Genomic DNA, 288,358 nt, shown 5'->3' with positions numbered 1-288,358 from the left:
TCATTCTGTTACCCAGGCTGGAGTGCAGAGGCACAATCTCAGTTCACTGCAACCTCCGCTTCCCGGGTTCACACAATTCTCCTGCCTCAGCCTCCCAAGTAGCTGGGATTACAGGCACACACCACCACACCCGGCTAATTTTTTGTATTTTTAGTAGAGATGGGGTTTCACTATGTTGGCCAGACTGGTCTTGAACTCCTGACCTCGTGATCCGCCCACCTCGGCCTCCCAAAGTGCTGGGATTACAGGCGTGAGCCACCGCGCCCTGCCCTCTGTTTATCATTTCAAGTCCCACATTAGCTTCTCTTGGCATCTTGGCTACCAGTAACTTAGACACAGTGCTGATGCATTTATTCTCAACTTGAGCTTAACTTTGAATATTCTCTCTATTCTCTTTTCCAGTTGTCTTTATAGAGGACAGTTTTTAAAAGAGCCTTTTTGTCTGGAAGCTTAAGTGCTTCTTGCCACCTAGTTACTAGAGGGGGTTGTTCATTACAGATAAGATGCTTTGGATAAAAGGCTGCTGTGAAAATCACTCTTACACCTGTAAGTTTTTCCTTCTTCTCCCAAGAATAGAGTTCATTTAAATCAGCCTTGTCAAAGGAGTGCCAAGAGGGTCTCTAGGGATCTCATGGCCACCTGAGCTTCAGAACTCTGCAGCTGAGAACAGCTGTAAGGGGACACTAGGGACCGTCAGCAAAGCCACCTTTTTCTCCACCCTCCTCCTTCCCTCCTCTCTCTCTGCCCCTGTTGACAAATCTTTATTGCTGTGGTAGCCAATTATCATCCACCCCTCCCTTCCTTAACTCACCCTCCCCACCTGCTCCTCTTGACTGAGTGAATGACCCTGGCTCCCCTCTTCTGTTAACATGCACATCTTACCATTTTCCCCTTGTCTTTGGTTAAAAATGACCTGATGTATAGATGGTGACAAGGCCAGGTCAGAAATAGGGACCTAAAAGCATGAAAAATTGGGGAAGATAGAAAATGCTTTGTGGTATTGGGGGAAAGAACGGAACATGGAGTCCTCTACCCTGGGCCTGAGTTCAAGTTGTGACATTCACCTACCTTTGACCCAGGGCAATTTGCCTAAATCCCTAGATCTTCTTTCTTTCATCTCTGGTAATGTAGGATAATGCCTGTGAAGTTTAAAGACTGTCACATTGACCATGAGGGACAATCATAAAGCAACAGCGATTGTCATGTGTGTCCCTACAAATCCACTTTTGGGGGGCTGTTTGCCTTCGGAGATGAACTTTATGGCAGTTCCCAGAATTCCTCAGAGACAGCTACTTTTAAATAAGCCCTGTATTCACTTTTAGCAAGGGTCTCATTTCAGTAACTTACAAGTCCAGTCATGTAACAACCACAATTCTGAAATACATTTAGAATTGAATATTCTCCCCTCATCCAGGTTAGGCCTGCTTTAGGCTGGAAGCCAAGAGCTTTTTGCCATCCTCCCCACTCCTCCCACCACCCAGCATTTCCCAGGATGAAAGGGCGGGAAGGTAGGGAGGAGAGATAAGGAGCATGAGAGGGCTGATTGAATGACACCTTTGAAGTTCTTGGCCTTGGTTTCCTTTGGGCATTGTCAAAGCCCACCCTGGGTGCCTCGGACTCCTCTGGCCTCTCCTATGGCTGGCCCTTGCAGTGCCCTTCAGCATCTGCCTCCAATAGACTACCACTGTCACTTCAGGCAGGAAGCTAGTAAGCTTACTGCCCATTTTAAAATGATCACACCAACATGCCAACTCGAGGTGTCCCATCTGATCACTCACCCACACTCCCACCCCAGTCATAGACCAATCAGCACTTTTGGCCTGGGATCCATGAGTGTAGTGACTTCCAAATGCATCCTCAACTCCGCTAGACCTTTATTTTCAGGCACAAGTCACATATCAGCCCTGTGTGTCCCCCAAGCTTGAGGTGTCACAAATTAAAGCTCTTCTCTCTAGCCCTATGGCAAGAGGGAAGCTCACTGTCAACCCTCTGTAGAAACCCTGATTTGTAACATGGGCTGACTTTTCTACCTCCACCCCTTACACCAGTGAGGAGCCAGAAGCGAAGGGAAGAAAAACTGGCTTTTTTTTTTACTACCCTCCTCTGTGAGTCCTGCAAATATAGGGTTCAGAATCTGAGTTACTAGTGTGGAAGTTGTGGATGTAGATGGCGCACCTTGTGACTGCAACCAAAGCTATCAGCAAGTCCTGCATGAAACCCTCTCACATATATTTGTGAGTTCCTCAGTCATAGAAGCCGTGCATATTTGTTCCACAAATATTTACACAGACTTTGTGCTAGGTGGTGGGAATACACCATTGAACAAGAGAAAGGCAAATGACACAACTTGATTCCAGTTGTGGTAAATGCTCCAAAATAAAAGGTTGGCTGTGAGAATTAATAATAAGAGGATGTGGCACAGTGAGGGAGTGGGGTCTGGCTTCCCCCAAGAGGTGGCTAAAGCTAATATTTGTTGATGAGAGGAGAGCTCCATAAAGAACATGGTAGACAGGCCCCAAGGTAAGACGGCCTTTAGGCCCGCTGAATGTACCTGTATCCAAATCACTTCTCATTAACAAAAGCAAGGGCTTTGCTTTTTTGTTGCTGAACTTGTTCCTTCAATGGCTTGTCTTTACTAGCCATTTCTGGGGAGATGAAACCCAGACACGATTCCCTCCTGAGGTCTAGGCATGTCAGGTTAGTGCCTTATCAGTAGTGTTCTGGTATTTGAGATTCTTATCTGTGGCCTTCTCTTGTTGCTAATTAGTTCTAAGGAACGTTTTCAAAACAGAGAGATTGCATTTTAGTGGCCAGTGGACCTCAAACTGGCGCATGGGATTTCACATGGGGAAGTTTGAGCCGGGGAGGAAACATGACTGCCTTCCCCAGCGCCCTCCATCTTCCTGGAGGCCAGAGGCTGGTGCACAGTGAGTGCCCAGAGCGGAGACTGGCTGGCCCCTCCCTTGTGGAGGTTTTTGGGATTATAACCCCATCACTGTGGGGCTCTTAGAGGCAGTTTCTCTGAGAAGAGAAATAACATTTGTACTATTAAAATTGGCCATGAGCTCTCTCTGTTGTCATCAGTAGGCGAACCATGTGTGTGGTGTGACTCTAACGAGGTTATTGGTGGGCAAGCAGGAAACGAAACAAGGGGGCTGGGAGAAAGAGGCCCAAGGGTCAGAGAAACTGAAAAGGAGCCCTTTCGGGAATGAAAATGAGCAAAAGTAAGGAAGTGCGGTAAGTATTTTCTTACGAGACCACTTGACAATCAATGCTTTATGCTTTTTTTTTTTTTTTTTTTTTTGAGACGGAGTCTCGCTCTGTCGCCCAGGCTAGAGTGCAGTGGCCGGATCTCAGCTAACTGCAAGCTCCGCCTCCTGGGTTCACGCCATTCTCCGGCCTCAGCCTCCCCAGTAGCTGGGACTACAGGCGCCCGCCACCTCGCCCGGCTACTTTTTTTTTTTGTATTTCTTAGTAGAGACGGGGTTTCACCGTGTTAGCCAGGATGGTCTCGATCTCCTGACCTCGTGATCCACCCGTCTCGGCCTCCCAAAGTGCTGGGATTACAGGCTTGAGCCACCGCGCCCGGCCAATTTTTTATTTTTTTAATAGAGACGGGGTTTCACCATATTAGACAGGATGGTCTCTGTCAGGCCCCTGAGCCCAAGCCAAGCCATTGCATCCCCTGTGACTTGCACTAAACGCCCAGATGGCCTGAAGTAACTGAAGAATTACAGAAGAAGTGCAAATGCCCTGCCCCGCCTTAACCAATGACACAAAAGAAGTGAAAATGGCCGGTCCTTGCCTTAAGCGATGATATTATCTTGTGAAATTCCTTTTCCTGGCTCATCCTGGTTCAAAAAGCTCCCCCACTGAGCACCTTGTAACCCCCACTCTTGACCGCCAGAGAACAACCCCCCTTTGACAGTAATTTTCCTTTACCTACCCAAATGCTATAAAACGGCCCCACTCCCATCTCCCTTCGCTGACTCTCTTTTCGCACTCAGCCCGCCTGCACCCAGGTGAAATAAACAGCCGTGTTGCTCACACAAAGCCTGTTTGGTGGTCTCTTCACACAGACGCGCATGACAGTCTCCATCTCCTGACCACGTGGGGATGCAGGCCTCGGCCTCCCAAAGTGCTGGGATTACAGGTGTGAGCCACCGCGCCAGGCCACATCATGCCTTTTACAAATGTTTCCAGGCATTCTCAATGGGTCCTTCTTTTAAACTATTTTTAGCATGAGGTGGGCTGAACCACCAAGAAGAAACGGGCCAGGAAAGGTCCATCGGTATCAGCGCTAGACAAGAATGCAGGTCTTGGCCCTGTATGGTGACTTAAGCCTGTAATCCCAGCACTTTGGGAGGCCAAGGCGGACGGATTGCCTGAGGTAAGGAGTTCGAGACCAGCCTGGCCAACCTGGTGAAACCCTGTCTCTACTAAAAACACAAAAATCAGCCGGGCGTGATGGCGGGCGCCTGTGATCTTAGCTACTTAGGAAGCTGGGGCAGGAGAATCACTTGATCCTGGGAAGCGGAGTGTGCAGTGAGCCAAGATCACGCTCTTGCACTCCAGCCTGGGCGACAGAGCGCGACTCCGTCTCAAAATAAATAAAATAAAATAAAATAACCAAAACAAAAAATGCAAGTCTTGTCTCCCCACTGTACCCACCTCCTGTCAGCCTGCCTTAAGAGCTCATCCTCTCAGGCTTGGTGCTGAGCCCCAAAATTGGCCTGGTTACAGGGGGAACCCAGCAAGGTCTCCTCACAGCCCAATCATGTTCTGCCTCCTTGAAAGTTAGTTTTTCTCCTAAGAGTATTGATATAAACCCCTTTTTAAAGGAAGTAACATTTCCATTGCCCTGCTCTGCTCTGGGCCGGGCATTCCTCACTACCTCGGCTTCTTCAACCAGGTAAACACCTCAATCTGCTATGAAAATGCCTCCCTTTCTGCTAACATCACCCTTGAGTTGAGGCCATTCCACAGATAACTTGACAGCCCTCAGGGCCCCCACCCACTATTGTAACCACCCCTCCTCCTGTATTCTGCCTGGAGGTGGGATGCAATGGGTCATGGCCAAACTCAGTTTCCACCTATTGGTGCAAGGTATGGTAATTGCTGTTTGTATTCAGCTCAGAACAAAGGGAAATCTGTACTGTTCTACACCCTTGTTCTGATCCGTACTCTGAACTATCAGCCATACATACAACTGACACTGATGATAAGGATAGCCTAACAGCCATGCTTACCCATTGTTCGTCAGAGCACCAGTTCTCAGAGGGTGTCCTCTGACCCCCAGCAGCAACAGCAGCACCTGGGAACCTGTTAGAAATACAAATTCTCAGGCTCTGCCCCAACCCTGCTTAATCGAAAACTCCTGGGGTAGGATCCAACAATCAGTGCTTTAACAAGTGCTCTAGGTGATTCTTACTTGAGGCAGCTTGTGTTCTCCACCATCTAGTTCATTAGAATCACCTGGGGAGAGTTTTTAACCCACACCATTGCCCAGGCCCCCACCCAGACCAAGTGAACCAGAATCTGTTGGGGTGAGGCCTAGGCAGAGTGTGTTTGTAAAATTCACCAGGTGATTCAAATGAGTGGTGAAAAGTGAGGATCAGCTTCCTAGGTATTTATTTGTAAGACTGGCGTCTCCCAAATAAATGCAGGGGAATGTAGGCATTACCCAAAAAGAGTTCTGTAGCATTTGAAAAATGCTAGATTTAATAGTTAACACTTTATTTATTTAATTATTTAGAGACGAAGTCTCAGTCGCCCGGGCTGGAGTGCAGTGGCACGATCTTGGCTCACTGCAACCTCTGCCTGCCGAGTTCACACCATTCTCCTGCCTCAGCCTCCCGAGTAACTGGGACTACAGGTGCCCATCACCACGCCCGGCTAATTTTTTGTATTTTTTAGTAGAGACGGGGTTTCACCGTGTTAGCCAGGATGGTCTCAATCTCTGACCTCGTGATCTGCCTGCCTTGGCCTCCCAAAGTGCTGGGATTTCAGGCGTGAGCCACTGCGCCCAGGCAACATTTTTATTTTTATGAAGGACTTTTTACACCTTTAATATGCTGAAATGTTCTCCAAGAGGGCAAAGAGACCACAGTGTGCCCATTTTATCAGAGTCTCTTAGAATCAATTTTCCAAGGAACACAGATTTTGGAAGTGCTAAAGTTTTATGCAAAAACTATTTCTATAGCAAGTCAGGTCCCCAGAATGCCATGCACCTGTGCTCTACTTCCCTGCCTCTTTTGTTTTTTGTTGTTGGTAGTTTTTTTGTTTGTTTGAGACAGTCTCTCTCTTGCCCAGGCTGGAGTGCAGTGGCACAATATCTCGGCTCACCGCAACCTCCAACTCCTAGATTCAAGCAAGTCTCCTCCCTCAGCCTCCCAAGTAGCTGGGACTACAGGTGCCCCCCAACAAGCCCAGCTAATTTTTGTATTTTTAGTAGAGACGGGGTTTCACCATGTTGGCCAGGCTGGTCTTGAACCCCTGACCTCAAGTGGTCTGCCCACCTTGGCCTCCCAAAGTGCCGGGATTACAGGTGTGAGCCACCGCACCCAGCCTAGTTCCCTGCCTCTTAAGCCATCTCTTTATCAGAGCTAAAGCCCTGGTAAGTAATGATGATATGAGGAACATCCCTGTTTTTCAATTGTTTGTACAGTTGCTCTCAACAACTCTTTGTTATCCAGCAGCCTTTATAAAGTTATATAACGAAGTTTTCTTAGAATGTATGCTGGGGGAAAATGTATATCTCTCTGGGTGAACCAATGTCCTTAAATTAGATAATGAGAACTTTGGTGCCCATGTGTTGTGTCAGAAACTAAATACTGAGTTTTGTCCCCGATTACAATTGATTAGTTTGAGTATATTTTTACCTCCCCACAACTCTAGTCATTGGTGTCATTTCATCTCTTTTAATGGTTTCATGACTTGGTAATATTTATCACCATCTATTTTTAATCTCTTTTAGAAGATTAGAGAGATATAGCTTTGGTATAATCTTTAAAATGAAAAAATAGAGAGGTTGGTACTACTGCAAATTTCTCTTTCTAAAAACTCCTTGCACTATCTGTACACAGAAGAGTTGAGTTATAGAAGTGCAAAGAAAAACTCCAAAACTGCCATTGTTCCAACTGTTACCTCCTGTAAAATCTAAGATAAAAATCTGAAATTTGTAATGGCCATATGTTTTAAAAGATTATATAGTATTTCTGGAAATGTGACTACATATTTGGTCTCATGAGTATTCTTCATAAATACCTAGTCATCCCAGAAATTCTGCAAGAGTGGACTGAATGTCCTAAACAATACTTTCTTTTTTTGAGATCTAGAGTCTCATTGTCGCCCAGCTGGAGTGTAGTGGGGATTCTGCTCACTGTAAGCTCCTGGTTCACGCTTATCCCACCTCAGCCTCAGTAGCTGGGACTACAGGCTCAGCCACCACGCCTCAAGGTTTTGTATTTTTAGTAGAGACAGGGTTTCACCATGTTAGCTAGGATGGTCTCTGATTCTGACCTCGCGGATCCACCACTGCCTCCCAAAGTGCTGGGATTACAGGCTTGAGCCACCGCGCCCAGCCAACAATACTTTTCAAATGTACATCTATTACTGTGTAAAAAAATATCCCCCAGAATTTAGCAGCTTAAAACAACAAACATTTCTTATCTCACACAGTTTCTAGGAGCAGCTTAGTTGGATAGTTTGAGTTTGGGATCTCACACAAGGTTGCATCCGAGCTATTGACTGGGATGGCAATTGTCTCAAGGCTTGACAGGGGCTGGGGAATCTACTTCCAAGCTCACTCACATGGTTGCTGGCATTGGTCGTTTGACTGGAGCCCTCTGTTCCTCACCATGTGCAGCTTTCCACAGGCTGCCTGAGTGTCCTGACACATGGCAGCTGGCTTCTCCCAAAGTGAGAGTGGAAAGAGAGAGAACACAAGTGATCGCACTTAAGATGGAAGCCACCATCTTTTACAACCTAATTTCAGAAGTGCAGATTCTGATGTTAAATAACATTTCTCTTCACAGCTTCCCTTTAGCAATACTTCCTTTAGGACAGGACCACAGCCCTAAACTTACGAGTTTTTGTAAAAACTACCATTGGGATTCTTCTTATTTCTGAGAAGCTTTCTATTTATCAACTGTAGAGTGTTAGCTGATTTCCGGATGAAGGAGATATAGAGTCTGTGATGCCATTAGTCAAGGTTTTGCCTCTGCCAGCCTGTCCCAGGAAGAAGCATCTGATGTAAAAACATAAAGGAGAGAAAAACATGTGAGAGAAGACAGAACTAATAAGTAATCAACTCTTATGATTGTGATGGTTTGCCTCCAGAATCCCCATTCATTCATTAAAACCAATAGTTATGGCACATTTCCCATGTTGTGACACCATTCTAGGTACTGAGGATAACACAGTAAACAAAACAAAGTCCTGCCCGCAAGGGGCTAACAGTCTGTGAATGTCAGAGCCAAGCGTTCCCAGGAGAAGAATACAGAGAAACCAAATATTTTATTTAACAAACACTTAAATAGTTCTTCCTGTACGTCTGGCACTGCTGCAAGCACTTTGAAAATAATTAAGGCAGCTGCTTCTCCTCATAACCTACAAATGTTATCCCCATTGTAGGGATGGGCCACAGAGAGGTTTACTACTTTCTCAGGGCCACATAGCTATTACTAGATAGTAAGTCCCAGAGCTGGACTTTGAACCTAGGCAGTCTGGCTACAGAGTCCATGTTCTTCACCACCCTAGGCTAAAAAGTGTTGTTCTCTGATTTTTGAGTAATCACTGGTGCCAATTGTAAATTAATCCACAAATAGGAAATTTTGATCACTAAGTACTGGTGTGGAAATTGACCAGTGACCTAACATTATAAGTTTCTCTTTTCAGAAATCAGCCAGGCACGGTGGCTGGCGGGGCACAGTGGCTCAGGCCTATAATCCCAGCACTTTGGGGGGCCAAGGCAGGCAGATCACTTGAAGTCAGGAGTTTGAGAGCAGCCTGGCAAACATGGCAAAGCCCCATCTCTACTAAAAATACAAAAATTAGCTGGGTGTGGTGGTGTGTGCCCGTAATCCCAGATATTCAGGAGGCTGAGGCACTAAAATCGCTTGAATCTGGGAGGTGGAGGTTGCAGTGAGCTGAGATCACACCACTGCACTCCAGCCTGGTGACAGAGCAAGAATCTGTCGAAAAAAGAAAAGGAAAAGGAAAGGGAAAGGTAAGGGAAGAGGGAGGGAGGAGGGAGGGAGGAAGGAAGGGAGGGAGGGAGGAAGGAAGGGAGGGAGGGAGGGAGGGAGGAAGGAAGGAAGGAAGGAAGGAAGGAAGTAAGGAAGGAAGGAAGGAAGGAAGGAAGGAAGGAGAAAAGAAAAGTTAAGTTTCCTGTAACCTGTGTCCTTTCGCTGCATGGATAATCACTGTCCCCAGAAGGGCATTCCAGACATGTCCTGAGACAACCAACAGGAGAGGAGAATCCAAAGTTCTGTCAGGCATCAAGTCCAAATGATGAGGTAAAGATGGAAACCAGAAACCAAGCAGTGACATTGGAGCCCCGTCTGGTCCAGAGCATGACAGGATGAAGCAGGATGAACAGGTCAAGGCAAGAGGGTCAGGCTGGAGGCTGTGGACAGCAGGTCCTGGATGGTACCCAAGAAGCGCTGCCAGGATGGGAATAGAATCTAAAGGACACTCATGAGCAAATCAGTTTCACCAGATTATCATCCTAACTCACTGACCATGACTATTATGATGATCCAGTAACAAACAAAAATGTGTCATCTTTTTCTCAACATGTTGTAAGAAGTCATTTCTGCTCTGGTTTTTTCTTTTCTTTCTTTTTTGTTTAGAGATAAGGTCTTGCTCTGTCACCCAGGCTGAAGTGTAGTGGCGTGATAATAGCTAACTGCAGCCTCAAACTCCTAAGCTCAGGGGATCCTCCCACCTCAGCCTCCCAAGTAGCCAGGACTGCAGGCATGCCATTTTGCTTCACTTAGTTCATTCAAAAACACTTATTGGGAAGAGAATAGATATAAAATGGTATGTAAGATGCTGCTTAATATATAAAAATGAGTAAGACTTGAGACCTACTTTCAAGGAACATATGGTAAAACTAACCTGGGTAAGAAGAGAAATCTATAATAAGATGCATTAAATGAGGTCAATGAATGATCACCATTATTATGACAGTGATGATGATGGTGAAAGGAGCTATAGAGAGTGAGATGAGTGTAATCACATTCAGATGAAGGGATGGCAAAATCAAAAGGAGAAAGAAGAAATCATGGGCAACATTTATCCTAAATAATGAGGTAGGGTGGTGTAATGGCAAGACATGGGCTCACCTCTCAGATCATACAATTTCCATGTGCCTCAGTGTAACCACTCTTCTTCAAACTTTAGAGTTTTTTTTCTTTTCCTTTGGAAAATTAGCGAATACTACTAACCTGTTGTAAGGATCGAGTGGAATAATGCATGTCAAGATCCCTGCACAATGCCTGGCTCATAGTAGCTATTTTGTAAATGTTTATTTTTCTTCCAAATTAAGTCTACTTGTATAACATGCTTCATTCCTTAATTGCCATTATCTGTTGTATTAACTATCTAATATATATAAAGACTTTTAAAAAAACAAATGTTCTGGCTGGGTGCGGTGGCTCACACTTGTAATTCCAGCACTTTGGGAAGCCGAGGCAGGCAGATCACTTGAGGTCAGGAGTTCACGACCAGCCTGGGCAATGCAGTGAAACCCCATCTCTACTAAAGATACAAAAATTAGCCAGGTGTGTTGGCTCAAGCCTGTAATCCCAGCTACTCGAGAGGTTAAGACATGAGAATCGCTTGAACCGGGGAGGTGGAGTGCAGTGAGCTGAGATAGCGCCCAATGCACTCCAGCCTGAGTGATAGCATGAGATTCTGTCTCAAAAAAAAAAAAAAAAAAAAAGTTCTTACCTCTTGTTAAGTGTATCTGTTATGTAACTGATTAATTTTAGCTGTATCATTGCTCTTGTTCTATTAACCTTATGTCTAAAAAACAAATGATGTACAATGTACTTTCCTGGCCAAAAACAAAAAAAAAACAAAAAAAAAAACCACAATAAACAAACAAGAGAACCATTGTGAAAGTGGTTTTCAAACTATCAAGTGTGGGAAATGGTATTGTCATAATGTGTACCTTATCTTATATTCCCTCATTTAGAAAGAAGTCCCTGCCCTCTACCCTTCCAGTGGGAGACACCTTTAGCAGATTTGAACTGGGTTTTTACCCTGGTGTGTCTCTGGGCAAGTTTTGCAGTAACTGCAGGCTCTTTTTTTGGAATATTTAGGGTCTGCTTGAGGCTGACTTGGAACTTGGCCAGTGCTTTCCATAGAGGTGCAACATTGCACATGTAAAAAGAAAATAGATCAGAATCTCCTGTAGCTGTGCTGTCTCGTTCCTCAGCTAAAGGTCATTCTTAATCCTTCTATAGCTCCCAGAATGCTGTCTGCAGTGGTTTTTTAAGTTCTCCAGGGAGGAAATGGCGTCTATAAAGCAAAGCAGGAAACAACCTCTTCACGGGAGCAAGAGACCACAAATGTTCCAGAATTCCATTTAAAACACTGCAAAGATGAGTTCTAGGGAAATTGATGGTCGTGTTTTTCCCATCGTTAAATTTTGGAACTATATTCCCGGATAGAATTACGAATGGGACTTTAGCCATCAGCCTTCTGTGAAAGGGAATGGAGAAAGAGACAAGTCCACAAGCCAGTGTCACCACACACCCAGAGGATGGTATTAAGCATGGCTGGGGAGTTCCCAGTAAACCAAGGAACCAGCAAGCCGAGATCAATGTGAGACTAATTGCTTCTCAGAAACATAGAAAACAAAAACAACACCGAGAATGTCACACTCAGACTGCTGTGAAGCACGTGGCATTGAACACTAGGAACCTGTGGGCCTCACCTGCAGAGCTGACTCCTTCCCTTAGCAGCCCCATTTCTCAGGAGGAGCAGCAAACCCCCATCTCCAGTGGAAGGCAACCAAGTCCATTTCCCATAGCCACGGGCAGCCCCTTAATCACTCTGAGTATTTTCCACAGGCTGGGCTATATAGAACTTACCCATTCAGAGAAGGGGTTATTTCAAAACTCAAAGTAAATTTGTTCTCTGAATATGATCTCATTTCCACATTTCCTAAGCTTACCAGCAGCTTGAGTTTCCTTTTTTCTATTCATAGCAGTTCCTTCATCTACTTTTGACTCAACCCTTATCAAAGCAGGTATAGTTCCCTCAGACGTTTGTCTGGAAAAACCATGTAAGTGACTCAAGAACAAACAACTAAGGAAGCATGAGCACTCTTGTATCATCTTTTTGGTTTAGTATCCTTTATTTTCTAGAAGTGACGCTTTTGTATCTAGCTTCTTTGTATGTATTAACTAATAAGAAAAACGGAAAAATATATACAGATAGAATACATATTTTACACAAATATATATATATGTATGTATATAAAATGTGTTGGCCAACACCATTATACTTTACTGCGTAAGGCGTACACATTAAAAGAAAAAAAAAGATAGCAATGTCTCCTTTAAAAGTTATGCCAAAATTAAAACCTATGCCACTTGAAAAGGTTAAAGCACACTATTTCTAACACCTATTAAACTTCTTTGCTTTCTTAAAACATTCTGTACAGATACTGCCTAACTGTGGAAATACAGTACATCCTTTTCCACTTTTTAGCCCCTAAAATAAAACTAGCTCTCTCAAGGCAAAAAAAAAAAAAAAAAGAGGTAGGTTTTGTTTTGATTTCTTCTCATGTGGTATCTCAGCTCATGCTGGGGAAGTGGCTGCAAACGTGCTCACTGTGCCCACACTGTGGATCCCCAGGCTTGGGGCTGGAGCATGAAGTTCTGTGAAACTTGGTTTAGCCTGGGCTCATTTTGGTGCCTGAGCCCAAATATTTCTTGCCTCTTTCTGCTCCTACTCTCATGCCACTGTTCATTCTTTATTTCTTTTCTTTCTTTTTTTTTTCTTTTTTTTGAGACCCAGTTTTGCTCTGTCACCCAGGCTGAAGTGCAGTGGCGTGATGTCGGTTCACTGCAACCTCCACTTCCTGAGTTCAAGCTATCCTCCCGCCTCAGCCTCCCAAGTAGCTGGGATTACAGGTGCATGCCACCATGCCTGGCTAATTTTTTTGTATTTTTAGCGAGCTGGGGTTTCACCATGTTGGCCAGGCTGGTCTCAAACTCTTGACCTCAGGTGATCCTCCCATCTCAGCCTCCCAAGTAGCTGGGATTACAGGTGTGTGCTGCCATGCCCAGCTTTGTTTGTTTGTTTGTTTTTGGTTTTGGTTTTGTTTTTGAGGGGGCAGGTCTCACTATGTTCAAGGCTGGTCTTGAACTCCTGGCCTCAGCCTCCCAACGTGTTGGGATTGCAGGCATGATCCACCATGCCCAGCCTCATGCCACATCTTGATGTGGGCCTTCACTTATTTTTATGTAGCTGTTAGCCCACTTTTGTACTTGCCTTCTCAGCTTCCCTCAAGGGGCCTAGAAGGCATCAAGTCAAGACAACTCTAAAAGTTTATTCTGATGAATAGTCTAAAGCCATGACTATCTGTTGTAGAACTATCTGTTCACTTTAGCCAAAACACAAAGCAAATATACATTGGCTGTAGATCTCACATGAATTTTATCATTTCTTGCCATTAAGCTTATACTATAGAAGCCTGCCAGTTGGGGACAAGCTGTGAAATTTGGGTTTTATAAGTAGATAATACCATGAAGATACAGGTAATACTGTTCTTTTTAGTTCTTGTGATTGTCCTTTGGGCCAGTAGCAAAGAAGCCATCCTGGCAGAGAGGCTGACTTTGGGGTCTACAGACACCCAAAGGGCTCTTGGATAGAATCCCAAGGTTCTATAAAATTGGATGGGGAAAGACTCGCTTATTTATTTTCACTAACCTGTAACTAAAATTCAGCAATTTTTTTGATTAAGAAAGCAGGTAATCGTCTTAGTCCATTAGTGTTACTATAAAAAAAATCTGGGTCTGAGTAATTCACAAGGAAAAGAGGTTTAATTGACTCATGGTTCTACGGGCTGTACAAGAAGCATGGTGCCAACATCTGCTCCTGGTGAGGGCCTCAGGCTGCTTTCTCTGAAGGCAAAAGGCAGTGGGGAACCAACAGGTGCAGAGATCACATGGCAAGAGAAGCAGCAAGAAAGAAAAAAGGGGGAGATGAGAGGATCCTTTTTTTTTTTTTTTTTTTTTTGAGACTGAGTCTCTGTTTCCCAGGCTGGAGTTCAGTGGCACGATCTCGGCTCACTGCAATCTCCACCCTCCTAGTCAAGCAATTCTCCTGCCTCAGCCTCCCACGTAGCTGGGATTACAGGTTCCTGCCACCACGCCTGGCAAATTTTTTGTATTTTTAGTAGACGGGGTTTCACCATGTTGACTGGGCTGGTCTCGAACTCCTGACTTCAAATGATCCACCTGCTTCAGCCTCCCAAAGTGCTGGGATTACAGGCATGAGCCACTGCGCCTGGTCAGAGAGGCTCTTTTCAAAACCAGTTCTCTTGAGAACTAAGAGTGAGAACTCACTTCTGCAAGAATGGCACCAGGTCATTCATGAGGGATCCACCCCCATGACCCATATACCCCCCACCAAGCCCCAGTCCCAACACTGGGGGATCACATTTCAAAATGAGATTTAGTGGAGCCAAAGAAACCATATCCAAACCATAGCAGTAATAAACAACAATCAACACCTATGACTCAGTCACCAACAGCTGTTGCTAATGCTTTGAAACATCATTTACGTTCATCACCATTTTGAAGGTACAATACTTATTTAAACTCATCAGTAGATCTTATTTAATGTATTATTAAAGAAGCATCTAACTATATCACATATTTTTAAAAAGTGTTTGATAACTATTCTTCAGTATAATTGGTTTCTTTGGTATCCTATGCATTTAGTTTTATGCTTTTAAAAATAGCATTCTGAGAAAGAGTCAAGGGTTCTACGAGACTTCCAAAAGACGCCATGTTTTTAAATCAAAGATTGGCACTTCCTGCACTAGGTTTCTTGAACTTTCAGTTATAGATACATCAATCACAACAGAAACATGGTGGATGATAATGGCCAATGCTTAAGGAATTTAATTTAGGCATGGGCTTCTAATACGGGTTCAACCATCCTGGCCTAATACGCTTCAATGAAAGGGTGGAGAGAAAAAGAACCTATTGTCAGCAAGCTTTCAGAACTGCAAGGCAAACCATTGCATAACCACAGGCTTGATTCACTAGTTGGCCATCTTTATTCAGCTTGTTGAGATTTTGATATTCTTGTCTTCAAGGATGATTACAGGTTACTAGGCCTTCAGGTTCAAAATTGTCCTCTGCAGCTTTTGTGAACTTCCCTGACTCCCTATGTATTGCCAATTGAGTTCCCTGATTTTTTGTCCTAGAAGTTCTAACATAACTTTGATTTAGGGTTTCATTTAGAACTCTACAAGAAATAAGGTTCTTTGTCGCCAACAGAAATGGACTATAATGTCAGATCCTACTGGACTTGAGATTATTTTTCCCTCAGTTTCAGCTGATTCATATTCTCAATGGCTGACTCAGTTATGACTCAATAATGATGACATCGTTTTAAATTATAAAATTCGAAGAGAACCATGGACAGAAATAGAAGGGGAAAACATGTAAAATGAATAAGAATAAAAAGAAAACATGTCAAATGAATAACAGTGTTCCTTTGTCTTGGTATAAAACGGAAACTTTTCTAATAATAACACATCATTTACATGAGTGCTTTTATAGTCATTATTTGGTTTGATGTCCATAGCAACTCTGTGAGGTAAGCAGTTGCAGAAGCTGAATCTCAGAGAACCTAAAGGACCAGCTGGAGGCCTCAGACGAGAAAGTGAGTCCTGACCCAGGCGGGGGATTATTCTGCTCTCTGGACCTGGTCTTCTTCTCACAACACAACATCTGAGGAACCCAGAGCCCTTTGGTGAAACTAAATAAAATGACATAAACAGAAAGAAAGAACTGTGTGCTGACTGAAAACTGAATGAGATTGAGGAGCAAAATACCAAATATAGACTGGCTCACGCCTGTAATCCCAGCACTTTGGGAGGCCGACCCGGGTGGATTGCCTGAGATCAGGAGTTCAAGACCAGCCTAGCCAACATAGTGAAACCCCCTCTCTACTAAAAATACAAAAAATTAGCCAGACATGGTGGCGCGTACCTGTAATCCCAAGTACTTGGGAGGCTGAGGCAGGAGAATTGCTTGAACCCGGGAGGCAGAGGTTGCAGTGAGCTGAGATCGCACCATTGCACTCCAGCCTGGGCAACAAGAGAAAAACTCCATCTCAAAACAACAACAACAAAAACTAAATATAGGCACAATGCCCAAGTTTTCTGGGAAAGCTCTTAATGTTCATAACACTCACAGAAGAGAAAAGAGGACAGAGAAGTATCATTGGCCATTCTAAGGAAAAGAAAGAGATGATCATGTACATGGAAGGTAGGATCCAGCAAAAGAACCTGGAAATCAGAAACAACAGAGAATCTACCTTAAGTTCTATCTCAATTTTTAACAAGTTTACTGCTGATCTCCTCATAGGTTTGCTTTGTTTTGATATACATACACACACACATAAATATATAAATAAAAATATCTGCATGTATATTTGATGCATTTCTCATGCTGCCACTACATAGTATGATCTATGATGCAAATAATAATGGCTTGGGTTTGTAAATATAATTTCTTTTTTTTTTTTTTTTTTTTTTTTTGTGAGACGGAGTCTCGCTCTGTCGCCCAGGCTGGAGTGCAGTGGCGTGATCTCAGCTCACTGCAAGCTCCACCTCCCGGGTTCCCGCCATTCTCCGGCCTCAGCCTCCCGAGTAGCTGGGACTACAGGCGCTGCCACCTCGCCCGGCTATTTTTTGTATTTCTTAGTAGAGACGGGGTTTCACCGTGTTAGCCAGGATGGTCTCGATCTCCTGACCTCGTGATCCGCCCATCTCGGCCTCCCTAAGTGCTGGGATTACAGGCTTGAGCCACCGCGCCCGGCCTGTAAATATAATTTCTATATAGTTTGTTGAATCACATGCAACAAAAAATATCTAACATATTTGGTTCTATTCACAAATAAGTAAATAACTCCAGGTCTTGGTTGTTTTTTATGGCAATTAGGACAGATTTTTGTTTTGTTTTTTAATTATCTCTGTCCCATCTACAGGGAAAACTTTGTGCTCATAAAAAGAAAAGGAGGCTGGAGGGCCCTGGCTGGTCGCTAAGCATTGTACATGCAGCCAGTTGCTACACAGGTTTCCCGATCCTGATTTGAATCTCAGGGGCCAGAGCTGTGTGTTCCACAAAAGGCCCTTTGAAACTCCCTTCCCTTCCTGGTTTGACAAAGCCCTAGACGAATGACCTTTGAGGGACGGACGCATTGGTTTGGCTTGGCCTCTGATCTCTCATGAAGGACTGTGAGCCACACTTGTCTGGCTGGGATCTGCTGCCTACTTCCTCCATTTTATTTAGCTCTTTGGTTATTTTCCTAATGAGCTGTCTGTTTGTCTCCAGCCTTCTAGCCAGAAGATGAATGTTTGGAAATCATAAACTAAGTATGCAGCACTTCGGACCTAAAAGGAGCCGTTCCATACATTGTGAAATCCACCTACTCTGGAGCACTTGCCGGGGCTGTCCCTTTATTCTATCTGGCTATTGGCTGGGCAGTCATGCTACCCTCCAGTGAGAGCTGTCCCCAGCCTTGCATTTACATTCTCCCAAATGCCCACCTCCATAGCTGCCCTTCCTCATCTCCCCCACCTTGCCAGATGTGCTTAGGAAGCTAACAGGCAGACCATGCACATGTTTAGGGCAGCAGCAATTCACAGAAGAGAAGGAAAAATTAAAAATATTTTAATCAACCAGGTGGTTACCATGGGAGAAATTTTTCTATTTATGTTCTGGCTTTGAATAGCTTTTATTTTGAAGATGGGGTAGCAGAAAATGAATCTTAATATCTTTGATTCATGGAAACTTTAAAGGTCTTTATCAGGTACTGCTTTCTAGAGTTCTACAGACTGATTTTTGCTACTCCCTGCTTCCCAGTGAGTCTTGCACCCCAAGCTGATGTGACTCAGGAGTTAAATCCTGCTGGAAATCTGGAACTTGTCAAGCCTTGATCTGCCTTAACATGAACTATTCAGCTCCTATTGTTCCACCTTTGCATGACCCCAATTAAGGCAATTATAGAACTCAATACTTTCAGAGTCTTTAAAGCCAAATGATAAAGATTTATTCCTTAATTTTGGAGTAGTTTGGAATCTTCATTTTTGTGGCGTTGATGAACACTAAGTATTTACTCTCTTCGCATATGGAAAAAGAATTGTATGACCTCAATCTCTCATGTCTTCTAAAAGACTTAAGTGCATATTTTCACTAGATCCTACATAGACCCACTATATAAAATGGGCATTGATGTTTTTATTTTAAGACGTAGGAGGTGCTATGTAACCAAATTATCCTAAATTGTAAGATGGAGTTTACACACCAAGGTAGAAGCACCTGTGGACAAAATGCCCCTAGGAGTCAACTTGGATGGGTACATGTTTGCTGCACTGGTTGGACCATTTCTGCTCTAAGTCACGCCAGATGAGGTTGAGAAGATTAGGGGTTGACTTAGCAGCTGTTAGTTACTACCAAATACTGTATGAGCACTAGATTTCAAAAAACTTTGAAATATATACGTATATATATACATGTATGTGTATATGTGTAAATATATATATAGTGTATATATACATATTTGCACAAAAAGTAAACCAGGTAGACAGTGTACATCTCTTAAAGGAATTACAATAGCACTTTAAAATAAAATTTAAAAAACTACATTGCCCACAGCATTTAAAATATAGTGTAGGTATTTTTGACAGCTTTATGAAGTTTTGGAAAAAATAAAACTATATGCAGAAGACCTAACGATTTCATTTACAATGCCAATTTTAATATTGTGTTTTCAGAGTTCAGACAACCAATACATATCCTCGCCCCCAGCGCCCCACGTATCCTTTCCTTGGTAGCCTCGTGCTGGGCAAGAACAAAGGGACTGAAGTGGCAAGATCTACTCCACATTCTGTCCTACTCCTCCTTCTACCCCTTCTCCTTCTACCCCGACAGGAAGAAATCATGGGGAGGGAGATTTCTGTAAACATGAGGCTCTTGCTCAATGCTCTGGGGAACATAAACCCCAAGTCCTGGCAGAGGGGAAATCTCCTCCCACTTTCTAAAACTAGACAGTCGGGCCTAGTGTGAACTGTGGAGTTCAGCAGCACCGAGCCATCCTGAGTGGTCACAGTGTGGCCACATCAAATCGAAACACACAGGCAATTTGAGTATATTTCCCCTGCCAGTTTAGGATGGAAATGAGAGTGAGAGGAAAGGCCCCAAGAGCCCCAACCTTTTACCCCCCAGGTCACTGGTCGCCTCCTTAGGACCTCCAGGACAAACTGCTCCTCTCTGTGGTGTGGCATGTGCTTGCGGAGACAGCGCGTTTGTTTAGCCTTACACATGAATGTGGAGCATATGGAGAAGTAAACCTCACTGACCACTGCTTCCCCAAGTGACTTCTCTCCCACGCCCCTCATGGAAAGCCCTACAAAGGGAAAATCAATCTTCTCAGCTTTAAACCTGCCTTCTGTCCTCATCAGATGTTGCCAAGCACGAAGCGTTACGGGGGCTCCTATCACAAAGCAAACAGAGCTGGAGCAGCCGGAAGGAGAGCTGCTCTCTAAAAGCTTTTAAACACTGTTATATTTTTAAAACCACTTACTGAAGAGGTGAGTTATTTTCTACTCCTCCTTCCCCAGCAGCACAGACATTAAGGTTACCTAGAAACTTGTCCAGGAAGCATGTGGCAAATAACAACCATGCAATAGAAACATCCGGATTTGTCATCTAATAGGAGATGGTATCAGCAAGGTCATATTTGGGTAGAGGTGGAAAATGAAACTTCATCAGCTTGCATGCCCCAGCTATTGGGGGGCCATTCCCACGTGCTCCGGAGGAAGGAGACTTTGCTTTTATCTTCGCTGGGAGGGCCTTTGATTGGTACAAGTTGGAATTGAATAAGATCTGAGATCGATGCGTCTCATACTGAAGACTGCCTATGGGAATAAAAAGCAGAGGGAGAATAAAAAGACATGAGGTGGGGTCGCCTCTACCCTGGAAGAACATCTAATCCGTAGGATGGATGAAATGGGATGTACACAGAGAATGACCTGAGAACAAAATTGTTTTTTTAAGTTTCAGAAGCAAAATAATATTCCGTGAAGGACCAGAAGGGGGACAAGAAGACTTCTTAGTGAAGGTGGTTTTAAATCAGGTCTTGAGAGACAGTGAGAACAGCAAAGAAGATGGGAGAGAAGGGATGGGGTGGCTGGCATGGTTAGCGAGTCACATGTACTGAGGACATGGATGTGGTGCCGTTTACTTTGATATTTCATTTCCATTATTGTAGGAGAAGGAAAGGGAGATGACTCCTCTTTATTTTTATAACTTTAACTCCAGACTTTCTAAAAAAAAGTCTTCATTTCATGAAAGCAGTGTTGCTGTTTCCAAAGAGTTTATTCCTAATGCGTATTTCCAACCAACACCCTCTCTCTGTCAGATGAGGTGATAACATTTGTAATTGCAGAGAAGCAGAAAAGTGTGACTCACCTGTTTCACCACGAAGACTTTGCCGCAGACGTGGGGCTTGGGGAGATTCAGCTGGCATAGAAAAAGCAGAAGGAGCAATGGGCCACTGGGAAAAATGGTCTAGGGATCTTTGCTGCACCCAATTCCCTTTTGCTTTACCCCAGAATATACCCTTTTTCCAATTCATCATAAAGAAGGGGGACTACTGAAACTCAGGAATTCTGGAAGTTAAGCTATCTGCAAACTTGTTCTGAGGAATCAGTGCAAACCCACAGGGCCAGCTATGGGACAATTCCTGGGCTTTCCACACTGACTTCTTTCCATTCGATGGTCATCAGTTTTATCAGGGGCATCAGGGCTTCTGCGTAAGCCAGTAAAACATGGCCGAAGGTACTTGAGCAACCACAAAAAAATTTGACACTAAAAATATAGGCAGGAAATCTCCACATGCAAACAATTCTCAGGAAGAGGAGAAGGGTGCGTCATAAAAGTCCGGCTGACATTCTACACTCCTCTCAAATTACATGCAGCCAGTGCCGTCGACCTGAAAATATTGAGCAATATTCCAGCCATCCTCTTGTCACATGTACTTCATGAATGCTGGGCTCATCAGGCAGGAGCACCCAGGTGTCAAAACACTCGCCAGGGAACTGAGGAATGTGGCCACGGTCTTCTTGGCGAGACCTTGACTGTAGGAGGCACCTGACCTCAGCTCCTCTGAAAATGGAATGAGGCACTTTACAGATCTGTACCTGGTCTTCCCCTGCCACTTTGAAAAGGATAAGAGGCAGGAGTTTAAAGTATGAGTTGGCAGTTGAAAGATTTAATGGCCCTTCTGACATCCCATGGTCTCAGGAAATTCAGTTAAGCTCTCTGCGAGTTTCCATTTCCCCATCGCTGAAATGATGTGAATTCATGCTACCTGTTCAGCAGATATGAAAATGCAGGAGACCCAGGCATTGTTCTATGTGTGGGAGAGTGTATGTGTATTGGTAACAACTGTTTTCTTTTCCAGACTTACTGTTCTCACTACCCTGATGTATCCAGATCAGTTATAACCTATTACTTAGCAAAGTTTCAGTTTAAATTTGTGTCTTCTCACTCACACATAAAACACATACACACACACACTCAAAAAGGATCAGAATTTTTTTTTTTTTTTTGAGACTGAGTCCACTCTGCCACCCAGGCTAGAGTGGTGCAGTCTCGGCTCACTGCAATTTTTGCCTCCTAGGTTCAAGCAATTCTCCTGCCTCAGTCTCCTGAGTAGCCGCCTACTACTCAGGATTACAAGCACCTGCCACCATGCCCGGCTAATTTTTGTATTTTTAGTAGAGATGGGTTTTCGCCATGTTGGCCAGGCTGGTCTCGAATTCCTGACCTCAGATGATTCACCCGTCTCAGCCTCCCAAAGTGCTGGGATTACAGGCATGAGCCACCGCGCCTGGCCAGAATTCTTTGGTTTTTTTTTTTTTTTTTTTTTTTTTTCCAACTACAATATGTTTTCCTGAGTGAGGAAAAAAGAATTTACATCACAAGGCAAAAATTACTCATAATATTGCATGCATCTATGAGAACATATTACAATACAAGCACCATTTTCCCTGGGTGCCAGGGGTGGGGCAGTTTAGCTGGAAAAGCTAAATTCTGCTCCACTTGGATTGAAAATGTTCAGAAGTTTTGTTTGTTTATGTATTTGCTTTCTTGCTTACTCACCTGGGACATCTAATCCTTTAGTCTGAATAGTGTCCAGTGAATACCCTCCTGTCCCTCTCCTCAGTCCTCACCCAAATCCAGTAAAGCGAGAGATCAGTAGGGCAGTCAGTGGGCTCACACCAGTGAGGCCAGGAAAGAAAACAGAGCTCAAGAGGGTCCACAGGAAGGTTTCCTTCCTTATCTAGTCCCCAGAGGCTTTTTTTCCCAAGTAAAACTCCCCAGGAACTAAAAACAAAGGAAACACAAAAAATTCAACGTGGTGTAGACATTTTGGTAGAAGAACTTTTATTGAACAGTAAGATTTAAGATTTCACCAGGTGAGAGGGGGAATTGAAAATTAGGAGAAAAATTCCTAGGGGACCAGTTAGCCAGAACAAGGAATGGGGTGCAGGGAACTTCTTAGGGATATATCTTCCCCGCACTACGGGTAGAGAAGCAGCATCAGAAGCAGGGCACTGGAGAGAGGCATAGAAGAGAATCACCTTCTCCTGGCCCAGGCAAGCTACCTGGTGTACCTTCAAGTTCAGGCCAGCTGCTGTTCCTGCCGGCTCTTGGAGATGAAAAGGTTTCCCATGCCCCTACCTCCTCCTGAGTTAATTCTCTCCAGGTGCTTCTCTTGATGTAAACCCAGGGTGCTATTAGCAGGCTCCTTTTTGTTCTCTTGCTCAAATCCTTTCCAACCTGCGGAGCTCTGCTGTTTCTAATTTCTAACCTCCATCTTGTTTCTTTGCCCCAATATTGAATTCTGCCATAATCTTCAGATCAACTCTAGTTGTCTCCATTTTTTTTCTGAATGCTAAAACCTTCCAGCCATCTTCTCTTCCACTCCCTGCCCACTCACGAGTCACCTGCATTTCTTACCACAGTCGTCATCCTTGTTTCCATGAACGATCCTCTCCAGGGCTTCCTGCCAGAAAAGTATTTTGCAAGTTTCACTTGAATTTCTACACAATATAATTCTGAACATGTAAATAATATATAAAGCCAATCTATGTTTGGAGCTAAGAGTGACAACAATCTCTCACACTACAGATCCGTCCCAAATTGGTAATGCCCTAAAAATAATAATAAAAATAAGGTGCATAAAAAATACTCAAATCCCTTCGGTTAGTACAAAAACAACTGGTGACCTAAAAACTCAAGGAATGGCTCAGAGTAAAGGGAAATGTAATGTTGACTCTGGTTTACAGAAAGTGAATCTGAGTCATGGCAGACCCTGAAATTTCACATGAACTCATTCTGCCTGTAAATGCCCCGGCATCAATAGTGAGCAAACGTGCATTCTGGCCAGCCAGGCAGAAGCACTTTGTTTTCCATTGTGCGGTGACGCCAGATCCCCATTGCTTCTGACAAAGGCCCTCGTCAAGCCTGTGTGTCATCGCTTGCGTTTGCTACAGCTGCAGCGAGGTGCGTGCAGACCCACTTCCCGACTGCGCATCAAACGGACTCCCTCCGGCCAAGACAGGCAACCCGGGTCTGCGCGGGGTGCACTGCCACCTGCTGGACTTCACGTGGTGGAGCAGCAGCCTGGAGAGGCTGCAGAGTCCAAAAAGTCCTGTCCTTGAGGTTTGCTTTCAGACAACGGCCAGGCCTGACTGCAAGAACAAAAACACTAGCAGAAATATGCACCCGTTACGCAAACCAGTCCTTAAGGCTGCACGTGATCCTTTCCTAACTACAGAATGTGGTGTGGCATGTATGTGTGCACCAGTGTGTATGTGGGCGGGGGGGGAGGGAGGGTGCACCCATTTGTGGTGGGGGGGTATAATGTGGTGTGTGCATGTGCATGTGTCTGTACATGACCTCTCACAGGTAGGAAAAGTGGCATCATCGTCATCTTGTTGGATTGGTAAGGAATTGTTCAGTTGACAGAGATTTTTATATAATTTGTTCCATTTATTTCCTCGCTACGCCGTACAAGTAGATAAAATGTTCTCGACCAAATGAATTGCCAGTGCTCTGGCTTTCTAGTAGAATTACTCATGACCTAATCACACTGGAGGCTGACAGCTAACTAATGATCTTACCCTCTTCTCAAAACACTTTGCCATATGAGAACAAAGACTGTCACGATCCCCCAGCCAGGCAGGGCTGGCCCTGGGCTTGGAGGAGGCGACCAAGTAAGACACAGCCAGCTATGGGAAGAAGTCAACCGCTTCCATGAGGCCAATTTTGGGTGTCTCAGGAAACAGACAAGTTGAGAGTCTAGATTTTTGCCAGATCCTCTGTCCCTTTAGAGACATGCTTGCGTGTCACATGTATGAGGCAACTTTCCCTGCCTAGGAGGTTACTGACTTAAACCCAGGGACACTTCTTGAAGTGGGAGGCCTGACAGACAAAAGCAAAGGTGTTTGATGAATGGCCCTGCTGGCTGGTGATGTGGAAGTGTTTGCTGACAGTTCTGTAAACACCAGGGAGCCAACAGATTGAGTGTTCTATATTTTCCTGGCTACTAAATAATAACAACTACAGTTTCCTGAGGGCTTACTCATGCCAGGCAGAAGGCTAACTGCTTTACCTTTGTATTTTTGTTCATGAAATCCTCAAAATTGCTCTATAAGCCATGCACTATGATCAGCCCTGCTTTCCTGGTGAGGAAACTGAGGCCCATAGGGGTAAGTTCCCTGCCTAAGGTTACACAGCTCAGGAGTAAGGGGAGGACTCAGGTCTCTGTGGGCCAAAGGCCAGGCTCCTGATGCTGACCCTCCTGCTTCCCTGCCATTAGAGCCCTGCGAGGCCTAGACCTGCCCTCTATTTTCCTGCTCATTTTAGGGCCACAGTGACTCACCAGCCACATGCCCACACCACTCATTTTCACGGAGCCTTCGAGTATGAGAGCAGGGCTTGAGGAAAGAGCTTTCGTTCACTTTGTTTTGAGCCAGGGCAACAGACTGGGAAGTGGTTGGAACACACAGTTCTGGGTCAGAGGTCAGAGAACAGACAGGACTCCAAAGGCTAAAGCAAACAAGATTTCTCACAGCAGCTCTGGCTGCATTGAGACCCGTGGGCTGGGGCTGGCCAATCTGTCCCCACGTGGGATAGACTGTGTCCAGAAGGGTGGCCTGGCCTGTTCCTGGCTAGAGCAGATGAGGAAACCACTGTCCTGGATTCAGCTCCCAGTTCTGCCACATTCCAACTGAGGGCCTGTGGGATAGTTGTGAAGAGTCACATATGGCAACGTCATCTCTCAGGAACCCAAGACACCAAGGCTCCTCACTTTAACATGGCAGTAACACCAGCCGGCATGCCGAACTGCTGTGGGGTAATGAATGGAAGCTAATGTATGAGAAGGAGCTGTTACACTCCAGGACTCTAGATATCGAATTTTATGGTTATCAGTTTCACAGCAAAAAAAAAAAAAAAAAAAAACCTCTCATTCTCATATTATTCTTATTAGTTCTGGCATGCGCTTACATGAGAAATGGCGAAGGGATATTCTGCTTGCAGTCTTTTGCCATCTGGCAAAAACTTTCCAGACAGGGTGTCATCGTGTGCAGCTTCCATGATGCAGTTTGATCCCGATAGGTAACAAGAGTGACACGTTTTATCAAAATCTTCCTATGTGGCTCAAGGTCACTTCCACTGACACCAGTGCTATTAATATTTCCCCCATTAAGCCAACCCGTTCTAAGAACCAAAGAGAATACCATAGTTCCAGGTTTCGGTTTAAAGGCGCTGATGGATGAGAGTAAGAAGGGAATGAATGAGGAAGTCCAGTCCTCCTGCAGGAGCGGGGAAGCTAAGACCCAGGCCAGCACTGTCCCCTGACAGCCTTCTCAAGGGTGCGGGGCAGCCACGCGGAAACTGGCACTCACTAGGCCAAGACAGCGCAGCCTACAACCTTCAGACAAAAGCCTTTTGTCTGGGAGGTGCTGGGGGACACCACACAATGCTGTTTCTTTCTAAATTATTTTTTTCCCCTGAATGCTATCTAGATCCTGGAAATCTATTTCCATGAAATGATTTTAAAATATCCTATATGATAAGTGAACACTTGTCATAGACATGAATGTCCAACATCAAGGGCATGGTTAAACAGAGGATGGTGTATCCCATGATGTTTATGAGAGTTTATAAACATGTGGAAGAAGGGTACAATAGCATAAAGGAAGGCTTGCGTTAGGCTTACATATGAAAAATAAAGAAACAAGAAAAAAAAGCTGCAGGCAGGAGCATACGATGGTAGGGGCTGACAGCACACAAGATACATGCTGAAACTATTCTGTAGGATACTGAAATGGTGGATACTGACCTGCATTCGTCAAAACCCACAGAACTGTACAACACAGAGAATAAACCTTAAAGTAAATGATAGACTTTATTTAATAATAATACATGAATATTGGTTCACTAATTGTAACAAACATATGGCACTAATACAAGATCTTTGTTACAAGATGTTAATAATAGGGGAAACTATGTGCAGGGAAGCAGGGCAGAGGGAAATAGCTGTCCTAGCTGCTCAGTTTTACTATAAACTTTAAACTGTTCTAAAAAATGAAGTCTATAATTTTCTTGAAACTCAAAATAAATAAAGAAATAACCAGAAGGCAATACATCAAAATATGAATAGCACCGTTTTTGGATAGTGAGATTATGACTAACTGCTTTTTTGTTTTTTACTTTTCTGATTTTCTGCATTTTAATTTTATCAATCAGGTAAAACTAATGAAAAGTTTCACAATCTTGTCTGCGTGACTATTCTCTGAGGCAGGAACTGTGTTGGCTCACAGTGCTCTGTGGTCTAGTTCCCCAAACACAGCAGGAATTTAGTAAGTTTTGTTAATAGAGCACATGCACTTTTATATATGTCTTTAACTCTGTCTGCCTTGCAGCCTGCAAGCTGGTCGCCTCATGGCCCGAGAGAGGGCAGCAAATTAAAGTAATAATTGTGAGAGGAACAGATCAGAGCATCTAACGAGTGGTTGGTTGGGTCACTGTAAATTGAAAATCTCTCCTTAAGTGGCTAGAGGCCTGCGTGGGCATCTCGAGAAGCCTCTATTAAGTGGCATCAATGGGTAGAGTGGTGGGTGCTGATATAAGACCAAACCCAAGATATCATGTCATCAAACAAGAAGCATGGACAAGGCTTTGGCACATAGAAATTGCTGCAGTGGGATTGGTTTGAGAATTGGGAACAATTATACCAAAAGAATTCTTAGCTGAGTGTCTGATTCTTGGTGAACAGTCAACAAATAGTAACTGATACTTGAGAGCATTAGAGGGGTTTGTTAGATCCTAGTTTTAGGATTATTTAGGAATAAAGCTCAGAGATAAAGCAATCCTTTATATTAAAGTTGTTTTACAATTTACAATGCTTCTTGACATTGATCTCATTAACTGCCTTCATTTGTAACCTTGTATGACTGCAAGCTCCTTGAAGACAGGGCCATGTCTTGGTTTTGTATCTCCCCCTCTTAACACTATGTCTGGCACATGGTGGGTTCTTACAATGGATTAAAGGCTCTTACTGCAAATTCACTGATGCCTCCCATCCAGATGTCTATGTATTTTATTTCCCCTTTTGATTCTGGGCCTGTGACTATTTTGACCAACTGAGTATGGTGGAAGTGACATTATGACACCTCTGAGCCTAGCCTTAAGGCAAAGTTGGTCTCTTGGAGCCCTGAGCTTTCATGTAAGAAGCCCAGCTACCCTGCTGATGAGTCCCTGTGGAAAGGCCTAAGACGACATGGAGAGGGAGTGGAGCCCAGCAGAGTCCAGCCTTCCAGCCTTCCTCGTCAAGGGATCAGATAAGTCAGCAAAGCCATTTTGACCAGTCCAGATCAGATCAGCTGCTATTTAAATATCTCAAAGACTCCAACTGACTCCACAGGGAGCAGAATCAGCCAGCTGAGTCCTGTGTGAGTTTCTTATCAACAAAAGTCATGAGATACCTCGAAATGATTGTTTTAGCCACTAAGCTGGGGTCATTTTTTATGCAACAATAGATAGCTAGAACAGCTCTTACTAGATGTTTGCTATGGATGGATAAATGGATGGGTGGATGGGTGGATGGGTGGATGGATGGATGGATGACTTAGAAGGGCCATTATTTTTCCTAGAGGAATAATGCTCAGAGAAAAAGCAATTTGCCAGAGTTCCTGTAGTAAGCATTTGTCATTATTTCCTCCTCCCTTAGCATCTGAACCTCCTTCTCCTTTTGGAGAATTTTTGGTCTTATTAGGTAGAGCTACTTCACATTACAGAAATGAAAATACCATGTATGCCCTTCCACAGCCTTCCTTAAAGCTAAGGTACAGGCCCGTGGTGCAAGATCTTCCAGTGAGACACTCCTGCCTCAAACTGAATCAGAAATTGGGGCAGGCTCCATTCCAGTAGCTGGGGGGCAGCAGTTGGAGTCTCAGCAACACAGACCCTCCAGAAGCCCCGCAGCCATAGCCCCAGCAGCAGGGTCCCGTGTCCAGGCTCCCTGGTACAAGCCCCCCAGCCAGGTCCCATGTCTAGTGATATGAGCCAGGGTTGCTGTGTCCGGCAGCAGCAGTATCTTCACTGCATTGTGAATCCAGGCCGTTCTTCCTACCTCCAAGTTTGTCATCTCTCCCTCTCAGGGGTGGGGTGAGCTATGCTCTCCTATATGTTTTTAATAAGTTTCCTCTCTGCTGAAAGCTAGGAACCCTGGCTGACAGTACCAGATGCGGATTTCTCATTCTAGGATGCCATGTTCTCTATGAATCGTTTTCAAATGGTGTCCTCAAGGTCCTAGGGTTCTGCAGAGGAAAAACAATGGGGCAAGAGAGCAGAACTCAGGACCCCCATCCCCCACACTTCCAAACAAACCGCTTTTACGTTTTTTTTGGAGACAGAGTCTCGCTCTATCGCTCAGGCTGGAGTGCAATGGTACAATCTTGGCTCACTGCAACCTCTACCTCCTGGGTTGAAGTGATTCTCCTGCCTCAGCCTCCCAAGTAGCTGGTATTACAGGCATCTGCCCCCACACCTGGCTAATTTTTGTATTTTTAGTAGTGACAGGGTTTCACCATGTTGGCCAGACTGGTCTCGAACTCCTGACCTCAGGTGATCCACCCGCCTCGGCCTCCCAAAGTGCTGAGGGAGGCTGGCACTTGCCCAGTCACTTTTATATTTTTAACACTTTATATTTTTAATACTTTACATTAAATTGATATTTTTATATTAAATTATTTTTATAAATATAAATATTTTATATTATATTTTAATACTTTATATTTAATACTTTATATTTTAATACTTTATAGTTTTAATACTATGATCTTCTATAAAATTTTCTTTGGAAGAATAGTTCTGTTTCTAAAAAGCAAGGTTGAAAATGATCACTTACACATATAAAACCATAACCCATGTAATAGATTGTTTGGTGAAGAAAAGAGAATTAAGCAAGAGAAATGGTCACATAAATGTCATAGTGAGCCCTAAAAGAGATGCTTTTGGGGCTGGGCGCAGTGGCTCACACCTGTAATCCCAGCACTTTGGGAGACTGAGGCGGGTGGATCACCTGAGGTCAGGAGTTCAAGACCAGCCTGACCAACATAGCTAAACTCTGTCTCCACTAAAAATACAAAAAAATTAGCCAGGAGTGGTGGTGGGTACTTGTAATCCCAGCTACTCAGGAGACTGAGGCAGGAGAATTGCTTGAACCCAGGAGATGGAGGTTGCAGTAAGCCGAGATCGTGCCATTGCATGCCAGCCTGGGCAACAAGTGTGAAACTCCATCTCAAAAAAAAAGAGATGCTCTTGGCTGGGTGCAGTGGCTCATGCCTGTAATCTCAGCACTTGGGGAGGTCAAGGCGGGTGGATCACAAGGTCAAGAGTTTGAAAACAGCCTGGCCAATATGGTGAAACCTCTACTAAAAATACAAAAGTTAGCTAGACGTGGTGGTGGGCTAGTGGTAGTCCCAGCTACTTGAGAGGCTGAGGCAGGAGAATCGCTTGAACCCGGGAGGTGGAGGTTGCACTGAGCCGAGATCGCACCACTGCACTCCAGCCTGGGTGACAGAGCAAGACTCCATCTCAAAAAAAAAGAAAAAGAAAATAGAAAAAGAGACTTTCTTTGTTTCACAGTAGGTATCTCCAGGGGTTCCTCCTAGTTAAGGTTGGTTTTGATAGAAAAGTAAAACAGGACATTGCGGGGAGAGGCGATGACAAAGACTGTTTGCCAATATACATCTAGATATGGTTACTTAGAAGCTGTAGAAATGGAACCTCTGGCCCTTTCCTTTTGAAGTTTAATGTTATTAGAACATCTCAGTGGGTAGTAGCAGGGCCCTACACGACCAGCAGACTGGCAGTCACACCAGGGGAAAGGCCCATGAGGGATGATGAAATCTAGACGATGATGCAAGTTCAACCCCCAAGGACATGTCCTTCTCAAGGTGGGCTTGTCCCAGCATGCATCAGGCTACAAAATCTCCTGTCCCAGGCACCTTGAACTATGGGGAATCCCTCTGGGGCAATGGCTCTGTGTGTCTGTTCATGTATGTGTACACGCACACGGGTGTGCCTGTGCAAACATAGAGATGCTGACGGTAACACCAGCACCTTCACCTGTGGTGGTGTAGAATGATCCCAGCTGAGGTTGGTGAGAAGGGTCGTCTTTTCCTGCCCCCCAGCCATAAGCAAAGGCTGCTGGCAATTGGCCGGAGCCTCAGGACTGGAGCATCTCTAATCTTCAACCACCACAGGAGGGAGTAGGGTCTGCCTTTAACCCACAGCACATCTTGCAAGGCAGCGAAAGCCCCAGAGCAGCACAGATGGGGCTCCCTGGACCAGGTGGCTTTGGGGTTCCTTAGACTCAGCACTAGAGTTTGGGAGATTCCAGCAGAGGCAAGAAGGACATTCTCTTGACAGTAATATGAGAGCTCGAGCTATTTTATTTGAATATGTTTTAAAGCATGGCTTTACTTTGTACTCCAAGCTGGAGAGATAGGAAATGTGTTCTATACACTGTCCTTGGGTTGGAAGAAACCTTAGGGTGACACAGACAATGAACGATGTACACTTAAAACAGTGGTTCTTAACCAGGGAGTGATTTTAACAACGTCTGGAGACATTTTCAGTGGTCACAATGGAGGCAGGGGTCTTACTGACATACAGTGGATAGAAGTCAGGTGTGCTGCTAAACCCGATGATGCACAGCTCAGCTCCCCAAAATAAAGAATTATCTGGCTCAAAATGTTAATCTGAGGTTGGGAACCCTGACTTAGAGCAAGAGAGATCACTTCCAGCTGGTTAAAAAATAAACCAAGGGAAAAGATGAGAAATGTGTAAGACACCATGTCAGGGAAATATGTTCTCTGGATTTGAAATGTGTAAGAATCCACAGACTCTTATTGGAGGGGCTACAGGTGAGGTGGCTGCCATGGATCACATGCTATCAAGTGTATATATAATATCTCATGTTTATTTTAAATCCTTGGTCTGTCTGGCTGGACATGGTGGCTCATGCCTATAATCCCAGCACAATGGGAGGCCAAGGCGGGTGGATCACCTGAGGTCAGGAGTTCTAGACCAGCCTGACCGATATGGTGAAACCCCATCTCTACTAAAAATACAAAAATTAGCTGGACATCATCCATAGTCCCAGCTACCCAGGAGGCTGAGGCATGAGAATCGCTTGAACCCAGGAGGCAGAGGTTGCAGTGAGCCGAGATCACACCACTGCACTCCAGCCTAAATGACAGAGCAAGACTCCATTTCAAAAAAAAAAAAAAAAAAAAAAAAAATCCTTGGTGATTCTGCTCTAATATTTTTGCTTTGGGTGGTATGTATTATAGTCTTGTGCAGTTGTGGTCTTTCTTTTAATGCAATTGTCCTACTTAAGTATTGACTTCTTCTGTCCTGTGAGCTCCTGTTGAAAGGGGGTACTGGCTACTCTGGCACTCTGCATCAGGAAAGGAGTATAAGGGAGGGTAGGTGGTTCTAAAGCCCCAAGCATTAGAACCACCATTCCTACTCCCATTTGCTAACATTCTCATTTGCAACTCCAGCCAGGATTTACCTTTAGCTTTAGGAAGAAGAGCAATAGGGGTAAGTGGTTTGTCATCAGTTTCTAGAATCCATGCTTCCTTCTTGCTTCCATTGCTTCTTCAACATTGCTTTGCAGGAAGGAGCTGCTGCCACACCCGATGGACAACTAGCAGGAAGTGGAGATTCTGAATAAATGCTTAATTAATTTCACCTAGGACAATTAGAAGAGTAATAACTTACATGTGAAGCAGAGCTGGGTACCAGCTTATCATGGCCTGGACTGTTGGCTCTTTCTAAGTGATCCCACTATCATCTTCATCATGCAGCCCCTGATAGTCCTACCCTTGATCTCCAGAAGCTGATGCTACAAGCATGAGGCAGGGGCATCTGGAGTTCCTGACCTCAGTGACCGCATTCATTCCTGTGTTTAAAGTTTCTGAGGAACCTGAAGGCTGACTCAAAACTGCCTGAGATATTTCTTCATTGTTCAGTTCAAACATGAGCCACAATTGCCTAGGCAAGTAGAAAGGGAAGGTAGATGTCAGCAAAAGCCTGTCTTGCCTGCTGCACTCTAACAAAGACTGGCCAGATAGGCACGGAAAGGACCGAAGAGCTTCACGTTGTACAGAACAGCAGGTCTGGGAAGCAATACGGCCTTGCTGGGTGATCACTTACAGAGAAGTGTCCTCAATATCTCCTTCCTCAGGGAAACAAAGCCATTTCCTTGGCAACAAAAGCCCATACTTGTGTACTTTGCTAAAAATTTACAGTGCAAGGCCAAGGCTGAGTGCGTGTGTGCACATGTGTGCGCACATGCTGAGCTTTCAAAACAGGCTTTGTTGATGCCCATTTACCAGCAAACCACCTTTTAACCCTGTGTCCTTAAAAAGCTCAGAGTTATAATTTTCAAAAGTTCGTAAGTTCGGCCGCACATGGTGACTCATGCCTGTAATCCCAGCATTTTGGGAGGCCAAGGCGGGTGGGTCAAGACCAGTCTGGCCAACATGGTGAAACCCCCATTTATACAAAAATACAAAAATTAGCTGGGCGTGGTGGCAGGTGCCTGTAATCCTAGCTACTCGGGAGGTGGAGGCAGGAGAATTGCTTGAACCCGGAAGGTGGAGGTTATAGTGAGCCAAGATCGCACCATTGCACTCCAGCCTGGGTGACAGAGCAAGACTCCGTCTCAAAAAAAAAAAAAAAATAGTTCATAAGTTGGAGAGATTCAGAATAAGTAGTCTTTATTCAAACTAAAAGAAAATAGTTTTTATTTTCTTCAAAATTAAAAACTATTTATTAACTTCAAAGACTTTGACTCTAAACTTAGGCCTGAATATGCCAGCCTTTTTCCCACTGGAGAAACTCAAAATCTTCCCAACCATTCCCCTAGAAGCCAGCCAAATGAAGTATTCCTGAACACATATCATTACTTAAAACTTGGGTTAGAAACATTCTGTTATTGAGATTTATATATTATCACTTATGTATGCTTTTGTAGAGATACAATTAAAATATTTCAGAGACACATTGTTCTTCTAATACACACAAGACACTGGTGAATTACTAGATCATAAGGGCTATCACATATTATGCTTATCATGTGCTAAGCACTATTTTAAATGAGTTTTACACATACTAATTTACTTGGGCCTATCAACAAATAAAACAAAGACCAGAGCTAATAAACAAAAAAAGGATGGGTGGATGGATGGATGGATGAATGGATGGATGGGTAGGTACGCAGCAGGTAATAATAGACCAGATCGATAGATAAAAATTAAAAGTTGAGGCCAGAGCAGTGGCTCATGCCTATAATCCCAGGGGGAAACCGAGGCAGGTGGATCACTTGAGGTCAGGAGTTCAAGACCAGCCTGGCCAACATGGTGAAACCCCCCTCTCTACTAAAAATACAAAAATTAGCTGGACATCGTCTGTAGTCCCAGTTACTCAGGAGGCTGAGACAGGAGAATCACTTGAACCCGGGAGGCAGAGGTTGCAGTGAGCCAGGATGAAGCTACTGCACTCCAGCCTGAACGACAGAGCAAGACTCCGTCTCAAAATAAAATAAAAGCTGAGTCGATTGACCTGCTAGCCACAGGAATACAGGCTAGGGAGAAATTTACTGAATTAAGCAGTAGCTCACTGACAGGGAAAATTCAGAGTTGTTAAAGGGCTTGCCAGGGTAGGTTCATGTGGTTATTGATAATTAAGGGTTGAAATCCAGTACTTTGGAAAGAACAGAATGAATCTAAAGTTCTAAATAGAGTTGGTAAAAAGAAACCCCATTGCTCGCTGTTGGGGAACAAGTCTTCAGTTAAGACCAGTAAGAGCCTAGCGTCCTACAGTTATTCCAAGTTCACGGTCCTTTATTCAGCTTCTGCTGGTTTGGAGCCAACCTTGAGAAACACAGTAGTCAGTTATGATCCATCCTTGAGAAATGCTCCCATAAGGAGAAAATGTTATTTTACATTCCTCACAACAAATTTTTAAGGGCGTGCAATTATTATCATCCTCATTTTCCAGAGCTGGAGACTAAGGCACTGAAATATGTAATTTGCCGAAGGTCAAGCTAGAATTCAATCCTGGGATGTCAGAGCCCACACTCTTAACCCCTCTTCTCAGCCAGCAAGCACAGATTTGAAACCAATTGTTGATGTATATGTTGCCTATTTAAAATAATTCATTATTAAAATTATACTTATAAAGTTGCTTTCAATTTCAACTAAATTAAATGATCAAAGAGTATTGTGCATGATTAGTACTATGACTACACACCAGGTTTAACTTGAGATCTGACTTTAACCTTTGCAAACTGCTTTGTAAATGCTGGATATTTTATGAAAAAAATAGGAATATTTGCCTCTTTTTTTTTTTACATCTGTTTCATAGGAACCAAGTCTGTCTCTACAATCATACACATTATACCAAAGCCATCCTGAAGGAGTGAGTCTTTTAATAGTCCCCCTGTTAAAGACTTTCTCATTCTCATTACCCCCACTCACCCTAGTCTTACCTTCTACATCACTTGAAAACTTTTCTAATTAGAAATTAGAGGCATATTTTCTAATAGAAAATGAATTGCACTTCTTTGCCCATCTATCCCTCTCCTTGTATCTGCAAACCATTTAAAGACCATTACCTTGAGCTCTTTCAAGGGTAAATCATCTCCCAGAGTTTGAGAAGCACAAAGATGTACTGCAAAATCCGTGACTATCATCTTCTTACATTTTGGAGAGATTTAGTTTTGAGAAACAGAGGACATCTGATACATTTGATAATTAAGAACATTGACTGAGCTGTGTAATGCAGTTTCTTGTTCCAAACAAGCAGGACCCAAAGTAATGTAATATGATTTTCATGTCACCAGTATAAACCAATACAAAGGCAATTTTAAAAGAGAAGTCCCCAAATTGTCCTGATCAGTGGTGGTTCTATTGGCATAAAAGCACTGCCTCTGAAGATGACTCCTTTAGTGGTGATTTTTTTTTTTTTTTTTGGTATGTGTTTTAGTAGGTTTGTGGAAAAGCTCAGTATGACCACAGCATAAGCTGTACCTCATATGTACATCAAATTTGAACATATCGACAACTGCATGGCTTCCCTTGTTGACAGCTCTAAGGGTTTGAAGGTAATACAGGTGGCAGAATAAGATTTTATTAGAAGAAAGAGTTCCACGGCTAAGAAAATGTTCAGCACAGGACTAGTGTATCCTTGAGACTTTTCACAACACAAGGATTCTGAGATTCAATATTCCAAAAGTTCTGTGGCAACCTGAATAATTTTCAGAAGTGAGTTTCCACTGAATTTGCCACATTTTTTCTCCTAATTCCTCTTGTAAATGATAGCAATCATTTATAGGCTAGTATTAAGCATCTTATCACTGAGAACTCTAGAATAATTAGTCTTCATTACGGTGACACTGATATCTTTGGAATAATTAGTAAAAGACTAAAAATTATGTCCAGTATAGTTTTTGCTTTAAAGCATATTTTAAATGGGATTGTTTTTGGAGAAAGGGAATCCCTGAAAGCGATTTAACTTAATATTTACCCATTTACACTTCATTGGGAAGATCATTCGTTCACCACACGCACTGTTCTTCACTGCCACTAGGTGGTGCTCCAGCCATAACATCGTTTCCTGAGCCTCCGGAAGCTGTTCACTATATACTGTCCTAGGGTAGGTCCCACTGAACGTGGCTGGTCTTGTAAAAATCACATCCAGTGTGAGGTATGTTTCTAAGCGCCCTAAAGTTTACACAGAACTCCAGAGTGAGAGTGACAGTAAAAAAGTCCGCTATTCAGGAAAAGGAACTCGACCCACAGTGGAAGGAAAATAACTAAGGCAGGTGGAGTAGTAGAGACAAGCCCAGGGTTTTCCCCCGATGGTGTCTTTAGTAGTAACCTAACCATCTACTGCAGTGGCTGGCCCAGTGGTGCTGAAAGGTGAGGCTATGCAAACATCTTCCATGGCCTTCCAACTACCACAGCTTGGCCAACACGAGCACCAGGAAAAAAAGATCTGGGAGAAAGACCAATTATGGAGACCTTTGGTCTGTGCCTGCCTAGCTGTGCCTGGTACCCATGCTTCATATCCATCCAGATTTGATTTGCTCTGGGCTAGCAGCTCACCATTTGTCAGCACAGGCGACTTGCCCCAGGAGGGCAGACCCTTCCCTGGGCTGTAAACAAAATTTATCTTCCCATTTCCTGGAATTCTCTCAGTTATATTCTGTAACTTACTAGTCAGTTTTGAGTCAGTTCCCAAAAGAATCACATAGAGGTACAAGCTTCAAAGAAAGACAATCTCCATATGTGGTTCAGTGTACAAACATGGGCAGTGTGTGTGCATAGTCACAAACGCTAAGTGGCACAGAAAAAGAAGCAATCGGCATGAGCCAGGGTATTAAAAAGACTTCACAGAAGATGTGGCACTCAAAAACAGGACTGCAATGTTTGGAACTGGAAAAGATCTTAGAGAACATCTGGTCTGAAATGTTCATCTGAGTCTTTTTTTTTTTTTTTGAAATGGAGACTCTCTCTGTTGCCCAGGCTGGAGCGCAGTGGTGCAATCTCAGCTCACTGCAACCTCTACCTCCCGAGTTCGAGAGATTCTCCTGCCTCAGCCTCCCAAGTAGCTGGGACTACAGGCACCTGCCACCGCACCTGGCTAATTTTTGTATTTTTAGTAAAGACTGGGTTTCACCAAGTTGGCCAGACTAGTCTCAAACTCCTGACCTCAGGTCATCTGCCCTCCTTGGCCTCCCAACGTGCTGGAATTACAGTCATGAGCCACCAGGCCTGGCCATTCATCTGAGTCTTAAAGGCTTATAAAGATACCTCAAGAGCCATCCTTGAGGCCAACCAAGGAGGCTTCCAGGTTCCACCCACATTGCAACAGCTCCAGCTTTATCTGTTTACTTTATGGGTGTTTGGTGTAAGCTCTGTTTGAACAAAGAATTCTACTCCTTTTTTAAAAAGTTGGAACCACTGATCTAGTCCAAGCTGCTCATTTTACGGATAACATCACTGAAACACATTGAGAACTTTCCCAAGCTCACACATGGCTTGAACTGAAAAGGTAAGGAACATTTTGGATATGTTGAAGAAGGGTGATATGGTTTGGCTTTCTGTCCCCACCCAAATCTCATCTTGAATTATAATCCCTAAGTGTTGAGGGAGGAACCAGTGGGAGGTGATTGGATCATGGGGGTGGTTTCCCCCATGCTGTTCTTGTGATAGTGAGTGAGTTCTCAGGAGATCTGATGGTTTAAAAGTGTAGCACGTCCTCTTCACTTGCTGTCTCTCTCTCCTCCCGCCATGTAAGACATGCCTTGCTTCCCCCTTTGCCTTCCACCATGATTGTAAGTTTCCTGCAACCTTGCCAGCCATGCTGAACTGTGAGTCAATTAAACCTCTTTGTTTTTAATAAATTACCTGGTCTCAGATATTCTTTAGAGCAGTGTGAAAATGGACTAACACGGAGACCAGGGTGTCTGCAGGGAACAAGAAAGAACCACATCTGCATCTAACCCACAGGTTAGAAAAGCATATAGTTGTCAAACTACATGAACCTAAAGGCAGTTTATATATGCTGCTCAGGTTCTATTCAGAGATATATATCCTCTTGCCAGAGACACGGACATGCAAACCATATTTACTACTTACTAAACCCCAAACCCATACTCATCAAACTTGAAAGGTAATAGAATATTAATTTCCATTGTCCAGATGACTCTTCTCCCTCTTTTGACAAAGTTATTTACTACTGTTTCTCAGAATGGCTCCCATGCAATTAAGAAAAAGACAGTACTCCATGCTGGAGATGATAATCCAGGCTCAGCAGTGGATACATTGGTAGATTTTTAGCAAATTTTATATAAATCAATCTTATTGTAAAATATTGATGCTTCCTCACCAACTCTGTTTCCTCCTTATTTTACAAAATGTGGAATTAATTTCAGACTAGAGCTTGAGTCAAGCACCTGAGTTGGGAAGACCAAAAGTCAACACAGAGGCTAACCCTTGAAAAGTGCTGCGAAATCTGTAATTCAGATCACAAGGAGGACTCTGTTGCTTTTCCACTCTGCTGGTGAAGAGAAAACAGAAGGTATCCTCTCAGTTTCCCAACGTATTTAGGTGAAAGATGCTCACCTCAAACCCACTTAAGCACAAAGAGAATTTACAAGCCCAAGCAATGGAAAAATGCAGGACTGGCTCATGCTCACCTGGAGAAGGAGGAGCTCAAATGGTGTCTCTCCCTCTCTTGGTTCAGCTTTATCCTGTTGTCTTCATCCTTACTGAGGCTTTCTTGGAGAGAAGATAAAACCCCAATAATTACAGATATACAAACTCAAAGTTCTCTAGCAAGAGAGCAGCTCTGGCCCAGGGGCTCCACGTATTGAATTGCATCTCATTGGTTCAAATTGTGTCCCGGGGTTTGAGAATTTACCAGAGGTTACCTCCTGGTAGAACTGAGTCTTAAAAGAGGAACCTAAGCCAAGGGCTAAGAGTAGGGGAGGGGTGGCTCCCCAAGAAGAAAAGATAGGTTCTGTTTCAGGAAGAAGGGATATTGAGCAGGTCAGACCACAGCTGTGTACTCTCTTCACCTGCTCAGCCCCGTGCCTCGCTGTGCTAATGGATAAGGCACACCTGATATCTTTGGAGGGCTCTAGAGTAGCTAAATCATAGATACTATTAGCCAAGCTAGCCTGCCCATTCAGTTGTGTTCGTTGAACAAATGTTTATTTATAGTAAGCCACAAACTAAACTGAGCCCATGCAGGGAGGGTTACTGGGTAAATCAACTTCCCAGAACTACTGTGTCAGGAATTACCACAGGCTTCTTGTTGGCCAAGCCCCTGGGGCCACACTTGGAGTCTTGGCTGACTGTCAGCTATATATTTTTTTTTTTGCCTTTCTACAAGCCCCAAACCCCAGGTTCCAGCTTTTTTTTTTTTTTTTTTTTTCCTCTGGTTCCTAGGTGTTTTCTCTTCTCCTAACTTTGGCTAGGCACAGGACACATCTTTCCAGCTACTTCTGACACTCACAAAAACAAGAAACAAGATTTTTGTCTTCATCAGGACTGGAGATTTACTGGGGACCGGGAAATGTTCGAGGATTTGGAAGTCTTCCTGCTTCCTTAGGGTCATTATTCCTGATCATCGCCCTTTTCCAGTTCTCAACCTTCCTGGCATTTCTGCCTCCTCTTCTGTGGCTGAAGTGGAACTCAGAGGCCCTCTTGCTCCTGTGCACTGGCAGTGCCAGCTACTACTTACTAAGCACCTACCCTAGGCCAGGCCCTGTGGAAAACACATTATCAGTATATCATCTCAAATGCTCCTCCTTTCTCCTCTGCAGTAAGTCCTATGACCCTCACCAAAGAGGAAACTGGGGGCTGGAGAGATTAAGTTACTCCCTTGCATTCTGTGGCCAGTGAGTGGCAGCCGAGGAGCTGGGACTGGGTCTGCCTGGGACTGAAACCACGCTCTTGACCACCACACTATAGTCCCCTCTGTGGGCCTCTACTTCAGGAAGCCCTTTTCCAGCACGTTCGCCTGAAATCACAGAATGGTAAGAACAAACGAGGGTGCCTGGAACACTGCTCAGGAGCCCCCCAAGGACTCGGGAAGGCCATTGGCACGCCTCATGACCACAAGGCTGAATGATTTCAATCTCTATGTCTGTCAACGCACCACCCCCCACGGCATGCACAGATTTATAATGGGGGTTTTCCTCGTGTGTCGCCCCTGCTGGTATCAAACCAGAACCACCTCTATTTTATGTAGTGTTTCTCAACCATATTTTACTCATGTGCCTTTCTGATAAGTGCAAAATTTTTACTACCACCATCCCAAATGCTCAGATGGTCCCCAGGGATTTCTTTCCTCCCACTGGGATTTTTGCATTTCTCCATCTCAACCGCCAGTGGATTTTGCCAATGGCAAAATTTCTCCATCTCACCTACCAATTCCTGTAGTTTGAATTACAAAAGAAATCCCCTCCTTTATGTTCCACATATAAAATATTCATGTAATATTCAATATCAGAACACACCCAGACATACGTAAAATATTAACGCCCCAGATGGCGTTGGCCCCAACCAATCAGAACTGCTGCTGGTCCTTGCCGCATGGTGAACTGCTGCCTAGCGTCGGCCCTGTGTATACTTCCAGAAGTCCTGCAATGCTTCCTGGAGGCACCTCTCCCACCGCCACAACTGGGAATCCTGAGCTAGGACCTAGTGTTTCTGCGAATGTTGCCATAGAATTCAACTAGGTGAGGAAGAAATAAAAATGCAGATTGCATCATTCTCTTTCTCCTTTCTATTATGTAAACCTTCCTCCCAACCAATTGCTTCAGCCTGGTGGGGCTGACCTTGCTCTCAGTACAAGGGATGGAATAATCCAAGAGGAGTAACAACAGCCAGCTGTGTCACTGTGTGTCAGAATAATGCCCCATGTGCATTAAGTTGCTATCAAGGGGCATCACCCTTTCCTCATCTCAAACTCCAGTTATGAGGATACCCAGCTGGTGTCTATACAGCAGCCGCCCATTGTTCCTCCTGAGGGAACTTCCATTGGTTTTTCAGAGCATGAGGAAATGAGGCACCTAGTTTCATAATTCCTGAATGTTGACCCAGTCCTGGAAGAAGCCAACGCCCAACTGGAACATTACTGCTCTCGCCTGTGTCAGAAGAGGAACAGGATGACATGGCAGGAATCTTAAAGTGCCTCCGACACCGCCTGTGAATCAGTACTCACGGGTCAGGGCCTTCAGGGTGATGTTGAAAGGCAAGGACACTGCTCAGCCCAGCAAAACAGCAGGGCCTAAAAGAGACGGGGCCAGAGTTGCGGGGGAAGGAAAAAACAAATTAAGTGCATGTCAGACACCATCTGCTGATTCCCAAAACTAATAAGAAGGTCTTTGCAAGGACTGCCATTCTCTACTGAAAGATTCAGAGGAGGAAAAAAAAAACAACTGTGCAACAAATGCTGTATTTTTGTTCACAAAAGATAAGGTATATTCCATTCAATCCAATTTTATGGAGAGCCTCTGGGTCAGACTGCAGGGCATGGAAAGGTGCATTCTCTTCAGCCCTCCACTAATGCACATAAGGGAAGCTTAGTCCAGAAATTTCTGGGATTCAGAGAAGGTAAAAAACTGAAATATCCACCCTTGAGATATTTTTAGTATCACCTCAAATCTCCAATGCCTTGGCTGGGGAAACCCCAAAGTTCCCTAATATTAACAATTCCCCAAGATTCCGACTCTCTGGGTCCTCTGACCTCAAGTTCCTGAGTTCCCCTCGGCCAGGTACCTCTGAGTTCTCCAAAAGAAAACACTCACATAGAAGGGAAAGTCATGCTGGAAACTCCAATAACAGGAGACTGGTTGAATGTATGAGGGTACATTCACAAAATGGAATCGTGAGTAGCATTCTAAAAATGAGTTAGGGGTACATCTGCTCAAGGTCAATTGCAAAGTGGCCAGGGCTGGGGTGGAACAGCAGCAGAAATGATACTGTTTAAGGAAAAATACGTGAAGGGCGTCCCCAGAAGGAGACACGAGAAACTGGTAACAGCAGTTGCTTTTGGCGAGAGGAACTGAAGCTAGGGGTCAGGAATGTCAGGAAACACATTTTTATAGGAGTTTTTGTAACAATAAATCAGAGTTACTTTAAAACATTTCCAAGAAGGAATTGGGGTAAGAGAAGCCATCACATGTAAACGTTGGGGAACCAGTTTCAACCTCACCGAAGATGCCCTAGAGGAGGAAAAAGTTCCTTTTAGAACACCTGCTACCAGGATCTCCTCCCCTGGCTTTCCTGCATCACCCCTTTGGCTCTGTTGGGTTTTTTCATGCCGTACACCAGACTTTAATTCTACCCTCTTCTTCAAAGTCACTGCATGGAAACGCCCTCTCTCAATGATCTGCTTAAACCAACAAATCTATATAGGTCGTGTGAATCACTCCACTACCCTAGAGCATAAGAATTGCCACATTTCAGCCGGGCACGGTGGCTCAGCCTGTAATCCCAGCACTTTGGGAGGCTGAGGTGGGCGGATCACGAGGTCAAGAGATCGAGACCACCCTGGGCAACGTGGTGAAACCCCGTCTCTACTAAAAATACAAAAATTAGCTGGGTGTGGTGGCAGATGCCTGTAGTCCCAGCTACTCAGGAGGCTGAGGCAAGAGAATGGCGTGAACCCAGGAGGTGGAGATTGCAGTGAGCTGAGATTGCGCTGCTGCACTCCAGCCTGGTGACAGAGCGAGACTCCATCTCAAAAACAAACAAAAAAAAGAATTGCCACGTTTCTTAATTTCTCTAAAGAAAATTAAATCTGGCCCAGTCCCCAATCACCTTGCCCTCATCCCTCCCTTGGGAAGATCAAAGAAGTCTAGAGTCCTAGAGTTTCCACCATTCAGGAACATTGGGCAGGGGCCTTTAGTGCAGCATGGTAGCCATGCTCCTTGTCCAGGCCCCCAGGACAATGTCCCCATCTGCAGGCTCCTCTGGTGGCCCCCACCATCTCCAGGTCAGGCAAGATCCTTGGCCCTTTCACTTGGTCCCCAGTTCCTAAGACTCTGGGTCTCCTCCCCAGGTATCCAGGGCCTCAGTTCACTCGGTTCACCTGAGATGTATATCTCAACTTGGGTGCTGGATGGTGAATGGCACACAAGTCCCCACCACTCAAGACTGGCCACCCTCTCTCTGCCATCAGAGCCAGGCCACTCCCTTCTTCTTCTCAAAGCCTGGTTGCTGTCCCCTACCTCTCTCCAGCTTACATTTCAAAACAACATCTCCATTCTAAAAAGCAAAAGAGCTTAGCATTTGTCCATTTCACACCCAGGACAAGAGAATCCAGAACTCAGAACACCTGTGTCTGTTCATGCCATAAGGGGGAAGAGGAAGTTACCTGCACAGCAAAGCAACTCCACTCAGGATTCACCCACCACTCTGCTACACCCTCCCCTCAGTAAATCTTTGTGCTTCAAGTGGCAGAAAATACTTTCCATAAATAAATGGGGATACACCCAAAGGGAGGTGAGGGCTGTCGTTAGCCGGGGTCCCTAAGACTCAGTTTCCTGGATTGAAAGTCACAGGGGAGTAAATTTCATAGTGAAACAGCACCTCACAGAGCAGGTAAACTTCCCAAGACACGGCAGAGAAGCCTGTGCGCCAAGTGAATTTTCTGCCTCCCAGCAAAGACGGAAAAGACACCTTTGAGTGTGTTTTCCTCTGAGGAAGGAAGGTCTCTGGAAGGAGCATAAGTCCAAGAGGACTCCCGGGGTTCCAATTTAATTGTTCCGGGTTGGGGCCCAGACAGGTATTTTTAAAGCTTCCCAGGAGACTCTCCTGTACAGACAGGTTGAAAGCTGGTTATATAAAGGCCTACAGTATTGTGTTTCCTCTGTACCATGAGTTGCTTTCCCAACCCCAGTCTCCATTTTCGCATCGCCCAGCCTCACACCAACACCTGCTGTGTGTTCTCCAAGCTTCTATGTTCCTCACAGTCTCCAGGCCAACACATTTGGATGCCAAAATCCCCTGCTCATGTTTAGGGCCTCTTCCCCTCCTGGCACCCCCTTGTGGTATCCCAGATGCTGAAGTGGAGGCCTCAGGAACCCTCACTTAGGCATTAGAGGGAGCATGGCTGGCACTAGCCTAAACAGCTGAGACCCTTTTGCCTTGGTAGCCAGACGGGATGCAGAGGGCAGCCACAGAGTACCACAGCAGGCTTTGGGGACGCTGCAGAGTGGTGGCCCAGAGTTTCCGCAGCTGTGCCTTATGTCCCCATCTCCTCAGCTGGCAGGGCCTGGACTCCCTCTTCCATGCTGCCCTCCCCTCATTGTGGAGATTCTCACCTCTCTTCTGTTCCTTCACCAGCTTCACTTGCTGTGAGGTCAATGACTTCCTTCCTGCTAGTGAGACATGTGACTGGTTACTCTTGGAGCAGTGAAGGCCTGGGAAGGACATGGGGATCCGTCAGGCTGGTTTAGATTAGCCTATGTGACTCCAGGTTGCCATGTTAGTTCTATTGTAATGGACAGACCTGGACCCATGGTTGACTCCAAACTTCCCCAATCAGCATCCTCTGCGTCAGTGTTTCCAACCCTCATTGTAAAAAGTTACCTTTCCCAGATTTTTGATAGGGGATTCAGAAGACTGACTTGTTGCCACCACTCACCTCCCTCCACACGCCCCTTCCTCAGCTTGCCCTGTGCTTGAGTATTTTCAGCCATCCAGATAGAGCTAGGCAAGCAGGGGTCTTACCTTGAGCAGAAGGACCTCAGAGGCTGCGTCGTGAAGACTTTCCATCTGGGGCTGTTGTTTTGTCCTTTGAGACCAGCAGCTCTGGCAGCATCTTAGTATGAGCCAAGAGTCAGATGTTCCTTCCCCATGGGATGATGGTGCCTTTGTCAGAAAGCCCCCTCCATTTCTGATCATCTGCTGCTTCTGTCACACGCAGACTGGCTCTCACCAGTGCCAACGCCTATTCCTGCATGTCAGTTATGGCACAGGGCCTGGGGACCATCTCATGCTCCAGCCCTTAGGCATCACCAGTCACACAGAGACAGCCTGTTTTCTTCCTTCCTCCCCACTGCCATGTCACTGCTGAAGGGCAAAGACCTTTTGAGATGGACTTGCAAGCTCAGTCTCTCCACATTTCTCTGGTATTCCTCAAATCTGCAGAAGTAAGATACTTGGGCCTGCCACGACTACCAAACCCCCTGTCCCCTCTTTCCCAGTGTGGTCATGATTAGTAGACCTGGATGTGTTTCATGTTCATATGAGCTCCTGTCTGGTTCTCCAGTTTCCCATGAAGGCCTCAAAGAGTTGATTACGTACTTTTCATTTTTGGCACTTACTGTTTCTCTTTATTTTCTTACGTAAGTCATATAGGAATATATCCTGATTGTGTAAGTTTCAAATAATATAGAAACCTACAGAGGAAAGCTGAAAACCTGCACCATCCTGCTCCAGGTCACTCCTGCTCAAGGTCGCACTGCCCAGTCCCCTGTCTAGGCACCCACACTGCACAGAACATGCATCTATACATGTGTAATTTTTTTTTTTCATTTTTTAGATGTAGATATTACTTTGCAAAGTAACAAACTTAGTATGTTTTTTGCTTGGAAATATTTCATGTTAGGATATACAGCTCTATCTCATTCATATATAATCATACACACACATATATAATGCTTTCATACCCTAGATTGTTATATTCATAAAAAAGAGATTGTCCTACACACATGGTTCTGCACTTTGTTTTTTGTTTTTTGTGAGTGGTTTTGTTTTTGTTTGTTTGTTTGTTTTCTTCTTGTTTTGTTTTGTTTTGTTTTGAGATGGAGTCTCATTCTATCACCCAGACTGGAGTGCAGTGCTGTGATCTCAGTTCACTGCAACTTCCACCTCCCAGATTCAAGCGATTCTCTTGCCTCAGCCTCCCAAGTAGCTGGGATTACAGGCACATGCCACCATACCCAGCTAAGTTTTGTGTTTTTGGTAGAGATGGGGTTTCACCGTGTTGGCCAGGCTGATCTCAAACTCCTGACCTCAAATGATCCACCCACCTCGGTCCCCCAAAGTGCTGAGATTACAGGCGTGAGCCACTGCACCCAGCCCACTTTGATTTTAGACACTGAATACTCAGCACATACATTCCTTCCTTGGTTTTATCAACAATTGCATCCTCTTTCATACTTTGGATGTGCCAAAAATATATTAGCCAGAAGCCCACTGGAGAACATTTTGTCACAAGTACACTTCTCATCTATCTGTGTGAGAGTCCTGTAGTTGAACCTCATATTCTGCAGAGGAGTAATGAAATATGAAAGCCGAAAGTTACTACACAGGGAAAAAGTGTTGGATGGAAAGGAATGGCAGAAAGGATTCTTGGATGAGGAAGGGCTAAGTGGCTGTTGTTTCCTCTTGATTCCTTTCCTAAACTTTCTGGTGATGTGAGTCAATAATTATTAGCTCAGAGTTTTACCTTTCAGTTTCAGCTTTAGTTTGACCTCAAGCTCTTTTGACAAGTCATTCCAAGTGACAGTTCCATCTACACATGAGCCCAGAGATTGTTTCTGGGTGGGGCAAACTGTCCTTTCTTTTTTTTTTTTTTTTTTTTTTTTTTTGAGACGGAGTCTCGCTCTGTAGCCCAGGCTGGAGTGCAGTGGCCGGATCTCAGCTCACTGCAAGCTCCGCCTCCCGGGTTTATGCCATTCTCCTGCCTCAGCCTCCGGAGTAGCTGGGACTACAGGCGCCCGCCACCTCGCCCGGCTAGTTTTTTGTATTTTTTAGTAGAGACGGGGTTTCACCGTGTTAGCCAGGATGGTCTCGATCTCCTGACCTAGTGATCCACCCGTCTCGGCCTCCCAAAGTGCTGGGATTACAGGCTTGAGCCACCGCGCCCGGCCCAAACTGTCCTTTCTAATTGAAGATGCTCTATCCCTAAGTGATTCATTTCCTTTGAGCATCTCAGCTCATGTTTAATTTCTTTGCAACCAGGTGTGTGAATGTAACTCTTCTGTATAAGGCAAGTCTATACCCATACACCTGATATTAATAAACTATTGATTTCATGTTTGTTGCATTGCTAAATTGACAGCCTAGGCAATTTGTTGTCCTCCAGAAGTACTGCCTCCATAATTAAATAGACTTCATTTGATTGTGGGGTCATGTTAACCAAAATTATGTTTCCCAAAAGCTTGAAAGTATTTTTTAAAAAAAAACTTTTATTGTTTTGTTTCAGCATTTCTGACATTGCTACACAAATTCAGTCATGCAGCTCACCGAGTGCCTACTGAATTTCCTGTCACGCAGAGCCTAAATTTCCTGTCATTGAGCATAACCTTTTAAAAATATTATTGTTTTTTTAAACCCTGGCACTAAACCAGTTTTCATCTTCATCTTGACTTAATGCCTCCCCACTCTGCTCTCTCATCTTCTTCTCCTGGCTCCACTCACCTCCTCTGTAGCCAGGAACTCACAGTTGGTTATTTCGGCCATGTGTCCAGAGTCTGGAATCCGTTGTCCCCTTGGGCTTGCACTGTGGCCAGTTAGCTTGCCCATCCTCAGCCTCGGCACCCTCCTTGTCTGTCCCCTCCCCGCCCCCTCTGGTGCACCCTCCAAAGGTGCACCTGTCTTCTCTGAGGTCAGCCCCACTGCCTGGCCCTCTGTCCCCTCCTCCAGTGCTGTTGGTGACTTTGCTCCATCAAGCATCCTCTTTTTCTCTCTCTGTCTCTCTCTCACTCATATTTTCCCCCGTACTAGTTGCTTCCTCTACAAAACGAGAAAATAAAACAAATATAGTCAAGGTTCCCTTAAACAAAAGATGCTTTTTCTCAACACTGCTATTCCCTCAGGTTATTCTTGTATCTCATACCCTTCTGCCACCGTTCTTTAAAGTCTAGTCCAAACTGGTTTCTCCACCTCCCTACATCCCAGTACCTACTTTAAATAAATAAAAAGAGTAAACATACAAGTGAAAGTGCATATGGTAAATAGTCAATGAAGAAAGATGGAAAATAAAAAGCCCCTTCCTCATCTGACTGATGGGGAAATAATTAATTAATTAATTAATTGAGTCATCAGTCCCTTTTTAGAAAAAATAATATATATTGATTTTATATATTGTATTGTGTATATGTATAACATATTATATATATTGTACATATACCCACACCTGCAAATATATATGTAATCTTCTAAATTTCACACATATGGAATCATACGCTGGTCTGACCTTTTTAAAAAAATTTAATAACATATCCTGGCACAAGAATCCAAAAATAGGGGTTGCCCCTGGTGAGAGAATCTGAACTGATGAGGAATAAGGTAAAAGAGCAACTTGCTGGAGGCGGCGGCCAGGGAGTCACTGGGCCAGGGTCCTGGGCCGCCGCGCTGCTCTCTCTGGCTGCTCCTCACAGCTCTGCTCCAGGTTCCCGTTCAGGCAGCAGTGGGACATGGCGAACTCGGGCTGCAGGGACGTCCAGGGCCGGATGAGGACAGTTTTCTGTAGTTCGTCTACGGCAGCAACCTGCTGACGAGAGTATCCACCTCCGAAACCCCTCAGCGGCGTTCTTTTGTGTGGCCCGCTGCAGATCGAGACCATCCAGGCCAACATGGTGAAACTCCGTCTCTACTACAAATACAAAACTTAGCTGGGTGTGGTGGCGCACACCTGTAATCCCAGTTACCCAGGAGGCTGAGGCAGGAGAAGGGCTTGAATCCGGAAGGCGGAGGTTGCAGTGAGCCGAGATTGCGCCACGGCGCTCCAGCCTGGCGACAGAGCGAGACTCCGTCTCAAAAAAAAAAGGAAAATATGTTGCAATAGAAGTTAAAGTTTCAACTCAAGAAGAAAGAGAACTAACCTGTCAAAGTTATCTGATGACAAATTACGAAAGTACTCCTCTGTCTTCACAGTATAAAAAGATTATTTGCATGGGTGCAAAAAAAATGGTTTGCCACTGGAGTATCAAGAGAAGTTAAAAGCAATAGAACCAATTGACTATACAGGAAAGGTCTCGGAAGAATTGAAAACATCATCAAAAAGGGGGAAACACAAACTCTTTAGAACATAATGGAATATATCTAAGGATATTCTGTGTGCTAATGTAAAATATTTTTAACACTTGAGAACAGGGATCTGGGGGATCTCCATGTTTGATTCATTTTCAACAGTGCTCTGAAGGAATATCTCACTTGGGTGACTCTTTGTTTTCACACTATAAAAATAAACTGAGTTAGGAGTTAGACAATTTAAAAGGGGGATATGGGATCCTGAAATGTATGACAAATGGATGTGAGTTACCCTTCTGTAAACACTGAAAGCTCTTCTCTTGACTTGATCTTAAGTGTCTCCTTGCTTTGGTAAAGAATAGATTTGTAGCTCGCTTGATGATGGTGCTGGTGAATTGCTGTGCTCTGTCTGAGATTTGTAAAAATCAGATTAATGAGAGTAATCTGCAGATAATTGATAATAACATTTTGAAAACTGGAAAGATGGTATACTGTTTTTAGAGGAATAAACATGTTTGTGGTTTTTAAGAAAAGAGCAACTTCCTTTGCACTGTATACCCTTTTGTATTATTAGGATTTTATACTATGTTTACATGTTGCCTATTTAATAAGTCACTTCAAGTGATTTATATATCTTGAATATCTTTCCGTATTAGCATGTACAGACAGAACTCATGATTTTGTGGATATGGGCAGACTGTCTCTGGAAAGATACAGAAGGAATGAGGAAAAGCCTCCTGAGGAATGCGTTGCAGACTGACCCCAGCACTGCATACCTTTCGTGCTGGTTTTTGGTTGCTTGTTATCACGTACAAATATTACACAAAATAGGCTTCAAAAGAACTAGTTATATAGATGTACCATGATTTGTATAATTAGTTCCTTATTCATGGATATTTAGGCCATTCTCCAGTTTTAAAGTTATTATTATCATCGTTATTACAAACAGCGTCACAGGGAGAATCCGGTACCTGCATCTGTAATGCCACGGTGATGTTTCTTCTCTCCCTGTCGCAGACCCCTTTCCTCTGTTGTTGTCTGTACGCAGATCTCGTGATGGCGCTTTCTGACTACTCATACTTGAATCTGGCGAGTTTTCCTTTGCAGGTGGTCTGGTGGGGAAGGCCAGGGTCAGATTCCACTTTCTGGAATGCTCTCATGACCCAGGATGTGGGTAAGAGACTCCTTTAGGCAGAGGGCAGGCAGGTGGAAGGCTGTGTGCATCCCAGTGTCTCTTCTGTCTCCTGCCAACTGGATAGGCCAATTGTAGCATGCAACTTGTCTGGAAGTATCCTCATTTATCCTCACTTCCTCTGCCCCTCAGGACCAAACCGAGTGCAGAGTAGCTCCCATCACCCCACTCCTTCTGGGACAAATAATAGATTTGAGTTTTGCACCTCAGTGTGAACCTGTTACCTTAAAGAGATAAATTTGATTGCTTTTTTCTGAGCTATAAGGGTCCTGTCTCCATTCTTTCATCCTCCCTGTTCCCTCTCACTGCTTTGGCATGCCTTCTGCCTATTTTGTGTAATATTTATATGTGATAACAAGAGCACAAAAACTAGCACAAAAGATATGCAGGAAGTATATCTGGCCTGGGGTCAGTCTGCAAGTCATTCTTCAAGAGGCATATCCTCATTTCTTCTCTATCCTTCCAGAGATAGTCTGCCCATATCCACATATATGGAGCTGTGGGAAACTAACCTAAAATGTGGGAGGGGGGTTTTAACTGATCACAACTTACAAGAGTGCTCTGTCCAATCTCCCATCCCTATGAGGGAGGCAGAAAATGAAGGGGTCCCATAGCTTTCTTCTTGCTTTTAGCTGTTAAAAATTCTGGTCTAATCTAGTCTAAAATTATGATCTTATCTACTCAAACCACCCACCCCCATCATGACCTGGGGGCACCTGCAGTGGGCAGGGGGCATATCTGTCTTTTACTCCTGTCCCCTCACTTTTCCTCTTGGAGTAGAGAGGGATGAGTCATGATCAGGTTCAATGACAGCTTCTGCCTGACCTTTATCAAAGTTGGGGACTGGGAGAGGCAATGGGGAGGGAGGGTAACTGTCTCCTTACTGAACTTCCTGCGTTATGGTTCTTTCTCTGTGAATGCTCATGGCCTCACTGGCCAACACTAACCATCTGAATGTCTGGCACCCTAAAACAGGCTCTTTGAGGCTGCCAGGTAAGTTCTTCAGAGAGGCTCTCTCACACACATGGCTTCCCCAGTGTGGTGGATCCAGCTGCAGGTTGACCTCTCCCAGCCCCTCAGCCTCTGCCTCTGTGTACACCCCACAGCCTCTTATGCTTGGGTCTCCTTGCCCAGTGACAGGAAACAAGACAACTCAAGACTGTCACCTTCCATGGTGTCCACTTGCCCATCGGAGACTCACGTGTCCCTTTCAAGCCAGACTCTGCCGTTTCTCCCAAGGCTTTTTGCCCCTGCTCAACAGGAACAGGGCAGATCAATGCATCAACTATAACTAAGCAGCTGACCAACTGGTAAATGAGGCACCGGCCTCCTCTTCTTGGAAGTAAACTCCAATCTTTAATGATGTTTCTCTTGGAGCCCATTTCATGTGGCTTGCAGCAGCGCATGGTGGGGAAGGAAAAACTCCAACACTGGTTACTAGGCCAACTAGGGTGGGAAGGTGGGGAGTGTGTGCTGATAGCTGCAAGGTCAGTTGTTTCATCTTTAAGAAAGCCCTGGAAAGGAATTCTGGCCTGTTGTTGGTGGCTTTCTATACAAGGTGAATTATTTATCCTTCGTAGTCCTCAGCTTTGCCCTTCCAATTCTACTCTAACAAACAAGAAAGTCCCACTCAAGATACCATTTTTTTAACATAAATGGTAGCTAGCATACTGATGTCACTGTGCTGCATCTTAATAACATATCTTACTAACATCTTAATCAATATCTTAATGTCTTAGAGATATGTTATTTCATATCAACTGACTTAATTCTGCCTCTTAAAAAAACATTTTAAAGTATTTCATTATATTGATATATTTCTAATTAGTGCCCCTTCAAGGAGTATTTAAATTGAACACTTGTCAATGTTTTATTTTTGTATTTACAACAAAAAGATATCCAGTTCATAGATTGTTTGGGGGTTGAACGTGTATCGACAAAAAGAATTATCCAGATAAAAGTTAGACTAGGAATAAGATGATAACAGGAATGTCTCATTTTAGTTGTGGGGTGAGTTTATGACAGGCCTAGTTAAGCACTGCTGAGCCTCTGTTAGCTGTGTGGAGTAAGCCTAGCTTAGGAAGGAGCTGGTGCTCAGACAGCCCGCCAGCTGGTAGAAACATCACAAAGAGATTTCAGAGAGAAATGTGCTCAGGTGTGTTTTCAGAAAAGCCTTGCAATGTGAATCTCAGTTCACTTCTGTTTGGGACCACTCTTTTTCTTTCTCACAAGCAAGGCTGTGATTCTATCTCATATGATGTCTTGCACACAGGTGCTGCCTCTCCCTGATCCTGGATCTGAGATCCTGAATGACACTATGACATGTTCCCTCTTACTTGAAAGTTGTGTGTGCCTTGGGTGCAGGCACACAGTTTCCCTGAGGAGTGGGCTCCCGCTCCATGAGGGACACTCAGCATTCTTTTCATAGATGTGAATTCCTGCCTGTTCCATGGAGGGGCTCAAGGGGAGGCTGGACAAGTGCCCCGTGGGAAAATGCCACGGCATGGAGGCAAGCTCATGAGGGGGTTAGAGTAGATGGTCTTCGGGACCCCTTTCAGGCTTGTGTTATCCTTCCTTTAAGACCTTGGAATTTGCTCTGTAGAGCAGCAGAGAGAGCATCTGCTTTGGACCCAGCACCTGAGCTTGAATCCCACATCTGCCTCTTCCTTGCTGGGAAGCCCAGGACAAAGTCTCCTAACCTTCCTCTGTCTGTTTTCTTACCTGCAAATGGCAGGTACTGATACCTACGGCAATGGGATATTTATTTGTTAAATAAATATCATTTCGATAACCTCATTGAAAAACATTTAGGCCTGGAGTAGATAAAACCTTCTCCTCAACAGCACAAGCCCCACCTTTTATTTCAGGGTTTTCAGTTTTGTCTGTCTAAGCAAGATAAAGTTCCCATTGGTGGCTCACTGGTTCTAAGAAGTTTGTGCTAGAAGTTGGCAATGAACGCAGTTGGTTGCCTACCCCACCACCATTTTTCTCTTCTTCCTTCCTAGGGAATTCCTGTTTGTTAAGGAATCTACTTCTCCCCATCAGAGCTCTCCCTTTAGAAGTCAAACCATTTCCAGTCCAGCAATGGGCCTCATTTTCTCCAAAAGTGGTGGTCACTACATTCCTTTTGCTAGTCTCTAGGTCAGGAATTAGCCTGTGATGCAATTTAACCAATAACACAAGGTGAGGTTTCCTGTGGGAAAACTTTAGAATAACACTTTCCCATTTCCTCTGGACATGGTTGTTTGCAGAGACGGGGCAACAAGAGAGACTTTCCAAATGTATGGCAGAGCCTGTAGGGAGGCAGCCTGTAGGGAGGCGGCCTCTACTCCTGACCTTGGTTGAACTTCAAGTCCCTCAAGTTAGGAAGACTGTCATTCTTCCAGTCAGTTTGGGATCCAAAATATCAACTTTTCAAAGTTGCTGTGATGATTAGAGATCATGCATATAAAGCTCTTAGCACTGAGCCCGGCACACAGTAGGTACATAGTAAATGGTAGCTGTCAGTGTTACTGAGTTCAGTATCACACAGCCCCACATAGAGGTAGAAGGCAAGGAAACATCTGGCCAGAGAGACTGCAGTTAGAGCCAGAGCCAGTGACCCCCGCAGTCACATCTGGAGAGGGCCAGAGGGAGCTTCCTAAAGAATTAGACTCTGAAAACAAGGCACGGCCCCAAACCAGAACCTTCATTGTCTGAGGTTGAAAAGGGCGGCTGGTACTAAGGCTCTCTCACCTGAGCCTCCACAGCAGCATGCCTAGGGGGCCACGTGGGCAGCCATGCTTAGTGTAGCAGCCTTGAGGGCAGCTGGAGCAATGGCAGCCCACCACCCCCTGAACCGCCCCTTTGTACACTTCAAGCCTTGTGGAAGCCAGGACTGGTCCCAGAGTGAACACAGAGGGACCCTGAAAGTTTTGCCAGCTCCAGAGCATTCCTGTCACTCATTACAGCCTTTCTGTGATCAAACTGCATTTAGGTACTCACTGTGTGACTTGGGAGATGTGACACCATCACTAATACATCAAACATTTGACTACAAATCTATCCATGTGTAAAGTATACCTGTTCCAGCTCCTCGGTGCCTGTGTGTGAAGTCCTCCCTCTGCAATGTGGTAAAGTTCCCTTGTTCTCTGCCTGCTCTCCAGTTGTCTCTCTCTCCTCTCCCCACTCAAACCCCAATGCTCTATTCATGTTCAATGTTGAGCACTGTTTATGTTGTTCTTCTTCTTCCTACTCCCTCTGCCTGCAATGCCCTTCCCTTCCTTGTACACTCACAAGCTTCTTCTTATCCCTCAAGATTCAGCCTGGCTCTCCTTTGATATGGGCCCTTTCCCCAGCCAACCTCCAAGTAGGAATGATTACTCCCTTTGGTTAACCTAATGCCCATACACATTTCTGTTAACCAGAATACTTTCTAACAGTCCATTTTCCGTGTTTATATCGCCCACTAAACTATAAACTCCTAAGACCTGGGGCTGTATGATGGATGTTTGTGTTTGGCTGAGAGTAGTTGATTAACAAATGTCTGTTGGATGGATGGGATGGATGGATGGATAAGAACCAGTGTGGGCTGTGGTAATGCAGAGATAAAAGCCCTTTCCCTGCCCTCAAGGAACTCACTATAGATCACAGAAAAGTAATACAAAGGAACAATGACACGTGATGAGTCAGAGCACAGTGTGACACGTGAGCCCCATGGAGGGGCACCCATCCCATGGGGGAAAGAGGTGAGTGTTTTTGGGTACTTCTTAGAGGTGCTAACACACCATCCTGATCTGGATCCCTTTGGGCCAGCAGGAGTCAGCCACACAGAAACAAGAGGAAGGGCACCCTGGGCACAGGGAGCAACAGGTCCCAAGTGTGAGTGGCAGCAGTGAGGACATGGCTCAGAGTCCACACAGTTGGAGCAAAGGAGAAATTGTTGCAGAACGTTCCCCTTAGTTCAGGTAAAACTGGGCTCTTGTCACACGACCAGGAAAGATGAGGCTTGCGGACACATAGAAGGGTGAGGAAAATGGAATTTATTGGATGAAAAGAAAAAAGGAAAAATAACTCTCAGCAAAACAAGAGAGAGTCCTGATAGCAGGTTTCCCAGCTCACAGATTGAGTTCCAGGTCAGGACACAGGAACAGGAAAGGCCAGGCTCCTCCTCGCTGCAAACGGTGCAAACTTCCCAAGGTTTCACTCCATCTTCCCAGTGCACAGGTGGACATTATTCAGAAAGAATCAGTCGGGAAAAGGCAGGCCTCATCTGGGACCAGCTGTCCAGTGTTTTGTCTTTGCTTCCGGTATTTTTTGAGACAGACTTTTGCTCTTGTAGCCCAGGCCAGAGTGCAATGGCAAGATCTCGCTCACTGCAACCTCCGCCTCCTGGGTTGAAGCAATTCTCCTGCCTCAGCCTTCCAAGTAGCTGGGATTACAGGCACCCGCCACCACGCCCAGCTAATTTTTTTGTATTTTTAGTAGAGATGGGGTTTCACCATGTTGGCCAGGCTGGTCTTTAACTCCTGACCTCAGGTGATCCACCCGCCTCGGCCTCCCGAAGTGCTAGGACAGCAATCCAGTTTTTCAGCCTTCAGGTTGTTTTAGACTTGGAGGCAGGGTTTTACCAGGGACCACTGGCTGCCTCCTGTCTCTAAGATGTTGAGGGGAGGCTGGGATATGGTGAACAGGGCAGGGAGGACCCATCACATAGGGCCACATCCCCACAAGGAAATCTGGATTTTGTCCTGGGGAAACATGGACTAGTTTTTTGTTTGTTTGTTTTTTGAGATGGAGTCTTGTTCTGTCGCCCAGTGTGGTGGCACGATCTCGGCTCACTGCAACTTCTGCCTCCCGGGTTCAAGAGATCTCCTGCCTCAGCCTCCCGAAGAGCTGGGACTACAGGCGCATGCCACCATACCCAGCTAACTTTTGTACTTTTAGTAGAGATGGGGTTTCACCATATTGGCCAGACTGGTCTCAAACTCCTGACCTCGTGATCCGCCCACCTTGGCCTCCCAAAGTGTTGGGATTACAGGCATGAGCCACCACGCCCAGCCCATGGACTAGTTTTAAGATGGAACAAGATAGGGTGTGCATTTTTAAAGATTGCCCCAGCAGCAGTGTGGAGTAGGCAGCGAGGCGAGGGTGGAGGTGCTACAAGAGGGAGTGAAGAACTAATGAGGGCTGGACCAATGGGAGCAGTCAGGTGTTCAGACCAGGGAGGCACTCAGGGGGCAAACTTGGTAGGGTTTGGCCACTGTGCATAAGTAAAAGCAGAGGGTAGCACAGATGTCTGCCAGGTTTCCGCCCTGGCCAAAAAGGTACATGAAGGTGCATGCAGGCTCACTGAGCAGTTATGGAGGAAAGAGGGTGGCTTCAGGGGAGATTCAGTTTTGGTTCCCTAGAGGCTGAGAGGCTTAAGGAATCCACAGGTGGGTCTTTTCAGTAGGCAATGAGATAGCCATCCCTGAAGCTTAGGAGAGAGGTCCAGATAAAGAAAAATATGTGATGCTCATAAGTAAAAACTGACAGCTGGAGCCATGTGTGGAGCTACAACCTCTCAAGGAGTGGGTGTGTACACAGCGGGAAGATCAAGCCCCAAGACAGACCATACGTGTAGGTAAAATTTTTAACAAAGAGACTGAGACAATATCCAGATAGAAAGAGCAAAAAGATCATGCTGCAATGGGCATTGGGAAGAGGAAAACTTCCAGGGGCCTGCAGGGATGTACAAGGTCAAACCCTGCACAGTGAGTAAGTAAGGAAAAAACCTAAAGAACGTTCATTTGTGGCCACATTTTTTGCAGCCCTCATCAGCCTGTGAGTACAGATGAAGTCACATTAAGAGTAACCACACATATTTCACTAGCTTGTTGCCAACCATCTGCATAGCAGGACTGATTCTCCCCTAAAAAATGCCCTCACTTCTCACCCTCCAAGATGTATTTTCTGGGAGTGCCTGGGGGTGTCTCACACAAGCCGAAGAAGAGTCCACATGTGTTAGTCCACGCGCACACCCTCTTTCCATCTACAGCACTTGAGGCATCTGCAGCCCCCAAGGCGGCTTCCCACTGAGATGCCCTGAGGTCCATGCTGGGTTTCAGCTCCTGCTCTACAATGCAGCAGAGGCTTCTAGGCTCATCATTTTTCACTGAGTTGAAGCCACAGCATTTTCTGAGAAATGGAGAGGACACCCCCTCTTTGCCATCTCTTTGTCACCCGTGTTCCACATGATGCCTCACAAAAAAAAAAAAAAAAAAAAAAATGCCTTCTTTAGCTTGTGCCTTATGTCCTAATGCTTCAGACACCAGGCAGTCCCTGGGACTGAGTGAGAGGCAGACAATAGTCTCCCTGGACCCCAGCCTCTACCCCAGGTTTGGGGCAGGTGACTAATTGCAAAAGGTCAGGATACCTAATTAAATGGTTATTTGGCGACATAGAGGCCATGATTGGTGTCGGCCAACAATTCAGCAGAATGGTTGACAAGGTCAGATTGCAACAAAATGAGAGAATGGAGGTGAGAAAGGTACAGACAGTAAATTTCACGAAAGGGCAGAGGCAGGAAAGCAGGAAATGGAGAGTGGTGGTGGTGGTGGTGGTGGCTTTTAACTTGAACACAGTGGCAGGCTGAGGAAGAGGCAGCAGGAAGGGAGGAGCCAACCACAGACGGGAGAAGAGAAAGGCTCTGAGTGAGTAGCAGGTGCAAGTCATGCGGATAAACCTCAGGCTGAGGGAACCTAAGGCAGCAGCCCTGAGGGCCCTGAAAGAGACCCTGGCGGAGGTCTCTGGAACGAGCCTGGCCACAGGGTTCGGAGGTAAAAGACTAAAAAAAGAGAGGAGAGTCAGACTCTGTGGCGGGGCCTCCTCTGGAGGGAAGTGGGAAGTCCGGGGCCCTGACCGCGCCGGGGGGCCTCCCAGCCACATCCTTTTCTCTGGACAGAGCTGTCACTTAGCTCCCCCTCCGTGACTCAGAATCTGACTTTTATTCTGCTATTTTAATTTTATTACCGACGAAAGTCACAGTAAAAAGCTGCTTCCGGGAGTGGATTTTCTTCCCTTCCCTTGATCACAGTTTGCTTGGGATTCCTCGCACGTGGCAGTGGCGGTGTCCAGCTGTGGCCTTGGCCCCAACTCTTTGAAGATACTCCGGTTTCACCGTAAAGCTAGCTTCCTGGGGAAAGGATGATTCACGTTTAAAGGACATGGTTTTTCCATGATTTGTTTATGTAAGCTACCATACGCTAGAGGGGGCCGGAACTAGACCCAAGAGTAGAAGACTGTGCTCCGCGGGGTAAGGAGAACGGGCACCCTGGCGAAGAGCGAAAGATTTCCTACTGGTACAACCCGTGTCTTAATAACACCTGAAGTGAATGTGGTGTCTGAGTGACAACACTACTTCCCCTCACAAACAGTAAAAGCAGAGGGTCACAAACAGAGGGTCAACCAGAAAAAAAAGATTCTCATTTCATCTGTAGTTTTGTATCAGGGATTGTGTTGGAATTTGCCTCCATATTAAACTGCTGTTCAAGGGTTACCAACTCAGATGGTTATGGAGTGAAGCCGGTGTCTCAGGCATGGGCCTGTCGTTGTTACCTGTGGCAAACCAAAGCCACTACTTGCCCTATACAAAGGGGACATCAGCTGTCAGCCCCAGCAGCTTCCACTAAAAGACGCAAGCTCTGTATTGCCCGACCTGACTTTTCAGAGAGAAGTTGTAAGTCCACATTGTTTTGTGAGACCTCCAGATTTTTAAATACTGAGAATAATTTCAATAAAAAGATCACAACAAACACCCACCATACAGTCCAAGCAAAACGCTCTGAGAGCGACCTTCATAAGGAGTGCAAAGTCACAGTTTCAATTTCACTTCCTCTAAAGAGATTTCAAAGTGTTCTGTTTCTTAAGTGATTCTGTTTGCATTTTAAAATACAACTGTATCTCCGAGAGGTAAAACAATAATTTACTCTAAGAAGTCACTGCTTCCTCAGCCCCTTTGTGAGTAAGCAATGTATGCTTCCCCAGAGGTGACTAAACTCTGATCATTGCCGATGGGCAGGCACTCCCCAAATGTCCAGGGACAACAAAGATACCCAGAGTGTCTTTCATAGCTACCAACGATTAAATAGCAAGTATTGCATTCCTAGGCATTGCTAACTAGTGAAGTATACCAGATGGAAATGTCTTTGAAGCTGTCCCTTTAAAACTCGAGCAAGCTACCAGGCAAACTCCGCCTCCAGGGAGGTTCCTTATTAAATAGGAGCCAACTGGCTGGGTCGGGGCTCAATACCCCAAGCAATACCTGCAACTGAGGATTCTTCCCGGGGAGACCGCAGCCCATCGGCATGGCTCAAGAGTTTGTGAACGGCAAAATCCAGCCTGGGAAGGTGGTTGTGTTCATCAAGCCCACCTGCCCATACTGCAGGAGGGCCCAAGAGATCCTCAGTCAATTGCCCATCAAACAAGGGCTTCTGGAATTTGTCGATATCACAGCCACCAACCACACTAACGAGATTCAAGATTATTTGCAACAGCTCACGGGAGCAAGAACGGTGAGTTTCATTTTAAACGGCTAGGGAAAGGCTCCCGGATTGCCTTTTCTTGTCAGAGCTGTGTCTTTCTTTAGGACAAGGCTGCGGCTCCGTCCTTCAAGGCGTCCAGAGGGCTGTGCGGGGCGGGGGGTGTGGGGGAGGGCGCCTTAGAGAGGATCTCGGTCACTTGAATCAGCGGCGGCACTGCAGCCAAAGGTCCTCTCACAGCCCAAGAGGGAGTACAGCTGATGTCTGCTGTGCGACAGGGTAAGTGGGCCCAGCAGCTTGCCGGGGAGTCCCCGGGGAATTATCTAGAGTCTTTGTTTTAAGCACTGCCAAAATGACAGTTTTCAGCTGGCAGGGCTGGAGGTGGAAGCTGGGGTGGAGGGCCGGGTGTGATGTGTTGGTTATTTAACATGAGAGTCATGTTCTTCATTCTCTTCTCTAGGCTTTCTTTTTCTAATTGGCTCATTCTTCCTTATTTAATTCCTCTCACTGGAAAAATCTAATGTACCATTATCTGCCCCTTGTTCTAAATTAATTATGGATGTTTCCAGGCCCCACATTGTAGGGAATCATAGCCTGGAGTTCTGGCCTGGCTCTCATAATGGCTGGCTGTGTGATCCTGGGCAAGTCACCACTCCTGTAGTCCTCAAAGATCCCAGCTGCAAGACCAGATTAGGTGACTTCAAAGTCTCATTTGCTATGAATAGGCTGTGGGACCCTCTAAAAATTGCTCTTCTCCATCTGAAAGAATTCCCTGTCTTTAGTATCCTTGGCTTTGCGTCCTGGGCTTCAGGAGGGATGCCAACCACATCACCTGTATCAGTTCCGCTGCGAGGTGGGATGAGAAATGTCCCACCAGTTCAGCTAAGTTCCCTTTTGGGATGCACATTCTACAGCACAGTGTTGGGCCAAGCACATATGCTATTTTAGTTTTAGTTTGACTTACAAGGTTGTTACTGGGTTCTGAGTGTAAAGCATTGGAGGTTGTTTCTCTCCTCTCTAATAAGAAGTCAGCATTTTGGTGCAGAGAGGGCTTAGTGTGTTACCCTACTGCTGTGTGCTGAGGTCCTGGAGTGTACACAATGAGGACAGAGGCTATTGCTGCCTACTGGGACCACAGCTGCGTAGGATGCCCAGGCCCTGAGAGGTGTAAAGGGCAGTGCAAACACTACTACGGGCCCCACTGTGGCTGCCACCCTGAGGACCTTTTAGCCATTGGTTCCCAAACTTTGCTGCACATTAGGATCACCTAGAGAGCTTAGAAAACAATCCTTATGCCCAAATTATGCCCCTCAATAACTAAATCACAATGTCAGAGGTGGGAGCCAAGCATTAGTTTTTAGTTTTTTTTTTTTTTTTTTTTTTTGAGACAGAGTTTCACTCATCACCCAGGCTGGAGTGCAATGGCGCAATCTTGGCTCACTGCAACCTCTGCCTCCTGAGTTCTCCTCCCTCAGCCTCCCAAGTAGCTGGGATTACAACCGCATGCCACCATGCCCAGCTAATTTTTGTATTTTTAGTAGAGATGGGGTTTCACCATATTGGCCAGGCTGGTCTCGAACTCCTGACCTCAGGTGATCCACCCACCTCAGCCTCCCAAAGTGTAAGCGTGAGCCACCACACCTGGCCAACAATTGCTTTTTCATTTCTTTGTAGAACAACAATATTTCTTGTAGTGATCTTTTAAGGGTTTTTTTTTTTTTTTTTTTTTTTTTTTTAAGAGACAGAGTCTTGCTCTGTCACCCAGGCTGGAGTGCAGGGGTGCAATGATAGCTGACTGCAGCCTCGAACTCCTGGGCTGAAGTGACCCTCCCACCTCAGTCTCCCGTGGCTGGGACTACAGGCATGAGCCATCGTACCTAGCTAATTTTTTAAGGTTTTTGTACAGATGAGGGTCTTGTTATGTTGCCCAGGCTGGTCTTGAACTCCTGGCCTCCAGCTATCCTTCCACCTTGGCCTCCCAAACTGCTGGGATTACAGACATGATCCACCTCAACAAGCCTGTTTTTCATTTTTAGAAAAATGTTTTTCACAGATTCTTGAATTCTGAATGCATTCCTCCTAGGGGAAGAACAAATCTTTTAAAGCTGCTTGTTTGATCCCCAACAGGTAAGTGTTTGTATTCAAAGGCTCTGAAAGCTCCTGTGGGTTTTTTGCTTGTTTGTTTGTTTGTTTTTTTGAGACAGAGTCTTGCTCTGTCCCCCAGGCTGGAGTGCAGTGGCGAGATCTTGGCTCACTGCAAGCTCCGTGTCCGGGTTCACACCATTCTCCTGCCTCAGCCTCCCGAGTAGCTGGGAATACAGGCACCCGCCACCATGCCCAGCTAATTTTTTGTATGTTTAGTAGAGATGGGGTTTTCACTGTGTTAGCCAGGATAGTCTCGATCTCCTGACCTCGTGATCCATCTGCCTCAGCCTCCCAAAGTGCTGGGATTACAGGCGTGAGCCACAGCACCCAGCCTGAACCTGCGGTCTTAATTATTCTGTAAAGTATCTAGTAGGTAATCAGCAGGACATGATTATGGAAAGTTAGTGCCTTCAATCAAGCCATGTACTTGGTGAAACCTGTTTTTGTTTTGCTATAGTCACAGCTCCTAAATTAGTGCCTTCATTTATTTCTCCTGTAATGCACTTTTCTTTACATAGATCTGAGTTTCTGACCTATATCATTTCCCTTCTCTCTGAAGAACTTCTTTGGGCATTTCTTGCAAGGTGATTCCGTTGGTAACACATTTCCTCAAGTTTTGTTTATTTTAGAAAGTATTTCTCCTTCACATTTGAATGATGATTTTACTGCATGCAACAAATACTTTTAAGCACCTACTATGTACCAGGCACTTTTATGGACAGTGGGGAAAAAAACTGTCTTTTCTGCCATGAAAAAAAAAAACCTTCTGCATTTGTTGAACCTATATTTTAGTGGGGGAGACAAACAAATACAATAATAAAACAGTATGTTGAGAGGTGGTAAGTGGCACGTGCTATGAGGAAAAGTAGAAAAGGTAGGGAAGAAGCAGCAGGGTCCAGTTTTAAATGGAGCCATTGGGTCTCACTGAGAAGGAAACATTCAAGCAGATATCTATAGGAGCTGAGGGAGATGGGCATACACAATTTACAGGCAGCGTGAATGCAAAGTTCCCAGGGTAGATGTTTGCGTGGCAGGTTTGTGGAATAGTAAGGAGGCCAGTATGGTTGCAGCACTGTGAGCCAGTAGGAGAGTTAGTGGAGGTGAGGTCTGAGACCTAATGGGAGCTCGGAAGAACTGTGACTGGTACTCGGTGTGAGATGAGATGCCCTTGGTGGGTGCTGAGCAGACGAGTCACTTGATCTGACCCCATTTTGAAAGGGCCACTCTGGGCCAGGCGCGGTGGCTCACGCCTGTGATCCCAGCACTTCGGGAGGCCAAGGCGGGCGGATCACGAGGGCAGGAGATCGAGACCATCCTGGCTAACACAGTGAAACCCCGTCTCTATAAAAATACAAAAAATTAGCTGGGTGTGGTGGCGGGCGCCTGTAGTCCCAGCTACTCGGGAGGTTGAGGCAGGAGAATGGTGTGAACCCAGGAGGCGGAGCTTGCAGTGAGCTGAGATCACGCCACTGCACTCCAGCCTGGGCAACAGAGCAAGACTCTGTCTCAAAAAAAAAAAAAGAAAGAAAGGGCCACTCTGGCAGCTGTGGGGAAAAGAGACAGTAGGGCAAGAGTGAAGGTTGAAGCTGGGAGACATTGGAAGGCTATAGCAGTTATTCGGGTGACAAATGAAGGTGGCTTGTACCAGGGAGGAAGCTGAGGAAGTGTTGAGAAATCGCTTTTGAGTAGTTGCATTTGTGTAACCCTAGCTAGTGTGCAGGAGACGCTGCCTGGCTGAGGCTGGGGGAACCTACTCCAGGAGAGTAAGAACCACAGGATTACCAAACTCATTTTGGGGCGGCAGTTCTTTCCTCTCCTTGACAGTAGTGGACTCTCAAGTTCCTCTAAGGAGGAGGCTGGGACGGGACAGGAGGGGAGGCAGCACAGGCTGGTTCCTCTTCTTTGCTCAGCTTTGTCAACAGTACTTGCTTCGGTTTCACTGCCACAGCCCTCCATGCCGTCCTGTACAGCCGGCCGTTCATCTCCCATTAGGGGTACCATTCACTGATATGATTTAAGGCAGTTTTGCAGTTGTCCAGACTAGAGGATGGGTATGAGGGGAAAGGAGCCTTTCGCTTCTTTGCCAGACACTGAGCGCAAAAGTCCACGCTGGGGGCCGCCTGGTCACATTTCAGGGTCGTCTCAGGAGGCTGGGGGGCAGCTCTAGGGCTGTGGGTTTTCAAAGCCTCAGTTATCCTGTGAGAGCACAGGAAATAGCCATGGAAATGTGCAAGATTTGTTTTTAATTTTTAGACTTTATTTTTAATGCCTACCTTCACCCAGATCCCCTTTTTAATAAAAGTGCTGTAAGAACTTACCCACAATCATTAAGCCCCTTTCCTCATCTTTCTCACTTTTTGGACAATTTGCTCCAATTACTGTGCTTTCTGAGGAAAGCCCAAAGCTTTGAAAAATAGTCTCACTGCTTTCTGCCTCCACCTCTCCCTCCCCTCCAGTGCGTTCCTAGTACTCGGGGAAAGGCCCGCTGGCTCTGATGACATGGTGACCTCCATGGGGCTTGTTTCTTCACTGCCAGGCAGCCTTGGTGGAACACCCTTGGCCTGGAAATTCAGCCACGTTGAGGGTGTTTCCTCCTCCCTCGCGATTCTAAAAGCCCTCTGGAATTCTGTAATGTGTCTGCCCCTAGCAGCAGGGAGGAAGCATGGAACTAGAGAGAAGCCTATTCAGCAGGTGTCATGACTGTGGCTTGGCATGGGTGACGCACCCACGTCCGGGGTGACTTAACCATCTTATGGTGGACCAGTGATTAAAGGAGACTCAAATACCACTACACCCCCCTGGTTGAGGACAGAGCTTGCCTGTGTTGTTTTGTTTTGTTTGTTTTGCTCTGTCACACAGGTGTAAGTGCAATGGCACCATCACAGCTTACTGCAGCCTCGACCTCCCGGGCCAAAGCGATCCTCCCACTTCAGCTTCCTGAGTAGCTGGGACTATAGGCATGCACCGCCATGCCTGGCTAATTTTTGTATTTTTTGTAGAGATGGGGGTCTCACTATGTTACCTAGGCTGGTCTTGAACTCGGGCTCAAGTGACCCTCCCACCTCAGCCTCACAAAAGTAGTAGGATTACAGTCAAGAGCCACTGTGCCTGGCCCTCACCTGTGTTTTAACAACACAGAGAGATGATTGTATTTAATAAACTGTGGACCTGAAAAATCAGAGACCTAATGCAAATACTTTTCCAGCTGTATTTAGAAATGAATTCCTTCCTTCCTGATTGCTGTGACCCAGTTTACAATCCCTGATGCAGAGAAAGTAGAGTTCAATCTAGGTGGTCTGACTGCAGCCAATTAGAATTCTCCTGAAACATGTTTCTGTAGAGTGAAATTTTAAAATCCCTTTGGCAAGTTGGACAAGCTCATGCATAGCACACTCAACTTGAAAACTCTTCTGGCTTAAAAACATTCTTGGGTTTATAACGTTACCCTTTATAACAGTAAGGAAGTCCTGTCCTATAAGCATATACATGAGGAGGTTGTAAAGTGATTTTAAAAATTTGGAATCGGCCGGGCGCGGTGGCTCAAGCCTGTAATCCCAGCACTTTGGGAGGCCGAGGCGGGTGGATCACGAGGTCAGGAGATCGAGACCATCCTGGCTAACATGGTGAAACCCCGTCTCTACTAAAAATAGAAAAAACTAGCCGGGCGAGGTGGCGGCGCCTGTAGTCCCAGCTACTCGGGAGGCTGAGGCAGGAGAATGGCGTGAACCCGGGAGGCGGAGCTTGCAGTGAGCCGAGATCGCGCCACTGCACTCCAGCCTGGGTGACACAGCGCGAGACTCCGTCTCAAAAAAAAAAAAAAAAAAAAAAAAAAAAAAAAAAAAATTTGGAATCATGGGAAATATTTCGTGGTGGGATATGTTCTTTCTAGTCTAGTAATGTAGTAATGTCCTGGGTTGTGTGCTTCTTTAGGTTCCTCGAGTCTTTATCGGTAAAGATTGTATAGGCGGATGCAGTGATCTAGTCTCTATGCAACAGAGTGGGGAACTGCTGACGCGGCTAAAGCAGATTGGAGCTCTACAGTAACCACAGGTGAGTGGCAGGTGAGGTGCTAGGCCAGGAACATGGGACACTGTGGAATTCTGTCATGGTTTGTTATACTGTAGGACAGCATTCTGGCTGGGGAAAAATGATTTGGAGTGAGTTGAGGAATGGTGATATCAATTACTTAATGAATTTCACACTTTACAAAGAGATTGTGTCAATGGGAGAAATTCTTTCACTCCACCTTCATTTAACAAATATTTATTGAGCATGTGCCAGATGCATGAGAATATAATGATGCATAAAATGATAACCTGGAACTTATATTCCAGAGAGGTAGACCGATCAAAAACAAGCAAATCCTTAAATAGAATAGAATAATGTGATAGAATATGTCAGGGGGTGGGGAGAAAATTGAGCTAACATGGTAAGGAAGGGCCTTTCTCAGGAAGGGTTGAGCTGAGACCTGATTGACAAGGAGACTGCTAAGCAGAGATGAAGCAGAAGAGCTTTTCAGGCAGAGAGAATAGCAAGTACAAAGACTCTGAGGTGGCAACAGGTAAGGGATGTTCATGGAACAGAAAAAAAACAGGAATAGAGTAAATGAAGTGCAGTAAGAAGGAAGAATAGCGAGAAAGGTGAGCAGGGGCCAGAGTACCCAGGCTGTGGTAAACAATTTGGATTTATTCAAAATGCGATGTGAAACTGAGGTCATTTTGGCTTTACCTGTGTTCATTTGGCAGATCAACTCTAATTATTAATTGGCTTCCCAAAAGCCAAAACAAAGTTTTCTAAAATCAGTAACCTAAAGGAGATCTTTGGCTCTGTGGAAAACCACAGGGCGATGAACATTTTAGAAAGAAACCATGATGGTTTTGGAGTCTGAGCTCCTCCTTCCCCCAGTTCCCCAGCACAGCTAGCGCTAGCCAGCTCCCAAGCAGGCCAATTCAGAGACCTGTACACAGAGAGACGTAAGGGCTGCTTTAGTTGAGGGAGAAATGAATGGTTCTTTAACCAAAATGTTCTTGGAGGGGTATCTATTGCCTGCTAATTAATAACTCATCTCTTCGGCAATGAGTATACATAATTTGTGATAGTTACTCCACATAGCAACAGAAGGGGGAAAAAGATCTGAAAAAATACAACTGATTTCCCTGAAATGAAATAGTCAATGCTAGAAATCTTCTAATCGTAATTCTACAATATCATCACAGCAGGTGCACCCTATGTCTGTCTGAGTTCACTTCCTAGCCTTACCACTGGTACTAAAAGCACTCAAATCCAATTAATGGTGGTACCAAATGTTTCCTATTCTGGGACATGTTTAGCAATTTAGGCTTAGATTAAGAATGGGAGAAGATGGGAAATGTCATTTCTCAAACTGCTTCTATTTTGGTGTGGGCATTAGAGTCCCCCATATTCAGAAAGTCTCCTTTCTTGCATTTGGCCTTTTCCTTCAGTGTTCTATGCTGTCATTATTTTACTGGCAGCTGCATCTCAAGGCCATCTGCAACAGAGTGTGTTGAAATGGCAGGTGTAAGTGTTCTGGTAATGAGACAAAGGAAGGATTTTGCCTTACAAGGAGATCCCATTCTTTCTTTCCTGGCAGAGCAGGCCCCCCATGCTGACATCTGTCCTCAAGAGCTGGATGGAATTGCAAATGATGACAGCACTTCCTGGTGGATGAATTTGGGGGCACAAACAGCTTTTTTCCTCTTTTGGCTCCGTATTTAAAAGTGAATCAACTTGCTCTTAACCACAGGGCCAAGAAGGTTGACGGGCCATCTTTGTTTTCTTCTGGATGCGCTCTTTGGTTTTCAGAAGACTGTGACAAGTTCTGGCCCAGGATTCCCTCACTGACCCTCAACTGTTCTCTTTGGCACACGTTTCTTACTGTTCTCCACGTGTCGGCATGTCTCTACCTCTAAGCCAGTGTTTTTCAACTATGTTTATCCAGACTCCTTCTCCACAATGATGAATCCATAGTTGGTTATCTGCTACTGTCCATTAGCTGAAATCATTTTGCTGCTTGACTTTATGGAGTTTGTATTATGATATCAGTGGGTATTTTGAATGTGTTCTTTCAAACTACATGCATCTCTCCACTCAACCCCACCCCATCCCATCCCACCTTGAAAATCACTGCTCCGAACCAGTGTTCTCCACCTTGTCCTCCATAGATCTCGCAGGAAATGTTCAACAATTCTGTGAAAGGTCACAGGACCCAATTGGAGAAATCATATGAAAAGCATAGTTGGTCTTGGCGTCACATGGATCGGAGGCACAAGTGCAGAGGCTGTGGTCATGCGGAACACTCTGTTATTTAAGATGGCTGTCCAGATAATCCTGAACACTGTGTATTTGTTTGATTTAGACTACCAGCAATGATTAAAGCATGAAGTATAGAACATCTGAGAAAACTACAGCCCCCCTACACCAAGAGTGTATCTATGAAAGAGCCCCCACCCTTTGAAAACTTAAGAATCCCTTATGAAGTTTGCCTGTTCTAGAATTGTAAGATTGTTAATTTCCTTCTTCAGTCTCTAGTGACAACACTTAATTTCTTTTCTAATAAAAAAATACCTGTAGATGATTCAGTGATTTTTGTCCAATTCGTTTCCATGTTCTCAAGACATTAAGGAATGTTAGGCGAAATATACTAACTTAAAATTGTGTTTATGTTTGGCCATGCCAATATAAATAAAGACATGTGCTGCTGTCACTCATTGGGTACAAATGGTTGATATAATTTTGAAATTTCATATTGAAATAAATGCCAGCTCCAGCTTACTGAATAATGCTTAGGGTTTAATAACAGTCTTTTTTCATTTCATATTCCTTTTTGCCATTTCCCACTTAAGGCCCGTGTACTTCTCGCTTCTTTCTTTTGTGGGCCCTAACCGCTCCCTTCAACCAGGATCGCTACGGATGATTGTTCAGGTTACACACTGCACAATATGAATGCCGCCCCTCCCCTCCCCCGCCAGAGGTTACAGTGCCTGATGGGCTCTGGACCACTTCCCTGCACTTTCACACTTCTTTGTCCATGCTCGTTGTGTTTCTTTCTCCTGAGATGCCTTTTCTTCTCCTGTTTTCCTTTGAAACTCCTCCTTGTTCAAGGCCTGATTTAGACTGTTCCCCTATCTTTTCTCTCTCCTCTCATGGCCTTTTGACTGAAAATCATCGTTTCCTCTTCTGGAATTCAAAAACACTGCATATAGATACCGTACGGCTGTTATCAGGTTACGCTGTAGTTAATCATCTGTATTGGTTTCTTGCCAAATTCAGAAGTACCCGAAGGCGACTGGGTACAGTGGCTCATGCCTGTAATCCCAGCACGTTGGGAGGCCCAGGCAGGTGGATCACGAGGTTGGGAGTTCGAGACCAGCCTAGCCAATATGGTGAAACCCCATCTCTACTAAAAATACAAAAATTACCCGGGTGTGGTGGCACATGCCTGTAGTCACAGCCACTCGGGAGGCTGAAGCAGAAGAATTGCTAGAACCTGGGAGGCGGAGGTTGCAGTGAGCTGAGATCATGCCATTGCACTCCAGCCTGGGTAACAGAGCGAGACTCTGTCTCAAAAAAAAAAAAAAAAAAAAAAAAAAAAAAAGAAGTACCCAAAGGCAAGAACCTAGACTCAACTATGGAAACCCAGTTCCCAGCATAGAAGAGCTATTTTATCAAAGCAATGTATGCATATGGTTTAAAAAGCCAATAGTACTAAAAGTCTTTTCTGCTCTAACTGCCTCAAACCCAGCTCCTGATAAAGTACCTTACAGGGCCATGTGCCCCTCCCCAAGGGTATTCCCTCTCTCCATCCCTCCATAGAGGTAACCACTAGTTCATTTTTGTTGTAATCATTCTGATACTTTATAGTTTTACTCCTTATAATATCTCTAAGCAATACATTTTACTTTTGAAAAACAGTAACACCGACCTAGCTATGTAAGAAAAAGGTGATATCACAATTAGACAAACAATCCTAAGAACAGGTAAACTGAACACTGACTGATTTATAGACTGGCTTCAGTATCCCTTGCAAGTTTTCCAGAGCCTTTTCTGGGGAAGCAGAAGTGGTGCTGAGTGAGTCCCTGGAAACACAGCACACCATGATCAGGGAGGCTATTGTGTGAACCCAGCGTGGAGTGTCCCCCAGAAATGTGATAATGGCAGAGGGCTGCTCTGCATTTTCTGCTTCTAAGCTCAGTATGTCCCTGCCCCCAGCTTTCAGGAGGAGCTCAAAGCACACCCACACCTCTTCAGCTGGCCAGCTGTGTAGCAGGGAGAACAGAAATGTCATCACCACCAGGCAAGCTAAGTACAGACAAAGATCTGCTTCAGGCCCATTTCAGCTTTCTGTCCTCAAGTTGAAAACTGTACAACTACAGAGAACCCTCAACATGGAAAATTACACTGCTCCAATCTGGACTGCTGCCCTCTGTCCTGAGGCAGACAGGGTTCTCTATCTGGGATCTCCCTTCACTGTCATTCTGGGGATTCCCTTTTTCTCTCCTATGTTGGATCTCCTCTTTCCTTTGACCCACATGTATGAGTCAGAATACATGCTAGGCTGCTATAACGAAGATATAATGCCTGATAGAAGCTTCTTTATCAAAAAAGTCCAGAGGCAGGCAGGTGGCATTTGCTCCAAGGGGTCATGACTGACCCAGGGGTCGTATGTACCACTTCTGCTCACATCCCATTGGCCAGAACTTAGTGTGATAGCCCCACCAGCTGCAGGGCAGGCTAGACAGAGGGGCCCCTGCCTGGGAAGCCTCTTGCCCAACTAAAAGTCACTAAAACTATACAAAAAGAAGGAGATCTATACAAGAAGAAGGGGAGAATGGCTATGGAAAGAAAATTAGCAAACTGCGTCTTTCTCTTTTTTATTGTTTTTCCTCTGAGCCCCAATTTTCTTTCTCTGTTACATCTGAAAGCCTTCCTCAAATGTCTGGAGATGTGACTATCTGTAAATATTTAAAGAATGAGGCACTAAAAAACTGATTGGAAGACTTGTGTACATAGGTTAGGCTTGCCAACTGATAGCTTCACCATAGATGGAGTCTTTGTTCAAATCTCACCCTCTCAGCAAGGGCTCCCCCATCCCCCTATCTAACACTCTCCCTTCCACTTTCACTTAGCATTCCCTATCCCTCTTTATCAGTTTATTTTTTTCTATAGCATTTATCTTTTTTTTTTTTTTTTTTTTGAGATGTGGTCTTACTCTGTCATCCAGGCTGGAGTGCAGTGGCACGATCTTAGCTCACTGCAACCTCTGCCTCCTGGGCTCAAGCAATCCTCCGACGCTCAAGTGATTCTCCCACCTCAGCCTCCTGAGTAGATGGGATCACAGACACATGCCTCCATGGAAGCTCACCTAATTTTTTTGTATTTTTGGTAGAGACAGGGTTTCATCTTATTGCCCAGGCTGATCTCGAACTCCTGAGCTCAAGTGATCCACCTGCCTTGGCCTCCCAAAGTGCTGAGATTACAGGTGTGAGGCCCCACACCCAGTCTATCTTTTAATATTTGGTATGATTTATTTAGTTTACTGTCTCTTCCCTACTAGAATATAAGTGCCTTGAAGTCAGGGATTGGTGTCTATTTACTGCTGTATCTGCAGCATCAAGACTGTTTGGCAGATAGTAGGCTCTTTCTTGAGTGAACAGATTAAAGAATAAACGAACAGGTGTGGATCTGGCTGTCTCATTGGGAGCTCCCCCAATTATTGGTTCCTGGACACCTTTTCTTTTGAGTCATTCAGTGTCTCTAGCTTCACAGCTGGGGGTTGCGCCTCATCGTCAGGGTTCTGGCTGCCAAGCAGGGAAAAGGGACTTGGCAGCTCCCTGGCCGGTGTGTGGACACCTCATGTAACCTCCTGTTTTCTGCCCTGCTCCTTGCTGAGTAATTCTGTGTGATATGCAAGGATAGAAAGAATGATCTTTCAAAGAGTATGGAGAGACTGGCACTAGGGGCTGGCAAACAAAACAAAACAAAAACCAAAAATTACCAACCAAAAAATTCACAGCCAAAGCTCTACTCTTTCTGTTTACTGAAGAAAGTAAGTGATCCAATCTCCTGCGAATGTTGCTGATTTTAATAACCACCTTCTCTGCTTCCTCCAGCCTGGCTCTTTGGGCTGGACTCCAGACAGCCATTTCTTCCAATTCAAGGCTGTCCAAAGATGCCCCTTAAGGAGGGAGAAAGAACTGGTAAATTCTTAAACCGATGGTAAATTCTTAAACTGGTGATAAATGGATCTATGTGGCCCAGACCACACTATTTATATCCCCCGTGAGTATTGTTAGATCGTTATCTTGACATTTGGTTGCCAGAGAAAGCCATGCTCCCTAATTGACTATACCATAATATTGTAAAGAACTGGGCTCCTGAGATATTTTACTTAGAATTCCTTTCTTATATTAATAGGGGTCTTCTTTTTTTTTTTTTTTTGAGACTAGTCACTCTGTCACCCAGGCTGGAGTGCAGTGGCGTGATCTTGGCTCACTACAACCTCCGCCTCCTGGGTTCAAGTGATTATCCTGCCTCAGCCTCCTGAGTAGCTGGAATTACAGATGCACACCACCACACCTGGCTATTTTGTATTTTTAGTAAAGACAGGATTTCACCATGTAGGCCAGGCTGGTCTCAAACTCCTGACCTCAAGAGATCCACCCACTCGGCCTCCCAAAGTGCTGGGATTATGGGCGTGAGCCACCACACCCGGCCTTAATAGGGGTCTTCTTCTTAAATACACCGAATGTTTGAAGGGGCAGAATTTAATCTTGCTCATTAGGGGAAGAGAATTCTGGTCTGGTCCCTTTAAGCACAAGTGATGTTTAAAATGGGTCTATATTTATGCACAAGTTTATACTTCCTGTCCCCAGGCGACTTTTCTGGTGAGCTGTGCGGAGCTGAAAGTGGGAGAGAGAGGGGTAACTAGGAGAGTCAATGACGGCACAGAACGTGAGAGCACAGAGGCAACCCGAGGCTCTGGGGTTTTTTTTTTTGTTTTTTTTTTTTTTTTGAGACGGAGTCTCGCTCTGCCGCCCAGGCTGGAGTGCAGTGGCCGGATCTCAGCTCACTGCAAGCTCCGCCTCCCGGGTTCACGCCATTCTCCTGCCTCAGCCTCCCGAGTAGCTGGGACTACAGGCGCCCGCCACTGCGCCCGGCTAGTTTTTTGTATTTTTTAGTAGAGACGGGGTTTCACCGTGTTAGCCAGGATGGTCTCGATCTCCTGACCTTGTGATCCGCCCGTCTCGGCCTCCCAAAGTGCTGGGATTACAGGCTTGAGCCACCGCGCCCGGCAACTCTGGGGTTTTTTTACCGGCTCTTCCTGCACGCTCAACTCCTCCCTCCTAGTTGACTGGGCTCAAGCCTCTGGGGACCTGCAGCTGAGCCTTCTCAGAAGCAAGCAGAGATGCCTCCTTCCTATTCTCTTGTGTGCCTTGTAAAACTTAAGACACTTCATATGTAAAATTACAGCTGTTTATGGGGTGGAGATTTTGTGCTTCCTCCCATTATTAAGTCATCCTTGAGAACTGAGTGTGGATGATCTTTAACACAGTCTGCCCAGGGTTCTAGCCAGATGTGTTAAATGGGGACCAAAGGACCCACTCTGGGAATGGAGGACCAGCAACACCTGGGAAGACAGAATTAAAGAGCACAGCTGGAACCTGTGGCCATGGGGGCTGTCCCCTGACATCTAGAATGCAACCCTTGTGTAGAGCTGACTCTGGGTGCCTTTATCCAGCCCCTTGATAGAAGATCTCCTTTAGCCTCACCAAAGCAGTCACTGTACAATTAAAAAATGCAGGGGGTGGCAGGGACGGCTGCCCCCACAAAGGGAACAGTGTAGGCATCTCCAGACAGGTAAACCACAGGAAAACCAAGGAGCCCTAGGTCTCCTCCCCATCCAGGAAGCCTTTAGCTGGCAGCACAAGGGAGGGGCGGCCACACCTTAGGTTATTTTTGAGTCAGTTTCCCCACCTCTGTGTGAAGGTGTGGTCCAATGGCAGATAGACTGTCCTTAATCTAACCAGAGGACTCCTCCTCCTCCAAGTGAGAAAAGGAGCAAAGGATGCAAAGTGCTCCTTCAACCCTCCCTGAGCTGGAAGGAGAAGAAAAATCCCTCCTCCTTTATAGGAATTTGATAAGTGAGGGATAAGTGATCCCCACTAAGGAGCATGAGCTCTGCCTGCCTCGGCCTTCCAAAGTGTTGGAATTACAGGCATGAGCTACCATGCCTGGCCCTTTTCCAATATTTCAATAAAGGTGAACAGCTGATTTACCCAGTTAGAAGTTTTTCCTGGTTTATTTTCTGTATGGCGGAAGCAGCAAGGAATACAATATAAACTCAGTTCAAGGATAACTGCCATGTACATATAATTATCTATTCAAAATATTTAATTTACTTTTAAAAAAAAATCCCAGCATTCATAGTAGCTTTTGATCAATTCTGCTTTTTCAGTTGATGGCAAAACTCACCAGTATATATGGAGAGGCTGTGGTCTGCCCCATCTTTTACTATAGCAAAAAAAAAAAGGGGGGGGTCTACAAGCTTGGAAATGTTGAAAATTACTGCTCTGAACCAAAGAGGTGGCTGACACTGGTAGTTCGGAAATTTCCTACTTACAGAGAATCTAGCAAATTGCTGCCATGTGAGGATAGTACCAAATAATGGTCTACTCTTACCAAGGTCAGGGTATAAGGAATCTTCAGCAGTGTCTCCCAGGCATTCAAAGAGGCTGTATACAGCACTTTGGGAGGCCAAGGCAGGTGTATCGCTTGAGGTCGCTTTACGTCAGGAATTCAAGACCAGCCTGGCTAACATGGTGAAGACCCATCTCTACTAAAAATACAAAAATTAGCTGGCATGGTGGCACATGCCTGTAATCCCAGCTACTTGAGCTCAGAGTCTCCAGAGCAGCTGTCTCAGAACACTGGTTCCATGGCACATCAGCAAATGTTACATGAAAAAATGGGTTCCATGAGTTTGGAAATGCTGGGCTATACAGTGCTGGCCTGCAGGACTTGTGCCCATTTTGAGAGTCTATGCCTTTTATCTGATAAACTTTAAAAACAGATACTCTTAGCCTCATTAAACCCCACAAGCATATAAAATATTTACCTCTTTCCCTTTGCTGAGATATAGGAAAGGGCAACAGAGGATGGATGGAAAACAGCCTCCCTGAGAGGCACCTCCAGCTTAGAGGGATGATGAGAGGATGAGTCATGTGGAGTAATACAGCAGGTGAGCTCAGTCAGGGCTCCTAATCCAGTCTTACCCTTGAGACACTCCGGAAGTACTGTGGAATTAGTATCTGCAACATGTTAGATGTTTCAGCTGGGCACGGTGGCTCATGCCTGTAATCCCAGCACTTTGGGAGGCCGAGACGGGTAGATCACTTGAGGTCAGGAGTTCTAGACTATGCTGATCGACATGGTGAGACCCTGTCTCTACTAAAAATACAAAAATTAGGCCAAACGCGGTGGCTCACGCCTATAATCCCAACACTTTGGGAGGCTGATGTGGGTGGACCACCTAAGGTCAGGAGTTCGAAACCAGCCTGGCCAATATGGGGAAACCCCATCTCTACTAAAAATACAAAAATTAGCTGGGTGTGGTCGTGGGCACTTGTAATCCCAGCTACTCAGGAGGCAGAGGCAGGGGAATCACTTGAACCCAGGAGGTGTAGGTTGCAGTGAGCCGAGATCGCGGCATTGCACTCCAGCCTGGGTAACAGAGTGAGACTCCATCTCAAAAAAAAAAAAAAAAAAAAAAAAAAAAAAAAAGCCGGGCATGGTGGTGTGCACCTGTACTCCCAGCTCCTCGGGAGGCTGAGGCAGGAGAATCGCTTGAACCTGGGAGGTGGAGGTTGCAGTGAGCGAAAGCAGAGATTGTGCCACTGTACTCCAGCCTGGCTGGCAGAGTAAGACTTCATTTCAGACAAAAAAAAAAAAAAAAGAAAGAAAGAAAGAAGTAGATGTTTCATTTGTCCAGGACATTAGCGGCAGAGCAAGGGGGTAGCACTGGCAAGACTCCAAGCTTGGTAAATTTACTTAGCAGACATTCACACAGGCTTGTGAAGACAGACGGGCTGGAAGCTTGACCTTGGGACTTGCCAGAGCCTTTAATATGTTACATGCATTGTGAATTTCCAAAGTAGTAACTAAGTACCCATTATATTTCAAAGTTTTTACCTGCCCTTTTTTCAAGAAGCACCTCTCTCAGAATTCATTTTATGGGTCACAAGCACTGGAAATGCTAATATTTTGCCCTTTCACTTCTCTTCCCTTTGCTGCTCTCACTTGCTTTTCCACAGTTAACACCATTTCATGCAAGGAATGCTCTTATGGTCTGAATGTTTCTGCCCCTCCTAAATTCATATGTTGAAAGGAAGTGGGACCTTGTGGGAGGTGATTAGGTCATAATGGTGGAGCCCTCATGAATGGGCCCTCCCACCTTAGCCCTTTGGTATGCAAATACGGGTCACCATGATGTTCTGAACCCATGGTGTTATCTGGAGGTGGCCATGACATTTGGTACACCTGGTGACAAGGAAAAGATGGTGGGAATCACCATATTCAGTGAACCCAGTTTTTATGGGCCTGTATTGGCATATCAAAGCTTGCTGGCCTGGCCGTTCAAGCCACCCTTTCTGTTAGGAAAGAGATGGTTCAGGGATTCTTATTACAGGAAAAATTCCACCAAAAACCTTACTATCTGCCTACAAATTATTTCTTAATAACTTCTGTATCAACTCCATACGAACTCACAGTCCTGGGTCTTTGATTGGTCCAAAGGGTCCAGGACACAGCGCTCAGTATAAGCCCAGAGAAACCCTGAGCAGGAGAGATTATAAGGTCAACAAAATGTGAAAGGAGGGCACAGGGCTGAATGTGTGATCCTGAGAAGGTCTAGATTAGCTCCCAGCTCCCACCCACCCTCCCACAAAGAGAGATCATTTTTGGGAGGCAGTAGCCGCTAGGCTACCCTATGCCTCAGGGAAAAGTCTGGTCTTCCGGTCAAATGTTTATGAAACATAATTAGAAAAATGGGGGTTGAGTGATGGAACTGGAAAAACTATCAAGGAGAAAGGAGGAGCCTGGTCCTAGAGGTCAAAGGTCACACTGGTGGTGGAAGGGCAAGGGAAGCTCCTGTGGGCTGGGGCAGAGTGGAGGAGAAGGAACGGCCCTCAAGGAGCTGGTGCTGCTCCAGACCTGAAAACTGGAATTAATTGTCTTATGGGTTCTCAAAGCACGATCTGTGGACCAGTGACATATAAGCATCACCTGGGAACTTCTTATAAATGCAAATTCTCAGGTCCCACCCCAGATGGACAAAATCAGAACTCTGCGACTGAGGCCCAGCATTGTTTCTGGGTTTTTTAATTGTATTTTAATTTAATTTTTATTTATTTTTTGAGACAGGGTTTCGCTCTTACCCAGGCTGGAGTGCAATGGAACGATCTCAGCTCACTGCAACCTCCGCCTCCTGGGTTTAAGTGATTCTTCTGCCTCAGCCTCCCGAGTAGCTGGGATTACAGGCATGCGCCACCACACGTGGCTAATTTTGCATTTTTTTGTAGAGACGGGGTTTCTTCATGTTGGTCAGACTGGTCTTGAACTCCTGACCTCAAGTGATCTGCCAGCCTCGACTTCCCAAAGTGCTGGGATTACAGGCTTGAGCCAGCTGTGCCCAGCCTTAATTTTATTTTTTAGGAGACAAGCTATCGCTGTGTTCCTCAGGCTGTACTCCAACTCCCAGGCTCAAGCAATCCTTCACCTCAGCCTACAAAGTAACTGGGCCTACAGGCACATTCCACCACACCCAGCCCGTTTTAATTAGCCCTTCAGGGGATTCTGATGACTGCCACAGTTTGAGAACAACTTGTTTAACAAAATGCTGTGTTTCAGGTATTAAGACCTCACAAAACAATTCATTAAACCAGCTGTTTACTGGACTGACTGAGCTGCTGTAACAAATTATTCCAAACACAGTGGCTTAAAACAATATGGGGGGGCCAGGCGCGGTGGCTCAAGCCTGTAATCCCAGCACTTCGGGAGGCCGAGACGGGCGGATCACGAGGTCAGGAGATGGAGACCATCCTGGCTAACACAGTGAAACCCCGTCTCTACTAAAAAATAAAAAAAAAAACCCAAAAACAACAACTAGCCAGGCGAGGTGGCGGGCACCTGTAGTCCCAGCCACTCGGGAGGCTGAGGCAGGAGAATGGCGTAAACCCGGGAGGCGGAGCTTGCAGTGAGCTGAGATCCGGCCACTGCACTCCTATCCCGGTGACAGAGTGAGACTCCGTCTCAAAAAAAATAAAACAAAAAAAAGGACTTATTCTCTTTATAGCTTTGGAGGTCAGAAGTCCAAAATCAGAATGACTGGACTGAAGTCCAGGTCTCAGCAAGGTTGGTTCCTTCTGGGGGCACTGAGGAAAGACTCCATCCCCTTGGCATTTCCAGCTTCTAGAACCCATCTTTATTCCTTGGCTCAGGGCCCCTGAGGGCAAAGGGCAGCCACTTCAAATCTCTTGCCATCACACTGCCTTCTCTAATGCTCATTCTACTGCCACCCTCGTATAAAGGCCCTCATGATTACAATGAACCCTCTCGGAACAATCTCTGTATCTCAAGATCCTTAACTTAATCAAATCAGCAAAATCCCTTTTGCCATGAAAGGCAACCTATTCACAGGTTCTGGGGATTAGGAATATGGACATTTTGGAGGAGGCTATAGTTTCCTACAGGGAGGAAGATGAGAAATATGCACTTTCGTTTGCTTGTATTCACATAAATAAACAGTTTTCATGCACAAGACACTAATAAATCTGAGTACCTGTGAAGGATGCAGGGCACGAGGGGAAGGAATGGGAGCTAGCACTTTCTTCTCAAAGTTGACTTTTTATATTATTTTGAGCTTTGAGCCAGGCAAATATATTACCTTTTACACAACGTTAACCATCAAAAAATAAAGAGAATGAGACCCCTTTTAGTAATAGTTCTGAGTGTTGAACCATTCAGTCTGAATATGATATATCAGAGAGCAAACCACTGGGACCTTTGGAGTCCTAGAGGTTACAAGTATTGAAAGCAAAAGCATTTTAGTGGTGATGTAGGCAGTAGGGGAAGAAACAGAATCTTGCTTGGGCATGAACAAAACAGGATAGGCACTAAGTCAAAGATGAGGGACTGGGCTTGACCTTCAAGGCAAGTTAATGTTTTGGATTTTGTTCATATGTTTTTAAGTTAAAAAGTTCTTCAGATCTTCCAAGTGCCCAACAAAGGAAGAGGGGTTGAGATCCCCATTCCTTTCTCCTTAATTAAAAAATAATAATATATCCCGTCCATTAAATGAAACTGCCTTTGCAAAAATTATAGTAGTCAGGGAAGTTTAACATAACTGATTCCATCTTGCTTCTAACAGGCTAAAGTGCTTTTGCTCATTCTTGTGTGGAAATCATAACAGTCCTTTCCCTCCTTGAACTGATCTCCTTGTTCAAAAATTGAAACCATATTTGTAAATACCAACACGAGGTCACAAGGTTAGAATTATGATAGGGGCCTGAACTTTGCTAAAGAATAGGCGTGGGTGAACAATAACCATCCATTGTTTGCTTAACTTGCTTTTCTGTAAGTTGCTTACTGCCCCCGAGTTATACAACCGAAGGCTGCAAAATTTGTAATTTCCCCAACTACTCCTACGGATAATATCACTATTTTGAAACCTAGAGAACTGGTTTTTCAGGTATTTTTCAGATTTAGCATTTTTGGTAGACCAAGAGATACCACCTGGTCCTGAGACCCCCTCCTCAGAACTGACTCAGATGCATGAAGGCAGTTTAGACACACACCCCTGTAATTCCATCCCTAGCCAATCAATTATTTCAGTTCCCCAGCTCCCTACCCACCAAAGTACCCCTGAAAACCCTAGTAGCTGAATTGTTAGGGAGGTGGATTAAGAAAAGTCTCCCATTCTCCTCACCTGGCTGGCCCTGCAAGTGTTGTTTCTTTGCTACAACACTTGCTGCTCTCAATGCATTGGTTTTTTGGGAGGCAGCAGGCAGGAAGAACTTGTCAAGCTGTGACATAAATTGCATGCTATTTTCTTAAATAATTATAAATAAGAGAGCTCTTTGCTCTGAACATGTGAGAGAATGCCAGACACTTTTATGCTAATGCTGATCATTAGTTTACTGTTGAACATTAAGCTATAACAGTAGAGGACAACTGAGATTTTGAGACACAGCCTGCCTCAGGACATGGAAAATTAAGTACATGCAGTTAAAGGAACATCTGCATACAGTCAAACACTGTGTATAGCACCAAGAGCATTTCCAACTTTGTTATGCCCAACAAAAACTCTTCTGTCTCCCCATCTCATCTTACTGCCCAAACTCCAGTGAAGACTCCCAGGCAAAGACGTCTCCAAGGACTATTTTGTTCATGTTCTGCATCTCCTCAGTGGTCCATCACTTATCACTTTTCCATTCTATGTTCATCAACTCCCCATACACTTGGCCTCGCTGATCACCCTGGTCCTACATGCTGGCTGATACTGGCTACTCCTGACATTGAGCGAACAGTTTCAAGTGTTAGCATGCTTTTCATTTTCATTTGCAAGCTTCCAATTATTGTTCCAACTGAAGCAATCTGGCCTTTTCAGTCCCATGCATTACACAGGTTATGCCAGGCCCTATGCTAGATGGAGGGTTGGGAAGCAGGTCATGAAGAAAATTCAAGACACAGTCCCTGCCCCTCAAGTAATAGCCTAGTAGAGACCACCAATACACAAATACCTAGAAATGCCATAAGCACCATAACAAAGGTATGAACAAAGAGCTAAGGAAAGACACACACAAAAGCAACAAATTCTTTCTGGGAAAGTGACAGAACACAAAAGAGAAATGATATTTAAGACGGGCTTTTCAGGATACGCAGGGGTTTGCAAAGTAGACAGGGAATGGCAACCCACCTCAAGCCATAGGAAGAGTTTAAAGTCTACCAGTACACAATCTTAATGGACAGTCCAGTGTGTCAAGATGGCAGCACCTTTTCTGCCTGCGGGAGGAGTGCTCAAGGAGAAAAGACAGGGCTAAGTTATAAAAGGCCTCATGGCAAAGAGGACTGTGGAGGTAACTAAAGGCAATAGGGCTCTTCTATGAAGATGTGTGTCCAGATAAGATCTGTGTGAGGAACATAATTCCAAAGGAACTGTGGAGCCCTTCGTGAGTTTAGTAGGCTTTACTGAAAATTTGGGAACCTGCTAGGGAGGAGCCACATCATTCCATGCACCATCCATTCTCATGGTATGGCTGTCTCATCTCTTTCCCCTCCCTGCCTGGGCTCCTCAGCCCTGGGAAATTCCAGATTCTTTTCCATCTATTATGCAGAGCAGCTTCTCCACTTCCCAAGCCTTGGTCCCAGACAACACTCAAGCCTATAAGGGGCTCACTTCTATGTTTAATTATCAAAGCACTTTTCTAAACAAAGGCAGTTATTTTGCTGAGATAAATTCTGGTCTTGACTGTTAAAGACAATATAAATTTCTTTATCTCATGACACATATGAGTCATCTATAGTATCAGCCACATTCTAAATATTTTATACATAGTGAAAATTACCTGTGAAGCATAATTACGCTTGAGAAATACAAGGCAGCACTCTCCAAATCATTTCAGTATTTCAACATCCAAGGTAAAATAACCACAGGACGCTTCATCAAACTTGTTTTAAAAAAGGTTTATTTGTTACAAAATGTTAAATACTAAAGCTAAAAACATATAAATTCAGGTCAGGCTATATTAAAATACACACATACCCTTCTTTGCAAAATTATTAAAGGTTGAATTAAACAGATGCTTTAAATAAAATAAAGTACTCTTTGAGGACATTTTTGTCAGATTATAACAGTGTAGTGTAGTTTTTAAAATTGCAGTTGAAAAGTTTAGCTGTCTTGGAAGTCAAATTTATCCAATTGTTCAGACTTCTGTTACTACTCAATATGAAGCCACCATGCTGGCTTGGACGGGATTAATTTCATTCGTGTTATGGAGAGTTCTACATTACAAATCTAGTCTCCTATAATATGAACAGTGAGCAGTCAGAAATACACAAAGGGTTAAATAGGGTAAAGACTCTGGCCAAGAAAGGAAAGGAAAGTTCTACCACAGTGTCTTCTCTAATTAAAATGCCTGGGAAATAGATGGAAGCAGAAACCACCACAAAGCACATACCCATCTAGAAATAATCTTTCAGTTAAAAAACAACGCTCAAAACCAGCACTCATTTCTCTAAGATACAAGTATTTTACAATTTCTTGTTATATTGAGTTAAATGTACTGACGAGTCTATATGCAAATGGGTTTAAACACTAATTTGATTTCTCTTCTGACTAGCTCTAGAGAGCCGTGACATCTGGGTGTTGGTGTCACTTACACAGGTGGTAAAGAACTTTCATAACAAAACTACACGCTCCGCACCAACTGGGCACCAGCTTCCAAACCCAACTCCACTTCAGGTCAAACAACCTTAAGGAACTACCTATAGTCTAGTTAAACATTAAATAGTATTTTCAAAATACCTTTTTTTGCTTTGCAACTTACATTTTTCAATTTCCTAGATTAAAAGTTACTCAGTTTGAACTTTAAATGCCGTAATTTATATAGGTGAGAATATGCTCATGAAAAACAAAAGGCTATTATTGCATTTTAAAAGTCTTAAATGTGAATGAATTTCGAGAAATCTACCACAGTATCTATTTTTTACAATGCTAATCCTTGTCAAATGGGATTTGCCGGTGGTTGATTAACTCAAGTGATTAAAATACAAAAGACATAAAATCAATTTCAGTAATCTTCACTGATACACCCTTATTAAAATCTGCCCAATTAAAATGTTTCCTGGAATATATCTATAGGGAATTTTTAATGTTTCACTTTGGTTTCTTTTTCTTTTTTTTTGAGATGGAGTTTCGCTCATCATCCAGGCTGGAGTGCAGTAGTACGATCTCGGCTCACTACAACATCCACCTCCCGGATTCAAGCGATTTTCCTGCCTCAGCTTCCTGAGTAGCTGGGATTACAGGTGTGTGCCACCACACCCCGCTAATTTTGTATTTTTAGTAGAGACAGGGTTTCACTGTGTTGGCCAGGCTGGTTTTGAACTCCTGACCTCAAGTTATCCACCTGCCTCAAGACTCCCAAAATGCTGTTATTACAGGCCTCAGCCACCATGCCTGGCCTAATGTTTCACTTTGGCAGTGTTGGTATACACACAAGGGCTAACGGTATGGGGTCCCAACAATATACTATAAAACCATTTAGTCAAAATTTTGAAAAGTTGGAAAAACTGTGTGTATTCTAAAGTCACTGGAAATTAAAAGAAAAACATATTCCAGTACTGACTTACAGATTAAAATGATGCTGACAATAGACAGTAATCTGTTTTTCCATCTCTAGGTTTGTGAGTTTCTGATATAATTATTTATCTATACATGTGATATGAAAGAAAGAAACTATCATTCTGTCCTCTATCCCAGTCCATTCTCCCTCTACATAACAAGCCTTTGACTTATATCCTTTCTTTGAACTTACTGTGTAATCTTAGAGGACAACATTCATGCTACTCTTTATCAAATAATCTTGTAGTCCTTGAGAAGAATTCAAAGAATTTAAGCCACTGACGTCCTAATCTTGGTAAATAACACTAAAAAAAATTCTTGAGCCAACTTCAGTAGCCAATTCTCTAGAGAGCATCTTTCTCTGAGAGCATCTTTATATATGTGTATTAAAGTTAGGCTGGTTAGTCACTCTTACCAACCTCCTGGTCTTACAAAATGATCAAGAAAGTATTTGTTCATCTATGATAGAGCAAGAACTGTGACTGTTTTAAAGCTAAGACAACACAACACATTTCTCCCTTGCCAGCCGAGGTGGCAGTGGGGGCCCGGGGTGGTTCAGACCTCCCCAAAGGCAGGAATTTTTACTATGTTCTCTTCCCTCCGGTGAGCCTCCTTCTCTTCCCTTTATATCAGTGCCTCTTTTCTGCTCAAACAGAGAAAGCTGTTTGAGCAAGAAAACATAGGATATTTCCTGCCAGGAAATAGACATAATTTTGAGGGCTCAGCACAAAATGAAATCATGGGACCCTTCTTCAAACATCATTAAGAATTTCTGCTATAGCAGAGCCTTGAACCAAGTGCGGGGTCCTTCTAAGTGTGGGCCCTGTGCTGCTACACAAGTTACATGCTAAGAAAGCCAGCCCTGCCTAGGTTCCCTGCCTACTCAGATTGCCAAAAGGAGACAAAGTGGCTCAGTTGGGTTGTCCAGGTGAAAAGCAGAAGTTTTTTTATGATGATTCAAACACTGTCACCCATTGGGAACCAAGTGGCATTTCACTTTCCAAGGGGCAGGTAAATTACTATTCCTAAAATCTCATGTTGGACTGATTGGTTTTCCCCCAGATTTCTCATCATACAAATAGTTATGCTGGGTCTTTAAATGCCCCTTATTTTAATAGAGCAATTAATCAGACATGATAAAATTTCTGTATTAATCCTATATAATTTTTTTTTTTTTAAACTTAAGCACTTCTTAACTGAGAGGGGTCTAAATATCACTAAAGCAACAGGACATCTTTAAGGGAAAACATAGCTGCAAAACAGCTTTGCATGCTAGAGTGAAAGCCTTAGTTTTAGCCTATGGTATATTTTGTTCCCTTTTTAAGACCACAATGGTAGTTTTTTCCCAAAGAGAACTGACGAACATATTAAGCTATATGGTAATTTTTCTAACACCCACATTGGTTTCAGTCGGAAGAGTTTTACTGGAACCTGGAAGTATCCCATTCTTCATAATAATAAAAAAGAAATGCAGTATATAAAAGCTCCAGGTTACATTACTAAGCAACGACATTTCCGGGAGTGAATATACTTCCTGTATTCCGCAAGCTGCTTCAAGTACATATTCGACGGCCATCTGTGCTTTTCAACAAAACTGCGTTCCTCCACTGAAGTGTTAAGAAAAAGAATGTTAATTGAATGTTTTATTGTGGATCAATTAAGATATCAGCTATTGATTTCCTCTTTAATAGATGAGATTCAAGCTCTGTGATACACCTCCTACCATTCTCGCAAGCTTTCCCAAACAATTTGCTACCATTTTGGTTAAATTAGTATCAGGATTTAAGTTATGATGTGACTTACAATTATATACATTTTGTCCACTACTTTGAGTAGTATTTGATTATTTTCCTTTTTTTTTTCTTTTTTTTTTGAGATGGAGTCTCCCTCTGTCACCCAGGCTGGAGTGCAATGGCATAATCTCAGCTCACTGCAACCTCTGCCTCCATGTTTCAGGCAATTATCCCACCTCAGCCTCCCGAGTAGCTGGGACTACAGGTGTGTGTCACCACACCCAGCTAATTTTTTGTATTTTTAGTAGAGATGGGGTTTCACCTTGTTAGCCAGGATGGTAGATCTCCTGACCTCGTGGTCCGCCCGCCTCAGCCTCCCAAAGTGCTGGGATTACAGGCGTGAGCCACCATATGCCTGGCTTTTCTTTTTCAATAAAATGTTTGTTTTTCCTGGATATGACAGATTTTTTTTTTTCAATTTATAATACTTAGTTTTCTTTGTAGCTAACTTAGTCTTCCAAAATCCTTCAAGTCTTCTCAGTTGTGCTTCCCACCCAGCCAGTCATCAGATAAGCTGTTCTTTCCTGTTGCTGTTGCCCTGCCTGCTTTCTGGACCTGCTTCCTGCCTTGGGATTGGATCCCCCCATTCTTGAACTCCAGGTCCTTCGCTTTGTTCATTCTCTAGTTTTGGTGAAGCACAATTGTCAGAGGCATTTGAACCACAGCAACTGCATCTTGAATAAGGGCTGGGGACAATGAGGCTGAAACCTACTGGGCTGCATTCCCAGACAGTTAGGCATTCTAGGTTACAGAATGAGATAAGAGATTGACACAAGATACAGATCATAAAGACCTTGCTGGAGATCAGGCGTGATGGCTCATGTCTGTAATCCCACCACTTTGGGAGGCCAAAGTGGGCGTATTATTTGAGGTCAGGAGTTCGAGACCAGCCTGGCCAACATGGCACAACCCCCGTCTCTACCAAAAAAAAAAAAAAAAAATTAGCTGGGTGTGGTGGTGCACACCTATAATCCCAGCTACTGAGGAGGATGTGGCAGGAGAATCTCTTGATTCTCCATCTACTGTTTAACCTCATCTATTATAATTCAGATTAATAAGGTCTTGATTCAGGCTGCAGGATCATACAAACTAGCTGCTCAGCTCTAAGTTTCAACAGGAAGCAAAGGTGACGTGAAGCTCCTCCCTCAGTAAATATCAAAAACCAGAGAAAAGTTATTACAGATGAGCTCTGGCAGCCAGCAAAACAAAACAAAACAAACAACCCCATAATACAGAACACATAATATTGAGCTAAATTAAACTGTGAGAATAATGAATCCATAAATGCCAAGGGTAACATATTCCTGTGCACTGCTGTTTGTGTTCATGAGTCCAGTATATAAAAACCTAATACTTAATGACGTTTTAACTGGGTTCTGATGTATCTGTGCCTGTACTGACATGACATCTTTTCCAGTCTCACTTTTTGATTTCTAAACATGTCTAAAAATGAAAAATTCTCAGTCAACAGAAAACAAGTTGTAGAATTCCAATAATAATTTGAGAACTTTTGAAACTGAAGATGGGCTGTTCTATAAGGAAGCCGTAGAGTGACTGTGACAAGAACCTTTCCCAACTTCAAGTCACCGTGTGCAGCAGGCCAAGTGTAAAGCACTGGAGAGAAGTGACTGTGACCCTCTGGAGAGGGCATACTTCTTTAGGTGGGCCGCCAGTGCCAAGCCACATGTTGCCACTAGGAAGATGGGCCTGGGGTAGCCAGATCTTCCAATTTTTCAAAAGAAGCCATAAATATGGCATTTTAAAATACCAGCACTATATATTTTTAACTGTGGGGTCCAAATAAAACACGTTGGCAGGCTACACCTAAACCATAGACAGCCAGTGAGTAACTATTGATTTAGACAATTAAATTCTCCCTCATCCAAAAGGTGCTTTTTTCCTCTGCCCAAGAGGATGACACCTCATAGCAGGTCCCTGGACAGGAAGAGGCACTGCAGAATGAGAGTTCTCATGATTCCCTTTTAATTCCCATCAAAGGAACATAAGGCAACATCGACACAGCCTCTCCTCCTTAGCCTGCCACCTCACATCACACTGGAAGCCCTGCTTTGCACCATGCCAGATGTCATAACATACTTTATAGGCAATTGAGGAATACCACATAATGAAAATTCATAACTAAAAGGATTTATAGAGCATCTTTCTCCCAAAGTTGTAATAGTACTCCATATATACCACATATCTATACAAGATAGTGAGTAGAAAATAATCTTATTCTTCTTTTACAAATAAGAGTGACCTAAGGTAGCATAATGAAAGTGGATCCAGGACTACAGTGCAATTCATTTAACTTTTAGCTAGTTTCTTAAATAACTATAGAAGCAGCTACTTAAAGAATAACTGGATGGGGCGCGGTGGCTCACGCCTGTAATCCCAGCACTTTGGGAGGCCGAGGTGGGCGGATCACAAGGTCAGGAGATCAAGACCATCCTGGCTAACACGGTGAAACCCTGTCTCTACGAAAAATACAAAAAAAAAATTAGCTGAGCGTGGTGGTGGGCGCCTGTAGTCTCAGCTACTCGGGAGGCTGAGGCAGGAGAATGGCATGAGCCAGGGAGGCGGAGCTTGCAGTGAGCCGAGATGGCGCCAGTGCACTCCAACCTGGACAACAGAGTAAGACTCCATCTCCAAAAAAAAAAAAAGAATAACTGTAGAAGAATGTTCCTTCTGACAGCAAGCATACACAAGCCTTATCTTTTTATGAACCGACTTTGTTTTTTCCTTGCACAAAGTACCTAGCTAATTAATACTTGTTGTTTTGTTTTGATGTGATTATGCTTCTCTACTGTACTAATAGTTGACTTACGTAAGGAGGCTCCCAATAGACATATAATGTTTGCTGACTGGCTGAATACATCTCCTAAAAACTGATTGTGTGTTCCTGGGTTTCCTTTAACTGTACAACAAGTAGCTGAATACAAACAAGAGATTTTTACTTTTTTTTTCTTTTAGAGACAGGGGTCTCGTTATGTTGCTCAGGCTGGACTCAAACTCCTGGGTTCAAGTGATCCTTCAGCCTCAGCCTCCCAAGTTGGCTGAGATTACACCGAGGTAGAATTACCATCTTGACCACATGATTTTTATGTCTTTTACCAGCAAAGTCTTTTTTAGGATGTATAATTTTAGGTAGAACTCAAGATATGAAACAGATAAAGTGGAAGTACTCTGACTGAAGAAGGAAGGGAAGAGTCCAAGAGCTTACATTTTAGCGTTCTCTTTCCCTTTCCCTTACTCCCTCTCTCTCTTCTCCTCACCCACTCCCTACCTTCTGCCCCCCACCCTAGAAGTCACTTCAGTTATCTCCACGGAGATTTGTTTGTCCAGAGTGTGAAACTCCTCGAAAAGGTAATCTTTCACTTCCTTTTCTTTTTAGCTCAAATTTTCCTTGAGTCTATGCTAGAAAATAACATGAGCAAACCATTGCATCTAAACTGTCAATTCTGACAACTATTATATTTTCATTTTTTTCTTTTTATGCAGTACTCAGTAGGTCACACTTTGGTTTTAATCTTTATAATTTACCTTAGAAAGCATATTACATGTACTCTCAGTAAGTTTCACAACATTCTTTTATATATGAAAAACCATTATTGCAAATATAATGGACTCCCATATAGATATACTCAGTAAATACAGATATCCAGTACAATAAAGCTATATATCATATAGTTAACAAGAGTTAAATTTTTAAATCTGTACTGTCTAAACTTTGCTACTAACTTAGGTAGTCACAACTAAGGTATCATTTTTCACAAGCAAATGCCACCTGAGGACACATTTTGTCACCTTATCTATTTCAGGGAAAGAAAATGTGTTTAAAAATGGATGGGAGCTATAAAATAATCATTAGAAAACTTCTTGTGTAACACAGGTTAAGCCGCTTATGTAATACAGGTGACTATAAATTGTTTCCATAATTACCACACTGCATAATTTACAAGAAATTTATTACATTGACTATTCTTATTTTGCTAAAAGCACTACTTCTACAACTTATGTCTCAAATCTAAGAACAAAGAACATAAAGTTTTCTTTTCAAAATAGAAATTGGCAATCTACCTGAAAGATCCTGAAATTCAGGCTTCTGACTGAAGATGAGGTAGTTAGTAGCAATGAAATGAAGTAGCCAGGTTGAAAGGCAATCAGAGTGGTGAAACTGCAAGAAAAATGAAAAGGGAAACAACATTGCACATAATGGCCACCAGTGTGATGATCAGATCAAGAGAACGGCCTGGGAGCAATCACGGAGAGCCCATATTCATGTTTAATGTGCCTTTACCTGATGCAGCTTTCAGTCTACTGTGACAGCAGACAGGATGAGGGAGCACTATTAACAGATAATGTTAAAAGTACATTCTTGGAAGAAGCCAAACCAACAGCGAATAACAATCTATGGCTGCCGGAGTGGCCAAACATCTTTAAGCAATGCATGGCTGCATCTGTTTGAGGTTCTTGAAGATTTAATTTAAGCTTTTAATCTAAAACCACGGACGTCACTAACTGCACCTGTATCTGTGTAGCAGATGATGGTGAGCAATGTTGAAACAAGTTCACCTGAGGAGCAAGTCAAAACATATTTTGAGGAGGAAACACCATCGGTTGAAGGCATGGGTTTCAATGTGTAAATGTTTCTAAGAGAGAGCTGTGTCTAAATATTTGCTTCTAATGAGATGTACAGTAAACTGAGCAGGATTTCCAGCTCCATTCTCCTCATTCAGAGTTCCAACAGCTGCTAATGGAGGGAAAACTCCAAGCAAGCAGGCCACCGACATCATCACCTTAGTGTCCATGCACTGATACTCACTGATCCATTCAACCACCAACACAGATGACAGTAACTTGCTGGCAGGCAACTTGGGTACATGAGTATAGAACTCTTTTTTTTATTATTATTGTGGTATAATATGTATAACACAAAATTTACCATTTTAACAATTCTTAAGTGTACAGTTAAGTGTCATTAATAAGTACATACACATGGTGGGGCAACCCAACACCACTATCTGTTTCCAGACCTTTTCTATCACCCCAAAATGAAACTCTGTACCATTAAACAGTTTTCTCCCTATCCCTACCAGGTCCTAGCACCCACTGCTTTACTTTCTGTCTCTGTGAATTTCACTATTCTAGGTACCTCATATAAGGGAAATTGTAAAATATTTGTCCTTTTATGATTGGCTCATTTACGGTAATATTTTCCAAGTTTCATCCATGTTGTGGCAGATACCAAAATTTCATTCCTTCTTAAGGCTGAATGATATCCCATTGTACATATATACCACATTGTGTTTATCTCTTCACCTGTCAATGGACATTCAGGTTGCCGCTACCTTTTGGCTAAATATAGCTCTTCTAAGGAGATGCAAAAATATTAAGTAAGCAACAAGTAATGCTAAATTGAAGAGTGATTAGTAATCTCATACCTTAATGAAAAAAACTCAAGGATTTGCTTTTTTTTTTTTTTTTAAAGCTGTATAGTGTGAGAGTATTTAAACACATATATTCACAGGTCCCTGTTATTTTCATTACATAAAATCAGAATTTTTGAACTGGAAATAACTTTATAGTTTATCTAATCCCACGTAACATTTTAACAGTTTTTTCTCCCCTTATCTTTTAGCAGATGAATGTGTGCAATCTCAAGGGAACAGAGTAAGCCCCTTCAGCTTTTTAAAGCCACCACTACTATTAGATGATTAACCCAGAGCAGATAACAAAACACCAGGAAGTTAGGACATTGCCTTAAGGGCTGTGATTGAGAAGGAAAAGGGAGGTCACAGAAATAAACAGCTGGCCACAAAAGCATGCTTAAAAATGAAGAATTTTCTTTTTGAACAAGATTTAAGGTACTTTTAAGATATTACAATTGTGGACTCTTTTGCAAACAGTCCACACTCAATTTTTAAATTTGTTTTTAATCCCTAATATTAAATACAGGTGATCGCAAGACTTGATTATGAGAGAAATGAAGTCCAAAATGGTTAAGGAGATAGTAGGAGAAGACCTAGAGACTTTAAATACATTCCCTTCTATAAACAGAAGTGTTGATGAATGAATTCATCTCAGCTTGGAGGCAAGTATTCAGCTGTCACAGATCTGGAATCTGCCCCATCATGTGGCTCCATTTTAGCAATGTGGATGGAAGATAAAAGTTGTCATGCTTTTGTAACTCTTTTGCAAAGAGTCCACAATTATAATATCTTAAATTTTATTATATTATCCAAAATATCTTAAATACAGTAGGATGGATGACACAACTGAATAAGCTTTCTGCTTTCAGGAATGAAAGAATTAAGGAATGAGGAATTGGTAGCACATGTAGAGGTTTGGGAAGTAGATTTCAACACAGCAGTCCTAGCTGATGTACAGACCTGGCCCAGATTCATAATCTAGGGCCTCTGTAACAGGAATGGAATATGTCTCACTGTAAAAACTAGGTTTTAGAAGGATATGTGTTGATGTAAGAAAATGGGTTCAAACTGAAATAAGCAACAGAATTGTTAAAAAGGCATTAAAAAGCCATAAGCCAAATGCAATAGAACGTAACAGCTACAAGGAGAATGTGGAGAAAACACCCATAAACTCAAAAGAAAGTACCCAGAAACTCTCAGAAGTACAACTTGTAGCTTCAGGTAGCCAAATATTAATATATAGATTATAAATAAGAAGATGCATTAAAATTTTTAATACGAGAATAAATACAACTTCATAGGAATCACCAAAGTTTAAACAGATAGGGTTTAAACAGGAGTAGAGATAAGGAATCTGCATCTCAACTCTTGAATTTTAAGAGTCCTCCTTGATGGAAACCTGAAGGTAAATCATGGTAGAGATCTGAGAGAGGTTAGGGGAAAACGGACAGAGAAGTGAGAGAATACCCACACTGCTCATCTATCTAAGAAAGTATGAAAGATGTTTCCTGACACACAGTACAAAACTGGCAGAGTGATCAGAAATTTTGATTATTTGGAGAGCTACTGGGAGTCTAATTCTGCTAAAAGACAATTTCACTCCTAAAAGTCATAGAAATGGCAAGAGAAAAGTTAACCAAATTCTGACCAACAGGGTGAACTGGCTGGTGAAGTGAAACCTCAAACTAGGAACTTCAAAGAAAACTTGGGAAGAAACACTTCTGTTATCTGGAATTCACAACTGCCAAATTAGGAACCACCGGGAAAAGAATAAAGGAAAACTGGTAAATTCAGGCGTAATCTTAGAAAATAAAAAGTCTTCAGAAACCAAATTCAAAATGAGCTGGTATCTTAGATTGTTTTAAAGTCAAGGGGAAAAGATAAAGATAATCACAGAGTCAGAAACCACAGAATCAGGGAAAACAAGGGAAGAATTTCTGACAGTGCAATGAAAAATGATTCTGATGAGGAACCAAATGTAGAGGGGCAGAGAGGAGAGGCACCTCAAGAAATCAATGGGACCACACAGGAAGTTCTCTTATACATAAACGATTTAAGAGGATACTAAAAGATAAGGAAAAAGAAACTTGTGTCCAATTTTTTAAAAAGTATGAACAACTTGTTAGAATAGTATGAAAATGATACATCAAAAATGAACTGAGATTGTGAAACTAGTAGAAAGAATTTAAAAACTTGTAAACTAAATTTGGAGAGGAGCTATTTATTTATCATGAGATGAATGTAAATATATTACAAAGAGAGATCAGTGTTACTCAATTTTTAAATTTGTTTTTAGCCCTAATATTAAATACAAGTGATCATAAGACTTGATTATGAGAGAAATGAAGTCCAAAATAGTTAAGGAGATAGTAGGAGAAGACCTAAATGCTTTAAATAAATTCCCTTCTATAAACAGAAGTGTTGATGAATGAATTCATCTCAGCTTGGAGGCAAGCATTCAGCTGTCACAGATCTGGAATTTGCCCCATCATGTGGCTCCATTTTAGCAATGGAGATGGAGACAAAAGCTGTCATGCTTTTGTAACCCTGGATGTCAAAGTTCATAGGTATAGATATGTTGGATGCCAGATAATATTTCAAGAATTACTGACACTCTGTAGTGACTGAACAAATATATTCCTGTGAAAAAAATCTAGACGGCTCAGCTTACCACAAGTTGAGTACACAAGAGAATGCCATAACCACCACAAGTCCTGAAACTGTCTGGGGCAGTGGATGGAATGGCAGAATGGCCAACGGTAGGATGGCCCATCTGAATAAGCTTTCTGCTTCCAGGAATGAAAGAAAGTGGGAATGAGGATTTGGCAGGTTTTTGACCGTGAGCATATCTAGGGGTTTGGGAAGTAGATTTCAACACAGTAGTCCTAGTTTATTTACAGACCTGGCTCCGATTCATAATTTAGGGTCTCTGTAACTGCAGTTACTTAAAATTAACTTAATTATGTAACCCCCCAACCCCCGTTCTCTAAAATCAGTAATGACACAATTACTGAAAACAAAAGACTCTGAGCTTATAAGAGGCCCAGAAGCAGCATGTATATATACAGCAGTGATTGCTAATACAGTGAGACATGAAAACAAAAGGCATTCTGCAAGGATAAATGAGGCACACCAGTATCTCCTACATACAACTGAAACTTCAAAACATGTTCATTATATGATGAAAAAATGAAGAAGTAAATGAGTTTAACTTAACCATCGCTATCAGCATATATGGGCCCATTCTGTCATTTTCCTTTTAGGAACCTGAAGATGTGATTGTTTGGGGAAATTCAATGTAAATTCTATTTCCTACAATGCCTATGTGACACAGTATAGCCACACATTCAAATGACTTTGCTACGGGCCACTATTTAGTTAAAAAAATTCCATGTCTGGACATTTTGCCTCCTTATAAAGGGACTGCGCACAAACCCTAATGCTTCAAAATTATCTAGCCAGATAAACTGTTGTGAAGGCACTTTAGCCTCATTCGCCAAACTTCCAAACTAAGACTAGTATTAATGTATGATTAAAAAGGAGAAATTTTAAAATAGTATAATTTAAAAACTATTTTATAAGAAATTAGGCTGTCAGATACACAGAGTCAATTACCTTGGCCTTTTTGAGCAGGTCAACTATATCAAGGTTCATGGATGCCAGTTCCCTGCTTGGCATGCTCTGCAGCTGGGTAATGATGAACAGCTCACAGATGTGCTGCAGTCTGGACACTTGGTACATCTCGGCACAGATCAGGAGACACATGGCCTGGAATATGCCAGCTGATGAGAAAAGGGGCATGAGAGAAAGTGGATGATAAAACCATTTCTTTAATGACCTAAACACACACACACACACACACACACACACACGCCCAAAAAAACAATAATTAAAAAACCATGCTGGCCGTATCATCCGCCATAGAATAGAATACTTAGGAAAAGCCTCAAGGGAGCCAGCATTCTGCACGTTTACTCCATTTTATCTTTTTTTCTTTGTAGAGACAGGTCTCACTATGTTGCCCAGGTTGGTCTTGAACTCCTGAGCTCAAATGATCCTCCCACCTTGGCCTCCCAAAGTGCTGGGATTACATATGTGAGCCATCACACCCAGCCTATTATTCCATTTTAAAAAGAAGGCCGGGCTCAGTGGTTCACGCCTGTAATCCCAGCACTTTGAGAGGCCGAGGTGGGCAGATCATGAGGTCGAGATCAAGACCATTCTGGCCAACATGGTGAAACCCTGTCTCTACTAAAAATACAAAAAAATTAGCCAGGTGTGGTGGCGGGTTCCTGTAGTCCCAGCTACTAGGGAGGCTGAGGCAGGAGAATCACTAGAACCTGGGAGGCGAAGGTCGCAGTGAGCAGACATTGTGCCACTGCACTGCAGCCTGGGTGACAGAGCGATACTCCATCTCAAGAAAATAAAAATAAAAATAAAAATAAAATAAAATAATAAAAAGAATCCATTTTTAAGCCTTCATACTCAGAAGGGAACCTATTCTTCTTCTTCTTTTTTTTTAATTCTTCAGAAAAGGTGACTCTATAATTGCCCTTAAAAATTAATTCCAGGACTAGATCTTTGCCATTTTTTTTTCTTGACTTTAGTCTTCAGGGTGGTTGGTTGGTTTGTTGTTTTGCTTTTATTGTGATAAAATAAACATAACATGAAATTTACCATTTTAGCTTTTTTTTTTTTTTTTTTTTTTTGAGACGGAGTCTTGCTCTGTTGCCCAGGCTGGAGTGCAGTGGCGCGATCTTGGCTCACTGCAAGCTCCGCCTCCCGGGTTCACACCACTCTCCTGCCTCAGCCTCCCGGGTAGCCGGGACTACCGGCGCCCGCCAACACGCCCAGCTAATTTTTTTGTATTCTTAGTAAAGACAGGGTTTCACCGTGTTAGCCAGGATGGTCTCGATCTCCTGACCTTGTGATCCACCTGCCTCGGCCTCCCAAAGTGCTAGGATTACAGGCGTGAGCCACCACACCCGGCCCATTTTAACCATTTTTAAGTATATGATTCATTGGCATGAAGCATATTCACACTGCTGTGCAGTCATCGCCACCACTATCTCCAGAACATGTTTCTTCTTCCCAAACTGAAACTCTGTACCCATTAAACACTAACTCCTTGTTTTCCCCTTTCCCCAGCCCCTGGCAACCACCCAATTCAATACTTCCCTAGAAATCTGGTTTTTCATGTAATTCTCATTCTTATCCCACCTTACATTCTTACATTTCTTACATTCTTTTGTAGCTGTGGAACCAGGAACACTGTGTATGGTGAATATTTAACATAATAACATTACCTGTCTTCTGTGATCTTCCCAATGCATAGATTCCAGTATCCGGCTTAACTTTTCGATTATTCATTGTGACTCATTTTTCCCTAACACATTTTTGCCAATTTAAAAAAAATCCTATCATTATTACTGCTTTCCTCTGTATTTTTTTCTAATTAGCAAAAGGTAAAACTTAATATTAGCAGTTTCAATTACTTGAGTGAGAGGATGACTGAAAATCAGATTTTCCTATTATTTCAGATCTGGTCAATTTTAAAATTTAATATATAAATTTGCCAACAATGAAATAATAAACAATAAGTTTTATTACCAAAAAGAACCAATGCTTTCACTTTTATTAGGCAAAAATAATAAGTCAGTCTTTTTTTGAGACGGAGTCTCACTCTGTCACCCAGGTTGGAGTGTGGTGGCACCATCTTGGCTCACTGCAACCACTGCCTCGCAGGTTCAGGCGATTCTCCTGCCTCTGCCTCCCGCGTAGCTGGGATTACAAGCGCACATCGCGACACCCAGCTAATTTTTGTATTTTTAGTAGAGACGGGGTTTCACCATGTTAGTCAGGCTGTTCTTCAACTCCTGACTTCAGGTGATCTGCTCATCTCAGCCTTCCAAAGTGCTAGGATTACAAGCATGAGCCACCGCACCTGGCGATAAGTCAGTCTTTAACACTGACAGAAACAACTGCAACTGGCTCCAAAATACTCTACAGCAAGCTGCAAGACCAGAATTAATTTAATCAAAACAAATAAATTTGCTTCTTTTTGAACTAAAATCTTTCACTAGAGGGCTCATGACTTGTTTAAAACGTATTTCAATACCTAATGTAAGAAACCTTTCCATTCTAAAAATTAAAGCAGTGAATCTGAAGAGAGGTCTGGCCTGAAATGTGTGTGTGCTTTTTATTTTTATTAAGGTGCTTGACGAGATTTTCTAATCAAGGTCTCAGGCTCCAGAACTGAGCTCCACGGGGCCGAATCTAGTTGTGCTTGTGATGGGAGCCCCCTGGTGGCCAAAGGCTGAAGACTACTCACAGAGGGCTTCCCTGCCAGCATCCCAAGCAAGGCTCCAGGCCTGTAGAAAAAATTTTGCTATTTCTTCAAGCGCCTCCAGCTAGAAGAACCCTGCTGGATCTGTTCCAACCTAGAGCTGCCACAGATGTTTGGTTCCTGGTCAAAGACAGTCCTTGGTCAGTGAATTTGGAAATGAATCCTATAGTCCACTGGGCATTCTAAACATCTCAAGAAAAGTTTTCAGAGAAGTCAGTTTGAGGAGTTTCTGACTTTGGCAGAAGTCAGAAGGAGGCCTTTACAAATCCCACATCCTCTGGGCCAGAAAGAAGACCAAAAAAGTCTCAGAATATTGAAAGTCCTTAAAAGTGACCCAATCAGAAGTCACAGCCATCAAAGCAGTTGCACAATCCTCCTCTTCTTGTGGACGAGACAGTGCTTCAAGTAACAATCTGCCCCAATCTCTAGAATTACAGTAGCCATGGGTACCACAAGACACCTTCATTTCCGGGTGCCTACAGTGATCCCCATGCTGTAGGTGCTGGCTGGGACATGTGAACTTGGGCCGGCATTGGAGATCCATAAAAGGCACCCAATCACTGAACCTCCACTTGAACTGAATGAAAATTGGTTGTTGTTCCAGCACCACCTCTAACTGCTTAGTACATTCCATGATGTCAACTAATAAATCTTAAATGAAAATAGATTTCACAGAATGCAATTTAACAAAATGAGTGGCAAGGAAAGAAAGAATTATAAGATACTACCAACATTTGTATTGCTAACCTGGGCAGCAGGAGTCTGTGTACAGGTATTCTAAAAATGACAAGAAAGTCTCTTTGGAAACACCATAAACAGGAATCAGGACACTCTTTGCTTCCATGTAATTACCATTAAACATGGCTGCCATCACTTCACAACGGGCCACCAGGATGGCCCTGTGGGCTGGCACTGTCGTACCTGAAAGGTTCAAAAGGGAAACAAGAAATAAGTGAGATAAACCCGCAGGGTTATTCCAGCAATTTTCCTTCTAATTAGACTACTACATTAGGGACAGCTAGGCTGATATGCAGAATCTAAATTTGGGAGTGATAAGTACCATTAATCCAGAAACTAAATTTTAAAGGGAGCAATAAAGAAAGTTCAGATGTTGACCTTGAAACCAACAATTTGCAAGTCAGACAACTATTTGTCACTTGGTTTGTATTTCCAGAAATAGAAACACTGAAATGAAATATTTTGCTTCATATTTTTATAATGAAACATCAATCCTTTCTAATTGGCTTGAAATATTAATAATACCAGCCGTGCCCATGTGCTTCCCAAGAAAACAACCCCACTACCCTTCTGGGCCTGACTCACAGAACCATCTTGGCCACGCTTCCCCTTATCTGAAACGGGAAACTGTAAGAAGTAAACCATAAGCAGTCCACACACCACAGTAGGAACAGCAAGAGGATCTCTCGTGGAGCCAAGGACAGCATTTCAGACTTAATGAAAATCTGGAAGAGGGTGACCTTAATCCCTGCAGTCTCCCGAGCACACTACTTCCCCAGGCAACCATTCTGTCTCACATGAACAATGCCTGCTGCTGGGAGAGCCAGCGCTACATTGAATTTTGAGGGCCCTCTCAGCCCATACTGCTCACTGAACACACTGAACTGAACTGACTCTTTAGGAAAAGCTTGCTAGGCTTTCTAGCTACTGCTGCACCACACAAAGGCAGCGCTGGATAGGGCCACAGGTGGCCAGGGCTCTCCACTTCCACCACCTTAGGAAACCACGGATACACACTGCCAGTCTTCAGTTCAGCCTGGATCACTTCAACAGATTATTACTGAGCATCAGCATGTGCCAATCACTGCATTTGGAATTGAAGATACAAAGAAGAGGAAGACAAAGCTACCTCTGCTTTGGAGCAGTTTTTACTTTCGTGGAAGACACCACAGCCAGTGTGGGTGACAAAGCTGTCGCATTCCAGAAAGTAACTCTCCAACCAAACCAAACCACTCAGCCCTGCCCAAGAGTTTACCTACATATCTCTAAAATCTAGTACTTATCAGGGTTATATAGTCTTCCCTAAAGCATTTACAATTATTGGGTTCTTCATCCCTTTTAAATCCAAGCAAACCATTTCCTGACTCAGGAAAGAAGAAAAAGAGTTACATCTAAGCCCAGTGGCTTTTTCCAAAGCCAATAATCACTGAGGATCTACAAGCAACATCTGGCACTGCCAGCTTTGCGTCTACTGCTTGGCACTGCGATTTGCACAGCTACACCTACCCGAGGAGCAGGGAAGTAACTTGTGAAGCCCTCCCACCCAGTCAACACTCACCTCCCGGCAGGCACACCCCTCCTTGCCTCACTGTGACAGTGTCCCTCCACCGGGAAGGACCAGTTTCCATAATTAAAGCATGCTGGCTATATCTGTATGCAGCAGTTAATAAAGAATACAAACAGGTAATGCCATTTGACTTGTAATTGTAAGGTTTTAAAATGTTAAAGATAAATAGGGCACTATTTTTTTAATAATTAGAAGCATGACTTCAATAAACTGGATGATCTATAACTTGGGGTAAGCACAGGGATTTAAGATCTACCAAAAAATACCAAGTAGATAGTTGATGGGGGTAGAATTTGATAAGTAACCTTGAAATTTTAACAGAAATTTTCTGTTGATAATGGGGTTATAACAGAGTTGCAAAACCCAGCAACAAAACACTCAGTACAGTTAGCTCTCCGAATCCATGGGTTCCACATCCACAGACCGAACCAACAGAGAGTGGAAAATATTCAGAAAAAAACCCTGCAACTGTATTGAACATACACAAAATTTTTTTAAAATTGTCATTATTCCCTAAACAATACAGTATAACAACTATTTATATAACATTTACATTGTGTTAGATATTATAAGTAATCTAGACACGATTTTAGGTATGCAAGAGGATATGCATAGGTTACATGTAAATACTAAGCCATTTAATATCACGAACTTGAGCACAGCAGATCTGGGTGTCTGCAGGAGGTCCTTGCAACCAATCCCCCATGGACATTAAGGAACGACTGTACCTTTTCTTTTTTCTTTCTTTTTTTTTTTTTTGAGACAGAGTCTTGCTTTGTTGTCCAGGCTAGAGTACACTAGCACAATCTCTCACCACAACCTCCACCTCCCTGGTTCAAATGATTCTCATGCCTCAGCCTCCCGAGTAGCTGAGATTACAGGCCTGCGTTACTATGCCTGGCTAATTTTTTTTTTTTGTATTTTCACTAGAGACAGGGTTTTGCTGTGGTGGCCAGGCTGGTCTTGAACTCCTGGCTTCAAGTGATGCGCCCACTTCAGCCTCTCAAAGTGCTGGCATTACCTGTGTGAGCCCCTGCACCTGGCCGACAACTGTACCTTAAAGCATTTTTAAGCCTATTTCAATATTGGAATTTAGTTTGGAAAACGATTACACTTCCTGTTAAGAAAACATCAACTTCAGTTTTTCACCTTTAAACTACTGTTTTGATGTTATAGATTGTTCTGTTGTGAAACTGTAATACAATACCACCTTATTATGGTTAGATCTTTCAACACTGTATATAAAAATATGCTGAAGGAACATAATGTGGTTTATGTACTAACTAGCAATAGGATACAGGTAAAGAAATTACTTAAGGAAATGGAAGACAGCATTTTCTAGTTAAAAGATAATCATGTTCCTTTAACCTGTCAAGGCCAAACTATCTTCTCTTTGTAGTATTCATTTGATGTTACAATTTTAAGAATTTTTTTCTAAGGAAAAGAACAACAAGAGTGAAATAAAAATGAAAAGCTCAAGTTTTCTAGTCACTTTACAGAGATTATAAAAAATCTTTGTTTCCACTGTTTACTAAAATAAAATACTACATTTGTCACACTTTCTTCAAACTACTTTCCAGGTTTCAAAAGTGAAATTTTTAGAACTGTTTTTGGTTTTATTGCTAAAAAAGGATACCTATCTAGCTCAAGGGAGATTCAGAATATATACTAGCTGAGTAAATGGGGAAGGAATGTAATTTTCTAAAGAACTCTTCATGTGACACAGACTCATGTCAAAAGGACATCCGTACCTCTCTAAATATTTACCAATACTGACTTTAGAACTGCTATAGTAACTGTTTTTTTTTTTTTTCTTCACATGCCAAAACAGTAAGTTGGGAGTGGTAAAGAAAATATGTATATTTGATGATCACCTATTAGAGGGATGGTATCCCACTTTCTATCGTAGGCTAATTTCAGCCAGTTTTGGGGGAAGGCCTGGGACACTTTAAAAGAAAGACTGGCTGCGGAACGTGGGTTCAGCAGGAAAAAGTACAGCGATCCACCAGTACTAAACTAGCTGCCATTGCAGGTGAAGGGGAGTGGAGTTCGCAGGTGAAGCCTCTGCTTGTCCTTTGTATGCACTATCTCAACCCCCATGACCACGCCACAAGGTAGAAATTAGTATCCCTATTTTATAGGCAAAAAAAAAAAAAAGGCAGAAATGTAAAGTAACATAGTCAAACCTACATAGTAAGTATGCATCCAAGCAAAGATCTTAACCAGGTCTTTCTGACCCATGGCACTACCACCACCTCAAGGTCCCTCAGTATATCAGTTCTGGTGTAAATTGTTCCATAGATTCCATTCTTATTTAGTTTTCCTTAAACCTCTCATGAGATTAATATTCATGCTCAAAAGTGGAGTAAAGAAGCCAAAAACTTAATACGTGTGACTTCAGATGATTATTGTGTGAAATAATTACAAAATATAATTATAAAATAAATTACATTTTTAAAAAATTTTACTTTTTGAGACAGAGTCTCACTGTCTTCTGGCTAGAGTACAGTGGTGTGACCTTAGCTCACGGCTTCCTCTGCTTCCCGGGTTCAAGCGATTCTTGTGTCTCAGCCTTCCGGGTAACTGGGATTATAGGCATGTGCTGCCTTGCCCGGCTGATTTTTGTATTTTTAGTAGAGATGGGGTTTCACCACGTTGGCCAGGCTGGTCTTGAACTCCCGACCTCAGGTGATCTGCCCACCTTGGCCTCCAAAAGTGCTGGGATTACAGCCATGAGTCACCATGCCCAGCCAAAACATTACATTTAAATGGATACTCATCTAATTTTTAAATTATTATTCCAATTACTTCACATAAATTTGTATTGATATCAAAGTTACATTCCAGTGTGAATTATTTCACAACTATGAATCTTTTGAAGTGTGTATTTTGCATCATAAATATTTTAAGTAAAGTGTATAGCAAAAAAAAAATTGTAAATTTATGTGAAGACTGCACTGTAACTTAAAACAAAGTTTATAATTAAGATTTGAGACTGGTTACCCAATCCTTACTTTCAGGGTCTGTCTTAAGTTCGACATAAATAAATTTAAAACATAAAAATATTTTCCTTTCCAATTTTTTTTTTGGTTTGGTGTAAAACATTTGAATTACACATCACTGATAAAGTTAGAAGTACTTTCACACTTCCAATTGCTATTCCTATTTATAGCCCCCAAAATTAGACATTCATTTTTCAGAGTGACATTAAAATTTAGCTGTCTGTTAATAATTTAACTACAATTCAAAACCATAGAGCCCAAAGGCTGTCACACTGAGAGGCATTAACATGATCTAAAAAGCAAACCTTCATGCCTGGCATAGGTTGAGTATCCCTTATCTGAAATGCTTGGGACCAGAGATGTTTCAACGCTTCCATTTTATTTTAGATTTTGGAAAATTTGATAAATATATATATATATATATAGATATATGTGTGTGTATATATATATTAAGAATGTTTAATAGTACATATATATATATACACACATTCTTAATAGTTTAGCATTTCTAATCTCCTTAATAGTTTAGCATCTCTAATCCAAAAATCCAAAATCCAAAATGCTTCAATGAGCATTTTCTTTGAGCACACATCAGCACTCAAAAAATCTTGGATTTTAGGATATTTTGGATTTTAGGGTTTTAGATTAAGGGTACTCAACCTTTATAAATTTTCAGGTAATGACAAGAATGTAAAATAGGATACATGAGAGAATGCAATTTGACTTTAAATAAAGCAGCAGTTATGACTGTGCCATTCTGAAATCAATCTAATTTTTCTAGGTGCACTAACCAGGTGTTTTAAGCACTCTCATGCTCGCCTTTGAGTTAAGGTGCAAATCTCTGCTCCACTATCATGTGGCAAGTAGGGTTGTGAATACCAATACCAAAATACAACACTGTTTCAAGACTTGAGATTTACATATATAATCTCTAGTAGAGTTGCTGCCAGAGTCAATGCTATCATATATATGTAATACAAATGTCTCAATACTAAAAGATCCAATGGATCAGAGGAGATTTGGATTTTGATTTGCACAGTCTGAACTTCTTGATTCTAGAGTAGAATATTAAAAACACACAGTTGTATCAAATTTGCAAGAAAAATTAAGATGTAAGCATACTTCATGCTGACAAGGATTTGTTTGTATGAAAACAAGTGCTTTCACACACTGCCAATGGGAATGTAAATTAGTACAGAATTTACATTAGAATGTAAATTAGTATTCTGGACATATACAATTTCATAGCATTTATGATGTCTTACAGATGTTCCTATTCTTTGACAAGGAATCTATTCTAACGACATAATCCCAATTTCAGAGTGAGATATTTACATTAAATCTTCAATGCAGCTCTTATTTCTAATAGTGAAAATAAAGGAGATACCTAAATTTACACCTATAGTTAAAATAGTTAAAATTTACACCTATATTAAAAATGTTAACAAGCAATTTTTAATCCAGTGTAAAATGCTTAAGACATAAGTTCAAAAATAAAAGACACACAATTGGGTAGACAATAGTATCTATTTTCCCAGCCCTTTTTTTCTAAGCAGAGGAAAACTGACTTGAGGGAATTTTGCCAGAATCAAACTGGGATTGTTATTGAGGCATAGGATTATGGGTGATTTTTATTTTTTACTTTTTGCACCTTTATATATTATCTGACTGTCCTACAATAAGCACTTATAACATTTTTCTAATCACCATGCCCATTTCAGTTTCTAAACATGACCACTGTTCACAATATGGAATATATCTTTCCCGACCTTTTTAATTCACTTATGAACAAAACAGACATTGTCTATAAGTACGATCATTCTCTGCACACTTGGTTAAAACAATCATATAAGACTTTCATAATCAGAAAAAAATTAAAGTTTCGTCATGAAATTCAACTATCTGCTGTTCAAGGAAATGAAGGAGATTGGTGATTTGCTGAGTCATCTGCTTCTTTCCTCACTCAGAACGCCTCTGGTTTTTCTACTTCTCCCTATACATTTTGGAAGAATTCCAAAGGTACATTAGATAAATGGCCCTAGTAAGCTGAGCCTGCTGCCAGAGTGACCACAGGGAGGAGAATTCAAACACACTCCATTCCATTCAATGGGCTGGTGGTCACATATTTTAACTATGAAAGGAGCAGGAATTCACTCAACTTCTAACTCAAAATTTCTTCTTAGTTTTCTCACTGCTACCCTGCAAGTAGTGCAAGGAGAATCAAAGAAGGATGGCTATTAGTTACACAACTAAAAAGAACCTTTTAGAATCTGTATGGTTCGTCACCCTCTTCACTTCACAAACGAGACTTGAAGACAAGAAATGTCAGGTGACTTGCCCATAGACACACTGGTCAGGACGCAAAGCCAAGGCTGGAATTGGGGCCCATCCTGAGGAAACGACACTGCTGCTGCTGTCTACAGTTCCCCTCCCCACCCCAGTTCTCAGCAGCTGGTGTGCCTCGCCTACAGCTGACTTTAGAGAAGCTGCTGCCAGATCCTGCCTCCACCATTCCTGCTGTTCCCTGCTTCCAACTCCTAAGAAGACTTGGTTTCAGAGTTAGGGAAGCAATAAAGAGCACCACAGCAATCGCTGCACATCATCATCCAGCCAGCCCTCCTGACCCCAGCCCCTGCATAAACGGTGAAAGGGGAGCAGGTGCCTGCAGTAGGTAGAATCATGGAAGAAAAGCACAAGATTAGGAGGAGCAAGGGTTCACCACATCACTGCTTATCTCTTGTTTTTAATATGACATATATTTTCATGTGTTCCATATTCCTTTCGAAAATCTTTTCAGTGAGTTACGCTGACATCATGTTTGATGCCAATGCCTTCTATGCAAATTACAAGCACATTTGGTAACTATTTTATAACACAGCAAAAGAGAAAAGGTGGGGATGGGAGACAATCCCTAATTCATTAATGTATGATGGGGACAGGCATTCATATTCAATTTACTTGAAAAAGATTGCTCTCAAACTGTGCTGCAAAATGAACGTCCCTGGCAAAGAGATGGACCCTCTTTCCTTTCACAAGTTTATTACAATGCAAAGTCTTCTTCAAGCGCATTTATGCTTCGGTGGTGGATTCCCAAGTTCAGGACCATTAATCTTACTATCAATAGCCATTTATTAAAGGCGAGTCACAGTTCTAGGGACTGTAGGAGACACAGCAACATAATAACATAGATCCTTTATTAGTGGAAATTTTAAGTTTCCTCCTGTGATCAGGAATTATGGCTTCCTTCTCATAGTTAAACTTCTAAAGCACACACACAAAGACAGAGATTAGTCATTTAGAGAATAACCCAAAATTCCAGAGTCTTAGGGGATGACTGAGGGGTTTGGGAACATCCGAAACGCCAATCAAGAGGATCTAGGTTAAAAAAAAATATATAGCAAAGGACTAAAACATACTCAGAACTTAGGAAGTAAATACCTAATCGAGTATGCTGTACTTAATTTGTATCAAATATTGTGCAAATGCTAAGAGACTGGTCAGCCCTGGCCATAGAACCAGTAGCTAGAACATCCAGGAAGATTAGAGATGCTTGGTCTGATTAATACAAACACTATGTTATAGGACAGAAGACATCTACCAGAACTCACCAAGCCCTGGATCAAACACCACTAGACACTACTCTCATATGTTCACCATATAACCTTCAGATTACTAATTCTTTTTCCGGTTATGAAAAGCAGTGCCCTAGGTTGCTATAATGGTCACTGGAATGGTTTGCCCCCACCTTATCTCCATCTTGTGGAGTCTGCTCACAGTCAACCCTAAATCACGGGTGACCCCAGTGCCCCCCAGGAAGTCATCTGGAAGACAGCATTCAGCCATCTCCAGCAGCATCATTCTCCTTCTTTCAGAATGCAGAAACTGATTCAATCTCCATAAACTAGACTTTTTTAAAAAGCTAATTTTAGAAAGATGGAAATACTTTTTCATTTACTAATCATATTTCTTCTTAACAATGGATGTAGTCTTTTCTGTTGAAATGAGAAGCTTCTTAGATGATTTGTACAAAATGATCTATTCCTGTGTTTCTCTGGTATGGATAGAGCATATCAAACACTTTTAGTAAATGTCTTCATCAACAGAGAGTTTTCTCCTAGAAGCTAATAAGAGAATTCTGTAATCACCAGGAGCTTTATCCCTGACTAGGAGTGCCCTACCTATAATGAGTAATTTATGAAAGCTGTCTCTAGATAGAAAGTTTGGATCTTTATTTAGGCAACAAATAAATGAAGGTGTGATCACATGAGGGGCTTAGAGCCAGTTTTAGGTCTAAAATGACGAAAGCAAGATATAAAGTCTGTGTCCTCTTGTTAGCTTTTTTCCCAGTCGTTTTTCTGTATCTCAAGGTCACTCTCGCTGCCCTACTTTCAGGGTCCCAGGCTCACACTGCACACGGGGCTGGCCATGGCTTGTCGGAAGGGACATTGGAAAGTTTCCATTTCCCTGTCTTGGCAGATGACCAAAGTTAAAAGTAATGTGCATCTTTCTGAGGAAATATTTTTAAAAGTAAATGACTATTGTTAGCTGCTACACAATTCTACCATTAAATTAGATTATATCTTCCTTTTAGTAATTGCCCATCTAAAGTTCTACTTAGATTTTCATTGGAAAACAGTAGTGCATTCCAGCCTTGGACTCATTAACTCCAACTAATAAAAATAAAAAATTGGTATAGAAATTATTAAAAGAATACTCAACATTCTGGCAGTGACCACTGCTAAGAATGCAGGTGTTGAAGGATCTTTGGTAGCTGAGGCAATTGCGCAGCGTTCCTCAGAAGCTGGTTATGAGCTATGGTTGGGGATACTGTGAATATAGTGGAATTGAATCTTTCTTGCATAACTGAAGGTATCTAACAATTCATTCTGTTTTAACTTTAAACAAATTTGTATTACATAAAGGTTGTCACATAATTGGGTATTCCTCTACTTTGTACACAATTATTCTTACTCTCCACAGAAAAGCTGCTTCTTAACTTCTCATCTGTTGTTAGCAAGCACTAAAATCCTGATTTTAACAGCATAGTAGTAAAAATGTCTCAGTGATTTAAGCTGAAAGCAGTACATTGGTACGCGGCTCTTTCACCCAGTATCAGGAATGTAAAATGTGTTTTTATCCAAAAGTACAAAATAATTATTTGTAGGCATGGACAATGACAGCAGTAAACTGCTATTTATTGTCAGTTGAAATCAGTAACTGATGGTTACAGTGATTTAAAACACAAACCAGTAACTGATGGTTATAGTGACTTTTTAAAAACATCACTCAGCCTTTCCTTCAGTTACTGGTGAGAAATACTGCCTTGAGCTTCCTATCACAAGTTCATGAATAAAGGTTAAGCTCTATTCTAGGAATCAGAAATGCCCCCTCCCATCCCACCTACAGCACCCATTCCAGGGTCCTTCTCCTCTTTAGGAATTTCTGTGACTACAACTTCTGCTGTAATTAATGGAGAAGGCACCCAAGCAGCATCTAATAAAGCAGTTCTCGCATCCTTTGTTGGGTCAATGATTTTTTTTCCACCATATTCACAAAATCCCCAACCATAGCTCCATAACCAACTTCTGAGGAACGCTGCACAATTGCTTCAACTACCAAAGATCCTTCAACACCTGCATTCTTAGCAGTGGTCACTGCCAGAATGTTGAGTATTCTTTTAATAATTTCTATACCAATTTTTTATTTTTATTAGTTGGAGTTAATGAGTCCAAGGCTGGAATGCACTGAAGCAAGGCACAACCCCATCCCAGAATGATGTTTTCTTCAATAGCAGCTCTTATAGCATTAAGGGCATCTGTAACTCTTTCTTTTCATTCATTTTGACATCACTTGCCACACCAACCTTCAGCACAGCTACTCCATTTTAAAGTTCTGCCATTCATTCAGTTTTCCCTTTTCATATTCACTAGCTGTGATATCTAACTGCTCACTGATTTCTTGAATATAATTTTCAATTCAAGACTTGTCACCATTTCCTTTAAAGAGCACAGCGTCACCTTTGGTCACAATGACCTCTCCAACTTTTCCTGTGTTATGAGGCCAACCCTTCTTCTGCAAACACTGCACTACCAGCAGCAAGAGCCATATTTTTAAGCTGGTTCTTTCTATTGTCAACAAACCTGGAGCTTTCACTGCTATAACCTGAAGATCAACTTTCAGCCTATTCAAAAGGAAAGTTTGTAGAGCTTCTCCATCAACATCTTCAGCAAAGACAACCAAAGGCTTATAGCGAGCACTGGCAATTTCAAGAGTAGGTACAACAGACTGGGTACTAGACATTTCTGTTTCACTCAACGGAACATAGGCATTCTTGAATTCATGTTTCTGACCTTTCGATGTATTAATAAGTTATGTGAAAATTTAGCCTAATTATTCAATGTATTAATAAAGTATGCGAAAATTTCGATGTATTAATAGGTATGCAAAAATTAGATATGGTGATTCTAATGCACCATTCAGTGTTTTTCCATCCTTTACTGTAATGACAGCCTTTCTTCCAACCCCTTTCATTGCTTCAGAAATGATGTTGCTGACTTTTTTTGTCTCTATTTGCAGAAATTGTAGCAACCTGAATAATTTCTTCAAGGGTTGTCACAGGTTTAGACTGCTTTTTATTTTTTTGAGATGGAGTCTCGCTCTGTCGCCCAGGCTGGAGTTAGGCTGCTTCTTAAGTTCAGCAATTAGAGCATCAATAGCTAACATCATACCTTTTCTGATTTTCACTGGATTAGCACCTCTGCTAATCTTCTCAAAACCTTTCTTGACCATAGGGTGTGCGAGTACAGTAGCAGTGGTGGTGCCACCCCCAGCCTCTTCATTTGTGTTACTGGCAACAAGCTTAGCTCCAATATTTTTATATTTATCCTGTAAGCCAATTGACTTTGCAACAGTCACACCATCTTTTGTTACTCTGGGACTTCCCTAGCTTTGTTCAATAATCACAGTTCTTCCCTTCGGCCCCACTGTAGCAGCTATGGCTTTGACTAAAAGGTTGACACTTTGAAGCATTAAGGCTCAGGCACCTGCACCAAATTTTACATCTTTGGCATAAGCCCAAATGAGATGAGGAGCCCAGTATTCTGACACCGGTCTCATGTGCGGAAAGACTGGGTAATCCAAGTATTTCTGTGGGGCAGCAGCAGAGCTTGTGCAGTCAGGCAGGTCAGCGGCCAGTGAGGGACAGAATGCAAGACGCACATGGCGATAAGCCCACATCCCCTCCCTCTGCCTCTCCCCTGCCCGTTGGCACCTTGTGTGCTGGCAGCTCCCACCACATTCTTTAGATCTTAATCTACTAAAGTGACAAAATTATCCAAGCGAGTAATCAATAATGGGCACTCAAACAACCCATCTTCATTAAAATTAGGTAGTCTTACTTTCTTAGAGAGATAAGCAGCAGCTCTCAGTTGCTCTGGTGATAACATTCTCAAAGTGCTGTGAGGAATAAATGTAGCAATATCTACGGATGCCTGAGGTGGGCCAGGCATAACCCTCAATCCTTTTTCTCAAAAGAAACAGAAGACAACTGAATAAAATAATGGTCAATTCCTTTTTCTCAAATAAAAAGGAAGAGAGCTGGATAAAATAAGCTAGATATAATATAATTTTAAGGGGATTAGCTCCAGATGCAGCAAACACTAGGATCTTAAAGAAATACACACAAAAATATATAATAAAATATTACAGATCATCCCATCCCTTGCTAGGCCCTAAAAGTTGATGAAGCATATGGCAAAGGAAAAAAATACTAAGGGAAATAGAAATTTCTCTTCTCATTTTAATAAAATACTTCCTATTTACCCGGAAGATTTTGTTGACATTAAGGTAGCATTAATCTACATCCCTCAATAGGGAATAATAGGGAATAATCATTCCTTCACAACAAACATTCCAATCTGAAGTAGACAGCAAGGAAAGAAACAAGAAATAAAAATGAATCATAAACTTTGTAAAAGTTCATGCATACCTTGAATTTCGAAGACAACATCGGCAAGCATCGGCTTATTAAGGAAAAACTTGAGTGAAGTGTTATAAAACCACAGAGGTTTTCTGGCTTGATAGGTTTTGCAATTCCTTAGGCAATTAATCTATCAGAGAAAACAAAAGTACAGGGGGAAGGTGTTTAATATGCTTCGATAACATACAGGCTAGGCTAAGAATTTGGAAAATTATGCTAAATCTCAAAAGAAATATGATTCCATACTCTATGGCATCTCTGATCATAGGTTTCAAAGGAACTTACCTTCAAGAACGGTATGGGCTGCCTGTCAGTGAACAACACTGCTCTCTTCAGCATTCACAGCAGTAAACGAATTGCCTAAGAGAAAACTCAGCTCCATGGCTGAGAAGCTGCAAGGTCCTAAAACCCCTATGAGTCTTTGTTGCGAAACAGACAACAGTAGTCCAACCCCACACAAATGCCTACAACTAAAATATGTTTACACGTACAACCTAATTTGTTCATTAGGATAGTACTTGATTTGTAATTAAGAAAAATACATTCTTAGGCCGGGTGCAGTGGCTCAAGCCTGTAATCCCAGCACTTTGGGAGGCAGAGACGGGCGGATCACGAGGTCAGGAGATCGAGACCATCCTGGCTAACACAGTGAAACCCCGTATCTACTAAAAAAATACAAAAAAACTAGCCAGGGGAGGTGGCGGGTGCCTGTAGTCCCAGCTACTTGGGAGGCTAAGGCAGGAGAATGGCGAGAACCCGGGAGGCGGAGCTTGCAGTGAGCTGAGATCCGGCCACTGCACTTCAGCCTGGGCGACAGAGCAAGACTCCGTCTCAAAAAAAAAAAAAGAAAAATACATTCTTTGGCCAGGCGCAGTGGCTCACGCCTATAATCCCAGCACTTTGGAGGCCAAGGTGGGCACTTGACATCTGGAGTTTGAGATGAGCCTAGCCAATGTAGCGAAACCCCGTTTCTACTGAAAATACAAAAATTAGCTGGACGTAGTGGTGCGTGCCTGTAATAACAGCTACTCGGGTGGCTGAGGCAGTAGAATCACTTGAACCCGGGAGGTGGAGGCTGTAGTGAGCTGAGATTATGCCACTGCACTCCAGCCTGCGCGACAGAGTGAGACCCTGTCTCTGGGGAAAAAAAAAAAAAAAGAAAAATACATCTTTCCCTTATCACACCATATCCTTCTTCTGCTTACTAGCTTAACACTTTCTCTTAAAGCAGTGAACATTTAAAAAATAACCGAGAGTGATGAGTTGGTTCATCGCCACCTTTTTTGAGATGGAGTCTTGCTCTGTGGTCCAGGCTAGAGTGCAATGGCATGATCTTGGCTCACTGCAACCTCCACCTCCCAGGCTCAAGTGCTTCTCATGCCTCAGCCTCCCGAGAAGCTGGGACTACAAGTGTGCACCACCACGCCCAGCTAATTTTTTGCAGACACAGGGTTTTTCCATGTTTCCCAGGCTGGTCTCAAACTCCTAACCTCAGGCAATGTGCCTGCCTCGGTCTCCCAAAATGCTAGGATTACAGGTGTGAGCCACCAGGCCCAGCTGGTTCACCTCCATCTTCATGTCCAATCTTATAATCCTAATTGTTCTTCCTACTCACAGCAGAGCCCACTAGAACCTACAAAGACCTTCCTGGGTTTCTGATCTGGCATTCCTGAGACCCTCTCCCTTGATAACTCGTCTGTCCTGATGCACCTGGCTGGAGCTGGTGGCTCTGGGAGCAGCCCCTCTGTCTAACTCAGGCTTCAGTGCTTTATCCTTTCTGTGGTCTTCAGGCATTCCCTTTGTGCCAACCCTCCTGGTAGTCAAGGGCCAGCCTCCCTTTCCATACCCTCCACCCATTTCTTTTCTTTTCCTTTCTTCCTTTCTCTCTCTCTCTCTCTTTCTTTTAATTTTACTCTATTTACAGTGGGTAAACAAAACAAGCCTGAATATTTTCAGGTAATGTTACCCAAATGATGATGAAATAATAAGTCATTTTAAATACTAGGATTCATTAGGACCGCAATCTTGCTTAAAGTCTATGTAGTTCCCTAATTTGGAATGATTTAGCTGGGATTTGTATTGAAATATCATATTTTATTCATTTTAAATTCTGATGTCTCCACCCATTCCCCCTGCTGAATCTCAGAGCCCCAGCCCTGGTCAGAATGCTAATCCTCTGCTCGGCTAGCTAGGGAACTCTGAAAGCTTTATCCCTAAGAAATAAACACACAACATTAGCAGTAATAAGAATAAATGACATCTACTTCTCACTCTAAATTAATCTACTATGGTGGGAAGTTTAAAATATTTGGTAGTGGGAGGCGGGGAAATGATAATATTCTTCCTCCTAAGACAGCAGAAAACATTCCAGAATGGCATCCATAGGCAAAACAGGATCATACAAATCCTGGTCCTATACAGTCACTCTAAGATCCTATACACAACATACCATCAAGGAATTCGGGTATGGGAGTCAAGTGCCTGCCACGCGTAAAGGAGAGTAACAGTCAAAAAGCATCACCGGCTGGGTGCGGTGGCTCATGCCTGTAATCTCAGCACTTTGGGAAGCCGAGGCGGGCGGATCACGAGGTCAGGAGATCGAGACCATTCTGGCTAACACAGCGAAACCCCGTCTCTACTAAAAATACAAAAAAATTAGCCAGGCATGGTGGTGGCAGGCGCCTGTATTCCCAGCTACTCAAGAGGCTGAGGTAGGAGAATGGCGTGAACCTGGGAGGCAGAGCTTGCAGTGAGCCAAGATCACGCCACGACACTCCAGCCTGGGTGACTGAGCGAGACTCCGTCTCAAAAAAACAACAAACAAACAAAAAGCGTCACCAAAGTGGACAGCTCACAGAGTCTTCAAAAACCATCCAATTTATTCCTCATTTTATAGGAAGCCCCGACGCACTCAAAGCCACAGAGATGATTTGTGGCAGATTCACAACTGTAATCTACCATTTCCCCGAGTCCCAATTCAGGGTTACATCCCCGTGTGGTACTGAGTAAATGAGACAGCCCCTTACCCCGGGAAAGCACAAGAAGAAGGGGTGAAAGAACTCTTCTTTCCCCCTGTGCAGAGGGAATTCAGTGCAATACCATGGAATCATATCACCCAGCCTTCCCTTTCCCCAACAAGAATTCATTTTATTCTCCGTATTCAAAGGAATGTGTTCCGAATCAGACTCAAGAAAAGGTTCAGGGTTAGAAGAAAAGTCAACATTTCTGTACTTGTCAGCCATATAAAGGTTATGAATTTTCATAATGTGAATATTTTATAGACGTATATTACACATGAATGTATGAGACAGAGAACTGGAGAGAGAGGGAGAGAATCTATAAACAGATTCCCTCATCAATTGTTTTGAATTTGAAAAAAATGGGAGGGCAGAAGTTTGAGAGAACACAAATGTGTGTGATGTACATTTTTACTGGTGCATAAACAAGTTAATCAAGACAACTAGATGAACTGTTTTGAAAATGAGAATATAGGCATATGTGCACATTTTTACAAAGGATTATTTAGTTGAATTAGACTGCAAGAGCTACCATCCTGCCATATACTTGTAAAACTGGACAGCTTCTGTATACCTGCTTCAATGTGTTACTAAAAAAAAAACAACAAAAAAAACTTACTCCTTAATTCCACGTTACTTTGTTTGCAAAAAAGACTATTTCTCAACTAAAGAACAATCAAGAATCTTCACTCAAAGCTAGTACAGTTTTATATTTGTAAAACATTAACTTTAAAATGTTAACAGGTTTTAGAAAACAGAAAAGTCATCTGTATTAAAAAATTAAAGGAATAATCATTTTTTCTTATAGTTAATATATATCTTTATTCCGCTAAGCATTGCATATAACTTACCTTATTTATATACTGCAGCCAATTTGTTTATCATAAAATCAGAAAAAAGAATACACTGGCGAAACTGTGTAATGTGTTAAAGTTTTGAAATGTTTTTTAAAGCCTTTACAGACTATACAATATCAAGTTACTAGAGTTTTAATGTGCACCAGTCTATGGCAATATACAAAGTCTGTTTTTATAAACTTGAATGTAATTTATAATTTTGAACCTATAATTGATGAGATAATCCTTAACTGTCCACCTCATTGAATAGATTTCTCAGAACACTTGAAAAAGGGACATACAGAACTGCCTTCCTCTCGGAAACTATTTGAAACTTAAACTGTGAGGAGTGAGAAGGCAGCCTCTCTAATAACCTTAACCGTAGCTGGACAAATTAAACAGCCTTTTATTGTTGATATAGATGGTGTGTTCCCAGAGCTCCAGGGGAATGTTTCAGAAGGCAGAATTCGCAAACGAGCATTTTAAAGACATGACTCACACATATTTTAATTCTTACATAAAGTCTAAGATAGGGCCGAGTGTGGTGGCTCATGCCTGTAATCCCAGCACCTTGGGAGGCTATGGTGGGCAGATCGCTTGAGCCCAGGAGTTTGAGACTAGCCTGGGCAACATGGAAAAACCACATCTCTACAAAAAATATAAAAATTAGCCAGGTGTGGTGACGCATATCTGTAGTCCCAGCCCCTGGTGGGGCTGAGGTGGGAGATGTCACTTGAGCCCAGGAGGTGGAGGCTGCAGTGAGCCAAGATCATGTCACCGCACTCCCACCGGGGCAACACAGTGAGACCCTGTCACTCACACACACACACACACACACACACACACACACACACACACACACAATCTAAGATACAAATAACCCATGCTTATGTTTTCAGTATTTAAATGGCAAAATATACTTAAGGGAAACATTTACATTTATATAGTATTTGACTCTTCTAAGGACTCAATTTTATATTCATCATAGTATGTGAGTTATAATTCAGAGAGTCAAAGTTAACTAACTTACAACAAATTAATTTACCTTTCCTGGTGTTTTTAAAATGCATTTAACTTTCTCGATTACATTTGAAACATCCCCAGAATCTTTCAACTTCTTCCTGATATCTTCTTCCAATTCTTCCCACTGAAAAGCACCTGTAAACAAATTAGTACATGCTGGATTTTTCTGTTAAATGAGGAAGTAACTCAAGTAAATCTCTTATTAAATACAACATTCCCTTTTTTTAGTGCTTTCTTTTAATTTTTCTTTACTATGTATATATCCTTATAACTATACTAAAACATTTAAACAGTACTTACATTTAGAAAAAACAGTTTAACTTCCCCTAAATTATTTCTCAAAATCTGAACTCTTCCTCCCCGGACTGCTGCTACCTCTCTGCAATAGGTGGCCAGCTAGTGATAACAGCAATGGTCTGAATATGAATTACCATGACAAGTGGTCCAGCATCCAAATTATTTACTTGTCCTGAGTAAGAAGGTAGATGTGGTCTTTCCCAAGGGTGAATTAAATCTTACTAATCATGGGCAGCAGTGACTATCATCAGGTAGAGGAACATGCAGCAGCCACAGAATGCATTCAGAAGGTCTCATGTTTTGTCAGGGACAGACTGGGATGTCTGAGAGTCAACTCTACAAAACCAGCCCGAGGAAGGGAGCTACATCATCCATGTAGCTCATGTCATTGGAGCAAAATCACCCCACCATCCCTTGCCTTTCCCCAGTTCACTTCAAAACTCTCCCCAAGCTCATTTCACTTCTCCCACTCTGTCAGCCCCCTTTCCTCTATGTCTTACAAAATTCTTATTCTATGGTCAGCAAAAGCTGACCTTTTCCCCAAGGACTTCTCTCACTTGGCCTGCAGCAACCTCCCATCCAACCTCCCTGCTCCCTAACAGTCTTTTCCCCATCAAACCCATCCTATTACTCAAAGTTGGTGAGTTTTCGAAAGCACGAATCTGATCATGATATTCCAAGAGATTACCCACATCTATCCTATGATTTATAGAAGGTCCTATTTCATAAAATAGAATTCAGGAAGCCTAGTGTGGGCAGTATAGTTAGGATCCAGTTCTACCTCAGCTATTGACTACTAGTGTGACAAGTCACTTCACCTCTCTGGGTAATTCAAGATCCTTTTCAATCTGCTCTCAGTTATTTCTTCTAATGTTTTCCTTCCTGCATTCAGCACTCACCAGATGCCTTCATGGATATTGGGGTATGAGGCAGGCACATAAACACTTATTAAACCAATGAGATCAGGCAATTGCAGCCAGTCTGGAACCAAATCCAATCGGAAGGGGCAGACTGCAAGTCCAGAAGCTCTCAGGCTCTTTACAGCTGAGCCTGGCAGCACTGAGCACTATTGCGCATCCTTTCAACTTCTCCCCACCTGGCCTTCCTAATACTTACAGTGTGTCCTGGGGGAGGGAGTCAAATGATATGTAGCATTTGCCATTTCTGTGATGCTACCAACATGACATCACAGAACAAGGAAATGGGGATGATAAACACAACTGGGCTCTCACAAGCTGGTGCCAGCTCCAGCACACCACTGATTCTTTCTGCCTTTGCTAGCGCTTTTTATGCCTTCACTGATTGCTCCTCTTCCTCCTCAAATTCCCAAAGCTGTGTAGTGTAGAAGAGCTCTATGATTTCTGTTTCTCTCTTTCTGCATGAATGCTTTTTAACTCTGTGGCCACATCCTCTTTTCCCATCTCATAAATTCTTTGGATTGTATCACCAGAAAATTTAATGTGCATACAAACATTAAAGTCAGTATAACAATGTCAGAGCATAAAAACCCCTTAGAAGCCAATGGATCCCAGATCAAGAAAATTACTCTATGCCAGTGACTATCAACCACACCTGTGTATTATAAATACCTGGGATCTTTTATAAAATACCATCAGAGGAGGTCTCATCTCCAGATCAAGTAAATTAGAATTTCTGAGCCTGAAGCCCCTGGCATCAGTGTTTTAAAATCCTCCCTGGTGACCCTAATGTGCATTGTATGCTGCTGATGGCCACTGTTTTCCCTTTAGAAATTTCAGCCACAGAGTTTGAGACCAGCCTGGCTAACATGGGGAAGCCCCGTCTCTACTAAAAATACAAAAATTAGCTGGGCATGGTGGTATGTGCCTGTAATCCCAGCTACTCGGGAGGCTGAGGCAGGAGAACTGCTTGAACCCAGGAGGCAGAGATTTCAGTGAGCCGTGATCATGCCACTGCACTCCAGTGGGAGCAACAGAGTGAGACCCTGTCTCAAAAAAAAAAAAAAAAAAAAAAAAAAGAGGAAAAAGGAAAGAAATTTCAGCCATTACCGAAACCCAGTGTTAGTGGTATGCAGAAAAAAGGGAACATGTAGGTATTTTTTATTGTCTACACTCATCCAGTCTAAAGAAGAACACAAGTACTGTCTCTGTGTTCTCTTACATACTTACATATGTAAAAGTTACACTGTTATTTAAGTAAAAGCATATTAACTAAAAAATACCTATAAAATATCTCCATTCAGAAGACTATCTAAAAGCAAGCAAGCATCAAATAATCTAAGTAGATGGAATTAGTAGCAGGTAAATCCCCACAGGCCACTGAACTGTCTAAGAACACACACAGGAAGAATCAATCACTGAAAATGAAAGTAAGACTAATTCTCAAGAGCACACTGATGATTGGGCTGTTTTCATAATTAGAAACATTAATCAAGTCATCTTTGAAACTTTCAAGTCCTAATAAGCCAATAGTCCTAAGACTGGGACTTTCTTTTTATTTTTCCAGTGGTAAAAACATTTAACATCAGATTTACCCTCTTAGCAAACTTTTAAGTATATACTACAGTATCATTAACAATAGGCAAAATGTCATACAGCAGCTCTCCAGAACTTACTCATCTGGCATAACTTTACTGATTGACTGACTGCAGACAAGGGCAGGATGACATCTTGTATCACTGACTGGGATTTTCTTTAGTTAACTTCTTAAAGCACTGAATTCACTTAGACTTTTAGAGCGCATGGTATACTCACATATGCTACACTGTGTTTTTACGCAATACAGAAAAGGGCATGCCATGGAATAATTCTAAGAACTGGAGAATGCTATGCAAACGGAAGATGAAAGCTTGCTTCTACATATTTGTTTACTCTGATGGCATTTCAATAAGTGATGTGAAACTCTAAGGGCCATCTGTGGCAGGAAGAGCTCAAAGCTAAATTCTTGAGGTTCTTACAATTACTTCACTTCCTAACCATCTGAGATCATGTGACTCAAGAATGTGCAAGCATTAAGACTGTATCAAGTATTATAAGAATGTTACAATTGTATGCCATGTAAGAATTTCTCCCTGAAGACCAGGAAAGGGCTGGCTTCACTTATCACATTACTCCTTGTTCCTTAGGATTAGTAGTTAAGTACTTACATGTTACGTGGTGTTTTGTTGTTATTCAATAGAAAACTAACATATACAAAACAGACATACCTTGACTGTGTCTACTGAATCAAAAATTTCAATAGGAATATATAGGTGTAAAATGTTAACTGGACTGTTGTTAAACAGGTCCCTCCTAAATAACGACCCAAATGTTCATGGTGACACAATACACACCAAAATTCAAATTCCTAAAGGTTAAAAAAAGCATGTTATTTAAAAAGAATTAAGATATTCTTTGTAATTTGGTTCTTTAAAAAAAAAAAAAAAAGGACACAAGATAGGCTTATTACAATTTTCTAGCCCATGTTTGCTCAAGGCAAATATTCCTGAGCCCACGATGGAGTTCAACCTCTGCTTTACCAACTCATCTGACGGGAACACAAACAAACAACTCCTGTCTTCAGTGGTTCTCTAGCATAACCCAAGGGCAGACCACAGCACTTCTGTGGGAAAACCACTGCAAAACTGTGCCTTAACACTTGTATTCTACTCACAGGTTTAAAACTGTTAAAAAACAAACAAACAACAAAACAAGCCTGGCCCATTTATTGAAGTCTTTGAGAAAACTGTAGGTTTAAAATTTTTGTTTGACTTGATTACAAAATATATGCTTTCAAAACCAGTGTCACTTATTTATACACAAACGACCAGAGGATCAAACAAAACAGTAAATGTTTAGACATTTTCTGTTGATAGTGGAATCTGGGTAAATTTTTTTCTCTTAATTTTCAGCATTTTTCAAAATTGTCTTTTCTGTGCAAATACAGCTTTGATATCTCTTTTTAACATAATGTAAATGAAACCCTTCCTTGAGCCAGAGGTTGTAATCTGTAAATAATTAAAGAATAATAAATAGGTACCTGCCGAACCAGTTATTTTCACTTTTCCTTAACCAGTATCTGGGTCTCTGCAGCCCCAGGTCAACGGCCCGTGCTCCTGCTCAGAGCAGACAGCATCTCCGGCTTTGGCCATGACATACAAGGAGAGATCACAGCCGAAATGGAACAGGTGAGTGTCAGGTTAAGAAGCCAGGACTCTGAACTGGTTGAAGACCTGTAGCTCAGCAGGCTCTTCACACCATCATGCCTGCCTGCCCTCCGATCCCTATTCCAGCCTTACTTAATTTCCACCCAACCACTAGGCATCCACTTTTCCTCATGTCAGGCAGGGGACACACAGGGCACTGAGAGCCCCAGTTCCAAATAGCCCTGCCTCAGTCAGCCTTGCAGCTCACCCCATTTTTACTTTGAATCCTAAGCTGATAACTTGGTAGCCTTCTCAGGCCTCTGCACTGAATTCTAGGCCCTAGTGTCCTGGCTTTGGCTGGTTCCCAGTTCTTCCAAAAGCAGGTATTCCAGCTGCTTCTGGTAGTCCAGAGATCCAGCACCACCTGGGAGACTGACTACTGGAAACACAGAAACTCATGCCCCACTCCAGGCAACTGAATCAGAATCTCCACAGGAACAAGATCCTCAGATGATCTGCATACACTTGAAGGTTTGAAAAGCACTGGTCTAGATGATGAAGGGCCAAGGGCAGGGCTATCCATTGTCTGAATGTTGGCCTTCCTGAGGCTGATCGCCAGAGTAATGGGACCTCCTGATTGAATGCCTGTCTTGGCTGCACTGTTCCACCCTCCAACCATCACCAGAGATGAGCTTTCTAAAGCCCAGACTGATCATGCTTAAAACTCTAACACAAGTCTAAGAGCAGCAGGAACAGCTTCCACAGACCTTGCCCACCTAATCACCCACCTCATCACCCACCAGCCATCACCTTTCACTCTATGCTCCAGTCATGGGAAATGGCCTGTGATCCCTGGAAAGCAGCAGCTACCTAGGATTACATTTTTACTAATGCAAATGTCCCCCGTATATTAATCTCTTTCAAACAGTATCAGAATGAATGCACAAAAAATTTACAACAGGTAAATGACTCTGGGGAAAGGGTCTGGGGTAAAAGGATAACTTTTTTCTTTTCTTTCCCTTTTTTTCCATCTGCCTGTATTAATTTTGCAATTAAATAAAGCACTCCCCCTAGGAGAAAGCTGGCAGGATCAACCACTGGAGATACATCTAGCTATTTTACTGCTACTGTATTAAAAAGGATATAAGACTTCAGAGTGCTCATGTGTCTTTGAAAGTAGTCAATAGTAATTTTGGAAACCTGCTGAATAATTCACTTAATTTCAACAGAAAATTATCATAAAAAAGTCACGTCCCTCACAGTTCCTTAGACATATGATTAAAAATATTTTTTTTCTCTTAACATGTAAACATGTTAGTTTTTCAAAATCTTAAATTCTGAACTGTGACATTCTAAGTTTAAACGTTAAAATCTATAGTACTAAATGAAGTCTTTAAGTAGTTTGGCTTACTGATATGATGATGCCCGGCTACTGTAGCCTTCCCCGTAATTCAACTAAAACTTAGAAAGAACCTGTTGAAGGCAATGTGCTGGGTGTGTGCTGTACAGGTGCTTAATTTATGCCTTTTCCAAGCCATTATTTCACTAACCTAGCACCACATTCTACTCCAATATGTATCTTTTATCCACATAAATCTGCATGCTGCAATTGTACTTTTCAAAATCATAATTTAAGTTTTAACTTATAAAATTACATGATCACAACCCACATGAACAAAGTAATACCTTATTTTTATAATCAATTACTTAAATAAAGGCTGCCCCAAATTTCTCTACCTGTAGGAAATGATACTTGTTTTGCAAACCTTAAACTTTTTATCTGTTCCCAATTAGGCTTTATTGGAAGCCTTAAAACAAATTAATTATAAATGTTTCTCCAGACACATTGCAGGGCAGGAGTGACCTTAGCCTAACAGGTCGTCGGTACATGATTTGAAGTGGGTAAAGAAAATTAAAGACAGGAGTTCTCAGAAAACTTATATGTAGATGCTTGCATTAAAATTCATTTTACATCTGTTCTTTTCCATTCTTACACAGGACACTTAGATGTAAGACCTTCGATTCATTTGCTAAAATGACTCAGATAGAACTTCTATCTTTAAAATATAGTTGCTGCTGAGTTTTTAAAAGGGCAAAGAGAAAAATACTTGATAAGCTGAATCTTAAAAAGAAAGGGCACAGTAAAGAAAAAAGAAAGTAACGTCTATGATAGTCATGGCCAAAGTTAATCAGACCTCAACTAACACTGGATATTGATTTCCAGTTCCTAAGCTGAATGCAACTCTCTCTTTGACGGCCTACAAAATCTAAGAGTCGAACTGAAGAGTGAATAGCTAGGTTTTAAGGTATAGACATTTGATTTCACTTACTCTTGGAATATTTTATGTCTTTAAAACGAAATTGGACAATAAATTCTCATATTTCATATTTTGGATGTTAAGGAAATAAAATATTAACATATCTGTTTGGTAGATTACTGTTTTTACAAGTAGATTTAAAACCAAGGCAAATACAAAAACATATGAAAAGATGCTTGATATCACTAATCACCAGGGAAATGCAAATCAATACCAAAATTAGATACCACGTCATACCCATTAAGATGGCTACCATTAAAAAAAATAAATAGCAAGTGTTGGCAAGGATGTGGAGAAATCGGAACCCTTGTGCACAGTTTGCAGGCACGTGAAGTGGTATAGCTACTGTGGAAAACAGTATGACAGTTCTGTAAAAAATCAAAAATAGAATTACCATGTGATCCAGCAATTCCACTTCTGTGTATATATGCAAACAAAAAATAAAAGCAGAGTCTCAAAAGAGGTATTTGTACACTATGTTCACAGCAGCATTATTCACAATCGCTGCAACAGCAGAAGCAACCCACGTGTCCATGGATGAATGAATGGGTTAACAAAATGTGGTCTATAGGTACTACAGAATATGATCAACCTTCAAAGGAAGAAAATCCTGATACACACCACAACTTGGATGAACCTTTAAGACATTATGCTAAGTAAAATAAGTCAATCATAAAATGACAAATACTGTATAATTCCACTTCCATGAGGCACTTAGGAGAGTTAAAATCACAGAGACAGAAAGTAGAATGGTGGCTGTCAGTGGCTGGAAAGAGGGTGGAATGGGGAATCATTGTTTAATGCGTAGAGAGCTTCAGTTTTATAAGATGAAAAGAATTATGGACACGGATGGTGGTGATAGTTACATAACATTATGAATGTGTTCTTAAAAATGGCTAAGATAGTAAAATTTATGTTCCATATATTTTACCACAGTAAAATGAAATTGATAGGAAAAAGATGAGGCAAGTACGTTTGTAGGGAAAACAGAAAGCTTGGACCAATTCCTATATATAAAGCAAATAATATTTCATGTATAATCTTCATCCCAGATGGTAGGAAAAGATCATTGTAAAACTAACCAGTACCCTTGAGCACCACAGGCACGCTTCATTTGCAAAGTTTATGAGATTGTAAGTAACCAGAACCACTTGACAAGATACCTGAATAAATGAAGCGAAGGATGTCTGATAAACAAGAACAGAAGACGGCGTCTTTAACAATGACTCGTAATGGTGGGTTGCCTGAAGACTCCTGGCTAGCACCTGGAAATGCAGTATCTCTGTTTATAGCAAAGAGATCCTGGGTAGTTCGGATGATACTGGAATCCTGAATGTCAGTGGGACTCTTCACATTGAAAAGCAGCATGAAAACATGGCTTACAGCGCAGAGAACGATCTTGTGGGCCTCTACAACTTCCTTTAAATTGGGGTTGTAAAATACCACGTCCACACACTGGCAGCAGAACAGCAAGTTATTTAAGTCAGAGTTATAATGTGACGCTTCGGCCTTTAAGACAGGCATTTTTTCTGTTTTGAAAAAGAAAATAAAAATAATAAACTCCTTTCAGGTTTACAGACCCAATAATTTCATGTTTACTTTAAATACAATTGTATAATATTTTAAAAGATTATTAGGTTAAACCATAAGAAACAGCCAATATTTAACCATTTTTTGATGCACAAAAACAGCAATTTTGTACAGCTTAACCTAATTTACAAACATATATAAACTAATTATTCAGGGACTACAGAATTTTATAACAAGACACACAAATACTATGTTTATTTACATTTTATAGAGCAAATGAAGAACTTACTAATTACGTACAGAGCAATAAAATAACATTTCTTCTTACTTGTGTGTCCCAAAATAGAACAACCCGCCAAATACCGCACTTTAGTATTTCATAGTCATCATTCTTTACTTCTACCCGATTTTAAAAGTTCAGAGTACTGAATAAGTTCCGAAGAACCCAACCTCACATCTGAAGTCCCTTTCCTCTTGGGACCAGAAGCAGAGGTAGAGGGCTGAGCTGTTAAAATTCTGCAACTTCTCAAAGTCAAGGCTCACTGTCTTGAATGCTATTGTTGGAAAACATTTTGAACCCTTTATTTGGATTCCAAAACTAGTACTTTTCCTCCTAGTAAAATGCTTCAGCGAAAGTGCTGACTCAGCTCCCTAATTTCTAATAGAGGATATAACCTTCAGTCTACTAGTTTGATCACCAATAAAGAGAGATGAGCCCTCAATCAACTCAGAATACCTACACTCCAGGCCCTCTCCACCGACCCTAACTGTAAAACATCTGCCATCTCATTTTTATCCAAAGAGGAGCTAAGGAAAGTAATATTAGTGCAGTGTTGAAGGATAAGGAACCATCTAAATCAGTGAAATTCAAACTTCTTTAGCAATAAAAATCCTTGCTTCCAAAGCAAACCCCAGCCTATAAAACAGATAATAACAAAGTCCTTTGGAGGCCAGGCTCTCCCTGCACTATATTCCAGTCCACCCTCCTCCCTTCCACTGCCTGTGGCGCCCTCACAAAACCCTAAATGCAATGTGCCCCAGAGCCCAGGATCCGTCCTTGGAACAAATCAGCCCTAAATATGTACCCAGACTGTATTATTCTGAACCCCTGGGATATCTTTAGTGTTTTACACACAGCTGTCCTAACAGAAGAGTACAAGAAACAGCTCTGTGAACGCTGAGGCTGCATTTCCTGAAGAGACACTTTTGAAGGCCCTGTCCACTATATCACTTAGTGCCCCCACATGAAGACCCACACAAGAGATTTCTTTTTTCTCTTTTTTGTTTTTTTTTTGAGACAGAGTCTCACCGGAGTGCAGTGGTATGATCTCGACTCACTGTAACCTCTGCCTCCCCAGTTCACGCAGTTCTCCTGCCTCAGCCTTGTGAGTAGCTGGGACTACAGGTGTCACCATCATGCCCCGCTAATTTTTGTATTTTTAGTAGAAACAGGGTTTCACCATGTTGGCCAGGCTGGTCTGGAACTCCTGATCCCTGCTGATCTGCCCACTTTGGCCTCCCAAAGTGCTGGGATTATAGGCATGAGCCACCACGCCTGAGCCCAGATATTTCTTTTAGAGCTAAATGACATGTAATGTTTTGCTTTCTCTGAGGATGTAGTATGTTTTGTCTTCTTGATTAATGAGAACTAAGAACTATCTACATTATTTATCTGGTCATTTCCCACTCATTTTCTAATCCAGAAAGGATTTAATGCCCAAGGGTTTGCAACCTAATAGACCATGTCTCCCCTTTCCCTTTGCACACCAGGAAATTCAAAGCCAAATGTGTATCATTTAGATTTATATGTGGTCTATATATCTGCACTTTTTAAAAGAGATGGGGTCTCTTAAATTCCAAAGGATATTGATCCAATAAAGTGCTACGCTATTTCTATTATAAAATCATGCAGAAAATTCTGATAACAGTTGATATAACTTACTTTTAAGTTTATTTGCCCTGAACTTTGTATTAAAAATACTTTCAAACATTCAAAAAAGTTGAAAGAATGATGCAATGAACACACATATACCCTTCACATATATCCGTCACCTGGATTTTGCAATTATTAACATTTTATTTTCCCCTTATCTCTAGAAAGACAGAAAGACACACACACACGCAAACACATACACACACACAGCTACACAGCTGAAATATTTAAAAGTTGCAGTCCTCAGGATGCTTCGGCTTTAAAATACTTTCACCTTCATCTCCTGGGAATAGGAACATTCTCCTATTCATCACAATACCATTATGATACATAAGAAAATTAACAGTAATTACGTGATATAATCTAATTTCCAGTCTGTATTAAAATTAACCCATGTTGCAGGAACATCTAGATATTTTTATTACACCAGTATCCAATCAAGGTTCATGCATTGCATTTAGTAGTTATTTAGCATTAGACTTTAATCTAGAACAGCTCTCCACCCACGACACATATTACTTTTAGAATCTATAGGCTCAATTTTTAAAGCAGTATTTCTCAAAATGTGATTCAAGTACCAATCTGCTTCTGCATCATCTGGGAAGTTGATTAACGTAGATTCTAGGTCCTATCCAAGGTTGACTGAATCAAAATGTCAGGTAAGCTCTGAGCATGCTCAAGTTTGAGAACAACTGCTCTAAGACCTGTGAGAAAGGATCTGTAATGAATGTCTAATGAATCTCTACACATTGGCTAAGAAATGCACCTGGTTGTTCAAGTTGAGGTGGTCTAATTCCATGAAACGAGTTGCTCATTTTTCTTTTCTTCATTTTTTCACTTGTCTTCTGATTTAAGGCTTGAATCATAAAATACTCCAACTAAAACAGGAATCGAATTTTAATTGAAGATCCAACAAAACTATATATCCAACATGAAAATTTGTATCCGAAGTCACAACTGTCAAACGTTTTAAATGTCACTACCATTTATATGTATGCATTAGCAAACACATATAAACAATTTTTTATTAAAAAAATGAATCTAGTGGAGCAGACTGTGCCTTCTCTGAACATAAATAAACTATCTACTCAAGAAGGAGTTGTTATTAATCATTCTACCACAAAGACACACGCACTATTCACAGCAGCAAAGACATAGAATCAACCTAAATGTCCATCAACGATAGACTGGATAAAGAAAACATGGTGCATACACATGATGGAATACTACACAGACATAAAAAGAATGAAACGATGTCCTTTGCAGCAAAATGGATGGAGCCAGAGGCCATTATCCTAAACGAACTAACAGGAACAAGAAACCAAATACCACATGTTCTCACTTGTGAGTGGGAGCTAAACATTGAGTACCTATGGACACAAAGAAGTGACGAGCAGACACCAGGCCTACTTGAGAGGGTGGTGGGAGGGAGGAGGGTGAGGATCAGAAAACTACCTACCAGGTACTATGCTTATTACCTAGTTGGCGAAATAATCTGAACACCAAACCCCTGTGACACACAATTTACCTATATAACAAACATGTGCCCCTGAATCTAAAAGTTTTTTTTTCTTAAAAGAAGGAATTGTTGGTTCTTTTTTAAATTTTATATGTATATATACACACACATATATATATTTTAATTTTAGAAATGGAGTATCGCTATGTTGCGCAAGCTAGACTCAAACTCCTGGACTCAAGGGATCCTCCCGCCTCAGCCTTCCAAGTCACTGGGATTACAAGCACATGCCACCCCACGGAGCTACTCTCTTGAATACTCAAGAAAGTCAATCTCTACAATTGTGACGCTGCTAATAATTTTCTCAGTGGGCAACCACCACAGTTAATATTAGTGAAATTCAAAGCAGGAACAGATCTGCCTCTGTGTCTACAGATGTTCCTATGAGCCAGGAAACTTCACTTTCTTCTCTTGAACAAATTTCTTTAAAATCTGTCCTTTACAAATTAAAAATCTCACTCAGGTGCATTTACATAGCTTCAGGTCTGTGCCCTAGCTTGCAAGGCCTGGGGCAAAAGTCCAAAAGGAGGCCCACCCACCACATACCTAAATATTTAAATGCTGTAAACAAAGAAACCGTTATACATAAAAGATATTCTATACTTCTGCTTTGACAAATACATCATCATAAAAGCCTCGCAGGCAAGATTTATATTTAAATTCTCAGATTCTTCAGAGGTTCACACAGCAAAGGGAGAGCTGGTCCCTAATTCCTGAGCCCTAAGACCACCCATTCTCTTCTCACCTCCTGCTCTAACTCATGCTTTAAAGAGCTCTGTGCACAGAAGTGGACATCCAAGCTCTGTCCACCGCCCCCTCCCCCATTCCCCATAAAGACTCACCATTGGGTCACCGGGCAGGCCTAGGGGTGCATATACCAGCCATGTGGTCCACCATCAGGAGGACTGTCCCAGGAAAATGGCCGGCACAGGTCGAAACAGGCCTAAGACCAGTGGCCAGAGAATTCTGGGGTACTGGGTTTGGAAGCATAGTCCTAGCACTACTCCACAGACCCTTCTGTGTGGATGGAAATGTTCTGTAATATATGCATTATATAATACAGTAGCCACTAGCCACATGTAGCCCTGGAGCACCTAAAATATGGTTCACATGCTTGAAGAACTGAATTTTACTTGGTTTTATTTCAATTCACTTAAATATAAATAGCCACATGTAGCCAGTGGCTGCCATACTGGACAGCACAGGTCTAGAAAGGAATGAAGTCCACCAGCTCTAGGTGGGTACAACCCTTGGCTCCACTGACTTGTACCCTGGGGGGAGGGGTGCAACTGGAGGACGGACAGATGGAGCTCTCTAAAGCTGGAAGGCAGGCGGCTTTCTCTCCGGCCTAGGTCTAAGGATAGTACTGCAGAGCTCTTCAACCCTGACCCTTAAATGCAGATTTTCAATGCTCCTTTTATTCTAACATTATCATCTCCATCCATATGCTTGCCAATGCCATTCTATTTTACACCTGAGATCCCAGTTGTACTTTACTAGAAAGTAAAGCATCTAAAGAGAGATCATTCTGATCTTGTTTCCATATTCTCATCAGGTCTTAAGTTAAGGAAAAACGAAACTGCCATGTCTTTCTCCCAACCTTGGCCACATCAATCCTCATCATGCCTCTAACCCTAATTGCAACATTAGATATCAGGAAGAAAGAGAAAAAAGGAGCCAGAAGAAGAGAAAGAGAGGAGAGAAAATGGGAGTGGGAAGGTGGGAAGAGTGATCCTGGGAATTTCAGGTTCAGGATCCTGGAACGGGGAGCAAGGAGTCCTGTGGCTTCCACGGGAACGGCCTCCCCTCAACAAATAAACCAAATCTAATGCATGAAACTATCTGACAAATGAACCTCCACAACAAGCAAAACCAAACCATCGTTTTGCTCTCCAGCTCCTCAGGTATTTTAGGAAACGTACCATTCTTCGCCAAATTAAGATTTTTAAAAAGCCACTAGAATATAATCTGCTTGACAGGAAGATTAAATCTCTCTTATCCACCTTTCTACTCACTGCTCATCAGTATAAATGAATGCAACAAAAGTTTCTCACAGTCATCGATAATATCAATATTGTGAGTATATCTTCCTTAACATTGTAATATTAATGTTTCTTTATATTATTGGGTAAATAAAAGCCATTTATATTTGATGGAAATTAGCAGCATTTATATTTGGTCTTTATTTTACCCATTTACACAAATGACACTTCTGTAGTCATCTGTGGAACCTCAACATTTCAACGTGAATTTACATAATGACTACTGGGGCATATTGGAAAGAGTACATGGTGAAGAGCTAGGGAACTGATGAGGGATGCCAAGATGCTCTTGCGTAAAGCAGGTTTTCTTTGCTTTTAACTTCTCATCCATGTATATCAGATTTGTCTGTTGAGAGGAGTTGCTTTTTAGAGGTTTGGAAATGTAGTTTCTATGTCAGCAAATTCTTAAATGATACAACTCCACAGTATTCTCCAAGGACGTTACAGTCCTAATACTATATGGGAAGTGCTGTGTGTTAAGATCAGTATCAAAATGACTGCAGAACCCAATATGCGCCACTGCAACCAAGCAAGAAGACTTGCTCCCACATATCCGACAAGCAGCTATTTGTATAAGTAGCTCCTCTGAATCTGTTTGAGCTACAACAAAATTAGGAGTATATAAAATTTTGCCAAAGCACACATAGAGGAAGAAAAATTATTTTTTTCAACTAGTAGATGGAAATGAAAGAGAACTTTCAGGGCCTGCTGGCTCAGGCTGCCAGGCTCATTCAGCTGTATAAAGATGACTATTAAAACTGGCATCACAGGTTTGGGTAAGTAAACATGCTTTTGATACATGCAACAAAGACTACTAAAGATCACCAAATGAAAAATTCCAAAATATCAGATAATAGAAAAGGTTTCATTTGGAGAGAAAAATAAAATTATAATTTTATTCTGATAAAACCTCTGCACTCACTCTCATTTTATTTCTCCAGGTTAAGTAAGACAAACCATGCTTTTAAATCTGAAGTTCTAACTGATGTTCTAGAAAATACCTAATGAGCCAACCTGACAAGTAACTTTATACTTAATAGGAATTTCCACTTACCACTCCTCCAAAATACTTTCCTATGTAGAAGTCATCAAGGCTGTGGAGTTCAAGATAGGTCGCTCCTAGTTCTTTTGCAAGTTGGATCCCTTCGGTTGTACTAACACAGCTCCCTCTGTCTGACGTACATAGTGGGCATGTACAAGGTAATTCTTCTGAGAAAACAAATTTTAAAACCAAGAGTTTTGGAATTAAACAGGGAAAAAAATGGTACACAGACAATCTGAACATTAAACAACAAACTAAGAGTTCATACCAGAGCCACAGTTCAAAAGCCTTCAGTATATCCACTACCCACTAAATCCTGAATAAAAAGCGTCAATGACCATAGAAAGGTCCCTAAATAAACAAGCAGTCACTGCAAGAATAATAAATAGCATTTTAGAAAATAGAAGAATTTAGAGTAGGTGAATGGATATTAACAAACAACCAGTACTCGTGGGTCTGCTTCTTTTTACACAACCTTGACATCCTGAATATCAATATTTCTAGGCCAGTAGAAAAGAAGGTAAATGTAACAACTTAATTGCCATGGAGAGCATGGAAAACAGTGGATTTGCTTTTTTAATATAATAAACTTTAAATCTATTTACGAAGTTTGAGTAAACCTTATACTTCTATTGTAACAGAACCTTCAATTTGACCTGATTTTCCAGGCAACAAAATTGTCACTCTCTTTGTAAACTTCATATGAAGTACATTCCTATTAATTCAGACATTTCAATCATTAAACTCTAAAGCATTCAACTTTATCTTTTCCTTTAAGATTAAAAACTGAAGGAATAAAAAGTATTAACTCAAAAAATAAAAAGTATTAACTCAATCATTCTTTATCTTTTCCTTTAAGATTAAAAACTGAAGGAATAAAAAGTATTAACTCAAAAAATGAAATGTCCCAAGATTCACAGTTGTATCATGTATAGATCTATGGCTAGGAAGGTGGGAGAACAATCTATCTATTAAGAACATCTCTAGTAAGGCTAAAAATATATGTTTAACTCCATATTTCTCAGCCAGATTTGTTATGTGTCGTGACCACATCAGATGTGTCACCATTCAAAAAGGCTGCCAGATCAAAAGAGGGTAAATTCATTTCCAGAAATGCATGTTGTTGTAGATTGGCTTCCCGTGGGGAGGAAGACTCTAAGATGAAGAGTGGTGTGGAGAAGGTTAATTGGGGAGCGATCTTGGGAATAACCCTTCTCGGGGGTGAGGAATGCAGGACTGGGTAGAGGGAAAATCGGAATTGCAGTCCTGTTGGAACAGGGACCAAAGCTGATCCTACAGGGGGCTCTGGAGCTTAGATGGTCTTTTAGAGTTGTTCCTCATTTGGGGAAAGGAGGTTGCTGAGCTGTACCCTATCCCTAAATTGACCAGTAATCAGACAAGGACTAAACCCCTGGAGCAGGCATAACTTGGGCATGGCAGCTCCCATCGGCACAGACTAATGCATGGAAAGTGGCTCACATGTGCACCACCAGCAGCCAGCAAGCCCCAATAACTGAGGGAGTAAGTACATTGGCCCTGAAAGGACATTTGAGTAGCTCCTCATTACATATGCAGCAACTTCCCTACGAATGAACTGCATACAGATGGAGCAGATACATGTAAATATTGGGTATATGCGAATTATATTTAGTGCATATGCATAACACGTAAAAATGCACATAAACAGGCACACACACATGCACACAGACACACATGGCTTAGATAATTTTAGCTTCACTGAAAGCATTTTGGAGCTCAGAAGCCATATATTCATATTCTCATTTTGCAGAGGAAGAAACTGAGGCTCAGAGAGGTTATGTGACTTTTCCAAGTCTCTTTGTGGGTTAGAGATAAACAACATAACACTGCTACTTGCTCCGCCTAAAAAGAAAAGTGACACTAAAAGAAAAAATAAAGATATACTTTTAGTAAAGAATTACTGATTCCAAAGATACAGTGATTTAAACGTTAAACTTGAGTTCTCTAAATTATGCCGTAAGTTCTAATTTGAGATTTTACTTTTACTTTTTCTAAGATCATTTTAAGTTTGGAGCAAATAAAGTTTTCATACAGAATTTAGCCTATCTTGAAAAATAATATGTTGGTGTTTAACATTCTTTACAAAGCCTTCGTAAACAGTGCCTTTGGTTTTCTGAAAACAGAGGCCTTCTTATATCTACAAAGGTCTCCTTATGTTGATGGAATGGAGTGGGTAGGCAGATCATCTTATTAAACTTTATTTCTGGACAGAAATCAAGCAGAGACAGGAGTGTTTCAAGTGGAAAAATGAAGTGAACATAACGTAAAATAATTTTTAACAATCTTGATTTGAGGGAGAAAATATAACTAATTTCAGGTTTATGCTAGTGGGGTGGGTTTTCCACTGTGCATGGTGGTAAGCAACTTACTTACACAGGTTCCTAGAAAGCACCCTGTAACTCTTCTACGTCACTGAAGACATTTGTTTTCGTTCACTCACCAGAAAGGAAAAAAATGTCTAGTCATTCTACACCATATTATGCTGTAACTATGTTGAAACTTAGCTACCTACCCTTTATCTGGATTCTAAAATCTTACTTCTTAAAACCTTCTCCATAGGCTTTTGTTTCTAAATAGTTACTTTGTGGTTCTCTTTTGAACCATTCCTATATTCTTCAATATCAATCAGCTATACGATCTAAGATTCCAAGTAGAAGTCTGACTTGCATTGGTTATAGCAGGAGAACCAATTCTGAATTAAATTAATTTACATTAATCATTTAATCAGAAATAAGCAGAGGACTCAAACTAATTTTAAACTGTGGTGCCGCATGGTCACGTGACTGAATCAGTGCTACACTTCTAGCTAACGTTATAGTCTTTTTTTCCCTTACATGTTTAAGATGTTATCATAAAATGCTGTCTATTTTTTTTTTTTTAAAGCAAGCACAATGTAACTCTGACATTCAAATGGGTAACATCTCTTTGAAAAGCAGTGGCTTTGGGAACCTGTAAGTTAATTCTTACAACACTGCCACTGTTCGGAAGTTTTAGAAATTCTTTTCAAAAATTCTAACCTAGTAAACGACCAGGCTCTACTGGAGTTTCAAAAATAACTGAAAGTATGACTGTCTTTGGGAGCTTAAAGCTATGCATACATTCTAAGCACATTCTGAAAAAAAATATCTCTTTTCAAGATAGATTCAATATTTCGTACAAGCTGAAAATTTATTCCGAGCCAAATATGTTGAAGATATCCATAGGGTCAAAGTTGTCAAAAACATGGGTAACAAAGGAAAGATATGAGACTGGACTATATTTGCTGAATTCTTTTTAATTTTAAAAAGAATTTCAAGAAGCTGAGCATGATGGCATGTGCTTAATTCCAGCTACTTGGGAGGCTGAGGTAGGAGGATCCCTTGAGCTCAGGAGTTGGGGGCCAGCCTGGTCGACATCGTGAAATCCCATCTCCATTTTTTTATTTTTTAAATGTTTATGTATTTATTTATTTATGTTGAGACAGGGTCTCACTCTGTCCCCAGGCTGGAGTGCAGTGGTATGATCTCTGGCTCAAGTGATCCTCCCACCTCAGTCTACCTAGTAGCTGGAACTACTGGTGTGCATCACCACACCTGGCTAATTTTCATATTTTTACTAGAGATGGGGTTTCACCATGTTGCCCAGGCTGGTCTTGAACTCTTGATCGCAAGTGATCCTCCCACCTCAGCCTCCCAAAGTGCTGGGACTGCAGATATGAGTCACCATGGCCAGCCCCATCTCTATTTAAAACAAAAAACAAACAAACAAGAAGGTAAAAAGGATTCCAAGGGAATTATAAGGAGAGCACCCAGCACAGCTTCATGTATTCCAAGGGACGGATGGGGGGAAGCCAATAAAGGTCCTTGAGTTGAATAGCCAGATTTAGCTTTGTAATTACTTTATAATTACATCTTGTATGGCAAATTAATTTCATCGTTAGTGAAACTGATTTTTTCGTTTACTTAGATCATCCATAAAACCATTCACTCACTGAATAAACGTTTAGTGAGCACCTACCACACATCAAGTACCAAGGATATAAAAATGAAATGATAAAAAAACTCATAGTCAACTGAGACAAGATAGACATGACAGAAAACAGTTATAACATAACGTAATAAGCACTGAAATAAAGGTGTCCAAAGCCACCACAGAACAGAGGAAAGAAAGTTAACTGTCTGGGGGCGGATTACGGAAGGCTTCACAGAAAGTGTAATGATTTAAAAGGTAAGTGTGAATTTGCTATGCTGATATGACAGGGACTGTGTAGAGGGGTACTACAGTTAAGAATACAGCATATACAGAGGACGGGGTGTGAGAAGAAAGGAAAACACTCATTTTCAGTTTCAAGATGGAAAGCTAAGCTCACACTGTGATCTCCCCTCCCTGCCAAATCACAGAGATGGTGAAATAAAGGGGGAAGGAGGGAGAGAAGAAGGAGAGAGGGAGGGGGGAAAGGAAGAAGGGAGGAAGGAAGGAAAGAAGGAAGGGGGAGAGAGGATAGGTGCATTGTCTCATGCCTGTAATCACAGCACTTTGGGAGGCTGAGGCAGGTGGATAACTTGAGGTCAGGAGTTTGAGACCAGCCTGGGCAATATGATGAAACTCCATCTCTACTAAAAATACAGAAATTACCCAGGCATGGTGGTTCATACCTATAATTGCAGTTACTTAGGAGGCTGAGGCAGGAAAATCACTTGAACCTGAGAGGTGGAGGTTGCAGTGAGCTGAGATCGTGCCACTGCACTCCAGCTTGGGTGACAGAGTGGCACTCTGTCTCAAAAATAAAAAGGGGGGGGAGGGGAAGAAGTGAGGGAAGGAGGGAAGAGTGGAGGAAAGAAGGAAGGGAGGGAAGGAGAAAGAGAGGGAGGGAAGCAGGAAGGACTGAATAGACAGCAACACTCAAAAACTAGAGGGGAAACCTCATCAGCTCAGAAACTAGCAGTGCCTGAGAGAATGAAGGCAGGCAGCACAGGACAAAAGAGGCCTCCTGAAGCTCTGAGTACAGGTTCACACTGCAGCCACATCCAGAGCGCTCCCTGCTCAACAATGTGGGGAGCAAGAAGGAGGAGGAGGCCCAAAGGCAAACGACTGGGGATGAGTGGGAGAACCCCTGTGGAAACAGCCAGGTCTGTTGATCCTGGGTGTTTTCCTACTTACACCCCCATCCCCAGACAGCAGCTGGGCAGAGAAAGAGGAAGGCATCAATCCAACAAGGAAAGTCAACTGCAAAGGTAGGCAAATTAAGAATTACCCAATGTTTAAGAAGCATCCATACCATAAAATAAAATCTCATCAAGTAGAATGACTTATAATGCCGTCTTAAAACCAAACTTAATAGACAAATCAAAATCAAATTATTAAGTATCATTAATTACCCTGAGAGTTTTTTTAAGCAAAAGTTTGCATCCTTAAGACTGGAACAAGAAATTATGAAAACAGCCATTACAGATCTTGTATGAAAAGCTTTTGAAACAAAAAATGTAATAAGGCAGAATAGCAGAACAGACCCAGCAGAATTAATGTGTGAACCAGAAGAAAAGGCCAAGGAAATCTACCATAATGCAACACAAAGAAACAAAGCATTAAGAAATATAAAAGAAAGATAAAAGAATCAGAGAAGAGATCCAGAAGTTTCAACATCAGTCTAACAAGAGTTCCAAAAGAAGAGAATAGAGAAAATGGAGGGATGGTAATATCTGAAGTCACAAAGTTAAGACTTTCCCAGACCTAAATAAAAACATAAAGTTTTTCAAGTAGTTCAGTGTGACTGTTACATAAGACAGGGAATTGTGCCTTGCAAGATTCTAGAAACAGTCAGAGGCTACATCATGAAGGATCTTGCATTTTAGGTAATGATTTTATAAGCAAAAGTCATTGAAATGAGATACAAATGGTATCGGTGCCCATAATTTAAAGAAAAGGTATAATCCCTGGCTCTAGCCAATTAAAGGGCTTAGAAGTAAAGACACCTAAAGTCATGAGCATCTAAGAGTCCAGACCTTGGTTTCTAAACATCATTGCCCCCTAGAAGGAACCAGAATTCCCTAAAGAAATGGCTGATTCTAGGACTGGGACAGGCGAAGTCTGAGCCTGGAATATCTTGTGGCAGAAAATAAGGAAGGGGCTAAAAACTGATTAGAGGTAGCTTGAAATGATTACCTCTAGGCAAATATGGAACAATGCGAGCATCCAAAAGAATAATCAGAACAGATTATAAAATACTGAATTTAATATACAAATCCGTGAATCATGATAATTCTAAGAGAAAAATCTGGGAGCACAGAAAAAGGAAAGCTCCATTTACAGAAGAGTATCAACTAATAAGTGTAGGAGGAATGATAGAAACATCACTATTTTCCAAGCACATTTATCATAAATGAAGGAATTATGAAACTAAAGGGCCTGGGTTCATTAAAAATGTTAACCTTACAAAAGACACGGTCCCTCCCCCTCAAAAACCATTGGGAGTACTGCTCCAGATTAAAAGAGATTAGAAGGCAGATGTGGTAATGCATGCCGATAATCTTAGCTACTTGGCAGTCTGCGGCAGGTGAACTGCTTAAGCTGGAGTTCCAGACCAGCCTAGGCAACACAGCAAGATCTTGTCTCTAAAAAAAAAGAAAGAAAGAAAGAAAAAAAAGAGAATAGGCCGGGCGCGGTGGCTCAAGCCTGTAATCCCAGCACTTTGGGAGGCCGAGATGGGTGGATCACGAGGTCAGGAGATCGAGATCATCCTGGGAAACCCCGTCTCTACTAAAAGATACAAAAAACTAGCCGGGCTAGTGGCGGGTGCCTGTAGTCCCAGTCACTCGGGAGGCTGAGGCAGGAGAATGGAGTGAACCCGGGAGGCGGAGCTTGCTGTGAGCTGAGATCCGGCCACTGCACTCCAGCCTGGGCGACAGAGCGAGACTCCGTCTCAAAAAAAAAAAGAAAAGAAAAAAAAGAGAATAGAGACATATAACAACTAAATGCAATGTGTAATTTTTAACTGCATCTTGGATTGGTTAAACAACAACAACAATAAACCCCAGCTCTAACGCACATTATAAACAAACAACTGGGGAAATGTAAATATGGATTATATCTTAAATAATAGTAAAAATATAATAGTATGTTAGATTTCTTGATTGATGATGAGATAATACATGCTAAAGTAAATAGTAATAAAGAAATCTCATAATGTTTACAATTTACTCTCAAATAGTTCAGCCAAAAATAGTGTGTGTGTGTGTGTCGCGCGTGCTTGCTTATAAAATCTAGGGTTCAATGTCTCATTCTTGTCAACTTTCTTAGGTTTGAAATTTTGCAAAATAAGAGGCAAAGAAGAAAGTTCCTAAAGAATTCAAAGCATTGAGCACCATGATCTGACTTGTATTCTAGGATGACTATTCTGAGAGAATTTATTTCAGAAAGAGACAAACCAGGAATAGCACACCAGAGGCCAATTTACCATGAAACTGATGAAGCTCAAGCTTCAAGGCTCTTTTCTTATGGATCCTTTCCAAGCCCCAGGAAGAACCTAAGCAATATATCTTCACATGGTCATATTCTTTTGTAAAATTTGCAAAATAAGATATTTAGTCAAGACTACTGTCTCCACTCCAAATCACTTCATCTTGTATCAGGCAGCTCTGGAGTAACTATGGGCATTTTGGGGATGCTGCTAAGGGGAATTTAACTTTAGGCTTAGTTAGCTGTTTGTGGTTTATAGTCGCGTCCATGTATAGTTGAGTGATAACTATCCTAATACACGTATGACTTTCAGAAATGCTTCTGCCTCCCACAGTGCACACTTATTTGGTGTTACGACAAGAATCCTGAGCTGAAATAGGAATACAACACAAACTCTGGTGCCCAGGACCAGAAAGATGTGGAAAGAGAAGAAACATGCAGAAAGAAAAACTGATTATCATTCTCTTCTCTCTATAGAAAATATCACAAAGTGGTTGTATTAGTCCGTTCTCATGCTGCTAGTAAAGACATACCAGAGACTGGCTAATTTATAAAGAAAAAGAGGTTTAACGGACTCATAGTTCAATATGGCTGGGGAGGTCTCACGATCATGGTGGAAAGTGAAGGAGGGGCAAAATCACATCTTACATGGCAGCAGGCAAAAGAGCATGAGCAGAACTGCCCTTTTATAAAACCATCAGATCTCACAAGACTTATTAACTATCACAAGAACAGCACGGGAAAAACCTGCTCCCATGATTCAACTACCTCCCACCAGGTCCCTCCCATGACATATAGGGATTATGACAATTCAGTGTGAGATTTGTGTGGGGACACAGCCATAACCTATCAGTGGTTATCATATGAAGAGATGACCAAAGACTATGGTCACCCAAAAAATATAAGAAAAGTTGAAGAAGTATCAGGCTGCTAAAAAGATGTGTTGCCAGATGTGATGGCTCATGCCTGTAACCCCAGCACTTTGGGAGGCTGAAGGGGGCAGACGGCTTGAGCCTAGGAGATGGAGACTAGCCTGAGCAACATGGCAGAATTCTGTCTCTGCAAAAAAATCGGCCAGGTGTGGTGGCATGTGCCTATAGTCCCTGCTACTCAGGAGGCTGAGGTGAGGGGATCATTCGAGCTCAGGAGGTCGAGGCTGCAGTGAGCTACGATCACGCCACTGCACTCCAGCCTGGACAACAGAGCGAGACCCTATCTCAAAAATATATATATGTATTTAAAAATGTTTATAGTATTTAACAGCTTTTTTAGTCGTAATTTGCTGTGCTTTCACTTATCATTCTAAATATTTACTTTTGTACATGTATGTATCTGTTATTTTGTGGGTTTTTTTCCTTACAAAGGACCTCCCAAATTGTATAAGTGTGAGGCCCTACAAAATCTGAAACCATCCCTTAAAGAGACCAAAAAGAAGGCCACCATGACAAATAATTAAATGACCAAAATATGAAATCCAATGGAGATGAAGAGAAAGTAATGAGTTTGAAATTTATTTAAAATATAAAAGCAAAAGGGCTTAATCAACTGGATATGGGGAATTGGGCTGCGTCTAGGATGATTCTTGTTTGGGTGAATGGATAGGATTGGCATCATTCACTAAGACAGGGAATTTGGCCAGAGGAAGATGATGTCTATGGAGATATGTGTCAGGAGTGAGACTAAAGCCAGAGAGACAGACTGAACAGTCATCAGTGTTTATACAGGAGAAGCCAGGGTAACAGATTAGCAGGTTAATGGTTTGGTTGAAGAGTAAGAACAGGTGAGGTCAAAGGATGGAACCCTGAGAAGCAATTCCACGATATGTTGGTGCCGCTGTGTGTGTGGGAGATGGGAGAAAGGTAAAGGAGACAGAGTTAGAAGAACCAGGAAAGAAACAGTAGCTTTATTAAATGGAGGGAGAAGTATGTTTCAATAATTTCAATAAGAGATAACTATTATTATCTCTTATCTCTTCAGTAAGAGATAATTGTTATTAAAGTGTATTAAATTTGGCTAACGAGGATATAAATGGTGTCTTAGTTCATTTTGTGCTGCTAAAATGGAACACCACAGACTGGGTAATTTCTAAAGAAAAAAAATTTATTTCTCACAGTTCTGGAGGCTGAGATGTCCAATATCAAGGTGCCAGCATCTGGTGAGGCCTTCCTGCAGCAACGTCCCACGGTGGAAGGCAGAAGTCCAAGAGAGCTCACAAGACAGAGGGCAGAAGGGGGCCAAACTCATCCTTTTATCAGGAGCCCACTCCCGTGATAATTAACCCACTCTAGAGATAATAACATCAATCCATTTACGAGGGCAGAGTTCTCTTGCCCTAATTACCTCCTAAAGTCCCACTGCCCAACACTGTGTCCATCACATGAACTTGGGGGAACACATTCAGACCACAGCAACTGGAGACCCTGAGTGAGAACAAACTTGGTGCACTTGTGAAAGTCAGAGTCAGACTGTAGTGGACTGAAGAATGAATAGGAAATGGACTCGGGAAGTGTGGATACCTCTTTTATGAATCATGACCAGAAATAAAAAGAAAGATAAGGAACTAGAGAGGATATGGGGTCATGGGTGGGTCATGCCTGCCTTATTTGTATCTACTAATGCTAAATAGATACCCGCCCTCTGACCCAACAATCCCACTCCTGGGTAACCACCTAAGCATCCTCAAAAGAATGGATACATTATGGCATATTCATACAATGGAAAAATATACAGTAATAAAAAGAACGAACTACAGATAAACACGACATGGACAAATCTCAAAAGTATTACGCCAACTGAAATTAGCCTGAACTAAGACACCACCACATACTGTATAATTTCATTGGTCTCAAGTTCAGAAATAGGTAAAACTAATCTATGTTGTTAGAAGTCAGAATAGCAGTTACCTCTGAGGAGGAGAGGTATGAACTGGGAAGAGCATGAGGGATCCTTCTCAAGTGCTGCAAATGTGCCATGCCTTGATCTGTGTGGGTTGCGTGGCTGTATACATAGGTAAAAATGCATTTAGCTGCACTCTAAGATAACCAAATTTTATGTCCTTTACTTTGCAATATCTCAATTTCAAAGTTTTTAGAATAATGTGTAAAAGTAAAAATTTTAAAATAGCTTTACTAAGGAAATTCCACTAAGAAGATCTGTAAAATACCACCAAATCAAACTGAATCCTGAGTTGGCCCAAAGGTATCTGACAATAATATGCACAGCAGTAATGGCTGAAGCAGCCCAAACCCAGTGAATCTACCAGTCATAGAATAAGCAATCCTTTCTCTTAGGCAGCACTATCACTGTTTCCAGCTCACTCATTATTATCTACCTAAAAATCCTGCTCCCAAGTCCACATTTTCATGTGAACAATCTATTCTTCCCAATCGGGTAGACCTTCAGATCATCAAAAAGAGTTTTCTAGGGCTCAGCATCAGCCTAATACCTCTCATATGTCAAAATAACACAATTGCTGACTTCCATCACCACTGTAGAAGAGACATTTAGAAGACGGATTTGCACCCAGTGGAATCACAGCAGAAGTTCATAATCCTCTTCTTTGTTGCCTTTTTATTGTATCAAATGAGGAGGTGATAGCAGCTGGCATTGAACCAAAGTCACTCTGGTTTTCAAAAACAAACCCTATTATTCATTAATAAAGTTAGCACTATTTAAAATATACAATATTTGCATGCTCATTATAAAAGAGAATATTAAATACTTACCATTTTGTCTGGTACCAACAGCAGCAATAATTACTGGAACTGAATTTAATGCTCTTTTTATCACTGGAATATAATTATCCTTTACTTCATGGAATGAAAACTTGTCATTAACGTTGTATTTGATCACAATGATGTCAGCGCCCCCAATTAGATTTCGAGAAGTGTACCAATCACTGTCAAATATGTCCTAAACCAAAATGCAAACAGCAATCTTTAGTCTACTTATCTTCCAATCAATGCTGAAATAATTTATGACATTAATTTTTGGAATTCATAAAAAATTATTTTAAAATAAGTAACTACATAAAATTAAAAGTGTTGCAGTCTGCCAACCCTCTTTTTGAAAATGTTTACTTACTCATGTAGCCTGGACAATTATGTAATGGTTAAACAGGAGAACCTGAGAATTCTTGAGAGTCAGATGAAATAAGCAACCTCTTTCACTATTTGCACTTAAAAATAAGCCTTTTGTTTTAAAATTACACTATATTTTTATCACCTCATAAATTCAAAAGTGTAACATTATGGCATTAGATGGAAGAGCAACAGTATGAGTAACGAAGCCTCAAAGGTTTTCCTGTGACCCAGTTAGACACTGCAGGATTTTCAGTGTTTTGAACTGCAATACATTTTAAATTCTGTGAAGTTCCATATACTTTATTCGTATTTTCAAAATTCATGTATACTTTTCAACTTCATCCATCCTTTGGACAGTACTGTATATATAGTGTATGAATGTGGGGTGAGGGAGAAATTCCTTTATAAAAATAGAAATACTGTGTATTACAAGGTGTTAACATGGTAAGGAATATATTTTCAATTCATGTATTTTGCTTACATAAATTAAAAATACAGGATAAACCCTTCTAGTTCTGAAATATTTACTTTTGTGCTACAGCTAATAACATTTATATTTATTTAGAACTGGGGCCATAACTAATTTACGACAAACACTATTCCTTAAAAATATAATGTTTTGATTTTTTTTTTTCTTGGAGACAGGATCTTACACTCTGTCACCCAGGATGGAGTTCAGTGACATGATCTTGGCTCACTGCAGCCTCCGCCTCCCAGGTTCAAGCAATTCCTGTGCCTCAGCCTCCCGAGTAGCTGGGACTACAGGTGTGCACCACCATTCCAGCTAATTTTTTGTACTTTAGCAGAGATGGGGTTTCAACCATGATGCTCAGGCTGGTCTTGAACTCTGAGCTCAGGCAATCTGCCCACTTCGATCTCCCAAAGTGGTAGGATTACAGGCATGAGCCACCACGCCTGGCCTGGGTTGATATTTTAAATATAATTTTTCAAAGTTTTTGTATGAATAGTGATGTAAGGAAAATATCTTTAGGTATCTTAATTCCACTACCAAATAAGTACAAGTAGTTTTCTTCTCACATTCTAGTTAACTATTAATCATTTGTCCTTTTATGTGGCCTTTGGTACATATTTCTAGGATGTAATAAAGCTAGATTAAGAAAATAGCTAGGTGTGACGAACGGGTCCAAAATCTGTTGAGCTAAGAAAGTTCAAACTTTGAAATAATGAATCTAAAACAGGGTTAACAGTGTTTGAATCAGCCAACCAAGGTCTACGTGACAGAGCTTTTATCCTACAATGGAACATTCTGGAGGAGTATCACACAGCAATGCCCTTCTGCAGAGAAAGCTTCTTCTCATCAGTGCCTCCCCCAGTTCCCCATACCCTCCCAGCCACTCATTTCCCACAAGTACACTCAGAGTAACAAGAACTGCAGAATTTTTTGTCATGAATACCCTATCAAAACTGAGATGCGTACAGTATCTTTGAAGGAAGGTAAAAGAACTAAAAAAAAAAAAAAAGGCGAACTATGGACTATAAACAACAAAGGCAAGGCTTGAACTTGGTAGAGGGTGCAAGGGGGAAGAAGGGAAGAGGGACACAGTGCAAGAAAATGGGAAAGCTTCCCAGCAGAACTCTCAAACTGCCAAATCCCAAACCACACAGCCTATTCAGTTCCAAATGCATCTGTTATAGCATTCAAGTTCAAAGTATACAAGTATAACAGAGTGCATTAGTATAACAAGGAAGACAAACGAGATAAAAAGCTAAACAAAAGTGGGGCCAATATTAAGCAGCCATTTAACTGAGAGAATAAATCAAAAGTAGCTGCTTTTCGAATTCCAAATAGTTCAAAATTCCAGAGTTACTGGAGAAGTATCCGGGCAAGAGGAGGACCTTTAAGGGAAAACGTTATGAAAAAATGGGTCTGGGCATCTTTAACTCTGTGGGATTGAGGATGTGAAGACTATAAATACTTTTATTTGTAATCCAAAGCAGAGCTTCAAACCCTGCAAAGAAAACTGTAAATCTATTAAACTACCTCACTGCTTTTTGTGGAATATTTTTAACAAATAGCAAAAGATATAGAAACGTGAAATGAAATAATAACGTACCACACCAAAAAAACCGATGGGAAAGAGAGAAAGACACACTAAATAATGTGCTATGTCTAATGAATCTGCAGCACATTTGTTTTAAAAGTTCCAAGTATTTAAGGCAAGGATCCAGGGTAACGCTAAGGATCCATAGAAGAGAACTAGGGAAGAGAAACACAGATATCTCATTTAAACTTCAAGGCAACAACAACACATCTCTTCTCAAACTATGTCAAAGAGAAAATACTCCAAAGATTTCTAGAATTATGAAGGAAATCATATTCTCCTACCACTTGTAAATCAGTTCCAGGATTTCCTCTAGGGGGTTATGCAACACAAGGCTTGGAGCCACATTTGGAGAATTGAACTCATCTTTTAAAAAAAATCGGAATTTCTACAGTGAAACTATTTTATTTTACTTGAATGTGGGGCTGCATGTATGAAGAATGAACATCGCTGCCCCAGTGTACTGGTACTGTAGTTGTATACATCTTGAATGACCTGCGAAAATCTTACTTTTGCTTAGTATTAATACAAGTGATACATAACTATACTAAAGTTATAACAAACACTTTATTTTTATATTAGCTACCACTTATAGAGCAGCTACTAAATGTCAGCCTCTATACTTAGAACGTGATGCATGCTAGTTTCTCATTCACTTCTCAGCACAGCTCTAGGAGGCAGATTATTTTATAGATAGGGAAAATAAGGCTGAGAAGGTAAGTGATTTAACAAGGACACGCAGACCTGAAATGGCAATGTGAGAATCTGAAATCAGATCCTTTTGATATCAAAGGCTGTGCTTTATCTGCTCTGCTATATGTAATATTCTGATTCCGTAATATGTCAAATAACAGTTGATTAATGCAATCAGCTTTAGTATCTCTGATGGGCTTTACTTACCACCAAGTGAAGAAAAGCACCTTATAAAGAGCAACTCTAGAAATGGAATCTCATATCTGAAGATCATTATAACCCAGCAAATTGTACCGGGTTACAAACTTGGTGCCTTAAATAGGGCCAGAGTCTAACCAAACAAAAAGTGATTAGCAAAATAAACCATAACAATCAGCATATGGGAAAAATCCGTACTATAGAGGCTTATTTTCTCCATTTGGAAGATTTCATTTTACTAGACAAAGTGTATGGGATCACAAGCATTGCTGTTTGCAAAATTAACAATATAAACAGGAAAGTGTTAACAGCTCAAATTAAATATAGGGAAAGCAATCCTAACATCCTAATGTAGCTAATTTTATTTTCCCTACGTTTACTCTATTCACCAAACATTTGTTCAACTGCATGTTGAACCGTTATGTTTTTAGGCTGTAAGATCTTTCACGATGAAAGAGTCCAAGTAAAAGAAGTGTTTCATTTGCCTGCATAGACTCTGGTCAGTAAGCTCTCCATCATACTTCTTATGAACAGCGTCATCACTGTCATAACTAGGGGTTTAATAGCATCTCTTAATTGAAAAGGCCTGTTTTTTATTTTACCAAATTAACATAACTTTCTTCTTTAACTGAAAACTTACACAAGCAAGTGATCTTTTCTTTCTGTTACATGGAATTTTGCATAAAAAATTTTTCCAAGTACACTCTACACATTTTTTAGAAAGGCATGATAGTTTCCTATAGCCCTGATTCAGTTTTTAAAATTGCTGTTTAAATGTGAAATCTCACACAATGACAATTCATATTTTTTCAGGCACTAAACTTTCTTGTTATTAAATGTAAACTTAGCTGAAACATACGTAACTCCAATATCAGTAAAGAATCAGAGATTTTCAAATAAGACTAAAGGAAAACATTCAAACGTGATGTTATTGTATACTGAAAATACTTACATGTGTCAGAAAGTAAATTCCTTTCTCCCTTAATCAAACACTCAAGAATCGGGCTACAATTTATCCACTTCACTACAATTTTGTTCAATTATTACAAATTTTAATTTTTTAAGTTTTCCAAGCAACATTAGTAATATTATTTCTGATTTATGAGTCACTAAGACAAATGGCTAATACATAAAGAGTATTTGCATTATTAAAATTAAAAGTTTTCAGAGATCAATTAATAGTGCTATAAATGAGTCATTTAAAATTAACTCCCAGTCCCTGTCTTTTCCTCTGCTTTCCAGAGGAACTATTTCTGAACTGTCCCAGTGAAAAGTATTTTTGTCTGTGTTGAGCTTTGAGAAGGCTGTATTTTTAGAACACCAATATTACACTATCACCCATAGGGTAGGCATAAAAAAACACTGCTTTCTGCTGGTGAAACTTAGTGACCCCGTCCCTTGGAGTTGGCACATTCAACTGTCAGCTGCCTACCAAGGGACAACCCACAGTCGTGAAGTGTACCAGTAAGTGCTCCACATTCCCACTGGGGCCTTCTATCTTCCTAAGAGTCTTCTCTGACGGGGCTGTGCCCTGCCCAGTGAAACAAAGGACTGAATATTTTCTCAAAAATGTTTAAAAATTTGACCCATGTAACGCGGACACTCCACACTCACGGAAGTGGGCAGAAGGGGGAGGGGGCAAAAAAGGAAAGAAAAGCTTCTTCAGCCTTGGCGTGGAGCAGCTGCTGTTCCTTACCCAGACGGGACAGTCGTGGACCACCAGCTTGACATTCCCAAACGCACTGGCCTGATACTCGGTGAACACTGGACGCGCGACCGTGCTGGCCGCGTTCAGCAACAAGCTGCTCTCATCCCCCGAGACCAGAGGGCTTCTCCCCAGGTAAGTGCGGATGAGCCCCGACGGCCGGTTGTCCTGGTGGAACGCGTCCCCCTCGTTCCCCAGCGCCACGATGTGGATGGACCTGCACGGACAGAGAGGGGGCGAGGGGAGAAGGGAAGCACGGTCAGCGCGCGGGTCTCTCCTCGGAACAGGAAGTGCAGGGGACAGCGCGCTGCTAGGATGGGTACCAGCCCCCGTCCCTGGGGCGCACGGCACGCGCTGGAGAGAGACAATGGCAGGACGGCGGCGCGTACGTACATGATCTCAAATCCAAGGGCAGGGCGGCGACTCGGAGAAAAGCAGCGGCTTACGGCCTCACGGGGCTCCCGGGCGGCGAGTTCACCCGCAATCCGCTCATCCCCGGCCGCGTCCCTCTCGCGCGCCTCCACCGCGGCGGGGCCGACGCAGAGCGGGGCCGGGGCCGCGCCAGCCAGCGAGCGAGCCGGACACCAGGGCGGGCTAGCGGGCGGGGGGCAAGCTGCTGCTACTCAGAGACTGCCCGGGAACATCGCCGGGCGCGGGACCGCCGCGCAGCCCCGAGTGGACGCAGCTGACCGCAGTCCCCTCTCCGCCGCGCCTCCTCGGCTGGCAGCTATCGCCTCCTGCTGCTGCTCCCGCTGCTCCTCCTCCTCCTCTAGGCAGAGAAGGGGGGTCAGGGAGATCGGGGCCTCCGCCCCCTCGGCGGACCGGGCGCAGCACGTGCCGGCCCCGGGGGTCGAGCGGACACGGGGAACGCGCTCCCCGCCGAGGCCCTGGAGCTCCCGCGGCGGCGGCCGGACACAAAGGAGTGGCCCGCGCGAGGCGCCGCGGAATATAAATTAATAAATACAACGCCCCAGCCCGAGAGCTCCCGACCGCCAATCCGCCTGCAGCAAGTTTGTTCAACTCGCAAGGCCGTAACCAGAGCCAGGAAAGGGGGGTGGGGCGATGGGGCCCCCGCTCGCTCCGGACTGGAAAAAGGAGGTTAGGGAAGCTAGGGATTCCAGCACGAGTGCCGCCCCAGCAACCCGATTTTCCCCCCTCTTGGCTTTGACCGAAAGTGCTTTACCACGACTGCCGCTTTGTCATTTGTCAACATGCGCTACAGCTGTTTTCTAAAATCATACTTGTGAGAAAAAATAAAGGCAACATTCATGCCGCTGCAGAAAGGGTTCTTTGTTCGCACACCAATTAATTTGCTAATGTCGCCTTGTGGGGATTATTTACTATTTCGAGCTATATTTAGCGTATTTTAGCGAAAACTTCAGGATTTTAAATGCTGGGCTTTTTAGTGTGATCGTTTTTAAAGGAAGTTATGTATGGGGGTTTAATGTGTTGGTGAGTTAAATGCTAGTTTACTTGGAGATTTTTCTGTACACATTGTGGACACATATTTAATAATAGCTCCGCAGACCAACTGAAAACATAATCAGGTAAATGCAAAGATACTTTAGATTCTTTCATAATAATGCACTGAAGTAAAGGCTATGAATATCCCTAGCGTGCTTCAAACTACCTCAATACAAACGAACACTGGGATCCACTTACTAACACCAAAATGGGCCAGGGATTACTCTGGGGTTAGACTCCTCCATACAGTATTAAAATTCTAACCAGTACCTTACTCCGTGTTAAAAAGAGTTCTTGCTTATCCTTTTATCTATTTATTTTTCCCTTCTGTAAAATTGGACTGTTTCTTTTCTCAACTGAGCTATTTTGAGGGTATAAAAGAGGGGGTATTGAGTAGGGTAGTAAAAAACTAGGGTAACAGCTTTTTATTATGGGCCCTTATTGCTCGGTTGAAAGTAGTTTAGTAGTTTCTGGTGCTCAGAGAAGATATAATAGGAGACATTCTTTATGTGGTCACTAATTTTTTTAAATCTAATTTCCCTTTGCGTTTTCTATGATTTCTCTTTTAGTCTCTAGAACCTAAACCATCCTTAAAAATTCCAGCATTCAGGATCACTTTTTCTCTTGGGTTAATGGAAAATATATTTTCTCATCAGTCTCTTCCAGAAACCCATCAGTCAAAAACAAAGACACTAGAATGGATGAATGGATAGAGAAAATGTGGTATACACATGTAATGGACGATTAGCCTTTAAAAAAGCAGAAAATTCCTTCATAAACTACAACGTGGATGAACCTTGAGGACCTTGGGCTAAGTGGAATCAGCCAGTTGCAAATCACAAAAAGTGATTCCATTTATAGGAGGTATCTAAAGTAGTCAAACTCTTAGAAACAGAAAGTAGAATAATGGTTACCAGGGGCTGGGGAGAGGGGAAAAGGAGTCGTTGTTCAACAGGTATAGTGTTTCAGGTTTGCAGGAAGAAAAAGTTATAGATATCTGTTGCATGAGGTGCATCTATAGTTCATACTATACTGAACTATAGGACTGAACACTAGAACATTATTAACTAAACACTAGAACATGATTAACGTGGTAAATATTGTTATATTTTATGACAATATAAAAATATTAATACAAAAATGAAACAAAAAAAGACACCAAAGTTGCTGACAACTGGGAAGTGTCAGAAAGGGGGAAAGTATTCATTTTTTCCTTCGTTACTGAATATGTGAGCCAAGCCTGTGCTGGGTAGGCATGGGAGATCCCAAGATACATAAGACTTGGTCATTGACCTTAAGAAGCTAAGGCAATTTGTTACCAGAAAGGGGTCCCAATCCCGACTCCAAAAGAGAGTTCTTGGACCTCCAGTGAGGAATTCAGGGAGTCCATAAAGTGAAAGCAAGTTGATTAAGAAAATAAAGGAATAAAATAATGCCTACTCCGTAGGCAGAGCAGTGTCATAGGCTGCTCAGCTGAGTATACTTATAGTTATTTCTTGATTATATGCTAAACAAGGGGTGGATTATTCATGAGTTTTTCTGGAAAGGGTGGGCAATTCCCAGAACTGAGAGTTCCTCCGCTTTTTAGACCATATAGGGTAACTTCCTGACTTTGCCATGACATTTGTAAACTGTCATTGTGCTGGTGGAGTGTCTTTTAGCATGCTAGCGCATTATAATTAGCATATAATGAGCAGTGAGGTTGACCAGAGGTCCCTGTCACCACCATCTTGGTTTTGGTGGGTTTGGGCCGGCTTCTTTACCGCATTCTGTTTTATCAGCAAGGTCTTTGTGACCTGTATCTTCCGCTGACCTTCTATCTCATCCTGTGGCTAAGAATGCCTAACCTTCTAGGAATGCAGCCCAGTAGGTTTCAGCCTTGGTGTACCCAGCCCCTACTCAAGATGGAGTTGCTCTGGTTCAAACGCCTCTGACATATTAATTAGTTTGTGAATATTAGCACACTTAATCCTTTTGAAAACATTCTAGTTCCTTAAGTGATTAGGCAGTCAGTAAAAGAGGTAAGTACAAAGTAAAAGATAAGTTCAGTGAATGTTAGGAAGAGATCTGTGCTTTCTGTGTCAGATAGAAGTTCATAAAGGAAGTAAACATTGTCTTAGATCTTAAAAGATTAAGAGTTTGTTAGCTTTGGAGGAAGAGGAGGTTAGAAGGGAAGGAGTATTTCAAAGATCTGGACAGACATCACATGCAAAGGTATAAAAAAATGGAAGATCATGACTCGTCCTAGGAACAGCAAGAGATGAAGTTAGTGCTAGCATGAAGATTTCTATATTAAAGCAGGCAGAAAAAAGAATGGTGGAGGCTTCCCAAGAGATTTCTGGAGTCATACCTGGTGATACTCAAGCTACAAATTGAGTATCTGGTACAAAGCCTGGGTACATACTCACCAAACCTGTTTTCTTTTCCAAGACAGCTAAATGACATTTCTCAAATTTTGTGCATATAGGTAGAGCTACATGATTAGTTCTCATCAACGGAATATGATCCCTGCTGAGCAGTAGAGAAGTGTGTCTCTCCATTCTCTTTTATCTTCCTGTCTCAACCACATGAAGTCAGGTCAACCTTGAAGCCAGGTGTTTGAAGCTATTGGGACTGCAGTGTGGAACCAGTCCTTGAATGACTAGTTAGAGCAGAGCTTCCTCACAGCATGCATTGTACTGTGATTTGAGTGATAAATAGATCTTCAGTGAGTTGAGCCAGACATTTTGAGGTCAATTATTACAGCAGCAAGTGTTATTTATCTTGGCTAAAAGAATATCACAGATGGTCCATTTCCTGGTATCTTAAAGATCTTTTCATAATTTTCTTATGATCACTTTTTTAAAGTTATTTCCCGTTTATTTCAAATTTTTATTTGTTTTATGTATTTGTAGTTTCTCTCATTAGCACATTTAAAAAATTTTATTTTACCAGTGTTAACAGAACAGATATCACATGTCCTCCAACCTCAAGGTCACGGGGGAACACACAGGAAGGGCTTCCAACCCAAACAATATTTTTTTCCTATTTTAGTGGCTGAAATGCCACCATTTCATATTTACTCTATTAGATGTTCTTATCCCTAAAGAAGATGTAGCATAAGGTACAGTGAGGACATGTAAAGTAATTGGGTGGCCTATTACTAGTCCCCAAATTGTGAATATTCATATACTGGTTTTTGAAAAACATGTTGGTTCCTTAACAGCTGGAGAGGAAGTAAGCATTGGTGAGGTCCGGCCTAGAGATCTAGGCTTGGCAGAAGATTTTTTCCAACTATGTTTCAAGGAAAACTAGGTTTCCATAGAAGAATCTTCAAATCAGCTTGAGGAGGTGGCAGAAAAAGAGTAAGCAGTGAGATCTGAACTCTGACACTGCATCTTAAAGTCAATCAGGGCGGTCTTATTGCTATCTTTATAAAAAAAAGTTTCATATTCATTTTCATTAAAAAGATGGGTTTTCCAAGGTTAAAAACCAACACAATTTTTAAGACCACTTATCTAGAGCCTGAGTCTTCAAGGTGGGGTACAGAAGATGATCCCTGAAATTCCAGAATAAACTTCTAATCACACCCATTGTTTTTCTACCGAAAAAAAAAGGGAGGAGAAAAAAATTAAGCTTTACTACTAGTTAATGTCAAGATTGTTGCTGGTACCCCAGGCTGACCAGTAAGTGGGCAGACACAAGGAGTGTTGGGGGCACGGCAGCAATAGGATGCACAGTGAGGGGTAGCGGGAGGGCTGTATGTTCACTTTCAACGTACTGCCACATGTTGCAGTTTCTGTTTCTAAGGGGACTTATGAATGATATTTAAATAAACTAATGTTACAGCAGGAACCAAGGGAGACAGTGTTAAAAATGCAAGAAGAAGCAAAAACACCCAGCCAAGCTGATGTTTCTGACACTCTTTGGGAGCCACATTGCAAGGTAAAAAACCAACGACTAATCAGATTTGCCAAGAAGTTGACCGTAATAATAGATTATAAAAAACACTGTTTTAAGTATGAATTTACAGCCATTTTTGGGAACATTGATTTCACCCTAAGTGCATATTATAGTTAATAGATAATGATATTCTAAACTGATTACAATTCGCTAGCAACTTAAAAACTAAACATCAAAGTATTGAAGGCAAACTCAATAAAGTTTCTAGCATGTTTAAGTAGTGTACTATATACAAGTCAATACTTTCAAGAAAAGTCACCAAGAATAAATGCTACAAAGTCTCTTCTGAGCTTTCTTAAAAATGAAAGTCAAAAAGCAGCACACTCTTGGGGAAATAGTTTTCTTCTTGCCAAGATAAAAATATCTAAAATAATACATAGAACACAAATGGAAAAAAACAACTGCATTCCTTTGTTAGCAAATACCTTGAGAATCTTCACATGAAGTTTTGCTAAACATCCAGTCATAAGTATCTGAACAAGTTAAACAATGTGGAAAGTTTACTATAAGGTTAAACTGAAAGGACAGATGTTTTTAATATGTTCCACTTTATGGTATTTGAGAAATTCTGTTTCAGTTTAGTATTTACTACATTGTGTTCCAACAAATGAAATACATTTTGAAATAACTTTTTTTGTGATCCACTAAAGAAAAGCTGTAGTAGAGAAGACATATTTTCTCTTCTACATCTTTTGACAATACTGTAAACAATAATTGACTGTTTAAAAATAAAAACTGTGTTTTATGCAAAACTTCTTTACATGTAACCACTGACAGATTAGTTGTTTTGACTAAATATTAAAAAAAAAAAAAAAGAATAGAAAAGAAGAATTCCAAGCTAACATTACAATGAGAGCAACCACATGAAATTCATTCACAGCATATCTCCTATGCAATTTATTCTAACAAAGAAGCTGGAGCCAGAATACACAACACTGTAAGAGGTTATACAAGTAGTTAATTTTGTAGAAACAAGAATTTTATAGCAGCTTGAAAAAGTTTTTGTTGTGCAATACAACACACATAAAGAAAAGTGCAGAAAAGCTATGCGCATGATTTAATAAATAATTATAAAATAAACATTCCTAAAATCTCTCAGGTCAAAAGTGAGAGCAGTCTCAGTGCTCATGGAAAGGCGTGTGCTTGTGTGTGTGCACGCACGGCGCCCCTCTTCAGCTACAGCCCTCTTCTTCTTTCCCTCAGAGATTATAATAAGCCTGGCTTTTGTAATGATTATTCATTTTTCGTTAGACTTTTACTACCTCTATGTGCATTCCTAAACAGATATTTTGGTTTTGCTTCCTTTTGAACGCTTTCTAAGTGGGATCACACTGTATGTATTTGTGCCTTGATTCTTTTATTCATCATCATTTGTAAGATTAAATGGTGTTGCTGTAGCTGTGGTTTGTTTTTCTCCTTTTCATTGCTGAATAGCATCCAATGCAAATATATGCCACCATTTATTTATCCATCCCATTGTAGATAGACTCGTGGGCTATTTCCAGTTTCTGCCTATTATAAACAAAGCTGCTAGGATCACTTTTGCTTCAAAATATAGTATATTTGTGGGTGTGCTAGGTCACATGGCATGTGTATGTCCAGGGTTCTACACATAATTTTGTTTTTTAAGACATGGGGTTTCACTTTGTTGACCAGGCTAGACTCAATTGATTCTCCCACCTCAGCCTCCCAAGTAGCTGGGACTACAGGTGCATGCCACCATGTCCAGCTCCATAATTCTTTATACACTTAAATATACTTACCATGTACCAGGCATTACATTAAGTGCTTTGCAAATACTGACTCATTTAATTCTCACAGCCACCTTATGGAGTAGGTTCTATTATTATCCTAATTTACTGGAGAGAAAATGGGGCACAAAGAGGTTAAGAAACTTGGCCACATGAAAAAAAGAGGCAAGAAACTTGTGGATCACCTGTGGTCAAGTGATAGAAACCAGCCTGGCCAACGTGTTGAAACCCCATCTCTACTAAAATTACAAAAGTTAGTTGGGCATGGTGGCGGGAGCCTGTAGTCCCAGTTACTTGGGAGGCTAAGGCAAGTAATCCCAGCTACCCAAGTAGGGGGCAGAGGAGCTGGGATTCCAATTCAGACAATTGGCCCCAGGGTCTGTGCCCTTACCCAGTGTTTGAAACTGCCTCCTTCATTATGTAATGTTTGTGATTGAAAACAAGGCAGGTAACCTATAAAAACTCTTCCATATTATAGAATTTTGTAACTCCCTAAACGTTTTCCAAATATAATTTCAATCAGTTCTGAAACTATGTGTTAAACATGTAAAAACGTATTACGCTTCTGATTAGTTTCAGAAACAGATGAGTAACATTTTGCAAGCAGGAAATATATTCATCAAATATCAACTAAAACTTTTGCATAATGGGACTGAAAAATGAGAATCATGAAGCAGTTCTTCATTGATAAATTCCACAGATCTTTTTAAGTTCTTTTCAGAGAGCCTTTAAATAAACTGAACATAAAACCAGATAACTGTATTGCTGTGTCATAAAATGTAAACCAAGATTTTAAAATGAGACATATTCAATTGTCCTTCTCCCTGTAAAGCTTTATTCACAATAACTTTTGAGAGGAAAATTTCATAATGTATGTATCATTATCAAATAATGTATCACAATTAATACATTAAACTACGATTGACTTGATCTTCATCTCATCTATTAAAAATTTTCTGTTTGTGTTATATTGTATTCCTAGTAATATATGCATGTAATTTATAGCCCTTGGGAGTGTGCTCACATTGTTTTCTGATGGGGTGCTCGGTCAAAAAAGTTTGGAGACTCCTGGCTGGTGCTTTGGGCTGTGCTCTGAAGGACAAGCTTAGAGATACCACAGTGAAGCTGGGCCTGCCAGGATGCAGAACACAGCACTGGGGCTGGCTACTGTGGTAAGGGAGGCTGCGACACAGGAAGTAAAGGAGAGATAGGGAAAAGCAACACAGATAAACTGCAGACCCATTTGCCTAGCAATCAGCTCCGCGAAAAATGTATTTGTATTGTTTTAACTAATGAGAGATAAAGTGTGCAAATTTACACAAAATTTATAAAATTCAAGATTGGCTTTTTTTAAAAACAACAACAACAACAAGAGTTTGCATGTACTTCATGACAGTAACTTAAGCAAAGTAATTCACCAAGACCAATGACCATTTAGTCAGTCTTCAGCAAAGTTGACTTTACTTATTTTATTCCCTGGGTCATTCTTCCCAGAGAACGAGCCTACAGTCTTCTTCTAAATTGTCGATTTCTTTTAAATTGTGAGGCTGTAATCTCAGTTGTGTTTGGAAAAGTCAAAGTGAGAATCTAGAACAAGCTTGTCCAACCTGCGGCCTAAGGGCCGCATGTGGCCCAGGATGGCTTTGAATGTGGCTCAACACAAATTTTTAAACTTTCTTAAAACATTATGAGATTTTCTTTTTTTTTTTTTTTGCTATCTTTTTTTTTTTTTTTTTTAAGTTCACCAGCTATCATTAGTGTTAGTGTATTTTATGTGTGGCTCAAGACAATTCTTCTTCTTCCAGTGTGGCCCAGGGAAGCCCTGATCTAGAATGTTATGTACATGTGAAATCCAGCTATCCTAAACTCTTTCAGAAAATGTCGATGTTTGTTTCTTTGTTTGAACTTCGGTTATCTACCCACCTCTATCATTGTGCTCAGTGATGTTTTTAAAACAACTGTTTGGTTTTACAGTTAAAATATTACTTAAAAATAGCAGAACATACGTTTCTTTGAATCAGAGCTCCCTTTTTCTACTAGCATTTTTCAAAGGGTTGAACTCCAAAGAATTCTGGTAATCTGGCCTTTAATATGCCTGCTCTGTTATTTAGCTCTTGAAAAGTGATAAGACTCTTTTAGGCCAGGCACAGTGGCTCACTCCTATAATCCCAGCACTTTGGGAAGCCGAGGTGGGAGGATCAACAGGAGTTCAAGACCAGCCTGGCCAACAAGGTGAAACCCCACCTCTACTGAAAATACAAAAAATAGCCGGGCGTGGTGGCGGGAGTCTGTAGTCCCACTTACTTGGGAGGCTGAGGCAGGAGAATCGCTTGAACTCGGGAGGCAGAGGTGGCAGTGAGCTGAGATCGCACCACTGAACTGAAGCCTGGGTGACAGAGCGAGACTCCATCTCAAAAAAAAAAAAAACCTCTTTTAAATTATAAAATACCACCCCCAGGGATGTATATAAATAAATATAAGTATTGTTATCAAGCACCATTGATTGTGTATTATGTAGTTATGCATAATTTTTTTGAAGTTTTCCATTTGTAGTCATACAGAAATATAGTATGTTAGAGTTAAGTGGTATAATACTTTGCTGGCATGTCTTCTTTTCAATGAACTCTAATATGTTAAAAAATAGATTTTGTTCAGTATTGCTATAATTTGGCTCATGTTTTAACTGTACTAAAAGCCTTTCCCATCTCCTGCACTCCCTTTGCTTGCTGTGTTGTTTACATGCATCTCTGCTATGGCCATCCATTGGGTACTATCCCAGCTGGCACATTTTACAAACATGCTTTGAAATGTTCTCCTTTTTTATTCAGAAGCTGTCACAGATCATTTCCCCTGACTTCGTCTGCCCTCACACAATACATTTGGTCCTCATTTTTCTCAACTTGTTTATAACTTTTCACTTCTCACTCTATAATCCTGTCTGCAGTTAAAAATTTGATTTTACAGTTAATAGTAATTAAAATTTTCTTAGAGATTTTTCTTTGTTTGAGAAAAGTCCTGCTAATGCCATTATATATTAGGTTGGCAGCTCTACCCCTCATGAATAGTCCTTTTGGCATTCTAATAGATCACCTAGCTGAAACATTTAACAATTTTGGCTTATCTTACAGACATTTTTTCACTTTTTTTTTTTTTCCTGCTCATTTACTCTTTCCTGAGATTCCCTTGGACACATTCTTACTTATTTTGATCTTCATGTTCCTTTTTTTTTTTTTTTCAAATGCTGTCTCTCAAGCAGAATCAGATATTCCTCTTTAGAGCTCCTTAAATATTTAAAATATTAAGCTGGGACTTCAGTAATATCTCTGATTGATATTCTCTCCTCTTTTACCTTCAAATTAAAACATATGCACTCGTGTAATCATTCCCATCCTTCCAGTTATACTACTAGTTTCTTTCCCCTGGCTATATTTAGCCAGATCCAAACCCCCTGCCCCGTCAGTAACTGTCACAACTCCGACAAGGCCCGTTCTGTTTCTGCTAATGAAGGAGTGTTTTCAGTGTTCATCTTCAACATGTTCTTGTGTTACCAGCTCCCTCCAGTTCTAGGACCTGGGTAGGACAAGGGCACTCTCCAACTACATTAAAAGGCATTTAGACCTTTCTCAGTGATGTGATAAATATGGATAGCCAAGCAAAGGTCCTTCTGGACTAATCTCAGTGGCAAGCAGAGCTTTTCAAACTTCTCCACTAAGTTAGAGATACCCGAGCAGAGCCTCCACTATTCCCATCCCTAAACTCTCATTCAGGCTGCAACGTAAATAGTGCAGTGCAGGCCCTGATTTCTTCAAAGTCTTCCCAGAGTTTTTTTTGCCTTTAAGTCATAGTGTATCCTTATTGATTTAATATAAAAATAAGGATTACTTAACCACCAGGTAAAATTAAGGGATGTGCCATGTTTAGACTGACTTTTCTTTTAGATAGTTTTGTTTACCACCATAGAAATTGACAAATCATAAGAAGAACCTATTAAATTCTAAGGAGCCAGAAAATCCTTTTCTTCAGTAAAACATGGCAACAAATGACATTTTGTTGAACAAATTAGTGCACAATTCTTTTTGTAGGTGAACAGAAACAAAAGAATAATCAGTCATTGTTACTAGAATGTTTGTCATATTGGCAAAAATCTGTTTTTACTGATCATTATATCTAACTCTTCAGAATCATGGGAAAAGTCTATGAGTCTATCTATGAATAAAAAGAATGAGACACTCAGAAATGTGCAGCCCTGGTATAACATAAGCAGCAGTGAAGTATAATGTAATACAAACAAAACAAAACAGACAAAAAAAAAAAAGCAGAGTTTACTTTGCTTTGTTTTGTTTCAGCACAAGCATTTTAGTGCTCACTAGCTGTAGCCTTGAAATGGAACAGTCTGTTACTAGGCCACCACCCACAAACAGCCACAAATTGTACACTATTAGTAACTCTCCATGCTAGACTCTAGAATTAGGAGACATTTTCAGCCAGTGCATTTTATTAATTCACTATGATCTAATATAAATTCCTCAGTCCTTTTGCATTAACTATGATTACAACAATGTTTTGCTAATGATCCCCATCATGATCTCAAAGATTTTTATTGCAGGAAGTGAAACTGATCTAAATAGAGTCACTATTCTAAACAACTGAGCTAGAAATGTCATGGGGAGAGGCCAGCTGGGCTGCTCAGGCTGGCCTCAGGATGACATTGCCTGTTAAGTCACATTGTCCAAGGCTCATTCTTCAGTTTTGCAAGTCCACAAACTTTATTTTGTCAAGGTGCCCAGGGTTGATCACACTCAGGGGACTAGGTTTGTCCCAATCCAAAGCACAGAGGCCAATGTGTAAACTAGAATACTTATTTGCTCATTTGTAATGGGACTCTCGACTATTAAAGGGGTAGAAACTTATAATAGGTAGCAAATACTGTCTTCCCTTATAGGAAAGTCTACATGGGAAGCCCATCATTATCATTATCTTTTCAGTTCAACAGACATTTTTTAAGCACCTGGATCAATATGACCTGTACATTTTATCCCAAGGATGTTTTGTGTCTATAAACACTTTTATTAGAACTATACCAACACCGAGTTATCACAGAGAGATACCATTTCCAGAGCAAACTGCATTAAGTCAATTTATGCCTTGACCAATTTTCTAAAATTTTCTCTTCTGATTGGCAGGTTCAGCCATTTAGGAAAGACCGGTGACCTTTCTGCATGATGGCATTAACTACAAAGATCATCCAAGAGCCACAGTCACAAAGCCAGTCTCTGAATATGGTTCCTCAAAGAAATCTTATAACTGAACAGGTATGCAAATAATTGCATGTAATGCATATATGTGTTTTACTATTAGATTCTCGTATCAAGTAGTGATGTAAAAACTTGGAATCTCCAGAGCTAGACCAATACTGCTCACTACCCAGTATCAGGGTATTACTAAAATGAATTCTTGAAAATTTTATAGCCAGTTTAACCTAACTTGCCCTATTCCCTGATAGCCTTATTACAGGCCCAGCTGTAATTTATCTTGGCCATCTAGGTTTACCCATCTAGGTTTACCCATGCTTTGCTTCCTGTCGAGTCTTTCTAGTTCACCTTCTGGAATTCCAATCTGGGTAGAGAGGGAGAACCAGTTAATTACTCTTTCATCCTGCTGAACCACTTCTGTTCTTCTGAGATTCAAGGAAGACATTTACTATACTCCCGTCTTTCTCTCCTGTTGCTGTCATTTAGCAACCTCCCAGTCAACCACCTAACCTCATTCCCCTCAACACACACATTGTTCATTAAATGCTCAGTATCTAGCCTCTGTCTTTCTCTCGACTCCAGATATGTCCGTGGTCCTCTATGATCTCAATGGCCTCATGAACTCCTTTTCAACATCTCAGCCTCTTTTTCCATGATGACCTTCACCTCCCTTCCACTTTATACCTCCTTACCATGGCCAGACCCTAAATAATGTCACTGCCTGCAACAGCTCCACATCTAAAACAACACATTCAGTTATCCAACAACTTGGACAAGCAGCCTTCTACCCTGTTTCCATCATCCAGTTGCTCCCCGCTTTTGCTCTCCTGGGACCTGCTAACTCTTGATCCTCCTGCTTTCTTCCTCTCTGCTAGTCCTCTTCTGTCTTCATTTTCTTCCCTATCCGACTGAGATTTCATGCTGCATCTCTTGTCTCTGTTCTCATAGCTTCTTTCTATTGTTTTTTAGTCTAAAACCCAAACCCTGGATCAACCTTAGTGTGTGATTTTTCAATACCCATATCTGGGTTGTAAAATATTGCTATAGAAAATCTCAAAATAGTGCATATTGATGGCATTATAAATTCATGGCCTCCAACTTCAATTGAGCATTTGGTATTGCCTGGCTCTCCAAAGTGGTTCAAGTCTTCTCACTTTCCCCTGTCTGTAACTTTGATATCTCTTCCCTCAGTCTCATGTTTTCTGTCACAGAGAAAACGGAGGCATCAACTGGGGAACTTCCCTCAGCTTCCCACAATTAGCTAACAAATGTGCATGTAGCCACATCCGTCCTTTACTTTTTCCTCCAGTCAAAATGCAATAAGAATGCGTTATCTGATCTCAGGCTGATCCCTCTGATAGTGCTGTGTGTAGACCTTTTAACTTGGAGGGACTGCACGGCATCTATTTCCCTTTTCTTCTCCCCCGCCTTCAACTTTTATCTCTCTACTGCTCTTCGCTGTTAGAGTTTAAACATATGCAAGTCTCTAGCTATTATTCTTTCTTCCCCATATGACTAGAAGCAACATTTTTTTTAAAGAAAAAAAAAAGAGAGAAAGTATCTTTTACTTTAGGGTTATTTAACTTTTTTGCTTGTTATGACTCGTATAATGGTATATAACATATTTTCTAGTGTTTAAAGCAAACTGGTTTTAAATGCTACAAAATTGCTCACCTGGAAAATTATTTACCACTTAGAATTCAAATATTTTATAAGTTCTTAATTGCTCAGTATTGTTTTCTTCTTTAAACTTTTAAATTACAAAATATACAAAAGGTATAAAACATAAATGTATAGTTTAATGAATAACTATAAAACAAATACCCACTTAACTGTCATTTAGATCAAGGAAATAACCCCATCCTATATGTCCCTTCTAAATTGATCTCACCCTTCTAGAGATAACCACCATCCTGAATTTTATTATAATGATTCCACTCTTTATGGATTTAACCCTTTCTTTGTCCCTCCAGGCCCATTCTTCCCCTTCTCCATCTTGCTCCATCCACTGAGAAGCTAACTTGTATATCAACAGATTCCTTTGGCCTCTGGCTTCTAGTTAGGTTTAGTCAATGCAGAGATCAGAGGGAGCAGAATGAGACAGGATATTTCCTTCCCCTGGCTCCTCCCCTGCAGAGTCTCCTTTGTCACCACTGTATTAGTTGAGTTATCTGGAGTAATAGAACCAACATGATGTTTGTATATATATGTGTGTGTTGTGTGTGTTTGTATATACAAACATATACATATATGTATATAATGTGTGTACCCACACACATATGCACACATATACACACACATATCTATATATTGAGAGAGAGAGAGAGAGATGTTTATTTTAAGGAATTGGCTCATGCAATTGTGGAGACTCAAATAAATCCACAATCTACAGGGTAGGCTGGCAGGCTGGAGACCTAGGGAAAAGTTGCAGTTTGAGTTCAAAGGCAGTCTGCTGGCTGAAATCCTTCTTGGTTGAGGGAGGACAATCTTTTTTCTATTAAGGCCTTCGAGTGATTTGATAAGTCCCATCCACATTACAGAGGGTAATCTGCTTTATTCAAAGTCCAACAATTTAAATGTCAATCTCATCCAAAAAATACCTTCACAGAAGCAACCAAGTATATGGACCCCATGACCCAGCCGTATTAGTCTGTTCTCACACTGCTAATAAAGACATACCTGAGACTGCATAATTTATAAAGGAAAGAGGTTTAATGGACTCACAATCATGGCAGAAGGTGAAGGAGGAGCAAAGGCATGTCTTACATGGTGGCAGGCAAGAGAACGTGTGCAGGAGAATTGCCCTTTATAAAACCATCGGATCTCATAAGACTTATTCACTATCATGAGAACAGCATGGGAAAAACTCACCCCCATGATTCAGTTACCTCCCACTGGGTCCCTCTCATGACACGTGGGGATTATGGGAGCTGCAATTCAAGATGAAATTTTCATGGGGACATAGCCAAATCATATCATTCCACCCCTGGCACCTCCCAAATCTCATGTCCTCACATTTCAGCACCAATCATGCCTTCCCAACAGTTCCCCAAAGTCTTCACTCATTTTAGCATTAACTCAAAAGTCCACCAGTCCAAAGTCTCATCTGAGATAAGGCAAGTACCTTCCACCTAGGAGCCTGTAAAATCAAAAGCAAGTTAGTTACTTCCTAGATACAATGGGGGTACAGACATTGGGTAAATATACTATTCCAAATGGGAGAAATTGGCCAAAATGAAGGGACTACAGGCTCCATGCAAGTCCTAAATCCCGTGGGGCAGTCAAATCTTAAAACTCTAAAATCATCTCTTTTGACTCCATGTCTCACATGCAGGTCACACTGATGCAAGAGGTGGGCTCCCATGGCTCTGCCCATATGGCTTTGCAGGGTATAACCTCCCCTCCTGGCTGCTTTCATGGGCTGGTATTGAGTGTCTGCGGCTTTTCCAGGTGCACAGTGCAAGCTGTAGGTGAATCTACCATTCTGGGGTTTGGAGGACGGCAGCCCTCTTCTCACACCTCCACTAGGCAGTGCCCCAGTGGGGACTCTGTGTGGGGGCTCCCACCCCACATTTCCCTCTGCACTGCCCTAGCAGAGGTTCTCCATGAGTGCTCTGCCCCTGCAGTAAACTTTTGCCTGGACATCTAGGCATTTCCATACATCCTCTGAAATCTAGGTAGAGGTTCCCAAACCTCAATTCTTGTCTTCTGTGCACCTGCAGGCTCAGCACCACATGGAAGCTGCCAGGGGTTGGGGCTTGCACACTCTAAGCCACGGCCTGAGCTTTGGCCCCTTTTAGCCACGGCTGGAGCAGCTGGGATGCAGGGCACCAAGTCCATAGGCTGCACACAGCAGGGGGGCCCTGGGCCTGGCCCAGGAAACCATTTTTCCCTTCTAGTCCTTGCGCCTGTGATGGGAGGGGATGCTGCAAGGTCTCTGACGTGCCCTGGAGACATTTTGCCCATTGTCTTTGCTAATCACCAGATTAACATTTGACTCCTCCTTACTTATGCAATTTTCTGCAGCTGGCTTGAATTTCTCCCCAGAAAATGGGTTTTTCTTTTCTGTTGCATTGTTAGACTGCAAATTTTTCAAACTTTTATGCTCTGCTTCCTCTTGAACACTTTGCTGCTTAGAAATTTCTTTTGCCAGATACCCTAAATCATCTCTCTCAAGTTCAATGTTCCACAGATCTCTAGGGCAGAGGCAAAATGCTGTCAGTCTCAGCATAGCAAGAGTGACCTTTACTCCAGTTCCCAACAAGTTCCTCATCTCCATCTGAGACCACCTCAGCCTGAACTTTACTGTCCATATCATTATCAGCATTTTGGTCAAAGCCATTCAACAAGTTTCTTGGAAGTTCTAAACTTCCCCACATCTTCCTGTCTTCTTCTGAGCCCTCCAAACTGTTTCAACCTCTGCTTGTTACTCAGTTCCAAAGTCGCTTCCACATTTTCATGTATCTTTACAGCAGCACCCTGCTCTACTGGTACCAATTTATTGTATTAGTCTGTTCTTAGACTGCTAATAAAGACATACCTGAGACTGTGTAATGTATAAATAAAAAGATGTTTAATGGACACACAGTTTCACATGGCTGGGGAGGCCTCACAATCATGGCAGAAGGCAAGGAGGAGCAAAGGCATGTCTTACATGGCAGCAGACAAGAGAACATACACGGGGAACTGCCTTTTATAAAACCATCAGATCTCATGAGTCTCATTCACTATCATGAGAACAGCCCAGGAAAAACCTGCCCCCATGAGTCAATTACCTTCCACCAGGTCCCTCCCATGACACATGGGGATTATGGGAGCTACAATTCAAGGTGAGATTTGGGTGGGGACATAGCCAAACCATATCACCAGCCAAGCTGACACATAAAATTAACCGTCACACCAAACAAAGGCCACATTTCTATTTTTTTGAGATGGAGCCTCGCTCTGTTGCCCAGGCTGGAGTGCAGTGGTGCGATCTCAGCTCTCTGCAACCTCTGCCTCCCGGGTTCAACCAATTCTCCTGCCTCAGCCTCCCAAGTAACTCAGACTACTGGAGTACATAATCACCATGCCCAGCTAATTTTTTTTTTTTTGTATTTTTAGTAGAGATGGGGTTTTGCCATGTTGGGCAGGCTTGTCTTGAACTCTTGACCTCAGGTGATCTGCCTGCCTCAGCTGCCCAAAGTGTTGGGATTACAGGCATGAGCCACCACACCTGGCCCAATTAAAAATTTAATAGGCCTTTTTAGAAATAGAGAATTCTGCCTTTTATTTTAAAAATACACACACACACACACACACACACACACACACACACACTCCCTCCTAATTTAGGGTCCTGAGAGCTTTGCATTTTTTACAAATCTTCTCCCTAACTAAAATGGCTTAAAGTAGCTAATATCTGGACCCCTTATTCAAGTATTTTGACATTACAACTATTATTTATTTGTGGTTGTTTGCTATTTGGGATTACAGGCATGAGCCACTGCGCTCAGCCCAAAAGGCCACATTTTTTATGAGACTTACCTTTCCATGCACCTCTCTCAGGCCTAGGATTGGTTATGGCTCTGGCTGTTATGAGCCCGAGGGCGTGCAGTTTTTCCTAAACTCTGCCCACACCTTTTATTAAACAGTCCTTAATTATTCAGCTTAAGTATGCCAATACACTTTCCAAGCATGCAATCCTAAATCATATAATTACCTGCTTTTGAATTTGATATAAATGGAGTCATGGTGTATATTTTCCTGTGTTGTGCTCCCTTTGTTCCGTGTTATTTATAGAAGCTTCATCCATATTGTTGTATATAACAGTTCTTTCATCTTTGTTGCTGTATGGAATTCTAATACATGAATATACCATGGTTTATGTATCCATTCTAGTGTTGATGACTATGTGTGTTGTTTCCTGATTTAAGCTATCATAAACAGTGCATCTAGGAACATTTTGATATATGCATCTATATACACATTTTTCTCTATGGTATATATGTAGGATTGGAATTACCACATCATAAAATATACATATATTTAATTTTATGAGAGAATGCCAGACAATTTTCCAAAGTGGTAGCTTCAATTTACACTGCACCCATAGTACACAGCGATTCTGTTACTCTCTATCCTCACCAAAGTAACCATCCTGTTATTTTCACACTTGTGTATTTTTGCCAGTTCTGGTGGGCAGTGAGTCATCGTGATTTTCATTTGCATTTCCTTGACAACAATAAGATTGACTTTATTAGCCATTTGGGTTTGTCTTTTTATGTGGTATCTGTTGAACTCTTGTCCATATTTTACATTGAGTGGTTTTTGTTCTAGATCTGAACAAATTCTTTCTGTATTCTAGATTTTAGTTTTTGTTAGCTATATCTGTTACTTATGGCTTCTCATTCTGTAGTTTATCTTTTCTTTGTTTTGCTGAACTGAAGTTCTTTAGTTTAATGAAATCAAATTTATCAATATTTTCCTTTATAAGTAGGATTTTTTCTGTCTTGTTGAAGAAATTCTTCCCTACCCTGAGATCGTAAAATTTTTTCTATATTATTTTTAGTAGTGTTATATTTTGCCTCTCACATGTAGGTATTTAAGCTACCTGCAAATAATTTTTATACATAACACAAAACAGGAAAACAATTTTCTTTTTCTCCATATAGATATTCTATTGTTTGAATTTCATTTTTTGAAGAGTTTCCTTTCCCTATTGCTCTGCAGTGCCATCTACTTCATATGTTAAGTGTCTGTGCTTTTCTATTCGTCTACTTGGTTATCCTGTCAATACTATGCTGCCTTAATTATTTCACCTTTGAAAAATATGTCTCGTCTTGGCCCTTTGCAATCTTACATATTTTTTTTTTTTTTTTTTGAGATGGAATCTCTCTCTGTTCCCCAGGCTGGAGTGCAGTGGTGCGATCTCGGCTCACTACCACCTCTGCCTCCCAGGTTCATGCCATTCTCCTGCCTCAGCCTCCCGAGTAGCTGAGGCTACAGGCACGCACCACCACGCCCAGCTAATTTTTGTATTTTCAGTAGAGACAGGGTTTTACTGTGTTGGCCAGGATGGTCTTGATCTCCTGACCTTGTGAACTACCTGCCTTGGCCTCCCAAAGTGCTGGGATTACAGGTATTAGCCACCACACCGGGCCATAATCTTACATAAATTTTATAATCAGACTATCAAGTTACACAAAGGAAAGAAGTTAAGATTTTAATTGGGATTGTATTAAGTCTATGAATTAATATGGGATTCAGTTTTCCAATTTATAAACATAGTATGTATCTCTTCACTTATTTAAGTCTTCTTTAATGTTTTTCAGTAATGTTTTATTCCTACATACTGGATATTTTTAGATGTTATTATAAAGTGAATATAAAGGGAATCATTTCCTGTTTCATCATCTACCTCTTTCTTATTGGTATATAAAAATACCGTTGATTTTTTGAAATTGATTTGCCTTCATAACTCTGCTAAGTCCCATTATTAATTCTAATAATTAAGACAAACTTCCTCAAAGTTTGTTAAAAATGATTCTCTCTTTCTTACATGCCATTCATTTCTCAACTCACTACAAACTGTTTCCTCCTCCACCACTCCAGTCACACTGCTATTTCAAGGTCACCAACAGCCCTCAAATTGCCCAATCCGAAGGACATCCTTAGCTTTCTCAAGAGCTTACAGACCTTTCCCCCTTTTTGAAATGCCATCTTTTTTTCCTTCTATTGCAAAATGCTCTTGTTTTTCCAACTTCTCTGCTGTAGGATTACTTGTTCAGTCAGTCTCTTACATGTTGATGTTTCTTAGGGTTCTGTTCTAGATTCTTTTCTCTCCTCTTGCTATACATTGTTCCTCCTGGAGCCCTTTCATCTGCTCTCATGACTTCAGTGATTGCCCCTACATTGATGATTCTCAGATTTCAAATTCTCAGATCCCATATTACTCTCTTGGGCCTTGAGCCTGTATATCCAATTGCCTAGTCATCCCCAGTTGATCTTCCCCAGCAAGCTTAATAATAAAAATTCACTAACTTTATCTAAAATAATATATCTATGCAAACTCAACATGTATAGAATTTAAATTACCCAAGGCAAATATAAAAGAAAAATAAAATAGAGATATAAAAAATTAGAGAAAAGGGATAAAGTCATCATTTTCAGATGATACGATTGTATGCCTGGGAGTCCCAAGAGAATCAACAAGAAAACGAACTAAAACAAATTGAAAAATTAAGTAAATTGTCTGGGAACAAATGTATGCATGCATAATCTATATATGTAAACAACACCCACTTATAAACTTAATATGAGAAAATATTTCACTGACAGTAATAACAAAAAGGATAAAATCTCTTGGAATGCAACTAACTGGAAATGCATGAGATCTATATGCAGAAAACTTTAAACATTAATAAGAAAAGCAATTAAAAAAACAACATGGAAAAGGCTTTCCCTGTTTGCTCTAGTTACTATTAGGATAACAAATAAAATTATCCTAGAGTTTAGGGGCTTAAAACAGCCATTTCATTTTACTGACAAATTCCGTGGGTCAGAGGTTAGACAGAACACAATAGGAATGGCTTGTATCTGCTCCATGATGTCTGGGGCCTCAGGTGGGAAAACTCAAATGACTTGCAGTGATTTAACATCCTTAAGTGGCCCAGTGACTCGAGGCTGGAATCATCCGGAGGCACCTTCACTTTCATGTCTGACAGGTGATGCTTGTTGTTGGCTAGGACTTCAGCTGGGGCTGATAACCAGTTGCCCGACATGTACCCTGCCCTTGCATTCCTCACAGCATAGAGGCTTCAGGGTAGTTGGACATCTTACATGGTGGCACCGGGGTACAGAAGTGGTGGCGCCAGGGTACAGAAGTGGGTGTGCCAGTGAACAAGGAGAAAATTACATCACTTTTTATAACCTAGTCTTAGAATTCACACAGTGTCACTTCAGCTGCATTCTACTGGTTACAACTCAGAGACAAGATGGCTCAGGTTAAAGGGGCGAGGACGTAGACCCCATTTCTTGATGAGAGGAGTGTCAAGGTCACATTGTGGGATGGGAAATACTGGTGCAGCATCTTTGGAAAATGTAATCTGAGATACATGTTCTTGGATGCCATCATTTGAATCTCAATTCTTAATTAGTTAATATATAAATTTTATGTGAATGTCCCCATGCCCAACTTACATGTAATTGTTGTCCAATACTTCAGCATTCTTTTTTTTTAACTGTAAAACTTAGTCATTATTCTTGTTCTAAAGGTCCGTGTCTGTTTGAACGAATCCATGTGTTAATCACTCTCTTTTCTTATCTTTCCTTCTCACATTCGTTCTTCCTCCAGGATTTCCTTGTTCCTAAAATTCCTCCTTTAGTAGTTCTTTCACAGCTAGGGCCTATTCATGGTAAATTCTTCTGATTTCTGTCTGAAAATAAGCTTTCATTTAACTTTTTTTCTTGAATGATAATTTAGCTGACTATAGAATTCTAAGATTCACTAATGTTAGCTTCTGATTTACATATTTTTATTAAAAAATACTTTCGCATCAAAATACCCTCAGGGTCAAAAACAGTAGGGTCAAAATGGCAAAATCAAACTCTACATTGCCCTGTTATATTATACAAGTGACTTGATAAGACTTGTTTCTGATAGCAGGGATCTTATTGTCTCTTTAACATTAAAGCAGAAATATTAAACAAATATTAATAAAGGTATACTTTGCATAAAAATTATGTATATATATGCACATGTGTATTTGTGTGACTTTAAAACAAATAAATATTGTTGAAGGTTTGGATAATGTATTCAGAGTTTCTGTTTAGATAAGACTGAGAAGGGGAGAAATTGTCCTCTTTTCTAGTTACTGAAGAAAAAAAAACATTAGAATGTAAGAATTTACATAAATGATGAAAGGAATGAGAAGGGAGAGAAACAACTTAATTTACCTGTCTGATGTAAAGGAGATCTATCTTAGATTATCTACTGGTGTATTAGTCTGTTCTCACACACTATAAAGACATACCTGAGACTAGGTAATTTATAAAGAAAAGAGATTTAATTGGCTCACAATTCTGCAGGCTGTACAGGATTCTGCTTCTGGGGAAGCCTCAGGAAATTTCCAAGCATGGCAGAAGGTGAAAGGGAAGCAGGCACGTCTCCACCCATTAGTGGCTGGGGTAGGAGGAAGGGAGGGAAGTGGGAGGTACTGCACACTTTTAACCAACCAGATCTCGTGAGAACTCACTCACTATCAGAAGATCAGCAAGGGGGAAATCCGCCCCCATGATCCAATCACCTCCCGCCCGCCCCTCCTCCAACACCGGGAATTACAATTCGACATGAGATTTGGGTGGGGACACAAATCCTAACCATATCAACTGGGCAGTTCCTCTAGGAAGTGAGTGAATCCTCTCCTTATTCAGGAAGACTTCACAGCCTAATAGAATCAAGTGGGCCATTAAAGGATCTGTTACTAATCAGTCTAAAAGAAGGTCTGCGACATGGGTTTTTGTTTCGCTGCTGGGAGAGGGAGGAAAAGTAAAGAGATAGCTAACTTCCTTTTGGAATATCAAAAAAGAAAATCTGGGAATGTTTCTGAGTAATAAAAACCCATGGAAAAACACTAGAGATATAATTCTATTGAGATAGATTTTGACCAACTCTTGTTGAGATGTCAATTAATGTTTGTGTGTTTCTTGACAGTTGTTAGCTGGAAAATAAGCATTGAAAATGAAAAGACTTCTCACAATGAAGTAAAAAACTGGGTAACTATTAGATTACAGAAAAAATTTAATCTAGTTTATAATCATCATAGAGTTGGGTTTAAAGCGAGCTCCCCACAAACACTCAATTCATTTTCTTTTTACAAAGTTATATTAGAGGAGTGTACTTCATACACATTATTACCAGCTGAACTTTATTGTATTTTTAAAGAAAAATTTTAGTCACTGAGCTCTGTACATAAAACTGAAAAAGTTGAAAATCAGATAACCTTTCATTGTGATTAAACCATTAATGTATTTTTAAATGGTCATTGACCTGCTAGTAACATGGAATTCTTGAATTTCTTGAATGAAATACTTAATTATATATGCTATGGTTGAAATTATGGTGTCCCTTCCAAAATTCATGTTGAAAGTTTATCCCCAATGCAACCATATTAAGGGATGTGGCCTTTGGCAGGTGATTAAGTCATAAATACTCCATCCTGGCTGGGCTTGGTGGCTCACACCTGTAATCCCAGCACTTTAGGAGGCTGAGGTGGGCGAACACTTGAGTCCAGGAGTTCGAGACCAGCTTGGGCAACATGGCAAAACCCATCTCTGCAAAAAATAAAAATAAATAAATGAATAAAATAGCCAGGTGCGGTGGTATGTGCCTGTAGTCCTAGCTACTCAGGAAGCGAAGGTGGGAGGATCACTTGAGCCTGGGAGGTTGAGGCTGCAGTGAGCTGAGATCTTGCCATTGCACTCCAGTCTGGGTGACAGAGGGAGACTCTGTCTCAAAAAAAAAAAAAAAAAAGTACTCTATCCTCATGTATGGGATTAATACCCCTATAAAAGGGCTCAAGTTTGAAGGGTACACTGTCTTGACCCTCTGTCCCTTCCACCATATAAGGATGCAGCATTCTTCCCTTCCAGAGGATGCAGCAATAAGGCACCATCTTGGAAATGGAGACTGATCCTCACCAAATGTCCGTGCCTCAGTCTTAGACTTCCCAGCCTCTAAAACCGTGAGAAATAAATTTCTGTTCTTTATGAATTACCCAGTCTCAGGTACTATGTTATAGCAGCACAGATGGACTAAGGCAATATATATATATATATTTATTTATTTATTTATTTTTTAAGGCAATATATTTATAAGGAACATATTATGGGGCTGGTTTTAACTCTTTAATTAAGACTTTATTTTATTAATCATTTAAAGGAGACCTATATTTTATTTAAAACTATTTTTATAGATTGACATGTAACATTTTATACATGAGTCTAAATAAAATAATTTTAAAAGTTAAGTGGAAAAAATTGCTTCCTCTTATCAACTATTTCATATTAATCTGTTTTGATTCCACAGAAAGATTTGCCACCTCCTTAGACTAGCAGCTGCTATAGTCATGTGTCTGCCACATGTCCTTAGACTGTCTAATACTCAGAGCTAATAGAATGGATTATTTAGGCACAAAAACAAACAGAGGGGTCAGACAGAGAGCTATTTTTCCAATGAAAGAATTTATACATTTTATAATACACAAACATGAAAAATACTGCATTCAGGGGTTGCAAATGAAAGAAAAGTCTAGAGAAATGTAGAGAATAATAAAAAGTATTTCCAAGGTCAAGACCATCAGATCTCTGCCAAACTCTTTTTTCACTTACATCAAAGTGAGACTTTGTCTCTCTCTGTCTCTGTGAGTGTGTGTGTGTGTGTATGCACTGTGAGGGAGACAATCTTCTTCTGTCTGTGTATTTGTGTATCTGCATGCATATTTGTCAGTGTTTGTGTGTCTGTTGGGTCTTGAACGTAGAATACAGGAAGTGGGATGATAATGTTATAAAAGGAAGAAAGTCCATTTCTATTGGAGTCTATCTTCCATTGTATAAGAAAAAAGAATATGTTTTTATTACCAAAAACTCTGAACAATATGTGAAATAATTGAGTGATTTAATGTCTATAGGTTTTTAATTTTTATGAAGCTATTTTATTACAAAAGAAATGTTTATTATTTTGTTTCAAATAAACAAATCCAACCAACCATTGATAATCACTTGATATATACCTTTCCAGATATTTTTGTGAATATATGATATATATCCTTCCAGACATTTTTATGAATTACGCATACATATTTTTGAAAAATGAAAATTTTTTTTTTACTGGTTTTTTTTTTTTTTGAGATGGGCTCTCACTCTGGTTGCCCAGGCTGGAGTGCAGTGGTGCAGTCTCGGCCCACTGCAGCCTCCACCTCCTGGATTAAAGCAATTCTTCTGCCTCACCCTCCCAAGTAGCTGGGACTACTGTCATGTGCCACCAGGTCCAGCTAATTTCTGTATTTTTAGTGGAGATGAGGTTTCACCATGTTGGCCAGGCTGGTCTCGAACTCATGACCTCAAGGGATCCACCTGGCTCGGCCTCCAAAAGTGCTGGGATTACAGGCATGAACCACCGTGCCTGGCCCTAAATAAACCATTTTTTAAACAATGTAGCAAGAAGTCAATAAATACTTTTTCATTCTATCCCTAATACATAGCACAGCATAGAGTACATGGTAGACATTCAGAAAGTATCTGTTAAAGAAATAGAGAAATACTTTGTGATCATCTGTATAAGTTCTTTGCCATTTTCCCTAATTTCGAATATTTTTGTACTTATTTATGAATTCCATATGAAGTGAGGATTTTAGCCCTTTGCTAAATATGTTCCAAATACTGTTTTCCCTTGCTTATACTTAAACTTTTCTTTACCAAAAGAACAGAAAATAATACTCAAACATATAGTTAGACTTAGTCAAATGAAAAAGACGTCAGATTTAATGCAAATGGTACTTTATAGGAAATTTTAAAGAAATAAATGAAGTAAATGCAAAGTACAGGAGCGAAGTGCTGAATGTTCCTCAGTAGAATTTTTGCTCTATTTCTTTTTTTCTTTTTATTTTTTTGAAGTTGAGTCTTCCTGTATCACCCAGGCTGGAGTGTAGTGGTTCAATAATTGCTCACTGCAGCCTCAAACTCATGGGCTCAAGCAAACCTCCTTCTTAAACTTCCAAAGTAGCTAGACTATAGGTGTGTGCCAACATGCCCAGTTCATTTATAAAACTTTTTTTTTGTAGGAATGGGGTCATACTATGTTGCCCAGGCTTGTCTGGAACTTCTGGTCTCAAGTGGTGGTCCTGCCTTGGCCTCTGAAAGTGCTGAGATTACAGGTGTGAGCCACTGTGTCTGACCTCTGACTATTTAAATAAATATACAGGAATGACTCATAGATGGTAATGTAGAATATATCTAAGAGCAGCAAATTTTTGAGTTAGACAAATTGGTTCTTATTTTATTTCTGCCCCTGGGCAGCTGAGTGATAGGGTAGAGTCACTTGATGCCTCTGAGCATCTGTAAATTGGGGACGCTCAGGCCTCTCTCCCAGAGTTGTGCCTGGAAGTGCTCTGCAAATGGTCTCTGTCTCTGTGTGAATTCTATCCCTTGATGAATATTTCCAAATTGGATACATATGTTTAAATATGAGGACAAACTACTTTTTGAACCCCAGGATGTGCTGTGGTTCTCTGCCAAAAACTTGAAGATAACATGAAAAATTGTGCGTGTGTGTGTGTGTGTTTTGGTTTTGCCATAATTTTTTTTAACACCTGGGTTTTATGGTGTCATGTTTTACTCCTCTTAGTGAGAAGGTTTTTGTTTTTTTTCCTCTACTGACTCTGTTGACTGAAAGCAAGTACTATGTGCTCTTAAGTTTCCCCTTGAGAGAATTTTGGTATCATGAAATGGAAGTACTAGTACAGTTTAAAATGGAAAAAGCTACTGAACAATCCTTTAAGGATTTAAATATACTCCATTAACTTTTGTTCAGTAAAAGTAATATCATCAAATGGTGTAATCCACTATTGTTGTTACTGTATTTTTCTAGAACGTCACTGAATTAGAAATCTAGCTTTATGATTGCTGTGTATTGTCATCAATCTGTAAAACATATGAAGTCTGTCAAGCTCTCAAATGTAACCGTTGTACAAAGTCTACATCTCATGGCAACTTTCACAAAGTGGTGTCTTCTCAGCCTGCAAATATTTGTTCTGACACTGCTCTCACTTATAGGAATCTTCTAACATTTTGTCTAAGCACAAAAGCTTTCACTATTTTCATGAAATTAATTATAGACCTGTTGGGGGGATCTAGTTTACAAATGATTTTCTTGACAACTAGCTTAAATACTATTTTCTTCCTAAACTGAAGATGCTTTCTCTTTGTCTAGCCAAGATCAGAATACTATAGATTTGGATTTAAGTGAGTGGGAATGAAGCTCAATACTAATATACTGTATGCTACCAGTATAGATGTTTTAGTTAAAATATTATTAAAACAATAATGATAAAAATATTTTTATTACAAAAAATAGTAGATTTTTTTGTTAGAACAACTATTGATTAGTTTATTCTCTCCTTATCAAAGGTTTACAAAGCCCTCTTGGAGAAGCAGGTTCCTGTGGGAATGTGGTTAAATCTCCCAAGCTAGCAGAGTGTTTTTACTACAATATGACAGTGATTAATTGTGTCCCACTGGGCACTGGCCTGATAAGGTAAGAGACTAACCCTGCCTCCAAAGAATTATTGCAGTTGCCACAATTTTCTGCTTTATATCAAGAGGTTAAGTGACCTAGGAATTAGAATTCTAGAATTATAGAATTTCAGAGTTATAAAGGACTTTAGAAATCATAACTCACATTTTACAGATAAAGCACTGTTAAATAGTGTAAAATACATACATGTTACTTGTTAATTAACTATTTTAAGAATCTTTGTGGCCTTTGCTATATTTGGCTGTTTGAACATTAGGGAGTATCAGTAAACTACAAAAATTGTTTTTTCAAATTCTTGTGGTGTGGATTCTTCACCTCATCTAAGTAACTGAAGTGATAAAAAGGAAAATACTTTAAGAAATAAAGATGAAAATTATATGAATCCATATATGTGATAACATGGCTTAGAACTATACTCATACCATACACTAGTACATATAAAACTGGTGAAATCTGAATCAAGTCAGTGGTTTAGAGCAATGTCAAGTTCCTGGTTTTGATATTGTACTACAGTTATATAAGATGTAGTACTGGGGCTGGGCACGGTGGCTCAGGCCTGTAATCCCAGCATTTTGGGAGACCGAGCTGGGCAGATCACTGAGGCCAGGAATTTGAGAGCAGCCTGGCCAACATGGCGAAATCCCATCTCTAAAAAAAATTTTTGGCCAGGCGCGGTGGCTCAAGTCTGTAATCCCAGCACTTTGAGAGGCTGAGGCAGGCAGATCAAGGGGTCAGGAGATCGAGACCAGCCTGACCAACATGGTGGAACCCTGTCTCTACTAAAAATACAAAAATTAGCCAGCCATGGTGGCACACGCTTGTAATCCCAGCTGCTCTGGAGCCTGAGGCAGAAGAATCACTTGAACCTGGGAGGTAGAGGTTGTATTGAGCTGAGATTGCACCACTGCACTCCAGCCTGGGTGATGGAGCAAGACTCCGTCTAAAAAAAAAATTTAAATGTAGTTATTGGGGGAAACTGCATGAAGGGCAAACAGGAACTCACTGCTAACTAAAACAAAAATTAAAAAATATAGATAGCTACTATGAAATTGCTTTTTTGACACGATTAAATATTTATAAACTATAGGTGGTTAGAATTTAATATAAAAATAATTACCACATGAGATACTGCTTTAGCTTTCACCCCTTTGATCATTCCTCATGACTCCCTAACTGTTAATATTTTCACAAGTTTTTTCTTCTTGACGGTCTTCATAGAAAACTGATTAATATCTATGGTTTCAGGGGCCAGCTCTATGTTGAAGTCCCCAGATCTTTCTGTCTGGCCCAGAAGTCCCATTCAAACTCCAACTCTTTACTAGATTGCTCTTGCTATATCTTTGCATGGTGTCTGACACAAACAGTAGGCTTTCAAGAAATATTAGATGAATGAATGAATGAATGAATAAATAACTTTTCAAATAGCTATACGATATTTATACTTGAAAGTCTCACAGTCTTCTAAATTCAAAATATAGCAAAACAAAACCAGAATTTCTTCCCACTAAGCTCACCCACCAAACTTGCTCACTGGCAATTTCTGTATTTCTCCCATTTCTACTATTTTCTAACCCAACCAAGCCTTTAAAATGTAAGCTGCCTTGGACTCTTCCTTCACTTTTATTTACCATATATGTCTAAGCAGTTATCTCTTGTGTCCATTTTCCTCTCAAATATCCTTTATATTCGTCCCTTCTATTTCATTTCTATGGCTACTGTGTTTTTGTTGTTGTTGCTAAATGTTTCTCATTTTTCTCCCTGCTCTTAGTCATGATTCCTCTTTAGTCTATTTGGTATACTAACTTCTGGTAAATGTTTCCCATTGGCCAGGTCACCACACTAAGAGTGTGATCATAATCCTTGATGCTACCTATAGAGTGCTCACTGTATACCAGGCACTGTGATACTTACTGTACATATATTATCTCATTTACTCTTTATGACAGCCCTGTGAAGCAGGCATCATTTATCCCCATTTTATAAATGAGAAAACTGAGGGTCCAAGAGATTTACAAATGTGCCACATTGTTTAAGTAGCAGAGCCAGGATATGAACTCAAGTTAGCCTGTTTACAATCATTATGAAACACCATTCTCCTAAATATAAATACATTTTGTTCCTTCATTAAAATATACCCAGCAGAACCTCAACCTGGCAAAAATAGAAGCTCAATGAATCACAGGTATTGAAAGCACTTTATTAAATGAGTTGAACTGAGCAGGGTGCATGCTGAAAGCTCCCACTGACCTTCAAGCCTGCACCTTCCATTTGTTCCAGCTCACAGTGCCCCACTCCCACCCCTTTCAAATCTCGGGGAGATTTTATAGTTATTGTTGTTGCCCTCAGGTAATGAATGAATAGTCTTTTTTTAAGTAATTGAGTTGAGTTTGCTGTAATAAATAAATAAATAATAATAATTTTGTTGTTGCTCTCAGGTAATAAATGAGTAGTCTTTTGATTTTTGTAACTGAATCCAGTTCGGTGTAATAAACCAAATGTTAATCTCATTTCATTTAAAACTTCTTCCCATTCCCAGTTGAGTTTTGCTCCAGGCTTGGAAGTCTACAGTGGAGAAGTGAGGGAACTTTGGTCAGCTGCTTTTCCTCTCCTCAGCTCCCCTTCTCCCTCATCGGTTTCTGTTTTTGGCCTCTTCAAAGCTGCAAGAGGGAAGGAGAAAAGGTAAGATGGGAAAAGTTCTTACTTAACTGCATAGTTATGACTGACATTAGTGCCCTTAGGAGTGGCAAATAACCCAAGGTTTTGTCTCTTGGAAGCCTTCTGGGAGCCTCTACAGCATTTCTGGCCAGATAACAATCTAGTCCCTGAGCATCTAGGAGTCGGCCTGACACTGCCTCTTCAGATGGAGCCTGCTGTGAGAATTTCAGACTGGCTCCCTTCACTTATGCTTGCATCAAGTCCACAGCTTGCTGTGAACTTAGCCTTCTCTCTCTTTACTCTAGACCACAATATGCTCATTTCATTCCAGCCCCACTGTCTGCTTACTTTCCTCTCCCACGTTTCCTCCTCTCTGCCAATCTCAATGTAATTCCCATCTAATCGCAGTGCATACCTTTTTCCATGAAGTATTTCCTTATTTATTCCTTCCCACAGTGATTTTCCCAGACGAAAGTCCCAAGCTCTCTAGTCTGTACCAAAAGAAAAAAGAAGAAATCAGTTTTACTTAAGAAGCTTGAGTACATATATTAAATATGGACCCCAGGGTACACATCATTTTTAACATTCCATGTAATTAAATATGAAGTAAGCATAGGCACTTCTGCTGCTTACTGAAACACATGATTGCCTCAAAGAAATGCACTTGTATAATTGTTTGAGCTGTGAGCTGCTTTTTTTTTTTTTCTTGGAATGTCATTTTCACTTGAAAGAATGACAGACAAAAACACCCAACTATGGTTATAGGGAGCTGGGTATTTGGCAGGTATTTTCTCGAATGTAAAAGAAGCATGTCTGTCATTTGAAGGAAAACAATTGACAGTGTTTATTGCCAATAATAATTGAGCTTTAAAGCAAAAATTAGAACTTGGGAAAACTTGCATCCAGAATGATGAGCTTGACAATTTGTGGTGGTTTTGTAGCTGTGGCTACACATTCTTCAATACTGTGCCCTTCAAGAGGCAGAGGTTACCTTCCCTCCCCTTGATTGTGGAGTTGATTGTTTCTAGTGATGAGCTATCATATTGAGATTAGTTATAAAATGACTGTGGCTCCCATCTTGAGCGGACTGTCTTGTTCTCTCTCTGTGTCTCTCTCTCTCCTTGCCACCCCTCTTTCTTTTGCACTGCTCACCATGGGACAATCCGCCAGGTTGTGAGGTGGCCCTGAGAGAGGGAAGCCAGCTGAGGACAGACTCAAGCAGCCTATGGAGAGGCCACATGGTAAGGAACTGAAGGTTCCCAGCAACCATGGGAATGAACTTGGGAGTAGATCTTCTGAAGCAGCCAAAAGGTGCATGAGTGAGCTTGGAATTGGACCATCCCTCAGTTGAGTCCTAAGATGACCACAGCCCAGCCAACAGCTTGACTGTAACCTCTCGAGTGATTTCAAGCCAGAACCACCTAGCTAAGCCACTCTTAAATTCCTTACCCGGAGAAACTGTGAGATAATAAAAGCTTATTGTTTTAAGTTGCTGAGTTGGGGTAATTTGCTATGCAGCAATAGATAATTAATACAACAGGTTTCTAATATTTAAAGCTTTTCTGATAAGAGCAGTGGTGATATTAGCAAAGATTTGTCTTTTGTTTTGGGACTTTTTTGGGGGCGCTTATTATAAAATTAAACATGTCAATAAAAGATCTTGAGAGAACCAATATTATTCAAATAATCAATGCATGATGTTATAAAATTATGCATTAGTAAATGAGCCACTCAAAGTGGAGGATAGATCTATAAATTTTAATGTAACAGAGCATAAAAAGTTCATTGATATGGTATTTAGGTTGCACCTAATCTTTAAGAAATTACCATTTTGTTTTGTTTTGTTTTGTTTGGAGACAGGGTCTTACTCTGTCCCCTGACTTGGAGTGCAGTGGTGCAATCCTAGCTGTTAGTTTACTGCAACTTTGAACTCCTAGACTCAGTGCTGCTCCCATCTCAGCCACCTGCACAACAGACTAATTTTTAAAATTTGTTGTAAAGACAGGGTCTCGCTATGTTGCTCAGGGTGGTCTCGAACTCCTGACCCCAAGCAGTCCTCTTGCCTCGATCTACCAAAGTGCTGGGATTACAGGCATGAGCCACCGTGCCAAGGCATCATTTGTTGAGTGCTGCTGTAGGATCAAAGAGTAATGCCCACTGTTATCTGGAAAAACTATTACAATACTCCTTTCTTTTACAATTACATATCAGTGTGAAGCAGGATTTTCTTTATGTATTTCACCAAAAACAACGTACTGCAACAGCTTAAATTCAGAAGCAGATAGGAGAAACAAATGTTTTCTATGGTACTAGACTTTGAAGAGATTTGTAAAAATGCAAACAGTACCAGTCAGCTTACTGCATTTTTTATTTTAGAAAATAGTTATTTTTCATAGAAAATGTTATTATTTTGCTGGTTTTTAAATGAATTGTATTAGTTTTATTTTGCTATGTAAAAATTACCATGATATGACCGGGTGCGGTGGCTCACGCCTGTAACCCCAGCACTTTGGGAGGCTAAGGTGGGTGGATCACGAGGTCAGGAGATCGAGACCATCCTGGCTAACACAGTGAAATCCCGTCTCTACTAAAAATACAAAAATTGGCCAGGAGCGGTGGCGGGCACCTTTAGTCCCAGCTACTCAGGAGGCTGAGGCAGGAGACTGGCATGAACCCGGGAGGTGGAGGTTGCAGTGAGTCAAGATCATGCCACTGCACTCCAGTCTGGGCGACAGAGCGATACTCGATCTCAAAACAACAACAACAAAAAATTACCACAAGATTTAGCAGCTTAAAACAGTTGATATTTATTATCTTATTGTTTCTATGGGTCAGGAGTCCAGGTGCTTAGTTGGGTATCTCTGGCTCAGGATCTCTCACAAAGCTATAATTAAGTGTTAGTGGGGTGACAGTCATCTTAAGGCTTGACTGAGTGAGGATCTGTTTTTAAGCTCACTATATGGCTATTGACAGGACCTAGGTCCTCATTGCTGTTGGCCAGAGACATTGGTTCCTTGCCACATGGATCTTTCCATAGGACAACTCTCAACATGGTAGCTGGTTTTCCTCAGAGAGAGATGGGGATTCAGAGAGAGAAAGAGCAAGCAAGACAGAAGCCACGGCCTTTTTGTAACCTGTTATCTGAAGTAACATTCCATTGCTTCTGCTCTATTCAAGGGAATTAATAAGGGAAGTGGATTACACCAGGGCATGAAGACCAGGAGGCAGGGATCAGTGGCCACCTAAGAAGCTGTATATCATATGATTTAACAAATATTTCTTACATTTCTCAGTGTTTGTTTCTAATAAGATAATTGTAATAGATATAACTCACATAAACAGAAGCTATTAGGGAGTTCTCAACAATACATAAGAGTGTAAACGGGTTTGTTTGTTTGTTTTTGAGTCAGGGTTTCACTCTTATCACCTAGGCTGGAGTGCAGTGGCGCGATCTCGGCTCACTGTAACCTCCACCTCCCGGGTCCAAGCGATTCTCCTGCCTCCACCTCTCAAGTAGCTGGGAGTACAGGTGCATGCCACCACACCCAGCTAACGTTTGCATTTGTAGTAGAGATAGGGTTTCACCATGCTGGCCAGGCTGGTCTGAAACTCCTGACCTCAAGTGATCCGCTCGCCTCAGCCTCCCCAAGTGCTGGGATTACAGGCGTGAGCCACCATGCCTGGCCAAACATGTTTTTAAGACTAAAAAGTTTGAGAACTACTGCTTTAGAAATACAAATATTGACTTGACATGGTAAAGCTGCAGGACATTATTCAGGAGTTGATAATATATGCCTTACTTTTATTATTATTCATAACTATAAACCCTTACTTACAAAGCAGTATTTATAATAGCACTATGAGATATAGAAATTCATATTGAAATATAGTAGCCTATGTCACAGGCATGTATACAGTAGATGTGGTATGAAGACTTCATACTGTATGAACTGTATATTTTTTCACATTTGAAAACACATCATTTAAATTTTTTAAAATGATGCCTATTCCGTATATTAAATACTTAGATTGGTAGCATTCAATAATTCGTGATTTTATTATATTATTATTTTGTTGGATTGGTGTGTTATGTAGCTTCCTCTGGTGCCATCTCTGGGCTACATCTAGAGTTGTCTTGGACAAATAAGAATTATCCTGCCCTCCCTGGTAGAAAGGGGAGGACAGAGAGCTGTTCTTGTGTGTATTTCTTTTTAATTGACTTCAGCTCAAAATAATTATGTCAAAGTGGCATATTTTGAAGTGGTGTATTCTTCGATCTTTCGCATGTAAGAATTATTTTTGTACAAAGTAATTTAGAAGTCTCTAAGATGATTTGTTGGTATTGGCTGAAAATAAATTTAGTTTCATGGAAAATTTAGATAAATTCACAAATAGTGAATTATGTCATATCCGGGCTCCCTCCTAAAGAGGTATCATCATCAACTTGCTGGCAGTGTTGGGTTTAAAACAAAGGGTGGGATGCATCCTTTTTCATTTTTATTTTTAGCACTGCTGAGTGAACATGACACTTTTCTATAGTTACGTAGAGTTACATAAAATGACCAGTTTTCTTTTTCATTATGTTTGAACATTGTTGGTTTGACCAAGGAAATTTGCTTAAGTAGTTAGGTAATTAAGTAATATACTCTATGACCATAGCTGAAGGGATTAAAATACAAAATCTATACTTTAAGTCATGCTCTGCAGAGGTTACCATCTTAGTAGACTTCTAACTAAAGATCATAACAATATATGGCGCTTATATATACATATACATATATATATACACACACACCATATATATGGACTATATGTACTTAAAATGTATGTAATACTTATTTATTTGCCCTTTTTTGAGACAAAGTCTTGCTGTCTTTCCCAGGCTGGAGTGTAGTGGTGTGAGCCTGGGTCACTGCAGCCTTGACCTCCTGGGCTCAAGTGTTCCTCCCACCTCAGCCTCCAGAGTAGCTAGGACTACAGGTGTGTGACGCCACACCAGGCCAATCTTTTTATGTTTTGAAGAGATGGGGTCTTGCTGTGTTACCCAGGCTGGTCTCAGAATCCTGGGCTCAAGCAATCCTTCTCCCTTGGCCTCCCAAAGTTCTGGAATTTACAGGTGCGAGCCACCTGGTCTGGACTTTGCTTTTCTTGAAATGCTTCAATTATAGTTTGCCTGTTTCCTAAATGGAAGATTCTATCAGGAGATACTCAGCTGGATGGTAATGACTACAGATTGTTAAGATCCAAAAAAGAGAAAGATGTCAGTTCAAAATATGTTTATAACACAAAGTTTTCTAAGGCTAAAATAAGACCTGTATTTTAATCAGGGGAATATTTAATATTATATACAGTTAACTTTTTCAAGTGTTATAGAATGCAGGTATCCAACATTCATCTCAAAATGTGAACAAGTTACTAATGAAAGAAATGGTTTTTCAAGGTTTTCTTTATAGTTTTACAACATGTGTGTGTACTCCTAATATGCTGTTTAGTTTAAAATGTTTTTGAACTTCATATAAATAAAATCCTGTTGTGCTTTTTTTCCTGTACCTTGCTTTTTCTCATTCAAAATTATTACATCCCTGAAATTTATTCATTATGTTGCATGTAGTTATAATTCATTCATTTTTATTGCTGTATGGCAGCTATTATGCATGTATTATGCTTTATTAATTCTACAATTGATGAATATTTGGGTTGCTTAAACTTATTAATATTTCAATTGTAGCAGTGAACATTCTCGTATCTAGGTCTCCTGGTGCTGGCGGGGATATTTCTATGTTTGGAAGCAGTGATCACAGCTATGGGTATCTTCAGTTGTACTTGATGATACTAATTGTTTTTTAAAGTAAGCATGCCAATTTACATTCTCACTACCAGTGCATGAGAATTCCTGAGCTCTCCATTATTGCTAGCCCTTAATGTAATACAAAAACAATGAAGAAAATGAAGAATGCAAGGAAAACTTGATGAAAATACAATTTGTGGAAGATTTTAACATTTCCTTTTCAGTAACATGTCTAGTAGGCAAAAATTAGTGGGCTATAAAAGAATTGGATAGTACAATCAATAAATTCAACGTATTGTATTCTTGCATTATTTGACTAGAGTAATAAGTCTCCTTTGTATGATTTAGAACATTTATGAAAAAACTGGTATGTAGTTGGCCACAAAGAAAACCTTAAAATCAGAAAAACTGGAGATTTTATAGACCATATTCTCAGATCTAAAAGCCAATCAAGTAGAAAGAAATAATAATATAATATTAAACCTTAATTACTGGGAAGTTATAAAATGTAATTAAGATAGTCCTTGGAGCAAAAAGAAATCAAAGGAAGCATTGAAAAGAACTCTATTTCAAAGAGTTGAATGGGATATAGTGAAAGGCATATTTAGAGTACTTTCATTATTAAAGAAGAAAAACTAAAAGTAAGGGAACTTTATACTTAACCTTAAATTCTTCCTGAGCATAGATTAAAGAAAAAGGAAAAAATATACAAGATTATAAATAATATAGATCCAGAAAACTAAAAATTAAATGCAGTTCTGTGGCAACATAGTTGAAATTTTTGCATGAGTGTTTCTTGGTAAGACATAAATCACCAAAACCGGTCCCCAAAAAAGAAAATTTTAATCTACAAATTGCCACGTATGAAAATTTGAAAGTTGGTGATGCTAGCTTCTAAAAAGATATCAGGACCAAATATTTCTACAGCTGAGAAAATATTCTAACTAATATTTTTTAAAAATATATAAATTATGCCTCTGTTTTTAAGAAAGAAAAAGAAATTTGAAATATTCTGATGTTATTGTTTCAGGCACCACTGAAAGATGCAGACCTCTTCCATTCATATTCACAAAAATTTAGTACCAATCTGTTAAGTACAAAAAAAAGCCATAGACCAATCTCACTTATGAATATAGTGGCAAAAATTATAAATGAAATCTTAGCAAATGAAATTTAGCAAGATATCAAAGGAATACACTGTAATCACTTACAAATTTTTTTCCAAAAATGTAAAGATAGTTTAAATATCAGGAAAGCCAATACATACTTTGCTATGTCAACAAATTGAGGGGAAAAAGTGATCATATCCATAGATTATGGAATGGAAGTTGATGAAATTCTATCATTCCCAGCAGAAACAAACAAAACCAAAATGGGCATAGAAAGAAACTAAATATGATAAAGATTATTTAGAATAACGTTTGGTGTTAGCTTCAGTAAACAGTATAATATTGAAGACATTTTAATTGAAAACAGAAACAACATAGGTGATCCTGCTGTAATAATTATTCAGAATTGTTTTAGAAGTTCTAGCAAACACAATCAAATAGGATAATAAAATAATTGACATTAACATGGAAAAAGAAGAGATAAAATTATCTTTTTTAACCCCTTGAAGATACTGAATATGTAGAACATCTGAGAGATTAGCAGAAAAACTGAGATTAGCATAAGGAAAAAAAAACACTACTACAAAGAATGAAAGAGTGAGAATCTTGCCTTAACAGAAAGTAAAACATACTATTAAGCCACTGTAGTCAAATCAGTATTTTAATGACATAGAAGGAGACAAATAGATCAGTGAGATAGCATAGAAATCCCAGAAACAGTTCCCAACATATATGGGTATGTGTTTATATATACACATATATGACAAAAGTGGTATTTCATATCAATGAGAAAACAATAGTTTATTTAATCTGTGATACTAAAACAATTGGATATTCAGATAGATGAAAGTAACAGCTTATTAAAAATAAAGTGCTAATGCATGGAAATGTTTAAATAATAAATGAATTTTTAAAGAAAAGCAACAGAAGAAAATTAGAGAGACTACATGTATAACTGAGGGCCTACGAAAAAACTTCTTAAAAGGAAAATCAGAAGCTTTAAAAAGAAAAGACAGTTTTATTTGACTATATACAGATTTAAAAATAAACCAGAAATATTGTTTGTCTTTTAAAAATGTGTTTTTTGAAAGGTAATTTGCTTTTAATCTATAAAAGTTTTGGCTTTACTATAGTTTGAGAAGTTCTTATTTAGGCTGTTCATCTATCTCCTCTATTTCTGGGAAACTGGAAGATAAATCTAAAAGTTAGATCATGCTGGAACTTTTTTGACTGGAATATATCATAGATGGTACATACTTCATATTGCATTACATTAGGAAACCCATAATATCTGTCTCATATTAGTGATGTCAATATTGACCACTAGATTAGCATGATGATGGCCTGATTCTTCCATTGCAAAGCCCAAATCATCACAACTAAGACCAGCAGGAACCAGTTCAAGCTGGCCTGAGTTTCCTTTAAAAAGGACTTCATTGATCTTAAAAATTATTCTAACTTTTTGGCATGAGATCTCCCTGGCTTACCTTGTGCTTCCCCTGCCCCAGACTTGGTATCACATATTTCTTTAAGGAGTCCTGGTTCATTGTACTAAGAAATGGTATCAGAGCCCAGAATTTAGATACCAGGGTGCTCTTTTCTACTGGGTTGGCCATGATTCTAGCCATTTCAGCCTGTACATCTAGGAAAAATATATTCTTAAAAATCATGAGTTGACGATGATATTTCCAATTCTATTTAACATTACAGCATTTTACATTGTTCTTTGATTTTCTTTCTTTTTTTTTTTAAACTTTTATTTTAGCTGTTTATGTGTAGGATTGTTATATAGATAAACCCATGTCATGGGGGTTCCGTGTACAGATTATTTCATTATCCAGGTATTAAGCATAGTACCCAATATTTTTTCTCATCCTCTCCCTCCTTCCAACTTTCACCCTCAAGAAAGCTCCAGTGTCTGTTGTTCCCCTCTTTGTGTCTATGTATTCTCGTTGTTTAGTGTCCATTTATAAGTAAGAACATGTAGAATTTGGTTTTCTGTTCCTGCATTATTTTGCTTAGGATAATGGCCTTCAGCTCTATCCATGCTGCTGCAAAAAACATGATCTCATTCTTTTTTTATGGCTGCATAGTATTCCATGGTGGGTATATACCACATTTCCTTTATCTGGTACCTCATTGTGTTTTTGATTTGCATTTCTCTAATTATTAGTGATGTTGAACAGGCTTTCATAGGCTTCGTGGCTGCAAGTATGTCTTCTAATTGGGTCTTTTCTTCTCTTACACTGAAATTGTTGATCCCTAACATTATTAACCTAATAATGTGTTTGTCCTGTACTATAAGAAAAATAATTTCAAATAACGAAACCAATATTAATACTAACAAGAAAATGACTGAATGAGACTTAACATGTCTTTTTGGTTTATTGTCCTTGGAATGTGTTGTACTGTGTTTTAAATTCACTCCAAATAAATCCTTTCATGGTGTTATTATGTAACCAATTTGATATACAGTTTTAAAAACATTTTAGGGATTGTTTTTTAAAAATAAGTATTTTGAAATTGTTTACATGTATATTCTTTTGATCTCTACTGCATTACATATCTACATTTACCTTACTCATATATTTATCAATACTACCCCCATAAACCTGCTATACTTTTATTTTCTAGTCTCAGAGATATACAATAATAGACTGTCTGCAATTAATTATATATAATAATGGACAGTTCCCAATTAATGTACTCAGTATTATTTACCAGAAAACAGCAGAAAGGGAAATGTTCTTATTGTGTCTGTTTTCTGGTCTTATGGAGCTCATATTGTCTTGTTGGGATGTGTCACATGAGCCAGTATTCACTAAAACGGGCTACAGTTTTTCAAACATAGTGCTTTGTGGGGGAAAAGTTTTCTTTCTATAATGTTTGATAAAACATGTGTGTCTATGTGCATTTATATGTGTGTCTTATGGGTCTTAGGTGCTTGCATTTACATATATGTTAGTTGACTCCCTAATGAATTTTTTAATGATAAAATTTTTCAGCTTGGCTGAGATATAACTAACAGATTTTATTGTATTCATTCAGGAAGATTTTTTAAATTATTATTTTTATATATTTAGGGAGTACAAGTGCAGTTTTGTTATATGGATATATTGTGAAGTGGTGAAGATTAAGCTATGGGTGCAATCATTGTACATTGTAATAATGTAATAATGGGTACATTGTACCCATTAGGTAATTTCTCATCCCTCATTCCCTTCTACCTTCTCACCTTTCTGAGTTTCCAGTGTCTATTATTCCACTCTCTATGTCCATGTTTATGCATTATTTAGCTCCCACTTACAAGTGAGAACATGCAGTAATTGACTTTCTGCTTCTGAGTTATTACACTTAATATAATGGCCTCCAGTTCCATCTACATTGCATAAAAATACATGATTTCTGGCCAGGTGTGGTGGCTAATACCTATAATCTAAGCACATTAGGAGACCAAGGTGGGAGGACTGCTTGAGGTCAGGAGTTCAACACCAGCCTGGGCAACATAGCCAGACCCCATCTCTATAAAAATTTTAGAAAATTAGCCAGGCATGAGGGCACATGCCTGTAGTTAGCTACTTAGGAGGCTGAGGTGGGAAGATCATTTGAAACCAGGAGTTTGGGGCTGCAGTGAGTTTTGATCACACCGCTGCACTCCAGCTTGGGTGACAGAGAGAGATACTGTCTCACAAAAAGAGACAAGATTTCATTCTTTTTTTATGACTGAATAGTATTCCATGGTATATACACATCATATTTTCTTTATTCAATTACACATTGATGCACACTTAGGATGATGTCTTTGCTATTGTAAAAAAGTGCTGCAATAAATGTAAGAATGCGGGTGTCTTTCTGATATAATAATTTCTTTTTCTTTGGGTGGACACACGGTAGTGGGATTGCCAGATCGAGTAGTAGTTCTATTTTTAGTTCTTTGCGAAATCTCCATACTGTTGTCCATAGCTGCATTAATTTACATTATCACCAACCATATATAAGTGTTCCATTTTCTCTGCATTCTCACCAACATCTGAAAGATTTATTGAGTGCCTATCATGTAAAACTACTGTCTAGGTATTGGGAATACACCCTTGAACAAAACAAAGACCCAGAACTTAGGGAATTTATATTCTGATAGGGGAAACAGACAACAAATAAATCTGGCCATCCTAACATCTAACCAACCCTAGGCAACTCCCAAACATGGGTAACAATGCTAATGTTGTCGATTCTCTCTTCTATGTAGCCTGTTACTTTACTATAACTATTTGAAGACATCCATTAGTCTTTCCCATCGCTTGCTCCTTATTAATGGTACCCAACTGGAATTGTAAAATATAGTAAGTAAAGAGTTTTTAAGAAGAAACAAAATGTTATCAATATATCTGTTTTGAAACATATTTACGAGCTATGTAGCAGGTATTTATTTTTGCTATTAAAATGATTATGTGCCTTACAGGAGAATTTTATCTAGGGCTACTTTTAAAGAATACGCTCCCCTAATACATTTTAAATGATTCAATTTACAAACTTCCTATTTACATACACAAGTCTTCAAATTCTTAATGGAATAAGAAGGTCTATACATTTTCTCTTGTGACCCAGGATTTCCCAAGCTTGGCTAACCTATGATTGAAAGTGGGATCACAAGAATAATGATAACCTGGATTTCACTGGCCTTACCCCATCTGCAAAACTTCAAGTCTCTCCAAAGGCCTGAATCTGCTGTCTCCTCTCTAAGTATTTTTGGGAATTCCCACGGGGTGTCTAATTATCAGGAACCAATCTGGTAAGCAGCCTGGCAAGTGGCATCTGCTTGGCCCTTTCAACTATTTCTATGAATACCATCATGTTTCCTTTGGGATCTGCTTCGGTTTTGGCTATTTTCTGGACACAATAGGTACCGCTACTGATGTAGCAACACTTTCAAAGAGCCAGAGATCTTTGGCAAAGCCCGAGAGAATGCCTCTTTTCCCTTTTTTGTTTTGCTCTCTGTGAAAGGAATACCCTAGTTGTATAGCTAATTTGTGTCCACTGCCTTAGAAAGTTTAGGAAGACTACTTAAGGCTTATCTTTTCATCCCATCTACTCCTAATCCCTATGGAATGTTGAGATCAAGGATAGCTCTGAAGGACATACCCCAGGCTGTGCTCAGAATAATCTCCCCTGATTATTAAGGCATTGCTACCAGATTGGATTTGTCAGAGTGGGATGCCTTACTGAATTGGAGTTACCCCCCAGGAGGGTCCTGTAGTCTCATGCATGTAGGATTTCATCAGGTTGCCCCATCAGTTCTCCAACATCAGGACCTGTTTGAGCCTTCAATAGTAGATGTTGAGACTTCTTCTGCACACTCGATTTATATAAAACTTTTCACTAGTCTCTAAGCAAGGTGATACACAATCATACTTTCAATTCATGTCATAAACTTGGTATCTAATTAAACATAAGTGAACAATCCTATGGAAATAATATTTCCTAGTTTTTTTTTAACTTGGAGGTTTTGGGGACTTTTTACTACTAGATTCCTTTCTAAGTCTCGTTTGTGTACATATAATTTTGGATGGTTATAAACTATATTGTTTTACATAATGTTTTGTAAATTTGTTTTACCTACATAATTAAATATAGAATCCACATTTTACAAACAAATGAACAGAAACTTTTCCATAGTCTTGAGGTAGCAATCATTTAATGAATGTTGGGTATTTGAATTATTTCCATTCTATACCATTCAGAATAGCCCTGCATGTATCATGTAATGACATAGCTATCACTATAAAAACTATTATTGGCTGGGCACGGTGACTCACATCTGTAATACCAGCACTTTGGGAGGCTGAAGTGGGTGGATCACCTGAGGTCAGGAGTTCAAGAACAGCCTGGCCAACATGGTGACCCACCTCTACTAAAAATACAAAAATTAGCCGGGTGTGGTAGCAGATGCCTTTAGTCCCAGCTACTCAGGAGGCTGAGGCAGGAGAATTGCTTGAACCTGGGAGGCAGAGGTTGCAGTGAGCCAATATTGCACCACTGCACTCAGGCTTGGGTGACAGAGCAAGACTCCATCTCAAAAGAAACAAACAAACAAATGAAGAAACTATTATTGAGGATTGACAATTGATATTGGTAATACTAAAGTGTTTGTATTGATACTTTTAGATTGCTTTCAAAACATTCCTACCTCATAGGGTTGTTAAGTGAATTAAAAAACATAAATGATGTTAACTTAGCCCCAGCACAGTTACTAGAACTCAGTTGGACCTTAATCTATATCGGTTCTCTTACTCCAGATAATAAGTTTTAAAATTACTTTGACATTTTTAAACATTTGCCACTCATTTAGATGTGCATAGTCACAAAACATGCTGTGAGCTGGAGGACATAGTACTGGGACCAATAGAACTGCTCCGTTTATCGGGTTGACATCCAAAGGGGGTTACTTCGAGTCCAAATCCTTGATCTAGGGCCAACAACAATTCTTAAAGAAGTCTCATATGGCAGATGGGTTTTGAGGATTGGTAGGTAATACATGAAGTGAGGAGTATGACTTCATCTCTGTTGAATTTGAAGTAGGTTTGAGGGAAGGATCCAATTAGGAAGGTGTTCAGGGTTCCAGCCAGTTTGGTGCAAATCAAAATGCTGAAACCCAGGTGAATCGGGCAAACCCAGCATTGACTGTTACCCAAGTTTTGCAAAATTTCCAAAACCAAAAGGTCAGTGCATATTTAATGAAACCTGGTAAGTGGTAGAATTGGAATTCAAACCCAGGTCTGACTGACCCCTAGATTTCTATATTTCTATCACTAAGTTTATACTGTCTTTATGTGAATTATATAAAATGTTCATTTTCCTCAAAGCTGTGTGCAAAACACAAAAGTTCTGTTCTTCTGTATTAACGCCTTTTAAATACAGATAAATCTGTAGAGCTGTTATAAAAATTATTTGGAGATACTTTTAATTGTTTCCTAATTTATTTTATAATTATGGGGTACTCTTTTATGAACTCTAAAGAATAACATAATGAAGAATTAACAAGGAAAAAACAGACACGGTTATTTATTTTGTCTAAGTTTATTATCTGAAATAACGTAAGATGCATAAGGTTATTGGCATAAGAAGACAATTAAACACAAACCAAAATATTTTAAGATCATAATATAAGTGTTGCAGGGTGAGATTTTCTTATTCCATCACCCTCTGTCATTTTTCACCACTCTAGTTCCGGGGAGAGGGCTCTTAAGTAAGAAAAGACAAAAACGACGTTGTTAGCAAACACAAAGAGTTGGTTATGCTTTAAGTGTGGTAAACATTAGCCTGAGAAATGCTCTTCCTCTAGATTTGTTAATTTTGTAGGATGCCTAGGAGGGAGAGGACTGATGAAAAGAGAAGAAAATTGGGTAAAACCAGTTGGGCAAGGACATCAGAATCAGTGGATAAAAAGAACTAGGGGATGGTGGAAGGGAGGAGAATGGAGAACAGGGAAGAAGACCAGAAAGAGAAGAATCTGCCAGGTGTTCCGCTGCAGTGGACGATGATGACCAACTATCTTGCTAGGACAGATAAAGTATTTCATTATCTCATAGACTCCCAGCGTGTGTATTCATCATTGCCTAATATGATTTTCTTTCTACCAACGGATTGCACTTTCCAAATGTTAAGGGCATAGTTATCTTAAGCATGAGAGTCATGAGAGGCAAGCAGGTTCTATTTTGGTTAGGAGAGGTGGATGTGGTATGGTGGAGGGTGTTCTAAGGTAGATGGTGGACAAAGAACACCATGAGAGCTGGGGATTTGACAGGCTTCCCATGCTAGAGGAATCCTGGGATGAAGATTTCTCTTTCCCAAACTGTTCCCATGAAGAAACTTTCAGCAGCCATGGCTTTATGCTTGCTGAAGAAAGTGGTCTAGCTGCAATTAAATATGAGGGCTTCAAATTAGAATGGGATTCAGATTAGCCAACTATTTCATTCACACTAAAATATAACTAGGCTGTCGGCTGGGCACGGTGGCTCACGCCTGTAATCCCAGCACTTTGGGAGGCCGAGGCTGGTGGATCACGAGGTCAGGAGATGGAGACCATCCTGGCTAACACGGTGAAACCCTGTCTCTACTAAAAATACAAAAACTTAGCTGGGCATGGTGGCGGGTGCCTGTAGTCCCAGCTACTCTGGAGGCTGAGGCAGGAGAATGGTGTGAACCCAGGAGGTGAAGGTTGCAGTGAGCCGAGATCGCGCCACTGTACTCCAGCCTGGGTGACAGAGCGAGACTCCGTCTCAAAAAAATTAAATTAAATTAAGTTAAATTAAATATATATGTATAATATATATGTGTGTGTGTGTATATATGTGTGTGTATATATATAACTAGGCAGTCAATCAAGTCTGCATGGTATCAAGTTCTTCCCATATTTGATCCAGGAAACTAATGGTCATCTGACGTGTGAGGGTAGTAGGAGGGTAAAAGATGAAGAAAAAAGATTGAGATTATAAAGGAGACAAACCAAAGACTTTACAGTTTTGCCCGAGTTTGACCTAGTGATCCTCATTGGTGAAGCAAAAACAATCTGTTCAGAAGTCTTTCTGAATCACTGCTGGTGTTTCTTTTCTATTTGGCATTATATATAAAGCATTTCTTTTAAAGCACATGCCAGTTTTTTTCAGAGGGACCTTTGTTCTCAGATGATCCATGATTTGTGGTATCACTGCAGAATTTGGGACAAATTTCAACTTATATCATAGAACTCCTTAGTGTACTTTATTATTCAATCCCCTCACTCCTTCCCTTATGCCTCCAAACACATTCTTCTTCCTCTCACTGCCAGAGTGATTTCAGAAGATTCTGTAGCAGGTTCTTGGAAGCCTATTGTGCAGTAACAAAGAATTCCAGCAGTGAGCTGTGAGTTCTGTCCTTGCTGGCTTTCCCAAGTGGAAGGCTACCCTCATCTTTCACTAATGGCAGACTAGGACAAGCATTAACCAGGCCTGCAAGCTTGTTAAGCACTAGGAACCCAAGCAAGAACTCACCATGCCGATCAAACCTGTTGGGTGGATATGTGGGCAGGTGTTGAAGAACTTTTCTGGAAGAAGTACACACAATCTTGTTGTAAAGGGCATATGGGTGTGGGAACAACTGGGAATAAGATCCCCTAGAGTTCCTTTACTTTCCCAGTCATCTAGGAATTTGATCAAGTGTTTCATGTTCTTTTGAAACATTTAGGGGATGTTTTCAAAGTTTTCTTTTTCCTAACCTCTTTTTGTCTTAGTCGAGGGGATCCAGAAAGCAATCATGGACCTTGTAGATGAGTTTAAAGATGAATTTCCCACCATCCTAAGATTATCACAGTCTAATCAGGTAATGTGATTTTATAACCTTCAAAAGGAATAGAAAAAGTATATTCTATTTTTAGTGTCATACCAATTATTTAATGCTTGATTTTGAGATCAGTGCTCAAAACTTAAGAAAACACTAATTTTGCCAAAGAAAAACAAATTTCAAATATTACTCATTAAGAGGGGTCTTTGGGAAGCAGACAGATTGGGGACCAAGAAGTGAGGTAGATTGAGAATTAAGTTTAAAGACAATAACTATGTCATTAGGATAAACACGTGGCAGTCTCTCCTTGCTACAATTGCAATGTAAAAATCAGAAAAATACCTAGATACATTTAGCAAAAATCTATGTTAATTAAATCAGCGCAAAAACTTGAGATAAATTTTAACAATGGAAAGATAAATACAACATGGATATGTGTTTAATGTGGAAAGAAAACAGTAGTATCAATTTAAATAAGGTATAAATGTATATTTTTTAAACCTCTGTTCCAAAAAGGATTTGAAACAGATAAAATATTGGGAGTGAAGGAGGAGGGAGGTATATATTTTGAAGAAACATAAAATTAGGAAGAAGTAACAACTTCTTTAGTGAACACATGTAACCTCATTTACTCAACGGTACACAGCTCTTAATGGAAAAATGTGGTTCGGTCATTTTGATCACAGTTGGAATAGAATATGCTGTGAAGGTACGTGGTACAGTAACAATCCACTTATCCAGAAGTCAGGCTCTTGGCAATGTCAAACATGAGGTATATAGCCAAAACCTGGAAGTTAACAAAAAGCACTCTGAGTAACACAGTAATCACAAAGTATACCTATTTCATTCCAAAGGAGAGGTATTAGAGCTACCTTTAACCATGCCTGCAGACAACCAGCCATCAGACATTTACTAAATACCTCACTATTGCTTGGGACTGGAGAGAGGAAATACAGAGATATACAAGATGCGATCCTTTCCGCCAATGAGCTTAATCTAATGGAGATAGAGTTGTAAACAAGTAATTGCATTAGAATATGGTAAGTGTTACAGCTCTATAGCTAATTTAGAGGAGTGAATGACTCTACTGAGGAAGGTCAGAGAAGGCTTCATGGAGGAAGGATGCTTTTAAGTTGGGTCCCAAAGGATGAATAGTAGTTTTCAAGGTAAAGAAAAGAGTGGGATCAGTGGGTAGGAGAAGGGAAGCATATTCCATAGGCAGTGTGGGTTAGGCCCAAAAGTAGGAAGCAGCAAGCGTGCTTCCAAAATATTAAATAAATATAAATTAAAGGCATGTAGGATAGAAGGGTTGAGATAGGAAATAGTAGAAAATAGGAAATGAAACAAGGAGTTACAATGTGGAGGTCTTTGTATGCCACGTGAAAAAGACTGGACTTTCCCTTATAGGTAACACAAATACCAGTCACAGAAAGGTTTTGGGCTTGGAAATGACATTCAGTTTGCACATCAAAAATACTTTTTTAGTGGTAATGAGATCTGAATGGAGGCAGAGCTTCTAGGAAGATTTTGTTGCAAATGACAGCTAAGAGCAAGGACATTAGCATTGGGAATAGAATGAGTTGAGCACAAGAGATATTTAGCATATTTTGAAACTGACAGTGGGGGATGAGAGAGAATGTGTAAAGGTTGGGGAAGATTCTGGAATTCTTGGGTGGCTAGAAGAATAGTGATCCTGTTAACTAAGACCAAAGACAAGATGAGGAAGAGCAGCTTTGGAGATAATGAGTTTGATTGGATCACAGTTAAAGAGGCCATGCCACGTCCTGTCCAAGCCTTGGAGTTGAGTAATAAATTGCATATGTAGGTTGGAAGCTCAAGAGAATCCCACCTGAAGATGTACATTTGGGAGTCATCAGTGTATAGTGTGTTGTTATAGTGTATAGTTAAACCATGTGTTTAACTATAGTGTACATTTAAACCAAAATGGTAATCATCACTGCTCAAGAAGATTGTGTAGTAACATTAGGGCATAGGATAGAGCCCCGCCAATGCCATTGTTTAAAGGGTTAGCAGGGCATCAGAGAAAAGAAGAGAATGAAGAGAATGAAATTCTAAGAAAGCCACAGAAGTGGAGAGAAAAAGGAGAGAGGAATTAGCAGCAGTCAGAATCCTCAAAGATGTCAAGTATGGGATATATTTTTTAAAGTTATTTTTCATGTCAGTAAAAATTTAGCCAACATTCAGTGGGTAAAATTTTAGTTGCCCAGAAAATTTACTTAATGTGGAACCCCTCATCCACCAATAATGCTCACTGTGTACTTAAACTCTTATTTAGCAAAAATAATTTTCTGTTCTGAATAGAAGGTAATTGTTATATATGCAGATGATTCAAATTACTGAGCCCATACATTTCTAAAAATAAATTAACTGGGCAGGGTGCGGTGGCTCACGCCTGTAATCCCAGCACTTTGGGAGGCCGAGGCGGGCGGATCACAAGGTCAGGAGATGGAGAGCATCCTGGCTAACACGGTGAAACCCCGTCTCTACTAAAAACACAAAAAATTAGCCGGGCGTGGTGGCGGGCGCCTGTAGTCTCAGCTACTCGGGAGACTGAGGCAGGAGAATGGCATGAACCTGGGAGGCGGAGGTTGCAGTGAGCGGAGATCGCGCCACTGCACTCCAGCCTGGGTGACAGAGAAGGACTCTGTCTCAAAAAAAAAAAAAAACAACCAGTTAGTTGATATGCATTCTCGTTTACCATTGAATCGGATAAGTTTTAACTGTCAGGACTTGCTGAACTCCCTTAGCTGTAGTAGAGTTCTGAGACTTGTAGAATGGACTCCCAGATGGTATAACAGAGCACAATACTGATTTAGCCTGTAAGATAATAGCCCTGGGGAAAGAGGACATTCCCAGTATCAGTCCTCATAGGAAGAGGTGGGCATATTAGATACAGCACACCAGAACTCGGACGGTTGGCCTTAGTATCAGGGGAAACAACTGCTTTCTGCCTTTGGCCGGCCCTCTCTTGGGTCTAGTGTTTGAGGAGGTGTGACACTGAAGTGTAGGAATCTGCAGGCACAGTGGTAAGATGCATCCAAATGCTGGTCAGATCAGCTAAGCAGGAGAGGGTAAGGCTTAAGAGTTTCTGAGGGCAAACTGGGTTTTCTAATACTGTATCTTAGACTTGGCATCCAGTAGCTCCCCCTTTTTGCATTCCCCTAGCCTTGGTATAAAGTCTTTTGAAACATTGGAGACTATTTTGGCTATGCTCTGGAGTAGGAAGGAAAGAGATGGGCAGATGTACATGCCTGGTCAATGTCAAATAGGCCAGCACAGTAGTAATTATTGAGAAAGGCTCAGGGTGAATCCTAGGAAGTCAGAGACAGGCATGGAAAACGTTGTTATTGTTTTCAAGTTTTGATTCTCCCACCATTGCTGAAATCAGAGAAACTGGGGTTTTATTTAATCAAAGAAATGGCAACTTCATTCATTCATTTCTACCTTCTGAATAGCCTCATTATCATTAGAACCATAAGCATGGTTTATGGTGACATCAATTGATTGAATATTGTGATCCCCAAAGATAAAGCTGTGAGTTCCTATTTCCAACTAATTGAATTTACTTATAGAACTTTACCCAACTCAACTAGGAACATAACTAGTTACTTTATTTCTCATTTTCAAAACACTTAACATTGGTCTTTTCCCACTATTTCCTTTGAAGAATGTGCTGCTGAGATTGGCAAGAAACTTGAGTAGTTAGGGGATATTATCACATACTTGAAGTTATTTGCCCTTCAAATATAAATTATGTGGAAAACATTCCTAATACTCAGTTGTTAAGCAGATGAGTTTTAAAAGATTAGAATGTAAGTGCTGCAATTTTTTTTATTTCCAGGATGATCTATACTTCCCAAACACAAGGAAAGGAATGGTCTTAAAAATTCTTAGAGGGCTTTATTAATTGGGTTGTATCTTAAAATTCTAAATTTTGTGATTAGTATTTAAATCTCTCCCTGCCCCCAGGCATGTATTTATTTAGGAAAAGGCCATCTTGCTGGCCTAGAACAAAAAAAGATTTGATGGGAGTGACGATGGAATTTTTATAGAGGAATATACCTAGAATACAACCAGAATACTGATTACTAAATTGTTCTTCCTGGATAGATTTTGAAGGAAATTTTCTTTTTGAGGCTGGGAAAGTTACTTTTATTTTATTTTACTTATTTTTTTGAGACAGAGTTTCCCTCTGTCACCCAGGATGAAGTGCAATAGCACAATCTCCACTCACTGCAACCCCTGCCTCCTGGGTTCAAGTGATTCTCCTGCCTCAGCCTCCCAAATAGCTGGGATTACAGGTGCCTGCCACCATGCCAGATTAATTTTTGTATTTTTAGTAGAGACAGGGTTTCACCAGGTTGGCCAGGTTGGTCTCAAACTCCTGACCTCAAGTGATCTGCCTGCTTTGGCCTCCCAAAGTACTGGGCTTATAGGCATGAGCCATGGTGCCTGGCCAGAAAGTTAATTTTAGAATCCTGGCTTGAGATGATGGCTTTTGAGATTCAGTTCTTTCCACCTCTTCTGTCCCAACCAGCCCAGACAACAGCCTTAGTATCTACTTCTTTAGAAAGAGTAATTTTTAAAGGTTTACACTTGCAAATTTCAAAAGATTTCCATAAGATGAATTTAAAATAGTAAACCTTTAAGTTATGTACTACAGTTGGGTATCTAAAAAATTTTAATTCAGATGCTCATTCTTGGAATAAGATAAAAATATCTTAGGATAAACAGGGTCAATTTTTGTGAGTTTTTTAAATATGAAAGATGAATATATCTTTTTTCTGTTGTCTTGTACTTAATCATATACTACAAAATAGAAGTTGTAGACAGGACATATTAGAATCCATGCCAAAAATTTTGGAGTTTTATGCCCTTAGATGTACTTTTCTGAATTCTCTATGCTTTTTTGTTGTGGTTGGTTATTGTTAATGTGTGAAAAAAAACTGCTAAGAAGGCACCAATGATGTTTGGAAATTACCTGTAATGGCATTTAGGTTCTGAAAGTAATGAGACTATGACTGTCACTAGAATGCTCTGTAATTCAATTATATTTTTGTCTTTGGTGAGTTGTTTCTTGTGGAGAATTACCATTATTGTGAAAGTTATAGAATTGTGCACTGAAAACTTTCTGTGTGGTTTCTAATGTAATATTTGGTATACTTCTTTGATGTTTCTCAAGATTAATTTGTTTTAGTTTCTGATACTCTTCTTTCATTCATTCTGACAAAGATAGAGTGTGTATTATGTGCCAGACACTACTTTGGCTCTGGAGAAAAAGAAGCAAGCTAAATGGATATAAAACTCTTACAGTTTATATTCCAGTCAAGTAAAAAACAATGAACAAGGAAAATAAACAATATAGCACATTAGTGGTAAGTGTTAAGGAGAAGAAAAACTATAGCAGAGAAGGGATGCAAAATAGAAGTGCAGGGATAGAGAGCACAACTGATGATGTGGGTAGAGTGACCAAGAAGGTCTTAGTGAGAAAGAGATTCTTGAATGAAGATGTGAAGGAAGTGAGGGAGTGAACCTTGGGATGCTTGAGGAATCAAATGGCATAGCTAGTGCAAAATCCCAGACACCTAAAAACTTCAACAAGTAATGAGGAAGGAAGGGAAGAGAAAAAGATGAGGCTGAACAGGTGAAGAAAAAACAACCTTTGTAGGACCTTGTGGACCACAGTATGTACTTTGGCTTTTACACTGACAGCAACTGGAAGCCACTGAAGCAGTGGAATAGAAGGAAAATATGATCTGACATAAGTTTTAATTAGATCTCTCTGGCTGGTGTATTGATGAACAGAATGAAAATAGGCAAAGGTGGAAGCAGAGAAACCACTTAGGAGGCAAATTCACTAATCTGGAAAAGAGATGATGGTAGAATTCAAATGTAATAGATTGGGTGCTGTACTGGGGGTAATGAGAAGTGGTCAAATTCTGGGACAAGGTAGAGAAAGAATTTAGTAAGATTTTCTGACAGGCTAGTTTAACAGATACAGAAGAGTAAAGTTCAGCATTATAATTGCCAATGACAAAGAAATGGGTATGGCTGTAGCAAGAAAAAAATAAAAAAAGAAAAGCAAGATATATATTTAAAGAGTAGAGCTCAAATGGAGAAGTCAGTTAAGAATTCTTGTTTACTTAAGAGCTCTTTAAAAATTCAGTGCACATTTGTTATAGTGTACACTGCTCGGGTGATGGGTGCAGCAAAATCTAAGAAATTACCACAAAAGGATGTATTCATGTAACCAAATACCAACTGTTCCCCAAAAACCTATTGAAATTAAAAAAAAAATTAAGTAAAAATTCAGTACACAAAATATATAAATCTAGGAGGAAAATGAAACATTTGTATCTTTTGGCTGGTTACTTCAATTCTTGATATTTATCCCAGGGAAAAAAACCAAATATATATATATATATATATATATATACGTGTGTGTGTATGTGTGTATGTGTGTGTGTGTGTATATATATATAGATTTAAGGGTCAGGCATGGTGTCTCACACCTGTAATCCTAGCACTTTGGGAGGCTGAGGCAGGCAGATCACCTGAGATCAGGAGTTCGAGACCAGCCTGACCAGCATGGTGAAACCTCGTCTCTACTAAAAATATAAAAATTAGCTGGGCGTGGTGGTGCTCGCGTGTATTCCCAGTTATTCAGGAGGCTGAGTCAGGAAGATCACTTGAACCTGGGAGGCAGAGGTTGCAGTGAGCTGAGATTGTGCCACTGCACTCCAGCCTGGGCCACAAGAATGAAATTCCATAAAAAAAAAAAAAAAAAGATTTAAGTACATGGCAGGGAATTCAAGGGGTTTCATGGGGCAACAGAATCATTGGACATTGAATATATGCATGACACCATGCACAAGGTAGTTATATAGTAGTCAGTCTCTGCCAGAAGTAGTTTTAATAATGCATTGGAGTATTACACATCAGTTACTTTTCAAAGGCCTATTTTTCAGAAAAGAGAACCTGCGCAGAAAACATCCAAAATCAGGATGGCTATTGCTTTAGCTAAGATTAATCGAACAACATTAATTCGTGGATTAAACAGCATATCCAGATCCTCCAAATCAGTGGCCAAACTTCTGCATCCTCAGCTTGCATGCAGACTTTTAGAGCTAAGGGACATATCTGGTCGTCTGCTGAGGGAAGTTAATGTGCCAAGGCAACCCCTATATAACACGCAGGTAAGGGAATACTGCATATGCACAAGGACCCCTTTTTAAGAAACTTTTACATTTGCAAAACTTGAAAAATAAAATGTGGTGAACTTGATTGTCCTATGTATAAAACAGATATACCTGGATAAGAGAAATGAATGGTTGGGCCTTTTTAAAATACAGTGGAATCTTTGGTTTAAATAAGTTTGAAAAGGAAAGCAACATGGACTTTTTTCTACCTTATTGTTTAATTGAACTATATGAAACTGTCCATTTCAAACGGTGCAATTTAAATATATGCACGCAAATTACCATTTATGTTAAATCTAACAGAAATTTTACAACTAGCCTTAAAAATTATTGTTTTGTTCCCTTTTCCTCGTAACTTTGTTATGTTTCCAAGATAACCTTTGACATAATATATTGAGCATATTTACCTATAAATTCAAATTACGTTTTCTACATTGTCTTATTGAGGCTCTCTTATATTTTGTTGAGGACCACAACTCTTAAAACTTTTTTGGAATCAATTTCTTGCTTTCTAAACTTCACGGCACAGAACTCAAGAGTTTTTCAATCTGGGCATTATACAAATCATCCTAAATTTCACTACAAAAGATTCAGAATTTTGCAATTCTGGCATCTAAACTGCAGGACGAATTAATTTGAACTCTCTGTTGAAGGAGAGGAAAATGAGGCTCAAATTGAGTTAAACCAAAAAAGAAGATGTATTAGCTCCTGTAAACAACCCAGAGCTGTTAAGATTCCTGACATGTCTGCATACAGGTATTCCTGGCTTTCCCCTCATAGTTGCAAGATAATTTGCAGCTGTTCCTTGGCTATATTCTTCCAGGTTCAATTTCAGCAGAGAAAAAGAGAGAGAAAACCCCTGACCCCACATCCCTAGCAAAGTCTCCAGGTCCATTCCAAGAGCATGGCTTGTGTTCTCAGAGCTTACCTCTAAACCAAGGACATGAGATGCACTGATTGGCCTAGAACTTGATTACCTGCTTATCCCTAGAGCTGGGATTGGAGCTCTGTCGAGACCACATGACCTGAGAGTGGTGTGGAATGGGGAAATCCTCAAACAAAACTCTGGGTTTCTTCAAGAAGGTAAAAAATGGATCCTGGATAGCTGAAATCAACAAATACCCTTTATGTAGGAGTCGCTCTTTAATGAAAGATTTTGACATTTCTAGAAAGCATCATATATTTAAGCTACAAATTTAAGCCTGAGAGCAGCATTTATAAAAGGCTTTTATGATTTCTGATGTCTGAGAAAGTAAAAAATGGTTTGTGTTTGCCAATCACTGGATTCTTTATGAGCTACAAGCCTTAATCCTGTATCTTTAGATCATTGAAAAGAAACATAGCTGTGGCTCATGCCTATAATCCCAGCCCTTTGGGAGGCCAAGGCGGGTGGATCCTTTGAGGTCAGGAGTTTGAGACTAGCCTGGCCAACATGGTGAAACCCCATCTCTATTAAAAATACATTAGCCAGCATGGCAGTGTGTGTGTAATCCCAGCTACTCAGAAGGCTGAAGCAGGAGAATCACTTGAACCCGGGAGGCAGAGGTTGCAGTGAGTCGAGATCGCACCTCTGCACTCCAGCCTGGGCAACAGAGCAAGACTCTGTCTAAAAAAAAAAAAAAAGAAAGAAAGAAGAAAAAGCAAAAAAGAAACAAAGTTAAACCATATTATCTTAAATCCCCACTGAAATATCTTTCTAAACCTAATGTTTTGACTTCATGTTCCCTTCCTTGCATTGTCAAACGTATAGTTTTTATAGAGGGTTGGTAGAAGAAATGTCTTTTGAAGAATATTTCTGTATTTAATATGAAATCATGTTTAAAGACACCGGTTATTATGCTATTCAGGGTCTTCCTTTTTGCTTCTCTACTAAGTCAGAACTGGGAAGGATCTGAGATCTTACACTACCCGCAAGCTAACAAATTAGCCTGCCACAATTGTACACACACATATGCGCATGCACACACACACACACACACACACACACACACACGAGCCTTGGGTCACGAACACATGGTTTATTATTCACAGTAAAAGCGTCAGCCGGAGCAGTATCTTGTGCTGGTTCCCTATGCTTAAATTCCTTAGGGCAACGCAATGCGGGCCAAATGTTGCCTGTGCGCACACTATGTTGCATCACAGGAGAGAGGAACCTTGAAATCAGGGGACTCTGGGGACACTGGCATATCTCCAAAAAGATATACAGATGGAGAGACAGAGAGAGGGAGAAAGAGAGAGAGATTAATTATTCATTACCCTGGAATATAAGTAAATGTTTCAGGGAAAAAGGAGAGGGCTTTATTTTTAGTGGCCTATGACATGTTCAGGGAGGTACATGTCTCTCTAGAGGGATATACTTTTTCTACTTTGCAAGGCTGTTTGCTATTCAAACATGTCCTTTGCTCAGAAGGGCCAATCTGCACAGGAATGAGAGAAATCCATGATGACTTATCTCCCAACACTTATGAAAATTCAGTGGCTAGAAAAAAAAAAAAAAGTCTTTCCAGTTGAATTTGTGTGTTTTTATCCAGCAGTAAGAACTAAGAGACATAATCTGTTTGCCTTTTTACTTTGACTGATAATGAGTTTCTGAGGTAAATTTAGAGATCAAGTGTGATAACTTATTCCAGGAACCTAAGATAAACAGGCTTAGGGACTAAGTGACTTGCGCAAGGTCAGGATGTTAACTGTGACTATCTTTTCTGACATTAAAGTCCATGACTATGAAATCTTTTCTTCTTTGCCCTTATTCTAATTGTCTTATGTTCTAGCTTTAATTTTACAAATTCTTATCAAAGAAACATTTCAAAATGTATAGAAGTTAATTGATTAGAAGTCCCATTTGAATTTAAACTAGTAGTAATATTTTGCTATATTGCCTTCAGATCTCTCCTTTATAAAAAGAAATATCATTAACCATGCCCAATTCCTTCTCCTTTCTTCTCTACCAGAGGTAATCACTTTTATGAAGTTGATGTGAACATTTACATGCATACTTTTATATTTTCTCTACATTTGTATGCATATATTAATGCTTTTTCCCCAAATTTCATGCTTTTTTCTTTTCAAAGTGTCTTTTACAAGTTTATTCCTTTTAAACTATTTTCTTTAATTATTTTAAACATATTTATGTGTGGTCTTTTTAATGATTGTCCTGAGGTATTTGGAGGTGCTAATTTTTCTATTGTGATCTATATTGCGTCTCACCTATAGATAATTTTCTTATAATTTTATTTTAACTGAAACTTGAAAAGAAAAAAAAAACCTGAGTCTTGTTTTTTTTTAAAAAAAAATCCCTTTTGGCCTTAGGGGCGAAACTGTCCCTCTAGAGAAATTGTGCTTGTTGCTCCAGGGATACCAGCAACCTGAGACCAGTCTTTATGTTTTTTTTTCAGCTTAAGATTCCCTGCATCACACTGATAGGGTAAATTCAGATCTCTTTATAAGGGGCAAGCTTGGAATTTTAATCTCTCATGGGAGTCCCACATGGAGACCAGCTTCCTTACTTTCTTCCTGTACTGGTGGATGCAATTGTTTGAGTCCCAATTTCACTGAAATTGCAGTTCTGCAAAGGCTTGATCCCCACCTCACATCTATCCAAGTATCATATCCAGTCCCTGTATTAATACTCAAGCACCCAACCATTATCTTAGGGTCCAGTAACATCTCCAGAGTTCCTGGGATATAAGCTCACACACTTGCTGCTCTGGCTTTTAGTTCCCTTTTTGTTCCTGGCATTGGGGGCGGAGGGGGAAGGTCCCTTTCCTTTTTGTAAGCTCAGTTTTGTATTACATCTTTTGAGTTTCATTTTTATAGCATTTCTAGGTGTTTTTTGTGTGAGATGCTCCACATTAGCTCAGTCTGCCATGTGTATGGAACCCGATGTCTTTCAGCTTCACTTCTTAATATCTCCCTTTACAAGTTTTAAGATGATTAAATTTATTGGAAGTGTAGTTCTACTTTTTTATTTATTCAACAAATAGCGGCCAGGCGCAGTGGCTCACACCTGTAAGCCCAGCACTTTGGGGGGCCTAGATGGTGGATCACCTGAGGTCAGGAGTTCAAGGCAGGAGAATCACTTGAACCCGGGAGGTGAGGTTGCAGTGAGCCAAGATCGTGCCATTGCACTCCAGTCTGGGCAACAAGAGCGAAATTCCATCTCAAAAACAAAAAGTTATTGAAAACCTGATATGAAAAATCACTAGATTAGGTACCAGGGACTCAGAGATGTCTCACCCTTGTCCTATGGACTGTGGGGCTCACAGGCAAATAAGCAGTGTCAGTAGGATGCAGCAAGTGCATGATCAGAGTATGGAAAGTACACTACAGAAGCATCAAGAAGAGACATATAATTCCAAAGAGTGGTCTATGTAGACATTCTAGAGATAGGATACTGTATCTGAGTCTTGAAGGAGGAATTAGCCAGATGAGAAGTAGGAGAATCATTCCAAGAAAAGAACAGTATATATGAAGATACTGAGGTGAGAGAGAACATGACTTAGTTGGAGAAGATAAGTAGTTCCATATGGCTAGAGTGAGACAAGTGAGAACAGTCCCAGGTCACAGGTTCCAGGGTCCTTGAGGGCTGGGGGTTAGGAAGAAGGTTTACGTGGGGAGTATACAGTAGCTAGGGTTGATAATCAGAATTGCCAGTGAGGGAAAACTAAGTTGTAGTAAACAATGTGTCTCAAATCTCAAAGGCTCAGTGAGGACAGAAACAGAACTGACTATGAGGACAATGGCCTGGAGAGTCAAAGCCACAACAGGAATGTATGAATTGTGGCAGAGGTCAATGGATTGGTCTGTAAATGGAGTGTATCCATGGTACCAGAGTGTGCTGAGAGGAAAGTGCAGTAGTATGGAGAAGCCACATCAGACAGAGTTCAGCTTACCCAGAGTGGATTCCAGTGTGAATTCCTTTAAGAACTGTCAAACTGCCTGTCTCAGATGGAGCTTTGTGTGGGGAAGTAAAAGGGGTGAAAGCTGGAAGGACTATGCAAGGGGATATGCTTTGTGGACGCATGAAAGATAGAACTCTAGGAAAACTTAGCTGTAAGAAGGTAAGTGGCCTGGTTAACTTATCTGAAGGTATCTTTCAAATACCTTCTGGATGTGTTCTGTCTGGTCACTGTTTTGTGGATGACAAATGATGAAAAAATGCATTGGTAGCTGGGGCACCTTAAATAGCTCTCCCAAAACTCTCTATTATATGGCTGAGAATACCAGTGAGGCCAGGTGACTTCCTTTGGAAACAAAGAAATAAACTAACATTTTCATTAGGACACAAACAATAACTAGAATAGTGTTTCAGCTCTTTGACATGGGGAGTTCTGAGATGCAGCATCCAGTAATGGTCTCCTCAAGGTGAAGAACGGACACTGGCTCAGGAGCTCCCTCTACCATCCACCCGGGACTTTCTGATCGGATGTTCAGCTCTAGAGCATGCTTAATATGTCATAGCGTATTGAAATGTTGTGCCAAATAGAAGCCTCCCAAAGACCCAACCAACAGGAATGGCCTAAAGCGATTCTAATGGCCTGTGACATGTGCACAGATGGTTGGGGTCAAGCCTTTCCAGCTGGCCACCTTGTTAGAAGAGGGTTCTTTTGGACCTGGCTCTCTGGATGCTGAGTAAAATTATTCCTCAAACCCCTCCAGGTTCTGCAGGACTGAGACTGCAGTGATAGAATTGTAGCTAGTTCTATAAAAAGCCTCAGGAATGGAAAACTCTTAGTGGAGAATTTCCTGGTAGTTTTCAACATCTCCAGTGCCAGTACTTACAGAATGGTGCATCTGCTTAGTCTTGTGAGCTGCCTGCCTGAGTGGAGACCGCAGCTGCTCTAGGCTGCAGTGACCTAGATAATCGCCTTGAATGTTGACTTCAGCCAAGACACGTCAGCTCCCAGACATCGTTGTTGACTCTGGCAGGCCAATGCAGGGCCACAGGACCAAGAGCTCTTCCTGTGATAGACTCATCCCTATAATGGCATTAGAGTTGACTGTTTCTACTTTGTATATGCATCGTGGCATGGTATAAGATAGGGACCAAAGTAAAGAAAATCCTCAGCCTTTACAATGCCTGGACTGTAGGTGGATCCCAGTGAACTTGTGTTCTTTTTTCAGGAACACAAGGATCAGAAACTTATCTACGTAAAGTTTCTTCCTTACCCCATCCTCTAAGTTAGACTCCAATTTGGGGTTTAAACTATAAACCTCATAAATATCCGGAAGTTCTATAGGTCCTACTTGGGCCTGCCATGAGGCTAACTTGGCTGGTATAATCTAGACCCAGGGAAAGAGGATATTTTCTAGATAGTAGAACTCCTGGGCTCTTGAAGACATACAGTACTCCTCCACTTTGGCAAAGGGATTAGGACATTTGAGTCTTTACAAGACCACTGGATTAAAAACTTGCTTAAGAACAATGTTCTACAGACTGTTAATACTGGGGTTAATAAATTCAGGTAGCTTTCTTTAAAGTCAGGAGTCTTTCCTGTATTCAAAGGTGTTGTAAGTTGCTAAGCAAAGACACATTCGTGTAGCTTTTCCAAACTTACAGGAATACTTTTTTTTCCTGGACCTCTCTGTAAGTAGCAGTCAGTGTTTCCTGCAACATTTGTCTGAGAGTTAGAATTTCCCCTATGACTCCCCTTGTAACTCTCATCAGGGTGGTTTTGGACAATGTAAACTATATAGGGCCTGGTAATTCTCCAACCTTCAGGTCATGTATAAGTGAATCTTTACTTTCTAAACTGCTCACTGTTGGCTTTTTTGTGTGATTTATCTTAATAGTGAAAATAAGATGAACACACATCCTTCTTTTATGAGATAAAGCAGTCAAAATTATGTGGAAAAAGTTGAGTTAAAGGTTCAAAATGTTTTTACTGCTCAAATATCCATATGTTTTACGCTTTACATGACCAAATTTAAAAAGAAATGTATGAACATAACACTGATACCAAGATATTTTTTAACTCAAATATGCACATAAAGTGAAATTATATAACAAGGTTGAGATAAAAATTTTGAAATAGGCCAAGATCATCTAAAGACTGCCACTTACTAAATTTCTCCTGTTTTTTATCTTAGCGTTTACAGTATACTATTCCTGCTCAAAGCAAGACAAAAATGAAACAGCATGGTTTATAATATGAAAAACATGTTTTTTAAGTGAGTCATAAAGTTGAAAAATGGCTACTTGCCAGTAACCACATATATTTTGGAGGAAATATATTTTCTTGTTACAGGAATAAAAAGTAATTATTAAAAGCATTAAAATAATTTAAAATGACCTTTAAACAATATAAAGATTAATTATTCAGAAGCATAACATATATCAAGTACATAACTTATTTTGAAACTAATCAGCTTTAATTACTTTTAGGTGAAGGACAAAACCTGAGAAAGAAAGATGTAATAAAACAGAAAGAATAATTTCTCATGTAGATACCCGTATTAGTCCATTCTTGCACTTCTATAAAGAAATACCTGAGTCTGGGTAATTTATGAAGAAAAGAGGTTTAATTGGCTCATGGTTGTGTAGGCTGTACAGGAAGCACGGCAGCATCAGCTTCTGGGGAGGCCTCAGGGATTTGGTATTACATTTCAACATGAGATTTGGTGGGGACACAGATCCAACCCATACAACACCACTTTTATTTTTATTGTATATGGCCTACCAATGATTGAACATGGACCTCCCACTATGAGTTCATATATTCACAAATTCAAGAACCTTTTCACCTGCTAGGAGGTATATCTGCTTTTCTTCCTCCTAGAGAGTCTGCTCTCTACTTGTATGTTTGTCTCCATGTAGCTAAAAGTAGGATTCAAAGGCATACTATCAATTTGATTCTTCTAGCAAGAGAGAAAAAGCAGCAGCTGCTTCATTCCTGGAAACTCTTTCCAGAAGCCAGGAATTCTGGGAAATACTGCAGGTGACCTATGGAGGGAGGTGGCAGAAACTTTCCCTACCTATCTCTACATCTAGGAGTTAGTATGGCCCGAAGAGAAAGGAGGAAGAAAGAAAACAGCCTTTCCCCAACCCCCAGCACCCCACCCCCCACTCTTAGCTACTAGGCTAGATCCTATTCTTGGTTTCCTTGTTCTGTAAATCACTTAAGAGGGAAGAAGGAAATTGCAGTGGGCAATTTTGTTCTGCATTCAGTAGTGGCAGCACTAAGCAAACACTGAGAATACTAGAACAGGATGTAGACATATTTTAATAATTTCATTTACAAAAATACCTTATGTACTTTGAACTTAACATAGAAAATATAGAAAACAAGAAAGAATTTAATTTCTCTGAACCTGTGTTCTTATTTCATAGGTTAGAGGATAAAATGAGACAATGCAAGGAAAGCCAGTAGAACAGAACCTAGCATGTAATGAGTGTTCTACAAATGTTAACTATACAAAGTAACATAACTAAATCATAACAGCAATTAAAATTTTGGTGCATTTCTGTCCAAACTTCTTCTATGCAATGTTGTGTTTATTTTAATCATAAAAACATTGGACATAGAATTTTTAAGCTTTTATACTGAAGTATACAGAATAGTGCACAAATTAAGTGTATAGCTCCATAAATTTTCAGATTGAACACATCTATGAAAATCTTGGTAAGCAGCACTCAAGAAATCTTCTCATGCTGACTTATAGTCACTAACTTTCACTCTTGCTAGGATAATCATTTCCTTTTTTTCCAAAAGCATAGATTAGTTTGGCTTGGTTTTACATGTTATATAAATGGAATCAATAATACTTGTACTTACTATTTTGAACCTTGATCTTTTTCTATTATTACTATTACTAACATTCCCTCTCTAATAAGGGACTAATAATGTCCCTTACTGCTACTCAGGCACATTTTACTAAAAACTTTAAAAGTATTTTCTTATTTATCTTTACAGCAATTATTCTCAATTTGGAGATGAGAGAACCAAAGCTTAGAGGAAGAATTAATTTGTCCAAGATTTCATTACTCAAGAACTCTGGGACTAGAGATTAACTACATCTATTTACTCCAGAGTCCATCCTTGTAATGCAGTCCTTTACCACTCTTCATGAGCAGTAGGGTATCCCAAGGCAGCATAGCTTGATGATCAGGTTAACAGCTTGGGCTCTGGAGTACCATTTCCAGTTTAAATCTCACTTTGCTACTTACCAGCTATATTACCAGGGGCAAGTTGCCTACCTTTCTTTCTTCTGCTTTCCAGTTGTGGAATGAGGATAATAATAATACCAACTTCATAGGATTGTTTTAAGAATTGTGAATACTTATAAAGTACATTGAACAGGACTTGGTAGACAGTGCCATATAAATGTTCGTTCAGCAAAAGGTTATCATATGTTCTTCAGAAGTACCTTTTATTTATTTATTTTGAGATGGAGTTTCACTCTTGTTGCCCAGGCTGGAGTGCAACAGCATGATTTCAGCTCACTGCAACCTCTGCCTCCCAGGTTCGAGCGATTCTCCTGCCTCAGCCCCCCAAGTAGCTGGGATTACAGGCATGCGCCACCAGGCCCGGCTAATGTTTGTATTTTTAGTAGAGATGAGGTTTCACCATGTTGGTCAGACTGGTCTCAAACTCCTGACCTCAGGTGATCCACCTGTCTCGGTCTCCCAAAGGGCTGGGATTACAGGTGTGAGTCACTGTGCCCGGCCCAGAAGTACCTTTTAAAAGGCTGCATACTATTCACAATAGCCAACACATAGAATCAACCTACGTGTCCAACCACAGGTGAATGGATAAAGAAAATGTGGTTTACATATACAATTGAATACTATTCAGGCATCAAAAAGAATTCTGTCATTTGTGATGGCAAGGATGAATCTGGAGATCACATTAAATGAAATAAGCCAGACACAGAAAGACAAGTACCACATGATCTCACCCACATGTGAAATCTTAACAACAAAAAGTTGATATCATAGAAGCAGAGAGGAGAATAGTGGTTACCCAGAGACTGGGTGGGGAAAGGGGAAAAGGGAAGGATGGTGAGAGGTTGTTAAATGGGTCCAAAATTACAATTAGACAGGAAAAATAAATTCTGGTGTTCTACTGCACAGTAGGGTGACTATGGCTAATAATACAATATTGTGTATTACAAAATAGCTAGAAGAGAGGATCTTTTAACATTCTCACCACAAAGAAATTATAAATGCACAATGTGATACAGATGCTAACTACCCTGATTGGATCATTATATGACATAGATTTCTATGGAAACATCAAATTGTGCTCCTTAAATATGTACCATTACAATGTGTCAATTGAAAATACATAAAAGGTTTGAAAAAATAAAAAGATTGCATAATATTCCACTGAGTGGATATAACATAATTTTCCTAACTATTCTGGAATCATTGATTGTTTTGGTTTTTTCAATGTTATAACTCTTTCATGAACGCTGTCTAATGAACATTATGTGCATGTTTTTACCATGCATTTATATGATTTTATCAGCTACAGCCTGTACCTTTTGGAAGTTCATTGAAGCCACTGAGTTGCTTGGCTCATACTTCAGAGGAGCCTGGCTAACTGCCACTTCACTGCTGAGTGGAAAGGGAATGTTTTTCCTGAAGTCCTCATTTCATACCCTCCTCAAGGCAACAGAGGTGGCCCATGAGACAGTATAAACTGAATATGTTACGATGATATGTTTCAGGCCGGTACACCTACTGCCAGAAACTAGAAACACAGGAGAGGCAACTTCATTATTGGTGTTAAACTTCTCTGTGTTTCATGAGAGCCTGTTGCATATGAGCACAGAACATTTTCTGAAGCTTAATGATCATCTAAGGTGAATGCTGGCCTTCAGCAGTCTCATGATTAACATTTCCAAGCAGGTCATTAATCTCTAGGAAAAGCTTATTATTTTGATTGCTGTTTACCTGAGGTTGTGAATAATTAGTAAAGAATGATTACATGAATTTGAACAAAGGAAAGACTGTTTTTCTCATATGCACAGCAGCACCTCCTAGTGTGCACGGTTGGTAATTGTGAGAAGTTAGTCATTTAGATTGCAGAAATGCAAGATTTTTACAGATTTGTCACAGGTTTTGATTAGCACAAGAAAGTGTCTTCTTGTTAAAAAAGGAAAAGTAAACAATTTTCACAATGTGAAAAAGCCCAGATAGTCTAAAGTAGATGACTTTCTTTAGAAAAAAAAAAAAATCTCATTTTACAGTAACATTGTAAAATATGACATTGAAACATTCAAAATGTTTGTTTATTAAGAAAATCTTTTCTGTTTTTGCAGGTCAGAAAGGGTTCTTTGTTTGAAATCATCTCCTTTCCAGCAAAGACTGCTTTAACTAGCATAATATATGCTTCATATGCAGCACTAATTTATTTCGTAAGTTAAGAAAATTATTAGAATCTAGAAATAAATCTACTTATCTTATGTAATGTTAATAATACTGTGCAATAGTATAGTGTAAAATATTTCATGTTGCCATTCACAGTCTCATTACACAAAACAATTTTTAAAATTTCCTTTTCTGATAAGCCAGGTCAATCTACCAAAAACCAGTTTGCTTAAATAACTAAAAAAATTTTTTTATAAAGTTTATTATTACAGCATATTTTGATCAAGAAATTTAGTTTTACTTTCATTTAGCTAGAGTTGTTTTGTTCTAGCCATTGTGCCATGGCTGGCTAAAGTTCAGTATTCTGTCATTTGGGGTCTCTCACTTTGGGGAACACAGGTACTAGTGTATTTTGGATGACAAATGCGTGCCTGAGAAAAATGTAAAAGATTTTTTATGTTGTAAGGGTTTTATTTTCTATTAATAGCCACTTAAAAAAACTATAACACACAAAAAGGAAAGTGTACAGCTTAATGAATTATCACAAAATCTATTAATCTTTATACTACCCAGGTCAAGAAACATTACCATAATTCCAGGAGCCTCTTTCTTGCCTCCCACAATCACTTCCCTTTCCTATATAGGATATCACTATTTTGACTTGTAATACTACTGATAGTTTGACTGCTTGAATTCTATATAAATAAAGTCATATAGTACATATTCTTTTGTGTTTGTCTTTTGCCCAACACTGTTTTAAGATCATTCATTGCCTGTAGCAGTAGTTTGCTCATTTCACTGCTGTGTAGTGTTCAACTGATTGACTGTATCAACATTTATTTATCCATTCTACTCCTGATAGACATTTGGATTATTTCCAGTTTTGGCTACTATGAATAAGGTTGCTATAAATATTCCTGTACATATCTTTTGGTGAAACTGCTAGGTCATAAGGTATGCATGTGTTGATACCTAGTAGATATTACCAAAGAGTTTTCTAAAGTGGTTTTTTAACAATTAACACAAATCTCAGATTTTATAAAAGTCCCAGTTGCTCTGCATCATTACTGACAGTATTGTCAATCTTTTGCATTTTAGCCATTTTTGTGGGAATGTAGTATTATCACATTGTGGTTTTAATTTGCATCTCCTTGATTATTAATGAGATTGAGTACCTCTGCATATATTAATTGGACATTTGGATATCCTCTTTGTGAATCTGTTAAAATCTCTTTTTGCTTTTCTATTGAGATACCTTTTTAAAAAAAAAATTTGATTTTTACTTTAAAAAACATATTCTAGGAGCCTTTTTTGATTACATATGGAGAAATTTATTCTGTGACTTGCCTTTTCTTTCTTTTAGCAATGTCTTTTAAAGAAGAAATTCTTAGCCAGGCATGGTGGTGTGTGCCTATAATCCCTGCTACTTGGGAGGCTGATGGGGGAGGCTGAAGTAGGAGGATACCTTGAGCCCAGGAGTTTGAGACCAGCCTAGGCAAAATAGTGAGATCCAGTCTTAAAATAAATAAAAGCATATCATAATTTTAATGTCATCCAATTTATTAATCTTTTCCTTTATGTTAAGTGTTTTCTATGTCAAAGAGAATCTTGACTTACACCTAATGTCATGAAAATATTCTCCTCTGTTATATTCTAGAAGCTTTTATTAGTTTACCTCTCACCTTTAGATTTATACTCCATCTTGAACTAATATGAGGTAAGAGTCAAATTTTTCCCCATGAGTATCCAATTAATCTATTTTTTCTTTAAAAAAGCCCTTTTCCTATTGTCCTAGAATACTCTTTTTTTTTTTTTTTTTCATAAATCAAGTGTCCTTTATATGGGTCTGTTTATAGATTCTCTGTTCTATTCAGTTGGTCTGTTTGTCTATTATTCCACCAATTGAGCACTGTATTAATTACAGCACCTTTATAATATATCTTAATAACTGGGAGAATAAGTCTTCTTTCCAGTTCACGAACGTACTATTCCTTCTATTTATTTTGGTCTTCTTTAATTTCTTTTAATAATTTTTATGGTTTTTTTGTTAGCATTCTTACACATTTTTGTTAATATTTTATATCATATTAAAACATAAAAGAAGTCCCAATTAAGAGCCAAGCAGGTGTGTGTGTGTGTGTGTGTGTGTGTGTGTGTGTGTGTGTGTGTGTAAGTGGACTAGATCTAAAATATACAGGGAAGTACATAGGGTCAAGAAGAGCTAAATACCCTTGAAAAAAGGTAGAACTTACTTTTAAATGTATTAATTCAGTTTTTACAAAACTAAATTTATCAACTATTTTGCCACTGTTTTAAATTTTCAAGAAGTACTCAATATCTTAAATGTGAAACTTATACAAAATTGGCATTCAACTAAGCTAGGATGCAAATACATTGCACAAAATGAACAGGATGACATGTCTATGGGGAAATAAAAACTAGACTAACACAAAAATTAGATTTCAGTTTCTCAAAGGCTGTTGAAATCATCTCCCACAATTTGTCATGCCATGAACTTTGTAAGTAGGTAATAGAAACAAATTTTTGATGATCTGATAACTGGTCATATATGTATCTAAGGCCTGGGAGAGGTCAGGGTTAGAATTTTGGTTCTGAAAACAATATATATATTAGATGTTAATGTCCTATGAGTGGAATCATGTCAAGAGAAAAGAGTGTTAAATCAACAGAAATATGAAGAACAGCAATATTTAGGTAAGCTAAAAAAGAATCCATTTGGGACACAAGAAGCAACAATCAGAAAGGCAGAAAGAAAATCAGGAGAAATAGTGCCAAGGAAATAGAGACTCAGGATGTTGTCAGTAGTTAAGTGTCAAATACAAGCAGAAAAGTCAAGTAAAATGAAGATTTGAAGTGTCCATTAGATACAGTAGTAAAGATGTCAAGGTTAACCATCTCGAAAATTATTTCAGCAGCATAACTGGATAACAAAGACAGAAATAAGCAGGTTTCAGAGTGACAGAAGGTAATAACATGGAAACAGAATCTGGTTTAACTAAGAAGAGAGAGTGTGTAGCAGTCAATAGAGAAGCAGATTTTCAGAGATTTTTAGTTTTAAAATTTTAGGATGGAAGATACTCAAGCATGTTATAGATTGCAGGGGAAGAGCCAGTCAAGAGTAAAGAGGCTGAAGAGACAAGGAATAATTGACAGAGAAGGTGGTAGGATGTAGGTTAAAAACAAATATAGAAGGATATTGACCTTGATCAAGACCGTTCATTTTCTGAGACTGGGAAAAAAGGTGGTTAGAATGTGCACAGATAGAATTTTTTGTTGGTGAGGGAAGAGAGAATGTTTCAAATAGGACAGAACTTTCCAATCTTTTTCACAACATGACATTCATAAAAAATGATCGTATTTGGGATAAATGGATGAGGCTGTTTACAGCTAAAGGTCATGACTTTAAAGGTTTCTAGCACCGGGTTTGGATACATAAAAGTGCAAGTAACAAAGGATATCTGAATGACAGTACCTTAATCAATAAAAACACTTAAATATCTTAATTAGAAGTTAGGAGTTAGGCAATTCCCAGGTTTGTACAGTTAGGTCCAAAATATTATCAAAGCCCCGGTCTGAATGTCTGTGCTTCCCCCAAATTCTTACGTTAAAATCTAACCCCAAGGTGGTGGTATTAGCAGGTGGAGCCTTTGGGAGGTGATTAGGTAATGAGAACAGAGTCCTCAGGAATGGGATTAGTGCCCTTAGAAATGAGCCCTGAGAGAGCTGCCTTGTCCCTTCCACCATATGAGAACATAGAAAACCAGCCCTCACCAGATACTGAATCTGCCAGTGCCTTGATCTCAGATTTCCCACTCTGCAGAACTGTGAGAAATAAATTTCTATTGTAAGCTACTCAGTTCATGGTATTTTGTTACAGCAGCCCTAAAAGCCTAAGACAACGGGGTCTTTCCCTCTTTTTCTTCTAAAAACTTGTTTTCAGTCCTTAGGTTTGTTGCCTCATGATCAAGCATCACATCAGTGTTCAAAGCAGGAAGAGGAAGAGAGAGATAGAGGGAAAAGACAGTCTATACAGGAGGAAAAACTTTTCCAAAAATCCTTTCTGAGTTACTTCCCAGCAGACATCATTTTATTTCATTAGCTACAAGATAGCTAATGAACCAACTGAAGGGAAGTGAGGAAAAGTGTCTGTGTTCCTCAATTCTATAGTGAGAGGCAGGCAAGGAGGAGGAGGCAGGAGGCAGGAGGGCAAGAGGAAGTTGAGGCTGTTCAAGCTTGAGGACCTCAATCCTTTGGCTATTACCTCTAATTTAGGAAACCTTGTATGTGTTTATAATCCTTTATATTACCTTGAGGCATTTTTTTGGTGAAATAAACTAGTTTAAGTCTTCTCATATTTCATAAATTTTCTGTTCTCATTGCTTGCCTTACATACTTAGCATCATCATCATCTTCATCATTAGTAAACTTACAGAGTAAGTTTAATTAATGCAGTCCTTAGTGATTCTGAATTTCTGAAGTTATTTTTCTCTGTTTTATTTTTGACACTCCTCTCCTTAAAGTACTGAGTGGCAGTTTTGGAGGGGATGGTGATCACATATTTGCTCAGAAACCATTGATAGTAGCTTACTAAATTCTTACTGATATGTTGATGTCCTTTCATTGTACATGTAAGTATAAGCAAAGTCTAGGGGGAAGAAAATTAAAGGAACTTCTTTGAGAAAAACATGTTTGGGAGGACAAATTCCATCTCTCAGAAAATGTTTCATGTAATTACATCAAGAGAATAAAGATGCAAAACATCTAATGAATTGGGGGAAAAGATGTAAAACATATTTATGGAAGCATACTAGGTTTTAAATTGCTCTCTAGATTGTATTATTTAGAACAATCTTGCAATGCTTATTATATTATGTGCCTGCAGGTCCTGAAAAGAAGTGTTTTTTTATTAGATTATGTAGATTAAATGACTTTATGTGAAACACTATATTGTATGTTTTATTCTGTGGTTAGTAGCTTAAAAAGAAACTTTACTTTTCAAACTATTTTTATTGTATAGGCGGTCTGTGCTAATGCTGTGCTGGAGAAGATAAAGAACATCTTCCAGGAAGAAGAATCCATAAGGCAAAACAGAGAGGAGAGTGAAAATTGTAGAAAAGCCTTTTCTGAGCCTGTGCTTTCGGAGCCTATGTTTGCTGAAGGTGAAATCAAAGCAAAACCTTACAGGTCACTGCCGGAGAAGCCAGACATTTCAGATTACCCCAAGCTTCTTGCTAATAAGCAGAGTAATAAGATCCAAGTTTTACATTCTGTGTTTGACCAATCAGCTGAAATGAATGAGCAAATCTGAATACAGATATCACTGAACAGAACCTAAGAGTTATCTATTTAATGGCACATTTCATCTGACAAAACTCAGAGTCTAGTTTACATATTCTGACTTGCTCTGCTTTCTTAAAAAAAAGAGGAGGAGGCTACTATTAACATGTCATTTTCTAGTATTTACATGATAGAGTAAATAAAATGAATATTGATGTGGAATATAGGTACTGACTATATACTTTTAATGAACAAGAAAATCCATCCTTTGGTGGGTGAGACTTTACACTGTGGTTTATAATATAAGCATATTTATAATACATTAATGTTTTTATTAAAGACTTGTTTTGAGAGTCTAATTCTTTACTTGGGAGAAAAAAAAAAGCCCTATCAAGATGCTGCATATCAAAATAAAAGGATAATTATTTTTTATATGCAGACTGGAGAGTTTGAGTCTGCCTATTATTATTTTGTAAATCACTTGTAAAGTTATGAAGGATTTGCAATTCACAGATGTCATAAATTTATAAAACAAAATATTTACAAATGTGATGAGAAGATTTCTGTATATGAAGACAGTACATGATATGATATTTTTTATTTCTACATTTAGAGATACAAATTTAGAATGAAAAATCAAGTGCACACTACTCATTATTCCCAGTGGCTCTTACAAGAAAATATTTCTGTAATTATTCCTGCAAACCAGGGCTACAGTTTTTGCCTGAAGAAAGTACTTTGATTTTCTTCTATATATTTTATATTCTGGACACGTGTTAAGACCTGCCTGGGCATTGAAGGATTATCACATGATAGAATAGAGTGGGATGTACCTTCCTGAGAGACAGTATATTTTCTGTACTTAGTGAGTAGTTGCTGCCACAAACAGTATCTATAAAAAGCACAAGTCTGGTTCGTTGGTTGTCTGAGAAATGAGGACCAAGTGCTACTCATGCTATCCATACTCCAACAGAAAAGGAAGTGTAATAATATGCAGCAAAGGTCCCTGTAAGCAGAGTCTTAACTATATAGACCTTATTCATTTACTCTTTTTATAATAACCAAGGGAAAGAGTCCAGGTCAGCTCCTTAGAATGTTAAGTATTAGATTTAGATTCTTAATGTAATTCTCCTCCCCTAAACGTATTACTGTGCTTTGCGAATAGGTTCCAATCTTGACAAAAAGTTCTTCTCACTCTGAATACATCATCTACTCATTTTGGCTATTTCTGGTCCCACATAGTGGTGATTTTTGCGTGAGCACTGACGATGCAAAAATCACCACTATGTGCTGCTGATTTTTGCATGGTGGGTGTCTGGGGTGTTATTTTAAATACATTACAGCTAGTATGGTATGAGCACCAGGTAACTGAACAGTACTGACCATAAATAACTGACATGATAAAACCAGGGTGAACCAACTGAACATCAACCTTGCCTGGGAACTCCAAGGAACAAAACCCTAGATCTCCTCTCTATAATATTTATAGGAGACACTTAGTTGTACATACATTCACATAAAGTTCTAAAAAAATTTTAAAAACCTTTATTTGAAAATTTCATACAGGCATTCGAAGTACACTGGCTCACTGAATAGGAGACTTTACATCTCTCATGGCTGGGCAGCAGCTGTGTCTGGCTTCCTTACTTCAAGATCTGCCTTGATCATAGAGAAACTAAGCCAAGGTTGATTTGGTTTTGATGTCTAGCACAACGGTTAAGTTTCTTATTTTCAAGTTCAGCAGGTAAACTTATCTCATTTTTGGGGGTATTTTTAAAGTATAAAAAGTCTGCTATGTTATTTGGGAAAGTTGTACAGTTCAGATGTGAACATTTCAATGTATTTAAACTTTACCTAAAAATGTAAAAATAACAATCAAATAGGAGAGGTAGGGAATCCATAGAGGTATAAATAAAACAAGAATGGAAGAATGCTGATAACTGTTAATGCTGAGTGATGGAAGTTCATTATACAGTCTACTTTGTATATATTAAAACTTTTTCAGAATTAAGTCTGCTACATCAAACAGGGATTTTTTCCTATTTTAAAAATTAAATTAAAAAAATTTTCTTACTAAACCTTAATTTTTACCTATTATTTGTTTAATCCAAATTTATTTTCATCCTTCTTAAACAGAACATCCTAAACCTATAACCTTCAGGTTCTAATTAATCCAGAAGATTAGATAAAATGTATTCTATTGATCCTGATAATCCTTACATCATACTAAGTATGTGTGCTCTTAAACCTCTCAAATTTATATGAGTTTTAAATAGTTGTGCCTATGTTGAAAAATTTCATCACCTTTAAAACTGAAGCAGTTATTCTAAAAATGTTTTCAAGCATACACAATATTTTTCATTTCTATATATTTTTTTTTTATCGAGAAGAACTCTTAATTACTTTGAAGTCTCCAGTGGCATAAAAATCAGAGTCACACTTAAAAGGTTCCCTAGAAAGAGTCACATAAATATTCCCATTGTCTACTGTCACTGTGTGAATCCTTTGCTTTACTCCTTTGGAGCACCACTTGGGTTTTGCTGATGGATCTTTAGGGTTTATAGACTGGTACAGACCTTCTCCTGTTGCCAAAGTAATTTTGTATTTATGCCAGGGGCAAACTATACACGGTCGTCCATCAAAATCCTGGGGAAGAGAATAACTCATTTAATATTCTGACATGTCAAATGTTCGTGATACACCATAGACTCTGAAGAGAATCTGCTGCAGAAGAACCAGGTTAAAAAACAGGTTAGCTTTTCTTTTTTCCTCCTATTTACAAATTATACAGCATAAAGCAGATCCTAATCTGAGAAGAGTCATCAAGCTCTTTTACAGTTGATTAGAAAGGCAGTTAGAGCTCTATCAGAAGACTGACATGCTCAGGCAACTAAAACATGTGACTGCAGCTGTGCGGTTATCTATCAGATGTTAATGTCACCTCCTTGACAGAAATGGGGCAAGGACTTCAAGTGCTTCTATAGGAATTTTCACTAGCTTCTGGAATTTTCACTAGCTTCTAGAAGAATTGTAAGGTTCGGATATAAATTCAAAAGGAGTTACTAAAGGCATGAGTGCATATGATAATAGAAGAGCAATCTGTGATCCAAAGTAGTTAATTCTCAACTTTTTAACTGTCTTGGTGAAGTGCTTCTCAAACGCAGGAAGCACCTGGATCTGGTTTCAATGTATGTCTCTCTGTTTAAATGTAGTACGTCTAAGGGGTTGGGGTGACAAGATTCTGCATGTCTAAAAAGCTCCCATGTGACACCAAAGTTGTTGGTCTATGGACAACAGTTTGAGGAGCAAGGTCTTCAAGCTCTCATTATGGACTGAAACTAGGGAAAATTCTATGACACTATTATCAGCTCACAAATGTAAGTGGGTGCTTTCATTTTTCCCCTCTATATCCAAAAGTGCAGGAATACTGATTCGTACTTTCATTTGGTGACTGATTTGTACTGTCAGCAAAGATTCACATTTTCATAATTTACATTACATAAAACTGTCAGCAAAGATTCACATATGTGGTTTTGGACAACGGGAAAAAATAGAAAAAATAAACACACATATGTTCTTTAACATGAGGACAGGTGTGTACACTTATCAAGTGTAGAGAAAGTGGAATGCTAAGTTCAAGTTTGTACTTTGCATCAGTTAGAGAGAGAGAGAGACCAATTTCATGAAGAAAGAAGAAATTTAGGTGACTACCTTTGGAATCCAAGGACGCAAAGACAACTTCTTCCTCAGTTAAGACTACCGTGTGGTTTATTTCTTTAAAAATATATTTATATTGTATATTTTTGTTTTAAAAGTAATATATACTCATTGTAAAAAAATCAAATTATGTAGAGTGTATAAAGTAAAAAGCGAATATTCTTTTTGATGAAAAAAATGAGATCTCATAAGACTATTATCTTATGACTTGCTTTTTTCAGCCACAAATACATTGTTCACATCTCTCCATACCCATATAGATCTGCCTCATTAATTTAATGATTGCATGGTACAGTTATTCCACAGCATAGCTGTATCATAATTTATTTAACCAGTTTCCTATTGTTAAAACATTATAATGAATAATTGCCTTCAATTCATTATAATAAATAATGCTACAATGAATCATTCCTATACAAATACTTAAACATCTGTGCAATTATGGCCATAGAATAGATATAGAGTATAATTGCTAGGTCAAAAGATATGCATATTTCTCATATTTATCTTATGAATTCCCAGAATACTTGAAATTATACTCAAAGCATTAAAATATAGTTCAAACCAACTATAAATTAGTTTTGAATATATGTAGATGCTGAATTTGCTGAAAATAAATTTAATTTTACATACCTCTATATCTCCCAAATGTAAAGGTCCTCCTGAGTCTGAAAAGGAATCAGATATTACCTGCAGTCACTAAAAAACTGAAATTTTGATAGTTTTATGGTTTAAAGTTTTACAAATGAAAAATAAAATCTTACGGTAACAGCGAATATCCATAGCATGACATTCTCCCTTGTGGTAGAAAATGACCACTTCTCTATCATGGACAACAGCTGTCATTCTTTCAGATTTTTTAATGTCATCTTCTCTGCCCACACAGACAGAAGAATATTCCCTCTTTTCAGGATCTTGTGCAGAGCCATCAAGATTCATGCTAGTTGAACGTAAAGAAGGAAAGTTACAAGAAGTATTCACTAATTTGGTTCCAACTTTATGGAGATAACCATAAGAATGAATAGTTTGGACTTTTCAAGATTAATGAAGGCACTTTCTGTAGCTACATAAAACATTTATAAATACTGGATTATTATTATTATTATTATTATTTTGAGACAGAGTCTCACTCTGTCACCCAGGCTGGAGTGCAGTGGCATGATCTTGGCTCACTGTAACCTCCGCCTCCCAGGTTCAAGGAATTCTCCTGCCTTGGCCTCCTGAGTAGCTCTGATTACAGGAGCCCACCACCATACCTGGCTAATTTTTGTATTTTTAGTCGAGACAGGGTTTCGCTGTGTTGGCCTGGCTGGTCTCAAACTCCTGACCTCAAGTAATCCACCCACCTCAGCCTCCCAAAGTGCTGGGATTACAGGCATGAGCCACTGTGCCCAGCCATAAATACTGGATTACATTAAGTAGACGGTCATTACTTTGCGTTAGAGACTCTTAAAGACTGCCAAAATTAGGGAGGATTCCTCACTTTGAGGATAGAGTTATATTAGATTCATTTTGAGGTCAAGAAGGAAATTTCAGAACTTGTAAAACATAGAAATTTAAGTTTCACTATCCCTTTATTTCCTATCAAATTTAACACTAAACAACATTCAGTTCTTATCTGCATTGTTCTCAGCCTTCTGCTGAAGGCAGGATTCTTTGATTGTCTGAATAGTCTTCAGCCTCTTGGCTAAGGTGGTCCACTTGGTTTTGCCTAGAGTACATAGTTGGCTCTTACAGGCACAACCAGATAGCTATTACAGCAAGAGAAGATGGGTATGAATGAAAACTTTTCATTTTCTTACCTCAGATAAAAACTGGTCACTGAGATGACAGCTGAGCTGAAATGCCCAAAATGCAAATGAACTAGACATGCCAACAGCTGGGGGAAGAGAATTCCATACTGAAGGAATAGCAAATACAAAAGCCTGAAGGAAAGAAAAGGCTTGGTGAATGTGTTCCAGAAGACTGGAACATCATGTGCAAGATTGGTAAATAGGCAGGAGCCAGGTTGTGCAGTGCTGTGTACAGATTTTACTCTAAGAGCAAAGGAAAGCCACTAAAGAGTATAAAGCAGGAAAGTGTGACTTGATTTCTTTTTGAAAGAATGCCCCGGCTCTGTGGAGAATGGATTATAGCAAAACAACAATGGATGCACAGAAATCAGAAAGCTAGGGGTCCATGAAAAAGATGGTGGTTTGCCCCAGGGGGTTGACGCTGTAGGGGAGAAAAAGTAATAGTAACAGTAGTAGCAGTAGCTACAATTATATTGTGTTAACTATGTGCCAGGCACTATTCTAAGGCTACATTTATTTATTAACTTCTTTAATCCTCCATGTTACTAAAAAGGTATCATTATTTTAATTTTATAGTACAGAGAAGTTGGGTTGATGAACTAGAATGAAGACGCTATAGAAAAATAAATAATGACTCCCAAGTTTTAGGTTTGTGCAGCTAGGTGAACTGTAGTGCGAAAGACTGTGATGAGAAAGGCCAAGAAATCAATGGTATTTTTGCAGGATGGAAAATCAAGAGCTATATACATTTTTCACATATTGAGTTTAAGGTATCACAGAGACATCCAAGTAGAGATATCAAGTCAGCAACCAGATATAAGAGACTCAAGTTGAGAATTTCTAGAGAGAAAAATTGAGGAGTTTCCAGGTTATAGAATTCTATGGACTCACCTGGAGAGGAAGTGTATGTAAGGAAGAAGGTCTAAGACAATTCTTGAAGCACTTCAACATTTAGGGGTCAGGTGGAAGAGTGGTTGTAGAGACACAAGACCAGTAGAGTATCCAATCTATTGCTAATCAAATGAAATTCATTCACAGCTTTCTTCTCTATCTTATATTCTCCTTGAATTGCAAATAGGTGGTAACCTAGAAAAAAAAGGCAGGCAATGAGGCCAAATAAATTCCAATGCTGGTCACGTCTGTGTACTAAACAATAAATAATACATGAAGAAAACTCAAGGATCCTAGGAAACTGTCCTGACACTATGGTTGCTCTATAAAGAGTTGGGCCTACCCTGTACCCTTTTCTCTTTGTAAGTTCATTTACTCCCTATACATCCACCCTCCTAGAAATCAAATACTGATTAGTATCCAAGTAAGAGCTTATATTCAGAATATAACCATTACTACTCTCTTTTCCCTGTATTTCTAAAGTTTATCCCCTAGTCTACTCTTTAGTATCCTTTTGGCCAAATATAGAAATTAAAAGGTGGGAAAAAAAATCAAGACTAAGAAATATCTCAATATTATTTTTAGGAACAGGCTTAAGGGTTATAGGTTTGATCCTGTCCTTGCATCAAAATAATGACTCAGGCCAGTGGCTCACACCTGTAATTCCAGCACTTTCGGGGTGGGAAGATCAGTTGCCAGGAGTTCAAGACCAGCCTAGGCAACATACCGAGACCCAGCTCTACATAAAAATGTTTTTTAAAAATTACCCAGGTGGGTTGGTACTTGCCTGTAGGGTTGGCTGCTTAGGAGGCCCCAGGAGGAGGATCACTTGAGGCCAGGAGTTTGAGGCTTCAGTGAGCTATGATCATACCACTGTACTCCAGCCTGGGCAACAGAGTGAGACCCTGTCTCTAAAAATATTTTTTTAAGAAACAAGTTTGCTGTGAAATGCTCAAGATATTAAACACACACTTATCTACAAATATTTAACAAAATTACAAACCAGATGTCAACTTCAAATAAATATTCTAACTTTCAGAAGATACTTCATCATCCATGCCTTTTTCAAATATAGTAATATTGTAGTATTTCACAGGAAGTTAAACAATATAATGTACCTTTTCTTGATCAACAGGAATCTGCATTTTAATTCCACTCAAGTCTTAGGTTACCATTTTACATAAAAACACATATATCCAACTTCTTTTTCTTTCTTTTTTTTTTTTTTTTTGGGACAGTCTCACTCTGTAGCCCAGGCTGGAGTGCAGTGGCTCAATCTCGGCTCACTGCAAGTTCCACCTCCTGGGTTCACGCCATTCTCCTGCCTCAGCCTCCCAAGTAGCTGCGACTACAGGTGCCCGCCACCACATCCAGCTAATTTTTTGTATTTTTGTAGAGGCAGGGGTTTCACCGTGTTAGCCAGGATGGTCTCGATCTCCTGACCTCGTGATCCGCCCGCCTCGGCCTCCCAGTGTGCTGGGATTACAGGTATGAGCCACCGCGCCCGGCCCTATCCAACTTCTTTAAAGAAGGCATTTGTACCTCAGTGTACCTAGCTTAGAATGGTTACACACTATGGGCCAGTCCCTTCCCCAAAAAAGAGAAAATGTTTTCATGGAAGTGCCAAGTGACTTTAGGCCTTCTGCAGAGAATTTTCCTGATGGCTTCTCTAAATATTTATTTAAGCCTGTATAACTGATTGGAAGTTTTAAAATGTTAGCAGAAAAAGAGCATGGTTCATTTAAAAAGTAAGTTTATAAAACAAAAATTATTAAGAGTAAAACCTCCATGTTAGTGTGTTACGAGTGAGCTTTAGAAAAAGAGAATTTATAGGTCACTATTTTGAGAGAAATAGTTCTGAGCCATGTGGAAGACAAATATCCGATATCATTGTAAGTCTAGGCTCCAAAATAGAGGTGTAGATAGAGAGGTATGTGTGTGCATGTTTGTGCATGTGTGCATGTGTGTTGATGGGGAGAGGCAGGGGCTTTAAATTCAATGTATAAAGGAAAGCATCACACACATCAAGCTTAGAAAATTATAGGGATGTCAAATTTGCACTCTGAAGTTTGCATTTTTAATTCTTGCTCTAACCAATTTTTTTAAAAATGGGGGGACACAAAATACATATGCTGTTTTTAAAAATTATCTCACAATAAAAAAGAAAAATTTATTATTTTAAAGCAAAGGCAAAGAGGACCAGGGCCATGATTTTCTGGGTTAGCTATGGCTGACAGGAGGCAGGAATACTGTCTCTGAATGGTCATCTGGTTTTATTTGATTTGGGCAGGTACTCAAAGAACATAAATTGCTCAGGTGGCAGTATTTACCTTCAGAGTTGGGCATGCAGCCTTCATCACATTTTGTGACAGAACAGAGGCATAATAATAAGAAAAATGGGAACAGACAAAGGAATGAACTGAAAGAAGGGGAAACAGGCTAAAGAAAAAGAAAAGAAAGAAATGTGGAATTTGCAATACATATAACCGACAAAGGCTTGAGATTCAGAATATATGAATAACTCCTATAGGCCAGTAAAAAAAATAACAAATAATCATAGAAAAATGGGCAAGACATGAACAAACATTTCACAAATAAAGAAATCTCAATGGCCAATATATGTAAAGACATTCAACCTCATTAGCAGGAAAACGCAAAGGAAATGCAAAGCAAAGTCATTAATGTGATACTATTTTCTATCCACCGGGCTGACAAAAAATTATACCAAGTATTGGTGAAAATACGGAACTGCTAGTGATAACATAAATTTGTGCTACCACAGTTTGGCATTACCTAGTAAAGTTAAACATAATAATAATAATCCCACTTTGGGTATATGCCACAGAAATGCGCACAGATATACCAGGAAACATACACAAGAATAGTTATGACAGCAAAAAACAAAAACAACACAAAACCCATCAACAGTAGAATGGAATGTGTGTATGTTCATTCAATGGAATGCTGTACAACAGTGAAAAATGTATCTCTACATCAAGTTGGATTAATTTCAAAAAACATAATTGCAAGTGAAAAATTTAAAAAGTCAGAGTATGTTTCCATTTTTATCACAAAAGCGGCAAAACAAAACAGTATATTATTCATGGGTATATGTACTATAGGGTAAATATATAAAGAAAAGCAAGGAGATAATAAACATTTCTTAAATGTCTAAAAATACTTATTTCTTATATTTAAAATTACTCTTTTCAAGACTTGTTGTATCCTAATTTATATTTATGTAGCAAATGACCCCAAACCCAAGAAAAATGGAATAAAATTGCCCTTTCTATCCTCAGAGAATGTGCCTGTGCATAGATCATGAATGGACTATTTTGAGACTTTTGTACAGCTAATTTCAAAAGTTGGCACCAAAGGAGGAATGAACAGTTCTTTTTTTTTCCTTCCAGGCAAAAAATAGAAAAGTACTATCAAAAAGTAATGAAATACAAGAGATGTAGTATAATATCAAAAGTTAATTATGTTTTCCCAACTCCCAAATAAATGAGAACCAAATACAGGCCTTTCTCAAATTTGAGTCACTACAAACTTACAGTCTTTGCAAGGTTTGCCTCCAACCCGAAAAACTGGTGAACTTTGAAGGGGCTGATAAAAAAGGAGCAGAGAAGACTGGGGCTAAACGATAAAGGCTTCAGAGAACTATGATTATGGCCTTGCATTTTGCTTAGAAAGTATTATTTTATATGTCAAATAATAGTTTCCTCTATGTATCTTAAATGGTACTATTTATAATATCTGATGACTTTTTACATTTAACACCCATATTATTCTTACTATTGTGAATATCATGAACCATTCAGACAACAGGAAAAGCCCATGTGTTCACCTTAATTATCGTTATTTTGATGAACTATTCATAAACTCCCAATGTATTTCAAGTCTACTTTAAGATAGTGGAATCTTAACTGAATGAAACAGAAAATTAAAGGACTCATCCAGTTTGGGGGCTAGATGAAAACTTCCCCCTGAAAAATTTAGTTGTTGTGTTCCATGTTCTCGTCGAGAAAAATTTTTGGCCTGTCCCTAAAATTGGTTTCTAAAGGTGCTTAACTCCATATAAAATTACAAATCAGCTGAATGGATAATCAGTCACTATTAGATCCCTTTCCAACACAGGAAATAAATTCAAGTTGAATTTTTAAAAATATTTAGTGTAACTCAAATTTCCACAAGTCACTGAAGATAAAAGAGACACGAAGTGAAACGTACTTACTTGTCACTCCTCTTGAGCCATGACTAAGGTGCTTTTACTAAGTCTGGAAACTTTGCCTACACATTATCAGAATGCTTATCTCAAGTTTGACACCCTTGCTTTTAGGTGCAGGGAAGAAAAATGTCTTAGTAGTTTCTCAATGGCAGAATAATAATGGATAAAACTAGCTGTCCTTCAGTAAATGCTTACTGCTTGGACCCTTTGAATATAATAGTTCATCAGTCTTCACAAAACCACCAAGGGGTAGGCATTAGTTTTATTCAGGTAGCACCCACTTTTTTATAAACATGGGGCTTGCAAGTAAACTACCCTGAAGACACAAAAACCTTTTAGCAAAGCAAAATTTTAGCAAAGCAAAAAAAAAAATGGTGATATATATAGTACTGATATTTATATATGTCACCAAAGATGTGATCACGAGTGAGCTAGACCTGGGTTTGCATCCCAGTTCTGCGTGATTTGGGGCAAGTTGCTTAATTTCGCTGTGCTGCAGTTCTTTTACTGTAAGAAGGGCCTGCCACATCGGGGTGCACATAGGGTAACGCACATAAATGCTTTAACACACGTCAAATGTTTAGAGCAGGCCTAACGCAGAAAAAGCTCAAAGCGCGTTAGCTGGCACCTCTAAGGTCCATCCAGCTCTGGCAGTTATCCTGCCTAACTTCAAGCTGTGTTTAACATTTCGGTAAAGACGGCCTGCAGTTTGGAGACTGCACGTGGCTGTCCAGGTGCTGTAAATTCTCCACTACAGATTCCAGGAGAGACTGTCTCCAGGACGGCCGGGGCTGCGGTAGCCTGGAGCAGCTTCTATACTTTAGAGCGCACAAATGCCATGAAAGCTTGTTAGAACGACCCGCATACCCCCCTGAGGTGGCAGGTCTCAGGTGTGGCCCAAGTTTCAAGGTGAACAAGCTTAGTGGGTCTCCTGTGCCTGGGCGGAAGCCTGCTCTGGCGGGTTAACAGTTAACGCTGAACCGAAACCTAGGAGGGCCTCAGGCCTCGCAGCGGCCCGGAGCAAAGGCCACAGGCCAGCAACCCCGCCACAGCCGGAATGCTGAGTCCACGCCCGCGGCCCAGCCGGAAGCAGCTGGTCCCGCGAGCCCGCCCCCTGCGCGGGGAGAACAGAACTTACTGTCCCCGAGTCCTCGCTCCGCCTCCGCGTGACGCTACTGCGCGAGCCAGAGCTCCAGACTCGCGCGGCGCCTCGACGGGGCGGGGCAAGGTCATCCACGAGACCGGAGAAGGCCCGCCCCCAGGACCGCCTCTATGGCATTGCCGGCAGATAACCCTGACGCTGGTTGATAGAGATCGCTGGCCAGCAGCGCCTAGCCAGCACCTTCAAACGGGCAGGCCTACTCGTGTGCTTGACAAATGTGGATAGCATCAGTTTACTTTTTAGATGTTTGTTGGTCTCATTACATTTATTCAAATTTTAGATGCGCCCAGCGATTTCGTTCAGGAATTTACCCTATACAAATATTTGCAGGTCTTCGCGATGCTTGTAATCCATGTATAAGGATGTTAAGGCAGGGTGTGGTGGCTCACGCCTGTAATCCCAGTACTTTGGGAGGCCGAGGCGGGCGGATCACCTGAGGTCGGGAGTTTCAGACCAGCCTGACCAACATGGAGAAACCCCGTCTCTACTAAAAACATAAAATTAGCCGGGTGTAGTGGCCCATGCCTGTAATCCCAGGTACTCGGGAGGCTGAGGCAGGAGAAGAGCTTTGAACCCAGGAGGCAGAGGTTGCGGTGAGCCGAGATGGCGCCGTTGCACTCCAGCCTGGACAACAGGAGCGAAACTCCATCTCAAAAAAAAAAAAGGATTTTTTTTGCAATGAAATAATCAGAATAACTAAAGTGATAACACGGAGGAATGGTTCAATAAAACACAGCACAACAGTACAGACGTGAATTACTTCGTGGCTGTGTACTGTATACTCAAAGGACAGGTCCATGATGTAATGAATATTAAAGGCAAAGCATGGAATACTATATGCGGTGTGCTGTCTTTAATGTAAACAAAAATTATTTTTTGAAATACAAACATGCAGGTATGTATATAAACTTTTTCTGGAAAAATCAAAAGAAACAATAGTGGTTGCTTTGGGAGGAGATGGAGAGTTTTCACTTTCATATTTTGAACTTTGCAATTTTGCTTTTTTCTCATTATACTTCCCTGAATTGACAACAACAACAAAGAAAACCACCAAACCTTCATATCTGTGTTCCGAGCTGGGAAACTAGATGAGCCTAAGTTTTTAAAAGTTTCCTTGACTACCTTCCAATGCAGTGGTTTTTAACCCTGGTTATGCCTTAGAGTCGCTTGGGAGTTTTGAAAAGTCGTGATGCCCAGTCTGTATGCCAGACCAACAAAATAAAACACAGATTTATTTGGGGTTGGGGGCAGGTGGGCAGATTCAATATATGTTTTTAACTTCCTGAGTGATTCCAGTGTGAACCCAAGGTTGAACGCTACAACTTGTATTTAGTATGGTGACATATTGATCTCCGGCTCTAGGGTGGCCCAGTGAACCTAGGGCAGCCGAAACCCAGGAACTTTGTCCATTTACCTCAGTGTGCTATATAAATGCCATTTTTTAAAATGAGCCTCAACCTGTAAGAAGTTGAATAGCTCAGAATAATTTGCCTCCAGTGCTAGTTTCTTCTGATTCTATTCTTTTCAGTATAGTTTTAGGGTGATCAATAATATTTTATAGGGTCATTACCCTTTTGGCCATTTGTTTCACTGACCCAAACACAAATTAACTATCTAGTTTTGATCTATCACTTATCAAAGAGATAAAATATATTTTGATTTATTATAATTTCCATTATCTGTTAGTCATCCCAAATGATTTTATTGGCACATGGAAGGTGTTAGCAGTCCCCAGCTTGTCATCAAAGGACTAAATAAGGTTTGCCATTTTAGAAATCCTTTTTCACTTTGTCATATTCTGGACATTAAAAAAGGACACATCTTACATCCATCGACCTTAAATTTGATTTTGAATAAACTGAAGACCTCAGTAGTTATACATGCATATGCACACAAGAAGGATGAAAGAAGAGAAACTTTCTTTTATCTCTACCAAAAGTATTCATATGGTTAGTCGTGTGATGTTTGGAAAGCTATAATGGAGGTCAGAATAAACTACCCTTCTTCATTTCCCAAGTACACACACACACAAACGCACAAAACCATTCACACACAGGCATGCACATTAGGTAACAGCAAGAACCCATCCAGTCTATTTGGAAGTCATTATTTTTCAGAATAAAGTTCATGATTCCTACTGTTATTTTGCCTTTTTTTTTTTTTTCAATAGAACAATGTGAGCAATGCTACCACTAAGTTTCACCTGTGGCCAACTTGGGGCATGTTTTACCTTTTCTTTTCTTCCTTCATTTGTTCTTTTAGCCTTTCCTTTTCTATGCTTCTAACTTTGGCCTATTAGTGACACCTAGTGGTACCTGTGGCCAGCTTTCCCCCTGATTTTGGCTCTCAATATCTTCATATATGGTTTCAACTGAAAACTGTGAGTCTAGTCCCTCTGCCGTGAGCATCAGGCTGTTTCTCGGCAGACTTTTCAGGTACCAAGTCTCCCCTCTTAGAGAAGTTTAAAACTTGCCTTCAATCCTAAGCCAAAATCTGTTTTGACTGCTAGTGAAGGCACTTGTGTGCTGCTAGTTTCACTATAGGGAAGTTTGAAGAGTGTCCGCCGATCTGAATTTCCTACTCCTTTACACCAGAAAAGGGGGATAATACTGCCCTTACTAGGCCCTGGAACTCAGATTATGAGACCGTGAGGGTGGCTCTAAATGCCACCTATGTGCTTATGACTCCTAAATGAATGTCTCCAGACATACATTTGTTGGCGATGCCTACTTGACATTTCCATGGGGCTACTGTGGCAGAAACAGTGGTGTTCACCAGACATCCCATCAACTACCACACATTTTCCAGCTCCACTTACAGTTTGTTGCGGCCACATAGCCAGTTTTGAACAATGGGTTGTAGACAGAAGCATAGAAAAGCTGAGATGAGACTTCTCCAGTTGCCTCTTTTCCTATCATAAGAATTAACAACATTCTACATGGTGGAGCCTACACCAGCCTGGGTCCCTGAGTGACTATGCGGAACAGAGACCACATCCCCCCACCAATTCCCTAACTTCCACTAAGCCGTGAAAGTCACATAACTTAAGTGAGAAATAAATTTTTATTATGTTAAGGTCCCTGGAATTTTAAGGTTGTTTATAACATACAATAGTTTGACCTGATAATTCATAGCTATCTCTAATTTCATTGTGTTCAAAATCGAAATATTAGTTCTCTCCCATAAATCTGCATTTCTTTGTCTTCTCCATCTGTATAAGTGACAACACTGTCCATCTTCAGGCTTAAGGGAGAAATCTGGATGTCTTCCTTGACTCCTCCCTTTTCCTTACTGCACCCCTTCTTGCCCGCCCATACAGAAAGGAGTTCACATAGCTGACCTGAGACTGCTATCCTTAAAAAGGTCTGCTAGCAAGATTGGCCCTTCGCTGACTTGTGAGAACTTGGCAGGTAAACAGTCTCTTACTGTTGTGCCAAAGCCCCATTAACCTCAGTAGGAAAGGAACCAGGTTCAAGAGGCCGAAGAACAGACCTAGAGCCAGCAAACAAAACATGGTGTTTTATTAGGTACTTACAGAGTCCAGTGGTGGTGGGCTGGGCAGGAAAACTGCAACCGCCTGCAACCATCATGCAGTTTATATGGTATTTTCACTTTATACCCTCCCCCTAATAATCTCCACCTGGCAACCTTCATGTATCCCAAAATTCAGGGCCTCAGTTCCCTGTATTAGATGTTTCTCATAGACAAAGAATTATTCTCCAGGTTGGCTACTCCCAGATTCCCTAGCTCAGAACATGCATTCAGGTGCATCTGCCATACGGGGTCATTCTGAGGGTATGCATAAATTATTGCTATCAGGTGAGTTTACCTGACACCTACACCTACACATATAAAGCTTTCCCTAAATGATAAAAGTGACTCACTGTGCCTAAGCTATTTGTACAAACAATGTGTTCTATGCTGATCACTTGCCTTCCTTCTGAGATTCTAGAACTTGGTACCTGCTAAGCAGAGGTGCCTGTGACCAACCCCCAATAAAAACTTTGGCTGCTGAGTCTCAGTCTTTCCTGGGCAAAAACATTGCAGGCATGTTTCTACATTTCCATTTCTGGAGGAAGAATGCAGTCTGTGTGGCCCCTCGTGAGGGGGAGAACACATAGGAATCCTGCACACACAAGTCTTGCACGCGCTGCCTGAGTCTTTTTCTTTACAATCTAGCTGTGTATCCTTACTAAGTTTCTGTAATAGCGTAACTGTAATGAGTCCCAGAATCTAGTGAATCTCTGAATGTGAAGGGGTCTTAGGGACCCCTTGATATCCCCCCATATCTAATCCAGCACTGAGTCCTGCCAATTCTTCCTAAAATGTATCTGAAATTATACTGCTTCTTACCTTATCTGCTATCACCACCCTGAAGATGCCATCATCTTTTATTTGTGTTGGACTTTGAGAGGGCCCAATAACACCTTTCTTTTATTTTCTGCCTGAGTTTGGAACCAATTGAGAGACACAGAAAGAGATCAAGGTGTGAACTTTATTTAATTATGAACATCTCAATTGGGGTGGCTTAAATGTGCAGCCAAAGGGACTGACAGCCTCCGGAATTAAACTTATGTATCAAAACTCTCTTAAAACTGTCCTCTCTAGAGGACAGACTAGATTGTACCCTTTCTACGGGTACACAAATCTGTAGAAAGAAGAAAGGAGCTAAGCTGAGCATACCAGGAGAAGTGAGTGAAGGTTGGCGATTTGAATAGCTGAAACACTTCTTGTTCACTCCTGATTTTTACCTGCCTGGTGGGACGCCAAGTCCTGAGCATTAAGTAAATGATACACAGCTGACGTAAGTAGGGGTGTGGAGAAGAGAGTCTGATCAGCAAACACCACTGACCCTGCATTGAGCCTGAAGCAAAACACTGGCCATTTGAACCAAGTCAGGCTTAGCAAACACACACAACAGAGCTATGTGGGCCCAGTAAAGGCAAACCCCAGAGGTTTTTAGGTGATGTGGGCCTCGGGTGCAAGCTGCTGCTCCTTGACCTTGATCACCATTCAGAACATATTCATTCTGCTATGCTGAGTGTTAGCAGAGACAGGGAGGCCACAAAGACCTAAGAGAGCAGGTATAATTAAGACAAGGACTAAATTATGTCTTTAAGGACTTTGGCCTTTCAGACAGTAGTGGGTAGAGTCAAGTTTGCTGCAGTTAGAGGTAATGATATTAATGAAACTGAAGCTTCAGGTTCCCACACTTGCGTGGGGCCTTTCCAAGATCCTGAGGTCCTCAGGGACACTAGTAATGTGTTCATATGGTCATGTGCTCTTGCTCTCTCTCACCCCACCCCTCATATATATAATTATATATAATTTGGTAACATACATGAAAATACAGAAAAGTACAGGGAAACTCTATTCCCGAACACTCATTTGAGAGTATAGTACCAATCTGATGCCCCATCAGTCCCTAATGCTTTAGTATGTATTTTCTCCAAATCTGGACCTTCTTCTACATAACCACGATACAGCCATCAAAATCAGGAAGTTAACACTGACACACTACCATCTAATCCTCAAATTCAGCTCAGAATCAAGATTGTATGTTTAGTTGTCATGTCTCCAGATTTCTTCAGTCTGAGATATTTCCTTCGTCTTTCTTTAACATTTATGATATTGGCATTTTTGAAGATTACAGGCCATTCATTTTGTAGAATGTCCCTCAATTTGAGTTTGTCTGATGTTTCCTCCTGATTAGAGTCGGGTAATGAAAGCACATCACAGAGATTGGACTTTGAGCCTCTGTAGGTTGCTCCTTGATTCCCTTCCCACTGGGCTTGAGCTGGCCACGCTACATCACCACACCATGTTGCCATCTATCCCACAAGGGCTCTGACACTCCTCTGGGAGCCACTGTGGTCACTCCTCCTTCCCATCTCCCTAGCTAGCATGTGTGTCTACCCCGCTCTGTCCCACCTGCTGACTTTAGGACTGAATTGTTCAGAAAGGAGAAAGAAGACAGGGAGGAATAGTGATAATAATGTTTTTGTAAAATGTGTAAAAGCAAGGTAACTTAACTTCTGTGGATCAAGGCCATTGTCTGTTTTCCTTCTGTCACTCAGACATTTTGGGGACCTGGTGAAGGGCCTTCTGAGTTAGAAATACATTTAGTTTGGGTTTAGTGGGATATAGTTGTATGGTTTATAGCTTCCAATAATTCTCCAACTGCTCACTGTGGTGACTCTCCCTGCATGCCCAAATGAGGGTGAGGGCCAGGGTTCTCTCAAATGTGAAGGTGGGACAGTGCCGGACATGGAAATATGTGAGTCCTAGAGCAGAAGCCAGATTTGAAATGGATGGAGCCAGAAATTAGGCTGTAGAAAATTCCATCATCAGATGTTCGGTAATGTTGTAAGTGTGGGATTCTGTTCTCATCGACAGTACACATGAAACGTGCTTAGTAATAACATCATGTAAACTATAAACCCACCACATCTTTTTTGATGGGAATCACGTGAAATAGAATTTATCAGAATTCCTATGTCTAAAGTACACAAACCTGTACTGGATCTACAAACTAAGTTTGTTTTATGCTTCCTGTCAATTAAAAAAAAGATTAATACTGTAGGAAAGATTGAATTATCTATTTGTTCCATTTATATAAAATATTATCATAAAATTATTGTGTGAAGGGATTGCTAGAGAGTAAGTAGACAAGATTGTAGGCAAAAGCTATTATAGAGGTGTGTCTGGCAATTGATGTTTGCTATTATGGCTGTTTTAAAATTATTTGTATTTTTTGTGATTAATCATTCTAATTAAATATTCGCTTTTATATGTATTTTTAAATGTATTGTTTTGTATCTTTTTCTTAAAGAGAACCCTTCCCCACATTGTCACCTAAATCTATACCCAGCTGCATTTACACTGTAAGGCGGCTGAGCTTCGCGTGTGCCTAACTGGAAATTGCCCATGTGGGGATGAGTAGGCAGCACTGCTTCAGATTTCATTCTGCATTCTGGGCCAGAGAGGGAACTGTGGAAGGACAAACCTTAGATTCCTGTAGTATGTTCACATGTTCAGAGTCACTCCACATCATCCATGGAGTCAAGAGAGCTCTGGAGAAAGCGTAGCTCAAGGCAGATTGTTTAGCCTGCCACTGAAAACAGCCACTGAGGCACAGGATTGAAAACACGCTCCCAAGAGAGCTCCATGTCAATAGACAGAGATCTTGCTCAAGTAAGTACAAGAGCTCAGAATGGAAATGGCGATGAAGAAAATTTTAATTGATAAGAAGTGAAATACACTTGGAGACTGGGGCTTCACCTTTGTAAATTTCTAAACTTGTTGGAAGGCAGAATGACTCTATTGCCTGTGTCTGTGAATAGCTCACCCTCTGCCCACTCCGTCCCCCAGATTTGTTCAGCACGATGCCCAAACGAACCTCTTATGAAAAGATTTCTCCCAAATAGTTTACCTGCACAGGGTATAGGTTTGGATTTCCTGCACTGAGTGACGGACAGCCACCCTGAGGAAGTTGAGACACAGTCTCTCCTCTCAGATTCTAAGCCTATGCTAGAGTTTTTGGGTTCTAGAAGTACATCTTTATTTGGCAGTTGCTCCAGGGACAGAGAATGGTTTGTTTCCTAACTTTGGTGGGTAGGTGAGAGGCTAGTGCTACAATAATGTTCTGGCTTCTGCTAAGACTTTTAACTCTTTAAAAGAGTGAGGCTCGGCTGGGCGCAGTGGCTCACGCCTGTAATCCCAGTACTTTGGGAGGCCAAGGTGGGCAGATCACCTGAGGTCAGGAGTTCGAGATCAGCCTGACCAACATGGAGAAACCCTTGTCTCTACTGAAAATACAAAATTAGCCGGGCGTGGTGGCGTATGCCTGTAATCCCAGGTACTTGGGAAGCTGAGGCAGGAGAAACACTTGAACCCAGGAGGCGGAGGTTGCGGTGAGCCGAGATCGTGCCATTGCACTCCAGCCTGGGCAACAAGAGTGAACTCTGTCTCAAAAAAAAAAAAAAAAAAAAAAGAGTGAGGCTCATCAGAAACTGGAAAATGAACAAGTACAGCTTCAGAGATAGACTGTAGATGCAACTGCTGAAGGCTTCAGGAGTCCCCCAGCTGAGGCTGTGCAGAATCAGAAATACGAAGAGCTCTGATTTTTTTCATAGAAGTACAGAAAATTTTGATTTTCGAACTTTGACCTTTCAGATTTTGATAGCTTTGGGCTTTACCTTGCAAGAGGATTTAATCTCTGAGCCTCAATTTCCCCCAGACATTAGTTTAGAGCCCAGATATGATGTTTTCGTTTTTTGTTTTTTAGTTGTTGTTGTTTCATTTTTAACTGGGTCCCTCTAATCCCAACAGAGGAGAGTGTCCAGGAGCGGGAGTCCAATGGAAGTCCTTTCACGTGAGACTCAAGGGGTAAGGCATGCGTGTTTCCATCTGACACTCTGCTAGGGCTGGTGTTTCTGGCATGTGTGTGCTTCATTGAGCGTGGAAGGTTATTGTGAAGATGGCAGAGGCTGCTAGAAGGTGTTCATTTAGAGAGTAGTTTTGCCCATTGACCTTTAAAGACTCTGAGAGGTTCTGCTGTAAAGAAACCTGGTTGAGAAGGGAAGAATAAATGAGAAGATGTCATGGGAAAACATTCAGAAAAATCCAGAATGTGGAATATTCTATTAATACAAGACAACTGGCTTGGTCTCATAAAAAAACACAGTACTCTTTTTAAAAAGTTCAGGAAGACTGTTTTAAAATAAAAGGCACTAGACAGACATAACAATCAAATGCAATGTGTGAACTCTAGATTTTAGTTCAAAAGAAAAAATTATCTATACAAGTAGTATTCAGAAAAAAAGGGAAAATTTGAACATGGACTGGGTATTACATGGTATTATAGAAAATTGTTGTTAATTTTCTTAAGTGTTATAATGCTTCTGTGGTTATGTAAGAATGTCTTAGGAGATGCATGCTCAAGTATTTGGAGGCAAAGTGTAATGTTATCATGAGTCTGCAACTGATTTTCAAGTTATTCACCACCAACAACAACTATATACATATATATAAATGAAGATGGCAAAATGTTAACAATGCTGAACTTTAGTGGTTAATATGTGGGTGTTCTTTTGTGTTACTCTTAGCTTTTCTGTAGCTTTATAATAAGAAGTTAAAGAAGCATATTTAACCTAGTGTTCCAAACATTTAACTCTGAAACTCTTTTTTACCCCTTACAATAACATTAATACTGAAGCATCTTCTGCTTCTTAGAGTACACTCTGGGACTAGGACAAGTTCTTAGTAGCTATATTTAAAAATATACAATAATGATAAATGCTAAGTGAAAAATAAAAATCTTCTTGAAAATTCAAAATGCTCTCTAAAAGCCCATCTCAATAACTCAGAAAGAGCAGGTCTAATGCTCTTGGCATAGTGGTGTGACTTCATTGACCAGAAAGATGAAGGTCAAAGCTTGCTCAATGATTCCTGAATGTCTAGTAGGCATTAACCCGAAATGTTTCTCTTAGTATAACCTCAAGGATGATGATCCAGGCTAAAGTTTTGTTTGTTTTTTTGTTTTTTGTTTTTGTTCTTGTTTTTGAGATGGAGCCTCGCTCTGTCCCTAGGCTGGAGTGCAATGGCATAATCTTGGCTCACTGCAACCTCCACCTCCTCGGTTCAAGCATTTCTCCTGCCTCAGTCTCCCAAGTAGCTGGGAGTACAGGTGCATACCATACCCGGCTAATTTTTATATTTTTAGTAGAGACTGGGTTTCTCCATGTTGGTCAGGCTGGTCTTGAACTCCTGACCTCAGGTGATCCACCCTCCTCAGCCTCCCAAAGTGCTGAGATTACAGGCGTGAGCCACCATGCCCGGCCCTAAAGTTTTAATCATCTGTATACTCTGTGCTTAAAAAACTACAGGAAATAATAGATCACTCAGAGCACTTTCAGGAAGAGAGGTAAAGAAAAATTTGCAGGCATAATTGATGCAAAGTACACAGAATAAGGTTAATAAAATTATTATTTATAATTTTAATCTGAATCCATAGCATTTATAAATGTGTATCATTTGATTTCCTTCAGTGGAGATTTGGGGATGTATAGTTGACTCTGTTGTCATTCACTTTCTCTTTTTCTGGTAAAGTTTTTTTTAGGGAATTCCTCTTGGGCAACACTTCTACGTAGTCTAGGTGGGCCACATATACACCCCTGCCCCCACCCTTTCTTATAAAAAGAGGTTCACATAACGCAGATCTGACCATGCACCCAATTCAGTGCAGTCAATTCTAGATATTTTGCTGAAATTATGTGAAACAAGGCACTTCCTTTCTATTGGCTTCATTAATCTGGTTGTATGTGTTGTTGGAAGTCCCTTCATCACTAGGGAGGTAGACTGTCTAAGAATTAAGCCAACCAAGAGCAAAGGAGACCTAAGAGATGGGGAGAGACGGATTCCTGATGACATATTTTTCTGCACCTGGATCCAGCTCTGCCTGAAGCTATTTTGTGTTATTGGACCTTTTGATTTCAAGAACCTGTAAATTTCCTTTTGGTTTAAGTCAGGTTGACTGGATTTTTGTTCATGACAACTAAAAAGCCCTGAAATATATTAGGAAGAGATAGAAAACTCTCTTCTATTTTCCCCTTAGAGAGTCATTAAATTTGGGCCAGGCTTATGCCTGTAATTCCAGCACTTTGGGAGTTGAGGTGGTAGGATCATTTGAACCAGTAGTTCAAGACCAGCTTATACAACGTAGCAAGACTGTCTCTATTAAAAAATCGGAAAATTAGCCAGGCATGATGGTGCATGAGTTGGTGACAGGCCAGGTGTGGTGGCTCATGCCTGTAATCCCAGCACTTTGGGAAGCTGAGGCAGGCAGATCCTTTGAGCTCAGGAGTCCCAGACTAGCCTGGGCAACATGAAAAACTCCATCTCTATTTCTTTATTTAGAAAAAAAGTCACTAAATTTGAAATTTTCAATTTCAGAACAAAATTTGAATGTATCAGTCAGTATTTTTTGTGACTTAAAAAAGAAAGCACTGATTCTTCAAATAGCCAAATAATAGTGATGATAATAGTAAAAACATTTAAAAGAGATGAAATCATAGAATTAAGAACTGTAATTAATATGACCACTATGGGGGGAAAAATAATGTTCTTTCATTATTATTATAATTACCAACGTAATCTTCATGGAATTTTGCAGCTGTTTATAGGAGAAAGTATCCTGCTTTTTGTACTTTACAATGTAAATTTTAGCTAATCCGTGTTTCCTCAGCCCTATAAGTCTAGTTGCAAAAACAAAAACAAAAAAAAAATTTTTATTAAAGCATCTACTTAGCCATTCCAGCCCAAATTCACCACTTGGGGAATACTAGCTTTCCTTTAAATTCCTCCAAAAAATAGCTTGATAAACTCAGGTGGAGTAACATGTATCTGTGGCTGGCTTGTGTGTCTCTAATACTGTTGTCTTGGGGTTCTGTAGATATTTTACTAAAACACTCAAGGAAGATACCATGGTGGATCTGGATGGGCCCAATTTGACCAACAGACATAGAACTGATTTAGACTCACTCACTCCTCTAACCTTGGGTCCTCGTATTACCTGTCTCTATTTTCTCTTCCCTTAGGAGGAAATTTTGACCTGAAGATCCCTTATGCAAATAAGCTCTGGGAGATTGCCCCTTGCCAGTCCCTCAGGCCTGTCTACCATATTTGAAACCTGCAGTAAAAACTGCTTACAGTCTCAAGGTGAGAAGAGATGGTCAGGAATTACTTTTTAAATAAGCATTACTGTGACGAAAATTCTGATAGTAATATGGACAATGAAGTCCAGGCTGAAGGAGTCTCAGATGGAAATGAGGAACCTATTGGGAACTGGAGCAAAGGCCACTTTTGTTATACTTTAGCAAAGAACTTGGAGGCATTGTGTCCTTTCCCTACAGAACACTGAAACTTTTAACTTGAGAGTAATGATTTAAGATATCTAGTGGAAGAAAGTTCTAAGCAACTTAGAAATGTGACCTTGCTGCTTTTAACAAACTATGCTCATATGTATGAGCAAATAAATGACCTGAAACTGAAACTTATATTTAAAAGGGAAGCAGAGTGTAAAAGTTTGGAAAATGTGTAGCCTGGCCATGTGACAGAAAAGAAAAGCCCATTTTCAGGGGAGGAATTCAAGCAGGCTGCAGAAATTTGCATAACTAAAAGGAAGGCAAGTGCTGATAGCCAAGACTATGAGGAAAAGGCCTCAAAGGCATTTCAGATCTTGTGGCAGCCCTTCCCATCATAGGCCCAGAGGCCTAGGAGGACTGAATGAATTCCTGGGCCAGATTCAGGGCCCCCCTACTCTGCACAGCCTAAGGACTCTCCTCCCTGCATCCCAGCTGCTCCAGCTCTAGTCGTGGCTAAAAGGGGCCCAGATACAGCTCAGGCTGCTGCTTCAGAGGGTGCAAACTGTAAGCCTTGGTGGCCTCCACATGGTATTAACCCCGTAAGTGCACAGAATGCAAGAGTTGAGGCTTGGGAGCCTCTGCCTAGATTTTAGACAATGTATGGAAAAGCTGCAAGGATAAAGCCCTCATTGAGAACCTCTACTAATGAAGTGCAGAGGGAAAATGTGGGGTTGGAGCCTCCACACAGTCCCCAGTGGGGCACTGCTAATGCTGTGAGAAGAAGGCCACCATCCTCCAGACCCCAGGATAGTAGAGCCACTGACTGCTTGTACCCTGTGCCCAGAAAAGCCACAGACACTCAATGCCAGCCCTTAAGAACAGTTGCAGGGGCTGAATCCTGAAAAGCCATGGGGGCAGAGCTGCCCAAGGCCTTGGGAGCCCACTCCTGGCATCAAATGTGCTTCTGGATGTGGGACATGGAGTCAGTCAAAGGAGATTATTTTGGAGCTTTAAGATGTAATGACAGCCCTGCTGGGTTTTGGACTTGCAAGGGCTTGTAGTCCCTTTCTTTTGGCTGATTTCTCCCTTTTGGAAGGGAAATATTTACGCAGTGCTTTTACCACTATTGTATCTTGCTAGTAATTAACTTGTTTTTGATTTTATAGGCTCATAGGCAGAAGGAACTTGCTTTATCTCAGATGAGACTTTGGACTTTTGAGTTAATGCTTGAATGCGTCAAGACTTTGGGGGACTATTGGGAAGGCATGATTATATTTTGCAATGTAAGAAGGACATAAGATTTGGAGGGGCCAGAAGTGGAATGATATGGTTTGGATCTGTGTTCCCACCACAGATCTCAAGTTGAATTATATTTCCCAGTGTTGGAGGTGGGGACTGCTGGGAGGTTATTGGACCATGGGGGCAGAGTTCTCATGAATGGTTTAGTACCATCCCCCATTGGTTCTGTATAGTGAATGACTTCTCATGAGATCTGGTTGTTTAAAAGTGTGCAGCACCTCCCCCACTCTCTCTCTTGCTCGTGCTCCAGTCATGTAAGATGGGCCTGCTTCTCCTTTGCCTTCTTCCATGATTGTAAGTTTCCTGAGGTCTCCCCAGGAGCAAAGCCACTGTGCTCACTGTACAGCCTGCAGAACTGTGAGCCAATTAAACCTCTTTTATTTTGTAAATTACCAAGCTTCAGGTATTTCTTTACAGTGGTATGAGAATGAACTAATACACTACCCCATCACATTTTATTATTGTCACTTTCCAATCCATCCATGGAAAAGGGCAGCATAATAACAATAATTGGTCCTAAGTTTTCACTCAAAAGCTATTTTAAATGAAGCATGTATCTGTGATAAGTGATATATATCTATGTATGTAATAAAGCTCATATAGTGCTTTGCATAGAATAGATCTTTATAAATATCAAATAATTGAATGAGTTAATTAACAAATTTAGCAATAGAAAGAGTTTGCAAATAATATTCTGTAACCTTAATAATTGTAGGTTGAAGCCAGGCACAGTGGCTTACACTTGCAAGGTACTCAGGAGGCTGAGGTTGAAGCATTGCTTGAGCCCAGGAGTTCAAGACTGAAGTGTGCTGTGATTGCCCCACCACACTCCAGTCTGAGTGGCAGTGAGACCCTGTCTCTAAAAATAAAAATAATGATAATTGTAGATTGAGGTTTCTCAACAAAGTGCTTACCATAAAAATTATGGTTCTTTGTAGAATACATAGTTTTTAAAACGTGAGAGTTGTAACTGTGATCTTCTCTGATTTGCCCCATTGTGCCCAATGGATCATGGGGGTGGAGTTTTCATGAATGGTTTAAAGCCATCCCCCCTTGGTACTATATAGTGAGAAATAACTCACTATATAGTATGTCCAATGTAGTGCCTCAGTACATACTGGTTGATGGACTAAATAAAAGTACACTTGGAATATTCCTATTTTTTGATAAAGAACATAAGCCATTATGCAATAGGCTAAAATGGGACTCTCTTTTTCTTGCCAAACTTCTACTTCAGTTAGAGATTGCTTGGTGCTACAAATAACAAAAAATTCAACTCAACTGTTTTAAGCAATAAGAAATTGTATTGGCTTATTTCCAATGACATCCAATAGCCAGGCCTCTGGCATTTGGTCTTGTCACCACAGTGAGTTCATTAAGGACCTAAGTTCTTTTCATCTCTCCACTTTGCCATATCCACGATGTTGACTTCATCTTGTGGCTGGCTTCCCTCTTGGTGAGAAGTGGCTGCCAGCAGCCATTAGGGTTACATGCTCCCTCATTTACCTTTAGTGTGGAGAGACTAAAGGTCTCTTGAACACGCTAACTTCTATGGCTTTCCCAGAAGAGTTAAGAGGTTCCTTCCTAGATTCCCTGAAAAACTTCTCTCCCTCTCATTGCATCCCATGACCATTCCTGAGCAAGATACGGTGGTTAGAGGGATGAGAAATTACTCCAATGGCATAGACTAATCAAGTCACAGTCTTGGAGTTGGAGAGCACTGGGGTTTTCTCAAAGTGCTGACTGTTTATAAAAGGTATAGACATTCTAATAAGAATCTGAGAACTGTCAGAAAAGGAGAAATAAATGCTAGGAAGGCAATGAACAATGCCCACTACTCGTCTGTAAGGCCCAACTCCCTACTTTTAAGTACCACTGTTGCTGCATTAATTTTCCATGACAATTCTCCAAGATCTATTGCTTTCCTTCATGTAATATTATTCAACTGGATTTTTATCCCTCATAGCCCAGTGTTAGAAGATAACATTAGCTATCATGTATTGAGGGAATCTGAAGAAACAAACTTAGATTCCTCTCACCTTCACCCAATCAATTATTTTACACACATTATCCTATGAAGGACATAGTATTAGCTCCCATTTTCTTGATGAGAAAACCAAGACTCAAAAATATTCAGCAAACCACCTGAAGTCCCCCAGCTACTAACTGTACAGACGAAAGTCTAGTTCAGGTCTTTAGACTCTGAATATTCTACTCTTTTCACTATATTATATTGCCTCCCAACTCAGCAAAATATATTTTAATTTAAGAAGACCATTCATTTTTATTGTAATATTTTCCCTTTGATCAAGTTAGAACATTTTTAGGAACAGAGGGAAACTCCTCAAATTTTCTAACATCTTCTGTGTTTCTTAGGACATAACTTAGGAAAAAAATGCTTTAAATCTGTCTTCCACAAATGAGCCAGACTATTCTATTTTTTGTATATTGTTTATAACTAATCACTAGTGTGGTTTATTACTCCTGGGTGTTTTCTGCATTCTTTCCATTTCAAATTACATCATAAATCGTATTTACTTATTTTGGCCTTATGTTACTGAGGTTTTTTTTTAAGATGTAGAATTCTTTGCATTTAGTCTTTAAAGTTCTATAAAATCAGGACCACCACATTGTTCAACTCTGCTGGTAATGTTCACATCTTCATCTATATGAAAAGTGTTCCCTGAAGTCCTGTGTGCAGTAGTTTGGTTAAAATCTAACTCCAAAAAATGTACAGAATAGAGGGATGGTTTATCTCTATTTTACAGGGCAACTTTGATTTCTTCCAAACTGCAAGTATGTAGATCTAGTTTCTCTTCTAGTCATTTCCTATTTGGGTGATAACCTAGAAAGGAGGGAAATTTCGGGGTCAACCTGTGTATTTGCCTTTGCTGTGTGATGTGAATAGTATGTTCTACTCTAGCAAGAATCTAAATCTGAATAACCTTCAGGGACCTCCTTGACTAGGACACAACTGAATCTCTGTGTTGCCTATAGAAATGCAGATTAGGGTCAACACCAATAGGATGGCCATCCTGAGGGAAAATGTCTCAAATTTCCTAACCTACAAATGCCTCCAGGGATGGGAACCAAGTCATCTAGTTATATATTCAAGTTTCAGATTTGGCTAAAATTAGAGGAAGTCCCTTATTTATAGAAGAGAAGAATTTCTATATAAATTGGACTTGACTAAATCTACAAAATCTAGGAAAACATCAGTTTAATGGGATTTCAAATTAACTTCTTAAGTTGGTATTCTGTATTTCCAACCCAGATGAAGAATTCTCAAAATTTCTAGTTAACAATCAGCTGAATACCCATTGTATTGTAAAAACCAATCTAGATAACACTTTTGCAATAGTTTAAAAGTTTTAGTCTTGCCTTTTTAACTGGCATTTCCTCTCCTTTCTTTACTGTAGAGCCTCAGTTTTTTCATCCCTCCCTCCATACAATTCATATGCTCAGTTCCATGTTCAAGCCAATCATGGTGGCTCCATTTCTCTTGCAATGATAGGTCTAAATATGGACATGTGATATAGTTCTGGCAAATGAGTCATTTAGGAGAGTCTACTGGGGACTTCGGAGACATGTTGTTTCATTTCTATAAAGGGTACAAAAAAGAGAAATCTTTCTTCTTCTGGACATTGCTACATTTGAATGTGATGCTTGGAATTGCAGCAGCCATTTTGTGACCTCAAGGGGAACTGGCCTGAGTGTCAAGTCCACCACTCAAGACGGCATATTGGAAAGAGGAAAAGGATCTGAGCCCTTGTATGAGTGAGGCTGCTCCAGAAAAACAGAACCAATAGCATTCATATAGATATATAAGAGAAGATGTATTATGGGAATTGGCTCATGTGACCATGAAGGCTGAGAGGTCCTACCATATACTGTCTGCAAACTGGAGAACCAGGAAAGCTGGTGGTAAAGTTTAGTCTGAGTCTGAAGGCCTGAGAATGGGGGCTGTGGAGGTTTGTGCTGCTGGTATAAATCCTGGAGTTTGAAGGCCAAAGAACAGGAGCGAACTGCCAAGGACAAGAGAAGATGGGTGTCGCAGCCCAAGGAGAGAGAGAGGATTCACCTTTCCTCTGTCTTTTCGTTCTATTTGGGTGGGCCCTCAACAGATGGGACGATGCTTGCCGCCTCTGGTGAGGATTGATCTTCTTCACTCAGTCTTCTGATTTGAATGTTAATTACTTCTGGAAACACCCTCACAGGCACACCCAGAAATGATGTTTTACCAGCTATCTGAGCATCCCTTAACCCAGTCAAGTTGACACATAAAATTAACCATCACAGCCCTTGATTATGAAGTTGAGCTACTTACTTAACCAACGCTGGCACAGCCCTACCACCAGACTTCTTGTCATGTGAAATAATAAGTTGGAGCCAGCTGAGTCAGCTTTTCTGTTAGGGTAGTCTTAACTGCAGAAAACAGAAAATGTGTCTCAGCTGCTTTAAATTTTTATCTCCGTTGAGAGCATTCGAAGTGGTCCAACATTAGGAATCGTATTTTGAAGACTCTCTGAGATTCTGCCTCGATTTCTGCATCTAAGATTTCCCCTCTACCGTTTCATTTGGTGACCCTTCATGCTATCATTGAGATGACCTTTCTAAAATTCAAATTTGGTCAAATTATAACTGATTAAATTCTTCAAAGGCTACTTTTTGCTTTCTTGGCTTGGCACACAGACCTGTCTTCACTGGGTCCAGGCTGAATTTCTCTGACCACATATCTCATTAGGTCAGGCCCCAAAGGCACCCTAAAGCTATTGTCATTACTTGACTATGCTATATTCTGTCTCCCCTACGCTTTGCAGTGCTATTCCCATTGCCTAGAACATGTTTCCTGACTTGAAGGGTCACCCTCAAACCAGACTTCAAGAGCTTCTTTTGGCGTGTCTTTCCTAATGTCCCCTCATAGTCCCCCAAGATTGTCAGATTCTCCTTTTCAGTGCTTCCGGCACCCTGACTGGATGCCCCTGTTATAACACAGGTGACACTGTTGTGTAATTTCCTACATTTGACTATAATGTCTTTGAGGGAAAAATGTGCCTTATTCATCTCAGCATCTCCAATGCTTGGCTTATTAACTGGCACAAAATAAGCAGGTAATAAATGTTTATTAATGAATAAATAATGCTATAATCTAGACTTGGGTTCATGAAAACAACTGTATCTTCTCTTTGGCTGATTTATTCCTGGTATTTTGCAGACCATTGCATCCTCAGCAGGGTAAGGAGGAGCAAAGAGAGGAAGGAAAAGCTACAACTCTGTAACGTATGTTGTCAAAATTTTGGAGGAAGGTAAACCAAGCTTAGTAAAGATTTTCTTTCGTATATCTTTTATCTGTTCTATCTCTAACTTGTATGATGAATTATTCAACAAATATATACTGACAGCCTACTACATGTCAAACATTGTTTAAGCACTTGGAATATATTAGTGAACAAAACAGCCCTCAGAGAGCATTGGTGCTACAAAGAGCTTTAAACAATCATTTCTCCTTTCTGCATCTTAGGCCTGCATTTGTGCATGAACAAGAAACATTGTAATGGAAAGCTTTAAATCCTCATATAAAAGTCCCTGATAAACACATGGATATATTGTTCATAAGTGATGCCACTTCTGTCTAGAATCAAGAACGGTTGAGAAGAAGAGGTTACTGATCAAATCCACTCTTTGACCTTGTTCTCAGCTATTCACACCAATAGGCATTGAATTCATTTTTTTTAACAAGGGAATTTTATATACGCATGCAGCATTCTGAGGTTTAGACATCCTTCCTAGTTGCAAATCTCTTTGAGGCTCCATCTGGGACATTGAGCCCCACCCATATCCACCACCTTGAAGCTTCCTTTCTCTGGTTTGCTGGGGACTTTGTATGGAGAGCCTACATCCGGGCACAGCATTATACCTTTAGAGGCTGCTGGGGGCACAGGGACGATTTCCAACAGAAACCAAGTATATTTGAAAGACACAAAGTCAAGCTTTTATGTTTCCTTCCTACACCCTCAGCTTCTGTTGAAGTGGAAACTAGACTGGAAATAAAGGCCACAGTGATTTTCTTCTGAGAAAACACATTACCATGTTAAAAAAAAAAAAAAAAAAGTCCCAATTGCTCCGTTGGGAAGGTTTTTATTTTACAAATACTCTGTGGCTCTAAAATGACAGCATGATTACATTTCTGACAGCACTGGTATAATTCTCAGCCTCCCCAAGGAGAGCAATGAGGGGATTTTCATCCTGGAAAGAAAAGGCAAACTTGCAGGTGCCAAAGGTACATTTGATTTAAGCACGATTCAAAATAAGTAAATACAGATGATAACACAGCAAATACTGAAAGTTGGGTAATTTAGCAAAAATAAATGGTCTTATCCAGAGCACTATAAATGCGTGAAAGAAAACTGCAAAAATAACTTTTTATTTTTACAACTTCCCAGTGTCTCGCTGCCTCCAAATGGGGAGATATGAGAGGAACTGTAGGGAAGAAGAGAAACTGGAAGAGCGTAGGGAAATGTAAACATGAGAACGGAATAGGAGAGTGGAGGAAGGGGACAACTTCAGCGTCACTCTCTCACAGACTCTCCTGCCCCTTGTGATCTGGACAGACCCTGGCAGGCCTCGAGTTCTCTGGAGGTTGCGCCTCAGCGACAGATGACCCGTCTCTGACCACCGGGCACCTAGAAGGCGCTTTCGCAGGAACAGGGCAGGGGTCTGGGGCGCGGAGGGGGTGGGCGCAAGCCGCCCTCGTCCAGCGGTTCCCGCCGAGCATGGTGATAATGAGGGTGGGGCCAGCGTTGGCGGTAGAGCGCTTGGTGGCCCCTGGGCCCCTCCTCGTCCTCCCCGCCTCCCTGCGGCGCGCAGCAGAGACAGCCCAGGCGCCTCCGCAGCCGTCGCCACAGCCGGCAGTCGCCAGCCTGGAAGAAGAGGTAGACGAAGGGATTGAGAGCGCTGTTGGCCATCCCCACGACGCGCAGCGCAGCCGACAGGCCCTCTCCCTCCCAGTCTCCCGCGGGCCCGGACGACCACGCGGCCGCCAGCCGGGCGGCAAAGTAGGGCAGCTCGCAGCCCACGAACAGCAGCGCCAGCAGCAGGCTCATCTTCAGGCTCTGCACCTTGGCGCGGGGCAGCACGCTGGGTGCAGGGGCTCGGCCTGGACTCGCCGACCAGGGCGCTGCAGCCGCAGGGGCCTGCGGCCGGCGCCGCCACCAGACGGAGAGTAGGTGGCCGCAAGCTACGCCCAGGACCGTGACAGGCGCGGCGAAGCCTGCGACGGCCTCGTAGAACGCGTAGACCTGCAGGTGCCAGCGCGGCAGGGGCGCGAAGATCCCGCGGCAGCGACGATGCCCCGGCCAGGCGCGGGCGGCCGGGGGCGCTCCGGGCTGCGAGGACGGTGGCGGCGGCGGCGGCGGCAGCAGCGAGGGGGAGTCCCCGCGCACCACGAAGGCCGGGGGCAGCGCCAGCAGCAGCGCCAGCAGCCAGCCCAGGGCGGCGAGGGCACGCGCGGGCAGCGGCCGGCCCTGCGGACGACGCACTGCGCGCTGGCGCTCGAGGGCGATGAGCACCACGAGGTGGGCCGAGGCACCCCGCCCGGATGCCTGCAGCAGCTGCAGGAAGCGGCACGCCAGGTCGCCCGTGGCCGCGCGGGGCTCGCCCAGCAGTTCCCAGGCCAGCTGCGACAGCGCCGTGCCCCCGCACGCGTACAGGTCCGCCAGGGCCAGCTGCACCAGTAGGAAGTCCATCTTGCGACGCTTGGGGCCCGCCCAGGGCCCGCCGCCGCCGCCGCACAGGCGGCACAGCACTGTGGTGTTGCCTGCCACCGCCACCACCAGGATGACCCCCAGGAACACCAGGCGGATGCGGCGGCTGGGCGGCCCAGAGGCGGGGGCTCCCTGCCCCAAGGTCAGGTTGAGACCCCAGCCGAGCAAGATGGGCACGGAGAGGTTGGGCGCCGGCGGCAGAATTGAGGGGCTAAAGAGATCCTCCATCCTTGCCCCGGACGAAGAGGAGGCACCGAAGAGGGCGGGCAGGACGCGGGAAACCAAAGTGGAGGCGAGGCGGCGCGGCGAGCGACGCTAGGTCTACGAGTTCCCAAAGTTAGTTGAAAAGGCACACGCACAGAGAGGGAGATGGATTCGGGCGGCTTTGCGCTTAGTTGTTTTTGTCGATTGTCCTCGTCATTTGTCACTCAAATGTGGGTTGTACACTCGAGGAACACACATGATTCCTATTCTCCACCTTCTCCGCGTCTTCCCTCCCATTCTTGGCGGATACTCTTCCAATCTCTGCAGTGTCCCCCGACGCTACCCTCGCGGAAGCCGCGGACCCCTGGGCTCTGAGAACCTCATCCGTTCTCTATTTACGTGTAGAACACAGCAGGACAGAAGGTCGCTTTGCTTGATCATTGTATACGGCCAATGTTATCCCAGCACCCACACGAGAGAGGACCTCTTGACTGAGATTGTACCACCCGCCCCCACCACTCCAATGTGACTGCCAGTAGGAAAAAAATAGAAAAGACATTAGTTTTGATTTTAAAGGTTTGAAATGCCATGGATCCGCATGAGCGTGAGAAAAACAGGAACACAAGAAACCTAACAGAGTTTTGAGCAAAGAGGAGACCTGTTAGCTGAATTTTGATCAAGATGTGTCTTCTCTGTCCAAGAATGAAAGTATTTTAATTTGAGAGTACTAAAGTCAATGATGTTGCTTTTAGGAATGGCAGTGGTTTGCAGATCATTCTAAATACTTCTCATTACTAGGAGCAGTGGGTCACAGCTGCTTTCTTGGTGATGTAAAATTCATTTCATTAGTCTGAAGAGGGCATTAATAGGTTTTATGCAAATGGTAGTGCATTTATTGCTTTTCCCCTAATATTTTCATCCAGTGAAGGATGCGTCATCACACTCCTCATTCTCTTGATTCTGTTTTCCAGCAGATGGGAAGTTGCTAGGAGGGGCTACGCCTCCAATAAGCCTAGAGAAAAGGTGACTAAGAAAGTGATAAGGCGGCCAATTTTTTAAAAAAAGAAATCCAAGTCACAGGAAATGGTTTAGATTAAATGTTGTTGCTTTCATTTTAGCCTTGCCTCCTCACAAACACATTTTAATTTCCCTGTTGCAAGCATCAATTTGTCTTTTTATGCACCCTCCACATTAATCATGGTGAAAGTAGAATTTCCTGTACTTCCTGGCCTGGGGGCCAGGGAGGTATGAGTGTTTTCTGGGTTCACATTCCCAGGCTGAGGAAACATTTGGAACTCTAAGATTCATGGCATAGGAAGATTTGGTGGGTTCCATGATAGTCCTGCCAGCTGCTGTAGGAATCCCATTTCCCAAGCTGTTGTCCTTTGGCCAGAAACCTTGCTTATTTTCATCATCATCTTTGTGGTGCCTTGCTCTGGTCTGACACGTTGTAGTTATCAGTGGGTATGTGTTGAGTTGATGAATTAGTGGATATATGATGCTTTTCAGATAACTTCGAGCATAAATTCCTGCCTTGACTATAAATCTATCACCTAAGAAAAAATTCGTTTTATACTATGCCAGTATTGTCCAGAGGAGCCCAAGGAAGCTCTGTGGAGACATAGGAATAAGTGTTCCTGGTGGGACATTTAAGAAAGAGCTACAGTGATAGCCTTGGAAAATCTGGTTTGATTTTCATACTCTGCCTTTAGAAGTTTTTGTCCAAGGCCTTTTTCTATGCACACACATCATCCCAGTTTACAATGTACTTCTTCCAGGGAGTCTTCTCTGAGCAATGCTCATCATGCAGTGATTTTCCTAGCTAATATCATTTCAGTGTTTCTCAAGATAGTCTATCATTTGTCTCAAATTTGTTGAAATGCTTTTGTATATTAGCATTTCAAAATGACTACAGTGAAATTGCATTTCACAGAACTTAACTTTAGTAAGATCTGATACAACATTGATTTTCAACTGGTTCTTTTTTTTTCTTTTTTGAGACAGGGTCTCACTCTGTTGCCCAGGCTGGAGTGAAGTGGCATGATCATAGCTCACTGCAGCCTTGACTTCCTGGGCTCAGGTGATTCTCTCACCTCAGCCTCCCAAGTTGCTGGGACTACAGGCACACACCACCACACCTAGCTAAGTTTTGTATTTTTTGTAAAGGCTAGGTTTCATTATGTTGCCCAGGCTAGTTTTAAACTCCTAGGCTCAAGAATCCGCCCACCTCAGCCTCCCAAAGTGTTGGGATTACAGGCATGAGCCACTGGGCCTGGCCTAAACTAATTCTTATTAAAATTATACATGCACAGAGTTTTAAAAGTCAAATGGAACTAGAAGGCTAATAAAGAGTTTCCTGTTCCACACATCTCCATTTCTTTATCTCTTTCTAGTGGGAACCGATTTAGACTCTATTTGTTCTTTCTTCTGGCATTGACTTAATTCATAATAGTAAATCATATTTGTGTAATGCTATCTATTGATTTAACAAATTGATATATTATCTGTTAACTTCTTACTAGATAAAGACTTACTTCTCACACCTCTGTCACTACTGTTTCCATTTCCCATACCATTAGAACAATACTGTAATTTTGGGTTAGACTTACATTTGGTGTTTATATTATTATGAAATAAAAATATTCACAGTTGAGTGTTGTATATTGTGAATATAATTTTTTGTTATTTTTAAAGTTAATAATTGCCTTTTCTTACTTTTCATTGTTATCATAGCTAATTCTTCCTGTACCCTCAAATAGCCCCCCATACAATTTCTACAAGGTCAGTTTCATAACGTAATATAGCAGCTCCAGTTTTTTTTCCCAGAAACCTCTTTACCAGAGACTTTCATTTTTCTCTTATTTGGGCTAATTTCTCCCGAGGTCTACTGCAGAACTACCATCTGCGAACCTGCATTTGTTGTCATTATTGAAACTTTTTGCCTTTCTCTTGGGTTGCAGTTCCTGCTTCTTGGATCTCTGGTCTTTTTCCTTGATTTCTTCCTTTTTGGTAGAACACATCATCTAATATTATATAAGGTTTACAAGGTTGTACAAAGCCTGAGAACTAAGTGGTAAGAGACCTCATTGTACTCATTTTTTGAGTCATGCAGATTCTGTCTGGACATGTTGCCCTCTAGGCCAGTGGTCATCCTGGCATTTCACGTCAGCATCGTCCTAGGGATTCCTTTATCTCATGCTGGTTCTTTTATTTTCTAATTTAATGGATTTTTTTTTTCTTTCCTGGTTTATTTTCTTGCTTGGGAAGAAAGCATCTTTCAGTGACTTCTTGAGAGAGGGTAACTATTTGGGATCCTACATGTCTGAAAATTTCTTTATTCTATCCTATTGCCTAACTGATTATTTGGTTGGGTTTAGAATCCTATTTTTGAAAATCTTTTCCTTCTGAATTTTGAAGGCATTGCTCCATTCCCTTCTGGCTTCTAAGTGTTTGTGTGGAGAAGACTGAAGCCATCTGATTCATGTTTTGCTTAGATATGATCATTGTTTTTTCCTTTCTAGAAGCTTATTATTCTTCTCTTTTTTCTAGCCAATTTTACAAAAATGTGTTTTTCTATAGGTTTATTTTTATCTAATGTGCCGTACATAATCAAAGATAATGAATTGTATTTAATTGTAATACTTATTTAGTGGCCTTTACCTAAATAGTCTCCCAGCCTGTCTTTCTTTTTGGGATGCTGACATTTGAAGAGTCCATGACACATGTTTAGCAGAATATCCTTAAAATTGTATTTGTTTCCACATAATTAAATTTGGATTTGACTTTTCTGGCAGAAACATTACATAGGTAATACTGTCATCAGTGCATCATTTCAGGGGCACATAATGCCACTTTATCTCAATATAGATGATATTAAGCTTGACGTATATGTTTTGAAAATTCAGTAGTTTTAAATTAAAAAAGCAGTACATATTAATTGCAGAAAAATTAGACAATACATATTCACATACAAAAAACACAACATACTGCTCAAACTGTTGTTAATACTCAGTGATATATACTTTAGACTATAATGACTAGATCTATATATTACAGAAATAGATTACACTGCATACAACATTTTATATCCTGCTTTCATTTCACCTAAGATTGTATTTGGATCACTTCCCATGTCAGTGAAAATATGATATAATTATCTGTTTAATGTTGAATGGATTACAATTATTTAAATAATCCCCTATTCTTAGACAAAAGTTTTCTCATTTTCACTTTATAAATAATTCTGTGAAAAACATCTCTTCACCTACATCCTAGCACACACACTCAATTATTCCCTTATGATAAAATCCTGTCATTGGAATTGCTGAGGCCGAGCACGTGCATTTTTAAAGCGTTTTAACATATAGTACTGAGTTATCCTCGACAAGGGATGCAAGCAATGTATGTGTCTTTTTTCCCCATAGCCACAAAACAATATGAGCATCATTAGCGTTTGTCGTCCTCATAGATGAAAACATTTCATTATTTCTTCATTTTAACAATTGAGATATAATTTATATTTCATAAGATCTAGAATTTTAAAGTATACAATTCAGTGCTTTTTAGTGTATTTACAAGTTTGTGCAACCACTGCCACTATCTAATTCCAGAACTTTTAAATCATTCCCAAAATAAACCCATACACATTATTTTCCTCTCCCAGCCCCTGGAAACCACTAGTCTCCTTTGACTCTATGGATTTGCTTACTCTTGACATTTCATAGACATGCAATCACATAATGTAGCCTTTTGTTTCTGGTTTCTTTTGCTTTGAATAATGCTTTTAAGTTTCATCCACATTGTAGCATGTAACAGTATTTCATTATTTATGACTAAATAATATTTCATTATGTGGATACACCAAATTTTGTTTATCCATTCATTAGCTGTTGGATATTTGGGTTTTTTCTATTTTAGGCTGTTTCCATTTTGGTTGTTTCCATTATAGTGAATAATTCTGTTATGAATATTTGTGTACAAGTTTTTCTGCAAATGCCTGTTTCAGTTCTCTAGAGTATATTCCTTGGAGTGAAATTGCTGAGTCATATGTGAATTTCATGTTTAACTTTTTGAGGAACTGCCAAACTGTTTTCCATAGAGTCTGGGCCAGTCCCACCATTCATGTATGAGTTTTCCAATTTCTCCCTTTGTGTAGATGCAGTTTCTCATTTGGGATCATATTCCTTCTGCTTAAAGAATGTCCTTTAACTTTTTTTATAGTTCAGATTTGCTGGCAACACATTCTCTTAGTTTTATTTTTATTTTTATTCTTTGTCTTATAAAGTTTTTATTTCACCTACATTTTTGAAACATACTTTTGCTGGGCATATAGGATTCTAGGATGAGTTTTTCTTTCAGTAGTTGAAAGAAGTTGCACCGTTGTCTTCTAGTTTGCATCGTGTTTGATACATTTTGCTCATCTTTGTAATGATGTAATTCTTATCTGTTTGTTTGTTTATTTGTTTGAAACAGAGTCTTGCTCTGTCACCCAGGCTGGAGTGCAGTGGTGTGATCTTGGCTCACTGCAACCTCTGCCTCCTGGGTTCAAATGATTATCGTGCCTCAGCCTCCCAAGTAGCTGGGATTACAGGTGAGTGCCACCACCTGGCCAGGCTGTTCTTGAGCTCCTGGCCTTAGGTGATCTGCCCAGTGCTGGGATTATAGGCATGAGCCACCATGCCTGGTAGGTTTCTTTTTTTGGAATATTTCTTTTTTACTGTGGTTGCATTCAAGATTTTCTTCTTATCTTGGTTCATCGCAACCTCCGCCTCTTGGGTTCAAGTGATTCTCATGCGTCAGCCTCCCAGGTAGCTGGGACTACAGTCATGCACCACCACACCTATCTAATTTTTGTATTTTCATTAGAGACGGGGTTTTGCCACGTTGGCCAGGCTGGTCTCAAACTCCTGACCTCAAGTGATCTGCCCGCCGTGGCCTCTCAAAATGTTGGGATTACAGGAGTGAGCCACCAGGCCTGGCCTTTTGTATATATTCTGCTTGGACTTCTCTAAACATTTAGGTTGGTGATTTGTTGTCTTTTATTAATTTTGGAAAATTCTCAGCAATTATCTTTTCAATTATTTCTTCCAACACTATCTCTTTCCATTCTCCTTCTGTGACTTGAACTACATGTGTATTATGCCATTTCATACTGTCCCACAACTCTTGGCTGCTCTATTTTTCTCCACTTTTTCTTTTTCTCTGTTTTCCCTTTTCTTGTTCCAGCTCTCCTCAGAAGGGCTTGTCACCTTTTGAAATTCAGGATGTTATTTTGAAACTGCTCTATTCTAACCTGTATTCAAGTTTACTAATTCTTTCTTCTATGTGTAGTCTGTTGATAAGGCAATTGAAGGAATTCCTCATCTATAACAACATGTTTTTCATTTCTAGTGTATCCAATTTATTCTTTTTAAAATCGTTTCCATCTCTGCTGAAATTCTGTATATGTTCATGCATGTTGTCCACATTTTCCACTATATCCTTTAACATATTAATCAGAGCATTTTTAAAGTTACTTTGACAGTTTCAGCCTCTGGGCCATCTCTCAGTCTGGTTCTATTTACTGCTTTATCGCTTGAAAATTGGCATTTTTTTTTTTTCTTTTTTACTCTTTTGCCTTGTAAGTTTTAGTGAATGCCAGACATTATATGTAAAAGAATAAGAGTGACTGATGTAAATAGTGTTTACTTCTGAAAATAGCCATGCCTCTTCACCCATCAGGCTACCAGGGTGGTAAATCTAATCAGTAGTTGAGCTAGGTTTAAGTTTTGTTGTTGCTATAGCTATCATTATTATTCTACTGACTTCATATTCCTCCATACTGACATCTTGCATTTCCTATGAGGCCTAGAATGCTAGAAGGTTTTTCTCAGTGTTTCTGCTCCATCCTCAACTTTCAGCTGGCCCTTCATACTTGGCCACCAGAGTGGCGGAGGGGATGGGGATGTTTCTCTCCAGGCTTCTGCCACTCTCCCAGAAGTCCTGTGCTGTTTGTTGCCCATGAAGGCTTTCTCGGCCTTCCTGTTCCAACCTTCGTCTTACGTAGGCCCTGGGGGCCTGAGCCTCAAGCGTGGGAGTTTCTCCATAATCCTGTCCCTTCCCTCTATGGCAGCTGAATTCTGTCTCTTAACTTCCAAGAGCAAGTTTCCTGGTCTTGTCCCTTTTGTGAGAAATCTTTGCTTTATAGAAGATGCTGGGCATGATTAGGTTTCTCCATCTTCCCCAGCAGCGACAGCTTTTGCTGTAATCTACCCCTCCCCAGTGACAGTTGACCTTTTGCTGAGGACTGGGGGTGAGAGAGTTTTCTGATCTGCCCCAGTGGCAGATGTGTTTTACTTTGTATGACAAAAAGTCCTGGGTTTTGTGCTTGTCCTCAAGAGGCAGCCACTCTCTGTCTGTACACCCGTCCCACTAAGGGAGCTCCATCAGGTCTTCTGCTCTGTCCCAATCTTTCTCGTTAAGTACCAGGTTGAGTCCGTGAAAGAAAGCTGGTTAGTCAGTGGGCACACCATGTGTGGGGGTTCCCAGAGTTTCTACTGTTATTTTCATATACATTTGGCCTTTAAGTATATGTCAAAGCATCAATTGCTTTTTTACCCCCTTTTTTGCCTACAAGTGTTTCCTCCTGTGTTGTGCAAAAGGTCTCACCTGTCCTTGGAGGTGCTTGCCACCTTTTTGAATTCAGTTCACCTGTTGCCTGGCAATCTCCTTTCTCTGAAAGGCTCAAGAAAAGTTTTGATTTTGTAGATTTCCTGGCTTTATTTTTTTCTTTTTGTGGTTGTTGTTAACATGGGAGCAGTATTCCTTTGCATCTTTGTCTATTCTAAGTGGAAATACAGATCTCAAACCATTATTTAAGGATATCAAAACTTCACCATAAATATTGCAAAATTTATGGATATTTTTTCTAACTTTTAACACTGAACAGTTTTAAAATTTCCTTTAATAATAAAAAGTTTAAGGCTAAGAATATTATTCTGAGTATAGTTTTGGTTGTATCATATAGTTTTCTAAATGTTCTTATTTTTGTCTGTAACCATGCCATCCTAAATGACTGATCTAAATTTTCTCATTTTTATTACTTTTAAAATAGCATATAATTATAATTTTTTGACCCAATAATTATTTAAGACTCAGATTTTTAATGGTAAAATTAAAAAAAAATTGGGTTAGGCCAGCCTTTATGCCTTATACCTATAGTCTGAGCACTTTGGGAGGCTGAGACAGGAGGATTGCTTGAGTCCTGGAGTTTGAGACAAGCTTGGGCAACACAGGGAGACCCCGTCTCTAAAAAATAAAAAAATTAGTCAGGCATGGTGGCGCACACTGATAGTCCTGGCTACTTTGGAGGTTAAGGTGGAAGGACTGCTTGAGCCTGGGAGATGGAAGGCTGCAGTGGGCTATGATTGTACCACTGCTTTCTAGCCTGGGTGACAGAGTGAGACCCTGTCTCCAAAACAAATTTTGGTGGTAAAAATTCTACCTAATGAAAGCTTAATATACATAATTGTAAATAATACATACATAATTATAAACAATATATATGTACACACACACAAATGCGTATGGCCAATGTAGAAGGGGGATAATAGTTCTAACATGGGTCTAGATGGTCTGTTTTCCACATGAGTTTCTTCTGCCTTGTTTGTGTTGAGTTGTCTCTTTTTTGCTTCATGGCCCCTCATTACCAAGTTCTTAGTTTGATTCAGTGGTTTATAGTATGTTTTAGTAGCCAGTAATATTAATCCCACCTTGATATTATTTTCCCATAATTTTATTACTTATTTCAGACATTCATTTTTCCATAAATAGTATAAGACCGTTTCATTCAATTTTTAAAAAATCAAACAAAAATATCTCTTTTCTGGAATACAATCAGAATTGCACAAAATTTATACATTAATTTTGGGGAAGAGATAGTTAGAGATTAGATCTTCCCGTCCAAGAACCTGCTGTCATTGCATATTCATATTTTGTTTATATACTTCAATAGACATTTATAGTTTTTAAAATCTAGGTTTGTATACCTCTCATTAAAATTTATTTTCCAGCCTGACCAACATGGTGAGACTCTCATGTCTACAAAAAAACTTAAAAATTAGCCGGGCATGGTGATGCACACCTGTGGTCCCAGCCACTCAGGAGGCTGAGGCAGGAGGATCACTTGAGCCCAGGAGGAGACTGAAGTGAGCGAGCCATGTTCACACCACCGCACTCCAAACCTGGGTGACAAAGTAAGATGCTGTATCAAAAATAAATAAGAAAATAAACAAATAAATACATATGTATAGGATAACATGAATGTAATATTTTCTCTAATTTTTGTTTTTACCTAGTGATTCCTTTTATAGATATATGTTGATTTTTTTTTTTGAGATGGAGTCTCGCTCTTATTGCTTAGGCTGGAGTGCAATGGTGCGATCTCGGCTCACTGCAACCTCTGCCTCTTGAGTTCAAATGATTCTCCTGCCTCAGACTCCCAAGTAGCTGGGATTACAGGCACCCACCACCACACCCACCTAATTTTTTGTATTTTTAGTAGAGATGGGTTTTCACAATGTTGGCCAGGCTGGTCTTGAACTGTTGACCTCAGGTGATCCATCTACCTCAGCCTCCCAAAATGCTGGGATTATAGGCATGAGACACTGCGCCTGGTTGTTAATTTTTGTATATGCAGCTATTTAACAAATTGCATCTATTCTAGTAGTTTTTATGAGGATCTTCTGGGTCTAATAAGTTGAAAAACCACAAACAATAGAAAGAACACAAAATCCATTGAAAAAACAAAAACAAAAACAAAAACAAGGCCGGGCGCGGTGGCTCAAGCCTGTAATCCCAGCACTTTGGGAGGCCGAGGCGGGCGGATCACGAGGTCAGGAGATCGAGACCATCCTGGCTAACATGGTGAAACCCCGTCTCTACTAAAAATACAAAAAACTAGCCGGGCGTGGTGGCGGGCGCCTGTAGTCCCAGCTACTCGGAGGCTGAGGCAGGAGAATGGCCTGAACCTGGGAGGCGGAGCTTGCAGTGAGCCGAGATCGCGCCACTGTACTCCAGCCTGGGTGACACAGCGCGAGACTCCGTCTCAAAAAAAAAAAAAAAAAAAACAAACAAACAAAAAAAAAAAAAACAAAAGCAGATAAGGCTCCTAGTAGATACGGATGCTTCTTTTCTGAGGATGGTAGTTTGAATAACAAGGTCCCAGACTGATGATTCCCGGATTTTGCTGCACATTAGAATCACCCGGGAAGCTTTTTTTTTTTTTTAGACTGAGTCTTGCTCTGTCACCCAGGCTGGAGTGCAGTGGTATGATCTCAGCTCACTGCAACCTCTGCCTCCTGGTTCAAGCGATTCTCCTGCCTCAATCTCCCAAGTAGCTGGGATTACAGGCACGGGCCACCATGCCCAGCTAATTTTTGTATTTTTAGTAGAGACGTGGTTTCACCATGTTGGCCAGTCTGGTCTTGAGCTCCTGACCTCAGGTGATTTGACTGCCTCAGCCTCCCACAGTTGTGGGATTACAGGCTGGGAAGCTTTAAAACTCCTGCAGCCTGGGGTAGGAGCCAGGCAATAAAAGTTTTTAAACATCCTCAGGTGATTCCAATTTGCAGCAAAGTTGTGAACCGTTCTAGCCCAGCATTGAGCAAATGATGGTCCACAAGTCAAATCCTGCATTTTTGGAAACAAAGTTCTATTGGAACACAGCCATGCTCATTTGTTTACATATTGTCTTGCTTGCTTTCACACTTCAGCGGTAGAAATCAGTAGTTGTGAAAGAGACCATATGGCTCACAAAGACTAAAATATTTAGTATCTAGCCTTTTTCTCAATAGAAAAAGATAAAATCACAATGAGGTGTAATCTCACTCCAGTTAGAATGGTTATTATCAAAAGGACAAAAAATAACAAATGCTAGCAAGGATGAGGAAAATGGGGAACTCTTACACTGTTGGTGGGAACGTAAATTAGTTCAGCCATTATGGAAAACAGTAAAATGATGCCTCAAAAAACTAAAAATAGAACTATGATGTGATCCAGCAACTCCACTAGTAGGTAAATATCCAAAGGAAAGGAAATCAGTACATCAAAGGGATACATGTACCCCATGTTTACTGTAGCACTAGTCGCAATAGCCAAGGTATGGAATCAATCTGTGTCCATCAACAGATGAATGGATAAAGCAAATTTGGTATATATACACAATGGAATACTATTTAGCCATAAAAAGAATGACATTCTATCATCTGCAGCAACATGGATGAGATTGAAGAATATTAAGTGAAATGAGCCAGGCACAGAAAGATAAATGCTGCATGTTCTCACTCATAAGTAGAAGCTAAAAAAAGCATTGATCTCATGGAGGTAGAGAGTAGAATAGTGGTTACTAGAGATGGGGATGGGTAAGGAGACAGAGGAATAACTAAAGATTGTTAACGAATACAAAAGTACAGCAGGATAGGAGGAATACATTCTAGTGTTCCATAGTACTATGGAGTGACTGTAATTAACAATAATTTATTATATATTTTCAAATAGCTAGAAGAACAGATTTTGAATGTACACAAAGAAATGATCAATGTTTGAGGTACTTGGTATGCTAATTACCCTGGTTTGATCATTACACCTTGTATACATGTATGGAGGTATACTGTAGTCCATAAATAGGTATAATTATTTATTTAGTTAATTTATTTATTTTGAGATGGAGTTTCGCTCTTGTGCCCAGGCTGGAGTGCAATGGTGCGATCTCGGCTCACAGCAACCTTGGCCTCCTGGGTTCAAGTGATTCTCCTGGTTCAGCCTCCCGAGTAGCTAGGACTACAGGCATGTGCCACCACACCGGCTAATTTTGTATTTTTAGTAGAGACAGGGTTTCTCCATGTCTCTGCTAAGACATAGAGAGGTTTGGTCAGGCTGGTCTCAAACTCCTGACCTCAGGTGATCCACCAGCCTCGGCCTCTCAAAGTGCTGGGATTACAGGCATGAGCCACTGCACCCGGCCAATAGGTACAATTAACATGTGTCGATTTTAAAAAGATAAAACAAAGGGGGATAGAGTCTATTTGTTAGCTCTTTTGTGCAAGATTTTGCTATAGTTTACTGTTTCTAGAAGGCTTTGCTTTATTAAGAAAACTACTCCCTTGGCTGGGCTCAGTGGCTCATGCCTGTAATCCCAGCACTTTGGGAGGCCAAGGCTGGCAGATTGCCTGAGGTCAGGGGTTCAAGACCAGCCTGGCTAACATGGTGAAACCTCATCTCTAATAAAAATACAAAAATTAGCTGGGTTTGGTGGCACATGCCTGTAGTCCCAGCTATTTGGGAGGCTGAGGCAGGAGAATCACTTGAACCCAGGAGTTGGAGGTTGCAGTGAGCTGAGATGGCACCACTGCACTCCAGCCGGGGAAAAAAAGAAACCCCCAATCAAAAAAAAAAAAAAAAAAAAAGAAAAAAAAAAAAAGGCTACTCCCTTTTACTCCCCACCCTGCTACAGCCCAAATGTGTTGTTTTTCTAAACTAATGTGATATTTGGAAAGCTGTAATTCCCAGCAAATTAATTCAACAAGTATTTACTAAGCTTCTACTATGTGTTAGGCATTTGAGATACTTTATGGAGAAAAGGGACAAAATGCCATGACTGTTAGGAGTTTTTATTCTAGTAGGGTCAGGAAGGGTAAAACACAGCTCAAACACATTAATTATGTAAAAGACACACTAAATTAAATGGTAATAATTTCTATGCAGAAAAATAAAGCAGGAAAGTCCTTGTGAGATGGTGACATTTGAGCCATGTCACCAAGGAAATAACAGTGAGCCATGAAAAAATCTGAAGGAAGAACTGCACTCCAGGCAGAAAAAACTGACACGTGCAAAGAGGTCTTGGTGGTGCATGCCTGGTGTGTCTGTATGGAAAGCAACAGGGATGCATGTGGCTGGAGCACAGTAAATCAGGCAGGAGTATAGGAGGACAAGCGGTCTTAGAGAGAACATGCTACCAGATTATTTAGGGCCCATAGGCTATTGTAATGACTCTGGCTTTTAAGAAAAAGATGGGAAACCAGTGGGGGCTTTGAGTATCCAGGGGTGTGATCTGTATTTTGACAGGCTCACTCCAGCTGCTGTTGAGAACAGACTGAAGAAAGCCAAGGACAGACTCATGGAGACCTCTTAAGAGTCAACTGCAAAATTCCAAGCACAGGTCATGGTAGATTAGAACAAGAAGTGAGTCGTGGAGGTAGTAAAAATGGAAGCCCAAAGGTTATTCTCATTCCAGCTTCTAATTAGTGTCAGTTCCTCTCAGATTCTGGCATATTTTTCTTGGTTTTGTAAGGTTTTCTTAATTTTTGATTTTCATGATTGTTAGATACCATTCTGAATTAGATATTGTCCTGAATATTCAATTGTACCTAATTATGATCCTATACTTAATATGCTTAAAACATGGCAGATGCTTGGTAAATTCTTACAATGAATGTGTATCTTAAAGGGCTTGGGTAGAATGAAGCAGATTTATCTTCACAAGCCTGTTTTCAGGACCACATTTCTATTATTATTGCTTTTCTCTCTATTATTAGCATATACACCCATACTTTAGCTACTTGTGTTCATTAGGCTTAGTTAGGAGATGGATGGTGGATTTGTATAGTTTAATTTTAACCTTAATACTCAGTCTTTCTTATTAAGGGTTTCACTTCAGAATGTGTGTGTGTGTGTGTGTGTGTGTGTGTGTATGCATGTGTATATACATATGTAATCAAAATCAGATATGTTCAAAAGTAAAATTATTTCCCAGAAATTCACAATTACAAAGGTAAGTTCATATAAATTCACTGAAGAACGATAAACAAATAAATAAGGAGATGAACTGACTCAAGAAAACTTCAAAGACAGTTTGAAAACGTATTAAGCTGGGTAAAATTATTTGCAGGTAAGATTTTTACATGGAAAATAATCTATCACTTGAAAAACTATTACTTACCATGAAGTGGTTCAGCACAAAATAAATATGTGGAAATGGAGTGCACATATAAACAACAAGATCTTCCCTTAGAGGATATAATGGAAGGAAGATTCACTTAAAATTACAGTAACTGATAAAACAACTGGAAATAAACCCATCTCTGGCTGCACATTAGAATCATGGCTGGAGGGACTGACTAGCAAGAAAACAGTAATAGAACAGCAGGCCCAGGCTCTCTCAGAAGCTCTAATCAACTGGTGTAGCGTAGGGCCTAGAGGGTATTTTTAAAAGTCCCTGTTTTTCAAATTTTTTTACGAAGAAATTGATCTATATGAAGAAAACTTAGACTACTACTGAGGGATATAAAAGAAGACTTGAATAAAGGGAAAAACATGCTAATTCTTTAGAATGACTATCATAAAGAATTAAATACTCTCTAAAGTAGGCTATACATTTAATGATTTCATTTAAAAGGCCAACAGAACTTTCCATTTTTGTTACTAGACAAACTTATTCTAAATTTGTATGGAAAAATCAAGAGTTGCTAGGAAGGACAATTCTGAAAAAAGAAAACTATTGCAAAGGGACTAGTCCTACCAGACTAAAAAAATAGACTGGTCTGGCTGGGTGTGGTGGCTCATACCTGTAATCCCAGCACTTTGCGAGGCTGAGGCAGTCCGGTTGCTTGAGTTCAGCAGTTTAAGACCAGTCTGGGCAACATAGCGAAACCCTGTCTCTATAAAAATTTTAAAAATTAGCTGGGTTTTGTGGTGTGTGCCTGTGGTCCCAGCTACTAAGGAGGCTGAGGTGGGAGAATCACCTGAGCCTATGAGATTGAGGCTGCAGTGAGCAGTGATTGTGCCACTGCATTCCAGCCTGAGTGACAGGGCAAGACCTTGTCTCAAAAAAACAAAAACAAAACAGAAACAAAAAACCAGAATGGTCCAGTGCAAAATAAACTGTTCAGAAATGGCGTAAGTATAAATGGGACTTTGGTATAGATAAAAATGGCATTGCAAATCAATGGGGGAAAAGATAATGTATTCAACCAAAGGTATTATATGATGAAGCGCCATTTTTACCAATGGGAGAAGAGACAGTTTACTCAATAAAAGATCAATGGGTAGGCATATTAAAAAAAAACAACTAAAGTTAGATTTCTAATATGTTTAATATGTTCCAGCTGGGTCAAAGATCCAAAGGTGAAAAATAAAATTCTAAGAGAAGACAAGCGGAGGCTGGGCGCAGTGGCTCACACCTGTAATCTCAGCACTTGGGAGGCTGAGGTGGCCAGATCACCAGGTCAGGAGATCAAGACCATCCTGGCTAACACAGTGAAACCCCGTCTCTACTAAAAAATACAAAAAATTAGCCGGATGTGGTGGTGGGTGCCTGTAATCCCAGGTACTAGGGAGGCTGAGGCAGGAGAGTCACTTGAAACCAGGATCACGTGATTGCACTCCAGTCTGGGTGACAGAGCAAGACTCTGTCTCAAAAAAAAAAAAAACAAAAACAAAAAAAAACCAAGTGGAGAAGGCCATTCTAAATATGATATAAAATCCTAAAAGCCACAAAAGCAAAGATTTGTAAATTTTGCATTAATATTTTTAATTGGCAAATCATAATTGTATATACTTATGGGGTACAGAGATTCATAAATTTGCTTACATGAAAATAAAAATTTCTACGTATCAAAAAATACCAGAACAAAGTCAGAATTGACAATGACAAACTGGAAAGAAAATATTTGCAGGATCTCTTACAAAAAGCTAATATCTAAAGCACGCCTGTAATACAAAACAAAGACCAACAACCAACAGAAAAATAGGCAAAGAATAGAAAGAGGAAAGGCCATGGTAAAGCAGATTCCAATGGCTGTTAAATACATGAAAATATGATCTACCTTACTCATCATAAGAAAAATAAAAACAGAATATTTGGCAAAGGATAAGAAGACGTGCATTGATGGTGAGATTATCAGTTAGTATACCTTCTTTAGAGGTAATATGTAGTATCTAGTGTAATTTTGCTAAATATAGTCTTGACTCAGTAATTTCACCTCTAGATATCTACTGTTAAGTGAAAAAAAAAAAGGAAAAAGCAGCAACACGCAGAACAATGTGTGCAGTATGTTACCGTTTGCGTAGGGGGAAAGGAATATATACATTTGGTTATAAATTTGTGGCCAATCTCTAAAAATGCGTAAGCAGGTGGTTTCGGTACTTGCTTCTTGGAGGGGGAACTGGATGGCAGGGAAGACAGAAAGGATAGAGACTTCATGATGACTGTTAACCCTTTTGTACCATTTGAAGTTTTTACCCTGTATATATATTACCTATTTAAAAAAAAAACAGTAGTAAAATCAGGTACATCCAGGGTTTACATCCCGTTAAATACTCCAGATACTCCCATGAAATACATCCAAACAGTCCCATCAAATACAAATAACTCATCAAGCACCATCAAATGCTCACACACAACTGTTTTATGATAAATATTATTACTATTACAATATTTTATATTCTCTATTATTTAAAGGAATATAACTGTTACAGTATTTGCTTCAATCCTTTTGATACTTCCACTAAATTGTTAGAAGTTATACAAAGGTATAAATAATAACCATTTTTGAAAATATGTGATTTTATAATCATTGGCATTTTATCTTAAAATACACTACATTCTTACAAAGTAATGAAAAATTGGTAATTATTATTATTTTATTTTTATTTATTTGACATGGAGTCTCACTCTGTCGCCAGGCTGGAGTACAGTGGCGCGATCTCAGCTCACTGCAACCGCTGCCTCCCGGGTTCAAGTGATCCTCCTGCCTCAGCCTCCTGAGTAGCTGAGACTACAGGTGTGTGCCACCATGCCCAGCTAATTTTTGTAGTTTTAGTAGAGATGGGGTTTCACCATGTTGGCCAAGATGGTCTCGATCTCTTGACCTTGTGATCTGCCTGCCTCTGCCTCCCAAAGTCCTAGGATTACAGGTGTGAGCCACTGCGCCTGGCCAAAACTTGGTAATTATTAAAACTGTTTCATTTAAAATACATAATTATGATCTTGTGATATATATGTATCTCTAGAACATTATTTTTAAACTTTTTGTTCACACTGCTCTTGGATTCATATGCGTTTTAAGCCACTGATCGATTGCACTTTCATACTTCCTTGGTTCTTTCTGCCAGTCCTGATGCCACCTAAGATTTGCTATAACGTTTGAATAATTCTGTCCTATACTTTGTTTCCACTTGATAAACTGCTCTTTATTATACTGGTGGACAGAAGCAGAAACTTTAGGGTAGTTTATAATGGAACGAAGCTTCTGATCCAAAGAATAAGTAATTTCTGGAAATTTTACAGCAACATTTGTTAATTCATCTGGATCTGAGGAAAGATCTGAAAGAAAAAGATTAAATATCTGTCAAAATAGTGACCTGCCAAAAAAGTTTAGAATGTCATCATGACAGGTAATGTATTAGATTTCTAAAAAGATTTTCAGTTCCTGTTAGTGTAATAAAATGAAGGACAGTATAAATGGTAAAATAACATACCAGGAGTTAAACACCCTATGTTGCATGCCCAAATTCCCTCCTTCCTACCATTGTCCAGCTATCCCACTTCTTTTTTCTTTTCTCAAATGCCAGAAAAAGTCAACCTTTTATCATTAGTAAGCTGGTTTAGAACAAGTTCTTCCTGTTTTTGATGTCCTGCCTACTTTGACGGGCAGAAATGAATATACTAATGCTTATACCGTACCGTTTCAACAGCCTCAAACTTTCTACAAATTCTTTATATAGACAAATCATGTTCCTGCAACTTTACTGATTCCTAGTTTTCTTTATATATTAGTATCTTATGCTTGGAGGTTTGAAAGTTACATTCATCAGTACGGTCCATTTGAACAAACAGCCATGGAAATATAAACTTCTCAATCACTGCCCACAAGAAAAAAATGATAAATATTTCAGATCCATAAATACACTTTTTAGATATCCTAAAAAGGATTCCTACACAGATATCCTATCCCTGTGTAGGAAGACAGGGATATAACTAGGATACCAATCTAATTGGAAAAACAGCAAGTCAGAGATCTTATGACAATTAACTTCAGATAGTAAATGAACACTGTGTGTTGAGGGAAAATCCCCTATGGCCTACTTAAGTACATTAGCCAAGAGGCCCCTGAAGAGATATGTGACTTTGCTAGGTAATTTCAGATGGCATATCTTTAGGAAAGGAAAATCAATAAGCCCTAAAAAGTACAGAAAAGCTGATTCCCCACTTCTGACATTTTGATAGTCACATCAGTTTTTTGGTAGAACATGGTATAAAAAACAAAATTTCAACAAATTTAAAGATCAAATTGGCTTTTATTTAGTGATTCATGAATTGGGCAGCATCCCATCTGAAGATTTAGAAAAGGCATTCTGATGAGCTGAGCAGAGGAGGTGGGCTTTATAGGAAGAAAAAGGCTGACGAGAAAGTCCCAGAAACATGGAACAAAAAGCAGATTCGTCATTATAGTGTTACTTTATCCAGTAAAAACAGAGGAAACTTCCTTATGCTGGTTCAGGTAAAATGAGCCCCTTCAGGCTGGTTATTGTGATTCTCCTTTATTTTTTTTTTTTTTGCTAAAGTGTCCCGCTCTAAAGTTCAGTTTGATTATGGGGCACCTAACTGTCAGTGACCCCATTCTGGTTTGACTTGGTTGGTTGAGCCTGGTGTAGGAACTCAGTTCAAAACAATGGCCTCCCATAAATTTCATTTGAGAATGGCCAATGAACAAGCAAGAGATGCACATTATTCATCAGGATGAAAATGTCAAGACTTCCTTTTTCAGCCAAGAATACTCCACTCTTAAAGTGAAGGGGGTTGGCCAGTTTGGCTCCCAAAGTATTATTTTGATAACAATTTTGCTATTTGTAACTGGGAAGGAACCTTAGGGAGAAATAAATATTACTAATGGCTTTAGCACATATTTTATGTACCAAATGGGGCAAAGGATAAGTAAAACCCTAAATCTAAAAATGCTGTTTAAAAATTAATTCAGAGTAGTGAAGCTGGCAGACATTTTTTAGAAGTCATAAGAAGTATCAATTTTGCAGTTACAGCTTCGTTGAAATCTCAGTTCTGCTGCTTCTTAGCTGTGAGACCTCACACAGGTATCCAAATTTCTGTGACTCCTAGTCTCCTCTGTAAAATGAGGATAATGGCACTATCTTGTGGGGTTGTGGTGAACATTAAATAATATATGCAAAATGCCAGCCTTCATTAGATAGTTGTTAATCCTTCAGAACAATGAGGTACAATGAGGTGTTGACTTCTAACTGGGAAAGATAACCATGAGTACTGAAAGATGCCCTGATCAGAGGAAACTGGTTTCAGTTATGAGACCCAGATCAAAAGCCTTAGGATGCTTTCTCTGAAATTCAGCTGCTGATCTGCAAAGAAGCTATTCCTCACACGGGCAACCCTTTGTAGATAGTTCTAGCATGACAAGCAGCAGATGATATTCATTTATTTAACAAGGATTATTGGATATCTTGAGCAATGCTACATAGGGCAGTTCATTACACATAATATTACACTTAAAAATCTATTAACACATTTACCAAAGAGTTGAGGCAATACTGAAGCACCATCCGAGTAGGCTATATACTTCCAGTGGTTAGTTCGAAGCATGTAGGTGGAGGCATTCACATTACATCCATGGAATTCACTTAGAATCCAGGGCGGATGCAGGTTTTTGACTTTATGTTCATTCTTAAATGTTTCTGATGATAATGGCAACAAAGAATATCCACTCAGGTTCTGAGGCAGAGGAATTCCAGCAATATCTATGTAACAAAAATAACCAAATATCTTAAAATAGCTCATTCTTTTATTAGCTGAACATTCACAAATGGCATCATTCACATTTTTTTCACACCATTAAATGCCATGGAGACTGGAGATTGTATATGGATTTTGTAAACAGACTGCCAAGATTCACATGCTTACCCCACTGGCCATGTGGACTTCAGCAAGGCATTTACTTATCTCAACCTCAGTTTTCTCGTCTGTAAGAAGGGGATGACCACAGTACTTGTATTTATTAGGTTCATTTTAGGTTTAAATAAGATACTTTATGTAAAATTCTAAGAACTCTGAGAACAATGCCTGGCAGATAGGAGCCTTCAACAAATAGTTAATATCATTAGTCCTTTTTTCTCTAAATGATTAAATAATCATAGTTGTTTCTCAAAGTTTCTTTCATGGGATATTAACAAGACTTATACAAGAAGGGGGTTTAGTAGTCATATATGTTTGCAAAACAATGGTTAAATAAAATTAAATACATCAATTTGTAGATGTAAATTTATTGCTGATGTATATGATAAACCTTCAGGAGTGGTATATAGTATACCATGAGCCCCAAAGTTATTTGATAACAGAGCTTTTTAAACTTTCAAGTAGCATCTTGAGGGACTAGCATCTTGAAAAACATACTTTCAGGAATTGTGGATTATATTTATAAAGGGAAAAATTATTTTTAACTTACCAGATATAGACATATAGAACAATGGCATGAGAAATGCTCAACTGAAAAATAGCTTATACTTTAAAAAATTGCTTTCAAGGTAACTGGACCTTAAACTTCCCTCTTCCTATAGAAAAATTACCATTAATTATGTGTGCGTAGTCAGGGCTATTTCAAAATGAGTCTGCAGTTGTCTTCCTCAGCCCTTTTCTGGTTTCAATGTTCGTATTTTATGCATAAATATTTCCAATGGAAAATAATTATATCTATAATGTTAGAAATGAAACAAAGTTGAAAAAGAAAATTAATTTAACTCGACTGTCTTTGACAAAAACAGATTAATTAAAGCATAATAGGGAAGTAGACAAAGACCACTATAAATCTTCTGAAGGTAGTTGTTTCATATATAACTTAATAAAAAAAAGTTTGTATATTCCATTTTCCTTGGAAGAAGACTATCACAAGTATTAATTTTCTGCCAACCAATCAAAATTAGTGACTTTTTTTTTGTTGTTCAGAGATAAGGAAAGAAAGAAGAGAGGAGTATTTCAGAGATGACTGGTTAAAAACAAAAAGAGGAGAAAAGAGGTTAAAGAGGATGTGCCCGGGAGAGAAGCGTTGCCTGGGTCAAACTAACTGTGCTCCAAGACACAGAGACTACCTACTGTAAGCAGTGGAAAGAAGGCAGTGTGGGAAGAGGCTGGGTAAGGGTGGTCTGTGTGTCAGCCACCAGGAGGCACCACCAGCAAGGCATGGGAAGAGAGAGAAGTAGTCTTTAAGGAAGTTTGGGAAGCAGGAACCAACGGGCACATACTCATGACTATGAGTTCTTGTATTCAGCACTTTAATAACTCTTAATACTTAGAAATGCCTTATTTTAGGACCATTCTTAATTTTCCTAAGGAAGCTTGGAAGACTAAGAAACTTACGTTTCTCCTGTGTTTATGAGAAGTCAGTAGTAAACTGGGTAAGAGTCCATTCAAGTGTTCATTTTAAAAATTCATTCAGCAAACCAGGTGCTGTTCTAGCTGTAGGGAAACGACACTGGACAACGCAGAAAAGCTCTCCCAGAGCTAACATTCTAATGTGGGCAGACAGAAACAGCTGTGTCAGATGGTGGTAAGTGCAATGAAGAAGAAGAAAGCAGGGTAAGGGAGACAGAGAGTGATGACAGGCATGTGGGTATGTGCTGTTTTATATAGGGTGGTCAGGGAAGGCCCCACTCAGAAGATCACATTTAGGCAGTGTCCCGAGGAGCGGTTAGAGTGAGCCCCACAGTTATCTGGCAAAAGGGCACTCCCCCCGGGGAATAGCAAGTATACAGTCCCCAAGGCAGGAACCTACTTGGTTTATTCCTCAAACACCAAGCAGGACTGTTAGGCTGGAGCAGAGTAAGTGAGGGATAAAATTATAAGAGATGAGTTGGGGAAGAGAAGAGATCATGTTGGACTCTCAGAGCCTAATTAAAGACACTGAATTTTTACTCTAGGTGAAATGGGAAATCAGTAGAGGGTTTTGAGCAGAGGTGTGACAATCTGACACTAACTATGGAATGGTGAATTGACTAAAAGTGAGTAAGGGCAGAAGGTCAGAGAGAGTTAGGAAGCTACTGCAGGAATCCAGGCAAGAGATAAGGGGAACTTAGGGTTCCAGTCTATTATTGATAGAATAAAATAACTTTGTAAATTGAAAAAACCCATGTGAAATATCCATAATATTTAATAAATACTTCAAGTATTTATTGGTTTTTCTGTGCCTCAGAAAATTGGGTTTTCATTTTTCATATATTTATCAATAATTTCCTTAAAAACACTTTAGCTTAGACTGCTTTTCAAAAAGCTGTTTGATTTTTATTTAAAATTATTTTTCATATTTATTTTTCCTGGCAAACCTGTCATTCTAACTCCATTTTAAATAAGTTTCATCTTTCGTGGGAGTATAAGCACAGACTAGAAGTAACTGCAGGGTTCTTAAGAAAGTGACTTAAATGTAAAACAGTAAACAAATGGTAAAAATGCAGGCCTGGATATGTGTAATGATCTCCTGAAGAGAGATGATATTATATTTCTTCTTGACCATATCAGTACATAATGGATTTGAGTGGTATGGCAATGATGCAAACTAATATACACATTTTTTAGAGCATACCAAAAAAGAATGAAACATATTAATGATAACCATATCTAACATTTAATTGTTTACTATGTTCCAGGCATTGTTCTGAGCTATGAAATAGCCACTATTACCCCCATTTTTTTTTTTTTTTTTTGAGACAGAGCATCACTCTGTTACCCAGGCTGGAGTGTAGTGGCGCGATCTTGGCTCACTGCACCCTCCGCCTCCCAGGTTCAAGTGATTCTCTTGCCTCAGCCTCCTGAGTAGCTGGGATTACAGGCACACGTCACCACGCCCGGCTGATTTTTGTATTTTTAGTGGAAACAGGGTTTCACGATGTTGACCAGGCTGGTCTTGAACTCTTGACCTCAAGTGATCTGCCCACCTTGGCCTCCCAAAGTGCTGGGATTACAGCCGTAAGCCACCACGCTTGGCCTATCCCCATTTTTACTGATGAGAAAACTGAAGACCAGACATGTTGAGTAACCTGCCCAAGGTTACGCAGTTGGTAATGAGTGAAGAGGGGTTTGAACTTAGGCAGTCTGACCTTACAATATCTGTACTGTTTAATACTACACCATAAGACTTGCCTCACTGTAGTTAGCTAACTTCATAATATTCCTCAGCCAATAAAAACACAAGAATCTATGCAAAACACCTGCCAACCCCCAGGCTTCCACTAAGGTCCTGTAACAAGAAGGGTTTTGAAATTTAAATCACTAGCAATGAAACATTCTTTTAACCACAACTGCATTTTTATATAATCACATTCTCAAAATTAAAAAAATCTAGACTTATCTTTTAAGTGGAGAAAGGCAGGTGTTTTACAGAAAGACTATTACAGAAAACAATTCACATGAAAATAAGCTTAAAAATAAAAATCAATACAATTTTAACTACAAAACGAGACACCTTTAGTTCTTACTGAGCTAAAGGATGCTGATACAAGGTATTAGAGAAGAAAATATTTTGGGAAGTAATTTTCAAATAATCTCAGAAATAATATCAACTTTAACGTTAATATTATAAAGAATTCCTATTCATAAATGTCATTTTTCTGCTGGTATTAGGAAATAATAATGTAATAGTATCCTATCACACTAGTGATAGAATTAGTTTATTTGATCCAAAAGCACAAATAAACTAAGCACATTCTTCCTAATTTATCATAAAATATTTTATTTAAAAAACCACTCTTTTAAAATACCTTTTAAAAAATGACTTGTAAATTCAAACTTTTAAATAAAGCATTGTTGCATCTTAAATTTCAATAGCCTCTTGATAGTAAGGTAGGTTTATTAAAACAGGAATTCCAATTGGTTTTTCCTATTCAGTATCTTTCTATTGAATGTAGAATAACCATCTTGTATACATTTCTAAGATGCATAGAATGGAAGTGAGGAGGAAATATCGCTTGAGGTTTTGGGTTGAGATTTTTTTTTTTTTTGATACCAGAAGTGTTTATTTCTGTTCAACAGACATTTCAGGATTTTAATTTCATTTTTAGTTTCCAGAAGACTCAAATATTTTAAAACTCAAATATACTATAAGCAAAGTTTATCCTTGAAAAATCAATTTCAAAACAAATTTTTTTCTTTATATCATTTTTCTTTATAAGCTTCTCCTCTGTGTGTGTGTAAATGGGATTCACACAAAATAATATAGCTACTGCTAAGCTAATAAGAAAGGACTTTGGGAGCTCTAAGAATAGATACTGGCTTATATCTATTTTAAGTTCCTAATTGGTTAGAACAAAATAAGAAGTCCCTTGTAGATGTTTTATCAAAACATGTATAAGTTTGTTTATTAAGCAGAAGTAGAACATAGTGTCTCACAGGTCTAATTTTAGAGTTAATCACTAATAAAGTAGCTTTAAACTCTTCCAGCACTGAGGAATTTTATCTTAAAAGGTAGAATGATCCATCAGATTAAACGTAGACCGTCAGAATGATCTTTGTTTTGCTGGCTCCTAAGGCTGTTAAATAAAGAACAGCCTCACTTTCTGCCTGTTAATGCTGTTTCAATTGTTAATAGTACTCTAAAAACTTGCTAATTTGGACAGTAAATTAGATGGACACAATATCCAAAAAGGAAACAAAACAAAACACAAACATCAATTTGTATAGTTTTAAAGCCTTCACTTTCTTTTTAATACATGGGGGCAATTTTCACATATTTCACTTTTGAAAATTAATTGACTTTTTCTTTTCAACGTTTTAGATTCAGTGGGTATGTGTGCAGGTTTGTTCCCTGGGTATATTACTTGATGCTGAGGTTTGGGATATGAATGATTGCATCACCCAGGTACTGGGCATAGTGCCCAACAGTTTTTCAACCTCTGGCCCTCTGGCCCCCTCCCTCCCTCCTTCTCCCTTCTAGTAGTCCCTAGTGTTTCTTGTTGGCATTTTTATGTCCGTGAGTAACCAATGTTTAGTTCTCACTTATAAGTGAGAACATCCGGTATTTGGTTTTCTGTTATTGTGTTAATTTTCTTAGGATAATGGCCTCCAGCTCCATTCATGTTGCTGCAAAGGCCATTATTTCCTTTTTGATGGCTTTGTAGTATTCCACGGTGTATATGTGCCACATTTTCTTTATTTGGTCCACCACTGATGGGCACCTGTGATGATTCCATGCCTTTACTATTGTGAATAGTGCTGCAAGTGCATGTCTTTTTGGTAGAATGATTTATGTATTTTTTGGTATATATCCAGTAATGGGATTGCTGGGTCTAATGGTAGCTGTTTTAAGTTTGTTGAGAAATCTCCAAACTGCTTCCCACAGTGGCTGAACTAATTTACACTCCCACCAACACTGTATAAGTGTTCCCCTTTCTCTGCAGCCTCACCAACATCTGTTGTTTTTTGACTTTTTAATAATTGCCATTTTGACTGTTGCGAGATGATACCTCATTGTGGTTTTCATTTGCATTAGAATTGCCTATTTTTTATCCAATCCATTACTACTAGATATTCATATTGTTTCTAATTCTTAATATAGTAATAAATATCCATGGAGATAAATACTTGTGTATATCTACAGGTTATTTCCTAAAATTAGGATTTCTAGGTCAAAACGTATGCACATTTCTAAGAAATTTGAAATGTAATGCCACATTTGCCTACAAAACATTTGTATCGGTTTATATTCCCAGTAGCAGCACATGAGAAAGACTATTTCTAATATAAGATTTTCTAATTCTTCTTAACCTTTGCAAACTTTATATGTGAAAGAAGAATATTTTTCTCTTTTAATATTTTTATGACCACTGACTTTGATTCTTTAAAAATATATTGGCCATTTGTGTATATTTTCTGTTGTGAATTGCTTATTTTGATCCATCTGTTAATAAGTTATTCCTCTTCTTACAGATTTATAAGAGCTCTATGAATATTACACCTTTATCATTTATAAAAAGATTAACTTAAGTAAATAATTGTGTTACAATGTTGTCTCCTGGCTCCAGCATAAGGCTCTTTTGCATTGTTCTCTTTCTACCCTTATCACTGGTTAACATCTGGTTAATAGAACGTTTCAGTGTTTTATATAAAGACCCGTCTAGAGGTATTCTCCTCCACTCACTCTTCCCCAACTAAAAAAAATCATTTAAATGTAGCTTTCCTTCATCTGATAATAAAAATAATATTTATTGTGAAACACATTATAAACTGCTAAGCAATGAAGATGTTAATTTTTCAGTTTAGAATTGGAGAGATTATTTTTGACTTTATTTCCTTTACTCTTATTGGGGAGGTCTAATCAACACATGATCTAAATGCTGTTAATAAAACATATTCTGCAGGGAACTGTGACTCAGAAGGAGTCTATTACCAAGAATCTTATGAAAAATAACAATCTATATAAAACTATAGTTTTAGAAAATTATTTTTTCTAAAATAATTGACAAATTGCAGGAAAAAACCTACAGTTGCAGGGAATTTACATCATTTACAGAAGAGTAGGGATGGAATTTAGAGGAGCTTCTGAGACAGTATTTTCTTAGCTAGAGAAATTCTTATTAGCAAGTAACATAAATTAGGCAGTGATAGGTGGATGTATGAGAATTTCCCCATTCTAACAAATTTTATTTAGCATTTTCTTATCTGACCTGTTAAATTATGAAATCTGCTAGTTTGCAGATGACCTTTAACTTTCACAATGTATAAAATGGCAAGAAGTAATAATGGCATCTTCTCAAGATTGTAGAGTACAAAATTTGCATTGTGGGCAAATATAAAATAATGTTTAAAGAAAAATGATTTAAACCATGCATTTTAATTAACTGACATATATGATGACAGAATGTCTAAGAATTGAATAGGGCTCACTGTAGACAACTCCCTAAAGATGTTTAACTATTTAGCTGCTAGAGTCAAATAGATAAAATGGCGCCTATCACTATGAAATATATTGAGGGAAAAGTGGAGAAAGAATCACCCCAGCTTTCCATAATCTTGTACAATACCTTCTTGCAGTTCTGGTCACTATACCTCAAAAAAACAGAATGAGGCTAAAAAGTCAAGCAAAGATGACCCTAGGAAGATTTTCTTTGGGAATGGGGAGGGTAGAGAGAGTTCTACAAGAAGAAAAATTAAGGAAGGAAACTGTAAAGAGTATAGGCATATATTCATAAAACTCTAAAGATGCTAATAGCAGAGACCCAAATATACATAATTCTATATAAACTTCTTTAAAAAACACAGAAATGAGGAAAAGTAATAGTGATTGGCTAGAAACTAATGGAATGAGAAAGTGGCCAAGATATGGCTGAGTGTGATCATACTTTGGGATAAAGGGAAACCAGCAAATGATGACTAAGAAACAGGAGAGATTAAAAATTCAAGGAACTGGCCGGGCACAGTGGCTCACGCCTATAATCCCAGCACTTTGGGAGGTTGAAGTGGGCAGATCATAAGGTCAGGAGTTTGAGACCAGCCTGGCCAACATGGTGAAACCTTGTCTCTACTAAAAATACAAAAATTAGCTGGGCATGGTGGCAGGTGCCTGTAATCCCAGCTACTCAGGAGGCTGAGTCAGGAGAATCGCTTGAAACTGTTAGGCGGAGGTTGCAGTGAGCTGCGATCGCGCCACTGCACTCCAGCCTGGGTGAAAGAGAGAAACTCCATCACACGCACACAAAATAAATAAATAAAAATAAAAAAGTTCAAGGAACTGGAAAGAAGTATGTTCAATTATATGAGAAGGATATGAAATAAGAGAAAAGGAAAGGACGCCGGTTTAAATTGACTCTAAATAAATTTAGTTAAGGGAAGAACTTTGCGGCAGAAGGAAGGAGATAAAAAGAACTCTGATTTCTTTGATTTTAAGATGCATCTTTCTTTCACATTTTAACATTTCTGAAATTAGAGAACATATCTTGTGCTATTTTCTTTCACCAAAATTTATGAATTGATGGTAGTTTTGCAATTGATGGTGCCTTAGAACAGAGAAACTGGTGTTTAAATGCTAATGAATTTAAAGTACTCTGCTAAATTAGATAGAAACTAGAAGTTAGTTCTATGATTTCCTTTGAATTTGATTATGTCGTTATTCTAGTATCTTCAACAAAAACTGCTAACTACCATTATCCATATGTTGCTTTTCTAGACATATGGCTATGCTTGTAGACATTAAGAAGCTAGTAAAGCAAATAGTACAGAACTATCTAAAGAGTCTGAGGAGGAATATGTTCATACTAGTTTCAAAGTGGATAGAATAATTCAGAAAGGAAATGCTTACATTTTAGGGAGGTGGTGGTAGAGAATCAAATGATGTACAAATCGTATCTATAAGGTTATGAACCTGAATGTCTTACATGGCTTACTTTACAGTCATATCCTGAATACAAATCTTTTGAGGGAAAATCACTATAGTAAGTGAAGGACACAGGGACATGAAAAACAATCTCTTCATTCTTCAGAGTACAGATTTGACTCACAGTTAAATGAGTTGCTCAGGGTTATAAACAAGTCAGCAGGACCTCTGACTATTAACTGAAAGACTGACTAATTGACCTCTTCAGTTGCATTCTCCAGCATTATTACAAATAAATATTTACAGAGCTGCATTACTTACCAAGCATGGTAGGGTAAATATCCACAAGAGAAACCACATTTGATACCTGAAGGTCGACTTTAATTCCTGGCCCCATCATCAAAAGCGGAACATGTGCACTGGCCTCATACATGCTCATTTTATAAAACTGTCGATGTTCCATGGCCAGCTCTCCATGATCTGAGGAGTATATGACAATAGTTTTCTGAAGAAGATCTAATTGATGAAGGGCCAAAATAATTTCACCTACAATAGAAATCATGATAAAACTATTAATTAGCTTTCAGTTCATGTTTTATTCTATCACATTAAGTTGATAACAACTCTACCCTATAAGGGTTTGTCACTATGCTTTTTAACATCTGAATATTACCTACTGTTCTCAAGTTAAGTCTCAAGTTGACAGTGGTCTGTCTACTGCTTGCTCTTCAGTTGACTAGCAAGGAAGAAGAAAATATAATACCCATGGGAACTCTTGCTCAAAGCTGCTAATCTGGAGATCATGCTGGCTTGCCTTCTAGGTTTCTATCAGAGAATAAGGGAAAAAAAATCTTCCCCTTAGTGCCTTGAGTGAGAAAAGAAAGATCAGTCAGATATCAGTACTTCACATGTCTCAGATGATAAAAAAGATTGGTATCACCTCTGACCCACAGTTTCTGTGCAACAGGAAGTGATAAGAGCAGTCAGAACTCCTCTTTTCTGCTACTTTTTCTCCCAAATCTCTATGCAATCACCAGATCATGCTCATAAAGGTGGCTGAGGATTATGGAAATCCACCTTTGAAGAAGGGCTGGAAGCAGGACAGACAGTGTACAAGTTTGATTTAGCATCTTCTTGGATAGGGAATAATGGGACAGTAAAATTCCTCTGACCAGTTCCAGTCTCACTGTTCTCAAACTTCCTCCTACTGTAATTAAGAGAATCACAAGAAAGTACAGGCCAGAGAGAGGAGCCATCCCTGTTTTGGCAGTTCCTGAATCTGGGTAGAAGAGTCTATATTAATTTAAAAACCTACAGATTCTGAGGTATAGTCAGGATTGACACTCACTGCTCTATGGAGTTATTCGCAGAATTGAGACTCTCTTGATTTTTCAACTAGATGACTGGAATTACTTCCTAATCGGTCTTTCCTCTACTCCTCTTTCCTCTCCTTGTACTATCCTGGTGTCTATCTTTCTAAATTACCTAATCACTTGATCGTGTCACATCCCTGCTTGAAACTTTTTCATAGCTGCCCATTGTCGAATTCTTTAGCATAACAAGCAAGGCCCCTGTCCACTCTCCATACTCAGCGCCCTCGGCTACCTGCTAGACTTTTACCTTTCAGCAATCCTAACCTGCTCAGAACCCCATAAACACACACTATATTAGTTCACGCTTTCTTGCCTCTGCATATACTCTGCCATCTATGGTGAATGCTGTTTCTCCCACAGTCTACTTGACAAATTCCTATTCTTCCTTTATGACGCAGCTCAAACATGCATTATCTCTCTGGCAAAGCATCATTCCTTGCTCTTCTAGGTAGAGGAAATCACTTTGTTCTTCAGGATGCCTACAACTTGCATATTACTGTAGTTACAACATATTGTAATTCTTAGCATTTATGCTCAATCAATAAATGTTTACTGAGTGCTTATTATATGCCAAACACTACGGATACAATGCTAAACACCTAGGATGCAATGTTGAATAAGAATGATTAAAGACTTAAATGTAAAACTCAAAACTACAGAAAACCCTAGAAGAAAATCTAGGCAATATCAATCAGGACATAGGTACAGGCAAAGATTTCATGACAAATTCACCGAAAGCAATTGCAACAAAAGCAAAAATTGACAAATGGGGTCTTATTAAACAAAAGAGCTTCTGCATAGCAAAAGAAACTATCATCAGAATGAACAAGCAACCTACGAAATGGGAGAAAATTTTTGCAATGTATCCATCTGACAAAGGTTTAATATCCAGAATCTACAAGGAACTTAAACAAATGTACAAGAAAAAAACAACCAACCTCATTAAAAAGTGGGCAAAGGACATCAATGGACACTTCTCAAAAGACATTTATGAGGCCAATAAACATATTTAAAAAAAGCTCAACATCACTGATCATTAGAAAATGCAAACCAAAACCACCATGAGATACCATCTCATGCCAGTTAGAATGGCAATTATTAAAAAGTCTAGAAACAACAGATGTTGGAGAGGTTGTGGGGAAATAGGAACGCTTTTACACTGTTGGTGGGAATGTAAATTAGTTCAGTCATTGTGGAAGACAGTGTGGCAATTCCCCAAAAATTTAGAACCAGAAACACCATTTGACCCAGCAATCCCATTACTGGATATATACCCAAAGGAATATACATCATTCTATTACAAAGATACATGCACACATGTGTTCGCTGCAGCACTATTCACAATAGCAAAGACATGGAATCAACACAAATGCCCACCAACAATAGACTGGATAAAGAAAATGTGGTACATATACACCACGCAATACTATGCAGCCATAAAAAGAAATGAGATCATGTCCTTTGCAGGGACATGGATGGAGCTAGAAGCCATTATCTTTAGCAAACTAACGCAGGAACAGAAAACCAAACACTGCGTGTTCTTACTTATAAGTGGGAGCTGAACAATGAGAACACATGAACACAGGGAGGGCTGTCAGGGAAGGGAGAGTGTTAGGAAAAATAGCTAATGCATGCTGGGCTTAATACCTAGGTGATGGGTATTAGGTGCAGCAAACCACCTTTTACCTATGTAACACGTTTACCTATGTAACAAACCTGCATACCCTGCACATGTACCCTGGAACTTAAAATAAAAATAAAAGAATGTCCCTGCCCTCATGAAGCTTGTGTTCTTCAAGGGAGACAGATGGTAAACAGATGAAATAATTAGTATTACTACGCAAACAACATGACAAGGTATAAAGCAAGCAGAATGATGGAGCTGGCACACTGAGTTAGAGTGGTTGGGGGAGACATACCTGAGGAGGTAACAACTGAGCCGAGAGCTAAAGACAGAATAAGCCAGCCATGTAGAAAGCAAAGGGAAGGGTGTTCCGGGCAGATGAAACAGAAAATATAAGACCCTGAGGTGGGAAAAGACCCTAGAATGTCTTTAATTTTGTTTGTTTGTTTGTGAGACGGAGTCTCGCTCTGTCACCAGGCTGGAGTGCAGTGGCGTGATCTTGGCTCACTGCAACCTCCGCCTCCTGGGTTCAAGCGATTCTCCTGCCTCAGCCTCCCAGGTAGCTGGGACTACAGGCATGCACTGCCACACCCAGCAAATTTTTGTATTTTTAGTGGAGATGGGGTTTCACCATGTTGGCCAGGATGGTCTTGATCCCTTGACCTTGTGATCCGCTTGCCTCGGCCTCCCAAAGTGCTGGGATTACAGGCGTGAGCCACAAATATCTTTAATTAATGAGTGATTTCTTAATAGTATTCAACATACTATACTCCCCCAGTGCCCAACATAGTGCCTGACAGCTAGTAGGTACTTAATGTTTGTTAACAAACACAATGAACAGTATTAAATACTACATGGTGATAAGACCGGTGTAGATTTAAAAATTAAGATACAGGCCAGGTGCGGTGGCTCACGCCTGTAATCCCAGCACTTTGGGAGGCCAAGGCGGGCAGATCATGAGGTCAGGAGATTGAGACCAGCCTGACCAACATGGTGAAACCCCATCTCTAATAGAAATACAAAAATTAGCTGGGCATGGCGGCATGTGCCTATAATCCCAGCTACTCGGGAGGCTGAGGCAGGAGAATCGCTTGAACCCGGGAGGTGGAGGTTGCAGTGAGCAGAGACCCTGCCACTGTACTCTAGCCTGGAGACAGAGCTAGACTCTGTCTCAAAAAAAAAAAAAAATTAAGATACAATATATTCCATAAACTTTGTAACTTGATGTAAGCAAGTTGCTACATATTTTTCTTCTCTGAAGAGATTTCAAGAGTAGTATTCTCACACTCCCTAGAGCAACATTCTCTCATTTTAATGGATATGGATGAATGAATGGCTATAAATTTTCAAATGCAATTTCTAGTGTGCAAATGGGAGAACATTCTCTAACATCAGAGAATATCAATGAAATACAATTTGACAGATGTGCTCATGATTAAAGAAAATTACTTAAAATCTTATTTGCATTGAGTACTTGGAATTTTTTTTTTTTTTTTTTTTTTTTTGAGATGTAGTCTTGCTCTGTCATCCAGGCTGGAGTGCAGTGGCACGATCTTTGCTCACTGCAACCTCCGCCTCCCGGGTTCAAGCGATTCTCCTGCCTCACCCTCCCAAGTAGCTGGGATCACATGTGTGTGCCACCACAGTCAGTTAATTTTTGTATTTTAGTAGAGACAGGGTTTTGCCATGTTGGCCAGGCTAGTCTTGAACTCCTGACCTCAGGTGATCCACCGGCCATGGCCTCCCAAAGTGCTGGGATTACAGGCATGAGCCACCGCACCTGGCCAATACATTTTTATACTTGCTATATTATAGATAATTTGCCCACATGGCCTTTTTGCTTCTTGCTGTATACTTTTCTGTTTTTACCCAATGAATTTTTTTTTAACAAAAAACATTCACTTGTCACTCCCAAAGTTTACTCTGTACAGAAGAGGTGCTACCTACACTTCACTAGTACAATTATGCTTCATTCCTAAGAGTAGCAAAATAAATGACACTGCTTTATGAAAATAGCTTTTGTTATAAAACAGATTTTTAAACTAGGGCTTTTCCACACATGAACTGGAAACTTCCATAGCTCTGTAAGTGAACAGGCAAAACGTTCTTGACAGTCATGTGATGAAGGCAGGTTTAGTTTTGAGTTGGTCTTCAGCTTGAATGAGGGAAGAAAATTCAATATGATTCTGGACCAGAAAATACATGGAGAAACTTTAGTTAGGCCATTCTCTAAAGGGCTTAGGGAGAAGGAATTTGTTTCATGGTTATTATAAGTTTGGGGGAGTCACAAGATTCTACAAGTAAATTTTCTCATCTCTAGAAAGCTAAGCTGCCTTACAAATACCTATCACATGTGTACCTGTGTTTGGCTGAATACTGATTCCTGTTTAAGGACAGTAAAACGTTTCAAGTAGATGACTGCCTTCTGTGACCCTTTCTTTATGTATGAATAAATCTAAGCATTTATGAATCTGCACATTTCTGAATCATTAAGATATAAAGAGCTTTTCATTCTGTCAACAATGCTAGTTATCAAGTTTTGATAAGTGTCAAGATTCCTATAGTTATAAGCAACTGCTGTAAGAAATATCTGAGGCTGTTCATGCAAGTCACCAAGCAGCATGATCACAGACTGTTGGAAAAATATTATACTTTTTCTTCATGTAATTGCTTATTAATTATACCACCTACCGAGCATGGCATCTGTCTCAGCACACATAGCATAATAAAATGCTCTAATATTCTTAATTTCTTTTTCTGTAAATCTTCCAGTGCAGTTTTTTGTATAAGAAGAGTAATAATCTACAGGGTGCATTTCTGACAAAGGTGACCACTTTGGGATTTTGATAGCATCACGAGACACCTAAAAATGGGAGAAAAAACTTAGTTATGCTAGCAAAATAGTGCTATTTCTTTCCTCCAATAAGTATGTATAGTGAAATCAACAATGTTTAATTACTTAGAATAGTAGAAAAGAACAGCTGTAAATATGTCAATAAAATAGTAAATCAATACATAAATTAGGAACAAATTGTTAATACTATCATAACAACAGAAGGTATATATCAATATCTGTATATATATCATGAGGTAGTGGTAAAATTTTTAAAAATTATACAGGCCACCGAAAAATATGAGCTTTATTAGACAGTACATGCTAGTCCAGAAAAGTATCCAAGCACTTTAATATACAATTGTGTGACCAAAACTTCAGAATCAACAACCTAAGAACATGGACTCCTTTTCTCTAATAATTCACTAGTAAGAATGACAATATCTAGTGAGATACGCAAGTGCTTGTCAAAAACAAATATGACTTTTAAACACATATAAACGCTTACTTACAGTGCTGGTAAAAAGCAATTAAACTAGATCTTTAATTCACATTTATATTTTAGTTACATAACTTTCAAAAAGTTCATTTACTTAGTATTTGGTTGAAAGTCATTTAACTGATTTCATTTGGCTAGTAATAACTCCAGACAAATTTTTGAAAATGAAACCACTTAGAACTTTTAAAGAAGATATAAAGTATCTAAAACACTGACATTATTTTATTTAAAATAGGATGGACTAAATAGTGTTTCTGAGTAGTTTTTTTAGACTAACTTTTATTTCTTATTTCTGTAGGTTTTTGAAGAACAGGGGTGGCTGCATGAATAAGTTCTTTAGGGTGATTTCTGAGATTTTGGGGCACTCATCACCCAAGCATTATACACTGTACCCAATTTGTAGTCTTTTATCCCTCACCCCTATCCACTTTCCCCCAACCAGTCCCCAAAGTCCACTGTATTATTCTTACGCCTCTGAGTCCTCATAGCTTAGCTCCCACTTAGGAGTGAGAACATACAATGTTTGGTTTTCCATTCCTGAGTCACTTCACTTAGAATAATGGTCTCCAATTTCACCCAGGTTGCTGCAAATGACTCATTCCTTTCTTATGGCTGAGTAGTTATTTCATGGTCTATACACCACAATTTCTTTATCCACTGGTTGAGTGATGGGCATTTGGGCTGGTTCTATATTTTTGCAATTGTAAATTGTGCTGCTATAAATGTGTGTGCAAGTATCTTTTTCGTATAATGACTTCTTTTCATCTGAGTAGATACTATGTAGTGGGATTGCTGGATCAGATGGTAGTTCTACTTTTAGCTAAGGAATCTCCACACTGTTTTCCATAGTGGTTGTACCAGTTTACATTCCCACCAGCAGTGTAAAATTGTTCCCTTTTCACCACGTCCCCGCCAACATCTATTTATTCTTATTTTTTTGATTATAGCCATTGTTGCAGGAGTAAGGTGGTATCACATTGTGGTTCCAATTTGCATTTCCCTGATCGTTAGTGATGTTGAGCACTTTCTTATATATTTGTTGGCCATTTGTATATCTTCTTTTGAGAATTGTCTATTCATGTCCTCTTTTTTCTCTGAGATGGAGTTTCGCTCTTGTCGCCCAGGCTGGGGTGCAATGGTGCAATCTCGGCTCACTGCAACCTCCGCCTCCCAGGTTCAAGTGATTCTCCTGCCTCAGCCTCCCGAGTAGCTGGGATTACAGGTGCACACCACTACACCCACTAATTTTCGGTTTTTAGTAGAGATGGGGTTTCACTATGTTGGTCTGGTTGGTCTCGAGCTCCTGACGTTAGGTGATCCACCCGCCTCAGCCTTCCAAAGCGCTGGGATTACAGGCGTGAGCCACGGCACCCAGCTCTATTCATGTCCTTAGCCCACTTATTAATGGGATTGGTTTTTTTTTTCTTGCTACTCTGAGTTCCTTGTAGGTTCTAGATATTAGTCTTTTGTTAGATATATAGATTGTGAAGATTTTTTCATACTCTGTGTTGTTTACTATGCTGATTATTTCTTTTGCTCTGAAGGTTTTTAGTTGAATTAACTGACTAGTTTTTAAAGCAACTTAAAATTGATTTAAGATTACACATTTCAAAATACAGGTAGACCACGCATCATGTGGTTTGATATGCATGAATTTCAGTTATCACAGTTTTGTTAAATAACAGCAGTCCCCTAACAAAATTACTCTGGTAGACTTCAGTTACCAGGGTATGTTAACCGTGACTAACCGCAAAAAGTACAAACTTTCACACTGATATGCTGCTAGCTCTTTAGTATAAATCACTGAGTATACAACAGATACGTATGCCATTCAGTGACTAATCATGTTGTTTCTTTTAAAATGTGTCAGTGATTAGTTATCTGGTACATGCACAGACAACAAAACATGTACTTGTATCCTAGTGATAAATTAATGTGACACTTTATAAAAAGGGATAATGAAGAGAAGTCAACAAAGATGAACATACAGTAAAAAAAGGAAAAGTGACAAGGCTGGAATTTAAATTCAAATCTAATGTAAATGAAGTTATAGAAGAAACAGCTGAGCTGGGAATGTTGACACTGCTGTCATTCAAGAGATATTAGAAATATAGCCAGAGGAACTGAGTGAAGGCACATTTACCAGCATAAATGAGGAAGGTTGTTGTGAAGAAAAAGATAAAGATGCACCACAGAAAGCAATATTGGCAAAATTTTTCACATTAAAGGAACTTGGAGATATATCATTACATTGAAAGTGCAAAAGCTAAAATGTTGGAAGGTAATCCAAATTTAGAAAGAAATAATGACAATTTGCCAAGTCTTAGAGAAGATGTTTTCTCTGTATCATAAGTTTTATGATGAGAAGGCAAGCACTCTTCAATCTACTGGTAAGTTTTTTTAACCAAAAAAATTCCCGCTTTAATTCTCAGTGTTTCTAGCATTTTCATTATTATGTACTACATAAATATTAGTTTATTTTTTCTTTTCCATTTTTAACCAAAAGTAACACAATTTAAAATATTTTGATAAATGTTTTTAAAGGTGCCAGAAACTGGTCATTTTTCCCATTTATTAAGGTTGTTTTATATGGTTTCAGCTTGCATGGTCATTTTTACAATCTGGAACAGTGCAAAGTGAGGACGGCCTACATTTCTAAGAGAATGCCTTTTAGTTTCTCTTTTTATAGACATATCCTTGGCAAATGTATTCAATCCAGAAGTACGCTTCTGACTTTTAACACTTATTTTATTTCTGTAAAACTGTCCCTCTAGTTTTTATCTAACTAGTTATTGGTCAAGTTTGAATACACAATTTTCAATTTTTTCTTTAAAAGTGATAATAAAAGAAACAATGGGCGAATACCCATAAGCCACATATTTAAATCTAATTTTGAGCACACACAATGTAGTTACTTACTTTTCCAAGCCAATAAAGAGATGTGTGAAATGTTGAAGATCCAAAATTTTCTCCAGAAGATGGTGAAGGGTAAGGGTGTGGTAAATTTAATCCCAAGTAAAGAACAAATGGTTCAGTGTAATTAATTGCTTCCTTTCTTAACCAATTTATTGCTTTGTCTGTATTCTGCCAATCCCTTTCCATCACTCTGACTTTAGTCCTATTATGGATAAGATTAACCATGGGTCTGCCTTCTTGTCTGAGTAAGAAAGCAACATCTCTTGTCCATGCTTCCACACGATTACTGAGGGAGCAAAAACACACATATATTGTCAGGTATATTAAAAAGTTTTAAAAACGTACTAAGCATACATTAAGAAAACAACATGGAAAACAATTTTTAGGTTCAGTCTTGTAAATGTTCAGAATAACTATATTAGATCTAAAAAAGAAAGTTATTGAGCATTACAGATTAAAAAAATAGAAAAAAAGCCAAGAATCGAATATTCACTTATGTGTTCTTTAAAACTACAAAAGATTATGTAGAATGGTTAACTTTTCTTACAGCAAGATATTTAAACAAAATGTTTCAGATTTCTAGTATTTCTTCTTTACTAAATTTTCTAACATTTTTATTTTTTCGCTTAGAAGATATTATTCCTAACCAAAGCTACTATAATTTCCTTTTATCACTGAATATTTATAGTTTTAAAAATATACCTACCATGTATACTTCATGTGTTGCTGAAGTTTCAGGTTTAAAATTGTTTCCAGCTCTATCTTTTCTTATTAAAAGAACAATTTTAACTATAATCTGAGCTATCTAAGCTAAAAGTGATATAAATTTCATATCCATTATAAACCAGAGATATTTTCTTTATTACTGATTTACAAGTTAAATGATTCAATTAATTCACTTTCTCAAACAAAAAATTAATTCACTTTCTCTCAATCTTTATTTTATCTGACTGCTTGATTTTTCTCAATCAAGCTCTAAGCATATGTAGCTGACATAATTGGTTGGATAGCAGTCCTAGGCATTTCTAGAAAGTTT

General features: G+C 40.4%; 7 protein-coding genes, 3 long non-coding RNA genes and 1 pseudogene across 19 annotated transcripts in view; 3 read left to right on the top strand and 8 right to left on the bottom strand.

The window, feature by feature from the left end:
- Positions 1–22,173: 22,173 nt before the first annotated feature.
- Positions 22,174–29,311, bottom strand: LOC101007797 (putative uncharacterized protein encoded by LINC01554). The gene is given in 4 exon segments (XM_031666318.1): positions 22,174–23,889; positions 23,892–23,978; positions 23,980–24,022; positions 25,842–29,311. Coding segments are annotated over 4 exon segments (453 nt in total). The 5' UTR covers positions 26,078–29,311; the 3' UTR covers positions 22,174–23,802.
- Positions 29,312–59,469: 30,158 nt separating this feature from the next.
- On the top strand, positions 59,470–68,860 carry GLRX (glutaredoxin). Of its 5 annotated transcripts, none has more exons than XM_021939561.2 (3): positions 59,470–60,145; positions 62,196–62,239; positions 66,188–66,298. In XM_021939561.2, the coding sequence occupies exons 1-3, from the start codon at positions 59,939–59,941 to the stop codon at positions 66,219–66,221; spliced, it is 285 nt and encodes a 94-aa protein (XP_021795253.1). In that variant the 5' UTR covers positions 59,470–59,938; the 3' UTR covers positions 66,222–66,298. The 5 variants fall into 5 exon arrangements, with proteins under 5 accessions (XP_021795253.1, XP_003899983.1, XP_009207074.1 ...); XM_003899934.3 differs by lacking the exon at positions 62,196–62,239 and adding an exon at positions 68,440–68,860 and having other exon boundaries at positions 59,601–60,145; positions 66,188–66,307; XM_009208810.3 differs by lacking the exon at positions 62,196–62,239 and adding an exon at positions 67,874–68,860 and having other exon boundaries at positions 59,729–60,145; positions 66,188–66,307.
- A 2,922-nt stretch (positions 68,861–71,782) lies between these two features.
- On the bottom strand, positions 71,783–77,728 carry LOC108586355. Its single transcript, XR_001903567.3, has 2 exons — positions 76,466–77,728; positions 71,783–72,452 (listed from the first exon to the last, which is right to left on the bottom strand). It is a non-coding gene; the product is annotated as an uncharacterized LOC108586355 (long non-coding RNA).
- A 4,272-nt stretch (positions 77,729–82,000) lies between these two features.
- Positions 82,001–147,146, bottom strand: RHOBTB3 (Rho related BTB domain containing 3). Its single transcript, XM_003899933.5, has 12 exons — positions 146,798–147,146; positions 146,396–146,621; positions 141,389–141,575; positions 130,203–130,357; positions 126,354–126,465; positions 123,288–123,653; positions 115,430–115,542; positions 110,541–110,661; positions 97,994–98,167; positions 94,516–94,682; positions 89,549–89,645; positions 82,001–85,282 (listed from the first exon to the last, which is right to left on the bottom strand). Coding segments are annotated over exons 1-12 (1,836 nt in total). The 5' UTR covers positions 146,800–147,146; the 3' UTR covers positions 82,001–85,166.
- On the bottom strand, positions 104,196–110,534 carry LOC103885258 (annotated as a pseudogene). The gene is made up of 2 exons (XR_001903563.2): positions 109,245–110,534; positions 104,196–109,188 (listed from the first exon to the last, which is right to left on the bottom strand). The product of XR_001903563.2 is annotated as a 60 kDa heat shock protein, mitochondrial-like (transcript).
- LOC103885259 lies at positions 146,429–178,673 on the top strand. The gene is made up of 5 exons (XR_002522649.2): positions 146,429–146,539; positions 158,745–158,873; positions 173,979–174,105; positions 176,642–176,784; positions 177,931–178,673. It is a non-coding gene; the product is annotated as an uncharacterized LOC103885259 (long non-coding RNA).
- Positions 176,285–177,343, bottom strand: LOC116274929. The gene is made up of 2 exons (XR_004183768.1): positions 177,176–177,343; positions 176,285–176,762 (listed from the first exon to the last, which is right to left on the bottom strand). It is a non-coding gene; the product is annotated as an uncharacterized LOC116274929 (long non-coding RNA).
- Positions 178,674–192,016: 13,343 nt separating the features above from the next.
- SPATA9 (spermatogenesis associated 9) lies at positions 192,017–217,030 on the top strand. 3 transcript variants are annotated; one of them, XM_009208804.4, is made up of 5 exons: positions 192,031–192,720; positions 192,923–193,011; positions 199,962–200,189; positions 211,458–211,553; positions 216,545–217,030. In XM_009208804.4, the coding sequence occupies exons 1-5, from the start codon at positions 192,711–192,713 to the stop codon at positions 216,833–216,835; spliced, it is 714 nt and encodes a 237-aa protein (XP_009207068.1). In that variant the 5' UTR covers positions 192,031–192,710; the 3' UTR covers positions 216,836–217,030. The 3 variants fall into 3 exon arrangements, with proteins under 3 accessions (XP_009207069.1, XP_009207068.1, XP_003899980.1); XM_003899931.5 differs by having other exon boundaries at positions 192,034–192,745; XM_009208805.4 differs by lacking the exon at positions 211,458–211,553 and having other exon boundaries at positions 192,017–192,745.
- A 344-nt stretch (positions 217,031–217,374) lies between these two features.
- RFESD (Rieske Fe-S domain containing) lies at positions 217,375–228,671 on the bottom strand. Of its 3 annotated transcripts, none has more exons than XM_009208806.4 (5): positions 228,572–228,671; positions 223,206–223,400; positions 221,286–221,461; positions 221,155–221,189; positions 217,375–219,450 (listed from the first exon to the last, which is right to left on the bottom strand). In XM_009208806.4, exons 3-5 carry the CDS (start codon positions 221,458–221,460, stop codon positions 219,184–219,186), a joined length of 477 nt encoding a protein of 158 aa, XP_009207070.1. In that variant the 5' UTR covers position 221,461; positions 223,206–223,400; positions 228,572–228,671; the 3' UTR covers positions 217,375–219,183. The 3 variants fall into 3 exon arrangements, with proteins under 3 accessions (XP_009207070.1, XP_009207071.1, XP_031522176.1); XM_009208807.4 differs by lacking the exon at positions 228,572–228,671 and adding an exon at positions 227,440–228,545; XM_031666316.1 differs by lacking the exon at positions 228,572–228,671 and adding an exon at positions 222,324–222,421 and having other exon boundaries at positions 217,847–219,450; positions 223,206–223,265.
- A 19,209-nt stretch (positions 228,672–247,880) lies between these two features.
- On the bottom strand, positions 247,881–249,975 carry GPR150 (G protein-coupled receptor 150). Its single transcript, XM_021939560.2, has one exon. The coding sequence runs from the start codon at positions 249,747–249,749 to the stop codon at positions 248,442–248,444; it is 1,308 nt and encodes a 435-aa protein (XP_021795252.2). The 5' UTR covers positions 249,750–249,975; the 3' UTR covers positions 247,881–248,441.
- Positions 249,976–265,281: 15,306 nt separating this feature from the next.
- The window catches only part of ARSK (arylsulfatase family member K), a 49,182-nt gene continuing 26,105 nt past the window's right edge, over positions 265,282–288,358 (bottom strand). Inside the window, exons 4-8 of the mRNA XM_003899930.4 lie at positions 287,326–287,608; positions 283,766–283,937; positions 278,399–278,623; positions 269,301–269,525; positions 265,282–267,084 (exon numbers count right to left, since the gene is read on the bottom strand). Of these exons, the coding sequence (XP_003899979.1) occupies positions 266,795–267,084; positions 269,301–269,525; positions 278,399–278,623; positions 283,766–283,937; positions 287,326–287,608 (1,195 nt within the window). The 3' untranslated portion in view covers positions 265,282–266,794. The remainder of the gene's footprint in view (positions 267,085–269,300; positions 269,526–278,398; positions 278,624–283,765; positions 283,938–287,325; positions 287,609–288,358) is intronic.

The sequence above is a fragment of the Papio anubis genome, chromosome 5 (assembly GCF_008728515.1).
Source record: "Papio anubis isolate 15944 chromosome 5, Panubis1.0, whole genome shotgun sequence".
NCBI lineage: Eukaryota > Metazoa > Chordata > Mammalia > Primates > Cercopithecidae > Papio > Papio anubis.
This window is presented reverse-complemented; position numbering and strand designations above follow the sequence as displayed.

Bases quoted from the DNA above. Each gene is read 5' to 3' on its own strand.
- RFESD (XM_031666316.1), bottom strand. From the start codon at position 223,265: ATGTTGAAGTGCTTCAAGAATTGTCTTAGACCTTCTTCCTTACATACA. The intron at 222,422-223,205 runs GTGAGTCCATAG...CTATTCCTTCAG, and splicing joins TACATACACTTCCTCTCCAG to TATGGAATTCTCTTCCCCCA. The intron at 221,462-222,323 runs GTAAGAAAATGA...ACGTTCAACTAG, and splicing joins GTGACCAGTTTTTATCTGAG to CATGAATCTTGATGGCTCTG.
- SPATA9 (XM_003899931.5), top strand. From the start codon at position 192,685: ATGCCGATCAAACCTGTTGGGTGGATATGTGGGCAGGTGTTGAAGAAC. The intron at 192,746-192,922 runs GTACACACAATC...TTTTTGTCTTAG, and splicing joins GAAGAACTTTTCTGGAAGAA to TCGAGGGGATCCAGAAAGCA. The intron at 211,554-216,544 runs GTAAGTTAAGAA...TTTATTGTATAG, and splicing joins ATGCAGCACTAATTTATTTC to GCGGTCTGTGCTAATGCTGT.
- GLRX (XM_003899934.3), top strand. From the start codon at position 59,939: ATGGCTCAAGAGTTTGTGAACGGCAAAATCCAGCCTGGGAAGGTGGTT. The intron at 60,146-66,187 runs GTGAGTTTCATT...GTGCTTCTTTAG, and splicing joins AGCTCACGGGAGCAAGAACG to GTTCCTCGAGTCTTTATCGG.
- GPR150 (XM_021939560.2), bottom strand. From the start codon at position 249,749: ATGGAGGATCTCTTTAGCCCCTCAATTCTGCCGCCGGCGCCCAACCTC.
- RHOBTB3 (XM_003899933.5), bottom strand. The intron at 141,576-146,395 runs GTAAGGAACAGC...ATTTTGGTTTAG, and splicing joins TCCACGACTGTCCCGTCTGG to GACATATTTGACAGTGATTG. The intron at 98,168-110,540 runs GTATGCATGAAC...TGAACCTTTCAG, and splicing joins TGTTGTCTTCGAAATTCAAG to GTACGACAGTGCCAGCCCAC.